The following is a 288,358-nucleotide window of genomic DNA, read 5'->3' as shown; positions in this document are numbered from 1 at the left end:
CTCTTCCATCGTCGGTCCGGAAGTTTGTTCATCTCACACTGAATTTTCTTCTGAATGCGTCGGGCTTCCCTCAAGTCATAAATGGACTTAGTACGCCTATATCGTCTCTCGGCCCGCCGGCGGATCGCACGAAGCTTCTCCAGTTCTTGGTCGAAATCTGTGCGTCTTGTCGATGGTGTATAGTGTATACGCCCGCGTAGAAGCCTGAAGCGTTTGTATGATAATGTCTTCAAGGGCCTCGGGATGTTCATGTCGGCACTTGTCCTCGATCGAAAGTCGGTACGTTTGCCAGTCAGTCTGTCTTGACAGCATAGGCGAAATAGAACTGTCAAAGCCTCTGCCATTAATGTAGGTAGGCATATGGTCGCTGCCATGAGTTTCAATGTCTGTGAACCATTGAACTTTAGAATGTAAACTATGAGACACTGATGTCAAGTCCAAACAGCTACTGTAAGTCGCTCCTCGGAGATAAGTCGGGCTGCCATCGTTCAAAACTCTCAGTCCGTGCTCGGCAGCGAGATCAACTAGAATTGTGCCTCGTTGACTAGTCCTGACGCTTCCCCAAAGAGGATGATGGGCGTTAAAGTCACCCATGATTATCCAAGGATCTGGAGTTTTCGTGAGTATGTCATTTAGTCTCCGTCGATCAAATCGACGTGATGGTGATAGGTAGGCGCCTATTAGTGTGAATGAAACCTTCTTCTTCTTGACACGGAGACATAAGTAATGATTGTCGTCGTGAGGCTACACTTTTTGCTGAACATATGTGAGCTCCTTGCGAATATGCACAACAACTTGACTTCGTTCAACGCATGATGAAGAAATAAATGACTCGTAACCCGACAGTCGAATTGTTCTTGAAAAATGAGGTTCACAAATGATGATAATCGGGAACTTGTTCTCAAAAACATAGTGCCGAAATTCTGACATCCGTGACTGCAGACCTCTGGCATTCCATTGAAGTATGGAAGCGCACTTGACTTGTTCCCGGAAAGGTCGCAGTGGTTGTGGATGGCAAGCCATCTTGTTGCTGTAGACCCGTAAGTACTGGTTCAAGGGAGTCCAGGACTTGCAGTGCGCATTTAGCTCTGAATGGAGCGGTGACACTCACCAGGGACCTCAGAACAGCAACGACTTGGACATCTTGGGCAGCTTGATTATCTGCTGCCGAATTAGAGCTCGGCGGTAGTCGATGCTGTCGATCCTCTGAGAAGTGTGCCTGGGGTAGCGCAGGCCAAGCAGCTTCAGATTTTTGCTGAGCTTCGGTATTCGTCTGACCATGTTGGTGTAGGGTGCTTGGCGGTGGCGGCGGTGGCGGCGGTGGCGGCGGTGGCGGCGGTGGCGGTGGCGTGAAGGAGCGCTCTGGGCGCAAAGCAGTACTTTTTTCTTTCTGGGAAGTGCGCCGTCGACGGGAACGTCGTCTTTTAACAGTCGTTATCGCTTCCTTTCGTGACGAGCCGTCCTTCACCATTTACCTCAAGATTCTCTTCTCCTTCTTGATTAGTGGACAGTCGTTTGATGAGGCATCATGATCTCCATTGCAGTTTCTGCATTTCAGGGTAGTCGCTTTGCAAGACTCTGCTGTGTGTGGTTCGGCGCAACGCGGGCAAGTTGGCTTGTTGTTACATATCCCACTCACGTGGCCCATTCTCAAGCACTTGTGGCATTGAAGAGGTCTCGAACAACATGGCGAAAATAACCAACCTTCACATGTGAAGGAAGGCAGTCGCCTTTGAAGATCACCTTGACGCAACGGGAGTTGCCTATTCGGCTAACTTGCAGTATGTCCGTAGTGTCAGCAGCTGGCTTGACTAGGACAGGAAGGTCAGTATTCGGTATAGAGATGTCGATATAATATATGGCGCCCGTTGTCATGCCTCTGTCCTGCGGGATGTAAGCACGGACTCTGATGTCGCCAAGCTCCGTGACAGTTTGCAAGGTATGCAAAGCGGCCGGTTGCTCGAAGTCTATGGCCAGGACATTCTTACGGGGATTAACTCGAATGCCGATTATCTGATTCGGCACGAGAGCTTCAAGACGTATCGAGATGACTTGCCTATTCATGCTCCTCAGGTTGGCCGAATGATCAACGGGAACAAACAAGATAGTGTGGCGCGGCTCACCACAGGAGGCCTTCACGGTTGACGTACTTCCCGGCGAAGACCCACCGAGGATTCTCCTCTTCGCCTTCCGTTTCGCCATAGGGACAAAGCCGTCCTCGCTGTCATCGCTACTCGCCGTATACAGTTCAGTGCTGTCACTGGCGGTGTCATCATCTCGGCTGTTCCGCTTCCTTGAGGCCGACGTCGAAGGCAATGTCATGTCCGGACTACGTACAACGGGGTCGGGATCCATCGCCGCCCGCAGGAGAGCGATGTTCCCCGGAATACACAAAAAACCACAAAAACTCAGGAGACAGAAAGAGCAGCGTTCCACAGGAGAAACACTTCGTCGTCTTCACAAAACACCGAGAAATCCTTGAAATAATTTATCAAAACACCGAGAAATATTTGAAATAATTTTAGACGCCGATGCTGTCGTCGGGAGGACATTGCAGAAATTCAGAACAGGACTCTAGGGTAGGCTGGTATAACGGCCCGTCAAGCATGGAAGATGAACAACTCAATCTCTCAGGCTGTTGCAGCTTTTGTAGAAAAGGTGTTGGAAAAAGCAATGGAATGCATTATGGTAAATCTCACCGACTCCCGTGTTCAGGCAATGTGACACAAATAGCTCAGTGGTATAAAATTACTAATAAAGCTAACACTGAGGGTCAGCTGCCTATTACACCGCGGAGTGTGTGTGAGTGCGCGGAGTGTCGACCGCGCAACCATTGACAAACAACTATGTAGCGAAGCCAACCACTTCTGAGAAAGTTGACCACATCTGCCTCTTCGACACAGATTGGATGGAAAATCAAGATGTAAGAATGGAACCCTCATCGCTTACACGTACAAGATCACTGGTAGACAAAAAATATAACTCTCCCACCAACTCCAAGGCTAAAAAGTTAGTGAGACAAAATTCTACTGCAAACTTCTTGAAAGAGAGCGTTGTAGACGAAGTGGTCTCTGCTACTATGATTTCTTTTACCATAGGAAGTCCAACAATTATTCGCTGGAGCTGTCGTTTCGTACTTTCCGCTTCAAAATATTTATTATAAATTGCTCCTAAACATTCTCCAGATATTATTATTTTACAGGAAACTTGACTTGCAGCTGATCTGACTCTTAATCTAAAAAAATCCGGTGCTTTCAATTGGATCGCCTTTCCCGAGGCGGTGGTTTAGCTTTCTTTGGTTTAGCAAAGATCTGTCATAAAGCTACAATAGCACGTCAGATAGTGTTAACAGAATGTGAAATGATAGTATTGGGTACACCGCTTCCTGCTTGCACGCCATTTTCTATAATTAGCACGTACTTCCCCACTGGAGTGCAAGATACCCGTTATCTCGATACCACTGTTGCTTGCATTCAGAACAACGCCATACTAGTAGGTCACTTTAATTCTCACCATGTATCGTGCGGTTTCCCAACGGATATATACTTGAGGCAAACACTTGTGGGATTGGCTTTGTCAAAGAGATTCTCCTGTTTAAATATGGGAGTGCATATTTTTGTTCGGGGTCAGTCACGCTCTGCCCTAGATCTTGCGTTGGTCAGCTTGAGCATTTCTGTCATCCCCTGGAATACTATTCACTCCAGTACTAACAGTTATCATCTACCGATATTTTTTGAACTTAATAGTCCGCTAGCTTTTCTGGGTAATCTTGTGCGCACTATTGTAAATTATTAAAAAATTTAATATGCGTTGAAATCGGCTGTAAGCGCTCAGGAAGGCATGGAGAGGGATAATAACACAATGAGCCTTTGTTCAATACTAAAACAAGTATCAAAAAAGAATAAATTTTCGTACTATCTACTAAGGGTGGTTCATATTGTCCCTGGTGGAATAGTGGCTGTGAGCTAAATTTTAGACGTCAAAAGGCTGCGTGGAAACACTTTTATATAACCAATACGCTGAAACTAGACTTGCAGCTGATCTGACTCTTCTGAATCTAAAAAAAATTCTGATGTTTTCGATTGGATCGCCTTTCCCGAGGCGGTGGTTTAGCTTTCTTTGGGTTAGCAAAGATCTCTCATCAAGCTACAATAGCACGTCAGACAATGTCACCAGAATTCGAAATACTAGTATTGGGTATGGCGTAATGGCTAAACCTGCCCGTCCGTCCTTCCTTATGTCACGTAAGGCGATCGCTTTCAAGGTAGAGCCCGCAGCAGCGAGCGAATTGTCCTTCATGCTGCCTCTCGCTTCAATGCGAACTAAGCGGCGAGAACAGAGTGCACGCAAAGCTATCAGCGCTCAGCACACTTGATCCTCATCGCAAAATCGCTTTGAAGATAAGGGTCCACACGGCCGTGCCATACGCAACCGCCGCCGGAATACGCTTGGACGCGGTTGATAATGGTTTGACAAGTATGGATAAGGCGCTAAAGAGCAATAGCGGTTTATAATGATCAGAACGTCATCAGCGCACCTGGCGCCGCCACCTCCAGTAGTTTGCTTGCGTCATCATTTCACATTACGCCGCCGTCTGCAGCAGTTCGTGTCGCCGTAGGGTTGTCGTTTATAATGGTCGGATAAAGTTTCACAATGTTCATAACAACACCGGGCTGCGCGGAGGTAAGCAAGTGGCACAATTAATGCTTACACATATTTAGACAGCTCCCAGAGGAGTTTCTGAGTGATTTTTTTTACTTTTTTTGGATCTAATATAAATTAAAACCAAGAGTGCCTCAAATTGAGATAGCTTTGAGAGAGGATCGTGCCCTTGTATTTTAGATCTGATTGCTTCAGCGCTTTTTTCAATGGTCGCACACATACCAGCATCCACAAAGCTAACATGACGGCCCAAGGTCGTCGGCTAAACAAAGATTGAATGCAGGTAAAGCTCCTCCAGCCGACCTCTCTGCATTTCTCACACTAAAATGATCTGTCTCTAATGAATGAAGGGCAACCTTAATTCACCGGACCAACGCCACTGTTTACCTGAGGCGCCAAACATATTTTAATGTGACCGGAACTTCCGGCACCATTACAGACAGACAGACAGACAGACAGACAGACAGACAGACAGACAGACAGACAGACAGACAGACAGACAGACAGACAGACAGACAGACAGACAGACAGACAGACAGACGGACGGACGTACGGACGGACGGACGGACGGACGGACGGACAGACCGACCGACAGACGGACGGACGGACGGACGGACCCTCGACTACCGCATACTCAGTGTCACATACTCAGTAACCCAAGTTGGCGAGAAGTTCATTGAAGAGCGACAAATACCTAGTGCATTCATGGCACTGCTTGCTAAATCTCTGGCAAGAAATGAGTTCATGGAAGGGCACTTTTCTGCGTTGCATGGGGAAATTCATGGGCATTCTTAGAGAGGTGGTTCAATCCACGCATCCGAGGCACCTGCTGCCTCTGAGCAACAAAAACAGATCTCGAAAGCAAGGCTTCTGCGGCTGGACGGACGGACGGACGGACAGACAGAGAAACAGACAGACAGACAGACAGACAGACAGACAGACAGACAGACAGACAGACAGACAGACAGACAGACAGACAGACAGACAGACAGAGACAGACAGACAGACAGACAGACAGACAGACAGACAGACAGACATCTGTCTGTCAGCCTAAAATCTGCTTTCCAATTTCATCTCTCGGATGAGCGTCAGACATCTGGCCTTCATAGACAGGATGGCGTTTACTCGTTATAGGAATGTTTACCTCGGGGCCTCCGACACGAAAGGAGAAATGGTTTCTCTCGGCGACCACTGGACCAAATTTTATGGGGTTTGTTGCATTTAAAAATAAGAGGAAAAATCTAGTAACTGGTTGTTGCGAATGTTTGATTTAGGTCGTCAATATCTTAATAGAAATCGACAAATCCGCCAATTTTCAGACAACGAAACTAAACTCTGTTACTCAGCAATGAGAAATGATATCACAATTTGTAAATTGCACATGACAGTACATCTACAGTGGACCAAACTTATATATTGCCACACCGTGCAACAGGTGCCCCATACTAAGAAAGAGGAAGACGCGCGCTAGTCCACGCGCCATGCGCCGTCACCTGCTATGACAGGCGCCTGCGAAGAAGCAGACGAAGATACTCCGGTGCACGCGCGGGTGCTTGAGTTTTGCGTTTTGCTCACCTGGCGGTCAGAGACTCGGACTCAACGCTTCAGGTCGCCTGTTCTTCTAGAACCTGACAATATTATACATGGCTCTCCAATAGACCACTAATTTCTGAGAACTCTTGCAAAATTCCTGTAATAAGATTTGTCCACTTTGAATGTTCTAATGAATGCAATTTACAGAACTGCAATATCTGCTCAAGGCTCAGAGCTACAAATTTGTAAACCTAGCGCTATATTTTCGAGCTTACCAATATTTGAAAATGCCATTAAATACATGCAGGCCCTAAATCAAAATGTCACTAGAATTTGACTTTCTCTCTGAAATGCAACAAACTTCATTAAAATCAGCGGAGTGGTTATCTCAGAAACGCGTTTCTGCATTTTACATGTATTTGAATAAGCGGCATCAGAGTTGGGCCCGAGCTAAAGCTTCCTATTAATATTGCTCTGCACCTCGCTTTCGACCGTTGGCTCCCGCATCGCCAACGTGGCAAAGGCCAAATCAGCACTTTCTGAGATAGCTGTGACTATTGTGCTCTAAGGCCTAGCAAAGGTCTTGTAAGACAGGCAGCCCTGCTGCCGGGTTGAATGTGCGACACAAAATAGGGACGGTTGTAATTTAAACGAATTACCGAGAGTGTCACCTCAGCGATTTCCATGAACCGCGATGCCGTAACGCACCGTTAAATTTCACTAATTCAGGTAGCGTTCAATTGCGTTAAGCCAGGGTGCCCCGAGAAATCGTAGGAGACAGACAGCACGAGTTAATTGCGAGTAGTTTGTGCTTTGGTGGTTATTTATGCCATCGCAACACTTCCGTCATGCGTCGCGTTCGTAGAAGGTGTGTGTTAGGAATACGAATGGCGGAGAGGACGCGCAGGAGTACATGCCGCTTTCTCGCGGTCTCGGTGAATAGAGTCAACGAAACTAAGCGACCAGGGGCGTGAGCAGGAGGAGAGGCGGCCTTGGCTTCTGCTCCCTTGGTGCCAGCGGCGTGGGTTGGCGATGTAATTGATGCCTCGCAGGTAGCGATTCTCTCGGTTTGTAAGGAAGAAGAAGTGCCGGTCGGTCAGGCGCATCACCAGCGCTTTTACGCACGGGGCTTGTCCTGACTGCTCGCAGGGTTCTGGCTGCCGCACCGAGTTCGACCTCTCAATCTTGTCAATAAACACCTTGACATTTGGTGGAGAGTGCTGGGTACGACTCCATCAACGCTGGAACTTCGCAGCCGAACCCTTCAATCATCTCGGCCCATGCCGGACGATCCAGCCCAGTCTTCTCGAACCATGCCTGACGATCCAGCCCAAGAAGCAGCAGTCACGGCACCAACTGTCATCTGTCCTGGCGTGCAGCGTCAGCGGGATCCTGCGATTTTTGCGGGTACCGGTGATCAGGACGTCGAGGACTGGCTCGCCTCGTACGACAGAGTCAGCAGGCACAACCACTGGGACGATAGGGATAAGCTCAACAACGTAATTTTCTACTTGAGCCACGTTGCGCACTTGTGGTATCGGAACCACGAATCCGACATCTCGACATGGTCGGCGTTCAAGACCAACTTCACGGAAATCTTTGGTCGCCCTGCCGTACGTAAACTTCAGGCCGAACAACGCCTGCGCGGACGCGCCCAGCAACCAGGTGAGAATTTCACCAGCTATATCGAAGACGTCGTTAATCTGTGCAACAGAGTTGACGCAACGATGCCAGACGCCGATAAGATCCGGCATATCCTCAAGGGAATTGAGGACGACGCCTTCCAGATGTTGGTCGCCCGGAACCCGACCACAGTGTCTGTCGTCATTGCGCTGTGTCAAAGTTACGACGAACTTCGAAGGCAGCGAGTTGTCACACGACACCCGCCCTCAGAATTTGCCCCTGTCTCAGGTCTGACGCTAGGTGTTGACGAGTCGCCTCTAATGCACCAGATAAAGGAGTTCGTGCGCGAAGAAGTTGCTCGGCAGCTTTCCCTGGTGCCCTTTACGAACGCGCAACCACACTCCCCACTGACGCGGGGGTTACAGACCGTCATCAAGGAGCAAGTCGCTGAGTGCCTGCCAGCTGCTATTCCACCGCCTACAGTCGCGGCGCCCTTGACATACGCTGACGTCGCTGCAAGGCCGCCCTTCGCTCCACGTCCACCTCGCCAAGCTGTTGCGCGACCGCCCCCGATTCCCTTCTCGCCGCCTGCACCACAGCTACCACGCCAGCCAAATCCTTGGCGCACAGCCGACAACCGCCCGATTTGCTACCATTGTGGTATTCCGGGACACGTTGCCCGCTTTTGTCGACGCCTTCTGCAGCCTACTTATGATTACCGCCGACCCATGAACAGTTACGCCCCTCGACAGCTACAATCCCCTGTGCCACCAGATGAAACCCCTGTTCCCTACACTACTCGTCGTTCGCCATCCCCACGCCGCCGTTCCATCTCACCGATGAGACGCCGGCCAAGCCCTCTGCCTCAGGGAAACTAAGTGTCGCAGTTCCCGAGGCGAGAACTGCGTCCCCTTCGCTTTACCCAAGGCCTCGAAATCACCCCTGCAACGTAATTGAGGTATACGTCGACGGGATTCCAACATTCGCACTGGTCGATACGGGCGCAGCAATCTCGGTGTTAAGCGCAGGACTTTGCCGACGGATGGGAAAAGTAACGACGTCGCTTTCCGGACTGTATTTGAGTACTGCGAGCGCACAGCCTGTAGAACCTTTGGGAGCCTGCACTGCTCGTGTTGTCATCGCGGAATCTCTTCATGTCATTGAGTTCGTTGTCCTGCCGTCCTGCTCCCACGATGTCATTCTAGGCTGGGATTTCCTATCGTCTAACATTGCCATCATTGACTGCGCCCGCGCCGAGGTGGAGTTGTTCCCTTCCGCTGCAGCCATGGACCACGATCCTGTGACGCCTCCAAAAATGATTGTGGCCGAAGTTACCGATATCCCTCCTCAGTCCGCCGCCGTCGTCTCTGTGTCTTGCGTATCTGCACGTGACGCAACCGTCTTATTCACGCCATGTGACTTGTTCGCCCGTCGCCGTTCCCTTCCGCTGCCCTTTGCCGTCATCGCCATCAGTGCTGGCCGTGGTGTGATGTGTGTGTGCAATGTGTCTTTCCTGCCGGTTACTTTGCATCACGGAGAGTGCCTCGGTTATGCTGAAATTGTGGATTCTTCGATGCTCTTCGATGCTCCCGACACCGCGCATTTGACATCCCTCGCCGCGCTCGACAATGCGACTCGCCCGCCGTTGGAGTGCTTCGAACCGTCAATCTCCGGTGATTTGACAACCACACAACGCGCGCAACTTGTCAGCCTGCTACGCGAATTTGCCGCCTCCTTCGACTGCCATCAACCTTCTCTCGGCCGCACCACCACAGTGTCGCACAGCATCGACACCGGTTCGCACGCCCCACTCCGGCAGCGTCCTTACCGTGTCTCAGCTTCTGAACGCCGCGTCATCGACGAACAAGTGAGCGATATGCTTCGGCGTGGCGTGATTCAGCCGTCCCATAGCCCGTGGGCATCACCTATTGTCCTCGTAAAAAAGAAAGATGGTTCTATTCGATTCTGCGTTGATTACAGACGTCTTAACAAAATTACGCGCAAAGACGTATATCCCCTACCGCGCATAGACGATGCTCTTGACTGTTTGCAAGGTGCCGAGTTCTTTTCCTCTTTGGACTTGCGGTCTGGATATTGGCAAGTCCCCATGGCAGAGTCTGACCGCTCCAAAACCGCCTTCGTTACACCGGACGGATTATACGAATTTAATGTCATGCCATTCGGCCTATGTAATGCGCCCGCTACGTTCGAGCGTATGATGGACAGTATCTTGCGCGGTCTCAAGTGGCACACGTGTTTGTGCTACCTAGATGATGTCGTTGTCTTCTCACCTGATTTCTCGACTCACCTCCAACGACTAAGAGAGGTATTAAGCTGTCTGACTAAGGCTCGCCTGCAACTTAACATGAAAAAATGCTTCTTTGCTGCTCGTAAGCTTACCATCTTAGGCCACGTGGTATCCAAAGAAGGCGTGCTTCCGGATCCTGCAAAACTCCGTGCAGTTGCCGAGTTCCCCAAGCCCACTAATCTGAAGACACTACGCAGTTTCGTCGGCCTCTGCTCCTATTTTCGCCGCTTTGTGAAGAACTTCGCCATGATCATCGCCCCTTTGACTCAACTGCTGGCTGGAGACAACGCCCTATCCGCCTGGTCGAAAGCATGCGATGACGCGTTCACGACCCTTCGCCATCTGCTCACCTCTCCTCCTATTCTGCGGCATTTTGACCCCGATGCCCCAACTGAAGTCCATACCGATGCTAGTGGAGTCGGCCTTGGGGCGGTTCTTGCCCAACGCAAAAGTGGTCTTGTGGAATACGTCGTTGCTTATGCTAGCCGCACGCTGACAAAGTCGGAGCTAAACTACTCTGTTACAGAAAAGGAGTGTTTAGCAATACTGTGGGCCCTTACGAAATTTCGACCTTATTTATACGGCCGCCAATTTGATGTAGTAACGGACCACCATGCGCTGTGCTGGCTCTCCTCATTGAAAGACCCCTCTGGCCGCCTCGCACGCTGGGCACTCCGTTTGCAAGGGTACGACATCCGGGTTGTGTACCGCTCTGGACGCAAGCACACCGATGCCGACGCTCTCTCCCGCTCGCCTCTATCACCTGACCCTGATCCTGACCGTCTTTGCCCACTCAACTTTGTCCTCTCAGCACTTGCCATCGATGACATGCGCTCTGAGCAGAGCAAGGACCCGTGGATTTCTTCGCTTTTGGAGTTTCTATCTGATCCTACCACTGTTACGGCGTCTAGGACTCTACGGCGGCAGGCGCATCACTTTGTTATTCGCGACCAACTCCTATACCGTCGCAATTATCTCCCCGAGGGTCGGCAATGGCTCCTAGTAATACCGCGTCATCTTCGGGCTGATTTATGCGCATCGTTTCACGCTGATCCCCAATGTGCACACGGTGGCGTGTTAAAGACCTACACCCGCCTTAGGCTCCGGTATTACTGGCCTGGCATGTACAAGTTCGTTCGGAAGTACGTCCGCTGCTGCCTCGACTGCCAGCGCCGAAAGTCGGCCCCTACTTCCACGGCCGCACCCTTGCAGCCGCTTCCTTGCCCATCCCGTCCTTTTGATCGGGTCGGAATCGACCTTTACGGCCCGCTTCCTTGTACTGGTGCTGGCAACCGCTGGATTATCGTTGCAGTGGATCACCTCACACGCTATGCAGAAACCGCTCCACTTCCATCTGCAACTGCCCAAGATGTTGCATCCTTCATACTGCGGCGTTTTGTTCTTCGTCACGGAGCCCCTCGGGAACTTCTCAGTGATCGAGGCCGCGCATTTCTATCTGAAGTCGTGACGTCGCTTCTGAAGGAGTGTCACATCATCCACAGGACCACTAGCGCATACCATCCACAGACGAACGGGCTGACGGAGCGTTTCAACCGTACTCTTGGCGACATGCTCGCCATGTACGTCGCGTCCGACCATTCCAACTGGGACGCTGTGCTTCCGTTCGTCACGTTCGCCTATAATACTGCCACTCAAGCTACCACTGGTTTTTCTCCGTTTTTCTTACTGTACGGCCGTGAACCTTCCTGCACCATCGATACCATGCTCCCCTACCAGCCTGATTCATCGGAATGTGTTCCTGTGTCTCAAGCTGCGCAGCATGCTGAAGAATGCAGACAACTCGCCCGTTGTCTTACCACCGCAGATCAGACACAACAGAAGCTCCGTCGTGGTGGCTCTGTTCCACCAAGCTTCCCTTCCGATTCGTTGGTTTGGCTGTGGGTTCCACCTGTAGCTCCCGGCCTTTCTTCTAAGCTGCTCCCAAGATATCACGGACCTTACCGTGTAATTGCACAAACTTCCCCCGTGAATTATGTCGTCGAGCCTGTGTCACCGTCCTCTGATCAGCGCCGTCGCGGTCGCGAAACGGTTCACGTAGATCGGCTCAAGCCCTTCTACGATCCCTCTATGTTACCGTATGCTTAGATCGCCAGGATGGCGTCTTTTTCTCCGGGGGACAAATGTAAGGAAGAAGAAGTGCCGGTTAGTCAGGTGCATCTCCGGTGTATGAACTACGACGAAGAAGTGCCGGTCGGTCAGGCGCATCACCAGCGCTTTTACGCACGGGGCTTGTCCTGACTGCTCGCAGGGTTCTGACTGCCGCACCGAGTTCGACCTCTCAATCTTGTCAATAAACACCTTGACAGGTTAAGCGTTGATTCTTCGGGACATCGTAAACATATAAACAAGCACGTGACTACCATCCGCCTTTTAACTAGATGGGCTTGTTATGTGCGGAGAGCGATATATATATATATATATATATATATATATATATATAGCGATTCTCTCGGTTAAGCGTTGATTCTTCGGGACATCGTAAACATATAAACAAGCGCGTGACTACCATCCGCCTTTTAACTAGATGTGCTTGTTATGTGCGGAGAGAGATAATATATATATATATATATATATATATATATATATATATATATATATATATATATATATATAAACGAGAGGACAGGAAGTCTAGGGGTCCGGTTTTTTCGCAAGTGCAACCACACAAAGCGAACAGATCATGACAAGGAAAGCGTCGGAATAACAATTTATACCACGTGTTCTACGTAACTTGTGCCACAGTCTTCCAATGTACAAATGCCACATGTGAGCTTTATGACATGCGGCGAAACCAAAGTAATGCTGCTTGCTGTGGCTTTTTTATGTTTTATATTTCGCCCATTTACATGGTTCTTTCACAAGTTATTACATTCAGACCGATACAAATTCCCGATATAGCTTTCTGTTGCTGAATGCGCACTAAAAAGTTTTTTTCCAAGCCGGAAAGAAGCCGGAAACTATAGGCCTCTACTCGGCAAGCACAGGCCTGAAAGATCTCGGTCCGGCTCGACCCATTCCGACGTAGTAGCCCTTGAGCCTAAACGAAGCATCGGCGAGTTGTCGGTTATTGTGAAGATACAGCCGAATGTTCACGCAACAGGCGGATTTTACTGTTTCAGGTTTTACTGCAGTTGGAGCGGAAAAAGTAACCGACAAAAACAAAACAGCATTCTGATAGAAACGCCCGTATTGAGATTTCCAAATATTTTTAGGCTTTACATATTTTTTTAAATCGGTCGTGGCAGATAACATAATTCTAGTCCTTGAGTTAGATGATTCAAAAAGGTGGACACTACTTGCACGAGAAATAAAAATTCATGATAAACTATTGGACAATTATTTGCGAATTACCTTTTTAATTAATAAGAAGCGATAAAGGTTGATAAGGGTCAGATCTAGACTGAGAAAGTTGATAGCAACCTATAAATGTTGATAAAGATGGCCTAGCATGGCAAGAACTTTATTTTGGTCCAGAGAAACCAGGGCGCGAGGGCAACATCTGACTACGGGGTGCTTCGGACCCTTCTTTAAAGGATTTGAAAGCTTCCCTGAGCTCAGACAGTTCTTGCCTCAATTTCCGATTTTCGGATTCTAATACCAATATTCGTGGATTTGACTAAAGTTCAGGCTGAGCCCTACCGTTAGTACTCCTAGACCTTGTCCTTGTCGGTTGTCCTGGTTTCCCAGGGCCTCCATACTTGACTCGGTCGGCCCAGGTTGCTCTTGAGGTCGACTGTGATCGGGACCTTGATCATGTCCCAGGCCCTCGTGGTTGCGAGTCGACATCAGAAGATTCTCCGGAGCTGGATTGTCCTCTGGATCGAGAACGACCCCTGGAGCGGGTGCGCCCTCGTGAGCTGGAGCGCCCTCTCGTGCGAGAGCTCACGTTGGCGACAACTTCTTGCATCACCCCTTTGCGCTTGGAATCGTCGCTGTCGTCAATGTCGTCGACCACCTGTCTATAGCGCTCTTGCTGTCGTTGGCGCCTTCGACGCCTTCGTCTCACGATATAAGGCATCTGGAACCTTTTACGGCACTTTTGGTTCCCAGTTGGGTGTGCACCACCGCAAATGGCACACTTGGGATCACATTGATGATCTTCGGGAGGGGAAGTTATTCCACAACCCCTACATTTTCTAACACTTGCCGGATTGGGACACACATCAGATCTATGTCCGATTTCGCCACAGCCGTAGCACACCTCTATCTGTCGTCGGTAGAGATTACAGGGCATCAGTACGTTACCACAAATGACGTGGTTTTGCATTCTTTGTCCCTCAAAAACTACCACCACCGTTGTAGTTTGCTTGATCCGAGGTACCTCGACGAGGTCCGGATTTCGATGATTGACGAAAAGGGTTTTTAGTTCCGCGTCGCTAATGTCCAGGTCGATACCGCGAACAGCACCCTTGCATGTATCTTCTCCTGCTGCGGTGTAGGCCGCCACTTCGAAGGGTCCATCCTTCGTATGGATCTTGCGTACCTTGGCGTAAGCTCTTGCGTTTTTCTTCCCACGGAGTCGACACCACCAAAATGTTTTGACAGCCGTTCGAACAGTACGTGTCCTCCGCCGTGTCTTCCGGTGCTAAGGCTGCCGCCATGGCCAGCACTCTGGAGAGATGTACCATGCTGAACTTTTTAACGTCGAGGCCGCCGCGTGGGTGTTGAATTATTTTGACGTGATCCCTCGGTATAGAGGCGGTAGTGACGCGCTTAAGCACATTCTGCGAGGTGGCAGTGCGGCGACTACTTTTCCTGCCATGGTTGGTATCCTTTATAGCCACGGATTTTCCGCCAGTGGCTAATGCACGTCTCCTTCAGCGAGTGATTGCTGTCATCCATCCGATATCTTCTTCCGAGGTGATCTCCATGCCTTCAACAGCTAAGCTGGAGGCCATGCCTACACTCCGTCGTGCGCGTGAGGCCAAGGCCTAGAGCGCGAGTTAGGGGCTAGCACCTTTTCTACGTGGCACCCAGAAAACAGTTTGCAAAGAGCCGAAAAATGGACCCACCGGCAAAAAATGGGCATCCGCGAAATCCTTGCGATAAGATGCGTCGATCGACACCAGGTTCTCAGGGGTGGCACAAAAATTTCCGCACAGAAACATTGATCGAAGCGGGAGCCGATGTTTGCACTACCGCCACTTGATAAGGATCGGGTCGATTGCGATAAGGTTAATAACAATCTATAAGGGTCGGTCGGATCGAGTCCCAAGGCTGATAACAACCGATAACGGTTTATAAGGGTTTATAATGGTTGGATCAAGTTTGATAAGAACTTATCGACTACCTTGAAGGCCGCAGTTCGTATCCTCCACGGACATTCGCGCGTTCACTATCTGCGTCTTTCTTCCGCAGCAATGTGTTATACAAAAATAACTTCAACCCATCAGCGACTGGACATCTCCTTGTCGTTCCGTCCGCTCTGGGTTTCGATATTATGCCCGCCTGCCACGATGAGCCCTCTTCGGGCCATTTGAGATTCGCGCGTACCTTGGCCCGAATTCGCCAAGGCGAATTCGGCCACTAAGGCGTACTGGCCTAAGCTCGCCCGAGGAGTCAAGCAGTACGTGAAAACGTGCCGCGACTGCCAGCACCGACAGATTCCTCATCAGCGCCGAGCCGGTTTCTTGAAGCCCGTTACACCGCCAACACAACTATTTGAAAGATCGGCATGGACTTGATCCATGCCGATCTTGATCCGGCATGGACCGCTGGATCGTGGTTGCGACAAATTATTTGATGCGATACTATGAAGCTAGAGCCCTTCAACGAGCCACTGCCAGTGACGTCACACACTTCTTCATCCACAACATCGTCCTCCGGCATGGTGCGCCAGCAGTAGTCATAACGTATCGTGGTGCAGGTTCCACAGCACAAGGGTGCGATTTTGTAGGAATTCTGTTACTTTTGCCTATGAATTTTGACGTCATCACCCGGCTGCCATTGCTCCAAAATGACGGGGCCGTGCCCATGTTCTCTGTAAATCACGCGAAGTCGGGAACCCGCAGAAACCCTCTACGTCAAAATGACGTTGACGTACTCATTATGCGAAGAAAAAGTCACAGTTTTTTAGCACCGCCGGAGGTAGGGTCGTTTCAGAACGCTTAAAAAATGGCTGCCCCCTGCGGTGGCTCTTCGCCGTCGCCGACGTGGACACGGAGAGCCAGACTACGCGGATGACTCACCGGACGACCATTTTCGACGGCATTTTCGCCTCTCGATGGAAACGGTGTGGTTATTGCGCGAGGAACTGGCGTGGGAACCAGAAGCGGAGCGAGCGACGGGACTGTCGGTGGAGTGGAAGGTGTGCGCGCTGCGCTTCTTTGCCACCGGGAGCAAGCGTCCGTAGGGAGCGAGGAGACGATCGGGACGACACGATCGGGTGTCATAGTCGACCGGGAGTGAGTGCGTGCGACGCGTGGCCGAGGCTGTCGTAAACGCAGGGGTCCGCTACAAGTGTGACCATTTTCCGAAGACGTCCGAAGAAAAGGCAGGCGTGAAGGAGGGTTTCCCTCGGCGCTGCGCTATGCCTGGCGTGATTGGATGCACGGACGATAACCTGATTGCCATTATCGCACCCAAGGGTGAGCGCAATACTGCGTTCATGTCTCGGAAGGGCTACTACGCCGAAAACTGCTTGTTCGAAAGTATGCGTCATGTTCTTTAGTGGTGCTCATTCTTTTGACAGTTGTGTTGCACTTGTCAACGCGGACTTTATCCGTTCACATTTTCCGCAGATCTGCGACGCGGACATGGGGACCGGGGTCGCATCACGACTCATCCGTCTGGCGGACGACATGGCTGCGCCGACGGTTCCAAGTGGGGCGCATCGCTAATCCCGGTGTATACCTCACCGGTAAGACAGAGCATTTTTGTCGCAATCACGCTTCATTAGTGAATAGAACGACATCTCCGCCCCAACACAAACTTATAACTAAATAACATGCACATGAGTAAGTGCCTGCCTAAGAAGAAAAAATCAAACCAATTAGTGGTAGCACTGACAATGTTAAAAATGTTAAGTTACAAGCATGCTACCAAGTACCTGCCAGGAGCGCAAGAAAGCAACAATTATTAGCGTTACTACTGTGTCATTGGTAGCACCAGTAAGTGTTGATTTCTTCAGCTTCAGGGGGGCACCGAGTAGCACACTTGTAATTTGGTTAACAGTTTGTGTCGGGGTGGACATGCCCAATTCGTGCTCTTACTTGTGACTCACGACAGTGTAAGGTCTGCAACGTCTGAACCCTACCTTTGTTGAATGATGCTGTAACTTTCCTCAGTTGTCAACTTGCCTCTCGTCAGAGCAGTGCTCAGTGTACAATTTCCATTTTCATGCAGGTGACAGCGGCTACCCCTTCGATCCGTGGCTCCTGACCCGGGCCCGGTTCCCGGCCATCCTCCTATGCAAACAGCCGGTAGGAAGTACAACACAGCACATGCCACCTTGCGTGTCGTAGTGGAGAGGTGTATTGGGCTCTTGATGAGCCGTTTCCGCTGTCTGCAGCGGTACAGCACCCTCCTCTACGAGCCAGAACGTGCGGCCAACATTGTGGCTGCATGTGCTGTATTGCACACACAGCCTTCGGCTGTTTGAGGGCGACAAAGACGACGATGATGAAAGTGATGACGACAGCAGCACCAGCAGTAGTAGCGAGCTCGATAACAACGGCGAACCCATACCACATGATTTGCCCCGAAACAGGGGGTCTCGATTGAATAAATTATCTGAAAGGGCGGGCTGACCGAGACAGTGTAATCGGCATGTTCGACACAACCCGTGCGCAGCACATGCATTACTTGAGGAGTGTGTGGCTGCATTTGCGACGTCAAAAGCATTATGAGCATCTCTAGGTGCAGCCGCCGTGGTTGCTCAGTGGCTATGGTGTTGGACTGCTGAGCACGAGGTCGCGGGATCGAATCCCGGCCCCGGCGGCCGCATTTCTATGGGGCCAAAATGCGAAAACACCTGTGTGCTTAGATTTAGGTGAACGTTAAAGAACCCCAGGTGGTTAAAATTTCCGGAGTCCCCCACTACGGCGTGCCTCATAATCATATTGTGGTTCTGGCACGTAAAACACCATAATTTAATTTAAATCGCTAGGTGCATACACGCTGTTGTCGTGTCCGCAAGATGTCGAGGTCTAACAGATACGAAATAATTGCATTGTGCATTTAATGCTGAGAAATTGCTGACAAAACATTTTCCATACTCAGTTGTAGTTGATGTCTACGTAATGCAAAGCATTCACGATTTGTAGAGAAATGTAAAAGTTGTGTAGTCGAGGGTTATGTAGACCTTACACTTAAAATAAGTAAAACAGCCTATATAGCGGTAACATATAAGATTGAAAGCAAACTAAAATTAAATGGCTTCTAAAAGTGTATTGCTGTCGTAATGTAGTTGCCCTGTGTGCCATAGATGTAGCGTGCAGTTTTGTTTTGTAGCCTTTTTTCTTACTGGTATCCCTGACAGTTCTCCGCTCCCCTTATGCAATGAAGGACATTAGCATTCGTCTCCTCGCTTTCTACTCGGGCAGTGACGCTCACAAAAGCCAAAATACACAGTGCACATCACACCTTCCGCTCCATCGAACGTGCTGTTACACGCACACCTTCTAGGACCTGCACCGTTTTCTCTCGCAAACATTTCAGTGGTTCCTATACGGGTGCAATTACCACGGCGAGTATTCTTATATGAGAGAGGCAACTTTGACGCCATCCAGGCAGAATTAGTATCATACTTGCCAACCTTTCGGCGTCTGTCAAAGAGTAGTGATGCAGAGCATTTATGGTCCACCGTTCGGAACAAATTATTAGAACTACTAGAGGAACATGTCCCTATAAACTTCCTGCGGCAAAAGAAAAAAACATAAACCATGGTTTTATTCTGGAGTGCGTAGACTGTTAAGGAAAGCTAGAAGGGCGTACAATAAATGCTGTAATAAAAGCACTTAACTCAACCGCCGACACTTAAAGGATGCAAACCGGATGCTAAAACTAGGAATCGAGAAAGCGAAACAATGATTTTTTGCCCGATTAAACACAGACCTGAAAAAACCCTAAAGCTTTCTGGAAATATATAAAAACAAGTAGAACCAACGACATTTCAGTTCCCGCTCTAAAATCGAATGACACTGCTATAACGAAAGACGCTGAAAATGTTGGAGTGCTTAATCTTTATTTTCAATCGGGGTTTTTGGAGAGACTACCGACTGACGCGACCACATCACTTCCTCCTAACTGTACCTTTGACCATTCCATGCGTGAAATAAACATCGATATTGACACGTATACATGTTTATCTTTCACTGGTGGCCGCTTTCCACCGGCAAACAAATGTTAAACGTTATCGCTCGGCGCAGGACGCGCCTGTATCGGCAGTTTGAACGGTTGGCCGTATAAATATGGCCGGAACTTAGCTAGCGCCCAGACTGCAGCTAAGCATTCATTTTTATTGCTACAGTAGTCCATTTCCGCAGATGTTAAGGTGCGCCTAGCGTAAGCGATAGCACGTCCCGCGTCATCTTGCCACTGCATGAGGACTGCACCGAGGTCGATGTTGCTAGCATCAGTGTGCAGTTAAGTGTCGGCATCTTCATCAAAGTGGCCCGGTAAGGGTGGGGTTTGAAGGCGCCGTTGAAGCTCGGAGAAGGCGTCGCTCTGCTCCGGACACCAAGCAAACGCGATATCCCCCGTTCTTGACCGAGTCAGGGGTTCTGAGATCTTGGAAAAATTTACCACAAAGCATCTGTAGTATGAGCAGAGACCCAAGAAGCACGTCACGTTTGTTGGCTGGTGGTGGAAATGCGGCAACAGCCATACTCTTTTCGGGGTCTGGCCGAACACCTTAATTACTAACAACGTGGCCGAGGAACTTCAGTTCCTGATAACCAAAATGACATTCCTCAGGTTTTAATGATAGGCCTGCAGAGCGAATTGCAAGGAACACGGACAGAAGTCACTGCAACTGTTGCTCAAATGGCCGATAAATAACAACGACGTCCACTAAATAGACGACGTGATTCCCACTTAAGACCTGACAGCACGGTGTCCATCATCTTTTGAAAGGTCGCGGGAGCTGAGCATAATCCTGAAGGGCCGCACCATAAATTCGTCAGGAGTTACGAAGCAGTTATTTCGCGATCTCGTTCAATAACCCCTGTCTGCCAGTATCCGCTGCGTAAATCCATTGCGGAGAATTATCACGCATATCGAAGATGGTCTAGAGAGTCATCTGTGCGGGGAAGAGGGTAGACATTTTTTTTTTCGTCACCTTGTTCAGGTGGTGGTAATCCCTACCCCCCCCCCCCCCAAAAAAAAAAAAAAAAAACGAAGAGTACCATCCTTCTTCTTCACAAGTACAACGAGGGACGCTCATGGGCTGTTTGAGGGTTAAATTATGTCGTCGTCGATCATTTGCATTACATGACAACGAATCACCTCTTGCTACTTTTGTGACCCATGGTAGGCATGCTGACGCAGGGCGCGTCAGCATGCGGTGCTTCGCGATGGAGGTTTGTGTTACGTGGGTCGTGGATGCAAAACAGTCACTGAACATGCATAAAATACTTCGTACTTGATCTTTACGAGTATATGAGGTTGAGAGCTCAGGATTTACATCGACTGTACAGACAACCACGGTTTCACTCTTGACGGCAGCAGAAAGCTCAGCAAGCGTGGAACCTATTGCCTCCCCAATACTTCAATGTGAGCAATGGCCGTTCGTTTTGCAAGGTGTTGGTACTCGTCACTAAAGTTCGTGAATAAAGCTTGGTCATCCTGCGGTTCAGTTGAATAATGCCGCGGGCGACACAGACTAGTAGAGCCAAGAGTACCGACTCGCTTCCTTCAGCGATGCCGCTATTATGGTCGCAGTCACTTTCAACAGTTATGAACATGCTAGTTGGCGGAGGAAGTGGCACAGTGTCATCAACAAGACGCAGCGCTGTCCAGTGCGTGTTACTCTCTTCTAGTACCGGGGCGTAGCTGTCGGAATACCTTAAAATCAGCTCGTGCATATCGATAACAGCACCGTGCCCGCGAAGAAAATCCATCCAAAGGATGACTTTCCGCGAGCACTCGCGCAACACGATGAATGAGGCAACGTGCATTGACTGACGGATTTGGAGCCTGGCGGTGCATCTCCCAATTGGCGTAAGAAAATGACCACCTGCTGTACGGATTCTTGGTCCGTGCCATGGGGTAATGACTCTTCTCAGTTCCACAGCTAGTTCGGCACTCATAACAGAATAATCAGCGCCAGTGTCCTCGAGGGCAGTGACCGGGAAATTGCCGACCTGAATGGGGATGTCTGCGGAAACACTTTTGTAGTCGACGGCATGCGGTGGTGAAGGGGTATCGGCGGTGGTCGGCTCGCGTATCGGTGGAGGAGCATGTTTGATAGATCTGTCAACAGCGGCCCCACTGCCGGAGGTCGCTGCCCATTTTTCCCCGGCGTGGGCTTGGAGACCTAATGGATCAGCTCCCAATGCCATGAGCGAAGGGCAAGTGTTGAAAGTGTTGGAAAGGTGATGGAGAACGTCGAAGAGATGGAGAGCGGGACTCGCGTCGCGGGAGAGTTGAGGGAATGTTGAATGTTGTCTCGCTAAGTACTCGGCAATAGCTCGGGAAGGCTCACCATCACGGGGTTGACGTGCGTCCGGGCGAAACCCAGGAAGGCCCATCTGGTGGTATGTGCACTCTCGGTATAGGTGGCTTCACCACAATGGCAGCAGAGTGGCGGATTGTCGGGAGCGCGCCACACAACGAATTTCCACGCGTTTAGACTCGGGCTTGCGGGCAGCCATCTTTGATTCCTTTCGGAACGGGGCAGTCTGCGGCTATTCGAAACATTTTCAGTTTTGTTCGGCCTGTTAATGCATTTTTTTCGCGTACACGTCATATTGACGTGGTGAGTTTTCGCGGTTTTGTGACGTCGCGGGACAGACAGGCGAAGTGGGCGTAGCCAGAAAACATTGGACCAATAGCAGAGAGCTACTGGTGAAAAGACATCAAACCAGGAATGATTATTTTTCTTTTGTGGGGTTTAATCATGCATAATCAGTGTGTACACGTTATATCAGATGGGGAGCTATTGCGGTTTTCGTTACGTCGCGTGACAGACAGGCGAAGTTGGGAGCGGCCCGAAAATGTTTTGACCAATCGTGGAGGCTGATTGCAGAAATTGGAATCAAAACAGTTTGGAATCATTTTACGTTATAGCACCCCTGATCTATACCGCTCTCTTCCTGTTTCTTAGCGTTAGGACTAACGTTTTAAATGCGAAGCATTCCTTGCCGGCGGCTCTGTCCGTCCCTCCCGCGTCCAGCACCCCCACAGCGCATGCGCGTCCCTACCCCTATCTCTCCTCTCCTACGCTCCCCCCTTTCTCTCCTCTAGGAGTCCTCTACGGAGCGGCGCACGCGTGCCACACCCCCACAGCGCATGCTCGTCCCCTCCCCCTTTCTCTCCTCTCCGACGCTCCCCCTTTCTCTCTAGGAATCCGTAGCGGCGCGCACGACAGGTGGTGCAACAGCTGCATACTCCGCTGAGGGCGCCATGGTAGTTCCGCGGTATGAAAATGACGGAGCGCGCGCGCCTCATTCTCTCTCCTGTGCAGCGCCGCGATGAGCACTCGGGCCACTGCCGCGAAACCATCTCCCGCTCAAGCTGCATACTCCGCTGGGGGCGCCACGGTAGTTTCACGGTATGAAAATGACGGAGCGCGCGCGCCTCATTCTCTCTCTTGTGCAGCGCCGCGATGAGCGCTCGGGCCGCTGCCGCGAAAGAATCTCCCGCTCAAGCTAACAATCTCCCCGCTGCTTCGCATCCACACATGGTTCCCTTTAGCGGGAGAGAGAGAGAGATTCAACTTTAATGGTGCCAACAATTCATGAGAGCGGACGCAGCCTCCCTCCGCCTAGCAGACGGCCGAGATCTCCTGGGTCACAGCGGCTGCCTCGGCTAGCTGGACGGCCCAGACCTGGTCTTGCTGGTCTGAGCTGAGCAGAAGGGTCTCCCACTGCTGCCGGTTTTGAATTTTGCAGCCTTCGAAAGGAGCCGCCTTCGAGCATGCCCATAGAATATGTGGCAGATCCGCCCTACCTTTACATAATTTGCATTGATCGTTGTATTGCCCTGGATAGAATCTGCTGCAGGCCACCGGGTTTGGATACATGTTTGTTTGCAGGAGGCGCCAGGCCACCGCCTGTTTCCTGGTTAGCGCGGAATGAGCTGGTGGGTACAGGGTTCTTCCCAGCCGATAGTAATCGGTTATTTCTTTGTAGCTGACCATGCGGTCTCCTCTCGTTCCCGGCTGGGCGGGCTCACTTTCTCGGCGAGTAAGTCCTCGAGCTACGTTGTGAGCCACCTCGTTGCCGGGGAGAGAGGAGTGCGCGGGTGCCCAAATAATTTGGATCGTCCCGCGATGACGGTCGCTGTTACTATTTAGAATATTGAGCGCCTCTGGTGAGATGCGTCCTTTCGCGAAATTGTGAACTGCAATTTTTGAGTCGCTTATGATAACTTTCGCTTTTGTGGAGGCCACCGCTAATGTTATGGCGGCTTCCTCCTCAACTTCGGCGTTGTCCGTTCTCACGGTGCCGCTCGCGGAGGGTTCCCCGTCCGCGTTTACCGCTATTACGGACATCCCTTTGCGTTCTCTGTATTCCGCGGCGTCTACGTAGGCCACGCCCTCTACGCCATGGCGGGAGATGCAGTGATTTCATTCCATCACTCTTTGTGCGATCCGGAACCTAGTTCTCGAGCTTCTTTGTTAATCTCCAAGTTTCTGCCCCATATGTTAGCACCGGTAGAATGCAACGACTGTACACTCTTATTTTCAACGACAGTGGTTTGCTCCCAGTCAGCATTTGGCAATGCCTGCCGTATGCACTCCAACCCAATTTTATTCTTCTGTAAGTTTCCTTCTCATGATCAGGGTCCCCTGTGCGTAATTGGCCTAGATAAATGTACTCCTCTACAGACTCTAGAGGCTGACTGGCGATCCTGAATTCTTGTACCCTTGCCAGGCTATTGAACATTGTATTCTGCATATATATTTTCAACCCCACTCTTACATTTCGTCTGTTAAGTTCCTCAGTCATTTGTTCGTCCCCATTGTTGCTGTAGACCTTGTCCGCCGGATATACCGCTTCTAATATTGCATGGCGTGGCGCATCGCATAAGTATGGCAACACATTGGCACACACAACAAAGTGGCAGCGTGCAGCCAACCAAGTGTTCGCAAGCGGTCATAGGTAGAAAGGAGGAGGAAATATTAACGGGGGATCAAGGCCCGGGCGGGACATCTGGCTCGGCTATCAAGCTGGCGTCTGCTAAAAAGCGAGTGCAAGTAACGCTGCCGACGCTGCCCCGTTGTCTCTTTCCAGGTATTTTCGAAATCGAGGTACCCGGAGTGTGGCGCTGAACGCTTTTAGAGATAAGAGGTACAAACACATAGTTGCAAACGCTGGCAGAAGAAAATTCGAATTAACGGATAATTCGAGATATCAGAGTTGGAGTTAAGAAGGGTTTACTGTACCTTAATCTAATTGCCAAACAGAACTTTTTTTTTGCAGCGTCTCACGGGCACAGCGCTTGCACCGTGCTCTATATCAACCGAATCGTCGATAAAGACTTTGGGATGTTGTTCATACGTTCTTTCTAACTGTTCAAGCACGAAAAATATTACGGCAGAAACGCTACAGGAGTTGTCTAAGTATGCGTAAGCATTGTACCACTTGCTCATCTCCAGGCAGCCCGGTGTCATTACCAATCTTGTCAAACTTGATCCAACCATTATAAACCCTTATAAACCGTTATCGGTTGTTATCAACCTTATCGGACTCGATCCGACCCTTATGGATTGTTATTAACCTTATCGCAATCGACCCGATCCTTATCAACTTGCGGTCGTGCAAACATCGGCTCCCGCTTCGATCAATGTTTCTGTGCGGAAATTTTTGTGCCACCCCTGAGAACCTGGTGTCGATCGACGCATCTTATCGCAAGGATTACGTGGATGCCCATTTTTTGCCGGTGCGTCCATTTTTCAACTCTTTGCAAACTGTTTTCTGGGTGCCACGTAGAAAAGGTGGTTGCCCCTAACTCGCGCTGTAGGCCTTGGCCTCACGCGCACGACGGAGTGTAGGCATGGCCTCCAGCTTAGCTGTTGAAGGCATGGAGATCACCTCGCAAGAAGATATCGGATGGATGACAGCAATCACTCGCTGAAGGAGACATGCATTAGCCACTGGCGGAAAATTCGTGGCTATAAAGGATACCAACCATGGCGGGAAGGTAGTCGCCGCACGGCCACCTCGCAGAATGTGCTTAAGCGCGTCACCACCGCCTCTATACCGAGGGATCACGTCAAGATAATTGTACACCTACGCGGCGGCCTCGACGTTAAAAAGTTCAGCATGGTACATCTCTCCAGAGCGCTGGTCATGGCGGCAGCCTTAGCACCGGAAGACACGGCGGAGGACACGTATTGTCCGAACGGCTGTCAAAACATTTTGGTGGTGTCGACTCCGCGGGAAGAAAACGCAAGAGCTTACGCCAAGGTACGCAAGATTCATACGAAGGATGGACCCTTCCAAGTGGCAGCCTACACCGCAGCAGGAGAAGATACATGCAAGGGTGTTCGCGGTATCGACCTGGACATTAACGACGCGTAACTAAAAACCCTTTTCGTGAATCATCGAAATCCGGACCTCGTCGAGGTACCTCGGATCAAGCAAACTACAACGATGGTGGTACTTTTTGAGGGACAAAGAATGCCAAACCACGTCATTTGTGGTAACGTACTGATACCCTGTAATCTCTACCGGCGACAGATAGATGTGTGCTACAGCTGTGGCAAAATCGGACATAGATCTGACGTTTGTCCCAATCCGGCAAGTGTAAGAAAATGTAGGGGTTGTGGAATAACTTCCCCTCCCGAAGATCATCAATGTGATCCCAAGTGTGCCATTTGCGGTGGTGCACACCCAACTGAGGACCGAAAGTGCAGTCAAAGGTTCCAGATGCCTTATATCGTGAGACGAAGGCTTCGAAGGCGCCAACGACAGCAAGAGCGCTATAGACAGGTGGTCGACAACATTGACGACAGCGACGATTCCAAGCGCAAAGGGGTGATGCAAGAAATTGTCGCCAACTTGCGCTCTCGCACGAGAGGGCGCTCCAGCTCACGAGGACGCACCCGCTCCAGGGGGCGTTCTCGATCTAGAGGACAACCCAGCTCCGGAGAATCTTCTGATATCGACTCGCAACCACGAGGGCCTGGGACAAGATCAAGGTCCCGATCACAGTCGACCTCAAGAGCAGCCTGGGCCGACCGAGTCAAGTATAGAGGCCCTGGGAAACCAGGACAACCGACAAAGACAACGTCTAGGAGTACTAACGGTAGGGCACAGCGGGAACGGGAGCCAAATCCACGAAGATTGGCATTAGAATCCGAAAATCGGACATTGAGGCAAGAACTGTCTGAGCTCAGGGAAGCTTTCAAATCCATTAAAGAAGGGTCCAAAACACCCCGTAGGCAGATGTAGACAACGGCTCCAAAACCCCGGGCCGGCAAACCCAAACGTAAAGCCCCCCACCCTGATCCCATTAGTGAAACGGAGGAGGAAGATTTAGAAACCGCTGAGGCAGAGGAGATGGAAGAGGGTGAGGCACCCTCAAACCCAAAAAAGTCAGAATAGAGGCAAGGTTAGGAACAATAGACAAGACTCTGGCGAAAATCATGGAGCTCATCACTAATCTAGATGCTAGAGTGGGTCAACTAGAAAGGCCCATAGTTAAGGCTAAGGCAAACGCAGCGGCTGCATCGGCAGTCCACGGAGGCACAAACGGTAGCCCGAGCGCAGACTCTAGGAGTTCGGGTAGTGAACCAATGGTATCCTAATGGCTACAAACGACAGCAATAACATTAAAATCTGGCAGTGGAATTGTGCGAGTTTCCGAAGAAGGCGCGATCCTCAACAGTGAGGAGGACTGGAGTCGACGCATATCCAAGCGAAGTCCTCCATGATCAACACCTGGCCGTCCGGAGAGCTCACGACATCGGGAAAGCCTTTGGCCTACCGGTGCCTACGTGGGCGGAGCCACCGACTTAGCCTGGGGGCTTTTGCCCTCGTGCCCCAGTTTATCTGGACCAAAATAAAGTTCTTGCCATGCCATGCCATCCTTATCAACATTTATGGGTTGCTATCAACCTTTTCGGTCTAGATCTGACCCTTGTCAACCTTTATCGCTTCTTATTAATTAAAAAGGTAATTCGCAAATAATTGTCAAACAGTTTATCATGAATTTTTATGTCTCGTGGAAGTAGTGTCCACCTTTTTGAATCATCTAACTCAAGGACTAGAATTATGTTATCTGCCACGACCGATTTAAAAAAAATATGTAAAGCCTAAAAATATTTGGAAATCTCAATACGGGCGTTTCTATCAGAATGCTGTTTTGTTTTTGTCTGTTACTTTTTCCACTCCAACTGCAGTAAAACCTGAAACAGTAAATTCCGCCTGTTGCGTGAACATTCGGCTGTATCTTCACAATAACCGACAACTCGCCGATGCTTCGTTTAGGCTCAAGGGCTACTACGTCGGAATGGGTCGAGCCGGACCGAGATCTTTCGGGCCCGTGCTTGCCGGGTAGAGGCCTATTGTTTGAAATGACCGGGCCGAGCTCGGGCGGACCTGCGCATTAAGCCTTCCGGCTCTGGCCTTGCCCTGGCCGGAAAGAGCGGCCCGTGCAGTCCTATATTGGCCACCAGTGGCGGTATCGAAGGTCGCGCAATAAAAAAAAAAGTATTAGTGAATGTAAATTTGTAAACGTAACCAGTGTAACTAGGCATCGAATAAAATGTTAGTTCAAAGCACTCGACATGCTAATACATTATTTTAATTAGTGGCGTACATCTTCTGGCATGACTTCGAGAAAAGGAACGAAATTATTTTCAGACTATAATTTCGCTTTTCCCGCGAAGTCACCGTGGGCTTGATAATTTGAGATATTAAACATTCTTAGTGGCGCGGAAACTCGTTTAGATATCCAGGTAGCTTTACTTCTCCAGGTACTTTTGATTATTCTGAGGCGAGAAAGTGTGTTCTTGTGGCATAGCACTTGCTGAACTTCACCTGAAATGTAGTTCTTACACTGTTCGCTTAACAACGCGAAAAAATGCCCGGCGTCTAGTTGCGCGTTACACCTCACGGGCTTCTTTCCGGCTTGGAAAAAAAGCTTTATTAGGACGTATTCAGCAACAGAAAGCTATATCGGGAACTTGTCTCGGTATGAATATCTTGTGAAAGAACCATGTAAGTGGGCGAAATATAAAACATAAAAAAGCCACAGCAAGCAGAATTACTTTGGTTTTGCCGCATGTCCTAAAGCGCACACGTTGCATTTGTACATTGGAAAACTGTGGCACAAGTTACGCAGGACACGTGGTATATGTTGCTATTCCGATGCTTTCCTTGTCAATATTTGTTCGCTTTGTGTGGTTGCACTTGCGAACAAACCGGACCACTCGACTGCCTGTCCTCTCGTTTATATATATATATATATATATATATATATATATATATATATATATATATCGCTCTCCGCACATAACAAGCCCATCTAGTTAAAAGGCGGATGGTAGTCACGCGCTTGTTTATATGTTTACGATGTCCCGAAGAATCAACGCTTAACCGAGAGAATCGCTATCTGCGAGGCATCAATTACATCGCCAACCCACACCGCTGGCGCCAAGGGAGCAGAAGCCAAGGCCGCCTCTCCTCCTGCTCACGCCCCTGGTCCCTTAGTTTCGTTGACTCTATTCACCGAGACCGCGAGAAAGGGGCATGCACTCGTGCGCGTCCTCTCCGCAATTCGTATTCCTAACACACACCTTCTACGAACGCAACGCATGACGTAAGTGTTGCGATGGCTTAAATAGCAGCCAAAGCACAAACCACCAGCAATGAACTCGTGGTGTCTATCTCCGACGGTTTCTCGGCGCACCCTGGCTTAACGCGATTGAGCGCTACATGAATTAGTGTAATTTAACGGTGCGTTACGGCATCGCTCTTCGTGGAAATTGCTGAGGTGACACTCTCGGTAATGCGTTTAAATTACAACCGTCCCTATTTTGTGTCGCACATTCAACCCGGCAGCAGTGCTGCCTGTCTTACAAGACCTTTGCTAGGCCTTAGAGCACAATAGTCACAGCTACCTCAGAAAATGCTGATTTGGCCTTTGCCACGTTGGCGATGCGGGAGCCAACAGTCGAACTCGAGGTACAGTGCAATATTAAGAGGAAGCTTTAGCTCGGGCCCAACTCTGATGCCGCTCATTCAAATACGTGTAAAATGGAGAAACGCGTTTCTGAGATAACCAGTGCGCTCATTTTAATGATGTTTGTTGCATTTCAGACAGAAAGTCCAATTCTAGTGACATTTTGATTTAGGGCCTGTATTTATTTAATGGCATTTTCAAATATTGGTAAGCTTGAAAATATAGCACTAGGTTTACGAATTTGTAGCTCTGCGCCTAGAGCAGATATTGCAGTTCTGTAAATTGCATTCATTAGAACATCCAAAGTGGACAAATTTTATTGCAAGAGTTTTGCAAGAGTTCTCACAAATTAATGGTCTATTTTGGAGCCATGTATAACATTGTCAGGTTCTAGAACAACAGGCGACCTGAAGCGTTCAGTCTGAGTCTTTGACCGCCAGCTGATCAAAACGCAAAACTCAAGCACCCGCGCCTGCATCGAAGGATCTCAGTTTCCTTCTTCGCTGGCGCCTGTCATGGCAGGTGACGGCGCATGGCGCATGGACTAGCACGCGTCTTCCTCTTTCTTATTATGGGGCACCTGTTGCACGACGTGGCAATATATAAATTGGTCCACTGTAGATGTGCTGTCATGTGCAATTTACAGAATTGTGATATTATATCTCATTGCTGAGTAACAGAGTTTAGTTTCGTTGTCTGAAAATTAGCGAATTTGTCGATTTCTATTAAGATATTGACAAAATATATTAATTGTGCCACTTGCTTACCTCCGCGCAGCCCGGTGTTGTTATGAACGTTCTGAAACTTTATCCGACCAGTATAAACGACAACCCTACGGCGACACGAACTGCTGGCCACGGCGGCCGCATTTCGATGGGGGCGAAATGCGAAAACACCCGTGTACTTAGATTTAGGTGCACGTTAAAGATCCTCAGGTGGTCCAAATTTCCGCAGTCCCCCACTACGGCGTGCCTCATAATCAGAACTGGTTTTGGCACGTAAAACCCCATAATTTATTTTTTTAGACACGAACTGCTGTGGGCGGCGGCGTAATGTGAAATGATGACTCAAGCAAGCTACTGGAGGTGGCGGCGCCAGGTGCGCTTATGACGTTCTGATCATTATAAACCGCTATTGCTCTTTAGCGCCTTAACCATACGTGTCAAACCATTATCAGCCGCGTCCAAGCGTATTCCGGCATCGGTTGCGTATGGCACGGCCGTGTGGACCCTTATCTTCAAAGCAATTTTGCGATTAGGATCAAGTGTGCTGAGCGCTGATAGCTTTGCGTGCACTCTGTTCTCGCCGCTTAGTTGGCATTGAAGAGAGAGGCAGCACAAAGGTCAATTCCCTCGCTGCTGCGGGCTCTACCTTGAAAGCGATCGCCTTACGTGACATAAGGAAGGACGGACGGGCGGGTTTGCCCATTACACCATACCCAAAATTAGCATTTCACATTCTGGTGACATTATCTGACGTAACAGATATTTGCTAACCCAAAGAAAGCTAAACCACCTCCTCGGGAAAGGCGATCCAATCGAAAACACCGGATTTTTTTTTCGATTAAGAGTCAGATCAGCTGCAAGTCAAGTTTCCTGTAAAATAATAATATCTGGAGAATGTTTAGGAGCAATTTATAATAAACATTTTGAAGGGGAAAGTACGAAACGACAGCTCCACCGAATAATTGTTGGACTTCCTATGGTAAAAGAAATCATAGCAGCAGAGACCACTTCGTCTACAACGCTCTCTTTCAAGAAGTTCGTAGTAGAACCTCCCACACCCCGCAGGGGCGTCTGCGTGAGCAGGCGTTTGGTGAGTTGCGACACCACGTACCCGAGCACATGGGGGTTGGACCCTCCCGCGTGTAGCCGTGCGCGGCTTAGCCGTGTCTGGGGAAAAGGGGATCCTGGGGGTTGAGCCGATGCCGGGTGTTCGGACCTTTAAGGCCCCCCGGCTGAGGCAACACACCTCTTTGGCCTCTGCTTCACATAGACGGCACCCCCGGACTGACCCACCCGGGGGAAATCGGTGGTCGCCTTTTCCTGTCCCCCTCTCCGATCTTTTTCTTCTCTATTTTTCTGTCCTCCCTGTCCTGTCACCTCTTCTCTTCTGTTACTTCCACATTTTTCATAGGCGGCTTGGGTTAACCTTGTGTAGGTGCCCTCTCTTGGGTTTTTATATAAGGTTATAGCAGCAATGTACGGCTGGCGCCTGCAGCCTTACACGTGAAGTGCTGTAGCGTCCCCTTGTTGGACTCCGTGGTGGGTGGCTGCCATTGCTGCCGAACAACACAAAATTGTTATGGGAACGCCCGCTTTTCCTCGACTTCTTGATCGTCTCCCTCAGAAGAGGGGACGCACCGATGAGTTTCTCAATTTGTTCACCCGGCCTAAAGACATCTTCCCCCGATATCAAGTAGTACATAGTGAGAGAACGGAAAGACTAGCAAGAACCATATCCCCATTTGTAGTTGCGAAAACCTTGACGAACACGCTAGGCCCTGGCTATAAAGTCACCAAAATGCCAAGTGGGGACCTTCTGCTTGAGCTACGTGATAAGGAACAACACAACAGACTCGGCAAGCTTGTGACTTTTGGTGATGTCCCAGTTACTGTTTCACCGCATCGCTCCATGAACACAGTACGCGGGGTACTATCCGAAGCAGACCTCATCGACCTATCTGAAACCGAGTTGTTGGAAGGTTGGAAGAAGCAACACGTCATAAATGTGCAGCGCATCGTTATGAGACGGGACAACAAAGAAATTCCCACGAAACACCTGATACTTACCTTTGAATTAAGCGTCTTGCCAGAAAGCATCGAAACAGGCTACACAAAAATAGCAGTAAGACCATATATCCCAAATCCTAGACGATGCTACCAATGCCAAAGATTCGGCCATGGCTCGCAGAGCTGCCGTGGTCGACTCACCTGTGCCAAATGTGGAGTACAAGGCCATGCCTCAGACAATTGCGAGGCTACACCTCACTGCGTAAATTGCGATGGTGACCATCCAGCGTACTCCCGGTCTTGCCCAAGCTGGAAAAAAGAGAAAGAAATTCTAACACTGAAAGTCCGTGAAAACATATCGTTCAGGGAAGCACGCAAAAGGTGCTCACCATTCCACACGACCACTTACGCTGATGCGGCGCGTCAAGGGGCAGCGTCGCAGCGGCTACTGCCACCAGCCCAGCCCGCGCGCAGCGAGCTGTCGCTTGTGGCTCCTGCCCCCAGGGTGGAAGTAGCTAAGTCTACTCCACCTAACCAGCAAACAGGCCCGGTTACCCTAGGGTTGCCGGCACCACAACAGCCCTCGGTGGCAGCCTGCGCTACGCGAAGCGAACCCGCAGGGCCACCAGCAGCTCCCACGGTGGGTGCAGTCAAGGCTGCCTCACCCTCTCCGGCCATTGCTGGCTGTGGTAACACCCGGCGCAGCTCAGGCCCAAAGGCAGCCCCATCGACCTCCGGGCTGGTGGGCACAAATGTCTCGTCCTTCGCGGCGAGACTCTCTCGCGAAACTTCTCGCTCGCAAGAGCGCGTGTCCGGCGCCTCTCAAGAGGCAATGGACACTACACCCATCCCGACGGCGCACCAAGCGCCTAAGGAGCGGCGAGGCTCCCTCGACCGCTTCAGAAAGGACAAATCCCGCGTTACAGGGCCTGGAAAGGGCTCTGTAATCTAAGGCAATACTTCCGTTTTTAGTACACACAGCACCAATTTAATTTCATTATGGATACACAAATTATACAATGGAACGTCAGAGGCCTTCTTAGGAACCTCGATGATATCCAAGAACTTCTTTACCAACACAATCCAAAAGTGCTGTGTGTACAGGAAACGCACTTAAAATCAACACATACAAACTTTCTCCGACACTATGTTACGTTTCGTAAAGACCGTGACGATGCTATCGCATCATCAGGCGGTGTTGCCATTATAATTCACAAAAGCATAGCATGTCAACATTTGCAGCTACAAACGCCCCTCGAAGCAGTGGCAGTTCGACTTGTTCTTCTGAACAAACTCATCACCATTTGCTCGCTTTACATTCCCCCACATTACCACTTACACAAACATGAATTTCAGTCCTTTATAGACGAATTGCCAGAACCTTATCTTGTTCTTGGCGATTTCAATGCACACAGCAGTCTGTGGGGCGACTCTCGTATCGATGCGCGAGGCCGTCTTGTTGAACAATTTCTTTTTTCCTCTGGTGCGTGTCTCCTGAATAAGAAGAAACCTACATTTTACTGTATCGCAAATAGAACCTTTTCTTCTATTGATCTTAGCATAGCTTCCCCGTCTCTATTTTCAGAACTTGAATGGGAAGTTATAAAAAACCCTTACGGGAGCGACCATTTAGCAACAAGACAATATGAGTCACCACCACATGCCCCCCGGTGGAAGGTTGATGCAGCGGTCTGGGATAAATTCCAAACTCTTACCAGTAAACTCTCGTGGGCTGACATTTCATCGCTCGGAATTGATGGTGCCGTCGAGTATTTTACTAAATTCATAATTGATGCAGCCTCTAAGTGTATTCCCCAAACAAGTGGACTTTCTAGCAAACGTCGTGTTCCGTGGTGGAATGAACAATGCCGGAATGCACGTAGGCAGCAGAACAAAGCATGGAGGCAGCTTCGCGATTATCCTACTGCTGAAAACCTTGTAAATTTCAAGAAAATCAAGTCCCAAGGTAGGAGAACACGCAGACAAGCCAGGAGAGTCAGCTGGAAAACATTTTATCAAGTATCAACTCGTACACGGATGAGGCCAAGGTTTGGAGCAGGGTCAATAGAGTAAGAGGACGACAAACACATCCACCTCCCCTGGTACACACGCAGGGAGACAGCCTTGAGGACCAAGCGAACCATCTGGGTGCACATTTTCAACATGTGTCCAGTTCCTCACACTATTCACCAGCATTCATAAGATATAAAACAGCTATAGAAAAACAAAAAATAGACCGAAAGAGCACTGGGAACGAGCCATATAACCTACCTTTCTCCCTAGCAGAGCTGCATGCATCACTCACCTGTTGCAACCAATCTGCCCCAGGCCCTGACCGCATATTATATGACATGTTGAAAAACCTACCCTCTGAAACGAAGAAAACCCTTCTCTGTCTCTATAATTCTATATGGATTTCCGGCGAGATCCCCTCTGCCTGGAAAGAGGCCATAGTGATCCCTATCCTGAAGCAGGGGAAGGATCCATCGTCTGTATCGAGTTATCGGCCGATAGCGCTATCAAGCTGTCTCTGCAAAGTCTTCGAAAAAATGATAAACCGTCGCCTATTACATTTCCTCGAATCAAACAAGCTCCTTGACCCATACCAGTGCGGTTTTCGCGAAGGTCGATCCACCACTGACCATCTGATACGTATTGAGGCACAGATACGCGAAGCTTTTGTTCACAAACAATTCTTTTTATCTGTGTTCCTAGACATGGAAAAGGCCTATGACACCACATGGCGGTTTGGAATACTGAGAGACCTCTCCCACTTTGGTATACGTGGTAATATGTTAAATATGATTGAAAGTTATCTGCTGAATCGCACATTCCGTGTTCGAGTTGGCAATGCATTATCACGGCCTTTCGTGCAGGAAACCGGAGTACCACAGGGTGGGGTGCTCAGTTGCACTCTCTTCATTATAAAAATGAATTCCTTGCGTCTATGCATCCCACGCAACATGTTTTATTCAACGTACGTCGATGATATACAGATTGGATTTAAATCGTGCAACCTTGCAATCTGTGAGCGGCAGGTTCAACTTGGTCTGAACAAGGTGGCTAAATGGGCAGACGAGAATGGGTTCTGCCTAAATCCACAAAAGAGCGCCTGCGTCCTTTTTTCTAGAAAGAGAGGACTGTACCCCGACCCCGACATTGACCTGCAAGGACAGCGTCTACCTGTAAAAACGGAACATAAATTCTTAGGCATAATTCTTGACACTAAGCTAACATTCATACCACACTTAAAACATCTAAAAAACAAGTGCATGAAAACAATGAATATTTTAAAAGTGTTGTCACGCACTACATGGGGTAGTGACAGAAAGTGTCTGTTAAATTTGTATAAAAGCCTCATACGAACACGCCTAGACTACGGGGCCATAATTTACCAGTCAGCCACCCCAACCGCGTTGAAGATGCTGGACCCCATCCACCACCATCTAGGTATTCGCTTGTCTACAGGTGCCTTTAGGACAAGCCCTGTAGAAAGCCTTTACGTGGAATCCAATGAGTGGTCCCTCCACTTCCAGAGGACCTACACAGCTTTCATGTATTCTCTTAGAGTGAATGCAAACAGTGAACATCCCTCATATTCCACCGTAAATGATTTGTCCAGCTCCCACCTCTTTCATAACCGACCTGCAGTAAGAGAGCCCTTCTCGTTGCGTGTGAGAAGTCTGGCTGAGGAAATGGATGTCCCACTCTTTGAACATCGTCTAATGACACCCACTATACAGGTCTCACCGTGGCAGTGGCAGATTGTCGACTGTGATTTGTCCTTTTTACATGTTTCGAAGCACGCCCCAGTTGCACACATTAGAATGCATTTCCTCGAACTGCAGCATAAATACTCCTGTCCGGAATTTTACACCGATGCATCAAAGTCTCATGCTGGCGTCTCTTATGCAGCGGTTGGCCCATCATTTTCAGATGCCGACGCCCTGCACCCCCTAACGAGCATTTTCACAGCAGAGGCTTATGCAATACTGTCGGCTCTTAAATACATCAAAGAATCGAAAATACCAAAAGCAATCATCTACACAGACTCACTGAGCGTAGTAAAAGCCTTAAAATCTCTTAAGAGGCACAAAAATGCTGTAATAGTATCGCTTTATTCATTCATATGTAGTATTTATGCGTCTGGCCAGCATGTTGTGGTGTGCTGGGTGCCAGGACACCGAGACATCGAGGGAAATGTACTGGCAGACCAGCTTGCCACATCCATCAAGGCAAAAGCTGGCAACACATCTATGCTCGTCCCTGTTCTCGATATGAAGCCATATCTACGCAAGAGACTTCGAGTCCACTGGCAACGTTTGTGGGACGGCCAGACTCATAACAAGCTTCATTTAATTAAGCCTCGTTTAGGGAACTGGCCATCCACCACGAAATCTAGAAGAAATGATGTCCTATTCTGTAGGCTCAGAATAGGACACACTTACGGCACGCACAATTACTTGTTGTCTGGAGGCGAACCCCCGACCTGTACTAGATGTGGGGAGGTACTTACTGTACTTCACATCCTAGTGCAGTGTCCTCTAATAGAACCTGAAAGAAAGAAACACTTTGTTCAAGCCTATAGAGAGAACATACCCCTTCACCCAGCGATGTTTTTAGCTAATGACCCGGTATTTCAGCACGACTCAGTTTTAGCCTTTTTAAACGACATCGACATTTTGCAAGTTCTTCGCCCGAGAGATTCGTAGCAGGGTCCTCTTTCAGAGGACGCTGCTGCGACAGCATTTTGAAATGCACTCTCCTCCAGGCTCTTGCTTCTAAGGGTCTCTGTGAGGCAGTAGTGCCTTGTATCGCTCACAGCTTTTTTTATACCATATTCATTGCGCCCTATCACATCATTGTCATGATCTTATTAATTTTGTATTTTACGCACCTTTAGTGCGCAGAATTTTAGGCCCCTTTACAGCCACCCTACACCTACCCACTGTCATTGATCATACCATTGCTCACTCAGTACACCACGTCTTGGCGCTCTTTGGCCATAGCTGGCCCTTGCGCCAGAAAACAACATATATCATCATTAGAACCTCCCACTAACTTTTTAGCCTTGGAGTTGGTGGGAAAGTTAGATTTTTTTGTCTACCGGTGACCTTGTGCGTTTAAGCGATCAGGGGTCCATTCTTACATCTTGATTTTCCATTCCATCTGTGTCGGAGAGGCAGATGTGGTCAACTTTCTCAGAAGTGGTTGGCTTCGCTACATCGTTGTTAGTCAATGGTTGCGCGGTCGACACTTCACTAGGTTGACTCCACGGTGTAATAGGCAGCAGACCCTCAGTGTTGGCTTTATTAGTAATTTTATACCACTGAGCTATTTGTGTCACATTGCCTGAACAAGGGAGTCGATGAGATTTACCATAATGCGCTCCGTTGCTTTTTCCAACACCTTTTCTACAAAAGCTGCAACAGCCTGAGAGATTGAGTTTTTCATGCTCCATGCTTGACGGGCCGTTATACCAGCCTACCCTTGAGTCCTGTTCTGAATTTCTGGAATGTCCTTCCGACGACAGCATCGGCGTCTATGACCTTGCAGAGCAGTTAGGCTCATTTGCAGGATTAGTACCGCTGCAAAGGCAACAGGACTCATTACAGGAACAGTCACTTGAACTATGACCTTCTCCACGAACGCGGCACCATGTGTTTGATCTGAAATCTTTTGAGTCCAAACCACCAGCGTTTTAGACACTGAAGGACACGGGGTGATAGAGATTCAACTTGGTTTATCAGTGGCCATGCCTTGAAATCTGATGCACGACTCATACCAGCAAACGTAGCAGTGACGCTTTCTGTGTGCATGCGCTTATTATCAACGACACGGCTGCAAGGATACACAGAAATCACGCCTGCTGATGAAAACATTTCCAAAATTTCTGCGGGACATAGACTTATCTCGGCAGCACGAACTAGGCAAATGGTACATGCAAGGTGACGAGGAACGAAACTGCTCACCTGATGTGTCGCAAAAACATTGCACTTCAGTAAATCTTGTACACAAGCCTGGTCTGTCAAAAAGCAAAGACTTCCCCCTCGGCTGAATTGTCGAACCTTGGTGATATATTGAAAATTGGCCGAGGCCATCCGGAGTTCCGTTTGAATGGCCTTGGAATTCTTCATGCGAATCACTCCGACATCACTCGGGACTAAAGCCACAGGTACTGGTCCCACTGCGTAAGGAAAGCTCCACCGGCAAATCAAGGCGAGGAATAGAAGCTGACCAGGAGTATGCCTCCTGGCCTGGCGATGATCGAGGCATTGCAGATAAGTACGAAATTACTATAACAGGTTAACAGGTATTGAAACAAAAGGTGACAATCAATTAGGTAAGTAAACATAAATTGCCGTCCAGCGGGCGGCATGAAGCTGCGTAGCTCGGCCGCTTTTAGGCTGGAGTGGCTACTCTTGTAATCGTATGTTACTCTATTGTACAACTGCTGATAACATCGCTATAGCGATGTCGACGTCACATGAAACCGAGGCACAGACATTGGTGGGCACACAATGCCGTTTTATTCGGTCGTACACTCCGAAACCACGGAGCACCGTAGCTTGCAGCCGGCTACTGTGGATTCAATTTTGTCGACGCAACTTTTTCCTACACAACCTGTCGACCGATGAACCTTTGGTCAGAACCTAGCCATACACAGTTTCATTGCAAAGTGTGCCGCCACGGTCGGTGAGAAACTAGTGCCGGGCCCCATGATGTGAAATAACGTTATGAAGGAGAAAGTCGGCTGGTGGGGAGCGCTCGAGTGATCACGTACCTGGTCGCATAATCAGTGGCCACTGTGACCTACATCTTGGCGGACGCTGCTTCAGGAAAAGGCGCGAGAAGGTCCAAGCCAACACAAAAAAATGGTTTGGTTTGTATGGCGGTCATCTGAAAGGGGTCCAGCAGCTTCTGGCGTTGGCATTTCTTGGAAGCGGCGACGTAACGTCTCACGGAATCGGCGCGACCGCGCCAAAAGAAGCTGCGCCGAATACGGTCGTACGTGCGGGATATGCCGAGGTGCTCATCAGTTTATTCGCCATAAATCTGATGCATAATGGACCAACGCAGATCTTTGGGTACGACGAGAAGCAAATAAGGGCCGTTGGGCTGGACATAACGGCGGCATTATGGGTCATCCAAAAGGACGACCATGCATAGTGACGCGTCGTTAGGCGCAACTTCATGGCGTTCGATCAGCTGTCGGAAGGAAGCATCCGGGCGTTGCTCGTCTATAATCTAGAAGAACTGAGACATGGAGAGGGTGCAGGGGCCAGGATCGATATCAGAGGCGTCAGGTTGGTCGACAGGGTAAGCGAAACAAGCAGTCGGCGTCTTGGCGCAGACGGCCAGGCTTGTGCGCGACTAAGTAAAAGTACTCCTGGAGGTGCAACGCCCAACGACCAAGCCGACCCGTGGGATCTTTCAGTGAAGAAAGACAACAGAGGGCGTGGTGATCAGTTAGGACACAGAAAGAACAGCCATACCAGAAAGGACAGAAGTTTGCGACCGCCCAGACGAGAGTAAGGTACTCGCGCTGTGCAGACGATAGCGTAGGCAACGCGGTCAACGTCTAGTTGTTGGGTCAACAGTCGTCCTTACACACTTCTGTAGAAGCAGCGGGGTGAAAATGTACGACGATTGGTGGAGTAGATAGGACGGCGATTAGCTGAGAAAATGAGGAGCGAAATAAAACGAAACGTGCTTGAGCAGACCAGTAAGAGGGCGTGCGAGGGCCGTAAAGCCTTGCACGAAACTTGGGAAATAGGGGTATAGTACCACAAAAATTAGGGCATCATGGGCAAAGTGGGGAACGGAGAAATGGTGTGAATTGAACGAATTTTCTTGCGGTCTAGTCGGAAACCCCAAGCGTCAAGCTCTGTAACTTGTCCAAGAACGAAACGGCACATCGAGAAACTTCAGTGAAGTCCAGCTCGCCAGAAAATAGCCAGAATGGTCGATTGACGCTCAAGGTGAGTCGCGAAAATGGTGCAGAACACTATCCCACCGTCCAGGTAACATAAGCAATTGGACGGTTTGAATCCTTGAAGCAGTGTGCATCATCTTTTCAAAGGTTACTGGCGCATTGCACAGGCCGAAACGCATGAGCTTGAATTGGTGATGGCCTACAGGGGTGACGAATCCGGTCTTTTTATTATCAATATTGTGTACAGTGATTTGCCAGTAGCAAGATCGAGCGTCTAGAGACAAAAAAAGCACCAGCTCTACCACTGTCGGGAAAATGGGGGGAAGCAAAGCTTGTCAGGTGTGTATCTGACCTTCGTCAGGGTAACGTAAAGTTCACGACATGTCGCGGTAATAAAACTTACACTTTTCTTAAATGTATGCATCGAGGTAAGGAAAAGTACAACGCAACGGAAGGAAAAGTTGCACGAAAGGGAAAAAAAAAGTTGTAGGAAACGGTCTTATGAACTGGATTTTCAAAACTGGATGATGGTATATCTTATGAAAAAGCGTAAGGCGACACGCATTGCGGCGTGAAACAAGTGACTGCAAAAGAAAGGGTGCGTTTAATCGACGCGATACTGGTAGTGCGATTGCAGTTGGATAATATAAAACGTGCTGCGTTATTCTGCATCTTTTCAAAATAAGATGTTAAGTGGGATTGAAAGTGATCCCACGAAACTATATTTTCTCCTTTGTGCAAGGAAAGTAGGTATTTTCATTGCGAGAACAATTAAATATGGGGGTTTTACGTGCCAAATCTACGATCTGATTATGAGGCACGCCGTAGTGGGGGACTCCGGAAATTTGGATCACCTGGGGTTCTTTAGCGTGCACCTAAATATAAGTACACGGGGGTTTTCGCACCCATCGAAACGCGCCACCGTGGCCGGGATTCAATCCCGCGACCTCGTGCTCAGCAGCCCAACACCATAGCCACTGAGCAACCGCGGCGGGTTATTTTCACGGCAGTTTTCTACGAAAGGAATAAGAGCACTTGGCTCGCAGAATGCGCTGATCGCTCGAAAATGAAGATCTTTGAAGGATCATGATTGAGGCCAAGCAAAAAAGGCACCGCAAAGGACCGGCTAGCGCGCTCGCTGTAAAACGAATCATAGAGGCACCGGGTCGTTCCACGCGAGTTTGGTCAAGTAGCTGGCGGTTTTTGTATTCGTCTTTGTTTCCTTACCTAATTGATTGTGACCTTTGTTTCAATACCTGTTAACCTGTTATATTAATTCCATATTCATCTGAAATGTCTCTCTCATCGCCAGGCCAGGAGGCATACTACTGGTCGGCTTCTATTCCTCCCCCTGATTTGCCGGTGGAGCTTTCCTTACGCAGTGGGACCAGTACCCGTGGCTTTAGTCCCGACTGATGGCGGAGTGATCCTCATGAAGAATCGCAAGGCCATTCAAACGGAACTCCGGATGGCCTCGGCCAATTTTCAATATATTTCTGCATCCCAAGAGCTGCATGGCCTAGTTTTCCGTCCGGCGGTTTGGCGAGGAAAAGCGGCGAGGTTGGGGTGACGGGGAGCGACGGCGTTGAGGCGACGGCGTTCGCCCCGCACAACCGAACACCCTATGCACTACAGCGTTTGTTCGGTTACCTCCAAAAGCCCTAACCTTCGTCGAATTGGCCTCAACGGCAACCGTGCCTGATGGCGACTATGTCGTCGCCCCTATTCGTGATGTCCTCCTGACGCGCGACATCTCTGCACCACACTCCATCGTTACCCTTGCCGCTAATCGGATGTGTCTCCCCGTTGTCAATTTTGGCTTGACGAAGCAAGTGTTACCTGAAGGCATAGCGGTGGCCACGCTCCAGTCAGTGACAGACGACCACGTCACTGCTTTTGCAGCCGACGTGTCTCCAGATCCTCCTGATTACCCGCAGGATACCTTGAACCTCGACGGCCCATTACGTCCCATGGTCGTCTCCGGACCCTCGCCCCTGGCCAAGCAGCCGCCCTATATCGCCTTTTGCTTTCTTACCACGACATATTTGACACTGACAATCGCCCACTTGGTCAGACGTCCCTTGTTAAGCATCGGATAAACACTGGTGATGCTGTTCCCATTCATCGCCGACCGTATCGCGTGTCCACGGCAGAGCGGCAAGTTATTCAGCAGGAAGTCAACAAGATGCTCGCCAAAGGCATTGTTGAGCCCTCGTCGAGCCCTTGGGCGTCGCCGGTCGTGCTCGTCCAAAAGAAAGATGGCACGTGGCGTTTCTCTGCGTTGATTACCGCCACCTAAACCGAATCACTAAAAAGGACGTTTACCCCGTTACCACGAATTGACGACGCTCTTGATTGTCTTCACGGTGCCAAATACTTTTCGTCCATTGACCTTCGTTCTGGTTATTGGCATATTTCCGTCGATGAGCGAGACCAAGAAAAGACCGCTTTCGTCACTCCAGATGGCTTCTACCAATTTAAGGTTATGCCGTTTGGTTTATGCAATGCCCCAGCCACGTTCGAAACGGATGATGACTCTCTGCTTCAAGGTTTCAAATGGTAAACTTGTCTTTGTTACCTCGACGACGACCTTGTGTTTTCTCCTACGCTTGAGACGCACCTTGAGCGCGTCGCAGCTATCCTTGACGTATTCCGCAAGTCTGGGCTCTAATTAAACTAATCGAAGTGCCACTTCAGGCTCCGACTGATTACAGTGCTCGGCCATCTTGTCGATGCTTCCGAGTACAACCCTACCCGGAGAAGGTTCGAGCAGTAACAGCTTTTCCTGTACCTCAGTCTGTCAAAGACGTCCGGAGGTTTGTGGGGCTCTGCTCTTATTTCAGACGGTTGTGAAGGATTTCGCAGCAATCGCTCGACCACTCACTGAACTTCTGAAGAAAGACGTGCCTTTTACGCAGGGTTCCCCTCAGGCTGCCGCATTTTCACGCCTTATCACGATTCTGACCAATCCACCGATCTTGGCCCACTTTGACCCGTCCGCACCTACAGAGGTCCGAACCGATGCCAGTGGTTGTGGGATCGGCGCAGTCTTAGCGCAACGGCAACACGGACACGACCGCGTTATAGCCTACGCTAGCCGGCTCCTGACAACTGCAGAGCGCAACTATTCGATTACCGAGCGCGAATGTCTTGCTCTCGTCTGGGCTGTTTCAAAGTTCCGCCCATATTTATGTGGCAAGCCCTTCTCAGTAATCACAGACCATCATGCGTTGTGTTGGCTTTTGTCGCTCAAGGATACTACTGGCAGGCTCGGTCGTTGGGCTCTCCGACTACAAGAATATCCCCACACAGTGACGTACAAGTCGGGACGCCAACACACGGGACGCAGATTGTCTCTCTCGCTACCCAGTCCAAGACCTGATCTCTACGTCTGAACCTGACAGCGACGCCTGCGTTCTCTCTGTTTTTCCACTGGTCCATGTCGCCGACGAGCAGAGCCGTGACCCGTCCTTGCGTATCATCATTGACCGCCTGGAACCGTCACTTGCCGACCGCTCCCTTCGCTTATTCACACTTCTAGATGGCGTACTCTACCGCCACAACGTTCTCCCCAACGGCACAGCATTACTACTCCTTGTGATCCCTAACACACCTTCGCTCGGCTGTTCTCCACGAACTTCACGACCTCCCCACTGCCGGTCACCTTAGTGTGTCACGTACCTACGACCGGCTCCGCCGACGCTTCTTTTGGCCAGGGCTTGCTCGCTCCGTTCGAAGGTACGTAGCTGCGTGTGAGAAATGCCAGCGACGCAAGACACTGTCGACGCTCCCTGCTGGGTACCTTCAACTAATTGACATTCCCGCGGAACCACTCTTTCGGTTGGTATAGATTTACTTGGTCCTTTACCTCTTTCTACCTCTGGGAGCAGGTGGGTCGCTGTGGTCACAGATTACGCCACGCGCTACGCCATCACCCGAGCGCTCCCTACAAGCTGCGCCACAGATGTTGCCGATTTTCTTCTACGCGACGTGATTTGATTACATGGAGCTCCGCGACAACTTCTCACAGACCACGGCCGGACATTCCTGTCAAAAGTTATCGCGGACATCCTGCAGTCCTGTGCCACGAGGCACAAGCTATCCACGTCATACCATCCGCAAACAATGGCCTCACGGAGCGTCTTAATCACAACTCTCACAGACATGCTCGCGAAGTATGTCTCTTCCGACCACACTGACTGGGACCTCGCTTTACCGTTTGTCACCTTTGCGCATAATACCTCGCGCCACGACACAGCCGGTTATTCCGCCATTTTTCCTTCTGGTTCGGCCGAGAACAAGCACTGCCCCTCGACACAACCCTCCCTGTCCACGCAGCGCCCACCAGTGAATACGCACTTGATGCCGTCGCCCGCGCTGCCCCGCGCAAGGGAAATTGTCCGTGACCGCCTTCTGAGCTCCCAAGAGAGTCAAAGGCGTTGTACGACCAGCGACACCGAGACGTGCACTTCCCGCCTGGTTCTTTGGTGCTTCTAGGGCCTGCGTCGCGTCAGGTCGGCCTGTCGGAAAAACTGCTGTCTCGTTACACGGGCCCCTACCGAGTGCTTAGTGCCGTGACTCGCGTCACCTACGAGATCGCCCCTGACGCCCCAACTGCTTCCCAGTCCAGTGATAACGTGCACGTTACACGCTGAAGCAGTATCACCCTCTCAGTGATGACATTTAGACGCTCGGGACGTCGCTTCTGCCGCCGGGGGATTATGCTACACAGCGTGTGGTATTTGGTTGTTTGAACGATGCGCGTGGGCGCCATCACTCGAGAAAAGAAAAGGAAGAAGGAGCTGGGCCCGCGCTGTGAGTCGAACCGGTCAGCGCTGCAACCGCTGTTAAATACAACCTGTAAATAGTTGGTTGTCTTACTGACTGGTCCTTTGCGTAACAATATCACCAAGGTTCGACAATTTAGCCGAGGGGGAAGTCTGCTTTTTGACAGACCAGGCCTGTGTACAAGATTTACTGAAGTGAAATGTTTTTGCGACACATCAGGTGGGCAGTTTCGTTACTCATCACCTTACATGTACCAAAGGCCTAGTCCGTGGTGCCGACATAAGTCTATGTCCCGCAGAAATTTTGGAATCCTTGCAGCCATGTCGTTGATAATACGCGCATGCCCACAGAAGCCGTCACTGCTACGTTTGCTGGCATGAATCGTCCATCAGATTTCAAGACATGGCCACTGATAAACCGAGTTGAACCTCTATCACACCCCGTGTCCTTCAGTGTCTAAAAACGCTGGCTGTTTGGACACTGGCATAAACACACGGTACCGTATTTTCGGAGAAGGTCATAGTGCGAGTGACTGTTCTTCCCGTAATGAGTCCTGCTGCCTTTGCAGCGGTACTCACCCTACAAAACAGCCTAATTGCTCTGCAAGGTAAAAACACCTACAAATCTTTGAAATAATTGACAGACGCCGACGCTCTCGTCGCGAGGACATAGCAGAAGTCAGAACAGGAACTCAAGGGTATGCTGGTATAACGGCCCGTCAAACATGGAGCATGCAAAACTGATCTCTCAGGCTGTTGCAGCTTTTGTACAAAAGGCGTAGGAAAAAGCACTGGAACGCACTATGGTGAATCTCACCGACTCCTTTGTTCAGGCGAGGTGACAGAAATAGCCCAGTGGTTTAAAATTACTAATAAAGCTCCCACTAAGGGTCAGCTGCCTATTACAACCGCGGGGTCAACCTACTGAAGTGTCGACTGTGCAACAATTGACTACAACAATGTAGCAAAGCCCAACAACTTCTGAGAAATTGACCAGATTATCCTCTCCGACACAGATGGGAGGGAAAACCAAGATGTAGAAATAGACCCGTGATCGCTTAAACGCACAAGATCACCGGTAGACAAATAGTCTAGCTCTCCCACCAACTTCAAGGCTAAAAGTTAGTGAGATAGGCTTCGGCTACGAAGTTCTTGAAAGAGGGCGTTGTAGACGAAGTGGGTCTCTGCTGCTATAATTTCTTTTACCATTGGAACTTCTAACAGTTATTCGGTGGAACTGTCGTTTCGTACTTTCCGCTCTAACAGATTTACTATATTGCTCTAAACATTGTCCAGATTTTTACGTATTTTACAGAAAACTTGGCTTGCAGCTGATCTAACTTTATATCTAAAAAGTTCCGATGTTCTCAATTGTATCGCCTGTAGTTTTCTTTGGGTTAGCAAATATCTGCCATAAAGCTACAATAGCACATCAGATAATGTCACCAGAATATGGAATGCTAGTATTGGGTTACCGCTTCCTGCTTGCACGCCATTTTCTGTAATTTGCACGTGCTTCCCCTCTGGAGTGCAAGATCCCGTTATCTCGATACCACTTTTTATTGGAGTCAGAAGAACGCCATACTAGTAGGTGACTTTAATTCTCACCATATATCGTGCGGTTTCCCAACGGATATATACTTGTGGCAAACACTTGTGTGAGTGGGTTTTATGAAGTGTTTTTTTTGTTTAAATTTGGGACTACTTCTTTTCGTTCGGAGTCAGTCACGCTCTGCCCTCGATCTTGCGTATGTCAGCTAGAACGTTTCTGTCACCCCCCGGAACACTTTTGACTCCGGTACTAAGAGTGATCACGTACCGACAATTTTTGAACAGATTACTCCGTTAACTTGTTTGGATAATCATGTGCGCACTTTTGTAAATTATTTTTAAATTATTAAAAACTAAAATGTGCGTTAAAATCGGCTTTAAGCGCTCAGGAAGACATGGAGAGGCATATTAAGGCAATGAGTCTTTGTTCAATCCTAAACCAAATATCAAAAGTGTAATTTTTGTGCTATCTACAAGGGTGGTTCATATTGTCCCTGGTGGAATTGCGACTGCGAGCTAACATTTAAGCATCGAAAGGCTGCATGGAAACACTTTATATAACCAATACCGTGTTACTTGGCCTGAATGTGCTTATGTAGCTGCTACATTTAAGCAGAAAGTTTCGAAAGCTAAGGACGATTATGATTCAAAACATCTTTCGAAGTCTGTTAATAAAAAGCTCTGCTTAAATTTCTTCGATTCCTTAAAGTTATACCGACGCCAGTAAATATCAACTCTGTCGTTATATCAACAAACGAGTTATCAGAGTCACTGGAGGAAATTGGTAAAGGTCTAGCACAAGGTTGCATGTATAAATTGCTCACAGGACTATCAAAACTTCCCTCGGGAGACGACTTTCTGGAAGACACATTGACAGAGGTTGAGGAAATTATTAGTTTATTACCGGCGTCAGCCGCAGGTCCAGATGGAATTGCAACAGGAATGGTAAAAGGTTTGTTTGAAAATGCGCCTCAGAACCTACTAAATATAGTAAATTTTCTCTAAAAAATTACTGGGTTCCAAAAAGTGGAGGGTGGCTAAAATCATTTCACTGTTGAAGAAAAAAGCAGCTGGACTTAACTTAGACAAGACACGGCCAATTTCCCTTACTTTCAATATCGTAAAATGAATTGAAAGAGTTGTCCATGGACGCAAAACAAATGTTATGTGGGACGATACACTTCTCAGTCCTTGTTAGATAAGATTTCGTCCCGGGCACTCCATTTGGTACACCCATGTAGATCGAGACAGCCGCCTTAAAGGGCCCTTAAACCACCCAGAGGTCGAAATTTAGTTGGGGTGTCGCAGTTGTGCACGACTCTACAACGAACACGTAGCCGCGAGAATTTTTCGAAATGGTGCCGTAATAGCGGAGTTACACGCATTTGATGATCGAAAAACGGCCCTCGCTCGTTTCGCTCTTTCCTTCGCTACGGCTGGTCTCTCCTCCTCGCCGATTGCTGCTCCAAATGTCACGTGACATACGTCATCGCCAACGCGCTTCTCAAAACACTGCCTACTTCCGGTTAAGGCACGTCCACGCTAGCCATGCTAACGGCACATATGCGGACGGCGATACAGCCTCCAGTCTGCCGCGCGAGAGGTGTTTAAAGTAGACGACAGTTCGGCCGGCGCCCCGCCCGCTGCACGATCAACGGGCCAATCGACGACCGCGAAGCTGCGCGCCTCTTCCACCGGCAACGAAAACATCGGCTGCAGCTGAGTGCACGGCTACCGACGGGAGACGACCGGCTCGGCTGTGCTCGCATCGTAGCCGACGGCGCCGCTAATATCGGCGTATTTTTCTTCTTTGTGTACAAGTATTGCGAAGAGCGATAACAACGATAAGAAAATATTGCGGCTTGTGAGCGTCGGTACTTCATTTCGAAGCGCCGTCCGCTTTAAGCTTTGAAGGGAACCGAAAAAGGGATAGCGACGATATCGGCGCCGTCGAGCGATCAGCGGCGGTGAGGCTGCCGCACAAATGAGTCCCGGTCTCATCTCTCTACGTACGGCAAGGAAATCTCGTCGCTCGCGAGCAAAACCGCTGTCGAATGGCGGCCCGCGAATGGCAAACGGCGTGCGGCGAGTTTGCCGGTAACGTGGACGTGAACTCGGCGCTTCTCGACTACCCGCTGTTGCTGCGGTGCCGGCGCGTCTTACACGAAGCGTGTTGCGCGCACGTCTGGAACGGCCAACACTGTCGCACTCTGTTCGCGCAGCAAATGAGACCGCTAAGCATGACTGCAGGGGCGTAGCCAGGGGGGGGGGGGGGGTTGGGGGGGTTCAAATCCCCCCGAATTTTTTTCCGCAACCCCCCCCCCCCCCACTTACCCACCCTTTGTTCTCGTCGCTTCGCGCTGATATAATTCATGAAACTGGTGCTACTATCACAATTCATTACTGGGCGCTTCCGTTTAGGTTGGTAATTTACAGCGAATCATGTCTGCATATATGGAAAAAACTGTCACGGTGTTTGTCAGGCATTTGACACTCTGTGAAGTTTTGGGCGAGAATGTGGCGGCCGCATTCTGAAGCAACAAATGCACAACAAATGAAGCAATAAATGCGGCAGCCGCATTTTAGATGATTGGCGAAAACGCTCGAGGCTCGTTTACTTAGATTTAGGTGCACGTTGAAGACCCCAGGTGGTCGAAATCTCCGGTATACATTTCCGCCGCTTCCCTTCAGATGCCGGTTAGGCCGCCCTCGCGCAGGCTACGTTCACACTTGGTCTCGAAGCTGTCGGAAGCGGCAAAAATCTTGCAAAAAATCCGCCCGCCTAGGCGTCAAAACCTATGGTGTTGGGCTGCTGAGCACGAGGTCGCGGGATCGAATCCCGGCCACGGCGGCCGCATTTCGGAGGGGGCGAAATGCGAAAACACCCGTGTACTTAGATTTAGGCGCGCGTTAAAGAACCCCAGGTGGTCCAAATTCCGGAGTCCCCCACTACGGGCGTGCCTCATAATCATATCGTGGTTTTGGCACGTAAAGCCCCATAATTTAAGTTTAAATAATTTTAGGCGTCAAAACAGGCAGGAAAACAGGCTGCGAGCCAAATCGGTCTCGGGCCGATTTTTTCGCCATGGCGAAGCGGAAACGCGGCGGAAAGTCGTTCTGCTTCACTGGAAGCTACACTAGCAATGTAAACAACCGGTCGTAAAATTGAACATGGCACCAAAAGTGTAGGCTGTAATGCTGATTGACGCGATCAGGAACCAGCCCTTGCACTACGACAAGAGTGGTACTAAAACGTACTGTCAGCAATACTCGCGATAGTATTCAACGTCGCGCGACCGGAGGTGCGGCAACGAAGCCTTGGCGTGACTCAACTTCTCGCGCTTTTGCAAAGCCAGGCGAACCCACCACCGCCGTTTCCGAGGTGTCCGCGTCTTCCGTTTATATTCATGTCCATTTCTAGAAAACAAGTAGGTAGAAGTATAAAAGCCATTTCTTCTTCCACTTCCACGGCCGACAATAGTTAGGCAGATTCCTCGTTGGCGCTCCATAATTCTCCTCGCACGTGTACGGTGTGTTGCAAAAGTCGCGGGGGTGCTTTTCTCGTCGCGACGATAGATTGGGAGCGTAGGTCTCACGTAGGACGCGCAGGCTTGGCGAGCCCCAACACAAGGGCCAGCCCGGGTTTAGCTGTGGTGTTCCCGTTGCCCCTTTGGTGTCCTGGAGGCGCCGACAATACGAAATGATGAAATGTTATTACAACTTGTAAATAAAAGCTATTAAAGAAATATTGTCCCGCCTAGGCACCAATCTGTGAGTCAGCTACAGCGCCCGTGTGAGGAGAATTACGGAACACCAACAAGGAATTTACCGAAGGTCGCAGATGACACGCGAAGTTGCGTAAAATTATCACTTTTGATGACGGTACGCGGGTAAAAGAATGAACATACCGCTCGAAATAATGCGATAATGAGCGCCACCACGCCGACAAACGTACGCAGACGAGATGGATCTGGACGAAAACGGCAGCGGCTGGCCGCGGCGGTAGCAAAACAAATGTGAACAACTTGGACAGGCGTGGGAAAAATTTTCCTGCCGCTTTGGCCTTTCTGCCCGCTCGCCGCTTCCCAAGTGTGAACGTAGGCTTAGTCTGCGCGAGAAACGTCTCTGGTTTGCGAGTGCGCCCCTACGGAAGGCTGGTAATTACTGTTGTGTTGTTGAATCCCAAACCAGCAATTACGGAAGGCTGGTAGTTGCTGTTTTGTTGTGGAATCCCAAACCAGCAATGTACACACGAAGGGGTTGATGACAGCAGTGAAATTCCACCGACTCGCAACAGAATGCACGAAACAGACAGCCGACAAGCATGAATTACTACTGTGCGCAGTACAGCGTAAGTAAACTCTTGTTGCAGGCGCTGACAGTTCTCGTCGGAGTTCGTGCGTCCTGAGAAATTATTATGTGCACTATGCACTGAACAAGACCGGAGTTCATTCCTGCATCACTAGTACACCAATCAGTCGAGATTCTGTGAGATACGAGGCCGCTTCCTGTTTGCACCAGCGTAAGTGAAGCAGAAATGAGTTGCACGTACGCACTACTTAAAATGCGTACACATGCCATAACTATGCTGTGCGGTGAAATATTCTGTACAATTATAAATCTGTTGACGTAAAGGCAAATGACGGCTGCATGCTCGCACACAGTGGAAGACACAGCGGCCCATGCACTTGCCGCAGGAAGTGCAACACTCTCGTATGAGGGAGCAGGGCGACGAAAGCTTCGAAAAAAAAAGCCTTACGCGTTTTTGCGCGTATTTAAGTTTTCTAGCGCAAAGACGCACCGAACAAGCTATTGCTATGAGAGTAGTTATAGCCTGGTCATGTGCATTTTCACGCGTATAGCCGTCCTTCACTTGTGAACGCACTTCGCCCCGACGAGGACGACGCCATCTACGCTTAACGGAAATTAACAATTAATGATGTCTTCTCCGATCGCACGGGTCGTCTCAAAGATGCGTTTTCGAAGACTGGTCCATTCAGTGGCGCGATGAGAGATCGTTGCTCCAAACGCCCACTGTACCTGTCGTACTTACTGCATTTACTGAGCTTAGTTTACTTTTTACTTAATTTTTTCACAAGCGCACGCACAGGCGTGGGGGGTGGGGGCGGTCCCATGTCTGTGATATACATGTAGAGAGTCTGCTTAAACTACCGATATTTATTATCGATCACGTGACGTAGAGGAACGCAGAAGCTTGCCCTCCCCCCCCCCCCCCCCCCGAAAAAATTTCTGGCTACGCCCCTGCATGACTGTGTTGGAACACGAGCGAGTTGGCACTTGCGTCGCGGGCTGTAATTACCTATGCGCAAGCGCGCACAAGTGAGCAACACGGCGAGGACGAGCAGGGAGCGCGCGTACCTAAAGTCCCTATATCAGAAAACTACCGCCATCCTTTGACAAACACCGCTTCTCTCTCTCTCCTCTATCTCCGATTGGACGATGATAGCGCGCGCTTTTCACGTCTTTATGTTTTCTTTTTTTCCGCCTCAGAGCCATATTGAAAGTCCTCTGCGCAGCCGCAGTCGCCGGCGGCGGTGGCGGCGCGCGCCCGGCCTGAAAGCTTCAACGTGGACTTTCTAGGTGCACCACCGTCGATTTGGCTTTCGCAAGCATAAGTAAAGAAAAAAGCAAGCGCTTTAGGAGAGGAGGCGGCGAAGGGAAGAGTAGAATGGCGGTACTTTTCTTATATAGGGACTTTACGCGTACCTGCTAGCAGATAAACCGGAAGTCGTAGGTGCTTGTTCGACCAATGGACGTCGTTTCCGCCGTTGACATCACCAGATTCCCCTGCTGACATCATGACGACCGCTGGGGTTATCGGAAAGGCGAGGGAGTAGGATGGCATTGTTTTTTTTTTTTTTTTTTTTTTTTTTTTTTTTTTTTTTTATGGCGCGCCCGCGGCGCGTAGCGCTGCAGCGTTTGGCATCGTTGATCGTGACGGCATTCTGAGCTCGATCCGCCTGTTTACCTTGCAATGTTCAAAAATATCTGAGGTGGTTTAGGGGCCCTTTAAACTCTCTTGCCGCAAACGAGAGTATGCAGCTTTGGTGACGCTAGATATAGCAAAAGCACAAGACACTGTAGAATATCTTAATCTATTCAATAACCTTCAGTCTACAAATTTACCGAAATGGTGCCGTTCTTTCTCTCATCTTATTTAACATTTTGCTAAGTAATTATTTTGTCTAGAATAGTATACGTATATTCTTATGCGGACGATATCACATTTTTTTACACCCGCGACTCGTATGCACTCACTACACCAATTGTTGCAGAATTACCTAGGAAGGCTTGAGACATGTCGTTGAATGTTGATAAAGTGCTGTACAAGTTATTCCGTTAACAGCACAAGTGCATATATCCCTCCAATGTCACCAGGAAATAATTACTCAAGTTGACTCGATCAAATACCTTGGTGTTATATACGATGGCGAACTCGCCTGGCGTACTCACATTGAACATATTACAACAAAGGCAGAACGTGCCGTAGTTCTGCTCCAATGGCTCAGACACCGTCGTTGTGGACTACGGAGGGATACTTTACTAATAATGTACAGGGTGTCCCAGCTATCACGCAGCACGACTTAAAAAAAGAGGAACGGTGTTACGTGAAGCAAACCCAGTGCGTATTGTTTCCAGTACAGTGGAGTAGCCGCCACTATCTTTTTCGCTACTGAGATTTAATAAATAATTGTAAATAATTATCTAACTCGAGAAGTACTGTCCTAATTATCAAAGTGTCCATGAGAAAGTTGTAGTGCAACATGAAAAACTCCCGATACAGCTTTTTGTTGCTCAATACGTGCTACATAGCAGTGTTTTTCCGAGCATGAAAGAAGCCCGCGAATACACGCAAAGTGCCTCGAGTGGCCAGTCGTGCGGCAATTCTGCGTGTATTCGCGGGCTTGTTTCAGACTCGGAAAAACAAATTTTTGTAGCACGTATTTAGCAACAGAAAGCTGTATCGGGAGTTTTTCATGTTGGACTACAACTTTATCATTGACACTTTGATAATTAGGACAGTACTTCTTGGGTTAGATAATTAATTACAATAAGTAATTGAATCTCAGTAACGAAAAAATTACTGGCGGCTACTCCACCGTACTGGAAACAATACGTACTAGGTTGGCTTCCCGTAACGCCGTTACTCTTTTTTAAAATCGTGCTGCGTGATAGCTGGGACACTCTGTATACAATGTACGTTCGGCCCATAATAGAAGTCAGTTGGGTATAATTTTGTGGTGGTCCCGCCTATAATATTAAACCTATCATACTTTTAGAAAGAAAAACTCTACGATTATGCCTTAGGGTACTTAGATTCGTTGCCAACAGTGTGTTATATCGGGAAGCTCATATAACCACCCTAGATTTTAGATTGCACATGTTTACGGTTCAGGCTTTTTTAAAAATCTACGAGTTTTCAAGGAGACGTACACAATACGCATTTGTTACTGAACCGCCTGAGTTTCTTGACGTATCATGGCTGCGATTACGCAGTCCTCAGATAATATTTGTGCACGCACAGTTACTACAATTGAATGTGTCTATACGTCAAGTTTGCCATTCGAATGATGTCTTAACAGACCTCAAAATTTAATACGAGGACATATTTCCAAATTATGCTAAAATATTGCCTAGCAGAAATTTACTTAATATCTTACAAGTCCACCTAAGCCAGCTGTCTACTGACAACATAATAGCTATTGACGCTTGTCTATGCAATGTGCAGGCAGGAGTGGGGATCTTCGCTGAATGCCATCAATGTTCTTACTCTCTTCACCTTCTTGACTTCACACCCATATTTCATGCATAACTATTCCCAGATACCTAAGACTCCCCAAAACGAGACATTAGCTGTTATTGTGACGGACTCGCTGTCTGTATGCACAGCACTTACAGCCTCTTCAAATTCAAAAATTGTGCGAACATTTTCTTAAGTGGTTGCTTCGTACTTACGGCAAGTACACTTGGGGCGCTATAACGTAAAATGATTCCAAACTGTTTGATTCAAATTTCTCCAGTCAGCCTCCACGATTGGTCAAAACATTTTCGGGCCACTCTCAACTTCGCCTGTCTGTCACGAGACGTCACGAAACCGCGATAGCTCCCCATCTGATATAACGTGTACACACTGATTATACATGATGAAACCACACAAAAGAAAAATAATCGTTCCTGATTCGACGACTTTTCATTATTAGCCCTCTGCTATTGGTCCAATGTTTCTTGCTACGCCAACTTCGCCTGTCTGTCACGCGCCCTCACAACACCGCGAAAACTCACCACGTCAAAGTGACGTGTACGCAAAAAAAATGCATTAATATGCCGAACAAAACTGAAAATTTTTCTGAATTGCCACAGACTGCCCCGTTCCGAAAGGAATAGAGGATGGCTGCCCGCCGATCACTCAGGCCCTCGCTACTCGCAACTGCCGGTGAGCATGTATTTATTTACGCATGATAAGCCTTTTTGCGTGGCAGTAAAACGTTATCCAGCCCTTTTGGCATGCATACGACATCGCTCGGCCAACTCTTCCTTGCTGAGGATCCGTTTTAGCGGCATTCTTATCCTTCCGTTTCACGACGCCGCGATTTTCGACCAGCCACTGCAAGCTAAGTAAGGCGAAGCGGACCAATCGGAGAAGCCGGCACCACCCTCTTCATGCGGTTATCTATTTTCACTGTGCTGGCTCGGCCCCATCGAAGCCCTCTCCAGTAGAGCGTGCTCCTCGCCTCTTGTCAGCCAATTAGATAAGAAAAACCACTGAGGGTAGACAATTTTTTTTTTTTGAAAGTGAATAACGGTGACCTCCTATAAACGAGGAGAGTGTTTGATTGGGTTGTTCAGTCAACGCTGCGGGTCACCGCCGGATGCTTGGGTCGGTGGTTACGTAAATTTGACGTGAGGAGTTTGGAATCAAAACAGTTTGGAATCATTTACGTTATAGTGCCCTTGCTTTCGGTACCGGGACATCGTGGTTTGCATTGAACGAATGGCTGATTCACTCGCACGAGCATCCCTTAATGGCCATGTCATATCTGTTTTATCGACATTAGCTTATGTAACCGCGGCTAGAGACAGAAATTTCTCTATGTCGCAAATTCGACAAAATTTATTTGAACGTCGTCTTGTAACAGCCACCATCTCTGTTACCCGTGGGATAATAATTGGTGTCCTTCAAGACAACTGAAAGTTTCCTTTACAAAAGTGAGATGCCGTATATCGCCTCTAAATTTTTACTTACACATGTCATGGTCTCGCTGTGTCCCCTTTATGTTCTTCTTGCAATGCACCTGAATCCAATCAGTATTTCTTCTCTCGTGCCGCCGATTTTTAAGAAAAAGAAAACTCTTAGAAATTCAATTTCGAAAACTTGGGCTATCACTAATCTCGCCACCCATTCTTTCTTTTGGGGCGACTTCACGGCGATCCAACCACAGCGATGCTTCCCTTGCAGGTCACAATTTCATCAGAGACACAAAAAATACCTTGCTAAATTTATAGAATTATGAATTATTCGTATTATTTCACTTCTTTATATAGAAATTATTGTATCTGAGAATTTTAAACATAATTTATCTTTTATTTCTGCTACGCAAGCTTAGTTTTTGTTTTAATTCTAATAACCATAGCTGAAACCGCCTGCTTCTTGGCCAATCTCCCGTAGTGGGTATGAGGCAATCTTTGGGCGGCGAGATGACACGAGACGAGGCAACGCGGGGAGAAGAAGAAGACGCGCCAGAAGTCATAACGTTAGAATAGGCTCCGCGAATTTGTTTTGGTTTTATAAGACCAGAAGTACACGTGTAACTCCCTTTCGCTGGGCTGGCGGTCGACATGGAGGACAAAGTAGCCGATCGCAGCAAAGCATTCACCGATAATTCCGATGCAGCTTCAACGAACGAAACTCAGTTTGGGACGTCGCGGCTGCGTACCAAGTCTTCGAGAAAGAAACGCCGTCGGCGCTCCCTGATGTACGCTGCGTCCAAGAAGTTGCCGCCCCGTCTTCCCCCTCCACCGACGCCCGAGGTGCCAACGTCCGCACCTGTTGCCACCGAGCCTTGCGCGCGCACCGACGAGACCGGCGCTGCAACCAGAGAGAATCCAACGCATGTACAATGTAAGTGCCACTGAATACTTTCGCAAAAAACAAAAACAAAACGTACGTTCTCAAGCAGCATAATGGATAGTTTCCATCTGGCTGCTTGGTCGTCAAGCAGGCGGGCCACCAGCCGTACACGCATAAACCACTCTACACGTTCAAATCACTTTACACTGTGGTTATGTCGCGATGCCGTTTTCACTGAGTACGTGGAGATGTGTTTCCCGCTTCCTGCTCCAGCGGCGGCCGCCATGCCGATGTGAGCGTACTGGTAAAATGATCAAATACGTGTTCCTTGAAGGACGCCAGGCCATTTAACAGGTGATAAATTAACCGGGACCGGTATTATAGTGAATTGCACAAGAAATGGTACGTCTGAACACGATTGCACAAACTACAGGAAGAATCACGGCATTCCCGAAATCTGTTTGTCAGAGCTGCTTCCTAAACATGTTGAATAAATAGATACGCGAGAACAATGCTATGTCCCTATCGCGAATTTTACGACAGTGGCTATCGTGAACTTTAGAGGTAGGCGAAGAGATGCGAGGAACACGCCTTTGCAAATCGCGCTCAGGTTACACGAAATGAAACAAAGTGAAGGCAGCAATAGCTTGTCATGTTTCTAAACCAAATAACTATACTCGTTCCGACATTCCCTTTGCAAGAGTGAAAATAAATTAGTTCTATAGTTGAAATACATGGATGATGAACTGGGGAGCTTCCCGCCCTTTAAGGTGAATCGATTAGTTCCAGCGCTTTGTTATCAAAACATGACGCATAAAAGCTCCTATTCACATCCTCCTTAGTGTGTGCGGCCAAAACACAGACAGCCGGTTTGGCCCGCATGCAGAACAGTCTGCATGCAAAACAATCGCACAGTTCTGTCGGCCGCGCGCCCTTGTGTTGTTGTTGACATATGTGTTTTCTATGCAGACAATTTACGCTCTGTCCTGTTTCCGCGCTACCAATTCGCGAATTTAAAGGGACACCAAAAAGAAACCGGAAGTTGAGCTTTAATGGTAAATTATCCTTTCACAATCACAGTCATACCATTCTTACGGCGAACAGATGTTTAATAAGCGAGAAAATAGCGAAAAACTGAAGGATAGGTGCTGACGCCCCTTGGAATTTCCCACACTACAGGTTAATGACGTCGGAGATCACAAACGCAGGCCGGTCGCGATTGGTCGAGAGCGATTTATCGCTGTTAATAAAACGCAAAATGAAATACACCTTAAACGTACATGAACAGCATTTGCCAACTTTTTAAACCGTTTCAAGCGAGGAAGTACAAGTTAAGCGCAAAGTAAATAAATATAAAATGGAATGGCGCTGTATCCGGTCGTGACAGTTTCGTAGTTTCGTTTTTGCTCAACGCATCATCGTGCTAGCATGTTCCCCTCTACAGTGTATGGTTGCGTGTTGCGTGGCTCGAAAAACGTTGACTTCACGGGAAACAGTCAGAAAATGCCTCCTGTGTGTAGTGTTGAGGGCTGTATCAACGGCGCATGGCGCTTGCTCAGGGGCAGCGGCAGTGTTGACCCGATTGTGTCCTTTCATGTGGTGCCGCGCGATGAGCACCGGGTCCCCGGCGTTCGCAATGGCTTAGTGCTCTGCCGGTGATAAAACGGCAAAAGATCCAGAGAAACCAATGGTGTGATCTCTTCATTTCTCGCCCTCGGATTATGTATATAATCCTGCCCTCAGAAAGCATCATTGCGTGCCCCAGAGGCCAGTCCTTTGTCGAGCAGCTGTTCCCTTAATGCGGCCTTCATCAAACCCCCTACGTGTGCCCCTGCAGCAGCAAACTGACGGCTCGGTGAGTGCTGAATGTCATTAAATAAAGCCACGAAAACTTCGGCGTCGGCTGCGCATGGCGCGGGTGAGCGTGGCCGCGCGTGCCCTATCTTCTAAGCAATATGCCATGAGGAGTACAGAATCTAGTTGTGGCGAGGGCTTGTAGCTTCGTCTGTCTGTCTGTCTGAAAAACCTTATTGAATGTACACGGAGGAAGCTTGAGGTGGCCCGGAGGGAGCCACCTCTCACACTCACTAGGTGCGCTCCTCATTACAGGAGCCCATTGGCGGCCGCCGCGGCTTGTGCTCGGTCGACTGCAGGGCCTTCTGACTCGCTAGGTCGGAGCAGCCGAGCAGGGCTGCCTCCCAGTTCTCCCGGGTGGGGTTTGGTTTTGGGGTGAGGTTCGGGGTTGATTGGCATGCCCACACCACGTGAAAGATGTCCGAAGACTTCTCCGCACAGTGCGGGCATTTTCCTGTACAGGAAGGATCAAAGTGCTTTAAAACTGCCGGGCACAGCAGTGTTTTGGTGTAAAGGCGGAGGAGTGTATGTTCCTCTACCTTTGTAAGGCCCTTACAGGGCTTAGGATAAATTGCGTGGCCGAATTGGTATAGTTGAGTAATTTTTCGAAAACTTAGGGCCGGATTGGGTTCGGGATCCATTTCGGAAGGGTCTGAAGGCGGTGCCCGGAGAGTGAGTGCGCGGGCAGCGGCGTCTGCCGTTTCGTTGCCTTCGAGGCACATATGAGCAGGAGCCCATACGATCGTTCGAGATTCGGGGGCCCCGAGGTAGTCACTGTTTTGATGGATGCGAGACGCAATGAGAGGAATGTACCCCTGTTCAATATTTCTACAGGCCCCTCTCGAGTCAGTAATGATGACGCGCGAGTCCTGGTCTGCAGCAGCTAGCGCGATGTCGACTTCCTCCACATGTGTTATGTCTTGAGCTCTGAATGTTAGGCCATTCACCGCGACGTTTTCATGGACAACTGCGGCCGTGTACCACCCCCCATGGTGAGGACCGGAGGCGTCCATGTAGAAGATTTTGTGTTTGTTCCCATAGTAGCGGGCCAGTGCCTCCGCCCGCGCAAGGCGCCTGCCACTGTGGTCGTCTCGTGTCATGTTGGCCGGAAGAGGCCACACGTGCAGGGCGTATCTCCAGACTTCGGGGATGCGTACGCGCTCTTCCGTCAGTGTTGGGTGCTGGATGTGTAGTCGGGCTAATAGGTGGCGTCCCGACGGCGTCTTTGAAAGTCTTGTATATTGATTGGTCAAGTGTGCCTCCCGGAGCTCCGCGAAAGTGTTTACCATCCCCAGGCCCATGAGGCGGTGGTTGGACGTGGTAATCGGGAGATCAAGGGCACGCTTGTACATTTTCCTGAGAATCACCTCGAGGGCGTTCTCGTCATACTTGCGCAGGTGGAGGTAAGGAGTCGAGTAGAGGACTCGACTGGTGACGAATGCATGCGCCAGCCGCAAGGCGTCTTTGCACCGTAACCCCCCGCGTTTGTTGGAAACCCGGCGGACGATCCGGCCCACCTGGTCCCCCACCTTACGCAATTTGGCTGTTGTTGTATCAACTCGTCTGTGTTTGTGGATAAAGAGACCGGGCACTCAAATCTCATCTTGTTCGGGTATCGGGCCGCTGGCCAGGAATAGCTCCATTTTGTTGGTGCACTTAGGCGACGGGCGAATATGCACAAGTTCGGATTTGAATGGGGAGCGCTGAAGGCTGCAGCGGTGGGCGTAGGCGTCCACGATCTCCGCCGCTTGCTGCAGGTTGGCATCAATGTCTCCAACCGATCCGTGTTTGGCCCAGATGGTTATGTCGTCGGCGTACAGCGCGTCCTGGACGCCTTCGACCTTCGCCAGCTGATCCGGAAGCTTCATCATGGCCAGATTGAAGAGTAACGGCGAGAGGACCACGCCCTGTGGGGTACCTCTCGTTCCCAGTTGATAGGGGCCATGTTCTTCGTCTTGTATTCCGATGAAAGATTGTCGATCCAAGAGAAATTGCTTGACATACTGGAATGTGTTATGTCCACAGTTGGTCTCGGAGAGATGTTGCAGGATGATTTCGTGTGTGATATTTTCGAAAGCCCCCTTCAAGTCTAGGGCGAGTATTGCCTTATCGTTGAGGGGGTATTCGACAGGGTTGAGAATTTCTTGGTCGAGTTGACACAGAACATCCTGCGCGGACCGGTGCGGGCGGAAACCAAACATGGTGTCTGCGAATGCATTTTGGGTTTCCAGAAACCCAGACAGCCTGTCCCGTGCAATGGTCTCCATCAGCTTTCCCGCACAAGACGTGAGGGAGATGGGGCGGAGGTTGTCTGTGTTTATGGCTTTGCCGGCATTTGGAATGAAAGTGACCAGAGCGTTCTTCGATTCGATTGGGAGGGGTGCCTCACCAAGCCAGATCGAGTTGATGAAAGCGAGGAGGGTATCGTAGGTGGGGTCGGGAAGATTGGCAAGCAGTTTCACGGTTATCTTGTCCCGTCCCGGTGCCGTTCCTCGTTTCATTTTAGCTAGGGCCGCCTTCAGGTAACGCAGCTGGATCGAACGGCTGATCCAGCTCCGCGTTCTCTGAACCTGCATACGAGTACGCGGGCCCTCGGGGGTCCTGTTGAGTGCAAAGGTACTGGTCGCGTAGTTTGTACGCTAATTTTGAGGTATCTCCATCGAAGCTATGAATAGCCCGTTGGAGATGTTTTTGTGTCTCGGCGCGTGTTTGAGTCGGGTCAAATCGCGGAAAAGGCGCCACGTGCTCCGGCTAGACATCTGTCTGGCCGCCGTGTTACAGCGGTCCACCCAGTTCGAGTCATCGAGCTGGGCCGCGTACTCTGCCTCTCGCTGGGTGAGCTCGGCAATGCGAATGTTGAGCTTTCGATTACGTTTTTGGCGGCGCCATCTGCGGACGAGGCTGTGCCGCGCCTCCCAGAGGTGCGGAAGGTGGTTGTCTACCTCCGGCGTTGCCTCCGAGAGTTGAATTTGGGTTTCCGTCGAACGGAGGTGTGTAACCAATTCTTGTGCCCACGCGTGGAATCCTTGCTCGCGGATAGATGCCGAATTGATGTATCTTTGCCGGAACTTATTCCAGTCGGGTGAGCCCAGCTTGTGCGTGTGGTCTTGCCAATGGTTTAGTCATTACGGTGGTAGTGATGAGGCAGTGGTCACTCCAGAGGGTTTCCTTGGTGTTGGCCCATTCTGCGTATCTAATGTTTTTGGTAAAGGTAAGATCCGGACACGTATCCCGGGTCACGGAGTTACCCACCTGCGTTGGAAATGCAGGGTCGGTGTGGAGAGTCAGGCCCAGCGTGGATGCAAGTTCCGCTAGCTTGCGTCCACGCTCCTCCTCACGCACGTACCCCCAGAGAGCACTGTGGGCGTTGAAATCGCCCGCAATCATCAGGTGGTCCCTGCCCGCAGCCTTTAGAGTTGGCTAGAGAGCGCTGCGAACGTTACATTTTCGAGTATGGGGGAACAGTATATGTTCAGTATGTGGAGTGGTGCATCGTGTTTCTTGAGCGGCAGAAGTGTCACCATCACATACGAATATTCAGTTTCAAGTTCCAAGTCGACTAGATTAGCTGTATAATTTTTATGCACACAGACGCAGGAAGAGGGGTCCTGCTGGAAGGTGATGCAGCTTGTAAGGGTGGCGCCGCTCCCTGGCTCCTGGAGGGCAACCACCGCCGGAAGCGAGTCGAACGTTGAAAGGAAAAGGCGGAGATTCGCCCGCTTCGCGCGGGACCGGAAGTCCCTACAGTTCCAATGGACAATCTTCGTGAGCGCTGTGTTCTTGCCGCTTAGGTCGCGTTGAAGCGAGAGGCAGCAAGAATTTCAATTCGCTCGCTGCTGCTGCTGGCGCTCTTCCTCACGCCAGCGTTTTGCAGCGAGTATCCGCGGTCATGAAGTCAGATGTGTTTGTTTGCCAGTGCGCACGTCACACCATGCTTGTTAGTTTAGCTAGTAAGTGAATGTTTACGAGTTTATACGGCCGGTAGCAGTACTATCTCACTTCGTATAGCTGTCTAATCATTTGCTATCGCGATCGATGATTCGCCTTTGGGGCGAAACTGCGAATTTTTGTAACCTGGTTTACTTTGAACGACTTCAAACCCGTCAATTCACAATATCAGCCTCCATGCACAACTTGTCCAGCGATTTCAAACAATTTCTGCAGAAATAGCACTTGCGTTATTGAGCAGATCTTTTGCATAGCCTTAACGAACTATGTCGTCCAACGGAAGACGTTGCTATGTGAGATGCGGCCTTCTCCAGCATTGCTGATAAGCGGACAATATTTCTTTACTAATCGGTTTTCTTCGAGTAGTTGTAATTATGTGCTCCAGCTGTTTCGATTAAAGGTGATTTAGTCGATCATTGGTAATCAGACGTCTGACAGTCGTTATATGTAGCGCAAATGATGTCACCTATTCATGCAAGCAATCTAACTAGTGGAGGGAAATTTCTCTCCATGCGACTGGCACGCTTTAAATCTTGGGCTGCCGTGTGTTTCGCAGTGGAAGCCAGCGGGCCACCCGTTGTTTTCACCGATCCATTGTCTGCACCACACGCGTCACTGTCGGAGAGTACAACCTTGATTGTTGAAGGGGACCGTGGCCGATCGGGGAGCAAGATGGTGGGCTTTATGCCAAGGGCCACTCTCAGCTTAGTGCAGCCGCCACAAGCCGCCGGTGGTTGCGCGATCGGCGATCTTTCTTCACCTCACGGGCTCCCGGGTTCATACACCGACTCACCAAAAGAGGTATGGAGTACACTTTGTGGAGACGCTGTTGTTGAGACTAGGAAGTTTCGAAAACGTTAGCGTAAACAAGGGATACGTAATTGAGAGCGGTGCGAACACGGACATCTAAGCGCGAACTGAACACTTTTGTCAAGAGCCGAATTCCGACGTGATCAGGAAATTGTAGGTGGTGTTGCAGGTGATAAGGATCATCCGTGAGCAAATTTAGAGGCAATGGGGTGAATCAGGTGTGTGGTGGGAAATTGTGTCACTGTAGGCAATTGCTTGCTCGGGCTTATGTGACGTTTGTATAAAAGTACCGGGTAAGAACTTGTGGATGTGTCGTATTTAATTTTTTAAGGACCCTGGAAATAGCTTCAATAGCTCGCTGCCGAAATTTGAAAGGTAAAGTGTTGAAGTGAGACACAAAAGGCAACGTAAGTGTTTTTATGAGTTATGCTACGACTATTCACACGACACCAATAACACTTGACGTAAAATAATTATTCAGTACACCAAAGAGAACATTTGTATTTGCACAGTGGATGCTTAGGTAAATGTGCACGGAAGGATCATGGAGCACTCAGACTAGTGCCAATATATCGCCAGTGTTGCGCAGGCCCCAAAAGTGCCCATAAATGTTGGCAAAGTTTGTAATATTTGGTATAAGAAAACGTGTAGACGTTTGATTATGAAATTGTCACATGAAAACTTACTCATGCATGCTGCTGACCTTCCAGGCATGCAAGAACTTTTTTTTGCCGTTACAAAAGGTAAACGTTCACAGCGCTTATTGCTATGGCAAGCGCGTGTAAGGTTACCTCCGCCCCAGTAGAAGGGGACACTCACTTTACCAGGCGGTGCCGGCGGCATAGGCATTCCTGCGCAGTTTAGGCACTCTTAGGCGTCTCGCCGCAGTAACCGTAACGTTGTTAAACAGGGACCCGAAGCGTGCTATGCTTACACCAGCAATTGCATTGCACTGCAAGCGTAGAGCTTAAGTCGTGCTTACATCTTGCCCGGGACTGAAATTTTAAGTTGGAGCAAGAAATTTAAGTGTCGACAGCGTGCTAACGAGCGCGATTAGCGCATAGACGTGGAACGATATAAACACAAAATATACGAGCACAAGAACAACGCGAGTTGCGATTTTACAACGCAGGCGCACCTGACAGGACACCTGACACGCGCTTTTGTAAGTTGGTTGATGATAGCTGTGACAGGTTATCTCAATTACGCAAAGAGCTACCGAATTGCCTGTCTAAATGCTTTTTTTGTCCCCTCCACTCAGCACTTGATGAGCGATATGGCCACGGGATGCCCGTTGGGGATGTCTGCTGGCACGGAATCTACTGCCCTACGTACCCGCAGGATGACCGTAAGATGTGAGTGAAATTAATTTTCTCACAACACTGCATGAGAATTGACACAGCGCCGACACATGCCCACAAGTTTTCGGAATGGGAAAACTAGTAGACATTTTAAATATTGTGCCGCTTGAGAAACGCAACCAGCAGCAAATATTTACATTGTGCGAATAGTGTAAACGCCACATGGGACACCTCTTACCTGTAGAAGGCATAGTACTATGTGACCAATGCGCCATCTTCCACCAAAAACTGCATGACAAGCATTGTGCCCCGCGCTGCGTTGCGCAGCGCTGATGCTTTAATGTGTACACGATGGCAAATAAGTTCTGTAGAATCCGAGAAAGTGGAGGAACAGTGATTAAAAGGGAAATTGTGATCCATCCGAATTTAGCCCGAATCTACAAAAGAAACCCATGCGCATTTCTCAGAAAAAGAACTTTGCAGCTGAGGAAAAATTGGTCCTGGACAAGCACGAATTTTTCCACAACTGCGAAGTTTTCTAAAAAAAATCTGTATGGGTTTTATTGGTGACTTCGTGCTACAATCGAGTGGCCGATAATTTTCTCTTTTAATGTGTCCACTGTAGGTAGGGAGTTATTACAGTGTGGTGCCGCAGTGGTAATCTTTATTGCCTTAAACGCATATTTCAATCACGCAGTACTCACAGCGCTCTTCCCCATCATGGCCGACAAAACAAGAAAAAAAAAACATTCCGAAAAATGCAAACGTTTGTGTCTCGTTCTTACGTCGTATTTCTTCCGCTAAGCGTCAAACAAATATGCGAGCGCACTGCAACATTTAATAAATGAAAACCCAGTGGCACAAAGCTTACCAACGGAAGCAAGGAAATGTTCTTGAATTTATAACGCACATCTCGTAGTATAACTAGGGTTGAGCGTTTTCGTGTCCATGTTCCAAGGATTTGGCGTATTTTGTACGTTTTTATTGCCATATAAAAATTTTGTTTTGTTGTAAATACAATGTTGTAGGTGTGTTTTTGCCGACCCTTTTCGGTAGATACATTTTTGCATCAAGCTTGACGTTTCTTTAAACTTTCCTGACACTGAAAAAAATAACAACGGTACATACTGCCATTCAACGCACTATCCGGGACCCATAAGAGGAAAAAGTTTTTAAAAATCGCTGTACCACACTCATATGCGGGAAACGGTTATGAGGGACGATGTTTTTGATGTTTACTAAAATGTCTTCAGCTCACTTCTCCTTCCTAACTTCTCACTATGTATGCTCAGGTTCCATTTTGTGGACTGTGCTTCATGCAGCACGCTCTGCTGCTTTTGATGTCGATGCCTTCAATCCTCGTTTGCATACTTGTTTATTAATTTCATCTCGTTGTGCTTGTTTATTCGGGCGTCTACCCAGTTGCAGACACCCACTCTGAGGGAGTGGCAAAAATGTTTACGCACGCAGCCACGCATGTCATTACGCAGTGCCGCAAGTTGTCTATAATCGATAAGAAAGACAGCAGAAGCCAGCGGCAGCCAGCCGCTGCAAAGTGGGAGGAAGAGGAAAAGGAAGCGTTGCCTTAAAATCTTTTTGAGAAGCAGAAGCGCACTATCAACAAAACAGCGCCATATGGTGGCACGACAATTCAGGAACTATTAACAAGCTTGTTTTAATTAATACTATTACAATGGGTCTACTAGTAACATTATGCGAATAGAGAGATCCTATACTAATCATATTTTCAAAATATGGTTGATCCCTCTTTCAAAGAAATCGGTAGAACACGAAAGTGAAACGTGTCTTCACAGAAGCTGTTGCATGTTTATTGTACGTGAAGAATTAAGTTGCAAGTAGCCATCAGCGGCACCCTGCCACTGCACAGTAATTCTCGAGAGCTGCCACCCAAGCGAAAATTGTCGAACGACTCGCGACCTGGAAAAATCCCTCGGAGACACTGCGTTGCATGCGTCAGAGCTCTACGCAAAGCCGCCATAAGCCACAGGCGTTCTCAAACCGTACGAGCGAAACCGAACGGGTTCTTAGTAAACGACGCTTCCTGAACTCGTGGTTCGCTGCAGTGAAAGTCGCACGATTTTCGGGTGTCGGCAACCGTGTTGCAGGTTTGCTTGGCGCGCGGCGTCGTGTTACCGAGCGGCGTCCTGTTGCCGAGTCGCTTCGTCGAAGGTGCGAACATTTGGTCCGGCTCCGCAGTGTCTTCGGCAGCCAGTTCAGTTGCGACGCGCTCACCTTCAGGAATGCGGATGGCAGAGTTCGCAACGTGCGCCGCCAACGCGCGAAGCCGTTGTGCTTCACGCTGGCGTGTATCTCGCCGGAGCAAAGCGAGATTCGCCCGTCCGCGCCGTTTCCCTCCTGCGCCGCTCAGTGCAGCTGTTTGTTAGTTGGCGCCATCGCAAGCGAAGCAATATGCGGCGTGTAAGCACTGCTGAAGCATGCTGAAGCTGCACTCCGTAGGCGACGAGGCGTCACAGGATAATCCGAAGCGACAGACAAACTATGTGCGGACACTGCGTCGTCACCTCAGCACCTCAGCAGAGGGACTACACCGCTTACACCAGGCTACACCGCGTTGGAGCCTACGCCCCTCCGTTGCGCTGATACTACTGGGGCGCTATAACGTAAAGTGCCCCTGTAGGAGGTCGCCTTTGTTCGCTTTCAAAACCAATAACATTGTCTACATTTAGTGGTTTTTCTTATCTAATTGACTCACAAGAGGCGAGGAGCACGCTTTAGTGGAGAGGGTTTCGATGCGGCCGAGCCAGCGCAGTGAAAATAGATAACCGCATGAAGACGGTGGTGCCGGCTTCTCGGATTCGTCCGCTTCGCCTTACTTAGCATGCGGTGGCTGGTTGAAAATCGCGGCGGCGTGCAACGGAAGGATAAGAATGCCGCTAAAACGGATCCTCAGCAAGTAAGCGTTGGCAGAGCGATCTCCTATGCATGCCGAAATGGCTGGATAACGTTTTACTGCCACGCAAGAAGGTTTATCATGTGCAAATAAATATATGCTCACTGGCAGGTGCGAATAGCGAGGACCTGAGCGATCGGCGGGCAGCCATCTATTATTCCTTTCAGAACGGCGCAGTCTGTGGCTATTTAGAAAATTTTTCAGTTTTGTTCGGCATATTAATGCATTTTTTTTCGCGTACACGTCACTTTGACGTGATGAGTTTTCGCGGTTTTGTGAGGTCGCGTGACAGACAGGCGAAGTGGGCTTAGCCAGAAAACATTGCACCTATAGCAGAGGGCTAATGGTGAAAAGGCGTCGAATCAGGAATGATTATTTTCATTTTGTGCGGTTTAATCTTGCATATTCAGTGTGTACACGTTACATCAGATAGGGAGATATCGCGGTTTTCGTGACGTCGTGTGACAAACAGGCGAAGTTGGGAGTGGGCCGAAAATGTTTTGACCAATCGTGGAGACTGATTGCAGAAATTAGAATAAAAACAGTTTGGAATCATTTTACGTTATAGTGCCCCAGAAGTTCTGTCCGCTCTCGTTGGTGTCATGATGCAGTATTTGGCTTCACCGCCCCTGGATGGCGGCACCATCCCTGTCAAAAAAGCATATTTTACGGGTACAAACTGATTACTGAAAGGCCGAGCTCAGGTCTTCGAACACATGTCGGCGCATTTCATAGGTCCAAATCAATCTGTGGGAAGCTGAAGTGATAATGCAGAATAAAGGCTATTCATGACCTTAGATGAAAAAAAAAACAGGCAAGTTTGCACTCGGTCGTGCAAAGCTAAGGCACAGCGAAACTGTCGATCCTCAAGTCTTAGTGGCGGCTACTGCTAGATATTAGCTTGGTTGCTGCTAGGTCTTGGTTGCTGCTGGGTTCTAACTTGGTTACTGCTAGTTTCTGTAACTTGGTTGCTGCTAGGTTTGTAAGTAGGTTTTGCTTAGCCTAGTATTTTGCTATCACTTTGCATTACTGGACATGAGGATCGACAGTTTCTCTGTGCCTAAGCTTAGCACGACCGAGTGCAAACTTGCCCGTTTTATTGCGATAGCAATTACATGGACACTTCAAGCGGATTTCTGCCGTCAGCGTCGCCATCGTCGTCGCCGCCGTTAGGTTCCGTATAAAGTCCAAGGGCGATAAAATCGTCGCCGCGCGCCGTATGTGCGAGTGAAAGCGCGCGGGGGACGCGCACTTTCACGGAGAGGAAACGCACGGCAAAGAGCAACGCGACTTCCTGAGGCCGTGGGGGTATAGGAGGGAGGGAGGGGGGCGACGCTGTGCTGCGGCACCAAATGCGTATTTGTCAACCGGGCTCAAGGGGAACTGGCGACGCATTCTCCCACGAGAAAGGAGGAAAGCGGCAAGCCAGCGCGGGAAAAGGGGAGGGGGGCGTCGACTTTTACTCTAACTGCGTACTTTGCGCCGATGCGGGCTGCCGCGCGCACCGTATCTTGAAAGCGATCTCCAGACGGCTTACCTTTGTATGCGCTGCACTTTCGCCGTTCAGTTTCCGTTGAAGCGATATACCGCACGTACATTCGCTCGCTGCGGCGGCCGCGCTTGTTCACCCCAGAGTTTTGACGGTGGTTGTCATGGAGTGTGATCTATTCATGTTTGCTTGTGCACGCTGACACCACGTTTGTTAATTCAGTTAGTAAGCGAATGTGGGCAAGTTTCATCATCAGCCTATATTTTATGTCCACTGCAGGACGAAGGCCTCTCCCTGCGATCTCCAATTACCCCTGTCTTGCGCTAGCGTATTCCAACTTGCGCCTGCAAATTTCCTAACTTCATCACCCCATCTGATTTTCTGCCAACTTCGACTGCGCTTCCCTTCTCTTGGTATCCATTCTGTAACCATAATGATTCACTGGTTATCCATCCTATGCATTACATGGCCTGCTCAGCTCCATTTCTTCCGCTTAATGTCAACTAGAATATCGGCTATCCCCATTTGTTCTCTGATACACACCGCTCTATTCCTCTCTCTTAACGTTAGTCCTAAGATTTTTCGTTCCATCGCTCCTTGTGCGGTTCTTAACTTGGTCTCAAGCTTCCTTGTTAACCTCCAAGTTTCTGCCCCATATGTTAGCACCGCTAGAATGCAATGATTGTACACTTTTCTTTTCAACGACAGTGATAAGCTCCCAGTCAGGATTTGGCAATGCCTGCCGTATGCACTCCAACCCAATTTTATTCTTCTGTCAAATTCTTTCTCATGATCAAGGTTCCATGTGAGTAATTGAGCTAGATAAACGTACTCCTTTACAGGCTCTAGAGGCTGACTGGCGATCCTGAATTCTTGTTCCCTTGCCAGGCTATTGAACATATTTTTTGTCTTCTGCATGTTCAACCCAATTCTTACACTTTCTCGATTAAGGTCCTCAATCATTTGCTGTAATTCGTCTCCATTATTCCTGAATAGGACAATGTCATCTGCAAACTGAAGGTTGCTGAGGTATTCGCCGTTGATCCTCACTCCTAAGCCTACCCAGTCTAAGAGCTTGAATACTTCTTCTAAGCATGCAGTGAATAGCATTGGAGAGATTGTGTCTCCTTGCCTGACCCCTTTCTTGATAGGTAACTTTCTACTTTTCTTGTGGAGAACCAAGGTAGCTGTGGAATCCTTGTAGATATTTGCTAAGATATTCACGTATGCCTTCTGTACTCCTTGATTACGCAATGCCTCTATGACTGACGGTATCTCTACTGAGTCAAATGCCTTTTCATGATCTATGAAAGCCATATAGAGAGGTTGATTGTACTCCGCAGATAACTCGATTACCTGATTGATGACATGGATATGATCCATTGTAGAATATCCTTTCCTGAAGCCAGCCTGTTCTCTTGGTTGGCTGAAGTCAAGTGTTGCCCTGATTCTATTGGAAATTATCTTGGTGAATACTTTATACAATACTGAAAGCAAGCTAATGGGCCTATAATTCTTCAATTCTTTAACGTCTCCCTTTTTGTGGATAAGTATAATGCTTGCGTACTTCCAGCTCTCTGGTACACTTGAAGTTCTGAGGCATTGCATATGAAGGGCTACAAGCTTTTCAAGCATACCTCTTCCATCTTTGATTAAATCTACTGTTATTCCCTCTTCTCCAGGAGCTTTTCCCCTGGTCATGTCTTTCAAGGCCCTTCTAACTTCATCGCTAATTATAGAAGGAGCCTCTGTATCCGGTTCATCACTATTTCGAATGAAATAGCTTGGCTGTTTGGGGCACTGTACAGGTCAGTACAGAATTCTTCCGCTGCTTTTACTGTGTCATCGAAATTGCTGATGATATTACCATGCTTATCTTTCAGTGCATACATCTTGCCTTGTCCTAAGACAAGCTTTCGTTTTACTGATTTAATGCTGCGTCGATATTTTACGGCTTCCTCAATCTTTCCCACGTTATAATTTCGAATATCCCTTACTTTCTTCTTGTTGATCAGTTTTGGCAGTTCAGCGAATTCTATCTGATCTCTTCAGTTGGACACTTTCATGTTTTGTCGTTTCTTTATCAGGTCCTTTGTTTCTTGGGAGAGCTTACCTATTGGTTGCCTTGGTGCCCTACCTGCCACATCGATTGCTGCTTCTGAGATCAACCTAGTTACGGTTTCACTCATTACCTCTATGTTGTGTTTATCTTCCTTTTCTAAAGCTACATATTTGTTTGCAAGCACCAGCGTGAATTGGTCTGCTTTTACCCTTACTGCCTCTTGGTTGGATTGTCTCCTCTTGACTGATTTCACTCTTTCTCTCTTCAAATTGAGATAAATCCTAGACCTCACTAACCTATCGTCACTGCACTTTATACCTTACCGAACACTTGTACATCCTGCACTATGCTTGGATCGGCAGAGAGTGTGAAATCAATTTCATTCCTTGTTTCTCGATTAGGGCTTTTCCAGGTCCACTTATTGTTGCTGCGCTTCCTGAAAAAGGTACTTATTATTCGGAGTCTATTCCTTTCCGCGAATTCTACTAACATCTCTCCTCCTTCATTCCTAGAATCGATGCCATAGTTGCCAATTGCTTGCTCACCAACCGTCTTTTCCCCCACTTTTGCATTGAAGTCGCCCATGACTACAGTATACTGAGTTTGCGCCTTTCTCATTGTGAATTGAACATCTTTATAGAACTGTTCTATTTCTTCATCATCGTGACTAGAGGTTGGTGCGTAGGCTTGTACTACCTTCATTTTGTACCTCCTATTCAGCTATATTACGACGACTGCTACCCTCTCTATAATGCTGTAGAATTCATCAATGTTGCCTGCTATATGTTGTTATGGACTAGAAATCCTACCCCGGATTCTCTCTTATCTGGAAGACCTCTGTAGCAGAGGACGTGGCCGTTAGTCAGCTCTGTGTGCACGAGTTCTTCTAACCTCACTAAGGCCAATAATATCCCAGGCAATGCCTGATAATTCTTCAAATAGTCCCGCTAAGCTAGCCTCACTCGAGAGGGTGCGCGTGTTGAACGTTGCCAGGTTAAGTTTCCATTGGCGGCCTTTCCGCACCCAGAGATTCTTAGCACCTTCTGCCGCGTAGCAGGTCTGACCACCGCCTTGGTCAGGCGCTCCGCAGCCGCTGGGGACCGAGGTCCACGAGTTAAATGTGTTCAAGTTTATGCAGCCGATAAAACTACTATCCCTACTCCGTATTGCTCTCTACTAATTTGCTATCGCAATTGATGCTTCGCCTTTCGGGCGAAACTGCGACATTTTTTTAACTTAACTACGCATCTAGGGAAGGTATTCTCGAACGATCATTTTCGGAGGTACCTTCCCTTTCGCGACATTTTGTGTGACTAGCCCTGGACGTGTCGGCGCCTACGAGCGACAGCGTTCCTGGCATGCCACAAACGCAGGCAGGCTAACCAAGGTTGGCACAGTGCCAAGAACGCTGCTGCTTGCGACGCCGAAGGCATTGGAGGCTAGCCGCTCGATATCTAGCGAAAGTTGACACTAGGCGCAGCCCCTTTTATGGCAAACTCCGAGACCAAGCGCGTGCACACTGGGCCTTTACGTCAGTTATGACGTAGATGGTTGCTAGGCGACAGGTATGAGCTATTTTCGGTAGCTTCGGCGTGGCGGGAAAAGGTTTACCAGCTGCTGTGGTAGCTCGGTGCGGCGGCTGCGCGAGTGTTCACGTCGGTAGCCGTGGCTTGGCGGCGGCTGCTGCGTTGCTATTGCTTCGGCGCATGCGCGGCTAACCGAGGATGGGCCATTTGGTGCGCAGCTGTGGCTTGGTGGTTGCTAGGCAACGGTGCGGAGTTTTCTGCGGACTTCGGACGTTTGTCCTCCAGCTTTAACAGATTCGCTGTTTTAAAAGAAAGGTAACAAAGGCTTTAATTTCTTGTTTTGCATTTGAATAAAAAGAGTTGTAATTCTTCGTGTTTCTACAAAAGCAAACTTTTTCATCGCGAAAAAAAAATATACTTAACGTGGTGTGATACGGTCTGGCTGTTACAGGTGTTGCGATTTCATTGTTTCATTGCTCTTGATAATAATATTTTATAGTACTAACCTTGCTAGACTTGGGACTCTTGGTGTTCCAATAGAACCGGTAATACTGCGCGTGCGTGTCTATAAGGGTAACGTTGTGCGTTCTAATTTTATAGCAATTGCATCATTTGACCCTTTTTATTGCGATAGCAATTATATGGACACTCAAAAGCAGATTTCTGCCGTCGGCGTCGCCGTCGCCGTCGCCGTGAGGTTCCGTATGACGTCATTTGGAGATGAAATCGTCGCCGCGCGCCGAACGCTGTATGTGCGAGTGAAAGGGCGCGAGGGGCGCGTCTTTCACGGGGAGTGAACGCGCGGCGGAGAACAAACGCGCGTTCTGCGCCGTGCTCGCTTAAAGGGCTGCAGAAGTAGGCGTCTCTTTTCTCCTTTACAATCACCATATATGTAGAGCTAACGCGCCTTCTTCAGACGCGCGAGAGGCCGTGGGGGAGGGGGAGAGAAGGGAGGCGACGTTTAGCTGCGGCACCAAGTGCCTATTTATATCAGAGGCTCCAGCAACAGTCACCAACGCCGCACGCATTTTGAGCTAACGCGGGCAAAACGCCGATGGCGTCGACAACAGTTCTGCGTGTTGTTGCTACCAAAGCCGCTCACCTTACTTCGTATGACATTGCTGTGTTGCTATCGCATTCATTGCTTCGCCCTTAGGGCGAAACTGTGACATTTTTTTATTTATTACTCACACTGCCGATCACTTTATGGTCACTGCAGTACACTTAGATGGCTTCCACCTACACCGCATTCACAATGTTCTTCGTAGGCCTAAAATTATTCATCAAAAACTCTTCCGCGTGGGCTCGCGAGGGTTTATGTAGCAGCGCATTTCCCATCCTCATAATTTTCATGCCCACGTCAGAATATGCGCGTTTTAGCCAAAACCTACTTCTGCGTTAGTGTAATTTTTTGAGCTCTTCTTGCGGTAAGAACTATTTAGAACAGCCATTCTGTCGCGATAGCAATTAGGACACGCGTTCAGGCCGCCGCCGTTGTGATGTCAACGTAGCCATGAGCATGCGCGGTGGGCGCGTTAAGATTCAGAAGGGGTATGTAGATACGTCGTGTGTCTTGCTGCAAAAACGCAGAAGCGAAAACTAACGCTAAGTCACCATCAGCCAGCGTATGAGACCGGGCTAGCTGGTGTTTAATGTTTTTCGCGTTTTGCAACAACGTGGATCGCCCTCACGTTCCAACAATCGGCCCTGCGGAAACCAAGGCAGTGTTCTAGCTTCCACTGCCACCATGGCCGTGGTGCATACACTGGTCTTAGCGGCAAGGACCGTAAATGGTAAACTAAATCTAGCACGGACAAACGCTGACAGTTGTCTAAGTTTTCCCTCGCTCTCATCTCGTGTGCGCACAGGGGCTTTTTCTACAGCGCAGCTATATCTGCCTCGGTGAAACGTGCGTCCGTGCTGAGGAGTGGTGCCCGCAGGAAGCAGTGCGCATGCGCGAGAAAGAAAATACGAGTTGGAGAGGAGCTTGTAGCAACAGGAGAGGGAATGTCTGGGTCTTGCACGTCGAAGTACCACTTGTTGGTGACGTACATGCACCCTCGCAGCATCGGCGTCGAGTGCACACGCGCCAAGTGTGACGGAGCAACGCGAAATGGCACGTCTGGCTCTTTCGTAGCGTGGGTGTGACCAGTGTGTGACTTAGCGCAGACTGCGGGGAGTGCGCACGCGCTAAGTGTGAGGGAGCATGGGGTGAGGGAACGCCTGGTGCGCAGCCAATTGCGCGCTAGGCGTTGTAGCTCACGTGCAGATGTGAGCAAAAGTATGCGGACCACAGGCTCTCCGAAAAAACTGAATTTCTTCGTAATTAACAAGCATAAACTTGAATTGACGAGTGCACTGGAAATTTCGCAATGCCAAGTTTGGACTGCAATCCTCAATTTCAAGTTGCGTTCAAAGGCAGAGCAAAAAATTGGCTGTAGTTTAGCTCTGGTTCAACCTAGTCGAGTAGCGATAGCTACAGACACCCCGCAGCGCTTAGGCTTCCCTTGTAGTTAGACATGTTGGTATTAAACTTAGTGGTTTTCCACTAGACTAAGAAAGGAGAGACGTGGTCAACCAACGGGTAAATCCAACGGCAGGAGCGGTGGCCCGGCGGCGACCGCGACGAGCCAAGTCGCCGGAGAATCGAGGCCCGTGGTGTGACATTACACAGAGGGCGCAGCGAGAGCCCAACGGCTAAAACCCCTTAAAGGGCCCCTAAACAACCTCAGATGTTTTTTGAACATTTTAAGTAAACACGCGCACCGAGTTCAGAATGCCGTCACGATCAACGATGCCAAACGCTGGAGCGCTACGCGCCGCAGGCGCGCCACAAAAAAAAAAAAAAAAAAAAAAAAAAAAAAAAAAAAGAAAAAAAATGCCGTCCTCCTCTTCTGGCCTTACCGGTATCCCCAAAGGTCGTCGCGATGTCAGCAGGGTTAAAGCCCCTTGATCTTGAAAGTAGCGACACTCTCCTCCGCGCGCGCGTTTTCCTCCTCAATTCTCCTCGCCCGCCGGCTGCGCGCGCTGCGCACGGCACGCTATTGCGCCTGGGCTCCCGCGGACGGGCCGCAGAATTCGATGGAGGCGCATTATTTCGGGCCAGTTGCGTGCCCCAGTGGCGTAGAATATTTTGAAAAATGGTGATAACAGCATGGAGAATGCTGAAGGCAACATTTATGATGAGGCTGGTTTCATCTTAAAGCCGTATGAATGACACACACTGATGTAAAAGGAGCTTTGAGGCGAGTTCTATACTCCAGTTATTTTTTTATGCCACATGATACGCGGCTTTGTGCATCTGATCTAGTATTGCTTGTGGCAAATCGCTCTGTGTTTGGCAGTTTTTTCTTGCATGTGCGCGCATGTGCACCGCAGGTATTATATCCAGCTTGCCTTCTTATAATGAATTACTGGCGAGTGCATCGTCGATCCATGTGTTTGTCTCAATGTCAAAGTAGCTCTTGCGCTGTGGTTTCTGCATTGAATGGGACGGTTGCGCAATTTCTGTGCGATGAAGCGATGCCGGCAACCACTCATCGCTCACAATAACAGTAGCTCAGGAAAGGTATTTACAGATTATTCTTTAGGCGTCGGTGTCAATGAAGCTTAAAAAATACTCGGTATACCTATGGGAAAAGGCATTCTATATTTTTAGCAAAATAAACGCCTCTGGATAAGGTATTTTGATAGTTCACACTGACATACCGTTAAAATATGTAGTAGGATAGCTAAAATTGTGATTTTGATTAGCGGGGGGCCCTATTGCCGACGCATTGTATATAGATTGCGGGCAAGCATGCGGTGGTGACAGGATCTGCATAAAATATCATAGTTTCGTTGGCTGTGTCATTAAGCCACCGAGATAATTATTGCTGAAATTATTAGAGGCGGGACAAGGAGCAAGCAGCAGCAATCACTTACTACTGTCAGTTCGAGATTCATGCCGCTGTTGAGGGGGCTTCCTGTGCTTCACGACAGGTCGGTGGGTGAAAATTGTTGGAACTGCGTCAGGCTTTAGCTTTTTTTTCCAAGTTCTTGTAATATGCGTGGCTCAAATTGGTCTTTAGTGCAATGTAGCTAGAACATTTATCGAAGAGTTAATCACTCAGGCAGGGTGAATAAAACGCCCTTTATACAAGTACAAGTGCCTAATACACTGCAGTGGTAACCATCATTGCCTACACAATATTTCCTGCATTGCTACATCGTAACCATAATCATTATTTATTGCTTAACTTCATAGTCAAAGCGCATTGATACAATGACATCGGCTCGAGTTACATGGATGGAAAAGGTTTACCCACAGAACAAAAGCGAATAAAGGTGATTTAACGCATTCACTATTAAAGCGAAAATTCGCGGCCCCCGCCTAGAAGTCGATATCAACAGCAAGGGTGCGCGATCATGTGAACACCTCCTGCACATTGCCTGTATGCGTGAGACAACCACATAATAATCGTCACCCACTCACGCATGCATGGCAGCCCAGTTCAAAGCAAATTCAAGAACTGAAAAAGATCACCAGGTGTCCTTAGCTATCGCCTAAAAGACTCGAATGCGAGTTTTGTACAATCTATTGTAATTCACCTCAATCCACACTAATCCACCTTCACGCACCTTATTCGACCTTAACCCACTCTAACCTTCCTTAATACACCTTGATAGAACTTCATCCACCTCAATGCACCCTAATCGTCCTTAATCCACATTATTCAACCTTAAACCACCCTAATCCTCCTTAATACACTTTAATCGACCTTAGTCCAGCTTAATCTTCCTTCATGCACGTTAATCGACGTTAATCCACCCTAATCTTCCTTATTATATTTTGATCCACCCTAAACCACCCTAATCCAGCTTAATCGTTCTTAATCGACCCTATCCCTCCTTATTTAACCTTAATCAACTTTAAACACCTTAATACAATCGTTAATCAGTCAGGAATTTACTTTGCTAATCATTAATAATTTATTATACACGGCTGGACATGATTTGACTCGCTTCTGGCCTTCATTAGGTCACGTTACTTTCTGTACCTCAAATGCTCACCTTGAAACATATCCAACTAAGGGTCTCGCCTTAAAAGGTGGACTAGCTGGCGCTCATCACCTGCAATACCACAGGTATACTTGCCACTATTTTTTGGGGGCCCTGCATTGATTGTATTTGTGGCTGACACACACATCCAAGTAAGCTGTAAATAGCTCCTCTACAAGCTGCTATTTCGATTTTCAGTAAAACAGGCAACGGATCCTAACAATCACGAAAAGTGCGATCGAGAGGCTGTATCGTCGGGTATATCTGTTCAGTGGAAAACAGAATCTATAGTGCTCCATTTCCGATTGAATAAGAGTTGACGACGTGCGAGGTGATGTAGTCCCAGCAGAATATTCAGCATTCTGAGGAGAAGCCCATTTTTATGCAACGTATAAATTGCCGCAGCAAAAACGCGAATGAGCAGGCCGGAAGAATTGAAAAACTGCAGCGTTAGGGGTTGCTTTGATACGAGCAATAAGAAAGGCGCCTTACCTCGCAAACAACACTGTTCCTTGTCGGGACAAAGTTCTTCCGGCCAATGTTGTGCAGCCACTGCTTGTTGCGCTTTCCTTGCGGTATCGTAAAAACTGCATAGCCATCATCACGCATCTTGCTGCAGTTATATGCGCAGCAGCACGGCATAGCGCCAGCAGACAGTGCTCGAAACAGCGTGCAATGTTAGCGCGCGACGTTCTCTATACGCCGAGCCAGCCGAGCTGAGGCGCAAAATGGCGCGAATGAAAAAGCAAAACACAAGCAAAACGCAAGCTCCGCTCGTTTCCAAGCACGACGGCAGGGAGACCAATCACCGTGCCGGAAAACGCGCCCAAGGCCGTCTGTCGCGGAGGGGACTCGCAAGGGGCGAGGAGGAGGCGAGGAGAGGCGAGGAGGTCGCGCGCCAGCGGCAAAGTACAAAGAGTGGCGGTACTTTCCTACATCAAGGGACTTTAAGCAGGGTGAATCTGGTGATGTGAGTGACGATGACGATGCCCATTTATCGAACAAGAACCTACGATTTCGGTTTGTCTGCTATAGCAGGTACGCGCGTTCCCTGCTTTTCCTCGTCGATTTGCTCGCTTGGGCTTCCTTGCGAGTCGGTAATTACAGCCCGAAACGCAAGTGCGAAACGGTTCGGGTTCCAACACAGTCGTTCTTAGCGGTCTGATTAGCTGCGCGAACAGAGTGCGACAGTGTTGGCCTTTCCAGACGTGCGCGCAAGACAGGCTTCGCAAACACGGGCCGGCACCGCAGCAACAGCGGGTAGTCGAGAATCGTTGAGTTCAGGTCCACGTTACCAGCACGGTAACTCGCCGCACGCCGTTTTCCATTCGCGGGCCGCCATTCGACAGCGGTTCTTGCTCTCAAACGGCGAGCTTTCCTTGCCGTACGTAGAGAGGATGAGACCGCGGGTCTCATTTGCGCCCCAGCCTCACCGCCGCCGATCGCTCGACGGCGCCGATATCGTCGCTAAGCCTTTTCCGGTTCCCTTCAAAGCTAAAGCGGACGGCGCTTCGAAATGAATTACCAAGGCTCACAAGCTTCAATATTTTGTTATCGTTGTCATTGCTCTTCGCAATAATTGTACACAAAAAGAAAAAAAAAAATCACAGCATATCCACGGGGTGAATGATGATGAGTGGGCGAAGCTCCGGAGGGAATCATCGGATCTCCTGCTTAAGGGGACGCTAGCACAAACGCGTTAGAAACGTGCAGTACTCGCTAGTAAGGGGGAGCGGCCACAGCGTCTTACGCAGCCATTTACACATGCCGGAACGTGCACCGCGTTTGCCGACGCCATCACATGACTGCTGAGAGAGTATACCCCCCGTATTCATAAACGCTCCTCGACTTGAACTTGACTTGCCACCGCTTTGGGCAGCGCGTTCGAAACGCGTTGAAGGTAAGGTGGAGAGGCCACAGCGTCTTACACCAGCTTCTTACACGGGCCGTAACGCGCTAGCACAAACGCGCTAGAAACGCGGCCTTTCGTTAATGTTGGGTATTTATTGCCATCGTGGTGCGTTTGTCCATGTCCGCTTCGTGGCGTAGTGGGCTAACGCCGCGCGCTCGGAAGCGAGGGGTCCCTGGTTCGATTCCGCGCTACGGACACAACTTCGGAATTTTTTTCTCATTTTTCTCAGACTGGTTACACACTACTACTACTACTACGACGGGGACGGAACGGGTGCCGCTATGAGGAGCTTCGCCCCTAAAATACGATGATGTTAGCGGCGCCGTCGGCTGCGATGCGAGCACAGCCGAGCCGGTCGTCTCCCGTGGGTAGCCGTGCAGTCGATGTTTTCGTTGCAATGGCGGAGGCGCGCAGCTTCGCGCTCGTCGATTGGCCCGTTGATCGTGCAGCGGGCGGGGCGCCAGCCGAACTGACGTCTACTTTGGACACCTCTGGCGCGGTAGACGTTCTACGGCACTGGAGGCTGGTTTGCCGTCGGTATAGGTGCCGCTCGCATGGACGTGCCTTAACCGGAAGTAGGCAGTGTTTTGAGAAGCGTTTTGGCGATGACGTATGTCACGTGACATTTCGAAAAGCACTCGGCGAGGAGGGGAGACCAGCCGAAGAGGAGAGTAGCGAAGGAAAGAGCGAACGAGCGAGGGCCGTCTTTCGATCATCAAACGCGTGTTAACTCCGCTATTACGGCACCATTTCGAAAAATTCTCGCGGCTACGTGTTTGTTGTAGACCCGTGCACAACTGCAACACCACAATTAAATATCGACCTCTGGGTGGTTTAGGGGCCCTTTAATATAGAAAGTAGCGACACTCTCCTCCACTCCCGAGTTTTACTCCTCGATATCCTCTCCCAGCCGGCTGCGCGCTCTCTGCAAGGCACGCTAAGAAGGTCGCCGTGTGGGCTACGGACCTATGCGTTGGCTGGCGCCCGCGAGCGCGCCTAGGTGGTCGTTTTTTTTTACGTTCTAGTATTAAACAAAAACGCGAGAAAGTTGTGGGACATGATTGACCCTACCGTGAGCTCCCATAATCTCGTTTGCGCAATAAAATCGTTAAGTACGAATGCTTGCGCCATGAACAATAACTGAGTGATATTGTGACGGAAGCGAGATGGAGGCCAAGGGTGTATTTACAAAATATATACAGAGGAGGCTAGGGCAAGGGACGTCCGATCCGGGCCAAGAGCTAGAGTCTTCATCGTCGTCTTTGTCGCGCTGCCAAGCATCGCGTTGATCCATGTATGGATTGCTCCGTAACAATATTGTTACGCGCTATGCCGAGCATAGAAGAATGCGCCAGAAAGACGGTGAAAACGACGATCGGGGGCAGCGCTCGTGTTGTTGTTCTGCCACCTTGCCTGCAGCCGTCTCTCTCTGTATACATCTTGTAAATATAATTTTTCCTATCCCTTTTTGCTACTCTCATCCCCGTGGCATATTGGTGGAGGTGCGGGGTACCCACACGGTACAACGGAGCTCTGCAGCGGCCGACGCTTGGCTTTATCCACGATGGCGGAAGAGGTGTCTGCGCCCACCGAGGCAGCTGCAACGACAACGGTCGTCCTGGCTCAGCTAAAAGACCCAGGCACATTCTGCGGGACTGACAGCGTCGACATCGATGACTGGCTACCCCTGTACGAGCGTGCAAGTAAGAATAATCACTGGGATGAGACGATCATGTTGGCAAACATATTATTTTACCTCAAAGGAACCGCGAAAGTGTGGTTTCAGAATAATGCAGACGAAATTGGGAGCTGGGATGCATGCAAGGAAAAGATGCGTTCCCTGTTCGGCAAGATCGCAGGTAGAAAGGCAGCAGCAAAGAAGGAGCTGGCATCTCGTGCACAGACAGCGACAGAGTCATACCTGACTTATATACAGGACGTGCTTGCCCTTTGCCGCAAAGCCGACGATGGCATGACGGAGTCTGAGAAAGTGGGCCACGTGTTAAAGGGCATAGCAGATAATGCCTTCAACCTGCTAATCTGCAAAGACTGCGGCACCATTGATGCTATCATCCAAGAGTGCAAGCGCTTTGAGGCCGCCAAAAGTCGACGCATTGCCCATAATTTCGCTCGACTTCCGAACACGGCAGCAACGTGGTCCTGCGAAGGTGTACCTGAGCCGTCGGCGCCGCTTATCATGGAACACGTGAAGAATATCATCCGACGTGAACTTGACGCTACATCTCCTGCTTCTACGTGCGGCCGTACATGTGACCATAGCTCCCAGATAGTGCCACTAGTCCAAGCTATCGTTCATCAAGAGCTCTCCAATGCTGGCCTGGACTCTGCGTGCGCCGCAGCTGCTTCCCAGCCGATCGACCGCCGTCCTTCACTTTCGCACGCCCAAGGTCAAAAGCCGCCATTCCGTACTCGCAACCCAGCCGAGTGGAGGACTGCTGATGACCGTCCCATTTGCTTTAACTGCCGTCGTATTGGACACGTGGCCCGCCATTGTAACAGCCGGTGGTATTGGTATCAGGCTCCCTATGGAAACAACCGTCGCCCCGACATGGATCATGGCTGATTTCATCCCTACCACGAGCATCCCCAAACCACCACTGAAGACGCTCCCTCCATGCCGTATCGTCGTTCCCCATCCCCACGTGGTCACCAGTCCCATTCGCCGTTGTCGCGTCGCCAATCATCTCGCTCGCCCCAATTCCTCCGCCCTACGTCGCCGATTTAACGACTCCCGCGGGAAAACTGCAGCTCCCAGAGGTGATGCTGCATCGACGACGCGCCTGCCAAATCCTCTGACCACACCACAGACCAGACGGAACCTGATAGACGCTAAACTGGATGACGCGTATGTTGTCGCCCTAGTGGACACTGGGGCTCAGATATTGGTGATGAATTCGGGGCTTCGTCGCCGCCTTAAGAAGGTCCTACACCACCCACAGTACCGCTCATTCTTGTCGCCGATGGCGGAACGTTTCCCGTGCTAAGGATGTGCTCCGCGCGAATAAGTGTTGCTGACCGATCCACAAGCGTACTACTTGCCGTGCTCGAGAAATGCTCCCATGACCTCATTCTCCGTATGGATTTTCTATCTGCCCATTCTGCCCTTATTGACTGTGGAAACGGCTTGCTTCAGCTAGACCTACTGTGCTACCACGACGCTCCTACTACACGCCAAACGCGCTTGTGCTCAGTGGATTATGTTCGTCTACCTCCTCAAGCTGTTATTTATGTGAACTTGCGGTCTTGTTCGCCCATTCCCGATGGCGATTACATCTTGACCCCGATCGTAGACGTCTTATACGCCAAAAATATCGCTCTTCGTCATACCCTTATTAGAGTTACGGATAATCACACGTCTCTACCCATATTGAACTTTAGCTGGTGCACGCCACTCATCCCAGGCGGCATGACTCTAGGCCACATTGCTTCTATTGATGAGTGTGGCGTTTCTGCATTCGTCACCGACGCTTCTTTATCCTCTGCTCCTTCCTCTTACTCGCACAATCTCGTCGACCGTGATATTGACAAGATGATTGCGTCTGACCTCCCTGCACAGACAGCCGATATGCGGCGCATATTGATGTCCTACCACGACATCTTTGGCTTCAATGACCGTCCTTTGGGACAGACATCTGCGGTCACTCATAAGATTAATACTGGGGACGCCAGCCCAATCATACGACGTCCTTATCACGTGTCCCACGCCGAGCGAGAAGTGATACAGCGTGAAGTCGACAAGATGCTCACCAAGGCCGTCATTGAACCTTCATTCAGTCCATGGGCATCACCGGTCTGTCCTAGTTCAGAAGAAAGATGGCAGCTGGCGCTTCTGTGTCGACTACCGCCACTTAAACAAGGTAACGCGCAAGGACGTCTACCCTTTGCCGCGGATCGATGACGCTCTCGACTGTCTACACGGCTCTGCCCACGTTTCTTCTATCGACCTGAGGTCAGGCTACTGGCAGATCTCCGTCGATGATCAAGACCGTGAAAAGACCGCATTTGTTACGCCCGATGGACCTTACCAGTTTAAGGTCGCCCTTTGGACTGTGTAATGCCCCAGCCACATTTGAAAGGATGATGGACTCCCTCCTCCGTGGATACAAATGGTCAACTTGTCTCTGTTACCTTGACGATGTCATCGTGTTCTCACCGGCATTTGACAGTCACCTTAGCCGATTGTCGGCAGTTCTTGCAGTTTTCAGGCGAGCAGGGCTTCAGCTCAACTCTGCCAAATGCCGTTTTGGCCGCCGCGAAATCTCTGTGCTTGGCCACCTTGTGAATGCTGAAGGCGTGCAACCTGACCCAGAAAAAATTCGTGTTGTCAAAGACTTCCCTATGCCACGTTTCACTAAAGGCGTACGGAGCTTTGTCGGCTTGTGCTCCTATTTTCGAGGTTTTGTCAAGAACTTCGCCAATGTTGCCCGTCCACTCACGCAACTCTTGAAGAAGGAAACGTCATTTTCTTGGGGTTCTGAACAGGCCACTGCGTTTCACACGCTCACGACGTTACTTCGTCACCACCCATCTTGGCCCATTTTGACCCGTCAGTCCGGACTGAACTTCACACCGACGCCAGTGGACATGGCATCGGCGCTGTTCTTGCCCAGCAGCAACAAGGACGCGACCGCGTTATCGCCTATCCCAGTCGCCTTCTTTCCTCTTCAGAGTGCAAATTTTTGACCACTGAGCGCGAGTGCCTGGCACTAGTTTGGGCTGTCAGAAAGTTTCGAATATACTTGTTTGGCCACACCTTTTCGGTCATCACAGACCACTATGCGCTTTGCTGATTGTCTTCCCTCAAAGATCCTACCAGATGACTTGGTCGCTGGGCACTGAAACAGCAAGAATACAGCTTTGACGTCACTTACAAGTCTGGCAGACTGCACCAGGATGCGGACTGCCTATCCCGTCATCCAGTGGACCCTCCCGACTTGTCAGCGCACGATTCGGACACCTGTGTTTTCGCGATATCCGATTTATCCGACATACGCAGCGAACAGATCAGCGATGCCAATTTGCGGTCAATTATCCGCCGTCTACGCTCTCATGACTGTGCCCCGTCCCTACAATTATTCGTGCTTCGTGACGGTATCTTATACAGACGCAACACCAGCCCCGATGGCCCAGAGCTTCTACTGGTTGTTCCCGAAACACTCCGTTCCACTGTCCTCGAACAGCTTCATGATGCCCCAACCGTTGGACATCTCGGAGCAACTCGCACGTACGATCGCGTTCGGCGTCGGTTCTTCTTGCCAGGCCTCCACTGCTCTGTGCGCCAATACGTTGCGTCTTGCGAGTCTTGCCAGCGCCACAAGCATCCATACTTGTCGCCAGCCGGTCCTCTTCAGCCCATCGACATTCCCAGTGTCCCGTTCTACCGCGTCGGCCTTGATCTCATCGGGCCATTCCCAACATCTCTGACTGGGAACAAGTGGATTGCCGTCGCTACGGACTACGCGACACGATACGCTATCACACGGGCACTACCGACAAGCTGTGCCACTGACGTTGCGGAATTCCTACTTTACGACGTCATTCTTCACCACGGCGCTCCTCGACAAGCTGCTGACTGACCGTGGTCGCTCCTTTCTGTCCAAAGTCGTCGACAACATTCTTCGTTCGTGTTCCATCCGTCACAAGCTAACCACTGCCTACCATCCGCAAACCAATGGGCTTACCGAGCGCCTCAACCGCACGCTGACCACAATGCTCTCCATGTACGTTTCCTCAGACCATCGTGATTGGGACAGCACCTTGCCTTATGTGACATTTGCCCACAACTCGTCACGCTATGACACCGCTGGCTTTCCCCCCTTTTATCTCTTGTTAGGCCGCCATCCCACATTGCCCTTTGAGACTCTTTTACCATCACCTGTGCACCCTGTTACCGACTACGCCCGCGATGCAACTTCTCGGGCTGCAACGGCTCGCCAGATTGCAAGGGATCGTCTTTATGCCTCCTAGCTGTCCCTGAAGGCCCGCTACGATAGCCATCACAGAGTCGTTAATTATACTGCGGGCTCTGTGGTCCTCCTCTGGACGCCTTGCCGCCATGTTGGCTTGTCGTCAAAGCTTCTTTCCCGATACTCCGGACCTTACAAGGTCCTACGTCAGATCACTGACGTCACGCACGAGATCACCCCATTGGACAGTGGATCATCTGCCGCGTCCGCCACTGATATCGGGCACGTCTCCCGCCTTAAGCCTTATGTTGCTGGACACGTTCCTACGGCTCCTTAAGCGCCGAGACGGCGCCCTCGACGGCGGGGGTTCTATGTTACGCGCTATGCCGAGCATAGATGATTCTTCTATGCCGAGCATAGAAGAATGCGCCAGAAAGACGGTGAAGACGACGATCGGGGGCAGTGCTCGTGTTGTTGTTCTGCCGTCTTGCCTGCAGCCGTCTCTATCTGTATATATCTTGTAAATATAGTTTTTCTTATCCCTTTTTGCTACTCTCATCCCCGTGGCAATATTATAGCCCACATAGGCTTTGGAATTTTAATACCGGTCGTATTAATAGCGCACAGGTTTGATGGTAGAATATTTACATTGTATCTTTGTACATTCCTCAATATATTTCAGCCCACTGACGTTGTCCTACATGCATATTTTATCCAGTGCATGATTTTCGCACAAATTCTGTTTATGAAGCTGCTCCCGAGTGGTTTTAGAGGCACGATAATTTCTTGGTGCCTCGGAATGATTTGCTTGTTGAATAAAAAAACACAGCTGTTTAAAACACAATACCATTTTTTTCATGATCTCGAGGGAGAGAAAATTTTACCTATTATTTGGAGAAGTGGCCTGGCCAAGAGGTTTAACTTGAAATATCTGGATGATTACTCGCGCCAACGGATAATTAGATTAAGTTATGGAAATATTACGTTCTCTGGATAAAGTATCTAGGCTAGTCCCTCGATGGCACTTTAGGAGGCCTTCATATACCCGTGTCGAAACAATATTTAGCGCTGTAAAGCCTTGCCATAAAAAACGTAATAATTTTGTGATTGACAGTTGGTAAGAAATAATGCGTACTATTTTCTAAATATCCGAGGTCGTGAACCTGGAAATATTTTTCGAAATATATCTCTGTGTATATATATATCTTAGATCACCTGTGAAGGAAACCAGCAGTCGGCGAAACCAAGGCAAGCATACGGGAGTGTTTCTACCTTTTTTATGTTGTGGTGTTAAATTCTTCGAAATTGATTGTGTAATCATTTATGAAAGAAATAATTGATTAGGAGGTTCGATCACGGTCCACGTGACACCTGCAGTAATACGGGACGTACTACGTCCGCCATTATGGATGAGGGTGGCGCTCGTCAACACTCTCGAGATTAGCTTACACTAGACATAAATACCCAGAAAAGGTGAAGATTGGACAGCCGTCGCCGTAGCTCAGTTGGTAGTGCACTGGACGCGAAATTCGGAGTTCGTGGGTCGGATCCCACCGGCGGCGCATGGTTGTTTTTTCTTCTACTTTCTAATGATTTATTTCTTTCATGAATGATTAGACAATCAATTTTGAAGTATTTAACATCACTACTGAGTAAAAATAGAAACACTCCCCTATGCTTGCCTTGCTTTCACCGACGGACTGTTTCCTTCATGTGTACGTCATAATGAGAGCCTGAAATCCCTCCCCCTCTTTGCAGATCACCTGTAGCGAGTCAAGGCTCGCGTGAAAAGGCATTTCTCTGGCTCCATCCTCACATGACGCTAGATATCATAAGAGCGCTAGCGTTTTGGTAGCGCTAGCTTGGCTCGCAACAGAGGGAGGCGGCCTGTTAATGGCGCCGACGAAAAATGAAAACACAAGCAAAGCGTCATTCGGCTCGCGTAACCCGGGCAACGGCCCGGGGGGCCAATCATCGCTCAGAAAAGCGCCGGGTCGAGAGGCGGGAGAATAGGTCGTGCGTGGGTTTTCGGCGCGGCGGCAGAGCTCTAAGAATGTCGGTACTTTCAAATTATCAAGGGACTTTACCAACGGCATGCAGGAGCGGTGGCCGCGCCGCGACCGCGACGAGCCGAGTTGCTCCCAGTGCGGCCACGGCTCAAAGTGCGGTGATGGCGAAGAGGCGAAAACCTGGCGTATTGTACCTATCGCTACAAAATTTGTTTTATCGCCCAACTCTTGGTCCGTTCGCGGCGCCGAAGAACGGCGCCGCGAACAGTGCCGGGAGTCCGCCCGCCACCGCCGTGCCGCCAATGTCAAACCTGTCGGTGTCTTCATTGCTCTGCATAAAAGGGCGATAAAGTGACACATAATTGCGTACCAGAGTTCAGAAACGCTGTAATATACCCGCGTGATAAACCTGAAGATAAACCCCCGTGGCCGCCCCTTTTCAGCTTCGTTGTTGAACCATCTTCACATAGTGTAAGGACCGCAACATTTTTGTCAATAAAATTCATTCTCACTCTCTTGCACCAACAAGGTGTGACGCCGGTAACGCCGTCGCCAAAGATCCTCATCATGCCAGCCTTGTGACAACGCCTTGTATTTGCCAACCCGTTGTTCCTCTCACGTAGCAGCAGCAGTTGTCTCCCGTACTGCATCGCGCTACGTTGCGTACAAAGCCGCGCACAGAGCGCGAGCGCAACGCTGAACCTTGTTAATTACGGCCAATGATTCGCTTTTGGGTGAAACTGCCACTTTTTAAATGGAAGTCTGCAGCAAAACCCGGTATTCAGTGTCCAGTGCCATGTCGGATTGTGGGCCCAGTGTCGCGCGCATGATTCTGTGGAGCTGTCAAAGCGCGGAATGCTGGGAGGCGCTGGGTGCGGGGCACTGGTGTGAAATGCAGATCTAGAGCAAAAAAATGCGCGGTGCCTGGATACCGTATATGTTTTTTTTTAGATACAGGAAGCCACAGAAAGCGCTTTATTGCAGTAAAAAACAAAAGCAATAAAGTAAAAAAAAAAACATACCACCACTAGGATTCGGTCGTCCGACTTACCGACCTACAGATCGCAAGCCCAGTACCTTCCCACTATGCCAAGCCGGTACGTAGTTATCCACGAATAAGTGGCCATTATCAACACGCAGATGTAGTTTGTTTCGCTCAGACATGTCTCGCACAGACTTGGTAGATGCGCTATCGCCGCGCAACTAAAACTCACGCCTCTATCACAAAGCAAAAGTTGTCCGTATTCAAGGTATGTATGCCTGGAAGTGCTGCAACACTGATTTGCTGTTGCGATTGGTACTTTAACTTCGAAAAAAAAAAGTCCTAAATGAACCGCGGACCCGGGACGCTGTACGGGCTGTTATTTTGACCGCCGTTTCTTGTTCTTCGCGCAAGGGAAATACAAGATTTCCTTAGTTCACAGTGCGTTTCAATCGACACGTCTATGTAGTCATATATCTCCGTCAGAGGAGCGTCGGTTAGTGCGACTGGCATCCTTCGGCGACAACACATGTGAGCATGTTTGAAACGTGTTACATCGGCGCTCATCGCTTGTTGTGCTGACACTGTAGACACGAAAAAATTGTCTGTTTAAAAACACCGATGGGAAAGCTGAAATATAGAGTGATTTATCCTCGTTAGACTTGTTGATTCCTGAGCCAAGACGGCCGATAGAGTGCAGACGCACTCTACGGCTACAGTAGGCCTAACCTTCGGTGGAAGCCAACGATCTCGGCGCGGGTACCTTGCGAATGCTAAAATGTTTGTATTTGAGCCTCATAGTCTCTTAAGCATTATATTTTAGTGCACTAGGGAAAAGTGGAAGCGCACGAATCGCCTCAGCTTTGTTATCGGTGCGATAATATCAATCAGCGGCAGGCTTCCTGGGGTCCGTTCGAACGCGTCTGAACGGCTGCTGGGTTTCGTGTCGACTGCAGAACACTGCGGCAACACGCAGTCATCTATTGCGTACAAACTACTAGAAAACGAGGAGTTACCTGCCGTTTGGGTAATTTTGTTCAAGAATATAGCTATCTGCACAGTAAAACGGCAAATGCACAAAACGAAAGTGATCTTCGGTGTCGCACATTATTAGGCAGCTCACTCACCTTTATTCCAAGCGGCGACACGAAACAGACATTTATGACCTCCAAATATAGCGTTATCTATAGGATAGCAGTCTAGTATCTCCCGATACAATTGTATCAAGCATTTAATAGTCATCTGCGCCGATACTCCTTGGGTGCTGGAAACCAAGCGGCACAAGCGCAACCAGCGCAGTTTCCAGTATACGAGCCAGTGAACTCCAGCGACAACCAGCGCGTGTACCACGCGCAGCAGTGCGCCCCAGCAGTGAAACCAGCGTCTCGTCCAGTGTGACCAGCGTGTGTATCCAGTGTGTCCAGCGATCTCACCGGAGTCCCAGTGACTCACAGCAAGCGCCAGCGCCCCCAGTGCGATCCAGTGTCAAAACACGCGCTGGTTTCAGACTGGAAGGCGCTGGAAGAAGCTGGTATTCGCAGTAGGGAAGCTTTCTTGGCCTCTTCTCCCCACTTTCCGGGCGCTGCTGCTGCTGTTATGGTCTTGCTCGCCACGCGCTGCTCGGTTTGTTGCAACAGCCCCAGATGGAGTTCGTTTCCATGCATTATGGCCGGCGACGCCGCGGCAGCGTTTCACAGTTTGTGCGTATGGCACGTGATGTGCTTGCTTTCCTATGCCACAGAAAATACAGGTGCTGGGCTGGGATATTGTAAACATTTTATAATCGTCCATAGCCTGAAGAGAGCGCTTGCAGCTGGCATCTCAACAGCATGCTGGCCACGTATACAGAAGGAGCACGTAAACACGCGCCAGCAAAATGGCTCCAAAGCGTGCACCCAGCGTCGATGACACCCAGGCCCGAAAGAAGCGTCGCGCGGAACAGGAGCGTCTCCGTTACTCAGCGAGACGTGGGGCACACTTCGAGTGTATGCTGGCTCGAAGACGTGAGGCAAGGCAAAGACGCGTGGTGGCCATGAAAGACGACGAGTGTCGGGAACAACACTACCAGAATGAACAAGCTGAAGAATAATTATGGTCATTCAAAGCAAACAGCATACAAAGCTTCGCTTACATCGATTCTCACCGTGCGTGGGATGCGCATATTGTTCAGCTACATTGGCCGTATTCTCGCCGTTTCGCAGTGGTCGGTGGCCGCACCGAGAGCTGAGCCGTTGCCTAGCAACCGCCGCAGCTGGCAGCGCCGCGCCATCTGGCATGACGTGAGAGGAGGAGCCGGCGAAACCGCGAGCTGAGCCGTTGCCTAGCAACCGCCGGCGTTGCATCGTATTGACCCTTTTCGCGAAGCAGTTTGTTTTAGAGAAACGAGATGACGCTTACGGCGGCGCGCCAAACCTCTCCTCAGCGACCGCGCACGAATACGAAACCATTACCGCTTCTACCTTGCTTATGTGCAATGAGCTGTCGGAAATGCGACTCAGTTTTCGCTAACGCACTGTGCTCCATTCACTCTGGTTTGAATTCTGTGGATTGAAGACGTATGCAGTAGTTGGCTGCAAAAATAGCGACTGGCATATTAAGGAATGTAATGAGTATGTGGGGCCAAGTTTGCGGACCGCTGCTGCAATTGTCCGTACGTGTTTCCGGCACTTCGAGATGTACGGCTCTACTCGAGGATACATAAATTCGCTCATCCGCCTGCGTTGTAGTGCTAACCTTCAAAGAAAGGGCTTCAGCCCCGGTACGTCGGCAAGAGTGAGTAATGCTCTTTAAACAATGATAACGGGAGTAGCGCCGCCTCCTGTCATAGTAGCACTGGTGCACAGTATTTACGCACATCTACCCCAACCAGCACGGAAACTTACATCCACTCTTTCGCCAACGTGTCAAGAATAAGTCAATGGGCGCACACTTGGATATATGCGCACTATATACGCACAATAGGTGACGGTACTACATCGATAGTGCATGAATGGTCGAAGCTGAATGTTTCTTGACGGTCCACAAGAGTAAGCCAGTTACTCGCGATAATACGCATCTGCTACAAGGTATTGCATGTGCAGACCAGCTACGTTTCAAGCCTTGTGCGCAGCAAGAACAAATTTATCGGAACTGAGCACACCCGCGAGCGATTAGGCAAAAAATAAGCAGATAGTGGCCGCACCGAGGAACTTCACTGTATCCGAAACTGACAAGCCGCTGCTTCAAAATATTTGCCAAATGAAGTACAAGGAGCAAAGCACACTAATCCTGATTCTATTCATGAGCGGTACGTTTGGATAGATTGAAATACATATTTAGCCCCGCTTTTAGAACAAGCACAATATACGCTGCTTGCGCCGTTTGAGCATAGGTTAATCAGCTTCAAAAGCGCTTTTGCATGTCCTCTGAAGCTGTGATTAAAGCTTCGTGTCGTTCACCCAGTCACCGTTTACGATATCTCCCAAAACAGATGTTTTCTAAGCCGCGCCGGCGTCACACACTTCCCTTGTAAACAAGGAGGCAACGGAGGCAGTTGAGGCAAGCAATGGGCGCGTCACCACGTGATAAAACATGGCAGCGCCCATGGGATCGCCGCGAAAAGGGTCAGTAGAAGGGGCGGCTCGGTGGGATTCGTCGGCAGATATGAAAAGTGAGTAGGAGAGACTGAAAAAAGCCAGCCTTCGTCGTCGGAACGAATCCAAGAGGAGGCAGCGAGCCGAGGAGACGGAGGAAGAAAGAGCCGCACACCTCGAGAAGCGTCGTAAGTACTAAGCGGCCAGGCGAGTGCATTCACATGAGGATGGTTCGTCGTCTAGTTCGGCATCTCGTGGCAGGGCCGCGGATCAACCACTTAATGAAACCAGGAGGAGGCAACGTGCTGCAGGAACGACGAAGAACGGGCTCGGCGTATCGAAGTGAAGGAGTGAAGGCTCGCCCTGTGACGGACCATGCGACTGGGCTCGCTGAAAGTTAACTGCGACGCGCATGTTCCAGACAGACTTTACAGACAATCCGTTTGGATTTTCGTGTGACGTTCGCGAAAGGCATTGGAGGGCGGCATAACCGTAGCTCTCGCTACGCACACCCAGGAATAACTGAGTTCAGCCACATCCAATTTTTTATACAAGCGTGTATAATCCTTGCTGTGTACAACATATGGTACCCAAGTATTTCTACACAAAGTGTCTTGGATAATATAAAACTAACTCAGCCTTTCCTTCCGTCGGCCTCCTGTTGTTTACGGTTCACGTGCGCTGTCTGAAAAAGCTTTCTCGCAACGTTTTATGGTCACTGTAATTTCGTTTTAATGTATTTGGATACACTACCTAAGCAGCATTTATGAGGCATCTACACTGAGCTTCTCCAGCCTGCTCGGTCCGGTCCCGTTCATACATTCGCTGACCCGGCCCGGGCCCGTTCATACAGTCGCTGGCCCGCTCCGGGCCTGGTCATACAGGCACTGAACCGGCTCAGGCCTAGGCTTTGAGCCACTGGTCCCAGCTGGGTGCAGGCCAAGAAATTGAGCCCATGCAGTTCTTAGTTCTGTTGTGCAAGAGCTCGTTCATGCGTGCACGCAGTAAGGAAAGATAGGACATATATAAAGAAACATATCGCACTTAGGAATCTAGGCTACCTGGGCGCACTCTCTCTGGGTTGTTGGGATCTCTAGCGCTATCCCACCACGAAGTGATCACGCGCCGGGGAATGTCTTCGCGACATGCAGCCCTCCTTCAGAGCTACTTTGAGGTTGCCCAAGCTTTGCGTGCAGGGTGAGAAAAGTTGGAATGCGATTCAACCTCCAGTTGAAGTCGATGAAAGACAGCCTTCTTGAGCACGTTAGGGGTGAGATAGGGGTGGGGCCACTGCACACCGCAGTTTATCGTGTCACTGCTCGCGCTAACGATTCCTCGAGATCGGCCCACATTTTGACGTATGACGTTTTATTTATTTTAAATAACTCGCGGGATTCAGCTTGTCAAAACTACGATCCGATTATGAGCCAATTGGAGAAAAAAAAATTTAAAGAATGCCGAGGGTGAGCCGACCCAAAAGCAGAAAAGAAATTCGGCCAGATCCTGTCACAAGGTGGAAGCTAGGTGTCTGCCATGGCATGGCATGTCGCGTCTCAGCTGTTTATTTGAAACACACACGTAGTTCAGACATACATACATAGAGTAAGAAAGGGGAAAAAGAAGTATAGAACTGGATAGAGAAAGGAATGACATAGATCGAACAGCAAGGGAAAGAAAAAAGAAAGAAAGAAAAAGGAAAGAATAAGGAAAGAACAGAAAAGAAAAGAAAGAAAGAAAAAAAAATTAGAGCAAACATCAGCAGCAATGGTCCAGATAGCACAGTTGGCGTGCATGAAGAAGACGTCCAGGAGGCATCAGCAGTACCGCCAGTCCGGGCCCGTGACACCGAGCAGGACCCAATGACACCAATGACGGACGGCCTGGAAGGCTAGTTCAGGGATGACTTTTAGGCTCAAAGAAGGAGTCATGAACAGAAAAAAGGTGAGAGAGAGTGATGATGATGATGGTATGGACCAGACATTCCGTCCCAATTGTCCCCGGAGGCAAGCTCCACCTTTGTTGGCATAACCAAGGACAGCAGGAAACGAAAGCTGAAAGTGAGTAAAAAAAAAAGAAAGAAAAAAGGGGGCACGCGCTTGAACAGGGTGAAATTACGCAGTTGCCGGGAATGTGAATGAGGCTATGAGGTGGTACAATTGAATGAGTAGTGCTCTCTTCCGCCTATTAGTGAGCAATGCATTATAATGATTAATTGTTATTCTCGTTTGAGAGTTGTCCTTTAACAGGCGGGCGAGATGATGGGTAAGAGGACATTCATTAAAAAAGTGTTGCACGTCGGTGCATGGCAACCCACACGCACAATTGCTATGAGGGGAGAGGTTGAAGCGGAAATAGTAAAAAGGCATCCTGCCATGTGCGGTAATGAAGTGTGCCAGTGGTTTCGGAGGTGGGAAAAAGGCCGGTATATTGTTTATGTTGGGAATCCACCGAAAAAGTTCCGTGTCCGTGTTGTCACGCGTCCACGCCACGTTCCACTGCGCGTAGGAGGAAGTGCGCATTTGAGATTTGATGGTGGTCGGAGAGGCGAGGACGAACCGGGACAGACCCTGCGAAGCGGCAGAATTCGCAAAGAGGTCGGCCAATTCGTTTCCTTCAACTCCACAATGCGCGGGGACGTGAAAGAGAGCGACGGGACGGAGCGCACCAATTGATAACAGGTGTTGTTTGATGTGAAAGACATGCGGATTAGTGGTAGTGAGAGATGATAAGGCGGTCAACAGCGATAAACAGTCAGAGTATATATGAACCGGAGTATGGTTTGACAGAGAGCGGATGTATGCGAGAGCTTCCAGAAGTGCAATCGTTTCCGTTAAATAAGAACTTGTGGCGCCAATGATTTTGTATCTGCCAATTTTGGTAAGCCGGCCGTGAGCGTTAAGAAGGAGAAAAGCCGAACCAGAGGAACGTGGCGTGAACGATCCATCCGTGTAAAGATGGTAGACAGGGAGGGATGTGACATTGGGCACCTCATCAATGTGGAGGCGACGAAAAAGGAAGCGGTGTTTCCGGCTGAGGTGGATGTCCCAGGGATTAAGAGGGAATTGGATTTCCTGCGGGTAGTAGGTGGTAGGGCCATAGGAGGTAATGGCTTTGAGTGTAAAGAGTGAGAATTGAGCATTTAAACGAGCTAATTCTATAGGAAGTGGTAAAGTATGTGCCAGGACCTGTAGGGATGACGTTCTAGTTGTGCGGAATGCGCCGGTGAGTGTTAATAGCAGGGTGCACTGAATAGATAGAAGTTTTGTCTTAAACTGTGAAGTAGGAAATGGCGGCCACCAAATGGGGGATGCATATGTAAGAGACGGAAGCAGAACCTGATTATAGAGAAGGCGGTGAGCAGATGGCGACATCGAGTAGTGCATGCGGAGAAAGAGGAGGAGACGGGAGGAAAGAAGATCTGATTTATTGCGAAGATAGTTCAAATGATCATTGAAAGTGAGGTGCGTGTCGAAAACCACTCCGAGAATTTTTATGGAAGTCCGAGACTTCAGTGGTTGTCCGTTCACGCGAACAATGGGTTGGCGGATGCGACCAAATGAAGATGAATGACTATGTGAGAAGTAGAGGAAGTGAGACTTCTCGGCACTGATGACCACTTTGGCGCGGTGCGCCCACGCGGAGATCAGTCCGAGCGCGATGGAAGATTTCGCCTCCAACTCTAAGCGGTTGGGTGCCGAAACCACCACAACCGTGTCATCAGCATATGCCTGTGCAAATACGTCAGCCGGGAAGGGGAGGTCTAATAAGCCATAAATAATGATATTCCACAACAGTGGACTTATGGGTGACCCCTGGGGGCTGCCCAATGTTGGAGCGGCGGACACTTCACCTGCGCATGAACGGAAGATCACTCTACGGTCTGTAAGGAAGGATTTGAGCAGGTGATAGAGATTAGCCGGGCAGTTATGGGACCGCAAGAAGTGTAACACCGCAGGGTGCCAGACGCTGTCAAAGGCGCCCCTGAAGTCGAGAGCAATCAAAAGGGCGTGCAGTTTTTTAGCTTTGAAGTCCGCTAGGGTGCTCCTAAGGTGGTACAAGGCGATGGGCGCACTCTTCCCATGCGTAAAGCCAAATTGATTTTTGTGAAGAAGGTTGGGGGAGTGGAGGAAAAAATATAGGCGAGAATTGATTAACCGTTCCAAAATTTTACCAAAAAGCGAATTTATAACGATAGGTCGGTAGGAGGAGGGAGAGTCAGGAGGGCGGTTGGGTTTCGCGATGAAAATAATTCGACCTTTACGCCAATAGGAGGGGAAATGGGATAACTGGAAACACTGGTTGAAGAGATAGAGAAAAAAGGACGGGTGATAGCGAAAGAGTGTTTTGAGCATGGGAAGAGTGAGCGCATCAAGACCAGGTGCGGCGTTTAAATTCCCTAAGTGCAGCGCATGTTCAACCTCACCAATCGTGAAAGGAAGGTCCCGAAATGGTGTCGAATAAGGCGTATTTACCAAACTGCGCACGCGATCATGATGGGCGTCGTCCGTCGAGGTAGAGTCAGCAGAAATTTGTGCAGAAAGCAATAAACGGGCGGAGTCCAGTACACTGGACGTATACTGTCCATTGGGTAAGGGGAGTGAGGGAAGCTGACTGTTGTTAGGAGTTTTGCCGAAAGAGATACGAAAGGGGAGGCCGAATAGGTTACGTTTAGAAAGTTCAAAACAGAGAGATTTCGAAGCAGATGTCTTGGCCCGATCAATGTTCATTTTGTAGTTGCCATGAGCGGCATAGTAACTGTCTTTAAATGTTTGTCGGAGTGAAGGGTCTGAGGTTCGCTGATAGCGCCGGCGGAGGGCACGGACACGCTTGCGTTCGACAGTGAGCTCTGGGGTCCACCACGAATTAGCCGACTGTTGGCGCGGTCGTACCCAACGAGAATGCGCACGACAGAGGCGGTCGAAGATGGCGTAAAACTTGGCCAAAACCAAGTCGACCGCCTCTGGCGACCGCAAAGTCGCTCCCTGCACCATGTTAAACCAGGGCAAATTGACGAGAGTTTGTAGGAGCGCCGAAGTACCTGACTTGGTCAAACGTTTAGTTTTAGGTTTGAGTTGGCCGAAGAAGGAAAATAGAATGAATTTGTGGTCGGAGAGTGTTTCAACGTCCGCCACCGCCCAGCTATAGCCGCAAGAGGCCAGAGGTACGGAAGCGAACGAAACATCTATCCAGCTTTCCGCGAGGTGAGACTGAAAGGTGGGTGGCGAGCGGGGGTCATTTAAAACGATGAGATTGTTTGCCGCAGTGAATTGCACGAGCTGCGCGCCTCGGGTATCGCCATCCGCAGGACCCCAGACGTGGTGTTTTGCGTTAAAGTCACCTGCCATAATAACAAAAGGCATGGTGATCCTGGACAGGTGGAGTTGCAGCTCGTCGAATAGCGGTTCGAGAGGTTCGTGCGGAGGGGCATAAACAGCAACCACCGTAAACGAAACTGAAGGGGCGGCACAGGTGACGACAACATACAGGGAGTGAGCGTGAACTAAAAACACGTCGTAGGTATTTTTGGTTGCCAACAGAGCCAGGCGGGGATTAACCGGAGAAGCGTACGTAATATGCGTATGAGGCAGGTGGGGGAGGGAGTTACCGCGTGTAAAAGGTTCGGAAATAATGATGAAATCAATTTGATGTTGTGTAATAAAATCTGACAGAAGCAGGGTGGGTTGTCTGGAATGAGCTAGGTTCACCTGTAGAAATTTAATAGGGGTGTTGGTAGCCATAGTTGTTATCCGAGAACCTGAACGTGCTAGCAAACCCGAGGCGCCACAAGCATGCGCTCCCACCAAAATAAGCGACACCCATTGGTAACCCCCGGCTACGGAAGTACTCGGCGGCCAAGAAAAAAAGGAAAGGGTGCCGAAAGACATGATTACATAGAGTGCGGTGTTGTGGCAGGAAATGGAGTGCATGAGAGAAAAAAGGGGAAGAGAGCACAAGAGTATTGAAATGCCCCGAGGAGAGGGTAACTGGGCAGGATTGAAAGAATAAATGCAAAAAAAAAGAAAAAGGAGAAGGGAAAATAAAGGAAAAAGATGATGTAAGGAAGAAGGAAGAGAAGAGAATGACAGATGAAAATAAAAGGAGACATATAAGGGCGGAGAAGGCCAGGGGGGCACGCGCGCCCGCCGGAGAGGGAAAGGGGCCGCGCAGCTGCCAGCAAACGTTGCCGAAAGACAAAGGGGCCAAAACAGATCGACCGGGCAGATCCAAAAGCCACCCGTTAACACGACTGTCGAAGGCAGCTGCGCGACCCCCCAGGTACCAAGACAGGGTATATGAGTCGCATCAGCCATAGTTGGTGCGCAAGCGCATCCGCGCAACACGCTCCTGTAAAATGGGACACCGCGCGTCTCCCAACGGATGCAACGCCCGCCGGCACTCCGCACAAGACACCGCCGCATCTCCCACCCGAACGGAGCACTCCTCCGCTAGGTGTGCGCCGGCACATTTTGTACAGCGTGCCTTTGAGGGGTCCATTCTGTGTGGGCACCCACGCTTCGAGTGCCCATAAGTGGCGCAGTACGTGCATGACGGGATGTGAACATCCTCGCGCACCGCAACAGAGGTCCAGCCGATCAATAACCTGCCGCACGCCATAAGCGAGCGGAAAGCGGCCGCGTCCACTTCAAGGACGTGAGTGTAGCTGCCGGATCTTTCCCGAAAAGAGACCCGCACTTTACACGTGTCAGGGCTAAGTTGGAGGGACGGGTTCCGTGCGTTGATCGCGGCAATCAGGCCATGAGCACCAATATCAGGATCAACCCCTGATAGCCTGACATGGGGGTGCCTTTTTTCGGCTACCTTAATTGATAAAGTGGTGCAGGTGACAGAATTCCGCTCTATCGCGCTCTTGAGGCGGTCGAAAAACTCTTTCTCATTTGAGAAGACCGTCAAGCCGAAACGAGTGTGGCGCGGACGAATGTCCCCGATGCCCTCGGCAACTAAGTCGATGTTTTGCTTAAGCAGTGCCGCGACGTCTCGCGCGGGCGCGGCGGACGGAGCAATAGGCGTCAGAAACATAATGAAATCATGGTCTCGCCTGGGAGCAAAGTCTTGAGGAGTCGGAACAGCCAAGTCCGGGATCGTGTGAGGGACGTCTCCAGGAGCCGCAGGTGGTGGCGGCGGGAGCGTCGATGGCGGCGGCATATGCATGCCAAGACGAGCAGCAGCCGCGTACGTCCTAATGGGGCAGGCAGTTTGTGCAGCGGGCGGCAAAGCGCCACTGGCCGGGCGCCTCTCCAGTCGGAGTTGGTCACGCAACTCATCGACGCGTCCTGACTGGTGCGCGGCAATCGCACGCACGTCGGAACACTCCTGCACAATCTCTGAGAGCCAGGAAATAATCTGGGACCGCTGGCTATTAGGTATTTTACTGTTAGGATGAAAAAGCAGGTCCATTATTTGTTGCTGCTTCTCAGCAATACGACGCATAGCGGCAGTAATTACCTGATCCGAACCCGGCTGAACAGTGGACACAGAAGTGGCGCAAATCGAAGGCGGGGGGCTGTGGACCGTGTCAGCAGGCGGTAAAGTGACTGTAGTGGGTACCTCCCCGCCGGCGGACCCTGCTCCCCCCCCCCCCGGCAGCTCCGCACCACGAAGAATCGCGTCCCCGTCCGCAGAAAATACAGAATCGCTCGAACCGTCCGAGCGCGGCGACATAACACCATCGGGAGGGTCGCGCCCGGAGGGCAGGGCGTCCTGCTCGTCCCGCGTCTCAGACATGGCTGCGCACACAGGCAGCGGCCATGTCTAACAGCAGGATGCCGGCCGACGGCAGGCTATGGCGAAAAAATCGGCGAAAAATCGCCAGAAAAACCCCAATTTCGCGTCGAATCAAGCCCGGGCACGTTAAAAAACAACCCCGATAAGAAATTCCGAGGGCCGAATGGGAAAAACCTCACCTTTTAAGAGAAAAATCAGGAGCCGATGCAGCCGCCGGTCCGAACCACAGCACGAGCGCTCGTGCTGTGATCAGGTTCTGCTTCCGTCTCTTACATATGCATCCCCCGTTTGGTGGCCGCCATTTCCTACTTCACAGTTCAAGACAAAACTTCTATCTATTCAGCGCACCCTGCTATTAACACTCACCGGCGCATTCCGCACAACTAGAACGTCATCACTACAGGTCCTGGCAAATACTTTACCACTTCCTACAGAATTGGCTCGTTTAAATGCTCAATTCTCACTCTTTACACTCAAAGCCATTACCTCCTATGGCCCTACCACCTACTACCCGCAGCAAATCCAATTCCCTCTTAATCCTTGGGACATTCACCCCAGCCGGAAACACCGCTTCCTTTTTCGTGGCCTCCACATTGATGAGGTGCCCACTGTCACATCCCTCCCTGTCTACCATCTTTACACGGATGGATCGTTCACGCCACGTTCCTCTGGTTCGGCTTTTCTCCTTCTTAACGCTCACGGCCGGCTTACCAAAATTGGCAGATACAAAATCATTGGCGCCACTAGTTCTTATTTAACGGAAACGATTGCACTTCTGGAAGCTCTCGCATACATCCGCTCTCTGTCAAACAATACTCCGGTTCATATATACTCTGACTGTTTATCGCTATTGACCGCCTTATCATCTCTCACTACCACTAATCCGCATGTCTTTCACATCAAACAACACCTGTTATCCATTGGTGCGCTCCGTCCCGTCGCTCTCTTTCACGTCCCCGCGCATTGTGGAGTTGAAAGAAACGAATTGGCCGACCTCTTTGCGAATTCTGCCGCTTCGCGGGGTCTGTCCCGGTTCGTCCTCGCCTCTCCGACCGCCATCAAATCTCAAATGCGCACTTCCTCCTACGCGCAGTGGAACGTGGCGTGGACGCGTGACAACACGGACACGGAACTTTTTCGGTGGATTCCCAACATAAACAATATACCGGCCTTTTTCCCACCTCCAAAACCACTGGCACACTTCATTACCGCACATGGCAGGATGCCTTTTTACTATTTCCGCTTCAACCTCTCCCCTCATAGCAATTGTGCGTGTGGGTTGCCATGCACCGACGTGCAACACTTTTTTAATGAATGTCCTCTTACCCATCATCTCGCCCGCCTATTAAAGGACAACTCTCAAACGAGAATAACAACTAATCATTATAATGCTTTGCTCATTAATAGGCGGAAGAGAGCACTACTCATTCAATTGTACCACCTCGTAGCCTCATTCACATTCCCGGCAACTGCGTAATTTCACCATGTTCACGCGCGTGCCCCCCCCCCCCCCTTTTTTTTTTCTTTCCTTTTTTACTCACTTTCAGCTTTCGTTTCCTGCTGTCCTTGGTTATGCCAACAAAGGTGGAGCTTGCCTCCGGGGACAGTTGGGACGGAATGTCTGGTCCATACCATCATCATCATCACTCTCTCTCACCTTTTTTCTGTTCATGACTCCTTCTTTGAGCCTAAAAGTCATCCCTGAACTAGCCTTCCAGGCCGTCCGTCATTGGTGTCACTGGGTCCTGCTCGATGTCACGGGCCCGGACTGGCGGTACTGCTGATGCCTCCTGGACGCCTTCTTCATGCACGCCAACTGTGCTATCTGGACCATTCCTGCTGGTGTCTGCTCTAATTTTTTTCTTTCTTTTCTTTCCTTCTTCTTTCCTTTTTCTTTCTTTCTTTTTTCATTTCCTTGCTGTTCGATCTATGTCATTCCTTTCTCTATCCAAATCTATACTTCTTTTTCCCCTTTTCTTACTCTATGTCTGTATGTCTGAACTACGTGTGTGTTTCAAATAAACAGCTGAGACGCGACATGCCATGCCATGGCAGACACCTAGCTTCCACCTTGTGACAGGATCTGGCCGAATTTCTTTTCTGCTTTTGGGTCGGCTCAACCTCGGCATTTTTTAAATTTTTTTTCCAATTGGCTTTTCCTTAAATTACTTTTTGGGTTCTACCCTTATTCATTTTTCTTTGATTGGTTTAAGCCTGCGATACGTTTGTGGTGCGGGCTACCCTCATTTTCATTTAGGTTGTTTTCACTCTTCCGAGGGACCCAAAAACAAGCCGTGATGGGAGAAAAGCGTGCGTGGCATAATGGTGACAATAATCTGTGCTACAATGTTACAGTATTCTGTGATAGAGGTCCTGTGATCGAACCCGGTCATTGGCCAATATTATGTATTAAATGCGAAGCATTTCTTGGCAAACATTTGCCACTTTGACATTATCTATCTAGCCGCCTACGTCTTGGTGCTCTTATGATCGTATCCTTAACTCGGTAGATACGAAAATTGGCATAGCCTAACAACAGTGTATGACGAACAATAATAATAGATCATTACATGAATGCCATGATATGTGTGTCATGTAGGTTATAAAACAGCCGCCTAAAATGACAATGACCCAGCGAAAAAAACCTTAACACTCAAAAACTACTCAAATGAGTCCTGACGTAGGTATAAAGTGAAGGAAACACTAAAGGATGATACTAGAAATCATAGTCATGAGCATGGCTCAACAAAAATGACAGTGACTCTGCGAAAAAAAGATTAACACTCAAAATGCACTCAAATGGGTTCTGACGTGGGTACTAAGTGAAGGAAACAGTATGATGCTAGAAGTCAGTCATGAGCATGACTCAGCAAAAATGACAATCACTCAGCGAAAAAAAGATTAACACTCAAACACCACTCAAATGGGTTCTTACGTGGGTACAAAGTGAAGGAAACACTAAAGGATGACGGTAGAAATCATAGTCATGACCATGACTCAGCATAAATGACAATGGCTCAGTGAAAAAAAGACTAACGTTCAAAAGCCACTGAAATGGGTTCTTGCATGGTTAAACAGTGACGGAAACACTAAAGCATGGTGGTAGAAGTCATAGTCGTGTCCATGAGTGAGCAGAAATGACAATGACTCAGAGAAAAATATTAACGCTCAAAAACCACTGAAATGGGTTCGTATGTGGTAGCTACTAAGTGAAGGAAAAGGGTAATGGTCAATGGTTGAAGTCATAGTCATGAGCATGGCTAAGGCTTTCGCCTTAAGGTCTCCTAGGCATTGCTAAAGGGACTCCTGAGGACTCATGACGTGAATGTCATGACATGCGTGTCATGTACGTCACGAAAAAGCCGCCTACGTCTTGGTGCTGTCATGGTCGTTTTGTTAACTTGGTAGGCTCCCCGCACACTGCTTCGCATAACATCGATTCCCACAGGGCGTGGGATCTGCCGGCTTTTTGACTTATGTTTTTACTTATTTACCAAATCACAATTTCGCCATAAGGGCGAAACAATGAATGCGAAAGCAACATATTAGAATATCACACGAAGTGAGGCTTGTGGCTTTAGTGGTAGTATGAATTGCAGTAAACATACGCTGGGCGTGACGTGCGTAGCCACACATGGGCAGAACTAGCTCGGTGATCGCTAGGAGCGCCGGGTAGAACTACACTGTCTTGTCGGCGCTATCGCCTTCCGTTGGCCTCGCGTTCCTGTACTGCGGCATGCTAACGGCGGGCACGATTTGCATCCGCTTCGCGTTCTTGAACTGTAGGTTTTTTTCGGCGTCGCCGCTTCGGCTCAGCCTTAAGCTCGGCACAAGCAGCAGCACGTTGTCTCTTCGTCTGGACCACGGTGTGGCCTTGTCGCGTAAGCAAGCCCTCCTAGCTTCAGTGCAACTACCGTTTCAATCGCGGCCACAGCGGCCGCTTTTCGATGCGGGCGAAATGCAGAAAACATCCGCGTACTCAGATTTAGGTGCACGTTAAAGAACCGCAGATGGTCAGAATTACTCGGGAGTCTCGCACTACGGCGTGCTTCATAATCAGATGGTGGTTTTGCACGTAAAGCCCCATAATTGTTTTTAATCACCGTTTCGCAGGAGCTCCTTGACTAGCGTTCTTACAATTATCACGTGGGGGCATGTATGCGCGGTGTGAGGGACGTGGCTGCGGAAACGCGGCACCGACACGTACTAGCATGGCAACTACGTATGGGAAAACGATGGCACAAGCTGCCAGGGTCTGCATACCTGTGTTAGAATTCGTTCTAGCCAGCATAGCTGTCTCACCTGAGGTTTAGAGAACAGCTGCTTCTGCGCATCAGTCTGTGCGAATGAAACACGAGTACGCTTGGACATATTTCGTCACCTGGCGTTGAAATTCCGACGAAAAGGAAAGCGTACAGCTAATGTGAGTAATGTTATGCAGAAAACGTATTAAAACTATGGAAATCAGTATTTTTCGCTATAGTTAAGTACAACGGCGAAAGATCGCATGGAGTGTTCATATAGTTGATATTACAATAAAACGCGCCATGCACCTCAGCGCGGGCTTGCACGCGGGAAATCCTTAAGAGGGCCCTGGACCACTTTCTATGCAAGTCGACATATACATTTGCAGTTAAAATAGACTATTTCAGAAATACCTTCCTGCAAAAAGTACTTCAATGCGTTCAGCAGAATCGTAGTTAATGGCAATCAAATGTCGCCTATAAGATCACCTTCACGGCGCTCCTGCTCCTTCTAAAGTACCTTGCACTGCGAAGGCTACGGCGGGGCAGGGCGTGACCACAACCACGCCACAACGCTCCGCCTACTGAATATCACCATGGCGCGCAGTTCAAATTTGGTTTGTGATGTTCACTGTTGTGAGGTCACTATTTCCGATTCTGTGACCGACGACGCGCCAAACCCGTTGTCCTCAGCGAGCACCAAGCGCGCTCATCGAACGGATTGCTCGCGGCACTCCACGACGGCCGTGGTATCTACGCTACTTATCAGATCGCAGCTATATGCTACTAACTGAAGTTCGTATGCGTAGCGTTTGCTTTGAGCACGACAGGGCTGGAGTGTGTGCTCGTATGCTCCTTTCTGGTCGTGCTACGTGGTGTGGACAGGCTTTGTTCTGCACTAGCTTGACTGACGGATAGATAGTAGTCATATCCAAACTTTGCATTTTGAAGCATTCTCAATAGCTCAATACGAATCGAAGTCTGCCAAGCTGTCTAGCCAGGAGTGGTCAGGAGAGAGCGCCCGCTGAACACAGGTCTGACCTTAAGTTTTGTCTAGTTGAGTGGTCAAATCTAATTATAAATAGCGAGACACAACGGTTATGACGCTCAGAAGCAGTCTGGCCAAAGTTTAATTCCTACACGGGCGGCCGCCTCCGAGCGTGATTTGACGATAGTCGGCTTCTTCCGGAAGCACGTAATTCTTAAATGAAAGCGGAAAAAACGATAACGTGTGCCGGGAGACACAGTACCTTTTCGTCCACTTTCATTTTTTTCTTTATTATTTTCTACATTTCAATTTCAACCACATCTAATTCCCCCGATGCTTTCCTTAGCATTATTAGCTGTTGGCCTTATATGGTCATTATATATATATATATATATATATATATATATATATATATATATATATATATATTTAATTATAAGAAGCCAACAAATAGTGACACCAAGGACAACATCAGGGAAATGACTTGTACTTTTTAATTAGAATTCCTCTAATAAGAAATAAATCTTGTTGCTTTGCTGCGTGCGCCTGTACTTCGTTTAATTTGTTAAACACCGGATTCACAGAAAGAAAAAAAATATGGGGTTTTACGTGCTAAAACCACGATCTGATTATGAGGCACGCCGTAGTGGGCGACTCCGGAAATTTGGACCACCTGGGGTTCTTTAACGTGAACCTAAATCTAAGTACACAGGTGTTTTCGCATTTCGCTCCCATCGAAGATTCACAGAAAGACTTCCTGCACACACACACACACACACACACACACACACACACACACACACACACACACACACACACACACACACACACACACACACACACACACACACACACACACACACACACACACACACACACATATATATATATATATATATATATATATATGCAGGAAGCCTTCGCATCCAGGTGTTTCATAAATTCAACGAAGTACAGGCGCACGTAGAAAAGCAACAACATTTAATTCTTTCGACGTTTCGGCCGGAGTCCGACCTTCATGAAGAGTGGGACTGCAAGCATTCAGAGCTAAATTTATAAGTTTTCTGTGCAAGAATGACGTAAAAGAAACAGAAAGCGTAGGTAGGATATGACTACCAGCGCGCATACATTCAGTGGCGTCATGAATACAATACGCGTACGTTCAGCTGAGTGTAGAAGGGAGGGGCGTGGCAAGTATAAGACGGAAAGACGCAGCCAGTAGAATGTAGTGGCACGGCCGCTGGATAAAAAAAAAGCTGTTTTTATCCAGCGGCCGTGGTAGTGGATAGGGGTGACATGTTAGCATAGAGCATGCGATGGGCCACAGCTGCCAGAAGAGAATTTCTCTTATTCATTCTTTGAACTTACTGCAACATTTGTGATATATATTAGGAGCTTCAAGGCGACCAGTGGTCCCGGGAGCACATATTGGGCCAATTTTATAAGCTACACTATCTCCGCGATCCGCCCACGATAAGAGCCTAGCAACATAACCGATAAGGAAAAGTGTTAGTAACTCGCTAAGAAACAGTGCCTTTAATAAGCAACAAAGGTGGATCGCAGTGATTACACGAGAACGATTAGACATTTCACGTGCTCGCTTTTGTTTTCGCAGTTGGCACCACGACGGTTCGGGAGATTTCGCTGGCTACGATGTCCCTACTGGAGCGCCACGCGCCCGCGATCCGCTGGATTGCGTTGATATTCCTGGTGCTCGTCTTGCTGACGACCGGCGTTGCGGTCTTCATGAGCCGCATTATCCTGAAGCGACCGCGCTTGGGCGGCTGTACGGCACCTGCTTGCAACCGCGCGATAAAAGACCTAGAGGATATGCTCGACGATGCGGTAGACCCTTGCCAGGACCTCTTCAACCACGTCTGTGGCAAGTGGCGGAAGACGGTCGGTGAGGGACTCGATTTTTTCGACTACGCCGCTCGACTCACGTTGTATCGCGTTAAGTCCGGACTGCTCTACGCAACCGTGCCAGATGCGGTCGTGTCGCATGATCTGAAGCCTGTGGCCCAGTTTTTGAAGCTGTGCTGGCGTTACCTCAACAACGCCCTGCCTGGTGGAGGCAGGCAGGCACTGGACTTTTCGGAGATACGCGAGTACGCGGACATTGGTGAAGTTTCCAACTTCTCGAATTTCGTCGAGCACCTAGTCCACCTTTCCCTCGCACGGGGCATGGTCACAGTAATCGGCATGAAGCTTGTGCGGTCGGCGAATGGCGCCAATCAGTTACACGTTTTTCCCGGTCAGAGCATAGCACAAAAGATGGATGAACCAGCGCTTACAGATGAGATTTTAGAATACATCACAGGCCTGGTTGCGCGATCCAACTTTTCGAGACCTTTAGACGCGAGCTCCATCTTCGCTCAAGAACGCCGTATGCAGAAATTCTTGTCATCACCGATTAGGAAACGAAGCTACAAGCTGGTCGTGTTGGGATCCCTGAGCAACAACTTTAGTACAGATCGCTGGATCTCGACTCTGAATTCCATTCTGCCAGAAGACGACAAGGTGTGGAGCCTCTCTACAATCAAGGTGCATGGTCTCAACACCATCAGAAAAATCGTGGGGTTCTTTCAAGGGCGCGTAGACTATGGCGCCGCGTACATATACGTTCAGATACTCATTGAGGCTTTCCGCTTCGACTTCATCAGAGGGTCGGCACAGCGTAGAAATAGGAGCGTGAAGAGCTGTCTGAAGGCAACGCTGGACGTGATGACGCAGGCACCTTACGTCATAGGAACTGAAGTTCTCGGCTGGCCCAGTGACCGGGAAGGCGACGTCTCGCTCAACATCCTCAGTGACGTCGTCGCCGCTGCAACGTCAGAAGAAAACACCGTCTGGATGAATGACAACAACAGGCGCCGTGTAAGTGCGTTCTTAGAGAGCGCGCTCATTTACGCTCAGGCGGATTCGTTCACTGACGGCATATCAATGTCTGTGGAACAGCTGAACGCCTCCATAGGAACGGTCGGCTTTCCTGCCATCTACATGCGCATGATATCTAACAGGCGCGGCGCTCTTCTCCGCACACCCTTGCACGAGACGGACGACATCTACGCTTCACACTTTATGGATAGCCGCGTGTTTTACGACACCGACACCAACATCATTTTTGTTCCCGCGGCTTTGAAGGGCGAACCAATCGTGTATTCCGCCGAGGTTCCTGTCGAGTACTCCATCGCAATAATAGGAACGCTGCTCGCCAGGGAGCTCATACGCGCTGTGTTTCCAGGCGGCGAAGTGAGCAGGGGCGAGTGGACCAGTGTCGAAATGAAACGTGTTCGATTTTACCAGGATTGTTTGGGTGCACTAGCGCGCGCTGTGTTCAACGTGTCCCTGGAAGAGATGGACGGAAACGGTTCCGACATTGTACAGTGGGTGTTCGCGGCCCACTTGGCGCACGGTGCTTTGCGAACTGCGCTTCGAAAGTTTGAACGAGTACCGAACGGGAACGAGTACTGGGCGCAGGCGCAGCGCGTATTCTTTCGCCGCTTTTGCCTGATGTCTTGCGCAGCTAAAGAGGAGAGACATTTACAGGCGGCCCGCATCCGTTGCATTTTGCCATTGATCAACATCGCTGACTTTGCGAATGTTTTTAGCTGTCCTATTAATTCACCATCACGCGTGTTCGGGTTATGTGAATTTTAGTGACTGAGCGTATAAAAGCCGCAGTTACCCTTGTTTTCCTTGTTTTGACGCCTACTTAACGATATGGTAGCCTGAAGTTATACTAGAAATGTAAATTATTGGTACATTCTTTTTTTACTTGCGAGCAAATTGTGATTGCTCAGTTTGAACGCGTCAAGAAATTTACCCACGTCTCTACAAGTTGATGCACCGCTATGAAAACTGTTACTCGAAGGGTGGCTTATTGAAATGAAGTTCGCTTTGATTGTTTAGGCCTCCTCGTATATGAAGTTGATTCCTGATCACAATGTTGGGAGTAGAGCTTCGACGATCCATGTGCTTTGAAGTTTGTGTCATGCATTTATTTTAAAATATTTACAACTACCTCTTATAGGTATATGTTTAATGTGTCACTGTTAGCCGTACGATTTGTTTAATGTTGTATAAACGTTATATAAACCACGACATCCACTATGGTAGGGCTTAAGCATCAAATAATGTCACGTCGCTTTTTTTACGCTGGCCTCTAAACGCTTGAACTGATTCACTGAGCGCTAAGTGTTCACATTCCTTTCGCTGCCGAGTGTGTTGCTCATGCAGCTGCCTTGAGTTATGCGCCTACACAGTTGATAAAGGAGGACAACACAGAGCCCGTGTAAGTTGTAACAATGGTTGGTGCACTTCGGTCTTTATTTTCGTTCCAGTTGAGTGCTAGCGTGGTAGCATGTTGCGCCTTCTCTCTCTTCCCAGGTTATTAAAGCGAAGCTTTCCCTGCTGTTTGGATGTACCTATTTAACAGCTATCGACTGCGCACGCGCACGTTGACGTCGACACACCGCTCTCCCACAAAGAACAAAGAAACAAACTTTATTCACACATCACATAATGTTTAGGAGTGCGGACAACAAGACTTCAACAGGCTTGACTGGGTCCGTGCCCCCTGCAAGATGTCACACAGCGAGAAAAAGCGGAAACTCACTAAGTGGGTTACAGATTCGCAGTACGTATGTATGAACAATAAAAGTAGAAAATATTGATTATTGTCTAGCACAAGTAAGACAACCATAATGAAATTTGTAAGCAATGAGAAATATCAGGTTGCACAGAATACATATAAAGAATAAGAGTAAGCTTACTAATGAAGTTCGAAAACAAGAGTTAGCTAAAGATGTAGGATATACATAAATATGCGTAAAAGGGAACGCAAAAAAGAGAGTGACTTATCCAGATTCAATATTGCGTGTATCGTAACAGATTACAGACACTTATGAGAATCACAAGTATTTTATGCGCGGAATTCTGAACGATATTTCAGAGATATCACTGTTATCTCTCCACACTTCATTCAGTAAAGATGGTAAGTGAAATGTTGACAATGTAAACTCATGAAAACTGTGCCCGATGGTATACAGGGTGATGTAAGTTGACAGTTTTTTTTAATTAGGCGTTGAGACGTACGTGAAAACCACCTCTACTATATGGCTAGGAGGACACAAAGTGAGATGACAATTATAGCTGTTAGCAGTGCAATTTCCAAAATATAATAATTGACTTTTGACTGCTTGCAGTAAGCAGGCATGTTTGTATTGAAAAGTTAGGGCCAGTCGTGTTTCTATAGAGTCGCACTTGACCGAATTATTTTAGCGTATCCGTGCTTTGAGATACCGAACTGCGAAGTTTAATTGTCATTCGCATGATTACGCACACAAGACCGGGACGACCGGCGCAAAGCTCCTGCGTTATTTCATGCGCCTTTCGCATACGGCGTTTCGTCTGACGACGGGGAGGAAGCAAAGGCAAAAGTGAAAACTGCCGGCTGACGCAATCTCAAAGCGCAGAAGTCGGAACCGCAATCAAAAACACGGAACCGCGCCGCCTGTAACGATTGGTAGCTTTTGATATACCGAGACTAAGATAAGGGAGGAGCTTTGCGCCGGTCATCACAGTCTTGCATGCGTAATCATGCGAACAGCAATTATTTCGCAGTTCAATAACTCTGTAGAAACACGACTGCCTCCAACTTTTCAATACAAACGTCCCTGCTTACTGCAGCCAGTCAAAAGTTAATTATTCAGTATCTGTTAATTGCACTGCTAACAGCGATAATTGTAATATCACTATGTGTCGCCCTCGCCACATTACCCTACTGTAGACGTGGTCTTCAAATATGTCTCAGCGCCTAATTTAAAAAAAAAACGGTCAACAACTTTGATCACCCTCTATTAGCACGATAGCCTGATGCTCTGATCGTTAGGTGATGGTCGCATGGCTTAAAATGCGGAATAAAACGCCCTTAGCATTTTCGGGTATCGTTACGTCTTGTGTACACAGTGAAACCAACATATAATGGGTTTGTACTAGAAGCGAGGCTAGAAGAGCCTTCTAATACGTGCAAACGTTCCGCTTCTGAATTTAATCACGATCACTGTTGTTGCTCTGCGTTCTTTAATTGCCTATCACTTTGAAGCAGCCGCTTGTCGTGTTTCTGACTGAGTAACGCCCGTCGGTGTGGCCACTATGTGACTGTTTATTTCCTGCCTCATCGCTCACGGGTGTGGTCAGGTGCAGTATATTTGTTCTTGGTGGACGCAAGGCTTGGAACGTATAAGTTCTGTACTTTCCGATAGCTTGCAGCAAAGATGTATTATCGCTAGTTACCCGCCGTGGTTTCTCAGTGGCTATGGTGTTGGGCTGCTGAGCACGAGGTCGCGGGATCGATTCCCGGCCCCGGCGGCCGCATTTTGATGGGGGCGAATTGCGAAAACACTCGTGTAGTTAGATTTAGGCGCACGTTAAAGAACGGACATTTGGACCCAGGTGGTCCAAATGTCCGGAGTCCCCCACTACGGCGTGCCTCATAATCAGATCATGGTTTTGGCACGTAAAACCCCATATTTTTTGTATTATCGCTAGTCAATCGCGTACTCATTGGATCCTCACGAAATGTTCAGCTTCGAACAGTCGAGTGCTGTCGATGTAGTCCGTCACCCATGCTTCAGCGCAATGATTGAAGAGTGCGACCATTCACTTATGGCGCATTCGATTGGGCGAACAGGAGCACCCCAAAGCGTCCCCAAAATACTCTCGTAAGAGCAGCTTCGTACCAATGGGCGAACAGGAGCAGGAGTGTTGCGATCCGATGGCAGTAGAGGAGCACTTTGGTGACGCCGAGAGCAGTGAAGAGCAATTTATACTGCTCCGGCGCACATAGCGGAGTGCGAAGGAAATCACGTGGCGCATACGCGTGATATCCTTTTATTTTCGTTGTGTTTCGGTCGTTTTTGTTAAGTGTGTGGGAGCAATCGCGGCTGTGAAGCGAAGTTCACGTCATAATCACCTCGGGAAGGTAAATAATCTCGTCACGTGCGACACCTTCGCTTTGGCACATGCTCTAGGAGCGCATAAAACGCGTCAATGGACAAATCAAGCAGTCCCACTCTCGCTACGCTACTGGTCTGTTCCTCCCTGCCCTTTGCCTCCGCTCCTTTTCTGTCAACGGAATGCACCATTATTTTTTATACGTGCAAGATAGAGTGAGCATACGTACGAGTGTGAGTTGGTCTGAATGTTTGTAGATAATGTGCGACAAAATCACAATGCCATAGAGCAACGGTATTTATTTTGTCTATGTGTAAAGAATGGTACTCACTCTTGCCGGTGCTCTGGAGTTGAAGTCCTTTCTTTGGAGGAAAGCGATACAACGATCGCACATGAGTGAATTTGCTAGCCTACACATGAGAAGGGGGGGGGGGGGGGTCGGGGAGTGAAAGAAAGACAGAGAGAAGGCACGACTCTCCTGCAGCTGATTGCTGCAGCTAACTACTGCACACGCCTTCCCTCTACCGTTCAACATTTTGCAGCATGAAGGACCACCCAGTTGCATTTCCGGCAGCTGATCGCACAGCAGCAGGGCAGTGCTAATGATCTTGAATTCGCTTGAGGCAACGTGCAGGGCCCTGCCGAAAGAGCCACCTCTTTTCTCTAGAGCAATCTGCTCCGCGAAAATAGTCCACACAGTTTGTATGCCGCGTTTGTATTGTTGTACATGTGCCACGTTTCAAAGACCGAGAGTTGGTATGGTCCTCTTTTGCAGTATCTTTACGCATGCGAACTCGAGAGCTTGCGCTAAATCTGTGTCTGGTAGTCACATATATAAAATGACATTTCGCTACGTGAATGCTGGTTGTATGATGCCCTCTAACAAGACTTGCCGTTGCTGCGCGTCTTCTGGTTACAGAACCGGCGCTGCCATGCGGTAAGGCTAAATGAATAAATATAACTAGGGGAAGTTTTCTGTCATTCATGTACGCGAGCACGCACGTAGAAATAAATGCGCAGTACAGGCTCCCATGTAAAACTCCTGATAGTGAATTGTCATAAGCAAGTATTAACAATGAGTTCAAGAAGCAAATTTATGAAAGAACGAAGCATTTTCTGTCATTGCCATTCTACAGAGAAGTGGCAAAATATCTACTCTGATGGCAGAATCGCTTTCTTCATTCAAAAGTACCCTAAACCATGACAAAATCGTAGCGAGGACATCCTTGATATTCATCGTTTTGAAAGTACCACCAACGCAGGCTCTGGGACCATTCCCCAAGGGAAGAAAAGAGGCAGGCTTGATGGGCGTTTTGATCTCCGAGTTTAACTTGACGCGGAAATATTAAAATTTTGTCGAAAAATAACCGTGAATTTTATTTCTAAATAATAAGCAACCAGTTACCAGAGACGTTGAACATACCGCAACTATAGACCATCGGAAGAGCTCTCTCCGCTTGCGGGCCTCTTAGAGCCTTCACAGGGGTGTCACCATGCCCTCAAAAGTAGCAGCGCTAATTGCGGCTGGAAGCTTCTCAAAATAAACAAGGCTGTGGATTTGGCACACCCCTTGCCTTTAATCAAGCATTTAACCTTCATGCCAGCTATCATATGCATGCCGCATCATGGACAACACCTGCACTACCAATGCGTAATTAAACCTTTGGTGCCATCACGCGATTTGAGGTGCCGCTGTCTCGAAACTGTCCATGTGAGCCGGCTTAACGCTAAGCCATTAGTGGTCAGTATGGCTCAGCTTCTCTGTGGGGATTTCAGTGGTGAAAACGATTCGCTTCGACTGTCACTAGCCGCTAACTCAAGCCCCTGTTTAACCGCAACTGCCTGCATTTTGTTGATCTGTCGAGTTGGCTTAAATGAATAGCCTTACAATCCGTACATGTTTAGAGATGATTACCGTATGTACAAAAAATCGCTTAGATCTTGCGCGCAAATAGTCGCACCCTCATTCCCCACGATTCATTGAACATTCGTAATTATAAGAGGTTTATTGGCGGTGTCCTTCGAGGACGCTACGAGTTCAAGGGATGGCGAGGCAACATGGGGCACTGTCTCGAAAGGCACAAGCGACCAGCACCGCGAGCGTTGGTGATGCTACTGGATGGAGGCGCGTCTTCTTCTTCACAATCGCACCCGCAAAAAAAGCCATCTTGGCAACCTATGAGGTTGGAGGCAGAGGGTCATGGTAGGCCTTGAGACGTACCACGTGGGCCAGGTCACGTCCACGCCAGCGCATGTCTTAAGATGGAGAAAGTGGCTCGATGAAAAAATTCACCGGGAATGTTCGCTCCAAGATGCGGAAAGGCCCTTCGTACTTTGGGAGGAGTTTCGAAGAAAGCCGGCTACTTTGGGAAGGAACAGCCAGCCATAAAAGAGAACCTGGGGCATACGTGGGATTTATAAGTGAGTCGGCGGGGCCTTCCTTTTGACGCTGTTGTTCTTGTTATGTAAAGGTGCGCGCGAGCTGGCGGCACTCTTCGGCTTGTCGGGAAGCTTCGTGCACAGGTGGGTACTCGAAAGTGTAAGGACGGTATGAAAGGAGAGTATCGATGTTATGCAAAGGCTCCCGTCCATACCGGAGGAAATAAGGTGAAAATCCCATAGTGGCTTATGAACCCGTTACCATGATCAGATGCCACGTACATCGCGAGCATATCACCGAGAGTGCGGTTAAACCGTTCATTCAGCCAGTTAGTCTGCGGATGGTATGCCGTGCTCGTTCGATGAATAATGCAGCATTCCGAAAGCAGAGCTTCGACGATTTCGGAGAGAAAGGCGCGACCTGTATCACTTAGGAGTTCTCGAGGTGCGCCACGCCGAAGGATTAGGCGATGTAGGACGAAAGAGGCTACATCCCGCGCTCTAGCTTTTGGTAAAGCAGCAGTTTCGGCGTAGCAGTTTCGGTAAAGGTAAAGCAGCAGTTTCGGTCCACAGGAAATATGATCCAGCGACTACCATGCGGTTTTATTGGAAGCGGGCCGTAGAGGTCAATGCCGACGTGATCGAAGGATTTTGCAGGGCACTGAAGCGGCTGCAAAACGCCAGACGCGCGTAAAGGTGGTAATTTGCAACGGTGACAGTCAGGGCAGCGCTGAAAGAACTTTCGTACAAAAGTGTACATTCCGCGCAAGTAGTAGCGATAGCGGATACGTTCGTATGTCTTAAATACTCCGGCGTGGCCACATTGCAGATCGTCGTGAAAGGAGTCACATATTTGTGAACTTATGCTGTAGGGAATGAGAACTACGACCTTCGAGAACGTAGTTGCGTTGGTGGAAAAGCCGATCACTAATGGCGAAATGAACAGCTTAGCGTCGGATGGATCGAGATACATGGATGGTCGATGACCCAGAACGATAGGCGAAAAGAGAAGCTATCTACGGGTCACGGCGTTGTTCGGTGCCAATTGAGTCAAGCTCAAGAGATATGAATTGTGTCCAAGTGGTTCCGCCGGAAATATGAGCACAGGCGCAGGTTAGTAGGCTTCGGGAACTCGGCGATTGCACCAAGTTTCGCAGGGTCCGGTAGAAGGCCGTGCCTGGACACGGTATGGCCTAAGATGGTCAGCTACCGCGGTGCCAAGCGGCACTTTTTGAGGTTGAGTTGCAGGCCAGCGTATGTTAGACACGTCAAAACATATGTAAGGTGAAGTAGGTGGGTCGGAAAATCAGGATATAAAACCATGACATGGTCGAGGTAACATACACATAGACCACTTGAGGCCACGCAGCGTATTGTCCATGAGTCGTTCAAACGTGGCAGGCACGTTGCAAAGTCCAAAGGACATCACGTTGGATTCGTATAGTCCGTCAGGTGTAATAAATGCAGTTGTCTGGCGATCGGCTTCAGCCACTGGAACCTGCCATTAGCCAGAACGCAAGTCTAGGTACGAAAATAATTCCGCTACTTAAAAAACAAGGAGCTGGCTACAATCTTGACAATATTCGGCCTATTTCTCTTACGTCAAATATGGTAAAACTTATTGAAAGAGTTCTATATGATCGCATGATGGATCATATATCTAAAAATTCGTTACTGAGCCCAAGTCAAATAGGTTTCCGACATGGTCTCTCCATTGGGTGTGCGCATGTAGACTTGGAAAGCCGTATTCAGCTTGCTCGGAATAGAAAAGAATTGAGTGCTTTAGTGACTCTTGACGTGGCGAAAGCTTATGACAGTGTCGAGTACCCACTACTACTGGACAGATTAGTCCTACAATTTTCCGAAATATATAACGACATGGATTTTTGCATTTCTAAGAAACAGAAAATTTTATTATTTTCAAAACGGATTTTCTTCAACAAAGTTCGATCAGACAAGAGGGGTGCCCCAGGGGGCTGTTCTGTCTCCTGTACTATTTAACCTTTTGATGAGTTCAATTCCACTGTGTCGGGAAGTTCATCTTTATGTCTATGCGACGACATCGCATTTTTTTGCGACACCAAGAGACATAAATTCCCTCTACATGTCCTTGCAAACGTACCTATGTATTCTAGAGAAGTGGCTTCACACCCTTCACCTGTCACTAAACGTAAGCAAAAGTGAAGTCCTTGTCTTTCCGCTTTCCGGACCGATACATTTATCATTAGTATTATTGCGATAGCAATTATATGGACACTCAAAAGCAGATTTCTGCCGTCGGCGTCGCCGTCGCCGTGAGGTTCCGTATGACGTCATTTGGAGAAGAAATCGTCGCCGCGCGCCGAACGCTGTATGTGCGAGTGAAAGGGCGCGAGGGGCGCGTCTTTCACGGGGAGTGAACGCACGGCGAACAAACGCGCGTTCTGCGCCGTGCTCGCTTTAAGGACGCGTTCACATTGAGACATTCGGCGGCTGGAGCGGCGCGGAACCCAGTTCGGCGGCGGCGAGATCCGCCGGAATAGCCCGTTCCGCGCCGATCGCTCCTGGACCGATTTTTGCGGCAGCTGCCGCCGGATTCCCTCACCGCGGGCCAATCGGAGCGCGAGTCAGAAATTCGAAAGATGGCGGCCAAGTCCGACGCGCTCGCCATGTCGCAGTCTTCAAGGCTCGTCGCGACATCGGAAATGCCCATCGAATAGGTGCGTAACCACCCCATCGTTTTCGACAAGCACCACGTGAAGCAGAACGTGACCTGACAAAGTGGCGTGACCCAGCTTCTCGCGGTCTTGCAGGACGAACCCCCCGCCACCGCTGGCGTCGTTGCTTTGGTGAATGCTTCTACGCGTCGTGCATCGCCAGCAAGGTGTACGCCAGCAGGCTTAGCATCATCGTCGTTGCAAGGAGTGGTGAAGAGCCGCAAAATAAAAACATGCCAACTCGACACGAGAGGAGATAAGTGCGTAGTTTCGATAGGGTGTATAGAAAGGCGGAGTGGGTCCAGCGAACGCCTTGGCAAGCGCCCATAGGCTGAGGCGAGCTCACGGGCTGAGTAGCTGTCGTCTGCTCGACGCACCGTCTTTGTTGCGTCGTTCGCTTCGTTCCTGTCACGCTTTCTCCATTTCGTTGACTACATTTTCTTGACAAAATTACTGTTTGCATCACCGAGTATGAAAACTAGATGCAGCAGAGTGAAACGACTGTCAAAGCTCCATGCTGCTGCGGGGTAGGGTCTGCGACGCCACAAGGCGTCTGGCCGACGTTCTGGCGGCGCCAAGCAGTATGAACGACGCGAATTTCGGCGGCAGGAGAAATCCGTTCGCTGTAGACGCCGAATTCCCCAGTGTGAACCTGCCCTAAGGGCTGCAGAAGTAGGCGTCTCTGTTCTCCTTCACAATCACCATGTATGTAGAGCAAACGCGCCTTCTTCCGACGAGCGAGAGGCCGTGGGGGAGGGGGAGAGAAGGGAGGCGACGTTCAGCTGCGGCACGCAGTGCCTATTTATATCAGAGGCTCCGGCAACAGTCACCAACGCCGCACGCATTTTGAGCGAACGCGGGCAAAACTCCGATGGTGTCGACAACAGTTCTGCGTGTTGCCGATGCTGCTGCATGTCCAAGTTTATACAGCTGATAAAGCTAATATCATTACTCCGTATAGCTCTCTACAAGTTCGCTATCGCAATTGACGCTTCGCCTTTCAGGTGAAACTGCGACAACTTTATGATCAGAGAACCATCGCACAGGTAGAGTCGCTTAAGTACCTGGGCATAGCATATGATGAAAAACTTAACTGGCTTTCTCACATAGAAAATATTGCAACGAAAGGGACCCGAGCTGTAGGTTTATTGCGCAGAATAAGTAACCGGCGTTCTGGTATGCGAAGTGACACATTAATTATGATTTACCGTATGTATGTACGACCGATTCTAGAATTTGGCTGTGTTTTGTTTTCCGGAAGTGCAAAATATAAAACAAGACCAGTTCTTCTTTTAGAAAGAGAAGCTCTTCGATTATGTTTAGGTCTGCCTAAATTCGTTGCTAATGACGTGTTATACCAGGAAGCACGATTACCTTCTCTTCACAAGAGATTCCGCATGCTTACGGTTCAAACCTACTTAAGGACTTATGAATATCCTCTTAGACGTACAGAATATATATTTATTTGTGAACCAAATTTATTTTTTGATAACACGTGGCCCCGGTTACATACCCCGCAGGTTGTATTTGTGCAGGCACAATTAGCTCCTTTAAATGTTCGCATTAGGGAAATCATTCCGTTTGATAGGTCACATTGTCCCTTAAAATAGAATTTGCGGACATTTTCCCCAATAACGCAAAACTACTGCCACCAACATATTTGAATGCCCTTTTGCAAGACTATTTGGACCATTTCCCAATAAATGTAATAGCGACTGATGCTTCCTCGTGTGAAGAGAAGGTAGGCGTGGGAATTTACTCACCATCCCTCGATTGGTCTTTTTCACTTCGCCTGCCAGATTACACATCAGTTTTTCAGGCCGAACTTCTGGCAATAGTTCTTGCATTGCGAAAGTTACCGCTAAATGTCACAAAAGTTGTTATCGTGACAGATTCCCTTTCTGTATGCAGCGCGCTTAACGCGTCTACAAATTCAACAGCATTGAACACGTTTTACACATTAACTCCACCCCACTTAAGGTTAGTTCATTTTGTATGGGTACCAGGCCACCGAGACATCCAACTTAATGAAAAAAATTCACAGTATATCCACGGGGTGAATGATGATGAGTGGGCGAAGCTCCGGAGGGAATCATCGGATCTCCCGCTTAAGGGGACGCTAGCACAAACGCGTTAGAAACGTGCAGTACTCTCTAGTAAGGGGGAGCGGCCACAGCGTCTTACGCAGCCATTTACACATGCCGGAACGTGCACCGCATTTGCCGACGCCATCACATGACTGCCGAGAGAGTATACCCCCCGTATTCATAAACGCTCCTCGACTTGAACTTGACTTGCCACCACTTTGGGCAGCGCATTCGAAACGCGTTGAAGGTAAGGTGGAGAGGCCACAGCGTCTTACACCAGCTTCTTACACGGGATGTAACGCGCTAGCACAAACGCGTTAGAAACGCGCTAGAAACGCGGCCTTTCGTTAATGTTGGATATTTATAGCCATCGTGGTGCGTTTGTCCATGTCCGCTTCGTGGCGTAGTGGGCTAACGCCGCGCGCTCGGAAGCGAGGGGTCCCTGGTTCGATTCCGCGCTACGGACACAACTTCGGAATTTTTTTCTAATTTTTCTCAGACTGGTTACACACTACTACTACCACTACGACGGGGACGGAACGGGTTCCGCTATAAGGAGCTTCGCCCCTAATAGCTGATTCTTTAGCACGAGCTTCTTTAAAAGGTCCAGCAATATCTGTGCTGCCGGCAACTGCGCATATCACTGCAGCCAGATATAGACAGTTTTCTTTGAGCGAAGACAAGAAAAGCCTCGCGTTAGCAAATTCTACAGATTTTATAAATCTAAATTATTCTTGGAACCGACAGTGTTGTCCTAACCGGTGTCCACTAACGCAAAAGTAGATACAGTCGACAGCTATTGCGACCATGTTAGCTAGAGAGGGGCGAGGACTTGGGAGGGAGAAGATGGCGCAGTTTTTGCCTCTTAGTTTGTGGCGCTTAGTTTTCTTGGTCAGAGGGTGCGAGTCGGCGACGCATTGGAAAGTGCGATCGTCATCGGGGCGATAGTGAGCGGCGCGACGGAAATTCAGGGAGGTCAGCACGAACAAACCGCTGGGAGGTACCTGGGGCTGATTGGCACATGGGCTGACTGCCATACTGGAACGGCCGGGCAGCTTCGCTGGAAGTTTGAAGGCGGCGGCGGCAATAGCGTGCGACGTGTCCCTTTTCCGTCACGAGGCAGTGTCACGAGCGCTTGTGACACTGCTCGCTGGCCGCTTCGCTCCATCCCGATATCGCAAAAAGGTCAGGTTTGTGCCTTTTCCGCCGGCGTCTCTTGGTCGGCAGGCCTCCTTGAACGTCTCAGGATCCCGGCCGTGCCAGTATTTTGCGCGGGGAGCCTGTAATTTTGCTTCAGGTCGGTGTTTGGCGGCTGACCTTCGATCGGCTGCCTCGCTGATGGGTGGTACCCACTAGCGGGTCATTGCTGATGCTCAGCCTCCTGCTGTTCTGCCGGCGCCCGAAGGCGTTCCCCCTTCGCCGGGGGCTTCGCCGCGCTCGGATGACTCCGTCTTCTCTTCCGATGGAGACCGGGTGTTGGGAGCTTTCGACTTGGACTCCCATGGCGCGGGGCCGCCTGCTGCCTCCGCTGATCGAGTCGAGGGATCGGGCGGTGCCGATGTGCCTTCCTCCACGCGGGGCCGAGTTGACGCCGCGTTGACGGCATCGTTTAACTGCGCTGTCGATCTGCAGAAGCACATAAGCGACATTCTCTTCGATTCCAACTGCAAGGTGGCCAAAAATCACCGGTCTAAAATTCTGGGCCATCTGAGACAGCTGCTCCAGGTCATTACCAGGAATTTGTCACATCGCCGAACAGCGCGGCCGCCTCTAAAAACATACGCGTTTTCTATGGGAGAGCGTCGTTTTTCCCAAATAGCTAATCATAGAAGCCATCTTTCAAAATATTGCCTTGGAAATAAGCTCTAGGCGCTTAGCCCGACATCTCATGCAAGCGGTACAATTACATACGGCAGAAAACCCGTTCCAAATTGCGGGCGAAATTTGAAGTATGGGAGTCTATGGAAAATGCCAAATTTTGGAGGCTTTTTTGGCCAGTAAAAAGCAATTTTCTATGAACCTACTGCATCGATTGACGTATTCCCGGGGACTTATCAACTTCAATGACTCAGCTTTCAGATAGTTCCAGCAGCAGCTTTTGAAATGGCAAAGAAGTCGTTCCAAAATTGCAGTTTTCATAACAAGGTCGCAGAATTTATTGTGGTACATATATAAACCTAATTTTTGCCTGCAGCAACACGTCCAAGCGATAGCCGAGCGTTCTGAGCGACCGTAGATCAAGATCACTGATACCACGATCGTGAGTTCGACGGCAGCTGCGCCCCGCTTTTTTTATCACTTTGTCGGTGCTTAGTTTGGCGGTCTTCCGCCAGATGGCATATTCCGAAATGCAGGTCATTTAGTTAAGGTTCTTGTTTCGTTTCTTTCTACTGTACCAACGTCTGCCTAAAAATAGCTGGCTGGTTTCGTGAGCATGCGAACGTGCTTCCAAACTTCTCTTTCACTTTTGGTGTAATGTATTTTAGACAGTGAACGCAGATAATGTGTTTTGAATGTTCATTTCTTTCTTAATGCGAATATTTATGAAGACATTACTAAGAAATATTTTGGCGGTGTATAGCCTTCGGTGTAGGCATTGTGATGGTATAGCGGACTTAGTCCACATTGTTTCGACCTGTCCTAGCTTTGTGGAGCCAGATAGATGTAGGAAATCCTGGGAGTCCTTGCTACTCAACGAAGAAAATGCTCAACGACTAGTCATCGGTCTCTCCCTGACCGCCGCCGCGTCCCAAGGGATCCCGGCCGACGGTTATGGTGAATGAGTGTGGGTTAGGCTGAACTCTCTACCCCGTCATTTATTTCACGGGTGCAAATAAAGTCACATCTCTCTCTCTCTGCCTCTTCAGCTATGTCATGGGAAAAGCGTGTTTGTGTGACTCTTGTGCAGCTTGAAACGTACCACAAAAATAAATACTGTCCAGTGTGTGCAATTAAAAGACAGAGAAGTAGAAAATTGGCTGCAGCCAAACACGTAGTATTCTTACAAGGCTATTTGTAGCTTTGAAGCTATTTGAATTAGTATATTTGCATTATATCACAGCAGGAGTTTTGCGTACCTGATCTTCGGTGCAAATGAAGGCTGTCCGAATTATTGCATTAGCTTGTTTGCTTTGTAAAAACCGGTATCTCGAAACATAAACATTCTATCCTCAATATGCAGCGCACGTGTCTTATCATTTGAACCATTTCCATATACCTTCACGAGATTCCAGAAATACTAAAGGTTTTCAAGTGCTCTTACCACGACGCACGCAGAGGAGTATTGTAAAGTATGCGAAAAGACACCGGGACGTGTTAACTTTATCTGTCGCGTAAAAGTACAGAACGATTCCAATCACCGACCACACCCTTTTTGAGTTATGCCCACAAAGTTGTGCAAGAAGACATTGTTTTCGGCTACAATCACCAAAGTTGCTATAGCATTCTGCTATTCTGTTCTTGACTAACTCTATTGCTGAATCAGGTCGCAGCACCATGATATAATTACTGGTGCAATTCTTCAGTAATTCAGTGAGAATATTCTCCTTCTTCTTCTTCTTTCTGGGTTTTTTGTGTCAAAACCAGTTGCGACTATGAGGCACGCCGTAGTGGAAGGCTCTGGAATAATTTTGACCACCTGGGGTTCTTTAAGGTGCACTACAACGCAAGCACACGGGCGTTTTTTGCTTTTCGCCTCCATCGAAATGTGGCCGCCGCGGCCGGGATTCGATCCCGCGATCTCGTACTGAGTAGCGCAACAAGAAGAGAACATTCTCCGACCCTAAATTTAACGTGTTTGAACAATTAAACAAACACGAGAAAGGACCGTGAGGGTTTGCAGAAATGTTTCCTTATTAGAATCGTTTATGACCCATACCGGTACGGTGGTTTTGTCATTGATAAATGGTGCCAGCGTCCACTGAAACCATTTATCAATTTGTCTACTGCTTGTAAATGAAATAAAGTGTTGTTCCTTATGCGTGAGTAGCACAATGGCAGCTAACCCTTTCTTATGGTCCTACTAAGCCACACCTTCCCTTTTCTGCCATGGTGCCACAGGACATGTCAATTTCACCTTTCAATTACCTAGAAAGCATACGGACGTACACAAGACGAACAGGCGAAGTTGTGTAGTAGTCCTGAGATTTGAGTAAAATTTCATAGGCAACGTTATTATCCTTTATTTTTTACATATGTATTACACCTCACTGGTGATAATAATGACGTTCTACACAATATTTCAGTTCTTATACTTACTACATCATGTCTGAGATGGCTGTCCTGAAAATTAACTAGGTGTAAGCACTGCATGATATTGGCTGGAAGGCCATTTATTAAAAATAATAGTCTGCAGAATAAAGAAAATATAGGTGTTCAATGGCACAGTCGCCGTCAAAAGTTTACGCGGCCGAGGTTGTGCGAATAACTTCATTTTCAACGTAGCTACGCCCGCAGCCAGTGCAAAACATTTGCTTACTCTAGACCAGTAGACGCTGTAAATTTGAATACCACGATGTATGCCTAAGGCGTAGAAATATAAATTTGTTTTCAGCTTCCGACGTCCGGAAGCTTGGCGAGGCTGCTTTTTAGATTATGCGTGATGACAAGCGCCGAACTCTTGACGACGGAATATTGGAGCGTAGAATTGTAGCACTTGTGCAAGGACAGGCGACTTCACGACGCTAACCTAGCGATAAAAGCTCAGCATGCTTTTTGTTTATTAACACTGATGATAAATGCATAATCATAGTAAAAGAATGTTACTGTCCGATTCTGGACAGACTCGAGTGTAATGCATACTTTCTATATCACTGAAGGTTCCATACTAATTTCATACTGCGCATTCTTATTCGAATTTTGGCCTTTCGTACGCCTATCGAGTCTCTAGCAATGATAACAGGTAGGCAATTGCTTCTTGGGATGTAGCCGAGGCCATGGTTAGATGAGATTACTAATTCGGTATATGTGAGTAGGCTGACTGGGATTATTACATGAAGTATGCCATGAAGTACGTTAAGTCACGGTGGAAAGTACAAAGGCCTTTATTGTATATATATTAAGGTCATCAGGGAGTGTCTCTGCTAAAAAGTTATAAGTTTAATAATATCAGGACTGATTAGCCTTTTGTTAAGCTGTTGGGGAATATACCGTGTACGAAGTTCTATTGTGGTTTAAATTGCAGTGTTATCGGCGCTTCCAAAAGAAAGTGACTGTACAAGTCCATCATTCTCGGGCATTCATTTCACCTAGGTACCATCGCCTGACTCATGCCCTTTACATTTTTAAGTCTTCCCCTATGACGTAAGTTTCGTTGCGGAACAAAAATGAATACCCTTTCTAAGGAATGAACCATCACAGCTTCCCGACAAAGCCCGGTACGTTGCCATTTGTGATAACGGTAAGAGCGACAGCCCGTCGTTAAAAATGGCTTCTCACTCCCCGGTTTTTATTTTTTTCTCAAGCATGCGACTAACCCGTAGAACTGTAATCCCGACCTTGGCATCATGCCAAGGTCGGGATGCTCCGGACGAGCGCGATCTTTCGGTATATCTCTGGCGCTTGGCATCGAAAGGCCTAAACCTTATCAGCAAAAGGCTTTCACGGTCACTACGATATAGCTGCACGGAAAGCGCGGACAATCAGTCCACTTTCAGCACACGCGCTCTGAACCACGACACATATTTGTGAGAAAGGGGCTCCTATATTACCCATAGCAAGAAATAATCCCCAAATTACACCTCATTATCCCGATGTGTTTATGAGCCGCACTCTGCTGCCTGTATTCCGTATTATGACAAAAATATAGTTTCTGCACTGTCAGTAGCCATAACGTAAAACAGGAAATTGAAGTCATCACATTAACTATCATATTGTTACGCCGTGTCACTGCCAGTGAAAAGTGAGGGAAGCGAGGGAGGATAAAGAAGACGACGACGTATTATTATGGGTACCAGGACACTGCGGATTACATTTAAATGAAATGGCCGATTCATTAGCGAGAGCATCCCTGAATGGACCGATACTATCGGTCCTTCCAGTGGTGGCACAAATAACAGCGACCAGATATCGGAAATATGCAATTCGTAGAGATATCATGGAAACAATAACATCATGGACTGAATTTCAGCACCTAAAATTTCCGTGGAAAATTCATTGGTGTTCATCAAGACAATCGGAAGTCATCCTTACAAAATTACGTTGCCGTGTCCCACCATTAAATTTATATTTACACAGGGCTGGTCTGGCGATATCGCCGCTGTGCCAATTCTGCCTAGAAATAGAAACCGTAGAACACTATTTTTTGATCTGTCGTCAGTATAAATTACAAAGAAAAAGACTTCTTGAAATACCGCTTGCTAAATTAGGGTTAAATTTAACATCAGAATCAGTACTCACTTTCGGTGCCTCGGTATTGGGCTTTAGCCACAGAGACGTATTTGAAGCCGTTTGTGGTTTCATTCAATCAACAAAACGAATAAAATTTTAAATTCCCACTTTTACAATTCTCTGAGAGATATTTCAGTTTTAATTTATGGCATTAGTACTATAAATTATGCAGTTCAGAAAAATTAATCTGTCTGTGGTTCTGATTACTAAAATGCACATTAACTGTAGTTTCAGAATGCATATCTAAAAGTTCAGATGCTCAATTCTTGGCCAATCCCCCGAAGTGGGTACGAGCCATGTGCTGAGGACATCATCATCATCATCATCATTACTACGATTGACTCCAGCCAGCAACAACAACTCCAGCCAGCATAGCCCAAGGAGCTACATCTTTGTGCCTCAATTATTAAACGCTTCCTTAACCCTCTCCCTAGGCCGTAACAGATTGGTGGACGGTGCTGGGTAATACGAACTAGAGCACTGCACGGGCCGATTTTTGCGGCCCGGGCCCGGCCCGGGCCCGTTTTTACATTGGGCGGCCCGCCCGAGCCCGATCAAAACATTTATGGCGAGACCCGGGCCCGGCCCGGGCCCGGAAATAATCTACGTTACCCGCCCGGCCCGGCCCGCCACCCCTTTACCTTAAGCCCGAGCCCGGCCCGAGCCCGACTCGAACCCGGCCCGAACCCGGCCCGAGACCAAAAAATACATGTTTTTCAGAGTTTAGCAGCCCGAGAATAACTCGCAGAAAGCCCGAGCCCGGCCCGGGCCCGCGTCAAAAAACCCGAGCCCGGCCCGGGCCCGGGTCAAAAAGCACACGCCGTGCCCGAGCCCGGCCCGAGCCCGTAAAAAAACTCCTTTACCCGGCCCGGCCCGGGCTTTCGGGTAAGCCCGAGCCCGTGCAGTGCTCTAATACGAACCCAACGACGGAAGCTCTACTCCCTGGTCTTCGCCGCAGCCGCCGCCTTGCCGGACTTCCGCCTTCGCTGATCGAGATGATGTCCCAACTCCAGACCTCTGATGCATCGGGGGCAACTCCTATGGCTCCTACGGGTCCCTGGCCATACTACCGAGTGCCGCCAAACTTTGGCGGGACCTCAGGGGAGGACGTTGACGAGTGGCTAAAGAACAATAAGCGGGTGAGCAGAAGCAACGGCTGGGACTCGGCAGCGCAGCTTAGCCATGTTGTATTTTCACTGACAAACACTGCTCTCATGTGGTATGAAAACCACGAGGACATGTTCACCACTTGGGATCGTTTTGTTGAAGTACAGAAGTGCTTCGGCTATTCTAACGCGAAGAAGAAGCGAGCGGAGCAGACATTGGCTCAGAGGGTACACCTTCCAGGGGAAACATGTACCACATATATCGAAGAAATTTTGAAGCTGTGCAAGATAGTGAATCCTAGGATGACTGAAGAGGACAAGGTTGGACACGTTCTGAAGGGGATAACCGAAGACGTGTATAATTTCTTGATTGGCAAAGAAAACCTGAACTCCGTGTCTGACGTGATGCAGCACTGTCGCACATTTGAAACGCTGAAGATGCGACGGATAGCTCCGAAATTTGGCCGTCTGTCAAACGTGCCAACAGTGGCTAGTGTCGACTCTATGTCGCCTAATGACCTCTCGTCGACAATACGCCAGATTGTACGGGAAGAATTGCTTCGATGTCAGCAAGTCTCTCATTGCCCCAGCGCCTTTCAGGACGGCTATGCAAGAGAGACCGCACGCGCGCGAACGCCAGCCGCTCCGGTCCCATGGCAGCCATCAGTTAATGTAGCAGACGTCGATGAATGCCAAGGTACACGGCGGTCACTTGAGTACTCCGATCGCACACCCTCCAATTACGAACGGCGTTTTCGCTCACCTCGTTTCACTCAACGAACGTCGGCTGGCTACCGTCCCCATGAAGAGCGATACTGCTACCCAATGCCTTCTGACAGGAGTGGTCACTCCGAGCTGCCACGGGTGTCTCGACCTCCGCCGGTGTGTTACAGCTGCGGCGTCCCGGGTCACATCTCGCGATATTGCAACAACCCCCCAACATACCAGCGAGAACGCTTGCTCATGTCTCCCCAGCCTTTCGACCGCCCGTTCTCTACGCCACGGCCATCACGCGCGCCCACCAGTTTACGCTACCCCTCACCGGCTTCTGATCGAACCTAAACGCCGCCACCAGCTCCACGTGCTCGACGATCCCCATCGCCTCGGCGACGCACGCAGTCACCGCCGCCGGAAAACTAGTCGGCGCGGCCAATGGGGGTGAGGCCGCAAGATACCAGACACTTTCGACAGATATATACACAGTCATGCTCACGACTATAATTTCTACCATCGTCCTTTCGTGTTCCCTTCACTTAGTGCCCACGTCCGAACCCATTCCAGTGGATTTTGAGTGTTAATATTTTTTCGCAGAGTCATTGTCATTTTTGCTTAGTCATGCTAATGACTATTACTTCTACCAGCATCCTGTACTGTTTCCTTCACTTAGTACCCACGTCTGAACCAATTGGGTGGTTTTTGAGTGCTAAACGTTTTCGCTGGGTCATTGTCATGACCTTCATGACATATCATTTATGTTCGTCATGTACCCTTGTCATACTATGTCAATTTTGGTACATACCAAGTTTACGAAACGACCATGAGAGCACAAACTCGAGGGCGGCTAGATAGATAGATAGATAGATAGATAGATAGATAGATACGGTCAAAGTAGCAAATCTTCGCCAAGAAATGCTTAGCATTTAAAAGAGGAAGCAGCAGCTGCCAATCCTCTAGTGTGGGTACGAGCCAGTATGAGGCCATCATCGTTATCAGCAGCATCACCGCGTTCCAGCGCATTGCCACGCGAACGTGCTCGAACGCGAGGGGCTCAAGAAGGCAACGAGCTAGAGTCACGCTCCCACGCGCAGTCGTTCGGACGGCGCACCCAGAGGCCAGCGGAGGGAACGTGGCTGCGCCGAGTCAGCCGTGGCAGGCCTCGACTATCTTCCCACAGGGCAGCGTCAACCGTGCGGTGGTGGCTTCCGTGGTTCAACGGTGGAAAGCTGCGCCATGACAACGCCGGGACATGGCTCAAGGCGGGCCCGTTCCTGCACTGCTGCCGGCTGTCTCGCGGTTCCAGGCCGGGCAGGTCCGGCAGCACTCGTCTGCGACTGGAAGAGGCGCTGGTTCATCGGAGTTGCACCGGTGACAGGTACAGTGAGTCATAATTTATGTATGAAGAAAGGGATATGTACAGTCAACTATATACCGTTAGACATGTGGCATATGCTGGACGTTTGGCACGTGATGAAAACTGAAGACGACGAAGAGGAGAGAACGCGTGAGAAAAAGGCTCGCTAGCGCCATCTTTGAGCAGTCGGTTCAATAAACCGCTACCGGCGGACGCGCAGTCGCTTCGTTCCTTACATTTATGGTGCCGTGAAACCCGGGAGACGACTGGCGTCCTGCACCGACGATGGATCGACTGCGACGCAGCAGAGGCGTACTTCGAGCCGCTACTACAAGGCTCATCTCGTCCGCTACCGAAGCGCTACAAGCCGAGCATCCTTCGCCATCCGACCTGCAAGTTATTCTGGATGACCTGCAGGACAAGGACTCGGCACTAGCAGCGCTCAACGAGATGATTGCCGACCTCATGGACGATGGTGACGAGTATGAGGCGGAAGCCACCGTCGCTCTGGAGTACCACGACAAGATCCGCAACACCATGAGCCGGGTCCGCTTCATTCTGAATTCTGCTGCAAGAGCCGGAGACAGCGCCACACAGAGCGTTCTGAGCGACACCGCCACCCAAGGCGTCTCCACTCAAGCAAGTTCCCGAGCACCGTTACACCGAGTTGCCCTACCGAAACTACAGGTACCCGTTTTCTCCGGTGAACTTCGCGAGTGGCAGGGCTTCTGGGAACATTTCGAGGCCACGATCCATAACAACCGCGAGCTGTCCGACATCGAGAAATTTTCGTACTTAAGATCATACTTAACCGGAACAGCGAAGCGTGCAATCGAAGGTGTGCGTCTGGCGGAAGCGAACTACGCTGTAGCAGTGAAATTGCTCCAAGAGAGGTTCGGCCGTCATACCGCCCTCGTTGACGACCACATCGACTGTTTACTTGCCATTGCGCCCATTGATCGCTCTTCTCAAGTATCGCAGCTGCGGGAACTCTACGAAGAGGTGCACTTTCGTACAAGCTGCCTCGACAGCCTCGGCGTTCCAGCGTCAGAATACGCGGTCATCCTTCATCGCGTTCTTATGCGATCGCTTCCCGAAGATATCGCTATTCTCTACCGTCAACGCATGAAGGAGACTGAGCCCGATGACGGGGCTACTCCGAGGTCGCGGCAAGAGGAGGTGAGAAAGGTCATGAAGTTCCTGCAGGTGCAAGTCGAGAGCAGAGAAGAGAGCCACGCCTCCCGTTCAAGGTGCCTACCGAAAACTACCTCCGCGGGACAAGGGCGGTGCCGACCTTGTCTACCACCGCCGGTACCGTCAGCATTAGCCTTGGCCGCAGGATCAGCATCGAACGAGCATCCCTGCTGTGTACTGTGTGATGACCGTGACCACACCATAAAGGACTGCCACGCCACTTTGTCAGCCCACGAGATCAGACGCCGGCTTGCTGGAAAGAACTGTTGTTTTAAATGTGGCAGAGAGGGCCATGTAGCACGAATGTGCCGCAACGCCGCGTGGATCAAGTGCAAGTTATGCTCGAAACGTCACCTTTCCGTACTTTGCGCCATATGGAACCAAGATCGCAACTACCCGTCTCCGGAGAGCAGGGATCCACTTGTCCACCATGATCCAACGAAAAGTGTCAAGCCGCCAGTGACAAGTGCTCCAGCTAGTAGTGATATGTCTGCACCTGTCTTGATGCAAACGGCCACAGTTTGGGCGTCCGGAAAACACAATTCCGTGTTAGTTCGACTACTGCTTGACACCGGCAGCCAGAGAACCTTTATTCGACGCGACCTGTCCAAAAGGCTCGACCTGCCTTCCCTCGGGACAGAAGACCTCTCTCTCTGGACGTTTGGCACTTCTAAGTGTTCCCGCCCTTACAGCTGTCGAAGTGTCAAGCTCGAACTTCATAGTCGGTTCGACTCACGTAGCGTCACCGTAGATGCGTTGGAGGTACCGGAAGTCTGCACCGTGAAGACTCCAGCCATCGGACCAGATCTCCTCGCACAGTTGCGTGAACGCAAGATGTTTGTCGCAGATGATAATCGACTGGGCGATCGGCCGATACCGACAATCAGTGTCCTTATAGGATCAGATTGCTATTGGCGCATAGTGACCGGAAGAATAGAACGTCTACGCAGCGATCTATGCGCGGTTGAGACGGTCTTCGGTTGGCTAGTGCAAGGCGTCTACCCAGTAAGGCCCGCCAATGCCTTGCCTAATTGGAACTGCAGCGCATCTGCCCTATTCCTTGCGTGTGAGCGGAATGGGCAAGCCGAACCTGACATTGCTGACCCGACGGAGATGTGGCGACTCGATGCAATAGGGATAACCGACCCTCAGGATACCGCTGGAGTTTGTGACCAAACGGCAATGACTCAGTTCACACAGTACGTGCACAAGGAAGCTGGACGTTACGTGGTTCCTCTGATGATAAGGCACCAGGGAAGACTGACTAGCACCAATCGAAGTGTCGCCGAAAACCGGCTCAGACGCCAGCTTCAGCGCTTCGACGGACAACAGGAGCTACTCCAGGAGTATGACCGCACCATCAGTGAGTACTTCAAAGAAGGTCACGCCGAACGTGTCGACACCTCTCGAGAACCCGAAGCGACGGTTTACTACCTTCCGCACCATGCAGTCATCCGTCGGGAAGCTATCACTACGAAGATACGCGTAGTGTTTGACGCCTCTTCCCATGAACGGGGCGAGTCATCGCTCAACGATATCTTGGACAAAGGGGTGAAACTTGGTGCCGAGCTCTTGCAACTGCTTGTACAGTTCAGGATGAACCCAATTATCCTGACAGCGGACATCCGGAAGGCTTTCCTTCAAATTTCAATCCGACCTGAAGACCGCGACGCTCTCCGCTTTCTATGGGTTGACCGACTGCCCGGCGACGAGGGGAAAATACCTTCCATCGTCGAATGGCGAATGACTCGTGTGCCCTTCGGAGCGTCGTCTAGCCCTTTCCTTCTATCTGCTACTTTGCAGCATCACTTCGAAATGTGGAAAAGGGCTCAGCCAATAATAGCTACACGCCTAAAGACATCATTCTACGTGGACGACCTCGTCATAGGAGCTTCCACTGAAGAAGAGGCCCTCGAAATCTACCGTGCTGCATTAGCCATCTTAGCAGATGCAAGTATGGAGTTGAGAAAGTGGTGCTCCAACTCCAGCGTTCTTTGCCATCAATTCCTGAAGGACAACACTTCTCTCGACACCATTGGAGAAGCCAAAGCAACAACAAAGCTGCTTGGCTTAGTATGGGACCGCGAAGCTGACGATATCGTGCTTACCACCAAAGCCGTTTCCGAGTATGTCGCTGCGCACTCAGCCACGAAACGCACCATTCTGCAGTCATTCGCAAGAATCTATGATCCTTTAGGTCTTATGGCTCCGTTCATCATTCGAGCGAAATTATTGTTCCAGCAGCTGTGGCGTAGGAACTCACCGTGGGATGAGCCATTACCGGAAGACGTCGAGAAACAGTGGGAAGGCTGGACATCCGAACTACCAACGCTCTCCTCGCTGCGAATTCCACGCTGCGTCATCTGTCACAATCCGCGACAGATTTCACCGTTTGAACTTCACCTGTTCTGCGATGCAAGCCCACTGGCATACGGCGTAGCCGTCTACATGCGCTACGAGATCAGAGGAGGAACAGTTAAGGTTCAGCTGCTCATGAGCAAGTGCAGGGTCGCACCGCTGAAGACTACCTCGCTGCCACGCCTAGAGCTGCTTGCGTGCCTGTTGGCTGCCAGGCTTTGGAACTACCTCCGAGGAATTCCAGAGACATCCAGCTGTCAGGGCGTGTTTTGGAGCGACTCATCGATAGCCCTACACTGGATTGCTGCTGACGCGAGACGTTGGGAGACTTTCGTGAGAAACCGTGTTCTCGAAATCCAACGCTTGACTTCGGGGTATTCTTGGAGGCACTGTGCAGGCACCGACAACCCAGCAGATTTGCTCACGCGTGGAGTAGCAGCCCAGTTATTGACGCGCAAGTTTTGCTGGTGGACCGGTCCTACGTGGTTGTCACAGCCCCATTTGCAATGGCCTGCGAATATTTGTTCTGCTCCTTCACCGGAGGCCCTTTCTAGCGAGACCAGTGAAGAGATATCCGCTTGCCCCACCGCAGTAGTGGTACTCTCGTCGCCCCCACACGAGCCATTGCTTGAGGTTGCAAGCTTTGGACGCCTCTCCCGATTACTGCGAGTAACGGCTTGGATCATGCGGTTTCGTCGGAACGCTTCGCAGAACATGCCATCTTGTACCGGACCACTTACGGCGTCAGAGTTGCACCAGGCGGAGATGTATTGGTTGAGGCATGTCCAACACTCCGCATTCGCAATCGAAGTCAAGGCCTTGGAGGAAGAACAACGAGTTCCCAACACCTCCAGTGTGCTGACGCTACAGCCGTTTCTCGACCGTGACAGACTACTTCGTGTAGGAGGCCGACTGCAGCAGCTTAACGACCGAGAGGAATTGAAGCATCCGATCTTGCTTCCTTCAGATCACCGGTTCACCGACCTCTTGGTTGATGCAACACACGTAAGGCTCCTACATGGAGGAGTTCAGCTCACCCTCCTGGACCTTCGGGAACGCTTTTGGGTCCTCAAGGGGCGTCGCACAGTGAAGCGCGTTCTGAAAGCGTGCTTAGCATGCCGCCGACGGCGCCTACTTCCCGAAGCTGCCCCTGTAGCACCCTTGCCAAGGGAAAGAATTAGTGAAGCAACACCGTTTGAAGTGGTGGGAATTGACTTCTGCGGGCCACTCTATTGTCGTGCTGAATTACCATCCACTGTAAAAGTGTACATCGTTGTTTTTTCTTGTGCTGTGACGAGGGCAGTACACCTGGAGCTCACCACAGATATGACAGCGCAAGCATTTTTGCTAGCCTTCAGACGCTTTGCAGCACGACGTGGAATTCCTGCTATCGTGCACTCTGACAACGCGAAAACATTCCGCTGCAGCGCCAAGCATTTGTGCTCCCCTGTCAAAGACAACGTTCAAGACTATGCCAGCTCTCACCGAATCCAATGGCGCTTTATTGCTGAATGTGCGCCGTGGTGGGGAGGCTTCTGGGAGCGTGTAATCCGCACAATTAAGGATGCACTGAAGCGTTGCCTGGGACGGAGCAGCTTGAGCTACAACGAGCTACTCACCGTGCTTGCTGAAGTTGAGGCGGCAGTTAACTGCCGTCCGCTCACCTACTTGGAGGATGACGTCACATCCGCAGAAGTTTTGACGCCCTCACACTTCTTAGTCGGCAAGCGTCTCGTCACTTTGCCAACAGAACAAGAAAACCCCGCTCTTATTGCTGACGCGCCTGACCTTCGACGACGAGCTCGGCATCGGGAACAGCTGCTTCGCAGGCTTTGGAAGCAGTGGAAGAAGGAATACCTTCTTTTCCTGCGCTCTGCTCACCACAGCAAGCCTGTGCCGTCATCGAACTTAAAGCCCGACGATCTTGTCGTCGTCGAGGACATAAACACTCCGCCTATGGCATGGAAGATGGGCCGCGTCGTTAAGGCGTTTCAAGGAAGAGACGGTATTGCGCGGTCCTTCCTGATACTACTATCGAACGGCCAGCAAGTGCGACGTCCCATACAGCGGCTTTACCTCCTGGAGGCGCACACGTGCAGCGCGGCCGCGGGAGTGTGATGAAAACTGAAGACGACGAAGAGGAGAGAACGCGTGAGAAAAAGGCTCGCTAGCGCCATCTTTGAGCAGTCGGTTCAATAAACCGCTACCGGCGGACGCGCAGTCGCTTCGTTCCTTACAGCACGTCAGCTCTTCGGAAGGCCGCAGTGTAGAGGACGATTGAAACAAGGGGAAAAAATGCAATCTACCCAAATTGCAGCACCAAAAAATAAAGCAAGCCATCACGGGTTTCTCGGGAATGTTTACAGTTGAAGAAAATTTATTGGTGGTCCTAATTTGCTTTTTATGAATAAATCTTCCTGCCCAGACAATTAGATAATAAACAGACCATATTTCCGAACTGTGGCAGAGCTCGCTTACATGGCTTCACTGTCTTCAATGTATCATTTGTCAATTTGGCATACATCTATGAAGCAATATTTGTTGTCACGTCGTGTTTTACTATCTCAACCTTGAATGTCACCTACAAGTTTGGGTGGCTCTGGTGGAAAAGAGCGACATGCAGCGCTTTTTATACCACGAATAGCTTTAGTTTCCCACGGCATGAATTTGGAATACTGCAGTTGGAACGTGTCTGTTGAACGTATTGCAAAGCGATTTATTCACGTGTAAACGTCAAGGAATGCGAGAAACGTCAGGCGAACGTCAAGAAGCGGCGAGGCGACCAGCAGCCAAAATCCGGGCAAGCGCAAGCTCGGGGCGCGTGGTTAGCACTGACACTGTGGCTTGCTTGCTGACTGCTTCGTCGTCGTCTTGTCTTCTTCATTACATTGGCCCCCGGGAAGTAGCGTAGCCATCCTGGCGACTTAAGGCGTTGTCAGTATAGAGGGGTCATAATAGGGCTTGAGGCGACTCACGTGAACGATTTCTCGACCACGACGACGTAAGTCTTGAGACGGTGTCAAAGGCTCAACGTCATAATTGACTGGAGATGTCCGAGCGCGGATGCGGTAGGGCCCATGATAGCGGGCCAATAATTTAGACGAAAGGCCATTAGGGTCATGAGGGCTTGGCGGGCGATCGTGCGCTGCCTACGCAACTCGTCAAAGCTTTGACACAAGGAGACGAGTGCCGCGACTGTGGTGGGATTTCTCGCGAGCAGCATCTGAAAAGCGTCATCCTCGATGCCCTTCAGGATGTGCTTGATTTTCTCGCCCTCTGTCATGGTAGGGTTGACGCGGTTGCAGAGATTCAGCACATCCTCGATGTAGCCCGTGTAATTCTCCCCTGGATGTTGCGCACGTTCACGCAAGCGCTGCTCTGCGCGAAGCTTGCGGGCCGTAGGCCGACCAAAGACGTCCGAAATGGAAGTCTTAAAAACGGACCAAGTGGGTATGTCGGTTTCGTGGTTGCGATACCACAGTTGCGCGATGTCCGCGAGATAAAACATGACGTGACTCAACTTCGATGAATCGTCCCATTTGTTATTGGCGCTGACCCGTTCGTATGTCGACAACCAGTCTTCAACATCGGAGTCACCTGAGCCGTTGAAGATGGGAGGATCCCGCTCACGGTACACGGCGCTGCAGGTGGCAGGCGCTGCCGAAGGGTCAGTCTGTGTCGAGGTGTCGTTGACCATCATGGGTGCAGGAACCGAAGGGAGCGTCCGGGAGCGGAGTTCCAGGTTGGTGCGGGGGACCCACGCAGCCTCCACCAAATGCAAAGCGATTTATTCACGTGTAAACGTCAAGGAATGCGAGAAACGTCAGGCGAACGTCAAGAAGCGGCGAGGCGACCAGCAGCCAAAATCCGGGCAAGCGCAAGCTCGGGGCGCGTGGTTAGCACTGACACTGTGGCTTGCTTGCTGACTGCTTCGTCGTCGTCTTGTCTTCTTCATTACAGTATCAATAAAAATAGGTATAGCTAGTTTTTGGCAATTATCTTGGGAGCTGATTTGACTGCTCAGTCATCTAACGTCTGTCAATCTGAAGGAAGAAAGCGTGAAGAAAGCACACCCCCATTAGGTACTCCTAAAAAATATGCCTATTCCACGCAATCTAGAATCGGCGTAATTTTCAGCCAGCAGAGCGAACAAAATGGCGCATTACGACGAGAGACGCGTTGCAAATTTCATTGACGAAGGCGTCCTTCAGCCACCATGCAGAGCAAAGCAAGTGGAAGATTTAATCACCATTAAAATGGTGTTAAACCGCAGCCCACCGGCGTGCTCGATCTAGTAGCAACTTGCCACAGTGCTGCAGTAAGATGAGGGACGCCCCCCAAATTTCGGAGATGAATGCGTCCCGCAAATTCTGTATATATCGCGCACTAGAAAATGGGCGCGCTGACCCCTTAGGGTTGAGGCTGTGCGACGCACCTAACGCGCCAAGCGTCTCAAAGCGCTAGCTTGCATGAGGGAAATTAGTAGTATTGTTTATTCCACCTTCTTATGCTTGCGTCCGTGGTACAATGTATAGAGCATGGGGATTTTATGCTCTGGCACAGTTACCCGTTGTTTACGGAAGCATGGCGTTATGACGTTAGTGTGAACGTGCGCAGTTGATAGTAGTCCGACTGCTTCCACAGTGAAGACAGGTTCAGAAAGCTTTACTTTAAAATCTGTTTCCGCTAACAACGTTATCAGGTATACTCGCGCGTCATGAGGGCGCCAGCTTGGATACCCATGGCAAGCATAGGGCACGATGCGATCACGTAGTGGAATTGAACATTTATTACGGTCAGTTTCGAAACAAAGAAAGCATGTTTCGTTACTTAATCCAACAGCCAACTTCTCAGTTTCAGCAGAAAAAGAAATGTCTTCGCAGTTTAGCGTGCTCAAGGGGCCCTTACGCAGGATAGTCAAAGGAAAGCACAGAAAGTTTTAGCTGAGCGTTGCTCATGGCACCGCTCCCATTTCACGCAGAGAGGTGGCGGCTGAATTGATTTAGCTTACTTAGGTGCATCTACCGTAGACGCCAGCGACGCACTGAGAGTTGATGATATATATATATATATATATATATATATATATATTGTTACAAGCGTGAAAGTGTTGTGTTATTTGGGTATGTGCCAGAAGCTGTAGTGGGACGCAGATACGAGGTGTGGAACAAAAGGACGTATTTGCCAAGGGACCACGGAACCTAGGCTGGCGCTCAAGACCGTCGGTTACGTCGTGTCCCAATAAACCCTCTCTTAACAGAATAACCCGTAACAAAGTGGTGGAGGTGCTGGGTACACGACGTCGACGTACTAGGGAGTCCCAAGCGCTTGAACTTCGCCGGAGCCGCCACCTTGCCGGTCTCTCGCCGACAACAGTCATCATGCCACAGCACGGAGGACCAGACCCAGCGCCAGTTGCAACCGCGCAAGAGTCAACGGCAGCTGCACCCGCACAACATTACATGGAGCCACGCTCGTTCGCGGGAAGAGCGGGAGAAGACGTGGACGAGTGGCTTACGCACTATAATCGGGTGAGCTGATATAACAACTGGAACTCGGTCACCAAGCTTGACAACGTCGTCCTATTTATGAGAGAAACCGCACTGATGTGGTTCGAGAATCACGAAGAGTCCTTAACAACATGGGAACGGTTTGTTGAGGAAATAGGAAAATGTTTTGGCGACTCTGATGCAAAAAAGAAACGTGCGGAGCGAACGCTTGCCCAAAGAGCTCAAAGTCAGGGAGAGACATGCACTACTTATATAGAAGAGGTGCTCAAGCTGTGCAAGATTGTAAACCCGGGATGTCTGAAGAAGACCGAGTCGGACATCTTTTGAAAGGTATCGCGGAAGACGTCTACAATTTCCTGATATGTAGAGAAGACCTCACCTCCGTCTCAGATGTCTTGCGTCACTGCCGCACGTTTGAGACGTTTAGGACCCGTTGTATCGCACCCAAATTTGGACGACTGGCAAACGTGACCACTGTCGCCAGCGTCGATACGAGCCCGTCCACCGACCTTGCCTCTACTATCCGGGAAATAGTACGCGAAGAACTGTGGCGACACAATGAATTAATGTACAACACAGTTCAACCGCCGGCGACGCACCCAGTATCACACTCAGCGCCCGCAGCACCATGCGCTACTTTTTCACCGTCTGTGTGTGTCAAGGACGTCGACGTGGCTGGAACTACGTGGGCACATCCGGAGACGTCTCCGTCCGAACAGCGATATGGGCAACGCTTTCAACCCAACCGTGGTGCACAGTGGTGTACGGCTCCTGTTCAGCGTACAGACATCATGCACCCAGTTCGACGACCTCTGCCTGCTGAGCGCTTTGAGCGACATTTCGTCGATCGCCCTCCTCCCTTGTGCTACAACTGTGGTGTCGAGGGCCACATTGCCAGGTACTGTAACGTGGCCCCACCACGCCGCCAGCCGCCGAGGTACGACCGATCAACAATACCTGGCCAGCAACGCGTTGGCCGTGCGTACACCTATCCAAGCCGTATGTCTAACGAGACCCCGGGAACACTGCGAAACCGTTCCCCTGCCTCCGATCGGAGCTTGACACCACCGCCTGCTCCTCGCGTACACCGGTCACCGTCTCCCCGGCGCCGCTACCCGTCACCTTCGCCGGAAAACTAGTCAGCGCGGCCGTTGGAGGTGAGGCCGCTGGACAGTCCTCGATTTTGACAGAAATACCTCCACCACTCTGTTACGGGTTATTCTGTTAAGAGAGGGTTTATTGGGACACGACGTAACCGACGGTCTTGAGCGCCAGCCTAGGTTCCGTGGTCCCTTGGCAAAAACGTCCTTTTCTTACACACCTCGTATCTGCGTCCCACTACAGCTTATGGCACATACCCAAATTACACAACACTTTATTTGGGTATTTGGGTTATTTGGGTATGTGCCATAAGCTGTAGTGGGACGCAGATACGAGGTGTGGAAGAAAAGGACGTTTTTGCCAAGGAACCACGGAACCTAGGCTGGCGCTCAAGACCGTCGGTTACGTCGTGTCCCAATAAACCCTCTCTTAACAGAATAACCCGTAACAATATATATATATATATATATATATATATATATTGACACGTACACATGTTTATCTTTCACCGGTAGCCGCTTTCAACATTGGCTGACAAATGTTAAACGTTATCGCTCGGCGCAGATCGCGCCTGCATCGGAAGCTTCCCGAACGTTATCGATGCTTCTGTCCGTCGTTTGTGGTCACCGACGCTCATGTAATCTGATTGTATGAGCGACGCGAATTGTCTAGAACTTTCTGGAAGACACGCGGGCCCCAGGGATTAATCTGGAACCTTCGATGACTCAGGTATAAAAGCCGACGCGTTTCGCCGCTGATCAGATTTTCGACGATCGCCGACTGTGTTCGCCGTTATCGTTGTGCTTTGAGTGTACCTTGCTTTTGTGGGCACAGGTTCGCCCAATAAACAACCAGTTTGGTTGTACACAGTTTTACGACTGTTTTCTTCAGCGTCACTACTACGTGACATCTGGTGGAGGTGCTTTTGTGTCCATGCAGCGGACACCCCCGCAAAGCCGCGACCCAAGCCCGAAACCGGAGGACGAGACCAACATCGCCAAGGACCAGCGAGCTAGCCGTAGGCAGCAAGGTCTTTTGCCAGAATACGGACTTCTTCCCGAGAAGACCACAGCGATCAAGGCCAAGTCAACGACCTCAATGGCAGCCCCAGCGTCCCCCATCCTGCTGCAGCAACCTCGGGAGCCACCGACCTTCCGTGGATCATCAGCTGAAGACCCTGAAACATGGCTGGAGACGTACGAGAGGACCGCGACATTCAACAAATGGAGCGACGATGACAAGCTGCGCCATGTCTATTTTTCGTTGGATGACGCTGCTCGGACATGGTTTGAGAACAGGGAGACCACCCTGGTGACTTGGGACCTATTTCGCGAGAACTTCGTGAGGACCTTCACGAGTGTCGTACGAAAAGAAAGGGCTGAAGTTCTCCTGGAAACCAGAGTTCAATTGCCGAACGAGAGCATCGCGATCTTCACGGAGGAGATGACTCGCCTCTTCCGCCACGCCGACCCCGACATGTCTGAAGAAAAGAAAGTTAGGTTCTTGATGCGGGGCGTCAAAGAGCATCTATTCACTGGATTGATGCGCAACCCGCCCAAGACTGTGGCAGAATTTGTTTCGGAGGCGACAACCATCGAGAAGACGCTTGAAATGCGAGCCAGACAATACAACCGCCGTGCGCTGACAAACTACGCCGAAGCTCAAGCTCTAGGCGCCGACGACCTGCACGAGACGATCAGAGCTGTTGTACGGGAAGAACTACAGAAATTATTCCCAAGGTCGCAGCCTCAGGTGACTTCAATCGCCGACATAGTTAAAGAAGAGGTTCAGCGATCTCTGGAAGTGCCAGAAGCTCCGGCATCGCCTCAACTACAGCCGCAAGCGATGACCTACGCCGCCGTCGCCCGTCGTCACGGCCCCCCTCCGCGCTCGCGCCAGGGCCCCGTAACGCCGCAGTTCCGTCGTCCACCGCCGCCGCCGCCAGCACGCCCGCCCGTCGCCCAGCGCAGCTACCAGCGGAAGACGGACATTTGGCGCGCCCCCGACCACCGCCCGCTCTGCTATCACTGCGGGGAAGTCGGCCATGTCTACCGCCGATGTCCATACCGCGAGATGGGCCTACGAGGGTTCGCCGTCAACGCGCCACGTCCACAGCTTGGCGAGCGACCACGCGACATCGCTGACTACCTCGCCGGAGCCCAGTTCCAACCACGACGACCCTCACGCTCGCCGTCACCAGGACGTTACCTGTCGCCGCAGCGCCGACCATACACTGGCCCAGCACGGGGCCGGTCCGTGAGCCCCTATCCGGGAAACTAAAGGCAGCAACCGATGGAGGTGCGGTTGCTGTACGACGCAATACCGAAGATCCTCCGCCGCCACCGACGACGACAACTCACGCATCATCACAACGAGGTACCAGCACACCGCCTAGCAAGAGCCTTGACGACAACACTTCGCCGCCGAAAGAAGACCTACCGACGCGACGTAGCAGCAGCCAAGCAAGCCGACGTAGCCGTGATCCGACGCCACGACTTAACCGCAACGCCAGACGACGGTCTACCGACTTAGACGTGGTAATCGATGGTCATAGCGTCACCGCTCTCGTCGACACTGGAGCTGACTATTCCGTCTTATGATTTTCGTCAGTGCCGAAGTGCCTGCAGATATGGAGGGCGTCATCGAGGGCGATCATCACTTACTGCTGTACCGTGAAATTTGCGTCGCTAGAGGCATAGCTGAGCTACGTGCAGGGAAAGCAACGGTGATGCTCACGAACTTCAGCCCCGAATACAAGCACATTAACAAAGGCACCACGGTTGCCTACATCGACGAAATAGTACAAGCCAGCAGTGCTTTCGCCTTCACAGATTCCAGTGCACCCGCAACGACGACTATAATACCTGAAGCAACTTTCAACGTTAATCAGAACCTTCCCAGGCATAAGAAAGAACAACTAAAAGCTCTGCTCCTGCAATACAAGGATTGCTTCTCGTCGTCGTCAAAAGTTCGACAAACCCCTGTCGCCAAGCACCGAATCATAACCGACGAAAATGTCCGCCCACTGCGTCAGAGCCCGTACCGAGTTTCGGCACGCGAACGCGAGGCCATAAGGCAACAAGTCGACGAAATGCTACGCGACGACATCATCCAGCCGTCCAAGAGTCCGTGGGCGTCCCCTGTGGTGTTAGTGAAGAAGAAGGATGGAACCCTACGTTTCTGCGTCGATTATCGTCGCCTCAACAAGGTCACGAAGAAGGACGTATACCCCCTTCCACGGATTGACGACGCCTTGGATCGACTATACAACGCAAAGTATTTTTCGTCGATGGACCTCAAAACCGGCTACTGGCAAATCGAAGTCGACGAGAGGGACCGGGAGAAGACGGCCTTTGTAACACCAGACGGACTGTTCGAGTTCAAGGTCATGCCGTTTGGTCTTTGCTCGGCACCTGCGACTTTCCAACGCGTCATGGATACAGTACTGGCAGGCTTGAAGTGGCAGACTTGCCTCGTCTATTTGGACGACGTCGTTGTGTTTGCCTCAAGCTTCGAAGAACACCTGCGGCGCCTTGAAACAGTTCTTCAAGCAATCAAAACCTCCGGACTCACGTTAAAGCCAGAAAAGTGCCGCTTCGCATATGAGGAGCTCTTGTTTTTGGGCCACGTCATCAACAAGTCTGGAGTGCGCCCCGACCCTCAGAAAACTGCGGCCATCTCCAACTTTCCTCTGCCCGCTGACAAGAAGGCAGTGCGTAGATTTCTGGGACTGTGCGCCTATTACAGGCGCTTCGTCAAGGATTTTTCACGGATCGCCGAGCCACTGACGTACCTCACGAAGGCCGACGTCGAGTTCAAGTGGGAGATGCCGCAAATCGAAGCATTTGAAGAACTGAAGCGACGCCTACAATCGCCGCCCATCCTTGCGCATTTCGACGAAAATGCCGATACCGAAGTCCACACCGACGCAAGCGGCGTAGGACTCGGCGCCGTGCTTGTGAAGAGGACTGATGGACTAGAAAGGGTTGTAAGTTACGCTAGCCGGTCGCTATCGAAGGCGGAAGCAAATTATTCCACAACAGAAAAGGAGTGCCTCGCCATCATCTGGGCTACATCAAAGTTTCGCCCCTACCTCTATGGCAGGCCCTTTAAAGTTGTGAGCGACCACCACGCCTTGTGTTGGCTAGCTAACTTGAAGGATCCTTCAGGTCGCCTCGCACGATGGAGTCTGAGACTTCAAGAATTCGACATCACCGTCGTTTACAAGTCCGGGCGAAAGCACTCTGACGCCGACTGCTTGTCTCGCGCCCCCGTCGAACCGCCGCCACAGGATGACCAGGATGACGACACTTTCTTGGGACCCATCAGTGCCGACGAATTCGCCGAACAACAGCGAGCCGACCCGGAACTAAGGAACCTTGTAGATTACCTGGAAGGCAAGACCGTCACTGTGCCGAAGGTGTTCAGGCGAGGATTGGCGTCGTTTTTCTTGCAAAACGACATTCTCCTAAAGAAGAACTTCTCGCCTCTCCGAGCCAACTACCTCCTCGTGGTACCCTCAGCATTGCGTCCAGAGGTTCTGCAAGCTCTCCATGACGACCCAACGGCTGGGCACCTCGGTTTTTCCCGCACGCTCGCAAGGATACAAGAAAAATACTACTGGCCTCGCCTCTCTGCCGACGTCGCCCATTACGTAAGGACATGCCGAGACTGTCAGCGACGCAAAACACCGCCGACAAGGCCAGCCGGACTTCTACAGCCGATCGAGCCACCTCGCCGACCGTTCCAGCAGATTGGGATGGACTTACTGGGGCCTTTTCCGACGTCGACGTCCGGGAATAAATGGATCGTCGTAGCTACGGACTACCTCACCCGCTACGCCAAAACAAAAGCCTTGCCCAAAGGCAGTGCTGCCGAGGTAGCTCGATTCTTCGTTGAGAACATCCTCCTGCGTCACGGTGCCCCAGAAGTCCTCATCACCGACAGAGGTACTGCCTTTACGGCAGAACTAACTCAAGCCATCCTGCGATACAGCCACACAAGCCATCGCCGGACCACCGCCTACCACCCGCAGACGAATGGCCTCACCGAGCGCCTAAATAAGACCATCGCCGACATGCTGGCAATGTACGTCGACGTCGAACACAAGACGTGGGATGTCATCCTTCCGTACGTGACCTTCGCATACAACACGGCCGTGCAAGAAACGACGCACATGGCGCCGTTCAACCTGGTCTACGGAAGGAACCCGGCAACGACGCTTGACGCCATGCTACCGGACGTCACCGACGAAGAAAATCTCGACGTTGCCACCTATTTGCAGCGTGCCGAAGAAGGTCGACAGCTCGCCCGCCTGCGCATCAAGAACCAGCAGAGGACCGACAGCCGACACTACAACCTTCGACGACGCTACGTCGAGTACCAGCCCGGTGACCGTGTTTGGGTCTGGACTCCGATACGCCGACGAGGACTTAGCGAGAAGCTGTTACGTCGCTATTTCGGACCATATAAGATCACCCGACGTATTGGCGCACTGGACTATGAGGTCGTGCCAGACGGCATTTCGCAATCACAGCGGCGCCGGGCACGACCTGAAGTCATCCACGTGGTGCGTCTTAAGCCTTTCTACGCCCGCTGACAAACTTAGGTACTTTGTTACTTTGTTATTGTTTTTTTTGTTATTTTGTTTATTACGCATGGTTTTGCTTTCGCTTTCGTGTTTGTTTGTAGCATCGGGACGATGCTTTTTTAAGGGGAGGGTATTGACACGTACACATGTTTATCTTTCACCGGTAGCCGCTTTCAACATTGGCTGACAAATGTTAAACGTTATCGCTCGGCGCAGATCGCGCCTGCATCGGAAGCTTCCCGAACGTTATCGATGCTTCTGTCCGTCGTCTGTGGTCACCGACGCTCATGTAATCTGATTGTATGAGCGACGCGAATTGTCTAGAACTTTCTGGAAGACACGCGGGCCCCAGGGATTAATCTGGAACCTTCGATGACTCAGGTATAAAAGCCGACGCGTTTCGCCGCTGATCAGATTTTCGACGATCGCCGACTGTGTTCGCCGTTATCGTTGTGCTTTGAGTGTACCTTGCTTTTGTGGGCACAGGTTCGCCCAATAAACAACCAGTTTCGTTGTACACAGTTTTACGACTGTTTTCTTCAGCGTCACTACTACGTGACAATATAGTAGTAAATGACGCTTACTTCGGGAATCTTTGAGGGAGCACGGCGCAGCGTCGTCAAAGCAGAGGGAGTGGGAAGTGAAAGGGGATAGTGGAAGAGGTGTACTAGACACCACTATGTGCAAAAGTGTACAGGTGACGGTCCTGAGCAAATGGGCCAGATTTGTATCGGGTGCAAAAACGGCGATCGCAATTGCATCTAAAAACTCCAGCAGGCTTTGCAGGCTGTGAGCTGGGGACGTATTCTGCGACGATCGCTTCGGCGATACTATTCGCGTGACGTAGTACTCAACCAGGCAATCAACTAATTCGATTTTCCACAACCATCCACTCAGCGCGCACCTGAATGCGATACTACAGCCGAGGCGACACTATCGCCGAAAGTGATCGTCGCAGAACGCGTCCCTTGCAGACGCACTGGGAAAAGCAGGTCAGTCTCTGTGGTTGTTGAAAGTCCTTGGCGTCTACGTAGTGGTGACTAAGGAGCGTTCTTGCGCCAGCGTTGTGCAGGCACATAGGTGATGCTCCAGAGTCTCGTGGTCCTCGCATCTCATGCAGGCAGGCGACGTGGCGCAGCCCTTGGCTTGCATCGGGGCAGCTGTCCAGCCAATCCGTAGGCGCTGGAGCGTGGAACGGTTTCTCCATGAGGGCCCGTTCTATGGGAGCGGTGTGGGAGCATTCCACTAGCCACTCTGGATTCCGCGTGTGTAGAGGTGAGCAGGCAACGTAGTCCATGTGTCGTGTAGTCCGAGGGTGCTGTTGCTCTCGCAACTGAAATTTTGTCATGGTTAGCAGCTTTGGCGAAGGTGCCTCCTCCTCGTTGCCGGCTATCCCGACGTTATAGCTTTCAATTGGCAGTGAACCGGCAAGCAAACCAACGAGATGCACCCTCACGCTCCGATAAATGAGCTTTGTAATAGAACATGGGCAGAGTTCTACCGCGGAGCCTGGTTGTACGTTGTCCTGCCGTTCTGAGCATTGTGGGAAAGTGCATTAGCCTTCCCGGTAACGTTCCCGCTGAGCGGTTGTGTGCAAATTGTTAGGATGCATGCAGTCTGAGCGAAGTGGACCACTTCAGGTAAAACAAAAATTAAAGCCTGCTTAAACTGCCTATTGTCAGGTCAGTACACGGTGGACATATCATCAGTTAGCTAGCGGCAATGCCCTGTTAATGTACCTTCAGCTCCCTACAATAGATGACCATATATAATAATAATAATAATAATAATAATAATAATAATAATAATAATAATAATAATAATAATAATAAGACACCTAGATCATGTTTTACTAGCTCTTTCCTCTCATAACGAAAATACATTTTGTTTGACATTCACCATCTGCAGCGTGAGCGAAACTAAACATAAACATCAAAGATAAAAAAAGAAAAATCGCAGTGCAATAAGAAATGACAGCATTCCAGTAGTTAATCTTGCTGTTGCGTATGCAGTTTGAGAGGACACAGATTAAAATACACAAAGCAGTAAAAACAATTAAACATATATCAAAGCCATCCGTAATGGAAACGGCAATACAGGTAGAATAAGTATGGAGAAATATAGTAAGAACAAGAAACAATGAAAACAGTGGTTTGAGGATTTTAAGTAATAATCAGAGTTGAAACATCCTATCTTTTGTGGTCATTTGAACCGGGTTTAGGTTATTACGGAGGCATAAATTTAATAGTTTATTTAAAGTACGCTTTATCAATTGTTCACTATATGTTCTGGAAGGTTATATGTGCCACGTCTCAGAGTTTCTTGCTGTGTGTATGGTTTCATTTTTACGGAGAAGTACTGTTTGTTTAAGATACAAATTTTTTTCTTCCATTCGATATTGCGAAATAAGGCGGTAGGTGTAAATGTAAAATACCTGTATGCTGAAGGGTGGTCCTATGCCTCATTGTATAGATTTCGTAACATTTTTTCTGAAGTTTATAAAGTTTCTTTAAATGATGTATTCCCCCAGATTAAGTGACGGTAACTTATATGCGGATAAGGGATTGGCAACAGTATAGTGACATGATCAGCTTTTTCCCGAACAAATGACTAGACTTTCCGATCACGATAGATTTATTGCAAGTGTGTTGCATAAATGTTTACCTAGTTCTTCATTATGAAGGTGTGTCATACTTTATTCAATCAATGCACTGACACCATGCGCCGCATTGTGTGAAACATACTATGACTGAATATTGCTGGAAAGTTTCGGCTAGAATGCAACAACACAGCCGGGCAGTCCTTTCTCTGCAGCCGCAACTGACCAATGGGGAAGGGCAAAACAAAAATGTAGCAGGTGTTGTCGTCCATGTAGAGTTTTCTACTGAAATTTTTAGGCAGACATCTGGCACTACTATCCATCAGTTACCATGAGAACGATGGGTGTAGTACATAGATTTATAAAAAAGAGGATTGTTGTCTCGAATTTTTTGTGGGACTATTTATTAGGCTTTCTTTATAATTCACTAACCATACGTTTTCTGAATGAACGAAACCAACAACCACATGTGCAGATGCAAGATCAGCGTAAGCAGTGCGATTTTCTGCATTTTAAACGCAATATTTTCTTCAAAACAATAAATTTTACGAATTAACAAAGTCGTTTGAAGCAATAACGAAGTTCCGGCAAGTCTGCGTGCTGTCGTTGTTACCATGCTGGCTAGTCGACCTCACTTTCAGCGGCCTTAGTCACTAGCGCCAGATTTAGTTCAATTTGTGCAGAAAGCTCTATCCTACCTCCGCACCGGCAGCGGCTCTTATTAACAACAGCATCAAAACATACATACTAGCGGTCTTTCCTTGAGATTGGCGCCTGCCCGCTGTCGCAATACAGACAAAGAAGCTCTCCAAGGAAGTGCTACTTCAAATAATCGCCTTACTTCATCCAAGACACAATTCCTCACCCTCACCTCAAGACGTGCCCACACCCTCACCCTCGCACTTAGACTTACCGACAACATTCCTCGCCTCACTCGCGGCTCTCTCTGTCAAAGTGAGACTGAGGACTCCCCCGTGAAGGCGCGCACTCATGCGGATGCTCATGTCTGCTTGCAACTGTGTGGTTCCAAATTTTCCAAGCCCACGTCTGACCGACAGATTATGAATGACACATCTGAGTCTGAATAAAACTGACGAACTGCTTTTATATTGTTTTCTCTGTATGATGCCCACGGCAACCCATCCATATTAAACGAATTACCGAGAGCTCGTAAAACACTTCACACACTTCTTACGCACTTACTGCGTTATTCATGAGAAACATTGATGATGCATTTATCTGTGGGAAATTCACACCACTCCTTGTGGAGATTTTGTTAAAAATGACCTTTGACATGGTCTCTGGACTTGACGGGGCGATGACGTCCCTTCTTTGGTTTTGGCTGTGCCATAACCAAAGAAGATTTACACTTCATTTACGAAATCACTCAGATCAATGAGTATTGGTGCTGTTTTGTCCCCTTTCAGTAGTCAGCAGTGCTTGCTGAAAGAACGGTAATGCACAACTAGCTTGGAAAAGCACCACCCTTTACATGGAACGTACTGCATGCTACGAAGAGCTAGTGTCTTTCTGACGTTGTTTAAGTAATTGTGCGCGATTGTTTTGAAATACCACTGCCTGTGTAGCAAAATAGTCCTAGGAGGATGCACGACACTTACTTTGTTTCGCAGTTCGCGATTACCTCGACACTGGAGCAGGGAAACACATCACCCCTGGGATCAACGGCGGGACACGCGGAGACGTCCTCTGCCTGGAGGAGCTGACTCTGCCACTGTCCGCCGGTCATGCTGGTGCAAGCACCGAATGTCGGCTCTGCCCGGGATCACCGCCCAGAGAAGCCACTCAGCCTGGCCAAGGTCCAAGGATGAGGCCAGCCGGTCGACCGCCACGAAAGCCACAGCGCAGATCGCGCAGGCTTAAGTGGCTACGGGACTCGTGGAGGCGCCTGACGGCGAATTAGGGAGTTACCACCAAGAGGGGCCGCCAGCGGCGGATAATTAACGCGGCTTCGGCGCATGAACATCTTGGCTACGCCACGCCGAGTTCTCCACCATCCACCAGGAGTGTCCCCGGCACGCTGTCACCAGTGCCCGCCGCGTCGCGATCTCGCGTGTCTACAACGACGAACTGTTGGCCGCGGTTCTTGCTCCCGTTGCCGTTGTGGCAGCATAATTATGCGTAATTATGCGTGATTTTTGCGTTTCTTTTCTATAGCGACTATGTCTCGCGCCTGTTTCTGATTTTAGTGGATTCACGCGTACGTATTCATTTATTCCGCTATATTTTTATCGATTTATGCGGTATTTTCGTTATTATTTACGGTTTATATTTCTGCGTTATGGTTTCATTAATTAGAAAGAGTTCCGGAAGGCTTGCCTGAGAGTTCCGGAAGGCTTGCCTATGAGTTCCGTGGAGTGTCCGAAAAAAAATTTTTTTCATCTAGCGACCTTCCAAACAACCATCAACAAAAGCCAGACGTATCAAAACAACTTCGCTTTAAATTTATCACATTCAAGCGTGCACCGCAGCCAATTTGTGCGAGGCTATTGCGTTGCTTGCTCCCCCTTGCGACGATATTTCGCGTCTACTTTAAGTTGTAGGGTAATTGCCTGTCTATATTTCGTCCTCTATATATTGCCCGATGGAAGCGGTAATGTTATGGTTATATTTATTAATTTAATATCCGCTTTACAATAGTTTTCGAAGAGTTCTGGAAGGTTTGCTTGCTGGGGTCAACTTTTGTTTTCAGTTAGCTACCTTCCCAACAAATATCACCACAAGCCTTGGCGTATATTTATTGTATGCCTGTGAAACGCACCGACCTTGTCTCTGTTCAATTCGTGCCGATCTTCGAGAACCGAACATTTGTGACGATATTGTGGAGAACTGTGGCGGTTCTTTGTGAAAGTGTTTTTGTCCAAACAAGAACTCTGTTCACACCTCATTTTACGGCCGGTAAAAAAAACTGTGCGAGTTGAAAGTGCGAAAAGTTCTTGCATTAGGGGCGAGGTCATCGAGAAACAATGCTCCAGTGGTTTGCTTTATCATCCTTACATTTTCATATGGAAGCAGATACAGCCACCCTGTTGTAGGATGTCAAACTGGAAATAAAAGTGCACAATTCAACAGTACGGGCTGGAAATTTTCGAAAATAGGCTTTAGCGAATGCGTTAAATAAATGTCAAACTAGAGAATGCAATGAGTTTGGATGTCTTTATCCTATGCAACAGGAGATATCTTCTCAATATTTGCTTATGCAGCGCAGGTCGCGTCTACTTTAAATTGTAGGGTAATTGCCTGTCTATATTTCGTCCTCTATATATTGCTCTATCATGGGCATGAGCTAAAGCTGTGCTTAGTCAGCACAGCTTTAGCTCACGAAAACTGTTAGCAAGCAAACCTCGATGCAGCGATGCGAAAAAGGATGAAGACCATATGTGGTGCCTGTTTAGGGCGGAATATTAAACACGCCCCCACCTCTTCCCCCACCATAGTTGGTAGGAGCCGTATGCTCGATAGTAAACAAAAAGAAAGTTAATGTGAGATGCATTCTCAAGGAAGTAAATAACCCCTTCAGACACAGTGTGCACATTTGTGGACTTGACTTATTTTTGTCATTTCTGTACAGTTGTGGTGGAGAATACACTACAAAAATTAAGCTTAGGGTAAATTGAAGGTTCTCCTTACCTGATGTACCTTCATTTTACTTCTGAGGGAAATATATCTCTACCGAAGATCCCTTCGCAGAAGGCAGTAAAGTGTTTTACAAGTGTGACGCGAGACGTTACTGGTAGCAATTGCGAAAGAATTTTCTTTATTTCTACTAATGCTTCCAACCAATAGTTAACTTGTAAATTCGCGCTAGTGATTCAATTCTTTTTATGAACAAAGGTATCATTACTGAGTTCTGCCGCCTTGACTTGCTCCTATAATGGAGTCTGCCCAGCACCCTGGCATAAATTTATGCAAATTGCCCAATTCGTGACTGAAGGGGAAGAAACACACAGATGTACTGTCAACTGTACCGTTAGACTTGTAGCGTATGCTGCACATCTGGCACTTCAGCTCTGCGTAAGGCAGCCAGGTTGAGGTCGATTCATGCAAGGAAATATACAGGGTGTCCCAGCTATCACGCGGTACGATTTTTTAAAAAAAGGAACGGCGTTACGCGAAGCAAACCTAGTGCGTATTGTTTTCAGTACAGTGGAGTGGAGTAGCCGCCACTAATTTTTTTTCGTTCCTGTGATTTAATTAGCAATTGTAAATAATTATCTAACTCGAGAAGTACTGTCCTAATTATCAAAGTGTCAATGAGAAAATCGTAAAGCAACATGAAAAACTCCCGATATAGCTTTCTGTTGCTCAATACGTGCTACATAAATGTGTTTTTCCGAGTGTGAAAGGTGCCCGCGAATACACTGAGAATTGCCGCGCGAGTGCTCGCTCGAGGCACTTTAGATGTATTTGCGTGCTTCTCTTACGAAACCTTTGGTTTGCTTGGTTTGTTCTCATTCGCGCTTGTTTCGACTGTCATGGCACGGCCGCTGGATGAAAAAAAAAAGGTCCAGCCTGTCGCTTGCATCGAAAACGGCGGGCTGCGCCGTGGCGCCACCAGTCAAGGACCGTTGTCTGGTAACGGCGTTGGAAAAGCGTCAGGAACGCCGTCGCCCGTGGAAGCCGACGCGCCCTAACCCTCGCAGGTAGCGCCGTTCGGACCAGCCAAGCGGCCTCGAATACAACTATGGCTGTAACATTCACTCTCATTGCAGGCCACCTGACGCTGCATGCCTTGCCGTTTTTAGGGGCGAAGCACCTTAGGGCCGAGCCTTGTCCCCCCCTCGTCGTCCGTAGCTCTGTCACGGCCGTTGGATAAAAAAAAAGGATCGCCATATCCACGAAGTGAATGACGATGAGTGGGCGAAGCTCCGGTGGTAATCTGGTAAACCGTGAATCCTCCGTAGATTTTGCCCACACGTTCATCATACAAAGATGCGACACAGAAACATGGGGGTGTGGTGTGATTATATATACAGTATATACACAATGTTTTGCTATTTACATATTGATGCAGCATATAGACAATGTTTCATTATTTACACATGGGGTAGATGATGATATTGTTCAAGAGCTCTACGGACCCCAAGGAGGGGGTTCCCCTGATTCTGTGTTAGTCATATTGTCACGACCTCGCAGGAGACGTGGAAGCAGGCGTACAGCACGTATACAAGTACTTTATATGAGCAGCAAAACGCAACGTCGTTGTCGTCTCTGTTTTTCTACCCGCGCGCTACTTCAGCGTCGTTTCCATGGCCGGGCACATACCCGCGGCGACGATATAGCATGTGGCATTTGCCCCTCCTTTGAAAGAAGCATCGTCCCGATGCGCCAAGCGCCCAAGAAAGTGCAGTGACGGTGCAAAAGTGAGGTCATGATGCAAAATATGGCTTCATACGAAGCACGTGCACAACCTCGGGCAGATGCTGCCGGCGTTTGGAGCAGGAAGGACTGTCGGGCACAACTTCATAATTCACGTCACTGATGCGGCGTAGAACTGTGTACGGCCCGAAGTATCTTCGCAGGAGCTTCTCAGATAGCCCCCGCCGACGAATAGGAGTCCAAACCCACACCTGGTCGCCGACGTTGTACGTGACGGGTCTGTGTCGAAGATTGTAGTGTCTGGCATCGTAGTTCTGTTGCGCTTGGATGCGCAAGCGTGCAAGCTGCCTTGCTTCCTCGGCGCGTTGCGTAAACTCCTCGGCACCAGTCTCGTGATCACCACACTCGTGTGGCAGCATCGCGTCCAACAGTGTTGTTACTTCCCGGCCATAGACGAGGCTGAAAGGTGTCACGCGTGTTGTCTCCTGGCGAGCCGTGTTGTACGCAAATGTAACGTATGGTAAAATCTCGTCCCAGTTCTTGTGGTCGACGTCGATGTACATACTCATCATGTCTGCCAGAGTCTTATTCAAACGTTCTGTCAGCCCATTGGTTTGGGGGTGATAAGCGGTTGTCTTGCGGTGAGTTGTACCACTTAATCGCAACACGGTATCCAGAAGCGCGGCCGTGAAAGCAGAACCTCTGTCGGTAATGACCACTGCGGGAGCGCCATGCCTTAGGACGACGGCTTCGATGAAAAATCGTGCTGCTTCGGCTGCTGTTCCCCGCTGGAGAGCACCTGTTTCGGCGTATCGGGTAAGATAATCAGTGACGACGATTATCCATCTATTGCCGGCAGAAGACACTGGAAATGGACCTAAAAGGTCCATGCCAACTTGTGCGAACGGCACTTGTGGTATCTGAACAGAATGCAGCAGTCCAGCAGGCTTGACGGGTGGGGTTTTGCGGCGCTGGCAATCCACGCATGTCTGGACATAACGTTTCACGACCGGCGCAAGTCTTGGCCAGTAATACTTTAGCCTAATTCTGGATAATGTGCGGGAGTAGCCCAAGTGACCAGCGGTCGGCTCGTTGTGACAGGCGTGTAGGACTTCGTTCCGTAGAGATGCGGGAACGACAAGTAGGTAGCTGCTGCCACTGGGTGAAAAGTTCTTTTTGTAGAGAACGTCGTGACGCAAGCAAAATGAAGGCAGCGCTCTGGCGAATAACCTCGGCACGCAGCTTGTTTTTCCCTCTAAGTAATCAATAAGAGGAACCAGTTCTGCGTCCTCGCGTTGCAGGCGTGACACGGCGACAGCGTCTACCATGCCTAGAAAAGCCGCGTCGTCATCGTCGTGCAATGCAGTCTCAACAGGCGACCGAGACAGGCAGTCGGCGTCGGCGTGCCGCTTCCCCGATTTGTAGACAACAGTGAAGTCGAACTCCTGGAGCCGAAGGCTCCATCGTGCTAGCCGACCAGCTGGATCTTTTAAATTAGTCAGCCAGCAAAGTGCATGGTGATCACTGACGACGGTGAAACAGCGACCGTATAGATATGGGCGAAATTTGAGGATGGCCCAGACTACCGCGAGGCACTCTTTTTCTGTAGTGGAGTAGTTAGTCTCCGTTCTGGATAGGGTCCTGCTGGCGTACGCAAGCACTCTCTCGGTGCCGTCCTGCAGCTGAAGAAGCACTGCGCCAAGGCCGACATTGCTAGCATCGGTATGAAGAATCGTCGGGGCGTCTTCGTCAAAGTGTGCGAGCACAGGAGGCGTCTGCAGCCGCTGCCGTAGCTCGTCAAATGCCCGTTGCTGCTCTTCGCCCCACACGAAGGGGACATCTTCGCGGGTGAGATGTGTTAATGGACACGCGATGCGCGAAAAGTCCGCAATAAACCGTCGGTAGTAGGCGCAAAGGCCCAGAAAACGTCGCACGGCCTTTTTATCAGATGGCGTCGGGAAATTAGCGACGGCAGCGATTTTATCAGGGTCAGGTCGAACACCTTCATGACTAACCACGTGACCGAGGAATTGAAGTTCCTCAAAACCAAAATGGCACTTTTCCGGTTTCAAAGTTAGGCCTGCTGAGCGTATTGCCTCAAAGACCGTCTTCAGTCTCCGTAAGTGTTCGTCGAACGTGGCGGAGAAAACAATCACGTCGTCGAGGTACACTAGGCAGGTTTGCCATTTGAGGCCTGAGAGTACCGTGTCCATGAGTCGTTGAAACGTTGCTGGCGCAGAACACAAACCGAAGGGAAGCACCTGAAATTCATAAAGTCCATCGGGTGTCACAAAAGCGGTCTTTTCATGGTCTCTCTCATCAACTTCGATTTGCCAGTAGCCACTTTTCAAGTCCATCGACGAAAAGTAACGTGCATTTCGTAGCCGGTCCAGTGAATCATCGATACGCGGTAGCGGATAAACGTCTTTCTTTGTGATCTGGTTGAGTTTTCGATAGTCGACGCAGAAGCGCAGACTACCGTCCTTCTTTTTCACCAACACGACAGGCGATGCCCACGGACTCTTAGATGGCCGAATAACTCCGTCCTCAAGCATCGTCTTCACTTGTTTTTGGATTGCCTCCCGCTCTTTTGGTGCTACACGATAAGGATTCTGCCGGATGGGTCTTGCGTCGTCTTCGGTGATAATACGGTGCTTGGTGAGCGGCGTCTGGCTAACTCTTGACGTTGATGCGAAGCAGCTTTTGAACTCATTGATGAGCTCAAGAAGGCTGGTGCGTTCGATGGGCGATAAAGTTCGACTGACATCAACCACAGGTGCAGGCATAGGCGCGGTGGACGCCGCGTGCTGCACTGAGAGGCAGTCTTGTATTGGGGCAATTTCGTCGAAGTAAGCAACAGCAGTGCCTTTAACAATCTGTCGACGTTCCCTGCTAAAATTCGTCAGCAGGAGTTCAGCATGTCCGTCGAGTACATTAATGACGGCCCTGGCGACGGAAACGCCCTAACTCAGTACTAGTGCGTTGATGTGTTCAGCGACGCCAGGCCCGGTGTGCAAGTTATCGCAGATGACAGGCACGAGGGAACAACTTCGCGGCGGAAGCGTGACGTCGTCGTCGGCGATACGTAAACGCGGTCGCTGGTCATCCGCGGGGTCGACGTCTTCGGAGCTCGTAGCAAATGTCACCATGCGGTCGCGGACATTAATAACTGCACCGTACTCCCTCAAGAAATCCATTCCCAAAATAAGTTCTTTACAGCACTCAAAGAGAATGACGAGGGTGGCAACGAAGGCTGAACCGGCGATTATGATTCTGGCTGTGCATTTTCCAATCGGCGTCATCAACTGGCCCCCGGCAGTTCTGATGTTGGGCCCGGTCCACGGCGTCTTCACTTTTCTTAGTCTGTCGGCTAGCTTTAGACTCATTATCGAAAAATGCGAACCAGTGTCAACGAGAGCAGCCACTTGGTGCCCGTCAATGCTAACGACAAGATCGGCGCTGACGGCGTCTGTTACATGTGGTGTGGTTGGAATCGTCGGAGTCGTAGAGTCGTCGATCGTCGGTGATGGGGGTTCTTGGGAAGCTGGACGGTTTGCAACCTCACCCCCGGAGGTCGCTGCCTCTAGTTTCCCCGGCGCGGGCTAGGAGACCTGCCCCTAGAGGCGTCAGGAAAATCGCGACGGGTTGGTTGGGTGTAACGAGCCGGTGATGGGGAACGCGATCGAGGCGTCGTTGAACCTTCCGGTCGAAAGTTGGAAGGATTGTCGTCGCAAGTACGTTGAGCGTCAAACCGAGGGTAACTATAGTTGGTGGGAAATCTGGGAAACCCAGCTGCACGGTAGTGGCAAGCTCGATAAACATGTCCTGCTTCACCGCAATGAAAGCATAGCGGCCGGCGGTCAGCGGTGCGCCACAAATCGGTTTTTCGTAGCGGATAGCCGGCAGGGAATTCTCCGTAAGACCGCGGCGCAGCGATCGGCTGTCGGCGATACGGCATTGCTGGCGGCGGCTGTGACTGTCGAAGATAGGGCGTCGGGGATGGCGGCGGTGGCTGCGTCGGAGTGGTCGACGGTGTCAGCAGCATCGAAGTGGCGGGAGGTGGACGACAAAGAGCTTCCGCGTATGTGCATCGTCGCGGCGCCGCTTGCCAGTCGGGCGAAGAAAAGGCCTGTCGAACTTCCTCCCGGACGACATCAGCGACAGAAGCCACCGCTGGTGCCATGGGAGCAATTCCGAGCTGCCGGATCTCCTCTCGCACAATCTCTCGGATAACTTCACGCAGAGATGTGCCGCCGCTCTCAGGTAGCAGTGAAGCATTTGTTGGCGAGCTCGCGCGATCGTATTGGCGGTACCGCTGTTGTAGAGCCCGTTCGATAGCGGTAGCCTCCTTGGTAAATTCGGCCACTGTCGTCGGTGGATTCCTCACGAGTCCGGCAAACAGCTGCTCCTTCACTCCCCGCAAGAGATAGCGCAACTTCTTTTCTTCGGCCATCTCAGGATCTGCTCTGTGGAAAAGGCGGGCCATATCTTCTGCAAACATGGCAACGCTCTCATTTGGCTTCTGAACACGAGATTCGAGAAGGCGCTGCGCATTGTCTTTTCTGTCGCTGCTAGTGAATGTGTCTAGCAGCTGGGTGCGGAAGGCATCCCATGTGGTCAGGCTCCTCTCCCGGTTCACAAACCATGTCCGCGCACTGTCTCGAAGAGCAAAATAGACATAAGACAGCTTTTGCCGGGAGCTCCATTCATTATGACTGGCGACACGCTCGAACTGGTCCAGCCAATCTTGGACATCTTCAATGGCGTCACCATGGAAACTTTCTGGGACCATAGGATGCTGTAGCGTCACCTGCGATGGAGTTGCAGTGGCCATGGCGGTAGTACTTAGACGCGGTCCGGCAGGATCCTGCAAGGGGTTGAACTCGGGCGTCAGGCCTAGCAGGCGGCGGCTGTACCGGTGAACCGGAGTTTCGACGAGCGAAGGCGATTCCGCGTTCGATGGATGGCTCCGCGAAGGGGTGCTAAGCATGAGGCAATTCTACCCAGCACCTCCACCAGTGTCAATATATGACGTTAATCTCAGGATAAAGTTTCCCTTTGAGTATAATGGCATTGTGGTCCGTAAAGTACAAAGCCAAGGGATCGTGAATTGGATGTAGTCTAATGTTCGAGAAGGCGATGTCTATACAAGTTCCCCTGATGGTGGTGGGACGTTTGTATTCGTATGAAATGCACCAGAGATCGTAGCGGGACATCATGTGTTGGACTAGCGAAAGAGAAAGAGGAAGGACTAGCGAACGGCGAAAGAGAAAGGAAGCGCGCCAAGCGCACCGCCGCGCCATCTAGTGGGCGCCATTCAAATCAAACGAGAGCACAGCTGCACCTCTAGCGGGAGCGGCGAGTACTAGCGTGGCTACAACGGCGCGACGGGGGACAAGTCTCGCCCCTAAGGAGCTTCGCCCCTTAAAAGGTCGTGGCTCTGGTTTGCATGGAGTCCGCTAGGGGCGCTACGGTTGTTCCCGACGCGCGCTCTGTTTCTCTTTTCAACCATGGATGATAACGGTCGCTTCTGATAACGGTGCGCCCGCTATGGATGAAAAGGCGAGAGTGGCGGCTCAACTACAAGCGGAGTCGGGGGCTCGCAGCTGCCCGGGATTTCGAAGAGGCGCTCGCCCGCTTGCGCCCTGCAGCAGACGGCCGCCTGCCTCCTGGACGAGACCCTCGGAGACCACCTCCTGGTGTACGTCGACGGTTCGGTGGTACCGGACACCGGCTCTGCCACGGCGGCCTGCACGGCACCAGCCCTGCAGAAGAGCAGGCAGTGTCGACTGCCCAGACACGCCAGCTCGACTGCAGCGGAGGTGGCAGGCCTCCACCTGGCCGTCGACCTACTCTCCGAGGAGCTTCCTGGGGTACCAGCGGCCATCCTCTGCGACTCCAAGGCAGCCCTCCTCGGCCTGCAGAGGCCAGAAAGCGCCAGCCTTGGAGTCGCACTGCTGTCTACCCGGCTGACAGCGCTGCAGGACGCAGGCCACCCGGTGTCCCTGCACTGGATCCCCGCCCACGTAGGGATCCCGGGCAACGAGGCAGCCGACACCCTGGCGAAGGACGCCCACCACACCACTGTGCCCCTCAGTCGGGCCGTGACGGAGGGCGACTTCACTGAACTGAGGCTGCGGCGACACCTGGCGACCCACCACCCAGACAAACGGGTGGCACTGGGATGCCCCCCACGACCACTCCCCCAGCGAGGCCTGGCTCGCAGGGAGACCTCGCTCCTTCTCCGGCTCCGCATCGGCTGCAGCTGGACGGCAGCACGCAGCTACCGACTGGGACGAGCGACGTCCCCGGCCTGCAGCTCCTGCGGGGAGCCGGAGACGATCGAACATCTCCTGCTGGCCTGCCCGGCGTACCTCCAGCAGCGGGGCCCACTCCTGCAGGAGTTCCGCCGCCTGGGCCTCCCCTCTGGCAAGGAGGAAGATCTCCTCTTCCCCGGCCGACACCACCTTTCTGCACTTCGAGGCGTCGTGGAGTTCCTTGAGTCGTCAGGGCTCTCCGCACGCCTCTAAGGACATTTCTACAAGCGGGAAGGCCTCACGGCCTCCCACCCCACCCCGGGCCTGACCGGCCTGGCACAACACCCCTGCAGACTCTGCAGCACACCAAGGCCTTCCATCTCGGCCTGATACGTGCCGCCTATGCCTGCCGGTTTTGCTTCGCCCAGCCATGGCGACTCCACTCTATCCCTTCTTTCGCTCCCACTTACCCCTCCCCGTTGGCGCTGAGCCGTGCTCCCTCAAGGGCTGCAGAAGATAGCGCCAACCTTTCCCTTTCCCTCAAGAACCACTTATCATCATCGGGGGCTCGCAAAGCTGCTGCAGCACGGCGACGCAGACAACAAGCGGATCCGGACCTGAGGGCTCGCAAGCTGCAGCAGCACGGCAACGCCGGCAAGCGGACCCGGAGCTGAGGGATCGCGCAGCTCGCGCTTGAACCGAGAATCGGGGCCACCAACCCCAGGTAGAGAACGCTTCGGGCGTTTTGCCGCCGCTTCCCGTGTTTTCGCCGCCTCTGGGTCCGCCTGCCGGCGTCGCCGTGCCGTTGCACTGATCGCAAGGCAATTTACGGGGGGGGGGGGGGATTCACGGTTACCCGAATGATCCCCCGCTGCTTCGCCTACTCATCCTCATTCACTTCGTGGGTCATCATCATCAGCCTATATTTTATGTCCACTGCAGGACGAAGGCCGCACCCTGCGATCTCCAATTACCCCTGTCTTGCGCTAGCGTCTTCCATATTGCGCCTGCAACTTGCGCAACTTCGTGGATATGCGGTGCTTTTTTTAAGAGCGAAGCTGTTCTTAGTCGACCCTTTACCGTCTGTCCGGCGTCACGAAGGGCACGTCACCAGGAGAGGATGAGAGCCGCCAGGAAGAGGCAGGTCACGTGACCAGCAGAGGAGGAGAGGCGTGCTGGGGGAGGAGGCGACCAATGGGAGGGCGCGCGATGGGGGTAGGAGGCGGCCAGTGAGAAGCCGCGCTGGGGGCGAGGAGCAGAGGTGATACGAGAAGGTGTTTCTGTCCGACGCGCCCTTTCGGATAACCCACAACGCGTAAAGCTGCTGCGGACGCCGTCCGCGTTTCCCGCGTTCGCGCCGAACGCGCGCGGTGTACGTGACTGAAGTCGATGCCTCTGGCGCCCGCTCGGCAGGTTTCGACCAGAGAACTGGACACTCGTCGATTACCGTCGGAATCGCTGTCTCTTCTCGCCTCGCAACGTTTCAATATAACTTCCTGTTGGACATCTGTGTTTACGACGCTGCACGCGCAATTGAGAGATGATCCGAAAAAGAGGAAGCAGCAGCTGGCATTCCCCCAGTTTGGGTACGAGCCATAGTGTAAAGCCATCATCATCAGCAGCATCTCCGCGTTCGCGTTGCCACGTGGACGTCCTCCAACGCGAGTGACTGGATAAGGCCTCGAGTTAGAACCACGCGTCCACGCGCAGTCGTTAGGACGGCGCTTTCACGTTTTGGACGGCGCACCTAGAGGAGAGTGGAGGCAACGTGGCTGTGCAGAGGCAGCTGTGGCAGGCCTAGACCATCTACCCAGCGGGCAGCCTCAATGGTGCCGTCCCGCTTCCGTGGTTCACGGTGGCCAGCTGCACCAGGGCAATGCCGGGACATGGCTCTAGGCCGGCCCGTTCCTGCACTACTGCCGACTGTCTCGCGGTTTCTCCCTATGCCAGGCAGGGCAGGTCCTGCAGCACTCCTCTGCGACTGGAACAGACTCTTCTACATCGGAGTTGCATCGGTGACAGGTAAATCGAGTTAAATTTATTTATGAAGAGTGTGAGTTATACTGTCAACTATATACCGTTCGACATGTGGCAGATGCTGCACGTCTGACCGAGCAGGTCTGCGGAAGGCGGCAAGTTAGAGCACGATTGATGCCAAGGAAAAATGTAATCCACCCAATTATAGCACCAAAAACGAAGGAAGGCCTTACACGAAAAAGAAAATTAAGAAAATTTATTGGTTTTCTTAATTTGTTTTAATTGTGATAGCAATTACACGGCCGCTGGATAAAAAGAAAAAAAAGGTGCGGCCCGTTGCGTGGCACGAAAACGGCGTCTCGGGCCTAGTTCTCCTCGCGCCCGCTCTGGCGCCACTGCTCTGGTGCAGCCGTTCACGGAGAAGCCTTTCCACAGCCGTGTTTATACGCGCGACAGCGACTCTAATAAGGCCGTAAATAACGCGTTTTATAGTTGCACATTACAGGTTGAATATTAAAGTCCTTATTAGAAGCGCCGATTACCCCACATATGTGAAAAGTCTGCCCTAGGAGTGCCAATATTTTGTATAGTGGGCCTCAATGCTCTCCATGAAGGCTGCCTGCTCGACTCAGATGAAATGAAAAAAAGTGCTCTATTACGAATAATCGGGAGTGCATTTACGTGTTTCTTCAAGACGACTTCAAAACGACGGATCGCGTTTATTCACAAGATGATGAATGCGAAGGTATCGCTCCGCGAAAGCAGTCCACGGCGCCGCACCCGATCCAGCCCAGCTTCGTTCTTTTCTTCATCTGAACACCGCCCGCACGTTTCAATATTCTCTCTGTGCTGGTAGTGGCACGGCCACTATGTAGGTAGGCAGTCGGAAGAATCTTCAGCGCGTTTTTATAGGGGCAAGACTGCGGGTCGCTCCCATGTTATGACGGGAAGGCCAAGCCTCACCGCCGCATCGTGGGCCTTCTGGACAGCCCGGAGTTGATCAATCCATTCGTGGCTCTTTTCACGTAAAAAAACGGTGCGGCCTACTGCGTGACGTCGCCGACAGCTGGCGAGCGCGTCTCGGCTTAATTGACAGTTGCGGCCGCTGTTTTTCTGGGCTCGAAAAAAAAAGGTTACTGAGCTGCGCGTTTTATTATTTTTTTTTTATGTACGGCGGATAACCGGGAAACACAGTCGGGACCGCAGTCGGAAGCGCAAGCCCAATCTTGTGTTCTTTTTATAGTCATTCTAAGTAAAATGTAATGAACACACCAGTGACCTGTCGCTTGGCTCTCATTTGCTTCCTTTTCCTGACGGCCCTTGGCGAGAGATATTCTTCAGCCATGCTTCCTGACGCTGTAGATCGCGGGGGAATTCGTGATACTTCACAGTAGCGTCTCTTCTCGCGTTCGAGTTGTTCGAGTTGCACAGCGACACACAACAGCTTCGCGGCATCACACCGCTAGAAAAAACCGTCTGCCACGCAGGTGCACACCAGAGAACCGTGCTCAAGCACAAGAAACATGAGGCAAGCTGCTCACACACATGATCACACAAAAAAGCACACGAGAATGTGCACAAAAAGCACATCAACACGCATAAATCCTGAGGCAATCACATTGTAGCACGAACCAGCATCTGCCTTGCGTACCATAGTAGTGGCGCCCTCACCAAAAATAGCGGCCGCAACTGTCAACTTAGCCGAGACGCGCTCGCCCATTGACGGCGACGCGACGCAGCCGGCCGCACTTTTTAGGGGCGAAGCTCCTTATGGCGGCACCCGTTCCGTCCCCGTCGTAGTAGTAGTATTAGTGTGTAACCAGTCTGAGAAAAATGAGAAAAAAATTCCGAAGTTGTGTCCGTAGCGCGGAATCGAACCAGGGACCCCTCGCTTCCGAGCGCGCGGCGTTAGCCCACTACGCCACGAAGCGGACATGGACGAACGCACCACGATGGCTATAAATACCCAGCATTAACGAAAGGCCGCGTTTCTAGCGCGTTTCTAACGCGTTTGTGCTAGCGCGTTACGGGCCGTGTAAGAAACTGGTGTAAGACGCTGTGGCCTCTCCACCTTACCTTCAACGCGTTTCGAACGCGCTGCCCAAAGCGGTGGCAAGTCAAGTTCAAGTCGAGGAGCGTTTATGAATACGGGGGGTATACTCTCTCAGCAGTCATGTGATGGCGTCGGCAAACGCGGTGCACGTTCCAGCATGTGTAAATGGCTGCGTAAGACGCTGTGGCCGCTCCCCCTTACTAGAGAGTACTGCACGTTTCTAACGCGTTTGTGCTAGCGTCCCCTTAAGCGGGAGATCCGATGATTCCCTCCGGAGCTTCGCCCACTCATCATCATTCACCTCGTGGATCTGCTGTCATTTTTTTTTATCCAGCAGCCGTGACAATTATATGGACACTCAAAGCGAATTTCTGCCGTCTCCGTCTCCGTGAGGTTCCGTATGACGTGAAACGGTGATTAAATCATCGCTGTATGTGCGAGTGGAAACGCACGTGGGACGTGCGCTTTCATGGGGAGCGAATGAACGGCGGAGAGCAAATGGGCGTTCTGCGCCGTGCTCCCTGAAGGGCTGCAGAATTAAGCCTCTCTTTGCTCCTTTACAATCACCATATATAGAGTGCAAACGCGACTTCTTCCGTCGCGCAAAAGGCCGTGGGGGGAGGGGAGGGAGGGAGGGGAGGCGGCGTTTAGCTGCGGCACCAAATGCGTATGTATATAAAAAGTTGTCGCAGTTTCACCTGAAAGGCGAAGCATCAATTGCGATAGCAAATTTGAAGAGAGCTATACGGAGTAATGATAGCAGCTTTATCAGCTGTATAAACTTGGACATGCAGCTGCACCGGCAACACGCAGAACTGTTGTCGACGCCATCGGCGTTTTGCCCGCGTTCGCTCAAAATGCGTGCGGCGTTGGTGACTGTTGCCGGAGCCTCTCATATAAATAGGTACTTGGTGGCGCAGCTAAACGTCGCCTCCCTTCCCTCCCCCTCCCCCCACGTCCTTTCGCGCGTCGGAAGAAGGCACGTTTGCTCTACATATATGGTGATTGTAGAGGAGGAAAGAGACGCCTACTTCTGCAGCCCTTAAGGGAGCACAGCGCAGAACGCGCGTTTGTTCTCTGCCGTGCGTTCACTCCCCGTGAAAGCGCGCGTCCCTCGCGCTCTTTCACTCGCACATACAGCGTTCGGCGCGCGCTGAGCCGTGCTCCCTCAAGGGCTGCAGAAGATAGCGCCAACCTTTCCCTTTCCCTCAAGAACCACTTATCATCATCATCATCATCGGCGACGATTTCATCTCCATTGACGTCATGCGGAACCTCACGGCGACGGCGACGCCGACGGCAGAAATCTGCTTTTGAGTGTCCATATAATTGCTATCGCAATAAAACGTTGCGAGGCGAGAAGGTGCTGAAAACTTCCGACGCTGCTCTATGAGTGTCCCGTTCTGATGTCGTCGAAAACCTCCGAGCCGGCCCCAGAGGCCCTGGCAACAGTCACCAACGCCGCGCGCGTTCGGAGGGAACGCGAGCAAAACGCCGACGGCGTAGACAACAGTTCTGCGCGTTTCTGGTGCTGCTGCATGTTCATGTTTATACAGCTGATAAAAGTACTATCCTTACTGCGTATAGCTTACTACTAATTTGCTATCGCAATTGATGCTTTGCCTTTCGGGTGAAACTGCGACATTATCTTTATGAATGAATCTTCCTCCCTCTTGAGCCGTTATGAGTTGTAAAATAGACTATTAGTTATTAATCGCACCAGACGTGTACTTCGGTAAGGTGGCAGAGCTCGCTTGTACGGCTTCATTGTCTTTGATGTATCATTTCTCATTTTGGCGCATATCTTTCAAGGAATATTTTTGTCACGTCGTGTTTTACCATCTCAACCTTGAATGTCAGGTATAAGTTTGGGTGGTTCAGGTGGTAAAGAGCAACAAGCAGCTCTTTTTAAACGGCTTGAATAGCTTTGGTTTTCCGTGGCGCGATTCTGTAATACTGCAGCTGCAACGTGGCTGTTAAAACGTGTAAAACGTGTAGCTTTTGGTAATAAGCTTACTAGCTGACATTACACCTCAGCCATCTAACGTCGGTGACTCTGAAGGAAGAAAGCGTGAAGAAACCACATTCCCATTAGGTACACTTAAAAATATGCATTTCCCATGTAATCTGGAATCAGTGAAAATTTCAGCCAGCAAAGCGAGCGAAATGTCGGATTCCGAGAGAGACGCGCTGCAAGTTTCATTGACCAACGCGTCGTCCTTCAGTCCCCACTGTGGACCTTGCCGAGCAAGTGGAAGATTTATTCAGCATTAAAACGGTGTTGAATCGCAGCATTCGATGTTCTTTATCCTGTAGCAACGTGCCACAATGCCACAGTACGATGAGGGTCGGGCAGCGATTTCGGTGATGAATGCCTCCCGTTGCTTTTTTTTTCGCTAGAACTCACGTGCGCTCCCCTATACTCGACGCGCCAAGCGTCTCATGGTGCTCTAGCTTGCATGATGGAAATTCGTAGGATTTCTTATTGCGCCTTTTATTGCGATACCAATTATATGGACACTCCAAGCGGATTTCTGCCGTCAGCGTCGCCATCGCCGTGAGGTTCCGTATAATGTTCAACAGTGATAAAATCGTCGGCGTGCGCCGTATGCTGTATGTGCGAGTGAAAGCGCGCGAGGGACGCGCGGTTTCACGGGGAGCGAACGCACCGCGGATGGATGGATGGATGGAGAAAACTTTATTTCGTCAAAAAGCATGTGCGGACGATTCCGTGTTAGATGGCCATCAACCCATGGTTGACGGCGACCTGGGTGGCCCACTCCACGACGCTGGTCTGTACGACCGGGTCTGAGCTGGCCAACACGGCCTCCCACTGCTCGAGAGAAGGATCAGGCATAATATCCACCGGTGGCGACAATATGCTACATTCCCATATGATGTGGTCATAGGTTGCCAGTTCCTGGCACCATCTGCATTCCGGCTTAATCTCCTCCGGGTATATTTTGCTCAACACGTATGGATTGGGAAAAGACCTAGTCTGCAACCTTCTCCATATGCATTCCTGCGCCTTAGTCATCTTCTTGTCTGGGGGTGGGTAAATCCTCCGCTCCAGCTTATAGTGGTTTGTAATGTCGTGAAAGGACACCAGCCCATCTCTCGTGGACCTCCCTGGAACGACCAGCCCACCTGCTCGGCTGACGAAACCTCGAGCATTTATGTGAGCCGCCTCGTTCCCAGGATTCCCAGAGTGTGCTGGCACCCAGACAATTTCCACCTCCCTAGTCTCTCGTCTCGTGGCCCTATTCAGCAATTGTGCCGCCGTGACAGATATTCTGCCCCTTGCCAAATTTCGGATGGCTGTTTTTGAATCGCTGAGAATCAGGTCAGATTCAGTATTAGCTATAGCTAGCGCTATTGCCGCGCACCGCGGAGAGTAAACGCGACTTCTTCCTTCGCGCGAAAGGCCGTGGGGGGACGGGAGGGAGGGGAGGCGATGTTTAGCTGCGGCACTAAATGCGTATTTATATAAAAACGTTGTGAGGCGAGAAGGTGGTAAAGACTTACGAAGCTGATCGACGAGTGTCCCATTCTCGTCTCCATGTCTGTAAGAAATGAGTGAAACTAAATTTTGGATGGACAGATGACAATGGGCAACGAATAATTGGCGCCTGAAAGGATTACACCTAGTAGCTCCCCAGCACAGATTACCTGGCTAAGAAGAACGTACTTCACAGGACGACGCAGAAGCTTTGTTCACTAAAAGAACGGCGTGAAACACCAAACTCAAGTGCGGTTCAATAATTTTATTGCGATAGCAATTATATGGACACTCAAAAGCAGATTTCTGCCGTCGGCGTCGCCGTCGCCGTGAGGTTCCGTATGACGTCAATGGAGATGAAATCGTCGCCGCGCGCCGAACGCTGTATGTGCGAGTGAAAGGGCGCGAGGGATGCGCGCTTTCACGAGGAGTGAACGCACGGCGGAGAACAAACGCGCGTTCTGCTCTGTGCTCCCTTAAAGGCTGCAGAAGTAGGCGTCTCTTTCCTCCTCTACAATCACCATATATGTAGAGCAAACGTGCCTTCTTCCGACGCACGAAAGGCCCTGGGGGGAGGGGGAGGGAAGGGAGGCGACGTTTAGCTGCGGCACCAAGTACCTATTTATATCAGAGGCTCCGGCAACAGTCACCAACGCCGCACGCATTTTGAGCGAACGCGGGCAAAACGCCGACAGCGTCGACAACAGTTCTGCGTGTTGCCGGTGCTGCTGCATGTCCAAGTTTATACAGCTGATAAAGCTGCTATCATTACTCCGTATAGCTCTCTTCAAGTTTGCTATCGCAATTGATGCTTCACCTTTCAGGTGAAACTGCGGCAACTTTTTTTTTGCAGTCGTCTTATTTAATCATGCGTGAGATTACCGTCGTTCAGACCAGTAGCGCACCCAGTATCTGTAGAACGCTTCAGTTTATGCTATGCAGTATCAGACAATGCAGAGCTCTAAGTTAGCTTGGGAGATCCACTTTTTCCTTAATTCGTTAACAACATGAATGTGGCAAAATTTTTACATTGACCGTATGAAGCCAGCAGTCTGTATGTGTTAGCATTAAAATCCGCCATGGTTGCTCAGTGGTTATGGTGTTGGGCCGCTGAGCACACGAGGTCGCGGGATCGAATCCCTGCCACGGCGGCCGCATTTTGGTCGGTTGAAATGCAGAAAACACCCGTGTACTTAGATTTAGGTGCACTTAAAGAACCCCAGGTAGTCCAAATTATTCCGGAGTCCTCCTCTACGGCGTGCCTCATAATGAGATGGTGGTTTGGGCACGTAAAAGTTCATAAAAAAAACGTTAGCATCATGGCCGTCGAGGGCATTTTGTAGCTGTTTAAAATGCGTATCAGGATTCCTGGGTACTGACCATTATGTGATGTCATCAGCAAAGATGAAAATTCATAGTTCGTATGGTTTTCCATTCTCCCAGCCATAAAAATAAAAGCAATACTGAACAGCTAGGGCGCAAGAACACTGCTTGCGGACTCGAATGGCGTGACGTAAAATAGTTAGTTAAAATAGCGCTAAGTTAGTGTACCGTTTTAGTTGCCTGAATTTTTAGGCCAGTGGGCAATTGCTCGGTAAATACCCTAGAAATCATGTTCTCTACAAAGGTATCGTGGCATTTGAGTCCTGAGGCCACCGCTACCGCTTGTTAGACGTGTATTTGTTTCATTCCCTTGTCTTACTTTGTTTTATTTAACTCTCTAAATTTTACAGTTAAAATATAAATATAGAAGACGCTTGTTTAGGCTCTCTTTTGTTGCGTTCTTCTTCACACAATACGAAACAAACTGCGTTGAAAGTGTTGCCCATTCAAACGAATAAGTACAGCGTTGCGCATAACCATGTTTCCAGTATGGTATGCATTATGGCGTTATTGTACATGATTGTAATTGCTTCTTGCGCAGCATATATACTAGATTATTCATTAGGTCATTCATACATCACAATATAAAAGAAAATTTAGAGATAATTTGAGGTCTCATCTCGAGACTTTCGCAAAGCCATTCTGCGTTTGGTGTTTTCGCATTCTCATTGCGATAATTTAGGTAGATATTGCTTTAATATGATGAAAATAATCCTAGACAATCACACCTATACTCAACCGTGGATTAGCGAAAAAGCGGGTCGTACAACGATCACAAAAAAATAGGTCTAAATGTATCAAACACCTGAGCTATTTGTACTCGCAATATATACTATCACGTTGTTGAAGAAGGAGATGGTAGCACAACTGGCGAGTCACGAAACTAACCCTTCATTGGATGAACTTGTGCCCACAAAATGAATAACTCAAGCTCAGCGATAGTGGCGACACGGGTGGATTGTGTAAATATGATCTGCGGATCAGGCGCGTCGGATGCTCGATTAAGTTCCTATTCGCGTCACGCGCGATATCTCATTCTGTAATGTCTCATCACACAATGTTCAGAAACAACATAGGAAACTAACAGAACCAGCGGTAACAGAGAAACTTCCGTTACAGAAAGGCGCTTCTTGTACCAAGCGCCAACGTTTACCATTTGTTAACCGGTGAAAAGTGGTCACCGCACAACGATAAACAATCACACGTGTCACTGTCCAATGGACAGTGAGATCATTCCTCAAAAATAAAATCTTACAGAATTACTGAACATGTCATCTGCCACGTTTCTACCTTTCTCTTTGCCGAAACGCTAGTCCTCTAGCACCATTTTCAGAGAATAGTATAGTGTACCGCACAGAAACTTTCACTTTCGGACGGCTGTTCATTGCTATGATTTCATAAGTATGCATCTTTAGTCAAAAACGCTTCACGCGCAATTGAAACTTGAACAAAAAAAAAAGGGGAAAGCAGCCGCTAGCCGCGTTCGAGCGCGTCGCCACGTGAACGGGCTCAAACGCGAGGGGCCCGAGAAGGCCACGAACTAAAATCACGCTTCCACGCGCAGTCGTTCGGAAGGTGCTTTCTCGTTCTGGACGGCGCGCCTAGAGACAGCGGAGGCAACATGGCTGCCCCACGGCAGCGGCGGCAGGCCTCGACTATCTTCCAAGCAGGTCGCATCAAGGGTGCGGCGCTGGCTTCCGTGGTTCTGGGTGGCCAGATACTGCAGGGTGGCGCCGGGACTTGGCTTGTCAAGGTGGTCCCGTTGCAGATCTGCTGCCGGCTGTTTCGCGGTCTCTCCCCGTACCAGGCGGGGCAGGTCCTGCAGCCATTTATCGTCGACCACAAGCTGCTCTGGTTCATCAGACTTACATCGCTGACAGGAGCTGTGAGTCAAATTTGATATCAAGAGAAACAGAGATATACTGTAAGCTATACCGGTCTGTTTGTTCTACAGGCTGGACACCTGGCCAATCAGTTTTGTGGAAGCCCACAATGTAGATGACGCTTCATGCAGTGGAAGATTGTAAACCATCCAATTTACAACACGAAAATACAAAGCAAGCCCTTGCGCGTCGATCCGAAAACTTGAAGTTGAAAATTTCCTCCTCTTCCGGGGTTTCCTGCACCAAATTTCTGTTCTTCGAATCTTCCTCCACCTTGAGCCGTTATGGGTAGTTAAACAGACTATCAGCCGTTAAACACACCATACTTCCTAATGGTGTTAGAGCTCGCTTAGACGGCTTCTCTGTGCTTTATGTATCATTTGTTATATTGGCACCAATGTATGAAGGATAATTTGTTGTCACGTGTTGTCTTCCCATCTCAAGCTTGAAGGTCAGCTACGAGTTTGGGCGGTTCTGTTGGTAAAGAGCAACCAGTAGCGCTTTTTAAACTTCTTGAATAACTTTCGTTTCCCGCGGCACGATGCTGTAATGCTGCAGTTGCAACATGGCTGTTAAAACGACTAAATAAAAAGATAATTTGCAAATTTTTTAATTAGCTAACGAGCTTAAATTACTGAATTATCTAACGTCTCTCATTATGAAGAAAGAAAGGGCGAAGAAAGCACATTCACATTGGGTAATCTTAAATGTATGCATATCCTATGCAATCTGGAATCGGTGAAAGTTTCGGCCAGCAAGGCGAAATGCCGCATTACAATGGGAGACGCGTCGCAGATTTCATTGACGAGCACAGCCGCCATAATGAACCTTGAAGAGCAAGTGGAAAATTTATTCGGCATTAAAGCGGCCTTGAATCTCAGCACGTGACGTTGTCTATCTTGTAGCAACTTGCCACAATGGCACAGTGCGATAGGGACGCGCAACGAATTTCGGTGATGAATGCGTCCCATAACTTGTATTTATCGTCCGCTAGAACTTGCGCGAGTTCACCTTTTATAGTTGAGGCTATGCGACTCTCCTAACGCTCCAAGCATCTCAGAGCGCTTGCTTGCATGATGGAAATTCGTAGGATTGTTTAGTCCGCCATTTTATGCTTTTGTCCGTGGCCTAATGGATAGTAGTAGTAGAAACTTCATATTACTTTGAGGTAGTAGGGTAAGGATCGGTGGGTCCCCTAGTCCTGGGCGCCACTGGCCTGCGCGGCTTGGTCGAGCACAACAACTTGGCTCTGGCGATCCTTGCCCGCAAGCCAGACCTCCCACTGCCTTTCAAGTAGATTTGTCCGTAATAAGCGTGGGGTTATTTCGGGTGGCATGAGTCTGCACGTCCACGTTATGTAGGCGAGAGGTGGCCGTACGGACATGTGTCCGGGTGTTATGTTGCGTCGCTTTTATTGAGGATTAATAGATTCGGGTGCTGGCGCCAATCCCTAGCCTGCCGTAGTTCGAGTTGGGAGTGTGGCAAGCTGAATTTCTGCCTTTTTTTTTGAGCTTCAAGGATGTCTCGAGGGGTGATCGGAAGTTCTTCGAGAGTCTCTATCGGGGCTCGGGTACTAATTCCACGAGCTATGCCGTCTGCTCTCTCGTTACCTTCTACCCCGCGTGCGCTGGACGTAAGGTAATCGCGTGATATTGTTGCACGTGTGCTCCTAGTATCTTCGCAGTGATTTTGGGCACAGCTCCCGTCATGTACCGACGGCATGCTGACTGTGAGTCCGAGATGACTAGGGCGCCCTGGGTTTTGTATTCAGCATCACGGATAGCCAAGGCTATGACTGCAGATTCTGCCGTGCTAACCGTGTCTGTTTTTGCGGTTGCTGTAATCGTGGTGTTCTGATTTGTAGCTACCATAGTGTATTTGTTTTATTTCGATAGCAATTATATGGACACTTCAACCGGATTTCTGCCGTCGGCGTCGCCGTCGCCGTCGCCGTGAGGTTCCGTATAGATAAAATCTTCGCCGCGCGCCGTATGCCCCAGCGGAAGCGTACGGGGACGCGCGCTATCACGGAGAGCGAACGCACTCAATCTCCCACGCGCAAGCAAGGAAGCGGAAAGCCAGCGCCGGAGGGAGCAGGGGGGGGGGGGGGGGCACTTCTCTGCTAACAACCGCGCTCGGCGCTCGTCCGCACAGTCTCTTATCTCTCCCACGCGCAAGCAAGGAAGCGGTAAGCCAGCGCCGGAGGGAGCGGGGGGGGGGGGGGGGGGCGCACTTCTACGCTGCCAACAACCGCGATCGTCGCTCGCTCGCACCGTCTCTTATCTCCACACGGCTCTGACCTTTATGCGCTCCGTTTCCGTTGAAGCGATAGACCGCACGTACGTTCGCCGCTGCGGCGTATCCGCTTGCTGCCAGAGTTTTGACGGTCGTTGTCTGCAGTCATTCAGTGTGAGCTATTCATGTTTGTTTGTGCGCGCTCACACCACGCTTGTTCATTCAGTTAGTAATAGTCGGGCCACATTTTCCAACGCACGCTACACATGCAATGCTGCCCGGATCGGCAGTGCAGCGCTACAGATGTGTCCCTTCGCACGCGCTGCCCACGGGAAGCGCTTCTCATCAACACCACCGTTTCACACGCGCCTTCTCGTGGTCATCGAGTCTCTCGTCATGTCGGTCTACTTACGCCGCAGCACACCTCCTTACTTAATCAGCTCATGTTTACTACAATTCATATTGCTACCAAAGCCGCTCACCTTACTTCGTATGACATTGCTGTGTTGCTATCGCATTCATTGCTTCGCCCTTAGGGCGAAACTGTGACATTTTTTGGCTGTTCTACACGCGCCTGTCTAGTATGTATCCCGGTTGCGTCTGAACTTTGTAAAAGCTCTGGCCCTGGCCTCACGTCTGTCCATATGACATTTTGAACTCATGTTTTGGGAATGGAAGATGCTGTGATTTGTTCTCTGACCTCCTAATGCATAGGACATCTGGCTTTTATGCTGTGGCACACTTTAGAGGAGTTTGCTTAAGCATGGCGTTATGACGGTAATGTTTACCTGAGCTGTTGCTAGCAGTCAGATTTATGAACACAGTGCCGAGAGGTGGAGAAAGCTACACTTTAAATTGTATTTCCGCTAAGAAGATCACGTATATTCGCGCGTCATATGTGCGTCAACTCGGATACCCATGGCAAGCATAGTGCGCGATTTGACTACGTAGTGCATATGAACATTGATTGCGGTCAGTTTTGAAAAAGAAAAAAAAAACATTTTTCTTTACTTGTTGCAACAGCTAACTCGTCAGTTACAGCAGCAACAGAAATGTCTTCGCAGTTTAGGGTGCTCAAGGGGCCCGAACGCAGGAGGGTGAAATAAATAAAGCCCGGTACTATACTCGCGGACAACTTTCTGTAGCAGTGAAGGGAAAGGTACAGGCGCGTGGATGCTGCACATGTGTTACCGCGCCAAGTAGTCCGTCAGCGTTTGACAGTGCTATTGGTTGCTTGGAACAGACGCTGAATCGACGCAGCTTGCACGTGCGACGGTTTAGCGTTTGCACAGACGCGGAAGGGAAAAGCCGCCAAATGAGCAAACTTTTACTTTCACTGGTGTGTTCTGTCTTATTTAACTGTTGCTAATAAACTACTTATGTTTCTCTTGCCCAGCCTAAACCAACGTGGATTAAAACGCGGAACTCTTTTCAAAAGCGCTCTCATTTGTGCCCCCTTTGCCTCCGTAGCTTCCCCTTCATTGCCACAGAAAGTTGTCCGCGAGTATAGGAGCGTTTTAGCAGAGCGTTGCTCACAGCACCACTTCCATTTCACGCATAGAGGTGGCTACATGAATTGAATTTGCTTACATAAGTGCGTCTACCAGAGACGTCAGCGACGCGCTGGGAATCGATATATTGATCTACAGTAGTAAATGACGCTTAATGCTGCAACAATTCAGGGAGCACGGCGCAACGTCGTGATGGTAGATGGAGTGGAAATTGAAAGAATAATAGAGGAAGAGTATGAGGGGTAGTAGACACCACTATGTGCAAAAGTGGACAGGTGGTAGTCCTCGGCAAAGGGACCAGATTTGTACCGGGTGCGCAAAAGGTCGCGATCACAATTGCACCTACAAACTCCAGCAGGCTTCGCAGCGCAGGGAGCTGGGGACGTATTCTGCGACGATCACTTCGGCGATACTACTTCGCTTGGCGTAGTGCCCAACCAACCAATGAACTCATCCGATTTTGCCCCACCAAGCAATCACCGCGCACCTGAAGGCGGTACTATCGCCGAGGCGACACTACCGCCGAAAGTTATCGTCACAGAATACATCCCCTGGAGACGCAGGTCAGTCTCGGTGCTCGTTGGAAGGCCCTGGCGTCTGTGGGTGGTGGTGGCTATGGAGCGTTCTTGCGCCAGCGATGTGCAGGCCGAGAGGAGAGGTTCCAGTGTCTCGTGTTCCCCGCACCTCATGCAGGTATGCAGGTAGTTGACGGGGCGCAGCCCTTGGCGTGCATCTGGGCAGCCGTCCAGCCAATCCGTAGGCGCTGGAGCGTGCAATGGTCTCCCCATGAGAGGCCGTTCTATTGGATGCGGTATGGGAGCCTTCCACTAGCCACTCTGGATTCTGCGCGTATAGAGGTGAGCACGCAACGTAGTCGATGTGTCGTGTAATCTGTGGCTGCTACCGGCTCTCGTAACTTGAATTTTGTCATGGTTAGCAGCTTTGGCAAGGTGCTCGATACACTTCAACGGCCATCCCGACGTGCTAGCTTTCAAGTAGCTGGGAACCGGCAAACAAACTAACGAGACGCACCACCACGCACCGGTAAATCGGCTATTCAAATACACGCAAACGCAGAAATGCGTTTCTGAAATAATTACTGTGCCGGTTTTTATTAAATGCCCTGCATTTGAGAGAGAAGGATAAACTGTAGTGCCTGTTGGAAGCGTAATATGGATTTAGTGCCTGAATTTCTACAAATTAATTGTCAAAAATTGGTAACTTTGTAGTATAAAGAGAAGCAGGAAGCACCACGAACAGATATCAGAGTTCGGTAAAGTGCATCCGTTGGAAGATCCAACGCGGACAAATTTGATATATCAATTTATATCTTAACGTGAATTTGTTAGATTCATAAAGTGCTTTTGTAAAAGTCCTACTCACATATCAGTGGTCTCTTTGCGAGAGATATACAGGGTGTTCATCTTTGCGGAATATTTAGAAATCGCCTGTGGCAGGTAGCATAATTCTTATCATTGAGCTGGGTTATTTGATGAGGCGGAGATTAGTAGCACGAAAAATCGAAATACATATTCTACTAATAAACACAAATTCACTAATTAACTTCTTAGTCATTACTTTACGACACATATTGCAATTTACGCATTGTAGCCGGTGAGCTTGACGGGCGTATCCACTTGGAATGAATTTCTAGAATGACACCAGTTTGGAGATATGCGCCATCAAACTCGCCGTAAAATGCGCTAGTGTTCAACTTGCTTCCTTTACCGAAATGCTGTTCTAAACATTGAAGCAGAAAAGTAACTGGAACGCCCCTGTATTTCCTCCCACACATTGGGAACTAATATCTCGAAACTGGTGTCATCCTGGAAATATATTTCAAGTCTATGCGTCTTTCAAACTCACCGGCTACAATTTGTAAATTGCAATATGTGTCGTAAAGTAACTAATGAGCTCATTAGTGAATTTTTGTTTTCTAGTTTAATATGTGTTTCGATTTCTCCTGCTACTAATGTCCACCTCTTCGAGTAACCGAACTCAACGATAACAATTAAGGTGCCTGCCACCAGGCGATCTTAAAAAATTCGATAATACTTAAAAATGAGCACTCTGTATAATACATCAGTCTTGTCCGCTATGGATGCACTGTTGGATGTATATTACAGAATTTTGATATCGTCTTTCATTGCTGTGTTAGAGTTGTAAGCTGGATAGTTTCGCTTTCTGAAAATTTGTCCTTTTCAACAATTCTTGTAAAAACACGGACTGACGGCCTAAAACAAAAATTCGCTATACCAACAGTAACTAGATTTTAACTTTTTCCTTTATACAGAAAAAAAAACATAATCAAATGTAGTGCAGTGGATGCCGAGAAACATGATTTCTTCTTTCCTGTGTATTTAGACAGAAGCCCTCGAGCTAAAGCTCTCTCTCAAGAACTTGTCCAATGTTATTTCATAAGCTATGCTATCACTATTCCTTGCACGACGAACCTACATATCCACCACTGCATATATCGCGCCGCATTTATTCACCTTTGTAAAGTAGATATCGAATCTTGTGACACCATAACTTTCTGACTCACAATTCCCTTGAATTGAACCCATTTCCGTGGTGCAAATAGTTCTATTAGTCGCCACATTAATTTTTCTTTATGAAATAATAGTTAATTCTGTACGACTAGAAAGCTGCTGGTCTGTTATGCACTGCTATTAGCAATGTTTGCTATTTTCTACCAGCTAAAGTATCATTAAAAAGTTTCTTCTTGCTCATTGTATTTTGTCTGTTCATCCTGCTCACCCCACTCCTGTGCAATACCTTCGGACAATTAGGGGAATAATATGTAAAAACATATAACTAAACTGTTTAAGACATTTTTTTTAATTTTTCGGGCATTGTCATTATAGTCTCCCATTGTTCCCAATGACATTTTGTAGACCGACAAATTTGTCCGAGAAATTTTTTTGTGCTAGAACCGCTGCCGAGGCATACATCCTCTAATGTGGTGCACAATGATTCAATGGATGTGCATCTCAGCCGTTATTACCGGTAAACATTTTAGATCGTTTCCTGCCCTCAATGGGCGGCTGGCGGTACTGAAAGGCGTGGGTTCTGATTTTTCGCAAATTGCCAGAAACGGTTAACATTTACGACTTGTCTAGAAGCCATATTGCAGCTCAACTGAACAATCACACAATTTTCCGATGCACGCTTTCATTGGCTTACTTCTCCGTGTTGTACACCTGAAACTGATAAACGTGCATGTACATCAATACTTGGGTGCGCCAGCCGGGTGTCCTAATTTTGCGCAGTGAATAAAAGAAAAAATATATAACGCCTGGTATGCCAAAGTACTGCTGCAAATGCATGTTAAGCTGTTTCTTCTGGTGATCCAGAACCCAGAAACAAGGCAATAAAACTATGAGTCAGATTGTTCAGCTGCGCTGCAATATGGATTCTAGAAAAGTCGTAAACGTTAACTTTTGTATGTAGCACGTAGCGCTGTTTGTCTTTTCAGGTGGATTACCAAAAAGGTGCACATTACCTATGCCACAAATTGCAATGATGGCGTAACTAACTACACTCATCAATATCGTTTCATAATGATTCATCTGAGGACACATGTTTCAATTGCCAATTCAAGGCAATTTTTAATAGGCACATCGGCTTAGCAGAAATACTGAAAAATGCGCCTATTTCCAAGGTCAAGTTTAGATGCACAGTAAAGAGTAAAGATTTATGAGTTTATGGCGCAAAGAAATATTTTTTCTTCGTAGCCTTGGCATGCTGCATGCAATGAAAATGTACAGCTAGGCTAGGGGCGCGTGTTCAACCAATGCGATGCATTGAATGGATTCCACGTTGCGGAGCTATGGCAATTTGTCCGCGTAACTGCATTTAGAACCTTATAGGTGGGCAAATTCTCTCATGTTTTCCTGCCACACCGTCCACCTTGCCCTCATCCTCAATGTACAACCTGCCTCCCATCATCACCTACCTTCACCTAGCAGGAACCTTTCGTCTACCATCAAGCTCAATTTGTCGCTTTTTAATATTTTACTTGTTCTGCGAGTCAAACCTGACTATATAATTCTACACTGCTAAGACGTAACTATTTTTAATAGGAGCTAACTACGAACTATCCCCGTTCATTACTCATCCGGGTCTGCTTAAGAGCTAGTACAGTTGTTTAGCAAGTTGGCAGCGTTGCCGTGGTAATTCGAGTTGCTTATTTTTTTTAATTCTTGTGATAAATCTCTGCTACATTTTGCCATTATTTGTATTACGAACAACAAACGTGTGCACTATAGCCAGATATGCAAGCTATGCAGGTATAGCGTATAAAGAGATATACAACACAAATATGAATTTTTGTATTCGGTTTAAACATGAAAATAAGGGTGTAAATTATAGGTAGAGTAGCTTGTAGACAGTATGGTGCATAATAGACATCTAGAATACTAAACGAACCACGATTATTGCTCACTCGCACATACAAAATGAGACCTGTGCTCGCTACGGACCGCTCTCGATGTCAACTTAAGAGCCATGGTGGCAAACGCGTACTCAACGTGAACATTTGCTCTGAGGGAGATACATCAAAAGTCACGCACAAAGTTGATAGCTTTTCATTCACGAGATAGTATTAAGAACACATAGGCACACCTTATATGATTTCTACTTTTTAATCAACTTATTGAAGTGAAACAAACAAAAGAAGCATCTGACTTATTACGGCCAGCGCATAGCTGGAGAAAACACAACAAAAAAAAATACGAGGACGGGTGCTTGTCACTGTGTTCTTTTACTGTGTGTGGCGTTTCGTTACCTGCTGGTTGTAATAGGGCAGAGCCACACCTTACCCCAGAGCCATACGCAGAGCCACAACTTACCATATTTGAAGTTCTGCAGCGAGCAACATTATGTAGGTTTTCATCATTCTCTTTCAACTGTGCGTTTTAGAGGCCACTGTTGTGGGAAGGAAAACATAACGGTAACACTAAGCGGGCTGAATGGACACTTCCTCATTTACAATATTTTCGTCCAAGGTGACCTTCCTCGCCGTCACCTCGTAACGGTCGCACTCCCTCACCGTCGTACCTAAATGCTTACCGACTGCAACCGTCACCTCACTTTCACTTCACTCTGTGAAAGTGAAGGTGAGAAGGCCCTGTCGAAGGCACGCCCTTATGAGGGCGCCCCTGTCTTCCTAGGACTGTCTGGTTGCAATTTCTCCGAGCATATGTCTCATCGATAGGTTATTCAATACGTACTGGCGGGCAAGTTGGAGATCTGTGATCTTGACGATGCGGCGCACTAGGCAAATGACCTTCACACGAACATGAAAGATGAGGATACGCACAGTCCGCATGTTTCATGTTTGTGTGAACGTCTTTTTTTCTAGTGCGGGGCTTCACCAAAACACCATAAGTTATGATCGCCACATCTTATACACCACTCCTACAGAGTTTGAATAAAACTGGCAAGGGGTTCGCCTTCTATTTCTTTCCCACCGTATGCCACCGGGAACCCACGGGTCATAAACAAATTAACGAGAGCTCGAAATACACTTGACACTTTGTTCTTACGCAGTTACCGCGTTATTCATGGGAACCATTGATGAAGTATTTATCTGCGGGGGCTGCGTGCCACTATCCCTGTTCTGATTTTGGTAAAATGACATTTGACATTGTCTTTGGTGACGTCCCTTCGTGTTTTTCTTCTGCACTGGATAATTACTTTCCAATCATTCAGAAAATGACTCCAATTGGTCACTCTCTACCTCCCTCTTTTTTTCAATACAGATTTTGGATTATGTTTGTCTTGGTCTTTTCTTAGTCCTCAGCTGCTGGTGCATGCTTAAAGAACATGGATTCACAACTAGCTTTGAAAAGCGCAACCCTTTACAGGGAACGCACTGCATACTGCGAAATGCTCGGGTCTTTCTGACGTTGTTTAAGTCATTCTACGCGAATGCATAGAAATGCCATTGTCTGTGTAGCAAAATAGTCCTAGGGGGCTGAACGGCGCTGCCTTTGTTTCGCAGTTCACGATAACCACGAGACTGGCGCCTGGCTATACATCACCCCAGGGCTCACAGGGCGAGACGTGGGGAGGTGTCCTCTGCCTGGAGGAGCTGACTCGGCCACCGGATTTTCCGTCGCCGTGTTCGCGCATGCTCCGAATGTCGCATCGGCCCCGGATGGCCGCGCAGAGAAGCCAACGAATCCACCCAAGGTTCAAGGACGAGGCCCGCCGCTCGACGGTCACGATAGCCACAGTGGAGAGCGCCCAGACTTAAGTGGCTACGGGGCTCGCGGAGGCGAGTGAGGGCGAAGCAGGGCGTTACCGCGAAGAAGACCCACCAGCGACGGCTAATCCACGCTGCTTCAGCACATCAACGTCTTGGATGCGGCACGCCTAGAATTCTATCATACATCAGGCCTGTCTCCAGGATGCTGTCATACGTCTCCACCACGCCGCGATCTTGCAGTGACGATAGCGAGGACGCGTCGGGCTCGGTTCTTGCGCTCCTTGCTGTGCTGGCAGCATATTTTATGCACGATTTTTGCGTTTATCTCCAGTGGCGACTATCGTATGCGCCAATTCGGAAATGTAGTTTATTTAAGCGTACATATTTATTTTGTCCGCCATATGTTGATTGATTTATGCGCTATTTCCGTCTATATTTACCGTTTGAATTTCTGCGTCATAATTTATTCATTTGAAAGAGTTCCGGTAGGTTTGCCAAAGAGCTCCGGAAGTGTTGCCTTGAAGTTTCGGAAGATTTAACAACATTTTATTTCGGCTAGTGACCTTCCAAACAGCCATGAACAAAAGTAAGCCGATGCCTCAAAACTCCACTGGTGTGCAGTTGTATTCAAGCGTGCGCATAATGAAACGCAGCAAATTCATGCGAGGATGTTGCGTTGCTTGTTGCCTCTTTCGAAGATTGTTCGCGTCGACATTAAATTGTAGTGTAATTGCCCATCTATACTTATTTAGTCTTATCTATATTCAATTTCAGCTTTTGTATTATCGCTATGTCTTATTATCTTAACATCAATTTTATACTACGCAGAGTTCTGGAAGGTTTGATTGCTGGAAAAAACTTTTGTATTTAGTTAGGAGCCCTCCAAGCAAACATCAATGAATGCCAGATGTCGTTATAGGCTACACCATTGTTTGATATTGTCTTTGTAGCTTAAGCGGACACCATTGAAACGCTCCAACCCCGTACTTGTTGAATTTGAGCGCACTTTTTGCGAACGTAACTTTTGCAACGTTTTTATGCACAAGAAGCTGAGGGTTTTATGTGAAGGTGTCTTGGCGCCTTCAAGAACTCCGAATGCACTTGAGCGCACCTAATTTTGCAGTCGGTACAAAACATTGCGTAGTGGCGAAGTGTGGACATTTTTGGTTGCAATAAGGGTGAAGCTACTGGGAAATAAGGCTACAGTGCATTGCTGTATTATACCGATAATCTGATATCGAAGAAAACAGCGCCATTTTGGACTGGGGTAACAACCTGTAAGAAAGTGCACGATTCAATGGCACGTACGTGTTGGAAATTTTTGAGCATAAGCTTTAGTGGATCTGTTAAATAAATGCTATACCAGAGAATACAATGCGTTCGGTAGTCCCTGCTTTCGCCCTTTTTTAACGTGAGATATCGTGGTAGTGTTTGCTGAAGAATGGCAGGTAAGAGCTTTGTACTCGTACGAGCTTTGATTCGGCACTCCATCGCCCGCAATCTGTGCCGAAAAAAGAACGGTAAATCGGCGGATTTAAACAAACATCAACGCAGCGATGTCCCAAGGACTTAGTGCTGTGTAATGCTTGTTAGGAGAACAATGACAATGTTTTTGTAGGAGCCACATGCTTGATACGAAAGAACAATGGTAGTGTGAGGTGTACGAGGGTAACTCGATACGTTTTCGGCTTGACATTTAAAACTGACAGTGATTTCAAAATGACCGCTTCAGACACACAGCACCACCTCTTCGGAGGCCAGCATACGAGTTTCAACTCGGTGCGCGTGTTCGTCAGTAGCTCGCACTCGCCTGAAAAACACGAGGCACGCTAAGCGGCGATAATGCGAAAAATTGCGTATCGAGTCCTGATTAAGTTCTTCACCAAATAAGGGGTGTCTCCAAGTGTTATCAACCAATGTTTGTATGGTGTGTACGCAGAAGCTTTCCCTTCGTATTCCACCGTGAAGGCGTGGGCAAAACAGTTTGGCCTGGAAAATGAGAGCATTGAGGAGGAGCACCGCTTTGGTCGGCCCGTGGAGGTGACCACCGAAAGAATTGTCTCTCTCGTGAGGAGAACGTGCTCAATGAGGGGAGGCTGAAGGTGAAAGAAATCGCGGCATGGGTGGAACTCACTGTAACGACCATGTTCCGCATAATTCATGAGAAGTTTCACATGACAAAAGTCGGCGCAAGATGGGTGCCCCGAATCTTTTCTTCTCCATGTTTCTCTCCTCGCATGTTTTTAAAGCTTTGCCGTGGGAATGAGAGAAAAGTGCTGGAGTCGATTTTCACCGGGGATAAAACCATGGTCCTTTACTATGATCCCCTTTCCAAAAGAGAATCAATAGAATGGCGCAAACCAGAAGTGCCACTGATAAGAGTCAAGGTGACTCAGTTGACCAAGAAGATCATGGCAACAATTTTTTGGGATTCCAGCTGGATTCTCTTGATCTACTTTAAGGAAAGAAATGCCACCATGAGTGCACAGTATTATACATCAATTATACACAAACTGCATGATGCAATAAACGAGAAGAGGCGAGAGGTTTTTCATCATGGCGTCCACCGGCTTCACGACAATGTCCACACGGCAATCGTTGCAAAGGCTGCAGCGAAAGACTGTAGCTTCAAGGAAACCGACCACTCACCCTGTGGCCCAGACCTGGCGACCAGTGACAACTAGCTCTTCTCAAAGCTGAAGGAATCTTCCTTCAGCTTTGAGCTTCGAGGCAAAAAATTTGCTGCTGATAGTGAAGGAAGAGTGCCGTCTGCGCACATTTTTACGACAAAAATCCAGACTATTTTTTAAGGGCATAGAAATGTTAGTGCAGAGGTGTGAAACATGCGTTGAAGCGAAGGCAAAATATATTGAAATGTGACACAGTTGCTTGATTTCTATCCCCATTAAAAGTTGTTCAGGCCAAAAGATATGGAATTATCCTCATATGCACAGGTACGACAATTACAACTGATGCTTCCATGTGCGTTGAGTAACGAGTGTGCATATCTCCGCATCTTGCCTGCCATTTTTCTCCGATTTACTGATTTCATGCTTATTTTTCAGGCCGAATCATTGGCCATCTTTCTAGCCCTGCGCAACTTGCCAGAAAATGTGTCGACATCCATTACTTTAAGATTCGCTATAGTTGTCCTCAACGCTTACTCTAAAAACAGACTCGATAATAACGCGGTCGTTTTATTTAATCCACCGGCATTTGCACGTAGCTTAGGTACCGCGTCACTGTGGATTATATTTCAATGAAATGGCAGACTCTTGCCAAAGCTCCCCTGGATGGCCTGGTAGTTTGCCTCGTTGGCTACGGAGCACGTTGCTTTATCGAGATACAGGAAATTCTGCCTTAATCAAATGTCTACAAAAAAGCAATCTAATCGAATTCGCACGTTTTGCACCTGCAGTTTACCTTGAATTCTCAATGGTGTCCGTCATCTAAGTATGGTGTTACACTTACGAGATTGCGATGCTGCATTCCACAGATAGCCCCTGCACCCTCAAACCGTTAAGCAGTAGCGATGAGCTGTGGAAGAGTGCCCTGCGAAGCTCCGATCCCACACTACTGGTCCGAGTCCTAAGGTGGGCGGAGGAGGTAGCGGAGGCCGACCACGACTGGTAGACGTACGTCTAGCCACGCCGAGTGGAGCACATAGTCATCCCTCTCTCTCTCTCCCATGCCATTTCTTAAAAAGTAAAATAAAGTTTATTCATTCATTCATTCATTCATTCATTCATTCACTTGCACAAGGCTGGTTCTGAGCAGTCTCATTCTACCACTTCAGGAATGATCCGGAGACAAGGCCTAATTTCTTGTTCTGTCGTTCATTCCCGCTTGAAAAAATTACTTCTCGATGCTTGGTTTCACCAACTCCGACTACTAACTTCCCAACTTACCTTCTAGCACGACCTCGGCTCTGCCATATGCAATTCATTGGCAACACGAAATCATTGGTGCGATAATTTATTCGTACCTTGCTCCGGAATTTTTTCAAATTGATCATGCGAAATTCCGTGTTTTATTTCATCCAGCTTTAACAAACCCTGAACTATTCCTCTTCTATTTCTCTTCATCACGCTTATAAAGCCTCATTAATCCCTTGTTGTCGATATGTGACGTTAAGAAAATATTCATCATCCTCAGATGCTGAGTGTGCGTTGGCCTCTCATGGCAGCATCTGGCGCGATCCCGCTCTGCAGAATGATCATTCCCCACTGCTGCACCTTTCGCCGAGCGGCTGAGAAGTAAAATTTCAGCGCATAGCCACGCGCACCGGCTCGAGCACGGGGAGCTCGAGAATGGCGCGAGCTGGGGCCACGCTCCCATGCGCAATCGTTCGAGCGCTTCGTTTTCGCTCTGGTCGGTGCACCCAGAGGACGGCCGAGATAGCGTGGCTGCTCCGAGGCACCCAAGGAAGCCCCCGACTACTTTCGCAGCGTGCATCATCAACGGTGCAGCTCTGTTTTCCTTGGTTCTCGGTCGCAAGCTGCGCCAGGCCGACGCCGAGACGTGGCTGCCAATGTTGCCATCTAGACTACATAACTAAAACTATACTATTTGTGCTTTTCTACGGGCGCGCAACTGACGTCTCTGACGTGCACTGACGCATTATCAGCACGCAAACGTGCATAGACGTTATTTGCAGTTCTGCACACATGGGCGTAACTAGGTTTTCTCGCTTTTTATAGCGACGGTACCCTGCGAAGGACAAGGCTTCGTTAGGCCTTGTCGACCGCCTGCCTGACGTAGCGGAGGATTTCCTGCAGCACTTTGTCAAGAAGGCTCTCGTTCTTCGGAGCTGCATGTATGACAGGTACTGTGAGTCATATATCAGAAAGTAGTCTTACTGCCAATCATACCGTTAAACTTTAACCACTTGCTGAACATTTGGAAGAATCGTTCAAGCGTAAATCAGCAAATTTAGGATGATTCATGGATAAAATTTTTTCCACCAGACTGGTAGCAGGAAGCTGCAGAGGAAGACCATAAGGACTTCTCAGAAACCTTCACATTCGAAAAAAAAAATCTTCGTTTGGGATTCCCGTTCCGATATCCTTGTTTATGAACCACCCCCCACCGCGAGGGCTACGGCATAACCAATCGGACTTGTTGAGTGTCCCCGCGCTACGAGTTGTCGAAGAGCGCCTCACTCTCCGTTCTGTTAGCATAGTGTACAGAAGGTGCGGTAGAGTGACCACGCAGAAGTGGCGTCGGCCCCCGGTACGATCGCAGTCAGTTGCTGAATTAAAATTTTGATTTACGCATTTAGCACTGCTCGCCGTTTAAAATGGCTAGCTCATCAGTCACAGCATAAAAATCATATGCAGACCTCATGCACTCGGTAAATCGGAGTACGCGAAGTACGCGATTGAGATTTTACCGAAAAACTCATCCCTTAAACAGTATAGTCTACCTTGCGGAGCAAGTGCAACTTTTATTCAGCATTAAAACACGCTGATTTACAGCCCACTACGTGCTCGACTTTGTAGAAAGTCGCCTCAGCGCCACAATACGATGCGAGACTCAAAACGAATTTCTGCGACAAACGAGTCCCGTAACTTCTATCTTCATCGTCACCTAGAAGATGCTTGCGCTCACTTTTTATGAGTAAATTATTGCGACGAAAATATATGACGCGGCTAACAGGCCAAGCATCGCAAATGGCTGGGCTGCACGAAGGAAATACGTAAACTTGTTTTTCTTGTCAGTTTAGGCATGATGCCAGAAGTTAAATCCTTACAACATCATGTTTCTGTGCTGAGGACACTGGGTTCGAATTTAAATACCGAAAATGCAATATGTGTGAGTGTGCACGTGTGTATGTATGTAAATACTCGTACCTGCATACGTATGCAGGCAAGTGTCAAGGTCGCAAAAAAGGCCAGACACAAAGGGAAGGACCGCAGTGTAGAGACAAAGGAAACTATCGTTCTAAAAGTATAATCTGCACAATTTATTGTGCTCTGAAGCTCCTTAGGCAGGGAGGGAAGGGTCAAAGCAATATAGACGGCAACAAGATAGTCGTAGGACCATGTCCTTACCTTTGTTCCGCTATTTTTCTTGGACAAGTATGCAACCAACTCAAACCGAACATTTAGTTTTTCACTATGCACATTTCTCTTTATTTGTCGTTTCCCCTCTGTGACCCCTGAAATTGCTTAGACTTGCGCATGCCAACATAAGTACAACGTTGACGCTTGCAGCGGAAGGCTAGTCTATGGTGCTACGTCACTTCAGGTCACGCGTGTGGGAACTTTTTTTGAGGCTGAGTTGGGGTGATGTCCGGTGGGTAACCGCGGATGACGTCACCGGAGTCCTTGTACGACTACCGGCAGCGCCGAGGTCAAGCAAGATCATGCTTTATCTGGAACCAGACTCCCACGCTTGCGTTAACCCGAATGCTTCATGTGCACGGCCGGCAACCTTTGCACGCTGCAGAGCAGAAATGAATTTACGGAGACAGTCTATGGGGCTACGTATATTTCAGAAATCAGATTCCATCATGTTGCCGAAATTGCACTCTTGCCATTCTTGATTGGCCCAGATGGCTGCTATGGCTGCTCTGATTAGCTTAAAATACCGCCATTGCAGACTTTAAAAAATGTTTCGGTGTAGCACTAGTCGGAATGTTCAACAGGGCCACTATTATAGTCGGAGTGTTAAACAGGGTCACTACTGTAGCTATGCCAAACAAGGCAGAGACAAAAAGCGAAAGTGAGCGTGGAACGATTTCTTAACAGAACTTCTCAACGTTACTCAGGCGGACGTTCAGTGCCACCACATCTTTCTTTCTGCGTTCTCAGCCACTATCTATTTGTGGCTCCAACAGCGGGATTTCACATTAACCACATAACACCCAGACGCCAACGTGCGCATATACCTGCGCCCCGATGCGAAAGAGGTCGCACACCTTCGGTCTAGTCATAGCTGCGTTATTGGCATCGGTCGTGGTCGGGCGACTGTCTTATCAGTGCGAAGTCTGCGGAAAACTTCGCAGGGTACCGTCGCTATAAAAAGCGAGAAAACCTAGTTACGCCCATGTGTGCAGAACTGCAAATAACGTCTATGCACGTTTGCGTGCTGATAATGCGTCAGTGCACGTCAGAGACGTCAGTTGCGCGCCCGTAGAAAAGCACAAATAGTATAGTTTTAGTTATGTAGTCTAGATGGCAACATTGGCAGATTCATCATGACCGGATTGTGTTCCCTAATGCACCACGAACGTTATAACTGAGTAAATTTATTGCACATGTTTTACGAAACGCCTTGAATAAACTTGTTCTTTAACATCTTCAGTCAATGCGTGGGCGCCTGCCACTAGGTAGCTGCGTGCGAAACGACACCGGCTGCAGATTGACCACATCTCCCGGCGTCTATGCCCCACCTTAACCGGGTAGTACTTGCGTTGCTCAGTGGCCATAGGAATGATGGGTAGTACAATGATTTGTATAATCTTAGTGCTTGCGGCTTCAGGAGTTCTTGTGGATGTAAGGATTACGCTATCGCTTTAACTCGCTAATTCATAAAACATGGCGACTGTCAGGTGCATTCGGCTGTTGTTCTCGCTTCTAACTCTCGGAGGGCACAAAAGCATTGCCTTCCAGATCAGTTTGTTGTTCGGAGGGAACCGTGGCAAGGGAACGTACTTTTACACTGTCTATATCCAAGAAAACATTTTTACAGCGAAGGTGTATACCTCTACCAGGCAAGGAAATTTTATTATCATTGGCGTACGCAATAAACGTGCTTCCAGCTGGCTGCGTTGTCGTTCATCATTCCAGCGTAGAATTTCTCTTCTCTTCTATCGTCGTAATGGGGAGGCCGCGTTTACGGGTTATGAGTCATTGCTTAAGGCAGTACTAGCTCATTAGTGGTGCATCACTGCATGCTTCGCACCTCCCCAAGTTTCACGTTAGTGGAGCTGCATTTCGCTCAATGGGTCATCTGACACTGACGCATACAATTTTAATTCACCGCTCAAACCGAGCTTACGACTTAACTCGTGCTAACTACAATAACTAATAAACCCTAAAACAGTATGAAAGGCGTCCATAATGGGCAAATTGCTGAGGGAGTTAAAGAAAGAAATGAGGGTTTCACGCCATGCAGCTCAGCACGCGTTTTCAAAAGAAAAAAACTAAAAAACAAGCATCAAAACCACATGATGGATGATAAGGCGCGTGTGAACAATGAGAACACCCTCCGACGACTCATTCCGGTAAAGATAAGGTTTGCAGCTGCTTCGAAAGGGGATGACGCCATTCAAAACCGTCGTGTGAAGTGCAAACCGTGTAATGTTTGCTAATGACGTCTGCGAATAGTGCGAAACAGGTTCCTTCTCCTGCGTGTGTTTCCCGGTAAAGATTACGGTTGCGTAAGCTACTCCGAGTGGGAAAGTACCCAACAGCATTGAAATCATGCAGTGACGTCACCAAGGTCTAGCGACTCATTCAGTTCATTCCATGCTACCATGGGTAGATCACGGAAAGTAAAGACGCCAAAACAACAGCGTGTATATAACGTCGTGGTGAAGTAATATAGGGTGTTTAAGTACATTTCACTTGTCTCTGGTTTCACTCTTTGTAGAGCCACGTGTGTTAATACAAGTGACGTCACAATGGGTATTCGTTGTGGGTGTCGTTTACAGCTTCGCTGTCCAACCACCTCCACAGCGTGGATTGAAGCCATAGTTTTATTTATGATGGCGTGAATGCAATAAATATCTGCTCACATGCGCAATCAGCGTAACCATTGCGAATGGCTAAATGCATACCATACTGTTTTGTTCAAAATGACAGCCCTAATTGTTTTGAAGTCAATAGGACGAACTTTGTGCAAATCTATGTACTACTGATCATTCTCATGCTGACTACACAGCCATACTGGCAGCTCCAGCGCACACCAACACCAGATATCGCTCTAGTAATTTTGTAGTAAAGACTACGGTCTTGGGATGAAGAAGAGCGCACGGACAAAGCCAGCCAAATCATCGATTCGATGCCTGTAGTGCCAGCCCGATCACCAGGGCTTGGGGCAAATGTGCGCCATTCGGACTTTCAGCTGTTCAAGCTCTGCGTCGCTTGATTGCTCGCGTACGCTGGCCACTACCTGCTGAACCGTTGAATGCAGTGTGTACATAGCACCGCATGAGCCCCACATCCTCCTCCTTTGCGTGGCAGAGAGCGGTGGTCCTAGGCCTGTGCACTGCCAATCACTCTCTGCTTGGTTTTGATAAGCCTGGCTTTATGCATTACATTTACTACGCTAGTTAACATGGTGAACTCGGAACCAGTAAGGTATCACAGCATGCATTTTGCTAAGATTATCCGTATTATCTCGAACACACGTCAAGTCTGCCTAGCCATTTTCAACTGGATATATAGCCTAACACCCTGACCCCTGAAACAAATATGAAATGGTACATAAGGATGACGAGCCATAAATGGGCCTGCTATATCTTTTGGAAAGTTGTAGTTAGTAATGCGTGCTCTGAATGAAGAGATGCTACGTGCTGACGTTTGAAGCTTCACTTGCTCAATTACCCAGGCAAGCAAGCTTTTTCTTCGCTGAAAACATGATAGCATATTGGTCGGTAACATCAATGCTGGCAGGTACTGAGGTCATTTGACAAATTATTATGGTATTCCATCCGAAATTAAATGTAACTTCATGGCCGCAAATCGAATTCAAATGTGGAAGTGGCTGAGGTTCTACTGGCAGGCAATCCTGCTACCATTTCAACGAATGCGATATTTTCTTTGTTTTATTATTTATTTACTTATTTATTTAGTTCCCGTCGCTTTGGGACCATGGATGGGTGTTTAGTTACCTTCGTAAAAAAATTAAGATATTTCACCATGAGCCGCTCTCTCCGTTCTCTGCTGATAATTTTTGTCGGTGCACTGGTAAATGTTGCTAAAGTCATTGACACTCAGTTTAAAATATGTTTACCGACATATCGAAAAGCTCTTCAGCAGCGCTTGTCACATTGAACGTAATGTCACTGACCACGATGAATGTATGAATTACTCGTCGTTCATGCACCGGTGACATTGTCCGAGCCACCAATCAGACCATTTCAGTCTGGTTGACCTTGCCTCGATGCGTTGTAAAAGCAGAGTACAAAGATGACAGTAAATAAAGGGTACAGCACCGACAGAAAAAGATACCGATATTTCATAGATGTACAGTCGCGAGCAAAAGTTTATCAGCAAAAAATTTAAATATATTCAAGCATAGGTCAGCGGCCTAGAATTGGCTTAATACGTTGTATTGGTCAAACACGTGCACGTAGGCGTGCGCTCTTGATTTAAGCCGGAATGTCAAGGCTGCTAACAAAAAAATAAATAAAAACGTTGCACCTTTGATCCACATACTTTTGCTCGCGACTGTACGTCTGCTCTCTGGGGAACGAACCATCACCGTGTCATTCATGCTTCGCCATGTCTCAACGGGAATTCTTGTGCGCGGTGGTGGCACGCGATCATAGCATATAATTATTGTGCTGAAAGCTGTGCCAAAAAGCAATCGAGCTACCACTGACAACCGCACTAAACACCTTACAGCAACATTGGCTGGAGGCGGCCACCTGAAGGGCTTACCGAGGTCCTGAAGAAGGCAGGCTTTTTGCACCATCGGCTGGCTGGTGGCTGCGCTGTCAGCCTGATTGTCGGTAAGTTAAGCATCTCTTTCCCTCCTTCTGAAATCTACATAATAGTCCCAGTGACAAACAGGTTTCCTTGAAATATATAAACATTTGCTGTTAACTTAACTGGGCTATTTCAGCACCCAAGCCTTTGGATGCAATCCTTGCATGCATCGAAACATTAATGACGAGCAGTGTGCTTGAGGCGTGATGGCACATGTAATTCACATCACGGGTACTGGAAGTGGTGTTCCGGCACTATCACACACAGACACAGAGCGTGTTGAGCACTCGAGATATAAGAGGTGACAGAATGTGAGTTGGGCCCAATCGAGATAGTATAGGTAGTAGATTGCGATGCTCGCGTGTTCCAGCTAACATTAGACAATCTCTTTAAACATTTGGGTGCGCTTTAGGACTAGGCGAATTAAAGCCATGCTGATTGCAAGACGTTCTGTTAAGCAGTTCAGTGTAGGAAATGGCTCATTTCGCATTGTTGAACGCACACATACACAAGAACAGAACAATGAAATACGAAAAACACATCGCAACAGCAGTGTCCTCAATTGGGCCCTGTATGAACGAACGCAGCCTTTGTATGCTTGTACTACGCGGCCACTAAATGACTGGCGCCCGACCAGCTTTCGAAACCTACCTATATATTGTGACGTCACAGTAAGGTCGGACCTTTATTGAACCCGAGAGACGACACGGCGAAGAAGGGCGGCGTCCACAACCAGCCTGAACAGCCTTCGACAGTCCACACTGATGATGATGCGCCCGCACGCGCGATGAAGATGAGGGTCACACGCATGATGATGATAATGTACAGATGATGAATAAGTGCACAATAAATGCCCACACTAATTTCCCTCGCGCGAAAGCGGCCATCCTGACCGCTGCCTAAAGGTACGGGGAACGCCGCGTGAAGGGCTTCATACGAGAAACGTGGACCACTTCGGTAGAGCGGCAACGGCGGTCAGTTGAGGAAACAACAGGGTCTACGCGATAATTAACTGGAGAAGTCATTTCCAGGACCGTGTAGGGGCCAATAAACTGACACTGAAACTTCTCGCACAACCCAGGAGTGCGAACTGGTGTCCAGAGCAGCACTTCATCGCCAGGCTGGTAGAATACTACGCGATGATATGCGTCATAGTGATCCTTGCGGTCCCGCTGCCTGGCTGCGGTGTTGACGCGGGCATGCTGGCGACAATGGACGAGGCGGGAAACATATTCTTCGCAGGAAGGTCGAGATGGACTGACAGGGGCAGAGAAGAAAGCAACATCGAGAAAGGAACTGGGTGAACGGCCATAAACAAGGTAGAATGGCGAGTAACCGGTTGTGCGTTGAACGGCGGTGTTATACGCGAAGGTGACGAATGGCAAAATTGTGTCCCAGTTTCTGTGATCGGGTTGAATATAGGCGGCTATCATGTCAGAGAGCGTACGATGAAACCGCTCAGTCAGGCCGTTGGTCTGAGGATGATAACTTGATGTAGTCTTGTGAGTGGTGCCAGAGGCTTTGAGCACTTCGCCTACTAGTTTGGAAAGGAATGTCTTTCCGCGGTCGCTCAGAAGGACACGAGGGGCGCCATGGCGCAGGATGATGGATTGAAGAATGAAGGCAACGACTTCGGAAGCCGATGTTGAACTTACACAGGCTGTTTCGGCATAGCGCGTCAGGTGGTCGACGGCGGTCACTATCCATCGACTACCGGCGGGAGTCATGGGAAGTGGCCCATATAGATCGATGCCAACAACCTCAAATGGTTCCGCAGGACATGAGACTAGTAGTAGTTGTCCGACAGGAGCTGATGTTGGACGTTTGCGACGCTGACAAATGGCGCAGGAAGTGACGTATCTCGCCACACTGGTAGACAGGCCAGGCCAGTAGAAGCGACTTCTTATGCGGTCGTAAGTTTTCTGGATGCCAAGCTGGCCAGCAGTCAAATCGTCATGAAAGGCCTGAAGGACACGCTCACGAAGGCAACGAGGTAGCACGGGCAACCAGCGTCGTCCATCAGGATGGTGGATACGGCGGTACAGCACGGAGTTTTCAAGCTTAAATTGTGTCAGCTGTCGACGAAGCCGGGCGTTAGGCGGGCGCGAAGCTCCACGAAGGTGGTCTATAATACGGCGACAGTACGAGTCAGCGAGTTGTTGAGACGAAAATGATGCATGGTCGTGCGAAGTAAGATGATCAAGAGTGGCGAAGGACAAAACCGCCGTAGAAGAGACGTCAGTGAGTGCGTCCCTGGAGGCGGTGGCGGAACCATTGACGAGTGCGGCTGGAGGAAGCGGGCAGCGAGAAAGAGCGTCTGCGTCTTGGTGCTTCTTACCAGACTTGTAGATGCTTTCAAAGTCATATTCTTGGAGACGAAGAATCCAGCGGCCAAGACGCCCTGACAAGTTCTTGAGTGTGGAAAGCCAGCATAAGGCGTGGTGATCCGTCACGATGGTAAAATGGCGACCGTGGAGATAAGGGCGAAATTTCTGGACGGACCAAACGACAGCGAGGCACTCCTGCTCGGTGATGGTATAGTTCTTCTCGGCAGGTGTGAGCACGCGGCTGGCATACGCAACGACTCTCTCACGCGAAGAGTTGTCTCGCTGGAGGAGCACAGCACCGATGCCATGGCCGCTAGCATCCGTGTGCAAGAGTGTGGGAGCAGTCTCATCAAAATGACACAGGACAGGTTCAGATGTGAGGGCGCCCTTTAGCTGGTCAAAGGCAGATTCACATTCAGGTGACCACACGAAGGGAGCACCAGATTGAAGTAAGTGGTGTAAAGGTGCAGCTATAGAGGCGAAATCGCGAATAAATCGGCGAAGATAGGAAGCGATGCCGAGGAAACTGCGTAGGTCCTTGGTCTTTTCTGGACGAGGAAAGTGAAGCACCGCCGAAATCTTGTCAGGATCAGGTCGAATACCATCTTTTGCTTACAATATGACCTAAGACCTTGATCATCTTGCTTGCAAAATGACACTTTTTGGTGTTGAGCTGAAGACCAGCACTGGCTATGCACGTGAGAACCTCGTCGAGACGTTGCAGGTGCTGTGCAAATGTCGATGAGAAAATAACGATATCATCCAGATAGCACAAGCAGGTCTTCCACTTCAGGCCACGCAGAACGGTGTCGATCATGCGCTCAAAAGTTGCGGGAGCATTGCAGAGGCCGAAGGGCATGACGTTGAACTCGTAAAGACCATCTGGCGTTGCAAACGCTGTTTTTTCTTTGTCGGCTTCGTGCATCGGTATTTGCCAGTAACCTGAACGCAGATCAAGACTGGAGAAGTACTCGGCACCTTGCAGGGAATCGAGGGCATCGTCAATGCGAGGCATGGGGTACACATCCTTGCGCGTGATCTTGTTGAGCGCTCGATAATCTACACAGAAACGCACGGAGCCATCTTTTTTTCGGACCAAAACAATGGGAGACGACCAAGGGCTAGCAGAGGGGCGAATTATCTCACGTTGCAGCATGTCGGCGACGTTTTGCTCAATAATTTTGCGCTCAGCTAGAGACACGCGATACGGCCGGCGACGCACGATGGATCTGCCGTCTGTCTGAATCCGATGCGCTGTGACGGTCGTCTGTCCCAATGTCGAAGAATGGGCGTCAAATGAACCTTCATGCTTCTTCAACAAGGCAAGGAGCTGTTGCGTCTGCGAAGGGGTCAAGTCCGAGCTGATTACAGCCGCAAGAGCGGAGGTATAGGCAGAACGTCCAGCTAGAGGGATTTCAGAGGGAGCAGCCTTGAGGGTAACGACAGAGAGAGGCTCGGAATCAGCAACGCAAGCCAAAGTGGTGCCTTTAGGAAGTAGAATTTTCTCAGGTGTTGTGTTCCTTGCTTCGAGAAGCGCAGAACCATTATCGAACCTAACTAGGCCTGAAACAATGGCTATCCCTTTTGTGAGCCAACGCGCACAAGGTAACATTAACACATCGCCATGGTCGATGCCGTCGGACGTGATGGTCAGAATTTGCTGACAGCCTGGAGGTAGCTCGGTATCTTTTGCAGCGAGTAGACGAAGTGGCTGGTGCGGTTCATCTCCGAGCGAATAGTCGGTGTCGGTCATATGTACGACACCTGGCCCACAACATATAGCAGCAGAAGCAGAGGCAAGGAAATCCCATCCTAGAATGAGCTGGTGGGAGCAGGGCGACAGCACAGCAAATTGTATGTAGCGGACGATGCCATCGATGGATACACGCACTGTACAAAACGCGGAAGGGCGGATTGTTTTCCCTTGAGCTGCAACAAGCGCGGGTCCATCATAAGGCGTCGTAACTTTCCTGAGACGCCTACACAAATCGGAATGCATAACAAGAACAACAAACAACATAACAAGTCGCACCGGTGTCCACCAAAGCTTCAACGTGCACACCTTCAACAAGCACGGACATCATATTACATGGGCGCGCTGGAGGAATTGTAGTCCTGTCGGTGAATGCAGTTTTTCCTCCGAAAACTGCATTACTTAGTTTTCCGGGCGGCGGTCAGAGGTGAAAGAGGCAGGCCGAAGCGGTGACGAGGAGCGGCGGAAGGGCGATGGTGATCGGCGTCTGGTGGTACGGTAACCATTCGGCGTCTCGGTCGTTGCGAGCGGAGATGGGGAACGGCGCGGAGGGGAAGCGTAACGGCGGCTTTGGTAAGAGGCCCCACCAGAATACGCATCGCGTCCACACAGGTCGTACCCGCGACGCTCATCTTGTTGGCGCTTGCGGCAAAAACGTGATATATGGCCGCGATAACCACAGTAATAACAGGTAGGACGAGATGGTCGCCAAGGCGGGTAGTAAGGGGCACTCGGTGCGCTGTGAGATAGTGCGGTCAGATGGGGCGATGACGGCTCAATTGGTATTGAGGGGACATTGGCCGGAGGAGCGACACCAACCTGCGTGTATGTGGGTAGAGGCAACGTTGGACGTACACTAGTCGGAGGCGCGGCAGCAACCTGCGCGTATGTTGGTACGGTGCGAGGGGCCGGAGGGTCCACACTCGCAGAGCAAGTCATTGACGCAAGTTCCTCTCTGATGACGTCGCGCAATGCTGCACCAGAAGGCTGAGCAGGAATCATCAACGAAGATGACAAGCCAAGTGATTGAAGTTCTTCGCGTAAGATCGCCCGGATCATCAAGCGCAAGTCGGGGTCTGCCGCAGAACGGTGTTCGCTGAAGTCCGGCTGCAAGCGTACGGACTCGAGCTCGTCGAGGCGCTGGCACGTCAAGACGATGTCAGCGACGGTAGCCGGGTTCTTGACGGCGAGCGCGTTGAAGGCCACAGTCCCAATACCTTTAAGAACGTGGCGTATCCTGTCTGACTCAGCCATGGCAACATTGACACGGCGACAGAGTGCAAGCACATCCTCGATGTACGATGTGTAGGACTCGCCGGAGTGTTGTTTGCGAACATCCAGAGTTTTCTTCGCAAGGGCGGAGCGAACCGCCGGCGTGCCGAAAACTTGCCGTAGTTGCTGCTTGAAGTTCGTCCAATCGGTGAAATCAACCTCATGGTTGAAAAACCAGGTCTTCGCCACACCGGTCAGGTAGAACGAGACATGGCGGAGCTTGTGGGGATCATCCCACCGATTAGCAGAGCTTACGCGCTCGTAATCGTCCAGCCAGTCCTCAGCATCTTCACCACGAAGACCAGCGAACAGATGGGGATCACGCTGGTGGCCGCTGATGATCACAGAAGGTGCGGCTTGTGGAGGCGGGATGGTTAGGGTAGAAGCGCCAGGCTGCTCGTCCTGCGACATGCTGATGGACAGTGGGCACAAGCGGCGACCCGAACGAAGCTCCAGGGAGTAGGCCAGGGGCGTAGAGGACGGGGAACCAAGAAGCACCTCCACCAATTGTGACGTCACAGTAAGGTCGGACCTTTATTGAGCCCGAGGGACGACACGGCGAAGAATGGCGGCGTCCACAACCAGCCTGAACAGCCTTCGACAGTCCACACTGATGATGATGCGCCCGCACGCGCGATGAAGATGAGGGGCACACGCATGATGATGATAATGTACAGATGATGAATAAGTGCACAATAAATGCCCACACTATATATATACACCCTCTGCGAACGATTTTCTATGTCTCGCTTTATGGCGAATGCAATTATATCGATACTTCAGGCAAATTGTCGCGGTTATCGTCGCCCTGATGTTACGCATTAAATACAAAAGCATGAGCGACCCATACCCTCTGGGTGCGGGAAAAAGCACGCAACAGTGAGCCGAAAAGGATGGCGGCTTGATGGGCATTATTTCCCACGCGCTCAATATTCGGGTTACCTGTACGTCACGTAATCAAACGCGAATGGGAAGGAGAGCACGCGTTTTCTCCTCTACTCCTGCCGTAGCTTGGAATGACTGTGCGCGGCTGACGCTTATGGGGCCCGCGTGCCATATCTAATTGTTGGTAATCATCAGTGGGTGCAATGATAAAGGGCAACCAGGGATGGCTGCTAACTTCATGCGCGCTGTCTTCCTTGCCGGGCTGTCTTTCTGCGCGCCTAGCCTTGCAGAGTTAAAAGACAGAGGTCATCGCAGATCACTGACAGAGGCCGTCAGTAGTGTACATAAAAATAGGCAGCTAATGATGATGAATCTATTTTTCAGAGTTGCGGTGAATCGCGCGGCTGTACGAACCGTTCGCCTCCGCTGTCGGCGCTCTTCACAATTCTTGAATGATCGCAATTCCGTAGGTGGTGAAGAGAGAAACCATGCACCGCCGGGAGTTCTGTACAGTTGTGTTGCGTGGCAGAAAGCGCTACGCTGTAGAAGGTCTAGCGGTCACGTACCCGTGACTGCCAAGGAGGCCACGCTCTGCCACGCACGCGGTAGTCCAAGGACCTTCTGGCACTCCAGCTCGAAGCCTTTCTGCTGTGGTGCATAGAGAGTCGTCGTAACCGTAGTGAGTTGTACAAGCGCGGCGTCGTGTGTTGCGGGTGCCGTTGTGCAAATGCGTTGAGCTTGTGGATGACGACAGCGGTCCGCACCGAGGTTTCTCGTGTCCCGTGTCGCAGAAAATCCGGTGTGGGCGGAGTTGGCCGTGAGCTAACATTTCCGTATTTATGAAGGTTGGTGGCGCCTTGCTATATTTGCCACGCCTTGCTATATGACATGCGGCATACGCGGGTTATATTGCCACACCATTCCTTTACTCGGGTTGCTCATCCCTTTTCTTACATTCTTCACAAGGTTATTCTTCCTAATTTTCAGAATGACGGCCCACAAACAAATGTGGTGGAACGAAACACCCACAGCGCCATGCCTTTTATGTCAAATCTTTTCAGCCTTAAATATAAAAGTGCGAAACAATAACAGAAACCTTAAAATTAGGTAATTCTTGTGAGGCGGCTGTGTACTACCTCCGGGATCGACCCATGCAAGAGGCCTTGTTTTTAATAGAGCGTCCTCCGCAATCGTTACACAGGAAACATTATGGTTACATAAGCTAAAGAAGCAGTCAGGGATCTTTGAATGGTATGGCGTTGCGCTCTTATGCGCGAAGTTTAGGCGTCCTCCAAGTTTTTTCCCCTGTATTTCGAATATTATTCATGGGTGCGACGTGAGTATTGTCGCTGCCGTCATTGTGACTCCATGGGAGGTCTGGAAGAGCCAGTTTTATGGTGGGGTCGGTGACGCACTTCCGAGGGTCGCAGGCCACGACGATGGACTCTGCGGCGGACAGGATAATAAATCTTAGCATGCGATACCCTAAGTCGACAGTCGATAGCCACCTGGGGGTAGCCACTTTCGCGCGCTGCCTTGCCCAAAGTCCTGAGACCCGATAGGGCAATGTCGTCTACGTAAATTAAGAAGTACAGTTGGAAGCACGAGTATGAAAAGCAATGGTGCATCTAACAATTATTATTTCTTCGCAGCTTGGGCATGGCGGGTGCAATATAGAGTAAGCCTTTGTACGCGTGTTCTACTAATGCTATGTTCGTTCTAGCACAGTTCGTTCCCGAGCTAAGCTAGAAGACATTTTTTCACCCAAGGTGCCAAAACGTTTGATCGCGAGTGTACACCTGATAGTGTGCGTTCGAGGAGAGTGGTTGGCTTTGGGGTGTGGCGTGGCTCGGGTCCACGTTCCCTAGGCGTTGACACTTCCTGAACACCATTGGGTGCCAGGTTGGGGCACGCCTGTATTCATTCTTGTTGGTGTCCGGTGGCAGCTTTTGAACCAGCACTTCCGGTAACCGTGGCGGACGGCCTATCCAATGCACCACGGCAGAGGTGTGTGACTGAGGAGCATTTATGGCTGCGCTGCCTTCTCAATGTTCAAACCAGGATAGCACAGGACTCTCAGATACACCGGAGTCCATGGAGCGCTACACGGGTGAAGTTGAAGACAGTTGCGCAGTCTATTACTATGCGCCGCCGAGGCCCGAACCACCAAAATAATTAACACACGAATGCTTGCTGCCTCGAAGAACCTACTCCCACTGAAACGTGTCACTCTTATATATCAGCCATGACATTTTCCGATAGCTTTTACCAATAAATGAATACTCCCTAAAAACGTGAATCCGTCGCAGACCTTTTAGTCGTAGCTGGTGTCAGCATACACACTACCAGCGAGGAAGATAGTGTCATGCCGCAACTGCCTGTTGTTTATTATATTTTTGTTTGAATTCCTTGATGAACCAGCTAAATATCCATTTTAAAGGAATTTTCGCATTATTCGGGCAATATAGTTTGGCTCATTTTGTGCCCAAAAATGCTTAGCAGACCAAATCAGTTTGACCAAGCACTTCTTCTGGGCTTCATTAAACCACTGTTGATGCATCGCCGCTCTAATGTAGTTGACGATAACGCAACAGATCTGCCTATCAACATCTATTTGCCGCCGACCCTCTTCAAGCGACTTCAGTAGAGAATAAAGGGCTATCAATAAGTGAAACCGTGGTTTAATTTAGCAAATTTTAGTCGAAGTCATACTACAACGTCACTGAACCAGCGCGCACTGCCAGATCGCACGCTCCCATTGGCTGACTTTTCAGCTTTGTACCATCAGAAAGTGCTATACAAGCACGTTGAGTAGTATTTTACAATAAGAAACATTAAAATTTGGCATGGAGCATATAGTTCAATTTGGTGTTTTCAGGTGGTTTGCCAGTACAGACGGATAATATATGCACGAAAAATCACAATGCCCATGTGTCTACCAAGATAATTGACTTTTCATTTATTCATTTCTTAGAGACATCTTCTAATTATGAAATTTAGGTCACAGAGCTGCGAAGTCAGGACCGCTTCCCAAAAGTACTAATACTTCCACCACATTCCGATATCCGTCCGAAATACCTGCTATGTGCATTCTTTTTTCAATTAAGATTGTCTAGAACGAATGTACTGACGCTATTGAAATTGCTTACGTGCAATGAAGTCGTACTTTGCAGCGCACTTTTGGGTCGGATAACTCGAAAGTGGTGCTATAGTCCTGCCACTTCCGTTAAGTGAACATGTCTTCAATATTACTCGGTTTCATTTTATTGCGATAGCAGTTATATGGACACTCGAGGCGCATTTCTGCCGTCGCCGTGAGGTTCCGTATAAAGTCCAAAGGCGTTAAAATCGTCGCCGCGCGCCCAATGCTGTGTTTGTGAATGAAAGCTTGCGAGGGTGAGCCGGCGATCACCGCTCAATCTCGCGCACGCAAAGAGCCGGAGTGCCTAAGAGCTTAGTGCTATCCTTTTTGAACATCGCGAAGGCCGCGGAGCCGGAAATGCTCCTCGATCACACACCGCTGCTCTGGTACATTGGATAGGCCGTCCGTCACGGCTACCGGAGGAGCCTGGTTCAAAAGCTACCACCGGACACCAACCAGTAAAAGAATGCATACAGGCGTGGCCCGAACTGGCACCCAGTAGTGTTCTGGCAGCGTCAACGCCTAGGGAACGTTGACCCGAGCCTCGCCACACCCCACAAGCACCCACTCTTGAGAGGAAGGCAGCAGGAAAGAAACGCGCAGTCATAGGTCACGCGCAACGCTCTGGGGGGAAGGTAGGGAGGGGGGGGGCGCACTCCACTCCAGGCTGCCCCGAAAACAGCGCGCGGCAAACTGCCTCCCCGACGCAGATCCCCTATGGTGTCCCCAGAGTGTCTCCGCAGACTGTCCCCGACGCAGCGGCCCGGGCGGCCCTGGTTGCCGTGCGCGCCCGCCCGGGCCGCTGTAGCTTGAAAGCCATCTGCTCCGTGGACACAGTCCTACGTGCGCTGTTTTCGCGGCTTAGTTCGCGCTTAGGTGAGCCGCGGCGTTTCGACAGCAAGTTTCCGCGGACGTCGAGTGAGATGTGTTCGTGTTTGCTTGTGCGAGCGTGGCACCATGTTTGTTCATTGAGTTAGTGTGCCTATTTTTACATGTTTAAACGGCCGATAAAACTACTATCCGTATTTCGTATAGTTGTTCACTAATTTGCTGTCGCAATTGATGCTTCCCCTTTCTGGCGAAATTGTCACTTTTTTGCACTTTCACCAAATCCTCGTATGTCAAGAAATCGTAGTTAATAAGGTGTAGTGGGGAAGAGGGTCACAAAATATTGAGGGAGGACGACGACGTCCGGCAGCCCGGAGAGCGTTAGACAGCAACCGACGCTCTTGGGCCAAGGCTGTTATGTAGCCCCTGCTTGTAAATAAACCCCCTTACAGTTTGGTGGAAAGGTGCTGGGTAGTCTCCTAGTCTCACAACCTGGAACTACGAAGCCGTACCCTGCCTCCAGCGCCAGCGATGGCGGAAGAAACCACCACCCAAGGACCCTCTCAGACTCGACCCACCGTCTGTCCCAGCATGCTGCCTCAGCGTCATCCATTGATGTTCAGCGGAACTGACGACCAAGACGTCGAGGACTGGTTGGCAACTTACCAGAGGGTGGGCGCAGTCAAAAATGGGACGATGCGACTAGGCTGACCAATGTCATATTTTACTTGACCATTGTCGCCAGTCTCTGGTTCCGCAATCACGAAGCAGAGATTCATAACTGAGCCTCGGTCAAGACTACTTTTTTCAGAAATATTCGGCCTGCCCTGTGGTACGCAAGCTCCGCGCAGAACAGCGACTTTGTGAACGCGCTCAACAACCCGGTGAGAACTTCATCAGTTATATTGAAGACGTCGTTGACTTGTGTAAGCGTATCAACCCGTCGTATCAGCGAGTCGAATAAGATGAAGCAAATCCTGAAAGGAATAGCCGATGACGCATTTCAAATGTTGTTGGCCAAAGACCCACAAACTGTCGCAGATGTTGTCAGCTTGTGCCAGAGTTTCGACGAATTGCGCAAGCAACGCGCCCAAACTCGACGCCCTCTGGAAAAGAATGACTCGAGGCGGCCTTGACTCTGGGCGACCAGAATGCACTGTTCATTCAGATGAAGCAGTTCGTGCGTGAGGAGGTCGTCAGACAACTCTATTTTATCGAGCACGCCCGAGCCGGCACAGGCAGAACATCTGGCCCCAGTCATACGCCAAGTTATCCAGGAAGAGGTCACTGACACTTTGCCTTTTGCTCGTCCGCCACCTCCGGAGTCTGCGCCCTTGACGTACGCGCAAGTCGTCGCTGCCGGGTCGCATCGTCAGCCAACCTATTCTTCCGCGCCGGCAGCCGTTCGCCCACCACCTGTTCCGTTCAGCCGACCAGTCCCCACGTTTTCAAATCCATGGCTCACTGCGGACAATCGCCCTATAACGCTATGCTTACGGTCATGCATGACATGTGGCACGCTTCTGTAGCCGTCGCCCTTCTGCTCAAATAGACGCCATGCGACCGTCTGCGTATGATCCTAGACGCTTTCATGGCACCGCGCGGCTACAACACTCTTCTTCGCCCGACCGCCTGCCCGAGCGCCTGCCCGAGTGCCGGCTGTCCACTACTCCCCGAGCGCCACCCCTCCCCCCCCCCCCCCCCCGACGTCGCTCTCTGTCACCTATGCGCCGTCGGTCCTGCCCTTCTGCCGCGGAAAACTAGATGCCGCAGTTCCCGAGGCACGAACTGCGTCGTCGTCGAACAATTCAAGTCCTCGGCATTTCTCCAGCCAACCTCATCGACGTTTTTCTTGATGGCTTTCATTATACCCTTGCGCTTGTGGACACTGGTGCTGCAGTTTCACTGATTGATATGAAACTTTGCCGCTTGCTTAGAAAGCTTACCACGACATCAAAGGGATTGTCCCTCCGTACCGCCAGCGCAGACAATATTCAGTCATCAGCCGCCTGCAGAGCCCGCGTCGTCATTCAAGATGTTGTTTATCCCATTGAGTTTCTTGTGTTACCGGCCTGTTCGCACGATGTCATCTTCGGTTGGGATTTTCTCTCTCGCCATCATGCCGTTATTGACTGTGCTCGTGCCGAGGTGGCGTTCTCTGCGTTGTGTTCCGCGTCGTCTGGCCCTACGTTGGAGAAGTTGTTTGTCGCCGATGATACGAACATCCGACCCAGTAGTGCAGCCGTTCTACCCGTGTCCTGTGCCGCCGTTGGTTAATACACAGTTCTATTTACCCCCTCCGAGACCGTTGAACGCTGCAGGAATCTCACATTGCCATTTGCCGTTCTCGACATGCCCAACGGCGCTACATGGTTGTTTGTTATGAATTCGTTGCCAGTTCCCTCAACATTACTCCGTGGAGAGTGTGTAGGCACAATTCACATTCGACGCATCCTCGATCTTCTGCCTTGACGACGCGGACAACTTTCAACTTAGTGCCCTGACAGCTTCTGCTGGTACGCCTGATCGCCTACCTTTAAGCATGCTTGGCTGCGCCATAGACGACGAACGAGAATGTTCTTGCACTTACTTCTACACCAGTTTCGTGGCTCGTTTGATTGCCAGCAGAAGTCAGTAGGCCGCACGCACACTGTTCTCCATCCGATTTACACCGGCTCACATGCGCCTCTCCGACAGCGCCCTTGCCGCGTATCCCCTGCTGAGCGTCGTGTGATCTCCGAACAAGTCGACGACATGCTTCAGCGCGGCATCATTCAACCGCCCTGCCATCCCTGGTCGTCGCCTGTTGTTCTGGTCAAGAAAAAGGACGGCTCGATACGCTTCTGCGTCGATTACCGCCGATTAAACAAAGTTGCGCGCAAAGATGTGTATCCTCTGCCACGAATCGATGATGCCCTGGACTGCTTGCAAGGAGCCGAATTTTTTTCATCACTAGACTTAAGATCCGGCTAGTGGCAGGTCCCTATGGCGCCATCCCATGGCCCGAAAACTGCCTTCGTAACTCCTGATGGGCTTTAAAAATTCAGTGTCATGCCCTTCGGTCTATTTAATGCCAAGCCATATTCGAAAGGATGATGGACAGTTTTTGCGTGGGTTAATGTTGAAGACATGTCTGTGCTACCTGGATGACGTCGTTTTCTACCCTGATTTCGATACCCACCTCCATCGTCTTTGCGAATTATTGAGCTGTTTGACGTGAGCAAGACTTCAGCTTAAAACATCAAGAAGTGCCGATTTGCAACTTGCAAACTCACCATCCTGGGCCACGTAGTCTCGAAGGACGGCGTCCTTCCCCATCCACGGAAACTTTGTGCTGTGGCTGAATTCCCGAAGCCTACCACCTGGAAAGCGCTTCGCAGCTTCTTTGGCCTGTGTTCACACTTTCGCTGCTTTGTGAAGAACTTCGCTTCTATAATAGCACCACTGACGAAGTTGCTCACCGGCGATAGCTGTCTGTCTGGTTGGTCGACGGCGTGTGACGAGGCTTTAGCAACATTACATCATCTCTTGACTTCACCGCCCATTTTACGTCACTTCGACCCTACCACTACAACCGAGGTACACACGGATGCTAGTGGTATCGGACTTGGCGCTGTACTTTCCCAACGAAAGCCGGGCTTCTCTGAGTACGTAGTTGCATTTGCTAGTCGTGCCCTCACGAAGGCAGAGTGCAAGTACTCGGTTACCGAAAAGGAATGTTTGGTCATTGTTTGGGCGTTGCAGAAATTTTGCCCTTACTTGTACGGCCATTAATTTGATGTAGTCACCGATCACCATTCGCTCTGCTGGTTGGCTTCATTGAAGGATCCGTCGGGTCGACTTAGACGCTGGGCACTACATTTACAAGAATTCGATATTTGCGTCATTTACCGCTCAGGACGCAAGCACGCCGACGCCGACACACTTTCCCGCTCACCCGTGCCTTCTGACGTCGCGCCTGTTTTCCTTTCCGCAACTTCCTTCGCTAACATCAATATCATTGACATGCCTTCCGAACAGCGCAAGGATCTCTGGATCGCCTCGCTGATCGACGTTCTATCTGCGCCTTTGATGACACCTGCCCCGCGGCTCTCTCGTGCCCTTCGTCGCCAGGTCGCTCATTATAAGCGCTCCGGGATGCAATGTTGTACCGCCGCAACTATTAGCCAGATGGTCGAAAATGGCTTTTTGTTATACCTCGCTATGTACGCTCCGATCTATGCAAGCACTTGCACGCAGGCCCACAAAACGCGCACGCTGACGTTTTGAAAACCTATGATAGACTTCTCCAGCGATTCTACTGGTGGGGAATGTACACATACATCCGCAAGCACATTCGCTCCTGCATTGAGTGTCAACGCCGGAAGACAACTTGTCACACGCCTGGGCGATTACAACCTTTGCCGTGTCCAGCTGACCCGTTTGATAGACTCGGCATAGACCTGTACGGGCCCTTTCCTTCCACCCCTGCCGGCAATCGGTAGATTGTTGTGGCCGTCGACCATCTCACTCGTTATGCCGAAACCGCTGCTCTTCGAACATCTTCAGCTCGTGATGTTGCCTTGTTCATCTTGCGCAGCTTCGTTCTTCGCCACGGCGCGCCACGCGAGCTCCTCAGCGACTGAGGGCGTGTGTTTGTTTCGCAAGTCGTCTAAGAGCTTCTCAGTGCGTGCAATACTATTCATCGCACCACTACCAGCTATCATCCACAGACTAATGGCTTGACGGAGCGCTTTAACCGAACACTTGGCGATATGCTCTCCATGTACATAGCCTCCGACCATTCTAATTGGGACTTGGCGCTTCCTTTTGTGACATACGCCTACAACACAGCCACACAAGCCACCACTGGATTTTCCCCTTTCTTTCTCCTATACGGACGTGAGCCCTCTTCCGCACTGCATACCATACTTCTGGACCGCCCGGATGCGTCCGGATACCGCCCAGCCTCAGAACTCGCTCAATGTGCCGAAGAGTTCCGCCAACTAGCACGCTCATTTACATCCGTGACACAAGGTCTCCAGAAAGAATGCTGTGACCCGGCTAAACCTGCACCTACCTTCCCTGTTGGCTCGTTCGTGTGGCTTTCTATTCCATGCCAGAGCCCTGGTGTCTCCCGTAAGTTTGCAGCGAAATATCATGGCCCCTACCCGATCGTACAATGTCAGTCGCCGGTGAACTACGTCGTCGAGCCTGTGACACCTCCCACCGACAGACGCTGCCGCGGTCGTGAAACAGTCCACGTGAGCCGCTTAAAGCCCTACTACGACCCTCTTGTGCTTACAGCACCTTGGGTCGCCAGGATGGCTCCTTTTCGCCTCACGGGCTAATGTAGTGGGGAAGAGTGTCACGAACTATTGAGAGAGGACGACGACGTCCGGCAACCCGGAGAGCGCGAGACAGCGAACGGCGCTCTTGGGCCAAGGCTGTTACGTAGCCCTTACACAGGGTGTTCTTTTTTTTTAGCTGGCTCCCTCGATAGTGCGCTTTGTCATGCGGGAAATTGACGTCTCTTCTAGAAATGTTCTTGGAAATGCACAAGAGCACTGTCTATCAGAAGCGTCTTTTAAGTACTCCGTCCTTAGCAAAAAAAAAAGAAAAAAAAAGAAATGTAAACAGGTGATAACACTAAAGTTATACTGGGGGATATTTATTAGTAAAAGATTGGTTTAAAAATTCTCTTTGCCATACAGAGCAAATTTAGTCGTTGAACTGCATTTCTTGAAGAGGAGGACTTACATTCTAAATCATTATGGATAATGGCAATTTAGCAAAACTGTATTAATAAACTTTGTGACTAAATAATTTATCGCAAATATTCCAATACACCAATGGAAGCCGCAGATTTCTGAGGGAACGAATCGTGACACTAGCACCAGTTCTGAGATAAGCGCTGTCGAGCTTGCGGTAAAAATGTCGCGTTGTTCCACTTAGTCGTGTTGCCAGGTCCGATGACGCGGTGTAGCCAAAAGCTAGAGAAGTTGTAGCCCAAATGTAGCCAAACACAAAAAATTACAAAAAAGTGCAAAAGAATACGTAGCCAAATATAGCCATTTTTATTTTCAGTTTTATTTGTGTATATACATTTTCACATTCGACTACGGCAATCCTTTTTTGCACAACCCGTCGTAACAAAATGTCCGTGCCGCCGTGACGGTCGGCCCTCGACATCAACAACAGCGACATTATGCTTGCACAGAACACTTTTTGGTTGGCCCCGGAAGCTCTTAAGTTCCAGCGAATCGCTGCAGAGGGCGAAATCAGTGCTTTTATTTTATGACAGATAGTACTACGTTATTATTTTTAGTTTTTAACAGTAATAACTACGAACTCTGCCTTTCAGCTGTCGTAAATGCAAAATAATGTTTAGCATCACCAATCTCTCACGTAATCTCTGCCTACGGCGTAGAAGTACAGCTGTCCAGCGATCTGCGACCGCGACGTGCTCACGGCTTCTTTTTTTATAAGCTAAAACAATTCTTTCGAACTATGATATCTCGTGTTGTTTGTCTCTTCGTCCCATCTTGTTTTCTCGTTTTTTTTTAATTAGCTTGGCCCGGGTTAGCTGGTACAGGCTCTATATACTGTCCATTTACATCAACCTGTCCGCCATGTTAGGTCTCTAGCAGGCCAAGAACTTGCGTTAAAATAAAGTGACATGCAACAGATGCCACTCACGGTCTGAATAGGTGTAAGCGAAGCTTTAAAAGATTACTGCGCAAAACAGAACACCAGTGTAAGAAGCGCGCAGTTCCGAACGTAACTCGCTCAAAATGGTAAAAGCCACGACGGCGCACAAAGAGCAAAGGTAAACAACGAATTGATAAAAGTGGTTATGTTGTTAAAACCGGTTACTGTCAAAAAGCAAACCATGTTGATGTGATAATAAAGTTTTAGAATAGGGACCCGCAAAGTTTGGGGCCCCAAAGAGTTTTGCGCGTATTAGCGTTCGGGCATGCAGGAGTGAAGAGTTTTAGAACAGGCGCTTTGCGTTTGCGGATAGCGTGCTGTGCTTGCAGCGTCACTACGGCGTCAAAGAAAAGCTGTCATAAATATTAAAATGAAATATACCATTTTATGACAACAATGGTAATTTAGATTTCCATGTTTCGCGTTTAATTACAATTTAGAACTTTATTCTATTAGCAGCAAGCACCTTGTTGAGCTTAGTTTTGAGTAACCGACTTCACGTACCTTCACCCAGCCAAGTCAATACGTGTTATGCCTACGAGCCATGAAATCAACAATTGAATTCTGAATCAGCGGCATCTAATGAATCAATCTTCATTACACATGTTAGTTCAGAGAAAGCGATAACCGCAATCACTTATCCTAGCTTACGAACTTGACGCGTACGAATCGAACCCAGTTTGGTGCTGTAGGTTAGAGCCGTCGCTTCGATGGGCGCCGTCATGTTTGTTGACGTAAAGCATTTGGTGCAGCTTTTGGGGCTCCCGCTAAATCAAGGAAATAGCGTGCTCGACGCAAAACCCAAACACAGCTTGCGTCTTGCGCATGCGCAGTGGCTTCGACGCTATTTCTTTGGGCCCCAAAACGTTTGAGGCCCCTATTCTAAAACTCTAATATTTGCTGGGGGTTTACGGGCCAAAAATACGATATTATTGGGAGGCATGACGCCGTGGGGGACTCTGGATTAATTTTGGCGATCTCGGGTTCTTTAACGTGCATCTAAGTACACGGGTGTTCGTGCATTTCGCCTTTATCGAAATGTGGCCGCCGTGGCCGGGAATCAAACCCGCGTCCTCGAGCCAGCAGCGCGACACCTCACAAGCTAAGCTAACACGGTGGGTGAAGTTCATGTGACGTGGTGCACTGATGTCATCGTGGCAAACATGTTTCGACATTAGCAGAATGAGTATCTGCATCCGTGACATTACGGGCAAACCACCCAGAAGTAAAAGCACCAGAACCCACCTTTGGCTCTAGGTTTTTCTCCCATTCTTTTTTATACGTTCTCGCATACTTGGTCCACTTCCCCTTGTTTGGATTCTCCTCTCTGAGAAGGATCCGATCTTACGTCCAACCTATCGAAATGAATCTCGAATGTAAGCACGAACAAAAATTCATCTAGTAGGAGAAGGACAATGGTAGTAAAGCTTCGCGCGAGAAACGTGGAGTAGGTCGAAAGCTGTGCCCGACACGATAGTTCACCCAGAAGACATGGTCATCACACTGGAGCGTGTCATCCACCCGTGCTTCCCTTCTTTCATGTCGGCGCCATGATCGCCCGACAGCCCCGACTCTATGTTAGGGCTCTCCCTTCCTGAGCATAGCCATGTTAGTACAATGTACTGTGAAAACCCACTACTACCAGGTTCATCCCCATGCCCGGGGATCGGGTGCATAACGGTCAAGCGGGGTGTAATTAAGTTTAAGTGCATCAAATATCAAAGCCACCGGCTCAGACAACGGCGCAAACAGGGAAGGGAAGGGGAGGGGGGGGGGGGGGTCATTTCGCGCACGCACACACGCACAGCCACGCGGCCGGCTCAGCCAGCTAAAACATAGCCTTCGAGATTTGCTTTTACCCGATCAGAGTCACCTCTGGAGCGTACTGGAGCGTGGATTAGGGCGCCACTTATAGCCCAAAGAAAGCCACGTCGCAGATTTTCAATAGCCCAAACATAGCCACATAGCGAACTTGTCCAAGTCGACGCCAAAATTTTTTTCCTGTAGCCCAATTTGGCTATATATAGCCAAACCTGGCAACATTGCCACTTAGTCGTGCAACAAAACGTCGTTTTACACATTAAAGCTGTAGAATTACTGAATCAGCAATGCATTTCGTCGTAAATTTGGGAACGCACATCTCGGAACTGGTGTCCTCACAATAATTCATTCCGAGCAAATATATATATATCGCATTTTCGCGCGTATAACCCACCCTTGCACATAACCCGCACCCCTAACTTTGAACTCCACGAAAAAGAAAAAAATAACCTCGCGTATAACCCGCACGCTTATCCGACAAAATGAGGGCCAGGAATTTAAACTACGCGCAGTAATCATTTCTTTTTCAAAACAAATTTATTTCAAAACGATTGCCGCAACGTTGTCAGTGCTGTTGTCCAATTCACTGCTGCCATCCGAGGCTTCATCGCCGCTCTCAAAGACGTAATCGTCTTCGGAACCATCTCGCTTTCAATTTCTTCAGCAGCGGCTTCGATCATCCGTTTCTCTTTCACTGTGAAAGACTGCCGCCGAGACACACTCGTGATGCCTAAACAAGGCTGGCCAACTGTGCAAACTTGGCTTACAAGAAACGGCACCTGACTCACGAGAAAAGCGTGCGAAAAGCATCTAACCAGACTATGGATGTGGATCTGGCTATGTGTTGGCCTCTTATTGGCTTAACACACGTCGATGTCGATAGGCATGTGGACAACGTGGACTCTGCACGGCCGACCTCCACCCCTTCCCTTCGCGAATCTTCGCAGATAACCCGCACCCCCACTTTTTAATCAATTTTTTTTTCAATTTTTGATGCGGGGCATATTCGAGAAAATACGGTATCCCCTCGAAATATATATATCAAAACTGGTGTCATCACAAGAATTCAATCCGAGAGGATATAAATATATATATATATCCGTTAGGAATGAATTGTTATGATGATACCAGTTTCGAGTTATGCGTACCCAAACAATGTTTTGCTGCTTAACTTTTAAACCAGTTACGTTCCGGCAGGCACACACACACACACACACAAACATACACACACACACACACACACACACACACACACACACACACACACACACACACATATATATATATATATATATATATATATATATATATATATATATATAAAGTTACATGTGGGTGTGCGTGCATGCCTGCCGGAACGTTACTGGTTTCAAAGTTAAGTAGCAAAACTTGGTTCACCGTCGAAGTACTCGAAATAGTCACTTTATGCTGTGTCATGGGTGATTAAAAAAAACTGTGAAGGCACAAAAAAAAGCATCTCGTATCGCATACCGATAGGTCAGCGGACCGTCACATGAAACAAGTATTGTGCATGTTATCGTTCTTAAAATTCTAAACAAAGTTGTTCTGCACCTGTAACGGATACGCATTTTCTGCTGTGGCCGTGCTCTGTGACGACGCCTCTCCGTGAAAAAGCACTAAGGTCTGAGTGGATGCAAATCATCCAGGCCCAGATCTGTGAACTGTCTTGAAATACATTTTATAAGTGACCTTCTGGCGTCTAGATGAAATGGACAGTCATATGTTTATTTCATTTCCTGAATATGCAGCGGCAACCCATGCAAGACAAAAAATAAGCATTGATAAAAGCTCGAAAGAAATGGTTTTCGCTGTTTCTTCGTTGGCAGTTATCACGTACTTCTTGAAAAACATAGCCGAAATAATCGGTAGGCCACTCAGACTGCCTCAATGCAGCTTTTTAATGTGAATTCATTATACGTCCGATTACACGAAAAACCGTCGCCGTCGGCGTGACCGAACGATAGTACCAAAAATGGCGGATGGCGCAGAGTAAAAACACGTCAAGAAACGCTTGGATTGACGTCACATTTTTTTAGGGGGGGGGGAGGGTTAGAGCACTGCACGGGCCGATTTTTTCAGCCCGGGCCCGGGCCGGGCCCGATTTTACGTCAGGCTACCCGCCCGAAACCGCCCGAAAGTTTTATGGCGAGACTCGGGCCCGGCCCGGGCCAGGAAATAATTTACGTTACCCGCCCGGCCCGGCCCGCAAGCCCTTTACCTTAGGCCCGAGCCCGGCCCGAGCCCGGCTCGAAACCGGTCCGAACCCGGCCCGAGACCGAAAAAGACCTCCGAGTGGCATTAAAAAAATTAAATAAATAATAGAATGAAAGGAATTTGTTCTTAAGGCATAAATACATGTCATCTGCAATTATGAACACTATTTGAGCGACCTGAACGCAAATACCAGTGCGCGAAGTACACTGTCCATGTTAGTACGAATGACCTTGCCGAGCAGTATCGCCAGCACTTTCCAACGGCGCGACTTTGATGCAGCCCAATCCACTTCTTTCGCCACGCCGCCACAGTATCTTTCCACGTCGGGCGCCTCATTACAAAGCATGCGCCGCCCCAGCCGCTCGTCCCACTCAACCATATTCTAGTACACTCTAGCCCAAAAACAGCCACGACCACTGATCTCCACACCACGCCAGGTCCTGAGCGCAGCGCATGGATGGAGTAAATGGAGAAAGAAAGCTTCTCACTCCTCCATGGTGCAGCGTAATGCGCTGCTGCTAGGCGGCCAGTTGAGAACATGCGTGCAATCATAGATGTCCGCAGTGCCATATTTCAGCCGCGTGACGAATTATCTTATCTTACCAGTAATCGTTATACCAATTCGCCTTTTAAGAATCAGCAAGTCGCGAACGCGCTTACACCGTGCTGAACGCAATAATTATATTGATTTAAGTAAGGAATACAATGGCATCCTTTGGTTTGAGGCAACTTCGGTCTTTCATGACTTTTACATTCTGTTCAAACAGTGCAAAATACGACGGAAGAAGAAAAGGGAAGTACATAGGAGTATCACTGCTAGCTTCCAGCTGTGCCGGAGCAACAGGTTTTCTGAGTCGAGGCGCGCGAGTATAACTCGTTGCACGTTACATGCACACCATCAGAAAGTCCGAGCCCGGCCCGGACCCGCGTCAGAATACCCGAGCCCGGCCCGGGCCCGGGTCAAAAAGCCCATGCCGTGGCCGAGCTCGTGAAAAAACTGCCCTACCCGACCCGGCCCACGGGCCGGGTTCGGGCTTTCGGGTAAGCCCGAGCTCGTGCAGTGTTCTAGGGGGGGAGGGTTACTGTAAACAAAGTAAATGTAACTTTAGAAAAAAAATGGGGTACATGTCGGTCTGGGTGGTAATCGAACCTGAGGTGCGAGACGAGCGCGCTTTGCCGACGCCACGGCGGCTCCACGGTTCTGGCTGACTAAAGGTGTGGCCTAGTGCGTGCGTCACTGCACACGTCACGCCGCAGCTATCTGGCTGACTAAAGGTGTGGCCTTGTGCGTGCGTCACTGCATACGTCACGTCGCAGCCATCCGGCTGACAAAAAGTGTGGCCTAGTGCGGGCGTCACTGCACATGTCACGTCGCAGCCATCCGGCTGACTAAAGGTGTGGCCTAGTGCGTGCGTCATTGCACACGTCACGTCGCAGCCATCTGGCTGGCTAAAGGTGTGGCCTAGTGCGTGCGTCATTGCACACGTCACGTCGCAGCCATCTGGCTGACTAAAGGTGTGGCCTAGTGCGTGCGTCATTGCACACGTCACGTCGCAGCCATCTGGCTGACTAAAGGTGTGGCCTAGTGCGGGCGTCACTGCACACGGCACGACGCAGCCATCCGGCTGATTAAAGGTGTGGCCTAGTGCGGGCGTCACTGCACACGTCACGTCGCAGCCGTCTGGCTGACTAAAGGTGTGGCCTAGTGCGTGCGTCACTGCACACGTCACGCCGCAGCTATCTGGCTGACTAAAGGTGTGGCCTTGTGCGTGCGTCACTGCACACGTCACGTCGCAGCCATCTGGCTGACTAAAGGTGTGGCCTAGTGCGTGCGTCACTGCACACGTCACGACGCAGCCATCCGGCTGACTAAAGGTGTGGCCTAGTGCGTGCGTCACTGCACACGTCACGTCGCAGCCATCCGGCTGACTAAAGGTGTGGGCTAGTGCGTGCGTCATGCACACGTCACGTCGCAGCCATCTGGCTGACTAAAGGTGTGCCTAGTTGCGTGCGTCATTGCACACGTCACGTCGCAGCCATCCGGCTGACTAAAGGTGTGGCCTAGTGCGTGCGTCATTGCACACGTCACGTCGCAGCCATCCGGCTGACTAAAGGTGTGGCCTAGTGCGTGCGTCATTGCACACGTCACGTCGCAGCCATCCGGCTGACTAAAGGTGTGCCTAGTGCGTGCGTCACTGCACACGTCACGTCGCAGCCATCCGGCTGACTAAAGGTGTGGCCTAGTGCGTGCGTCACTGCACACGTCACGTCGCAGCCATCCGGCTGACTAAAGGTGTGGCCTAGTGCGTGCGTCACTGCACACGTCACGTCGCAGCCATCGGCTGACTAAAGGTGTGGCCTAGTGCGTGCGTCACTTGCACACGTCACGTCGCAGCCATCCGGCTGACTAAAGTGTGGCCTAGTGCGTGCGTCACTGCACACGTCACGTCGCAGCCATCCGGGCTGGACTAAAGTGTGCCTAGTGCGTGCGTCACTGCACACGTCACGTCGCAGCCATCCTGGCTGGACTAAAGGTGTGGCCTAGTGCGTGCGTCATTGCACATGTCACGTCGCAGCCATCCGGCTGACTAAAGGTGTGGCCTAGTGCGTGCGTCATTGCACACGTCACGTCGCAGCCATCCGGCTGACTAAGGTGTGGCCTAGTGCGTGCGTCACTGCACACGTCACGTCGCAGCCATCCGGCTGTCTAAAGGTGTGGCCTAGTGCGTGCGTCACTGCACACGTCACGTCGCAGCCATCCGGCTGACTAAAGGTGTGGCCTAGTGCGTGCGTCATTGCACACGTCACGTCGCAGCCATCTGGCTGGCTAAAGGTGTGGCCTAGTGCGTGCGTCATTGCACACGTCACGTCGCAGCCATCTGGCTGACTGTAGGTGTGGCCTAGTGCGTGCGTCATTGCACACGTCACGTCGCAGCCATCTGACTGACTAAAGGTGTGGCCTAGTGCGTGCGTCACTGCACACGTCACGTCGCAGCCATCCGGCTGACTAAAGGTGTGGCCTAGTGCGTGCGTCATTGCACACGTCACGTCGCAGCCATCTGGCTGACTAAAGGTGTGGCCTAGTGCGTGCGTCACTGCACACGTCACGTCGCAGCCATCTGGCTGACTAAAGGTGTGGCCTAGTGCGTGCGTCATTGCACACGTCACGTCGCAGCCATCCGGCTGACTAAAGGTGTGGCCTAGTGCGTGCCTCATTGCACACGTCACGTCGCAGCCATCCGGCTGACTAAAGGTGTGGCCTAGTGCGTGCGTCACTGCACATGTCACGTCGCAGCCATCCGGCTGACTAAAAGTGTGGCCTTGTGCGTGCGTCACTGCACACGTCACGTCGCAGCCATCTGGCTGACTAAAGGTGTGCCTAGTGCGTGCGTCACTGCACACGTCACGTCGCAGCCATCCGGCTGACTAAAAGTGTGGCCTTGTGCGTGCGTCACTGCACACGTCACGTCGCAGCCATCCGGCTGACTAAAAGTGTGGCCTAGTGCGTGCGTCATTGCACACGTCACGTCGCAGCCATCTGGCTGACTAAAGGTGTGGCCTAGTGCGTGCGTCATTGCACACGTCACGTCGCAGCCATCTGGCTGACTAAAGGTGTGGCCTAGTGCGTGCGTCAGTGGGCATGTGACGGCGCAGCCATTGGGGAGGAGGTGGCGCCAAGTCATGAGTTTATAAAATGAGCGCGTTCATGACCTTCCGAGGTCTACAGACTCTATAACCCTTTCGCATTCTCACACGTAAGCAGTCTTAAGTGTGTCTGCCAATTTCATTTCCACCCCATCATTACGCATGTACTTCAATCATCTGATAAAAGCTTGAACTTGGAATACGCCACACTACCTCTTAATAATTAGGTAGAAACTTTCCTACCAATATTAGCTACGTAGGAGCAAAACAATTGGACTCTTGACGCTGTTGGAAACATTCTTTACTTTTTTAACCACTAAATAATTAAGCAACATTTCTGGAAAGACTCAACTAAATAAATTAAATTTTTGTTTTCTTACTCAGATCAAAATATTTTATATTGCTGACTTCCGTCCTCAGCAGGGCTGATATTATGGGAATGCACAACATTAAAGAAAGCCATATTGGGATAGGTCGGCGTCGTTGCCTTATTTTCTGTAGTCGGCGCTGCCAGATGTTTTAAAAGTCGTTTAAATGATCCTTGTGACTGGTTCGGAACGCCATCGCAGTTGTGCGAAGCAGTCTTTAAGGAATGTGGGACAGTGATTCTGTTTTACAATGCGTCACCACAATTTTAACAAATGCCTGGTAATACGTCGGCCCAGGGCTCACCGGCAAGGCCTGGGGAAATGTCCAGCCTGGAGGAGCTGACTCAGCCACGGGCCGCCGGAATTTCCACGGCCGTGTTCGCACGTGCACCGATTGTGACCCCTGCCCCGGATGGCCGCGCAGAGAAGCCACTGCGTGTGCCCAAAGGCCAAGGACGAGGCGAGCTAGTCCACGGCCACAAAAGCCACAGTCACGAGTGCACAGGACGAGTAAGAGTGAAGCAGGGGGATGGCCATCAAGAGGTGCCTTCCGCGCTCATTCTTCAACGCTCCTTCGGCGTCAGAGCTCCATGGCTACGGCCCGCCGGCAAATGCATCGTGTCTCGGCCTGTCGCCTGGATGCTGTCGTCGTCGCCGAAACGCGGCGATGTCACGTGTCAAGAGCGACGCGAACTGCCGGGCGTGGTCTTGCCTTACATGCGGTGGCTCCTTGATATTTGTGCGCGATGTTCCTCGTCTAGCGAATATTGTTCGCTCCGATTTTGAATTGTTGCGTAATTAAGCGTAGATATTTATTTCATACGCTTTATAGATTAATAATTGTTGCGGTAATATTGTCGTTATTTTTATCGTTTTAACTTCCATTTTAGAATTTATTCGTTTCAGAGATCTGGAAGGCTTGCTTGCTGAGGACACCTTTTATTTCAGCTAGTCACCTTCCAAACAACCATCAACGAAAGCCTTACGTAGGCTTAAACACGATATATCGTAGATTGATTGTATTGACACGCGTTCGTGCGCACTTAAAGTGTGTGCGAACGCGAGTGCACTGGACATTTTGTCCTGTATACATGCGCATCGTTCGATTTCAGCCTTAATGTTGTGACTAATATGGATAGTTAATTTTAGCGTTAAAAGTTATTTTGAAGAGTTCTGCTAGGCTTGGCTGCTGGGGACAACTTTTGTGTTTAGTTAGCGATCTGCCAAACAAACATCGACAAAAGCCAGACATTGTATTACAAAGAGCGTTTGTGCGGATGTATTGTATGCCAATGAAGCGCACCAACCTCATCTGTGTTGAATTGGTACGCATTAATTGTTTACGTGCCGAACATCCGGAGCGTTTTTTGTGCACAAGAACTATGACGGCATTTTGTTGTTATTAAACGTTACCACCCCCATGAAGTGGATCCATTAGGGCGGGGGAAGGGATAAAGAGGAGGTCAGCTGAAATATTATTCATCATTTTTGACCTGTAGAAATTGAAGTAACGACCGTAATATGAGGCGCCGTCTCTCGGGGGGACCAGTGGGAAGGCGCCAGGCGTCCAAATCCTGAGGCCTCTGAGTAGAGGGAGGGTGGCTATCGCTCTTCTCTTTCCGAGCAGCCCGTAATGTGGGAAAGTGTTTTGGCGCATACCAGACCCTTAACTTGGGCGCACCTAATTTTACATGCGGTACACGTCATGATGAAATCTGAACTTTTTTGCTTGCAGTAAGGGAGAGTCCATCGTGAAACAAAGCTGCGATGGTTTGTTGTGTCATCCTGGCATTTTCACATGAACGAATAAGAAAATTTATTGCAGGGTATCGTACAGGAAGAAATGCAGAGTCAACGAACAGGTTTCGATTTGTGGTAAATGAAGCTTTAGTGAAGCCGGTAAATAAACGCTGTACAAGTGCAATGGCAATCTTTATTTACGGTTCAACGTGATTTCTCGGGGCGATGTTTGCTTATTTACGGTAGGTCAGTGATTCATTGTCGGGCATTCTTTGTTTATTCCCTCCAACGTCCATAAGGTACGTCGCAATATAAGTGCTGAATAGGTGGGTGCACACTTGAAGACGTCAAAGCAGGAATGTCGCAAAGACGAAGACGATGTATGATGCTTGTGGAGACAAGAATGATGTCAGGTTTATGTAAAGTTCTGCACGAATCTAGCTATATTGAGATATTTCACACCTCTTTTGTCCCTAGGCGCATACAGGCCTATTCGAGGCATTAGCCAATAATGGGAACTTAGCCAGTGGCCTAAGAACAGAGTGGCCGAAAAATAAGAACTTTACCAAATTGAACGTAGTCATCGAATAGCGCGCGCTATGTCAGTGTGCTTTATAAATACATGTGAGCCAGTGAGTGAGTAAGTGAGTGAAATGACTTAATATTAGAGGTCCAGCGAGGACGCGAACTCGTCGCGCACCCGGCTAATCCCACGTCGGGACCAGCAGGTCTAGCCCACGGCCTGGTCGCGGGCACGACGGACAGCCATGATTTGCTTGTCTAGAGCGGGGCTACGCAGAAGCGAGTCCCACTCATGCTTGCTGAACATAGGGTATCTCGCCCCGCACTCCCAGAGCATGTGTGCTAGAGTGGAGGTCTGCCCGCAGGACGGGCAGGCGTCGTCGCGATATACGTCAGGGTAAACTTCGTGCAGAACGGCCAGACATGGATATGTGCCGGTCTTTAAAAGTCTAAGCGAAACAGCTTGTGCCCTATTCAATTTGGGATGAAGGGGTGAAAAGACTCTTCTGGACACGTAGAACAATTTTGTTACCTCATTGTAAGTAGCGGGAGCATCCCTGTGGCCGTAGGCGGGAGGTGTGTCGGGGCTCTCCTTACAGAAGAAGCGCGGTCGGATGAGGTCGCGCGCAGCCTCGTGAGCAGACTCGTTGAGGTGCGGGGGAGCACCCTCGACCGACCCTACGTGAGCGGGAAACTATTGAATCGAATGATGCGTGAGAGCATCCGGATTGGAGACGCCGAAGCAGTACAGAAATGCTCTCACTGGCACTACTGTGCTCGCCAAAATTTGCTGTTATATATATATATATATATATATATATATATATATATATATATATTGTAAGGAAGAATACGAACGCCATAGCGGGTCACGCTCTCCAGCCATTTCTAGTGCGTCGATCCCTCCTGCGCTTTCCTCGAGAAACGACGCTCGTGCTTAGAGCTCGGACCTTCACACAACGGACAGCCCAAAAGGCTGGTGTCTCATAAACGCCTTTACAAGTAGTGGAGAGTTCTTCTGCCTGCAGCGTAAATCCTGGAGCTTCGATCCCGTACCCTACGCTCTACCATGCCCAAAGACGCATCCCAGCAAGTTCCACCTACCCCATCCCAGCAAGCGCCTTCTCAATCTGTCATGTGCCCCGGTGTACCTCGCCACAGGGACCCTGCAATCTTCAGCGGCGCGGACGAAACCGATGTGGAGGACTGGCTGACAACGTATGAGAGAGTATGCGCTCACAACAAATGGGACGAGCCCGATAAGCTCAGCAATGTGATCTTTTATCTCGCGGGTGTAGACAGTCTCTGGTACAGCAACCATGAGACCGATTTTCCGACGTGGTCCTTGTTCAAGACTTCTTTGGTAGCGGTGTTTGGTCGCCCTGCGGTGCGCAAGCTGCGAGCAGAATCGCGTTTGCGCGAACGTGCACAGCAGCCGGGTGAATCCTTTACCAGCTACATTGAAGATGTTCTGGACTTGTGCAAAAGAGTCAACGCGACAATGTCGGAATCCGACAAAATAAGAAATGTTATGAAAGGAATCGAAGACGATGCGTCCCACATGCTACTTGGGGAAAATCCTCAGTCCGTGTCAGAAATCGTTACTCTCTGCCAAAGCTACCAGGAGCTACGAAGGCGCTCGTTGACACGTCTCCCTTCATCGCGTGACGAACACATTGCTGGTTTGACCACCATCTCCGACCAGTCCGCACTGCTTACAGAAATGAAAGCTTTCGTTCGGGAGGAAGTTGCACGCCAGCTCTCCTTGCTAACCTTCACTCAGCCACCCCATGTGCAACAGCCCGCAACGAATGTTATGCCCTCGCTCCGTCACGTGATCGAGCAGGAAATCGCCGAGGTCTTGCCAGACCAGCATCAACATCTTCCTGCGGCCGCTCCACTAAGCTACGCTGATGTCGTCACGACGCCCCAACAGGTCCCGACGGCTGCAGCACTCAGCTACGCTGAAGTTGTCGCGAGGACTCAACCACTCTCTCCGCGTGTGCCTCTCGGTTATGCCAACGTCACGGCTAGGCCCCGACCGCAGCCCGCCATGCCGTCATACCAGCAGCCGCCCTGTACTACGCGACCTCTTACCTGGATGGGACCTACCCCAGCGAACCGGTGGCGTACTTCCGACAACCGGCCGATAAGCTTTGCGTGCAGCCATGCCGGTCACATCGCTCGTTATTGTAATCGCGTTCCGCCGCCTAGCGACGCATCAGCCGTGGCAAGCCAGTTCAACCGTCCATTTTCCGACCCCCATTCGGCTATGTCACCGACTCTGTGCCCGACGCCAACTACCCGCCGTTCACCGTCTCAACGCCGTCGCTCACTGTCGCCGGGACGAGGAAAACTAATCGTTTTAGCTTTCCTCGGGACGAGGAAAACTAATCGTCGCAGTCCAAGAGGCAAGGGCTGCGGCGCCGTCGAAACGTGAAAGTCCTCAACGCAGTCCTTCAAATGTGATGGAAGTGTTTATTGATGGTGTTCGCGCATCTGCACTCGTGGACACTGGAGCCGCCGTATGTGTTATGGACGCTAAGCTTTGCCGCCGACTTAGGAAAGTCACGACGCCCCTTTCTGGACTGTCCCTGCGCACAGCCAGTGCTCAGCATATCCACCCCTTAGCGGCTTGCACTACTCGTGTTGTTATATACGACCTTCTGTACGCCGTAGAATTCATCATCCTCACCTCGTGTTCTCATGACATTATCCTGGGCTGGGATTTCCTCTCGCGCCACAATGCCGTTATCCATCGCGCACGGGCCGAAATGGAACTGTCGCCGCTGTTAGATTTGCCGCTCACCGACAATACTTCGCTGTTGAGGAAGCTACTTATTCAAGACGACACTCATGTTCCTCTCAACACGTCAACGGTCGTGCCCATGTACTGCAGCGGCCTCTCCGACGCTGTTGCGCTGCTGTCTCCATCTGACCGCTTTCTCACCCGGACAGGCCTGCTGCTACCTTTTGCGACAGTGGCCATCAAACAGGGCTACAGCACCATTTTCGTTTGCAACCCGTTTCCATACTCTGTGATGCTGCTCCGAGGGCAATGTCTCGGCCATGTACAAGCGATAGAAGACGTGCAAGTTATAGACCTCTCCGATGACAATTGCTGTGCTAGTTCCAGTGCGCTCACTGCTCTTTCTACATGTGAGGGACCATCCAGTGATGTGTTCGGTTCTTCTATCGCCGATGACCTTACGCCGGTATAGCGATGTCAACTTTTGTGCCTCTTAGAAGAATTTCATTCTTCTTTCGATGTCGGGCAACCTTCCCTAGGCCGGACATCCACTGTTACGCAACGCATCGACACTGGCTCGCAACCGCCATTGCGGCAACGACCGTATCGTGTATCTCCTGCAGAGCGTCGTGTAATCAATGAACCAGTCGACGACATGCTTCGCCGCGAGGTGATACGACCTTCCAACAGTCCATGGGCATCCCCTGTCGTCCTCGTTACGAAGAAAGACGGTTCTGTGCGGTTCTGTGTCGACTACCGGCGCCTCAACAAGATCACACACAAGGACGTGTACCCTCTCCCTCGCATAGATGACGCCATTGACAGTCTACAGGGCGCAGAATTATTTTCGTCTTTGGATATGCGCTCAGGGTACTGGCATGTACCCATGGCAGACGCCGATCGGCCAAAGACAGCTTTTGTAACACCCGACGGCTTATACGAATTTAACGTAAGGCCTTTTGGACTTTGTAATGCGCCCGCAACTTTTGAGCGCATGATGGACGCAGTTCTGGACGGCTTGAAGTGGCACACATGCTTGTGCTATCTTGACGTTGTTTTTGTGCCGGACTTCACAACACACCTTCCACGCCTACGGTGTGTTTTGACGTGCTTAACAAACGCTGGCCTACAACTAAACCTAAAGAAGTTCCGATTTGCTGCTCGGCAGCTGACAATCCTCGGTTACGTCGTATCCAAGGATGGGATACTCCCAGATCCAGCCACACTTCGGGCCATCGCCGAATTCCCTAAGCCAACGTCTGTCAAAGAATTGCGCAGTTTCATTGGTCTGTGTTCGTACTTCAGACGCTTTATTCGGAATTTCGCCGCCATCATCTCACCCCTGACGAAAGTTCTTCCACGCAACGGGCCCCTCACTTCGTGGACATCCCAGTGCGATGAAGCTTTCAGAAAGCTCCGGCATCTACTTACGTCTCCGCCAGTTTTGCGCCACTTCGACCCGAAAGCTCCTACTGAGGTGCACACAGATGCCAGCGGCGTCGGCCTCGGTGCTGTTCTTGCCCAACGCAAACAAGGGTTTCCTGAATATGTCGTCGCTTATGCAAGTCGTACGCTTACGAAAGCTGAGACAAATTACACTGTGACGGAAAAAGAATGCTTGGCCATCATCTGGGCTCTAAGTTCCGGCCTTATTAAAGACGATAGTCTTTCTTGGGGAACTTAAACGCTGAAAATTTGGTCTGTCTGTCTGTCTGTCTTTCTGTTTGTCTGTCTGTCAACCGATTCAGCCACCCGGCCAAAGTTGGAACCACTTGCTTACCGCCCACACTACTTAAACTGGTACGGCTGTTCATACTTGTGAACGTTATCGATCAAAAAGTAAATATTACGCATATCTGAGGCGCAACATCACTAGGTTAGTATTAGCAGGTGTGTTCCTTTAATAGAAAATACATAGATACGTAACTCTAAAGACCCTAGTTTCTTAAGCTGCGCTGAAAATGCCATGCTATGCACGCCGACGAACGAGGTTCCCCGACTGCGCGCCCACGAGCGCCCTCTGCCATGGAGGAAGGAAACACTCTGCACAAGCTCATGTTTCCCGATGTATTGCCAGATGGCGTCCATGTCTCACGCAGCGCCTCCTCAATTTTATCAATGCCAGCCAGATGCGGCCGATTCCGCCTCCTCAATTTTATGAATGCCAGCCAGATGCGGCCGATTCAACATAAAGGAAGCGCTGTCTGAGGCAGGGCAAAACATAAATGGCCGCTTGATGAAATACAACCCACTCTACAAGACATGCCCAGACAACGCAGGGAAAACACCGACGACCAAATTGCAGCGGAGAAGCGCCGGCGTGCCGACGCTCGTCGTCTCAAGCGTGCCCAGGAAACGTCCGAGCAACGAGCCGAGCGGCTAGCGCAAGATCGCGAGTCGAGGCGCACCCGGAGGCAACAGGTCAGACCAGGATCAGACCAGCACTCATGTAGTACGGCCGGCAGAAGACTATCGTCTTTCGACGACATTTGCAGCGAAGCACGCAGATACGCGGCCATTTTTTTATATGGTCGTCCATTTGACGTAATCACGGACCACCATGCACTATGTTGGCTGTCGTCCTTGAAGGACCCCTCGGGCCGTCTTGCTCGATGGGCACTTCGCCTGCAGGACTACGATGTCCGGGTGCTGTACCGCAACGGACGCCAGCATTCTGACGCCGACGCCCTCTCGCGCTCTCCCTTGCCTGACAATGCCTGCTCCTCACTATCTGAGATTATTGTTTCTTCGCTCGACCTTAACACCATCGCTTCTGAGCAACGCAAGGACCATTGGATTGCCTCCCTTATAGACATGCTTTCTAATTCGTCGGCACAACCAAGCACTCGCACGTTGCGTCGCCAAGCACGTCATTTTACCATTCACGACAACCTGCTGCACCGACGCAATTATAACCCCAATGGGCGCCAGTGGTTGTTAGTGGTACCCCGCAGTCTGCGTTCCGAAGTATGCACAGCTTTCCATGCTGATCCACAGTGTGCACACTCCGGAGTTTTCAGGACTTACCAGCGCCTTCAACAGCGGTATTACTGGCGCGGGATGTACAGCTACGTTCACAAGTTTGTTCGCTCTTGTCCCAATTGCCAGCGCCGGAAATCTTCACCCAGCCTTTCGCCAGCCGGTCTGCAACCTTTACCTTGCCCTACCCGGCCGTTTGGACGCGTTGGCATAGATTTGTATGGGCCCCTTCCCTTGACGTCGGCTGGAAATCCCTGGGCCATTGCGGCCGTCGACCACCTGACGCGCTACGCCGAAACAGCCGCCCTACCGGCAGCTACAGCGCGCGATGTTGCCTCCTTCCTGCTTCGACGATTCATCCTGCGACATGGGTCACCTCAGGAACTACTCAGTGATGGTGGGCGTATCTTCCTGTCTGAAGTAGTTGAAGCCATTCTCAAGGAGTGCCACGTTGTTCATCGCACAACTGCGGCGTACCACCCCCAATCCAATGGCCTTACAGAACGCTTCAACCGTACACTCGGGGACATGCTTGCTATGTACGTCGCCTCCGACCACACTAATTGGGACGTCACTCTGCCATTTGTAACTACGCGTATAACACTGCCACTCAGAGCACAACTGGCTTTTCACCTTTTTTCTTACTCTATGGTCGACAACCGTCGCACACCATCGACACAATTCTACCGTACCGGCCGGATGCATCTGAATGTGCGCCCATTTCTGACACGGTAAGACATGCTGAAGAGTGCCGCGATCTCGCACTGGTCTTTACATCCAATGACCAAAAGCGGCCGAAGAGCACACGCGGTGACACCACTTCTCACTTCTGCACCCAACTTCCTTCCTGGAGCGCTTGTGTGGCTCTCGATTCCTTCCGCTACGCCTGGTCTTTCATCCAAACTAGTGCCCAAGTATGAGGGCCCCTACCGTATTGTCGAACGCACATCTCCCGTCAACTACGTGATCGAACCACTTGAACCTTCTGCGGACATGCGCCGTCGTGGACGCGACACTGTCAACGTCGAGCGCCTCAAGCCCTACTATGACCCTGTCATAGTGACCAGCTGTTAGGTCGCCCGACGGCTCCCTCTTCGCTCCCGGGGGTCATTGTAAGGAAGAATACGAACGCCATAGCGGGTCACGCTCTCCAGCCATTTCTAGTGGGTCGGTCCCTCCTGCGCTTTCCTCGAGAATTGCCGCTCGTGCTTAGAGCTCGGACCTTCAAACAACGGACAGTCCAAACGGCTGGTGTCTAATAAACGCCTTTACAATATATATATATATATATATATATATATATATATATATATATATACCTCAAAGGTAAGTGTCCACGATGCACGCAATCCTTTTCTGTATTCACCCAAAAGCGATTACATATCTATCCCGACTATGAACTCCGATGCCTGTGAAACGACGTGGGAATGGTTTCGTCATGTTCCTGCCGTCTGCGTACGTCAAAATTGACACAAACCTGATATAACAAAGGGTGTTGCCACAGACAATGAAATGAACTTTTGACACGCATTTCTAATACAGCAAGATGACATTAAAGTTTAGAACGCTGCATCAACATATCAGTACATCTGTTCAATTGCATCTTCATCTCCACATGTAGAAAAAAGAACGATATTTTTCATATCACGAAAAGACGGTAATTTTAATGCGATTAGCGTTCTTGGGATGTTTGATGCACCTTACGGAATCTCTGTCCGTGCAATTTTCTAATCGTTTTGTCCGACCTCTTGAATAAAACTTATCTGGTGCTGGGCGGAATCAAACGCGACTCACACGGGTTCCTCAAGAGCAGCATTTGAACGCTTCAGCTAACTGCTCCACGAATCCACTGGGTATGCGCCCATTTTAAGTGCACCTCTCTGGCTCCAACTTGGGTAACTGGTACGTTAAAGAACCCCAGGTGGTCAAAATTAATCCGGAGCCCTCCACTACGGCATGCCTCCTAATCAGAACTGGTTTTCGCACGTAAAACTCCAGAAAGAAGAAGAAGGGTATGTGCCATTGGGTATGTGGCGCTATATATTCGATTATCAATTAAATAATCTAAAGTTTATCCCGAGCTGGGTGGAATCGCGCCCACGTCATATATATTCTAACACGCGCGCCGTTCTGCACGAAGTTTACCCTGACGTATATCGCGACGACGCCTGCCCATCCTGTGGGCAGACCTCCACTCTAGCACACATGCTCTGGGAGTGCGGGTCGAGATACCCCAAGTTCAGCAAGGATGAGTGGGACTCGCTTCTGCGTAGCCCCGCTCTAGACAAGCAAATCCTGGCTGTCCGGTGTGCCCGCGACCGGGCTGGTGGGCTAGACCTGCCGGTCCCGACGTGGGACTAGCCGGGTGCGCGATGAGTTCGCGTCCTCGCCGGACCTGTAATAAAAGTTATTTCACTCACTCACTCACGCGCGCGTGACCTACGAACTTGAGGGAGCCGCCAACAGATGGCGCAGCGTCCCTACGACTGGACAGTGGACAGTCATGGTGGAGTTTTTTTGTGCATGCTTTGAGATTGCTTCTGTTGTTAGACTTGCTGGTTTTTTTTTTTCGCCTTTCGATAGGTTGAAGCGGCAGGGCTATCAGATATTGTTTTTTTTCCTTCTTCGTATTTGTATCGGGTGTATCGGACAGTGAGAACGTCGTTCCCTGACACGTGATTCAACAAGTGCGACTGCGTGGTACGTTAAGTCCTTTAGTCTCGAAATAGTAGGTTGGAAGTGTCAGGGATATTAGCCATTAGTGTTTTTAGCGTGTGTGTACTTGTATCGAGAATATTGCTTTTGTAGGACAATCAGAGTGTCGCCACATTTCCGAACACGTGCGCACGCGTCATGAATTAAGTTTGCTCGACATTTTGTGCTGATACTTTGTGATAAATTGCGGATAAATAAATTCTGGCATTTTAAGGTTTTAGGTTCTGTCCGTATCGGCCTTTTGTAGGTACGTACTTTGGAAGGTTCGGTGATAGCATTTGAGAACGCCAAGTGCATAATATGGTGGCGAAAAGGGCGGGAAGGTGAGCAGGGTGCGGGGGGTCTCTCAAGGTAGACGAGGGGACTGATGAGAATAGCGTGGAAACTGAGCCAATCAACACACCCTGTGATGTCGATGCTAGGCTAAAGAAAATGGAGGATTTCCCGATTGAGCTTGTGAATCGGATCGCAGAGCTGCAAAATGAACTCAATATGGAACTTGATGCAGGGAAGGCAGTGGAAGAAAGACTCCAAGCAGCTGAGGAAAAAATGAACATTGCAGCCATTACGAACGAAAATGGTAATGACGATGAAATACCGACTCCCAGCGAGACAGGACCGGAAGTGCCCACAAAGCACATAGAATGCGTGGAACATGCTCGAAGAAGGGTCACCGACAGTGACGCTGCAGCGAAGGGAGAGCAGAAACGCAGAGGTCAATGCCCTGTGTCAAATCCGAATCACGCGGACAAGGAGGACAAATGAAAGCAGGTTGAGATACCGCGTCAGGAGAGGAGAGTGAAAAGGTCACAATCACCGGTGACTCAAATCTGTCGAGGTGCTCAGCGGCAATTGTGGAGCGGGTGAAAGGCGACAAAAGAGTGGCGGTAGGGACGTTTCCAGGGAGGACATGAGCACATGTCATGGAGCGATCTAAAAAAAAAAGCTCATGAAGAATGCGCAGGCACGCAACCTTGTCATAGTAGCGGGCGGCCTAAATGACGTGCTGAGCAGGAAAGAGGCGGGCATTGCCCAGCGTTTGGCAAAGTGTGTAGACGACTTACGCCAGGTGTCTCCTCGGGTGCAGATTCTGGTATGCACTGTGCCGGAGGTACCTACCTGTACGTGACATTAACGTACAACGAGCAGCTGCGGCCACTAATCAGGCGATTTGGCAAATGAGCCGAGAGAAAGGTTTCGAGGTCGGGGAAGACAACAGGGAAGTGAGCAGGTATGGTGGCTTTCAAAGAGACGGAATCCACTTCGATCACAGGCTTGGACGTGAAGTGGGCTGGCGACTCGCTGGTGGTGCAATTGCTTTATTGGGGGGCCCACGGGTGCTAAGGAGGCCAGGGTAAGCAGTAATGAAGAAGGTGTCTTAGGGGAACCTCTGACAAACAGCACCGGTAGCAACAGAAAAACGAGAAAGAGCTCGCTGTGCAATAGGTTATGTAAACATGCAGGACGGTAGAAGAAAATAAAAGTGGTTAGAGATTGAGGAGCAGTAAAATAGAGAACAAATAGGTGTTTACGCGTTTACGGAAGTGCTCCTTAGAGACTTAGAAGAGCCACCAATGATTGAGAATTACGTTTGGGAAGGGTGCAACCGCACCAAATTGGAAAGAAAGGGAGGGAGAGTTGGAATGCTCATACATCAAGGGGCCAAGTGGGAAAGAGTAAATTCAAAGTGTCAAGAGCACCTTTGGCTATCAGGCACAGTCAGTGGAAAGGAAACTTGGCTGGGAGTGACGTATTTATGGACAGCGAAAAATTGCAAACAAAAGAATGAAGAATTAGTGAAATGCCTAAGTGCGCATATTAAGAGTTTCGGAATGGAGGGCGAAATTATCCTGCTGGCTGACATGAATGCCCACATACAGGGTCTAGATGGTTATACCGACAACAAAGGGAGGTTAATGCTAGATCTCTGTGAGCAACATGCCCTCGTTATCGTGAACACGGGGCCAAAATGTGATGGCCAGATCACATGGGATGGCGGAAATAGACAATCGGTCATCGATTACTGTCTGATGACAAAAGGAATGTATGATAAGTTGAAAGAAATGGTCGTTGACGAGGAAGGGGATAGCAGCATATGGAGTGACCATTAACGCATCATTTTGAAAATGGGATATGTAGTTGGGAAAGAGAGCAAGGTACGAAGAATGACCAGTCCAAATTTGAACAATGAACAAATAGCAAATATAACCACAAGAGTCGCGAAAGAACTTGACAAATGGCCAAGCAAGGAGTGGGATTAGGGTGAGCTCGTAATTGTTATTATTATTTAATTTGTAAACATATACACAGGAAAGAGAAAGCGAGAAGCAAGGCTGGTAACTGCCACCAGAAGGGGCACTACGCCTGCCTACTCTTCGGAAAGGACGAGCGAAACATAGAAAGAAAGATAGGAAGGAGGGGAAGAAAGGAGGAAAGGAAGAGCGAGATGACAAATCTCAAAGAATAAAGTACAACATACAGTAGGGCCCGTCCCTGCAGGTCAAGCTACTAAAGAATGTAAAATAAAAGAAATAGTTACTGGGTTACAAACGTGCCCCTAAGTTCGTTGCTTGTAGAAAAGTAAGGAGATCACGATCAGCTTGATCACGTCGAGACGCACAACCACTGGGGTATAAACATTCACCTAGAGTCGTACTCCGCAAGCCAAGGAGATGATAGTCCCTCACCAGCGATATGCGTTGCGCACTGAAAGCGGGACATTCCAATATCAGGTGCTGAAGTGTCTCGCAGCCACCGCAAGACGTGCACGATGGACTAGTCACAGGTCTTTGTCTGTGTAAACGTTCGTGCACATTAACACAGCCAACCCTTAGCTTGAGTAGTTGCGATCTAGCGCGACGAGGCAAGCCTCGACCGCGGACACGCGGCGGGAACGTTCCATTTGCGACGCGCTTGGCTGGATGCTGCTTGAGTAGGTGGCGACAAATCAGCAGATGAGCGTCATCAAGCTTGCACAAAATTTCAAGGGCAAGCACAGTCGTTATGAGTGCAAGTTGAAGCCAGCCGATCAGCCTCTTTATTTCCGGCGATCCCTACGTGCTAAGGTATTCATTGAGCAATGAGAGATACCCCACGTGATAAAATTTTGTTGGCAGAGTCATTAATGCTGCGCACAATTGGGCAATCAACCTGAATGCGTTGTAATCTGCTAAGGGCAGCGCGGGAGTCCGTAAGTATGACAATCTTCGGTGTGGTTAACTCCTCTTGCACGTATTTCAGTGCAACATTAATTGCTGCTAGCTCCGCAGTTGTTGACGAGGCTGGATGGGGTATGTAAAATATACGTCGTACTTGAGTTGAAGGGCAAAAAAAAAAAAGCTGCAGAGGCGCCTTGACCGTCGCTGTGTACAGATGCATCTGTAAATACTTGACGGTAATCTGGAAATTTTTCGAACATATGCGACTGAGCCAATTGGAATATGGCCGAAACAGGCATATCAGACTTTTTGTGTATGTCAGGGATTGTAAGGTAAATGGGCAGCACTTGTTTAGTGATATCTTGCGGCGGCGAAGGCGTAACTGAAGCATCATGTTCAGAAATGTCAGTAATGTTCATAAATAATGCCGCCATTTTCCCAATGCGAGAAAACAGGTGGTGAATCAGACGATCAAGGAGCATTTCACCATTCGATGCGCGGTGCGGACGCTCAATATGAAATAGAGCTCTCTGGAGCTTGTAAGTGTAATGAGGAAAGAGAAGCAACATGCTTGTTGGAAAGGAAAAAGGAAGCCGAAAAGCTGGTGGAACAGGGAGATACGGGAAGCGATCGACGAACGAAAGAAAGCATCACGAGAACACAGACAGGCAAAAAATCCACAGTTGCCGCAGGATGAAATAGACAGAAAATGGGAAATATACCGCTGGAAGAAAACCATGGTTCAAATATTAGTTCAAGCAAAGATTAAAGGTGAAAGTGAACGTTGGTTGTCAGAAATACGTGAGAAAATAGAAGGCCGCACCTAGATTATTTTGTAACCACGTTAACGTATTAGGCAGGAAGTTGGGAACAGTACAGCAACTTATCCTTGACGAAGATGGAAATAAACTGCAAGGGGACGCGGCATTAAAGTACATTCTAAAAATAACAGCCGAATCATTTCAGGGCAATGGCTAGGTGGTTTCTGAGGAAAAAGAGAGAATGAACGAAACCAGACGGACAAGGAGTTGGTGCTGAGTAATTTCAACTGGAAGAAAGGTGAAGAGAAAATTCCTAAACGCACAGCCACGGGTTCAGACGAGGTTCCCGTTAGACTGATGAATGAGCTAGGACCAAAAAGTAAGGAAGCTCTGTTGAAAGCAGTAGCAAAATGCTTACAACATAGGTGAATACCAGACAGTTGGAGACAAAGTAGGATGAAATTAATTTATAAAGGTAAGGGAGAAAAAGATAAAATTCACTCTTATCGACCGCTGACCATTACATTGGTAATATACAGGTTAGCAACGCAGGTGATTAAATTGAAGCTGCAAGCATGGGCCGAGAATAATGGCATATTGGGAGAACCTCAGAATGGTTTCAGAATCGGTAGGCGGCTGGATGATAACTTAATTATCCTTACTCAGTGTATTGAAATATCCAGAAAAGAAAGGAGACCACAATATGTGACTTTTCTAGACATTACCGGAGCGTATGACAATGCAGATCGCAGCATCTTGTGGAATATTCTAGAAGGGGAAGGTATAGGCAGCGACTGTATACAGCTATTGAGGGAAATTTACCGAGAAAATACTGTTTGCGTTGAATGGGAAGGGATGACCAGCGAGGATAAAGTTGATATCAACAAGGGACTGAGACATGGGACTGCATCCCCTGAGACAAGACAAGGGACTTAATCCCCGCTGCTGTTTATGATGTACGTGGTAAGGATGGAAAGGGTGCTAGAAGGAATAAATATCGGGTTTAACCTCTTATACAAACTAGCGGGCACAACAGTTGAACAGCAGCTTCCAGGTTTATTTTATGCGGACAACATTGTGTTGCTTCCTAACAAGCAAAGTGATATGCAACGTCTGGCTGATATCTGTGGAGATGAATGTGAGAAGTTAGGATTAAAATTTAGCGCTAAAAATCAGGTTTTATGTTATTCAATGAAAACAGTGAACAGACAGTGTTGATTCAGGGCCAGCAAATACGTCGGGTAAAAGCATACAAATACCTTGGTATATGGATAAACGAAGGCGATCGATATCTGGAGACGCAGGAGAAAACAACAACAGCAAAAGGGAAGAGAAATGTGGCCATAATGAAACACAGGGCGCTATGGGGATACAATAGGTACGAGGTGCTCCGGGGTATGTGGAAAGCTGTAATGGTTCCAGGGCTTACATTTGGAAATGCGGTTGTTTGCTTGAAGTCAGGAGTACAATCAGGACTCTATGGCAACCAAAGGTCACTGGGATGCCTCGCGTTGGGCGCCCACGAAGCTGTGCAGGGTGACATGGGCTGGACAAATTTTGAAGCAAGGGAGGCTCAGAGTAAAATTGATTTTGAAAAACGACTGAGGACAATGGAAACAAGTAGATGGGGTGCAAGAGTATTCAGGTATTTGTACAGGCAAAACATTGACTCACAGTCGAGGAAAAGAACTAGGAAGCTTAACAGCAAAAATGCGACCGGTATGGCCAGCAACATGGCAACAAAGAACGTCAAACGCAAAGCGAGAGGCTGAGACAAGTTTATGGGTGGCGGCAATGGAAAAGAAACGTGCTATGACTAACTACCTCAAAGGAAAAAAGGAAATCAGGAAAGAAACAATTTATGATAACTCAAAGGGAAGCTCCTTACTTTTCGAAGCAAGATCAGGATGCCTTAGAACGCGCGGTTATAAAGCAATGTACACCAAGGACGGCGCCGCATGTGCTTGCTGTGGTAAAGATAAAGAAACGGTGGAACATGTTTTATAGGAATGTGAAGAAATCTACCCAGCCGCAAGTCTAGGCTCCTCTGACCTCCTTGAAGTCCTTGGGTTCAGGGATAGCGCGGGCAAAGTAAACATGTCAGCTGTAGAGATTAGTAAGAGGCGGTTGGAGGTTTGGTGGCAGAAAAGTAGGCAGACCACAAACAACGGAGACGTACAGAAACAGAGTTCCCAGTAATGGATCAAAAAGGTTGATGCCTGGAATTCTTTGTGTGTTTCTCAAAAATAAAGGTAGGGCATTAGGCAAAATAATAACAAGAGCTTGGTGGCGCAACCCACCACTCCGTTTCAAAGGGGACGCTCATAGCATCCATCCATCCATCCATCCATGAAGCCGACGGGAGCGGACGTGTCGAGTTGAGGTGCCGTGTCAGCGCAGCAGGAGCAGCATGCCAAAGAGATAAGTTTTCTTATTTTATATGTCGCTCTTGTTTTTTAGGAGTGTTAGCTTAGCCAAGCAATCTTTATAAATTATTTTCATGCTTTTCAGTTTCTTGTTTTTTTTCGCTCAGTTAACATATGTCAGGCACATAGGAGTGGCTGACCTCACACGACGCAGCACATCTGGCGTTGCTTCGCGTGCGCGGTTAACTCATGAAAGACCGGTACGTAGGATTGAGACATCCGCGGTTCGGTTGATCTGGGAGCGGGTAACATAATTCAGTATCCCTGCACCGGCATGCTCGACTCCGGACTCTGACAAAGATGTGAATGGTTTTTCGTGTTTCTTGGACACTTATTTTGTGCCATCATGATTACCGCGCACAGTACTGCAGTTTTTTATTAGAACTTTGGGTTGTGTTAGAACTTTCCATTTCTTTTGTGAGAACTTTGGCTTGTGTTCCGTAGTCTCAACGTGTTTTGTGATCACTGTGCTCGTAAATTGTCTGTGGACCACGAACTTTCCTTGAACTATTGCACGTGCCTGCACTCATGCACCCCTCCTCCTGTGTTTAGAATAGTTGCGGGCAACTATTTTAAGTGGGGGGGCACTTGTGATGATGTGGATAGTGGCGTGTGGCGGTGCCAAAACAACGTGCGTGACAAGCCAGCTTGAAGTGATGGTGATTGTATGGCAGCACCAAGAAGAGGATTGGTGATGATGATAGTGGAAGAAGACCACCGCGTTCCATGAACAAGAAGTGAGACACGAGAGCACGCAGAGCGTGAGAGCGAGCGGCAGCCTCGAACGCAAGCTCGCAAAACGGCGGCTCCAGGCTCGGGTACCGGCGACCGGGTGTCCAGCTACCGTGCGGACCTGGTCGGAGATCCAGCTCGTGGCTGGGCTTTCCTGCGCGCCAGCGGCCTGCTGTGATAGCGGCCTGGTGCAGTGCTTCCTGCTTGGACCGGGACGCCTGAGCTACCAGCCTGCTGAGCGAGCCCGAGGACTGGCGACCGGGCGTCCTGCTACCGTGCAGACCTGGTCATGGATCCCGCTCGTGGCTCTGCTCTCCTGTGTACCAGCGGCCTGCTGTGATAGCGGCCTGGTGCAGTGCTTCCTGCTGGCCACCGGGGCGCCTGAGCAGTAAAGTAGGTAACGAATAATTGTTTTTTTGTTGTTGTTGTTTTTGTCACATATACGCCTTGTTAGTACAAGATGATGGTTGGTATACTAGGGGGAACCCACGCGTGCGTTGTTCGGAGTGTGAGCGTTCTTACGCGTTGGAAGAAACGCGGTTTAAGTCAGCACGCGAAGCGAACGGTGCAGATTTTATCTGTAGGATGTGTGTACTAGGGTCGCGGCTAGACCGTCTAGAGCAGGAGAAGGATAAGCTAGCTAAGCGGGTTGGAAAGCTAGAAAAGGAACTTAAAAGCGAGCAGAAGCAGAGGAAGGAGGTAGAAGAAAAGCTAGCTAACGCAGAAATGCAGCTGAGGGCCACCATTGTGAAAAGTAATGGTGAATGCATCGAGGCGAGCACCGCGAACGCAGCTGGCTCCGATGCGAGTGCAGCTAAGACAGCCGAACACGCCACGCCAGGAAGCAGTGGCGGAAACGTCAGTGATGGTCACGAAGGGGATACCACTGACGCGACCGAAGGAGCAAAGCCAAGGGCAAGGATAAGAAAGGAAGGGAGGGCATTGTGACCTCGGGGCCAGATTTCAGCGGTGACGGGAAGAAAAACGTCTAGTTGTCTATGTTGGGGATTCCAACATGTGTAAAGTATAAGCGGCGATAACAGAGAGGGTAGGTTCAGGCGAAGGCCAAGGAACGCATGTGGGACACAATGGAGGAGGGACACCTAGTGCTGATAATGGGCGGAGTGATTGACGTGCTGCACGGACGAGGGGCAACGATCACAAAGCATAGCCAAAGGGGTGACCGACCTGCGGAATGTTTCAAAGGAAGTACAAATCGCGGTGTGCACGGTGCCAGAGGTCGAAAGAAAGGGATATGAAATTGAAAGGGCAGTTCTTGCACTAAACAGGGAAATTTGGACTCTAGCTAAAGCACTGAATTTCACGGTCATCGACATCAACCGAGAAGGGCACCGAGCAGGCCGCGAAGGCGCTTTTGTGCCTGCCGGGATACATTTTAGTGAAATTGTAGCAACACCGGTCGGACGGGGATGCGCGGCGCGAGCTGTAGCTTTTTTAGGCGGGCCGCAGGCAATCAGGAACCAGGTTTAAGTATTGAACGTAGCGAAACACCAGTAAAGGGCAGAATTAGACGACCAGGAGTCCGAAAAAGACACAGAAAGGATAAAAATAGAGAAGGTAAAATTTGCTACATTAACATGCAGGGTAGTCGCAAGCAGGAAACATGGCTGCAAATTCAAACGCAGCTGAATGATGAAGCGATTTGCGTGTAGGCCTTGACCGAAACGCATCTGCCAGATTTGGAGCAGCCGCCTCTTATTGACAATTTTGTATGGGAAGGGTGCAACAGAATGACTGGGTCAAGGAAAGGCGGAAACGTAGGCGTACTAATTAGGCGAGTTCTGCAGTGGCGAAGGGTAAAAGAAACATTGTTGCGGCTCGAGGTGGCGTTTGGGCCAAGAATCCACCAAGCACATCTATGAATACATCCAGTAGTAATAAATAGGAAACTGATTTGATTTACATTATGTACACTGTCCCCTGGCACGGAAGCCCACTCCATCAGGAGCATATTCAGCATCTCAGTTCGTATCAGGTCCTGTCAGCACCACGCACTGCACCACCGGTCTCCGCTTATAATCCCTTCGTCTCCCCTAAGAGACTCGACTGGGGAATCTGCTGACCTTGGGGCGGCCAATCAGAGGGGTTGTATTGTTCACCGAACTCCGCCTCTACTGTTGCATCCTCTCCCTCTCATTTGCTGCCACTGCGTGGTCATCTAGGAAACCGAGATCGTTGTCGTTCCTACGGTAGTAATTCCTGGAAGTTGGCCTCTCGCCTTAATCCGGTCAACTCGTCATGGTTGGTGTCGAGCACTGTCGCCGTCTAGGCGACGCTGATGAAACGGGCTGCCTTGTGGCAAACGTCCAAGTTATACGCTGGCGCAGGTTGAGACCTAACAACATGTAAAGAGATCATTTGTGGATTAGCGGCACATGGCAAAGTAAAAAGACGTGGCTGGGAGTAACTTACCTATGGACAGGTAGTCATAGCAGAGAAAAAAATAAGGAATTGGTTGATTGCGTTGGAAGCGATATAAATGAGTTCAGTAAATCGGGACAGGTGATATTAGTGGGACATAGGAACGCACACATGGACGATTTAGACGGATATGCTGATTACAACGGCTCTCTAGTGCTGGATCTGTGTGGTGAACAGAACCTTATTGTAGTTAACAGGGAGAATAAGTGTCATGGACAGATAACGTGGCAATGCGGAAACAGCCAGTCATGTATCGACTACGTCTTAGTCTCAGAAATGGTCTACGAACAACTAGACGAAATGATAATAGACAAAAATGGAAAAAATATCCTGGGAAGCGATCATAGACGTTTAGCATTAAAGTTTGGGTGAGATACCAACGCAGAACATGAACCAGTAGCCTCAGAGTTTTTAAATATGAATGACGAGGAAATAACAGAGATCGCAAACAACATAGAGAAGAAAATTGAGGCTTTTCCTGCAGCTGTCTGGGAATATAAGGACCTGGTGGACGTTGGCGACGAGTGGCAGCGTGAAATAAGGCAGACACGGCAAAACAATTGTTGGATTGGGAAGAAGAAACCACATAAGTGGTGGAACAAGGAAATAAAACAAGCCATAGAAGAGCGTAAAGAGGCATCCAGGGCTCATCGAGAAGCCAAAAAGTTGGGATTACAAGAAGAGGTGCTCCTTAGATGGAATACATACCGAGAAAAGAAAAGGGTGCCGAGTGAGCTCGTGCAAGAGAAAATTAAATGTGCAAGTAAACGTTGGGTGCATAACATTCACAAAAGAGACAAAGGTGCCCCAAAAAGATTCTGGAAGCATTTAAAAGCACTCGCAGCTCCAACTAAAAACTCGCAAACGCCTACAAGGGATGAAGACGGTAACATCTACGAAGGAGACGATTCGCGGAGGTACATCACAGGCGTTATTAGGGATAACTTCGGCATGAGAAAAAGCGTAGTTCAGACAACAGATCCAGCAACAGCAGAGAGGTCTGAGAGATCAAAAAGTAGCATAGAAAGCTTTTATTGGTAAAAGGCAGCAGAAGATGTCCCTAACAACACACCAGCAGGACCCGATTAAATCCCAATACAGCTGATGGAAAACCTCGGTCGAAAAAGCCAGGCACTGCTGACTAATGGCATAGAGCAAGTGATTAGAACAAAGAAAATTCCCGTTGGATGGCGTGAAAGCAAGATTAATCTCATCTACAAAGGCAAGGGAGTTAAGGATAAGACGAGCTCGTACAGGCCAGTTACAGTAACGTCGGTGATATATAGAATGGAAATGGAAGCCATAAAATTAAAACTGTCGAAGTGGGTGGATAAAAACGATGTATTGGGGAAACTACAGAATGTGTTCAGGTCAGGCAGGCGCTTAGAGGATAATATGTGTGTACTAACTCAGTGAATAGAGATATCAGTAGCTCAGAAAAGACCTTTGTCGATAGCATTTCTAGATAATAAAGGAGCTTATGACAACGTAGACAGGGAATTGTTATGGGATATTCTTAAACACGAAGGCATAGATTACGATTTCGTTGAGCTGCTGAGGGAGATATATAGAGACAACCAAGTACAAGTGGTATGGGAAGGTCGAAAAGGTAATGAAATGGAGGGAATTAACCAAGGATTGAAGCAAGGATGCTCTCTGTCACCATTGTTGTTCACGCTTTACGTTGAGGGTATAGAAAGACTACTGGAAAACAGCTGATTAGGTTTTGATTTGTCCTACATGCGTAATGGACAAATGGTGCAACAGAAGGTCCCTGGACTTATGTACGCAGACGACATTGTGCTACTAGCGGACAACAAAGAAGATTGACAGATACTTGCGAATATCTGTGGGAATGCAGCGACAAATCTAGGCCTCAATTTTAACACAGAGAAATCAGGAATTATGATCTTTAATGAGGAGACGAGTAACTAACTTCGTGGTGTCAATTCAACCGCAAGTAATACCTATAGTGGGGCAATATAAGTACCTCGGCGTACACATAAACTAAATAAAGAATTACTCAAGCAACCACCAAGATAATCTGAAAATAAAGGGGAAGCAGAATGCAGCAATAATTAAACACACAGCACTCACGGTGTGCTGACATGCGGGCTGTGGCGGCGAAGCAGTGTGGTGGTGGTGTTGGTGGTAAACATTTATTAAGGTGTCATTTACATAGAGGTTGTTCGGGAAAACCAGCCCTTAGTGGGCCAGCTCCCTACAATACTAGGTGGAGTCCCTATTCAGGGACCCCATTGGTCGTGGCCGCTGTCGTGACACGCTGGACCATGGCCTGTTGAGCCGGAAGGTCCAGGCAGCCGAGCAGGGCCGCCTCCCAGTCCTCTCGGGTTGGGTTGGGGTTGGGGGTTTGAGAAGGATTGAGTTGGCATGCCCATACCATGTGGTAAGTGTCAGCCACCTCCCCACAGTACTGGCAGCAGCCGGAAAAGGAAGAGTCAAAGTGTTTGAGCACTGCCGGGCCCAGTAGCGTATTCGTGAATAGGCGAAGAAGAATTCTCTCGTCCGCCTTCTTGAGCCCTTTGCAGAGCGCAGGAAAGCGGCGGTGAGAGTCCCGATAATGGGTACTTATGTCTTTAAAAGTGAGAAGAGGAGGATTATATTCTGGATCAGAGTGGTCATCGGTGGAGGAGGCAGTTGCCCGGGGAATGAGTGCGCGGGCGGCAGCGTGGGCTGCCTCATTGCCTGTGAGTTCCTGATGGCCGGGGGTCAAGACTAGTGAGTGGGGAGAGGGGTCACCTACCCGCGGGCAAGGTCGAAGAATTTGAGCAGCTAGGGATGAGATCCATCCCAGCTGGAAATTTCTACAGGCTCCTCTGGAGTCAGATATGATGGTTTTGGAAGTGTCATGTGAGATAGCTAGGGCTATCGCCACCTCTTCAGCATGGGTAGCATTGGTTGCACGGAAGGAGAGACCATCCACCTGCCTGTCTTGGTGGACTACGGCGGCCGTATACCAACCCCCATGGTAAGGGCCGGCGATGTCCGTGTAAAATATGCTTTGTCTGGAGCCGTAGTGGCGTCGGAGGGCAAGAGCCCGCGCCTCCCGACGACCAGTGTGTGACTCCTGGGACATATTGGTGGGGTGGGGTCGAACATGGATCGCGTATTTCCAGTGTTCGGGCACTCGTACCCGCTCCTGTGTGTGGAAGTCATGCCTGATGTGTAGGCGATCTAGGAGTCGTCTGCCTGACGGGGTCTGCGCCAAGCGGGTGTATTGATTTGTCAAGTGAGCCTCCCGAAGCTCCCGGTAGGTGTTGACCACCCCCAAGGCAAGAAGTCTCGCATTGGAGGTGGAGATGGGGAGATCTATGGCTTGCTTGATGATTTTGCGGAGGGTGACCTCCAAAAAATCTTCATCGTGTTTCCGTAAGTGCAGGTACGGAGTCGCATACAAGATGCGACTCGTGACAAAAGCTTGTGCGAGACGAAGCGCATCCTTGCTTTTAAGACCCCCCCCCCCCCCCGCTTGTTGGAAACCCGGCGGACCATGCGGCCCACCTGTTCTCCAACCTTACGGAGTTTGTGAAGTGTTGTCTCTACTCGGCGGTGTTTGTGTATGTGGAGTCCAAGGACACGGATCTCCTGTGCCTGGTTAATGGGTCCGCTATGTAGGGAAAGGTTAATGGACGAAGTGCACTTCGGTGTGGGCCGAATGTGCACGAATTCTGACTTCTGTGGGGAACATTGGAGGCCGCAGTATGCCGCATATTCGTCCACTATATGCGCTGCGGCTTGCAGGCTGTCCTCCATGTTGCCCAGGTTGCCGTCTGTGGCCCACAGGGTGATGTCGTCGGCATAAAGCGCATGCTTTACCCCGTCGACAGCATCCAGCCGGGCCGGGAGCTGTACCATAGCTAAGTTGAAAAGGAGAGGCGACAACACAGCGCCCTGTGGTGTGCCTCGCGTGCCCAGTGGGTAAGGGCCGTATTCCTGATCTTGGATGCGAATGTACGCAGCTCTGTCAGTGAGAAAATTTCGGATATAGTTGAAAGTGCGATCGCCACAGTTAGTGGCACTGAGGTGAGCTAGGATGACTTCGTGCTTAACGTTATCGAAGGCTCCCTTAAGGTCAAGCGCTAGAATGATCTTGTCATTGTGGAGGTGTTCTATGGGAGTGAGGACTTCGTGGTGTAGTTGTAGGAGTATGTCCTGCGCAGATTTGTTGGGTCTGAAGCCGTAATGGAGTCAGCGAAAGTGTTACGCTCTTCCAAGTAGGAGGAGAGACGATCCCTGACCATAGTTTCTATTAGCTTCCCCGCACAGGAAGTAAGAGAAATGGGTCTAAGGTTATCAGTGTTGATGGGTTTTCCTGCCTTTGGTATGCAGGGTACTAGAGATGTTTTCCAATCTAGGGGGAGGGGTGTTTCTCCGGACCAGATAACATTGATGTATTCGAGAAGCGACTGGTGTGCAGTATCGGGTAGGTTTGCTAGGACTTTGACGGTGAGTTTGTCTCGCCCGGAAGCCGTGCCCCTCCTCATTTTGGTAAGAGCCGCACGGAGGTCGTGTAACTGGAAAGGAGCGTCCAGTTCCGAGTTCTCCCTGCCTGCGTAGTGATACTCGGGGCCCCGCGGGTCCTGCTCAGTGCAGAGATAGCGGTCCCGGAGCGAGAGAGCTAGCTGTGTTGTGGAGCCCTGAAAATTGTGAAAGGCTCGATGTAGATGTCTTTATGTCTCGCCTCGCGTTTGCGCGGGGTCGATGAGACTACGGAAGAGTCTCCATGTATTGCGGCCAGACATTTGCCTGGCGGCAGTATTACATCGGCCTACCCAATTTGAATCGGCGAGCTGGGCAGCGTACTCGGCCGCCTTCTGGGTGAGATCCAGTATCCGCATGCGGAGTTTGCGGTTGTGTTTTTGTCGGTGCCATTTCTTTGTGAGGCTGCGACGGGCCTCCCAAAGATGGAGGAGGTGGTTATCCACGTCCGGATGGCTGTCCGTGAGTTGTATTGCGGTCTCGTGTTGTCTTAGTGTTTGGAGTATGGATTGGGCCCACTCGGAATAACCATTGTGAAGGATGGGAGAGGCAGGTACGGACTGTCGGAAGGCGTCCCATTTGGGTAGGTGAGCCTGTGTGAAGGGGCGTTGTAGGGGTCGTGTTGAGAGTGTGGTGTTGAGAATGCAGTGGTCGCTGCCGAGGGTTTCCTCGGTATTGACCCAGTCTGCGTGTTTGATGTTTTTCGTGAAGGTAAGGTCGGGCAGGTGTCCCGGGTCACAGAGTTACCTAGACGAGTTGGTTGCGCAAGGTCGGTGTGAAGAGTGATGCCTAGCGTGGAAGTTAGCTCCGCGGGTTTCCTTCCACGCATCTCTTCCTTGCGATAGCCCCAAAGCCTGCTAGGGGCGTTAAAGTCACCCACTATTAGGAGGGGATCGCGCCCTGCGATCTTCAGCGCCCTGGTGAAGGTGTCAGCGAAAGTGATCTTTTGAGTTTAGGTCGGCAGTAAATGTAAAGGATGTGCACCGGGGGGTCGGCTCTGCGCAGGGGAAGGATTGTGACCATGGTGTACGAGTAGGGTATTGAGAGGTCGAGGTCGACTTCTTGTGCAGTTAAGGTTTTATGTACAAGAAGGCAGGTGAATGGGTCCCACTGAAAAGTGTTATAGCCTGTGAGGCGCACGGCGTTGCCGGGCTCTTGAAGGGCAACGACCGCGCACAGGTGTTCGAAGGTTTCGAGATAGAGGCTGAAATTGGCCCGTTTGGCCCTATCCTTGAAGCCTCTACAGTTCCACTGAATTAGAGAAAGTAGTTGAGGTTTTCGGGTTCGCGATGGGGGTAAGCGTTTAGGTGCTACCGCCATACTGAGAATTTGGGGTGGCTGGGATGGACTCGGCCCCTACATTGGTGCCTTGTGCAAGAAGGGATTCGGAGTCCTCAGAGAGTTCGGCGAGGTCGTTGGTATAAGAAAATTTAGTGGGGCGGTTAACGTCCTTGAGGGGACTTGCCCTGCGGCTGCGAGGGTTGGTGTCCTGGAGCCAAGTCTTAATGTTACTCGTCACCTGATGGGTGACGGTATTGGAGAGATTTTCGATGCTTTTGCTCATGGTGGTGAGTTGTGTCACCAGAGCAGTCATAGCGCTTTAAATAGCCTGAAAATGCTGTTCAGTGTTAGATGGCTCCGAGACGGACGGAGCGACGCACATGGGCTTAGGTTCCGGAACGGCGACGGTAATTTTGGGGAGGGGAGGGGGCGGTGACGCGGGGGTGGAGGGCGTACTACCTGTCTCCAAAGTGGCAATTTTGACTAGAAGCTGCGCGTTCTGTGCCCGGAGCGCAGCGAGCTCTTGTTTGAGCACGAGGAATTCGAGGGAGGAGGTGGGGGAGGGAGAGCGAGAGGAGGAGGCGGCCCCCGCCCAGCTGCCTACCTGAGAGGATGTCTTCTTTGCTGGCTGCCTGGGGGCAGCGCCAGAGGTCAGGGGTGGAAATTCCCCGGCTTGGAACACGGGGGCGCCCTGGTCGGCGGTCTTGGATGACGTCTTCTGTGACGCCTGTGATGTCTTGGGTGGATGTGGCACTTGCTGATTGGTCTTGGGGGTTTGGTTGGTTGCTCCCGGCTGACGGCCTTCCGGCGTGACGTCAGATGTTTTGGGCTTTGGCCGCTGCTGCGGGGAGACGCGGCCACCATGTTGGCCGCCCGTCTGCTGCAGGCGGCGAAATTTTGCCTTGCAGGCCGGGGATCCGGTGAGGTGTTCCTCGCCGCACACCAGGCACGATGGCTTTCATTTATGTGGGGTCATCCCCTCCTCAGAGGCACCCACAACTTGACCACAATAGTCGCAGCGTTGATCGTTGGGGTTGGGGCACAGCTCCGGGCGGTGGCCCACCGTCCCGCAGCAGTAGCATGCTGGTATGGTGCGCTTGTATTCGCGTACCGGGGTCACGACACTGTTGTAGTGCACGAACCGTGGCACGTGGTGGCCTTCCAAAGTGAGGAGGGCCACGGAAGTCTTGCCCAGCTTCCTGATGAAAGCGATGTTTCCACTCCGCCAGTGGATCTTGGCTTTCAGGGAGGCGGAGGTCTCCTGTTCGTGCACCGTAATGACGCCACGGCACACTTCCCCGCTGATCTTCGCGTGGCCTATCATCGGCAGGGGACCCTGGGATGTCTTGAGCGAGAATTCTCGCGAGAGAAGGTTGGCAGTGTTGATGTCGTTGGTTGAGACAACGATGATATTTTGCGCCCAAATGGGCCACACACTGATACAATCACTGTTGGTAGCGTTCGAATATGAGGCGAGCTTGGCTCCTAGCTCACCTGGCTGGAAGGCAGCTTTGAGATCCACCGTGACTCGAGGCTTGAGCACGACGGTGAAGTCTTCCGCAGCAGTGCGGGGCATAGAGGCGGGCCGCCACGATACACGGGATGTCTTCTTCTTGGGTGGGGTCTTCGCTGACTTGGCCTTATCGGTATCCGAGGCCTTAGCAGTGTTAGATTGCTGGCGGCGCTTACGAAGCGTCATCACTGTAAATAGTCCCTCGTCCACGATATCCGTGGGTGGAACGGAGTCTTCGGGCGTTGAGGCAGGAACGTTTTTCCACGCCAAGGTAGTGGGATCATATCCACGGAGAGCGGTGACCTGCATATAAGGCGGCGTCCGCGGGAGAGTCCCGGCGCAGACGGCGTTGGGCCTAACTCGTTAGGGCAAGCGTAGCTCCCCAAGGTGAGGTCAAGAAGTGGACATAAAATGTCCAAATATCGGCCTACCTGGATAAGAGTGGTGTCTTCTGGTGCAGAACGATGTGAGGAAGCTGATAGGGTCAATTTTCGTGGGATACCGTGCAGGGTTCCGCAGGTCCTGACGAAAATCACAGGAGCAGACGTGAGACGCGTCCGCTCTCGACCGCGTCCGTGGTGGCGTCCCAAGCAGTGTGGCCGTGCCGATGAGCTGTGCGACCAGCTCGAGCGGACGCGGGCGACTGGCGCCGTGGTTCACCATGGCGTTGCTCCGACGACTACGCATCCTGCCGCGTATGCTGCGGTGGTCCGTGGAGGTGTGCCGGTGCGTCCATACACTAATTCCTGCTGTGGCCACTGGCACCACAGGAGCTCTGTGGTAATGTATGCCCAACGCCTCCTATAAAGTCTTTATAGGAGGTGTTGGTATGCCTTTGGCCGGTGCGGGGGCCTCGGCCCCGGAGCTGTGGTGCCTACCGGTGGGGCTGCCGACTCTCTCATCAGGCGAAACCATGCCCACATTATGTTTAATTGCGATAGAAATTATATGGACACTGAAAAAGGATTTCTGCCGTCGGCGTCGTCATCGCCGTGAGGTTCCGTATGACGTCAACGGCGATGAAATCGTCGCCGCGCGCCGGACGCTGTATGTGCGAGTGAAAAGGCGCGAGGGACGCGCGCTTTCACGGGGAGCGAACGCACGGGGGAGAACAAACGCGCGTTCTGCGCCGTGCTCCCTGAAGGGCTGGAGAATTAAACGTCTCTTTCCTCCTTAACAATCACCATATATATATATATATATATATATATATATATAGAGAGAGAGAGAGAGAGAGAGAGAACAAATGCGACTTCTTCCGTCGCGCTAAAGGCCGTGGGCGGACGGGAGGGAGGGAAGGGAGGCAACGTTTAGCTGCGGCACCAAATGCGTATTTAAATAAAAAAGTTGTCGCAGTTTCACCTGAAAGGCCAAGCATCACTTGCGATAGCAAATTAGTAGAGAGCTATACGGAGTAAGGATAGTAGTTTTATCAACTGTATAAACTTGGACATGCAACAGCACCGGCAACACGCAGAACTGTTGTCGACGCCGTCGGCGTTTTGCCCGCGTTCGCTCAAAATGCGTGCGCGGTTGGTGACTGTTGCCGGAGCCTCTGATATAAATAGGCACTTGGTGCCGCAGCTAAACGTCGCCTCCCTTCCCTCCCCCTCCCCCACGGCCTCTCGCGCATCGGAAGAAGGCGCGTTTGCTCTACATATATGGTGATTGTAAAGGAGGAAAGAGACGCCTACTGCTGCAGCCCTTAAGGAAGCTCGGCGCAGAACGCGCGTTTGTTCTCCGCCGTAAGTTCACTCCCCGTGAAAGCGCGCGCCCCTCGCGCCCTTTCACTCGCACATACAGCGTTCGGCGCGCGGCGACGATTTAATCTCCATTGACGTCATACGCAATCTCACGGCGACGGCGACGGCAGAAATCTGCTTTTGAGTGTCCATATAATTGCTATCGCAATAAAACGTTGCGATGCGAGAATGTGGTAAAGACTGCCGACGCTGCTCGACGAGTTTCCCGTTCTGATATCGTCGAAAACCTCCGAGCCGCCACCAGAGGACCTGGCAACAGTCACGAACGCCGCGTGCTTTCGGTGCGAACGCGGCCAAAACGGCGGCGGCGTCCACAACAGTTCTGCGCGTTGCTCGTGCTGCTGCATGTCCAACTTTATACAGCTGATAAAACTACTATCCTTACTCCGTACAGCTCTCTGCTAAGTTGCTATCGCAATTGCTATCGCAATTGATGCTTCGCCTTTCGGGTGAAACGACGACATTTTTTGACACCTCTTGTACCCACTGCCACTGCATCTGACGATTTATCGGCTTTAATGAAAACCAACATAGATCTATCAAAAGAACGTATTGGCGACATTAGTGTACGCAAAACTCCGCACGCCCTGACACTTCTTTCGGACGACAAAGGTTCTATGGACAGGCTTAAGACCGCAATTGAAACCAATGTGGTCACAAATCCCACTATGTCGTTAAGTTTGAGCAAAAACGGAAGCCGCATGCCAAGCTAACTGGAGTAGATCCCGACGTCCCCGCGGTCAGTCTCATTGCCCAGCTAAACGCGAGGAGCCCCAACTTAACCCTAGACCCTTCCACGTGTTCGTTACGCACAACGTTTAAAGAAAGGACCGGCGACTTCAAACATGTTCTCGAGGTTGAACCGGCCACGTTCCGATCACTCGTTGCCCGCGGCCGCGTCGCGGTGGGATGGACGTCCGCTGCCTTGGTGGAGGATATTCACGTGCCTACGTGCACCTTCTGTGCGACGTACGGCCATCCACGCCGCGCTTGCCCTGTGCGGCTGCAGGCGGACTGGGCCGTGTGCACGCGTTGTGCGGGCGATCACCTAGCTGCTCAATGTACGGTCCGCATGGGTGACGCGGCTGTGTGTTGGAATGAATGCCGCAAGGCGGGCCACCATGGCTCGCACCCCACTGGTGATAAAACATGCCCTATGCTGGTCGGCAGAGTTGCTCGCTTGCGAGCACGGACCGATTATGGATACCACTGCCTACATTAGAACGGGGGTGACGCGCGGCGGTCTCGGTGCGTTTGGAGCAAAGGGGCGTGGTTGGCGCTCGCGCGGGCCGGTGCGCTCTTTCGCTGGGGTCTAGCGCGCACTCGGCATCGCCGCGCATGTTCCCTAACTTTCGAGAGCAACTTGTACCTGTTCGATTATTCACTCTCTTACTGCTTCACACGATTTGGTAACGTCTGGGTATTTTCTTTTTGGTGCCCCCTCCACCTCTGGGTGTGAACATATGCTGTAGTGATAGCGCACAGTCACGAGGGTGGGTCCCTTTTCCAAGCGTTCTTTTTTGGCCTCGACGAGTAGCATTCAGCCATGGCTAGTGCTACAGGGCTGAAATTCTTAAAGGCCAACATGGACCATACTTGTGATGCGACAAAGCTGCTTGTGGAATAACATGACATGCGGGGGCTTTGCCTTCGCAATTGTGTCAGACCCATACATGAGCGCTGACAAGATCCCGAACGTGCCTCACTTGATTACTATCTTTCATGCATCCGTGGGCCCGCGTGTGATGTTACTGGCTCGCGTTCCTGGCTTTGATCTTTTCCCATTGTACCTTTCGCAGCTGGTGGTAGCCGTCAGTTGCGAGGGTGCAGGACCGTCCTTTCTAATTGTAGCGACGTATGCACCGCCTCATAGATCACTGGATCTATGATGAGCTGGCCCAATGTTTCTCGCGTTTACCGTCGCGCGACTTGATTCTTGCCGGCGAGCTTAACGCGAAGCACCCGCTTTGGTCCGCGCAAAACAAGGTTAAAATTAGCTCTCAAAACGCAACAGAAGCTGCGCCGGCCATGTTGTTGGAGAAGGAGCCGTCCGTATAGATATGATGTGCACGCGCGCCAGCAAGCTGTGCCGCCTGAAGAGGATTTAACCTCATGAATGGAATGCTGTACTTCTCGCGCGGGTGCTCGGTCTATTGATCACAGGGATATTCGACCTGGTCCGGACAGATGGTTGTGGGGCCGTAACGGGTCACTTTACGCAGAGTGAAAACGGAAAATTCCGCAGCGAGACAGTCCAACTCCACCGTAAGTGGGGGACAATTCGCTAAGATGTTAAGTGCCGATGTGCGAGTAGTATGATAGGCACCAGTAAGCGCGATCAGTATCGATCGTTGTACGGAATGTACCCGAGCAACGAAGTGAACTGACGGAAAAGGGGGCCACCAAGCGGGCGGCGCATATGAAAGTGCTGGAAACAGAACCTGTCTGTACAAGCGCCGAATAGTAGCGGGAGGGAGGGAGTAATGTAAACGGAAGAAATTTAGCAATCGGAATACCAATAGCTCGGCTTTCATTTTAATGTAATCAACATGGGCGAAGAAGTTAAGCAGATCGTCAAAGACCACGCCGAGCAGTTTAATGTGATCTTTAATGTGATCTTGGTGCAGACGAATAGACGGACGTCGTTTTTATGTTCCAATATGCCCATTATTGAAAAAAAAAACAATGCCAGGGTATTGTTCGGAAGTTTTGCTTGTTGAACGCCTCTAGTGCGTATACCGCTGAGGTGTGTGCCATGTCGCAAGCGCTCGCGTACGCGGCATCTGTGCGTGGCACGGCTCCAGTATACTTGTATACTGACTGCCTGTCACTCCTAACCTCACCCTCAAGTCTCTGTACACAGAGACCAACGCATGCGTCAGATAAAGCGCACATTGCGTGCCTTGCGCGCCGGCGGTCGCCGTATGTTTCTGCAGCACGTCCCGGTGCACCGGGGAGTGGCGGGTAACGAGGGTGCGGACGCGGCTGTATCGTCTGCGCATTCGACCGGAATAATTCGGCCCTGTGCCGCTTCCTTCCATATGATTCGCGGCCGCTTTTATGCCATCGCGAAGAACCAATGGCATTCTTACTGGTCCCGGGAGTGGGTCGGCACGTCCCTCCATCGCTGGGTGCGTAGTGTGCGCGCCATCCCTTGTCGGTTCCCCCCGAACCGCCATCTTGCACGGCTCATTACTGAACACGCGCATTATACTTACTACTGGTACCAATTTAATCTCAGTTCATCGAGTCTGTGTGCGTGTGGGTGGAGTTTGACGGCGTGCTTCACTACTTTACTGAGTGCCCGCGCACCACGGACACTGCCGCTCAGTTACAGGCGGAGTGTCACATTCGTGACACCATCACGCCTACCACTTTCCCGAGGTTGCTTGACAGTAAGCGGTCACGGGCTTTACTTCTGCAGCTGGCTCACACCATCACATCACTCGTGCCTGTTATTCCTAGTCTTTCTTCTCTCCCTGATGTACATTAACATTTCCTCCTCTTTTACCTGGCCTTTTTGTTTCCTCCCCTATTATCAGCACTCCTGCCACTTGCACTGTTTACGCCAACCAAGGTTGGGTACGCCCCGTGTCATCTGGCATTAACTGCACGCACCATCCTCATTTCGCTTGCCTCTTACAACTCTTTCTTCACTATGACTGATCACTTCCATTACTAAACAGTTTTTTTTTTCGTAGCATTCGGCCATGCGCAGGAACAGGTTGGGCCCGGTCTTCCATCGTTCGAGTGGAGAACTTGTTCCTGATTCCACGAGCCGGCCCTCCCACCCAGACCAGCCAGCTGCTCAAGATTCTACTTTTGGACTTTACTTTTATTTAATCTTATAAAATAAATAGGCTGATCGCTGCGGGTCACTGCCGAGAGCTGCCACATAATTTCCTTAACCTTCCTTCCGGAGCTTATTACCAGGTTTCTTTATTGTTACACTAGCACTACCTGAATTATTTATTTTCGTTGATCACGCTTCAGGTCGCTGAATTGGCCTCCGAAACTCTTTTTTTTTCGCTGTGATTGGTTTTTTCTCGGAATTTCTTTTTTGGGTTTTCAACCCTGATGACCCATTTAACTAAATTTTATGATTGGTTTTAATGCCCGTTCTACCTTCCCGTGGTGCGGGCTCCCCCCCCCCCCCCCCCCCCCACACACACACACATTTCTTCTTGGTTTCCTTTTTGCCCTGAGGGCAAAATTAAGCAATGGAGTGCAGCAAGCGCGCGTAAAAATCGGACGATTGTCAGGCGTCCGCCAGAGATTGCTGACTCTCGGCCCGCCCCAAGATGCAGTAGGAGCGGCAGGTGGAGCAGGCTGTTGCAGAATCAAGAAAGGCGGGTGGGGAGCCCTAATCATTACCTGCGCATACGTAAGAGGCGTGGCTACAGGCTGCACTGCCTGCGCATAGGTAAGAGGCGCGGCCACAGGTGGCGGATGGTGAGCGGCGGGAACAGCTTGAGCGACCTATTCGGCAATGAGAGTGCGGAGCATTGGCGGCAGACGACAGGGCGGCTCCTGGGTGAAGGGGACCAAGGAAAGTTGACGGGAAACTTCCTCGCACACGATATCTTTAATCGGCTTAAGCATTAGTGCATTCGGAAACGGCAACGAGACTCGATCGCGGGTCAGTGGTCGACTGGTGCTGCCAAGTGAGGGTGCGTTGCTTCTTTAACTTATCGTAACATTTACATAAGGTGAAGACACCAGAAACGGTGCGCGGTTTCCTGGCTAGGAGCATATGGAATGCGCCGTCATCGATGTCTTTTAGAATGTGCTGAATTTTATCAGCTTTGAGCGTGGCGGCATTGACACGTTTACAAAGGTCGACCACTGCTTCAATGTAGCTCGTAAAAGATTCGCCAGTCTGCTGTGTACGGGCTCGCAAGCGCTGTTGAGCGCGTAGTTTTCGGATAGCAGGTCGGCCGAACAGTTGAGTGAATGACGCTTTGAAAGTGGACCATGTCACCATGTCGCTTTCGCGGTTATGGTACCACAGTTGGGCAACGCCAGTAAGATAAAATATGATCTTAGACAACTTCGCGGCGTCGTCCCTCTTGTTATGTGCGCTCAACCGTTCGCACGACGTAAACTAGTCCTCCACGTCGGCATCATCTGCACCACTGAAGACCTTCTGGTCACGTTGCCGAGGAACCCCGGTGCAGATGACGGAATGGGGCGAAGGTGCCGCCGGGTCTGTGGTGTTGGTCATGATGGGGGGAAGCGTTCGACGTCGACGCTGCAGGGTGCAAGTGACGGGGGAATTCCAGCAACCTCCACCAAATAATAAGAGGTTTAATGGCGGTGTCCTTCAAGTTCAAGGAACGGCGAGGCAGCGTGCATGGGCACCGTCTCGAAAGACACCAGCGACCAGAAGAAGCGCGAGCAGAGCGAGCCGAGCGTTGATGGTGCTGCTGGACGGAGGCGCGTCTTCTTCTTCACAGTAAGTCCTTATTGTACCTTATGTCTACCTGTTCGACAATGACGGCAGTAGTTCATGCTCCTTTAACAGAAGACAATTACCCTATTCCTTGTTTTCATTTCTCTCTCGATCTCTCTTTATAGGTTAAACCCACACTCATATAGTGTTTTGTTTCAATGGCCACATAGGAGCTAACGTGAATATTCTACAGTGGCATGAAGGAGTTGCTTTCACAGAGACATACCAGGACGGAAATATGGTGCTGTTTTCAATGTGGGCGCCTGTAGTGGCGGCGTCGCCGACATGGCAATATTCACCGACTTTCTTCCTAGTTTACTTATGTTAACTGTAGCCCTACATCGTGTTTCTTTGTGCTTTAGAGCCATCATAGGGGAGAGAAAACGTATTTACAGAGATAAGTCCCGAAAAAAAAACACATAATTATGACGTTGTCCAATTATTGCATTGTGATTATTATGCAATACTTCTACTGACCTAAGACAAGCCTGCGCGGAAATAAATCGTGTACACAAAAAGACGCCTGCAACAAAGTAACATATTGCTGCGCCCCTATCTGTATCGAGCCATGCACGATGGTGGCGAAAAAAACGATCTGAGAGTGTGCGCAGGCTCAGTAGAAGGAGACTACGTTCCCTATTCCCGGGTGTGCTTTGTTGGGTCTCACACGTGCTCTTGAAGCAAATGAACGACAACACAGTAGTGCTAATGATCAAAAGGGCATTTATTGCTCCTTTCATGTACTACTACACGCAAGACGCCTAGCATACAAGCGAATATGTTCGCCCGCATGCTAGACACCAACGCCTAGTCGTTCACGTGTGCGGTCACACGAACGGCGGCGCGTTCGAACGATCCGTGTTGGTCTATTGCGATGCCGTGGCCCTAAGCCTTCTCGGGACGGTTCCGCGAAGCGGGTCGGCACATGCGCGAAGCTTCCGCGCTGCTCGCCGACCCCACCATAGAATAAAGAACCAACTTTAGAGAAGGGAAACTCTACATTCCACAGTGTTACGAAAATAAGAAGCGGCAGCCCATGGAACTGACTGGGGGACACGGCAGCTGGCGTTCCTCAAACAGCAAGTGGAAATGCAATTTGTTTTGTGCAAAATTAAACATGGCCACTTTTTACCGGTAGCGTACGCTGGTACCCGCCGCTCTCGCCCTGCTGACTTTGTCGCTTGCTCCAGGGCCTTGGCTGCCGCTTAGCTGGTGCGTTCTAATTGCCAGGAGACCAAATAGCCTATGCTGACGCCCATACAAACAAGCCACACGTGAGGGAACAGGGCGTACGTCTTTATTAGCAGAAGGCAAGCGGTGCACCTTCTCGTACAAGAGCAGCCATAAAATTTGCATGTCGACATATGCTGAAACCATAAACGCGAGCTCATAAAGTTCTCAGTTTCGTCGTCGCACATGGCGGTCTGACAACGAGCGACAACCAGCAGCGCAAGCAGATTGGACAGTGTCCTAGCTGCTTGCACCGACAGTAACCGTTGAAGATCAGCAACTTTCATTGCGATGCATTTGGGTGACGCAGGCACCTGCTGCCGCAGCCAACACCCGGCATTTTATCGTTACATCCTTTCCAACGTGCACGTTTCTTGTCTTTCGGGGGCCGCTAATATGTGGCCCACACTTGGTGCCCCACTTTGTCTCAATATGGACATGTTGGTTTCTTGGGCATCACTTTTGGCAGCCACTTTTGTGGGCATTTCCACCCAAGTGGCTATCAACTTCATACGCTTCGGACCATGTAAGCATGTATGCTGGTGTCTGTTCACGCCAAATCGCGGCCAACGAAGGCCACAAGCAAAATTTGGACACGGCTGCAGCAGGAAAAGACGGAATGGGGGCCACAATCGCGGTGCGTGTAAATTGGAAGTCTCTCGCTGTGCGGACTGCAGGAGCAGATGCTTACCTCGAGGGAATGTTGCTAAATGCAATTCACCAGGCCCCCAAATCGGACAAACGTAACAGGGCAACCACGACCAAATGGTACAGCAGCGAAACCAGATTTTTCAATCAATCACTGCAGTGTAGCTTGCGCAATAACCCAGGCTATCAAGCAAGAAGGGCAATCCTGAACGAGACTAGGAATTAAACATGCATGGGAATGAGAAATTTTGCATTCAAGAAAGAAGCCACTCTGCTCTGCAAGCATAAGAATGTGAAAAATATTAAGAAAAGTAAAATGCTACATAGCACACGGTGCCAAGGTTAATGCAACACACATGCCGATGCCGCATCCGCTATTTCAGGAGACGAATAGAACATGGTAACGTACAGTAGAAAATACTACTACAGATATGTTATGCTACTAGACAATGACGGGTAATAAGTATGAGCAAAGAATCAGTTGACCTTTATGTTTGGGTAAGGAAGAAGAATTATCTCTAACAATAATGGGGAATGTAAAAGCTTGCATTCATAGAAAAAAATTATACTTGGCAGAAATGGAATTTGACAAGGCCAGGAAAATGGTTAATGAAGGGCAAACTGACGGAACTCTTTAGCCCAGCGTCGTCCATTCTTGTTCAGAAGTTGCAGGCGCATCTGAGCACGAGGAATTTAGTTTTTTGCGGTACCTGGATCCGGTATCCGTGCTGGTGCAATGAAGGCTGAGGCTCTTGTCAGTCTTGACACAGTCATCCGTAGACTTCATATCTTACCCAAATACTTCTGGATCGGTTTCTTTGTTCGTGGTGTAAAAGCTTCGTGAATTCGTCTCACCCAATCCTGATTTTGCAGATGGGGGTTCCTGTGATGAGTACTACAATGCGTCTCAACAGCTTAAGTATTATTACGATCATAAATGAAAACATTTTTGCGCTCATTTATATACTAGAAGGGATCACACTGCTGGACCCACAAGCAAATGCTTGAAAAACATGAAGCTATTAGAACTGATGTATTCTTTTTCTGCATGAAAGTGATCCAATGCTTCACTACTGCAAAAATAAATGCCATAAGGTAAAGTAAACTGAACAGCAAGAACATTTGGAACCAACAAGTACGAAATATGGGTGAATTATCATGCGTGCAACTATTTAATATATTCAATTCAGTACTTTCACTATAAATTACCAAATGGTTATTCGGTTTTGTGCACGAAAGTCGTTTTTGGTCCGCCAAAAAAAAAGAATGTTATATTGATAAGGCTATGCAGTCGCCTATGGCCATGGCCACAACAGGATGAAAAATGTGATGCACGTTCCGATATCGCTCTCTCTTTCAATATCGTGCGTATAACGACAGCCTCGCAACTAAAGGTTTATTTCAGAAACGGCAGCGGAGGGTCCTCACTACCCATATGTAATGCAGAATCCAGTTCGTTAGCTTGTTTCCGCCTGTGAATTACCGGAACGAATATTACATAACGATTCGAGCAGCAATGTTAAACAACTCACCGGTATTGCCGTCCTCAGTTGCAGCAGAATCCGGCTCCCGTTTGATGCAGACGTGGTCGGCATGGCTCACGACCGAAACCTTACATCTTACACCGAAACCTCACACACCGACCCAGCTTACATCTCCGCTTGCAAACACGTCACTTCACCCCAAGTTAGATAACGCGAGGTATCGAAGCGCAATAAACTGTTTTTAGCCTAAAATAAGCAACCAGCTTAAGTGTACGAACCAATGAATTCGTGCCTGTCGTGCACGTGAATATACCGGTAGAAATTTAAATCCAGGCCAGAGGTCACGTGGGTGATCGTCGATGCTGAACGTTATTTTATGTTCATAATGACAAAAAGAAAAGCAGAGTGAGTACTCAAGAGTGCAGTGTATACTTAGGAATAATAATTTTGTACTCTTTATCATGTAATAAAAAGGCTTCAATTAGTGTGGGAGAAAGTTTGTAGGTTGAAATTGCGCTTGCTACGGCGCCTTAGCGGGATATAATGTGCTCACGTAGGCAACTTTTTGACGACGTACAATGCTTGTTTTATTAGCAGTGCCGCCAAGTCGATTTTCCCGCCCTCTGTGGCCATTTGTTGAACTTGAGAGGTTGCGGGGCCTCATCCCATGCCAAAGAGCTGCAGCCTTCTCCCTTTTGCGCCCAATTAACCCCGCCGTTAGGGGGCGTTAGCAGCGCTACACCCGCGCCATCTCTCGCAATACGCCGTCGCCACACCAACCGCCGCCGTAAAACCACGCGGCGAATACGGATTACAGGAGACGGGAGCCATGCAGAGAAAACAGCATCAGTGGGCGCGGCGAGTGGCGCATCCCTACAGCCGATAGAGTGCGACAGGACGACCTTTTGCAATTAAAGCTCGTGTTCTCAGTGAACCCGACAATATTTACGACACTGCCAGAATATTGCAATGTGATTATTACTAAATACTTAGGCATGCCATGATGCGCATGTGTGCAAATCGTATCTGCAGTAGAAGCTGCCCTTTTGTAGAGGCGGTTAACCCACGCGTTGTCTCGGTGGATATACGGCACTGCGCTGCTGAAGAAGGAGTCGCCGATGTCTTACGCGGCCGCGGTGCTGCATTCAAAAAAATATTTTGTGCAGAACAATAGCTGCACGATAACGAGCGCCAGGTGGTAAAGCTCTTTCCTGCTGTGGCGTCATTAATAGAAATTCTGTGGACTTTGGACGTAAGCCTTCCTAATTTATTTTATTTTTGTCAGACTCATTCAAGCAGTCTCGGAACCGTAAAGCGGTCAATACATTATTGCGATAGCAATTATATGGACACTCCAGGCACATTTTCTCCATCGTCGCTGGGTCGCGTCGCTGTGATGTTCCGTATAAAGTCCAAGTGGGATAACATCGCGGCTGCGCGCTGTGAGTACGAGTTAAAGCGTGCAAAAGTGAGCCGAGGGGGGCTCGATCTCGCGCACGCAAGGGAGGAAGGTGGGAAGGAAGTTCCAATGCGCTGGAGCAAGAAAGCAGGTTTCCTTTTGTAGTAACAAGGAGTATGCGCGATAGAAGAAGGCGAGCTTCCTTCCAACCTTCCTCCCTGGCGTGCGTGAGATCGAGCCCCTCCACCCCCCCCCCCCCTTTCATTCGGCTCACCTTTGCACGCTATAACTCGCCTTCACACACTCACAGGATGACTTGCTAGCCTGAATAGGGCAATGTAATTGCAATTTTTTTTACTGTGCTTCCAATTCAGCTAGCAGCTTCGAGTGGATGACCGACTAAAGAGCGTGCCCGGAATCTGGCAGTGTCATGTCCCACGTAACTGGCATGTCATTATCTACTAAATCCCTGCCTCTAAGTCTTCCGTAAAAGCAGTGCATTGTTAGTTACCCAAGTATTGAAAACGACAGCTGGCAGAGTGAACGATGGAGTGTGCGCTGAAGGCCAAACAATACCGCAACTTGCTAACGTTTCTAGTCTAGTTTAGAGAATAAAAATGTTAATGAATGTAGGAGGAGAATGTCCTTGATCACACTCCTAAAATAGTATTGTGGTAAGCCCATCACGCGATAAAGGACTTGCTTTGTCGACCAATGTAGGCCTCATCATGTGTTTCCCTAAATTCTATGTGAATGCTCCTCAGCATGAGCCAAACATTTTCCAGTTTCCTTCCCCTTTTCTGCTGCGGCGACTTTCGCGCTCTACAACGCCTGTATTTCAGTGAGCCTAAAGTTCACCTCTGGCAGAGAGCAGATGATGCACTTCCTAGGCGAGATGGGTCTCCCGTGGCCCCATGCTTCCAGCGGCTGACACGGGCACCTTAGGGACGTCATCCTGGACCTGAGCATCAAGTGGAGCATTCAGCTGAGGTTTGAGCTGAGCCTCCGATAACTACCCGAAGAGTTTAGGTATGCTACAGATCCTTCTGAGCCACAGAAAACAATACCTGACAACGCGACATCAAAGCCACAGGTCAACACGACGCAGTCGGGATCTGACGCCCAGACCTAACTGCAACGCAAGACAAAGAACCACCGACCTCGACGTGCTTCTCAATGGCCACGCAGTCATCGCTTTAGTGGACGCGGGAGTTTAGTACTCCGACAATAGTGGACCCATCGCCGCGCAGTTGAAGAAAGTGAAGACTGCATAGGAAGGCACTCAAATTTGGACCGCTGGAAGATACCTAATAATGCCGACTGGAATCTGCACGGCAAGAATTACTGTTCATGACCAGACCTACCCTGCCACCTTCGTTATCATCCAACAGTGTTCACGAGACGTCATTCTCGGCGTGGACTTCCTGAACCAACACGGCACAATCATCGACCTGAAGTCGAAGTCCATAACGCTGTCCGAAGGTCGAGCGATACAGCCGAAGAGCTCTCGTAGTCACCATGCCTTGAGTGTGCTCGAAGATCAAGTTAGCATCCTGCATCGCTCCAGCATTGTCGTTTCCGTCGGCACCGCAACACCCGTGGTCATAGAAGGTGTCATCGAGGGTGACCAAAGTCTACTGCTCGACCGTGAAATATGTGTCGTAAGAGCGATCGCAAGGCTGCACGGAGGAAAAGCGAAAGTGATGTTGACAAAATTCATCCAGAAGTTCAAAAACATCAACAAGAGCACGACGATCCCATACATCGAAGAAATAGTGGAAACCAGCAATAAGTTTGTTCTCTTGGATTCCGCCGCATGTGCTTCGACGACCATAGCTCCTGAACCAGACTTCGACACAAATACAAGTCTTCCCATGAGTAAGCAGCAACAGCTCAAAATCTTCTCCGAGGATACAAAGACTGTTTTTCGACGTGATCGAGGATTCGACAAACAATAATTGCAAAACATCGCATAATAACCGAAGAGTTTGGACGAGTTTGGACGCAAGAACACGAAGCTATAAGGCAAGAAATCGATTAAATTCGGCGGGACGACACCATCGAGCCGTCGATAAGCCCGTGGACACCTCCTGTAGTAGTGGTGAAGAAAAAGGACAGAACCTCACGTTTCTGCGTCGATTATGGTCGACTCCCACAGATAGAGAACGCATTGGATCGGCTCTACAACGCTAAATATTTCTCGTCGATGGATCGCAAACTGGCCACTGGCAAATAGAGGTCGACGAGAGGGATCGCGAAAAGACCGACATCATCACGCCGGACGGCCGCTATGAGTTCAAGCTCATGCCATTAGGACTATGCTCGGCGCCTGCAATGTTACAGCGCGTGATGGACACGGTGTTAGCAGGGTTGAAGTGGCCGACCTGTCTCGTCTACATAGATGATGTCGTCGTCTTCGCCGGGAATTTTGACGATCACCCTTGGCGGATGGGAACAGTACTAGAGGTCATCAAGTCATCAGAGCTCACTCTGAAACCGGAGTAGTTCCACTCGGCTTACGATGAGCTTCTGTTCGTAGGCCACGTCATCAGCAAATCTGGAGTCCGCCCTGAGGCGCAGAAGAGATTTGCCATCGCTAACGTCCCATAACCCACCGACAAGAAGGTAGTGAGCAGATTCCTTGGCTTGTATGCTTATTACAGGCGCTTCGTCAAGAACGTTTCGTGCATCGCCGAGCCATTAATCTTTCGCACGAAACCATGCGTCGATTTTAAGTGGCAAGCGCCGCAAGTCGAAGTCTTCCAAGCGCTTAAATGGTGCCCGCAGTCACCACCAGTGCTCACCCACTTCGACTAAGACGCCTACGCCGAAATCCACACAGACGCAAGTAGCCTAGCCCTCGGTGCCGTCCTAGTCCAAAGGAAAGACGGATTTGAAAGGGTGATTGCTTACGCTAGCCGGTCGCTTTCGAAAGCGGAAGCCAATTATTGTACGACGTAAAAAGAATGCCTTGCCATCATTTGGGCTACCACGAAATTCTACCCTTACCCATAAGGCAGGTCCTTCAAAGTCGCAAGCGACCACTATGCTTTGTGTTGGCTGGTAAACTTAAAGTACCCTCAGGACGCCTCGCACGTGGAGTCTCCAGGAATTTAACATCACCGTCGTCTACAAGTCGGGACGAGAGCACTCTGATGCCGACTGCATGCTCTGATGACGCCCCCCTTGACCCGCCCCCGCAAGACGACGAGGATGACGACGCCTTCCTATGAGCAATAAGCGTAGAACACTTCGCTGAACAGCAACGAGCAGACCCGGAGCTAAATGTCCTCGTGGAGTATTTGGATGGCAACACCGACGTTGTCCCTAGGGCATTTAGGCCAGTATTTTCTTTGTTTTTGCTGCTAAAGAACCAACTCGTAAAGAGAAACGTCTCACCAGTCCGCGCCAACTACCTTCTTGTTGTTCCCTCAGCACTGCGTCCAGAGGTACTGCACGCCCTACATGTCGATCCGACTGCTGGGCACCTCGGATTCTCCCGGATGCTATCCAGGATACAGGAGAAATATTAGTGGCCGCGTCTCACCGCCGACATCGCCCACTACGTCAAGACATGCCGAGACTGTCAGCGACGCAATGCACCACCGACAAGTCCAGTGAGACTACTGCAGCCGATCAAGCCACTTCGCGGCCCATTTCAACAGAGCGGGATATAGTTGTTGGGACCCTTTCCGACGTCAACACCTGAAAATAAGTGGATCATCGTGGCTAACGATTACCTTACCCGCTACGCCGAAAGAGAAAGATCTGCCTAAAGGTAGTGCAGCCCTCCTCATCACCGACATAGGAACGGTCTTTACATAAGAGCTAACCCAAGCCATTCTGCAATACAGCCAGACAAGCCACAGAAGGAAAACTGCCTACTACCCTCAAATGAATGCTCTTATGGAGCGGCAGAGCAAGACCCTCACCGGCATGTTAGCGATGTACGTCGACGTCGAGCACAATACAAGACGGGTAACCGTGCTTCCGTACGTAACATTCACGTACAACACGGCAGTGGAAGAAACAACGCAGATCACGCCGTTCAAACTGGTTTACGGAAGGAACCCGACGACGACTCTCGACGCCATGCTGGCGCACCTCACCGACGAAGAGAATCTCGACGTCGCCTCCTATCTCAAGCGCGCCGAAGAAGCCCAACAGATCGCCCACCTGCGCGTCAAGAACCAGCAGAGGACCTACAGCCGACACTAGAAACTTCGACGGCGCTACGTGGAATAACAGCCCGGAGACCGTTTATGGGCCTGGACTCCGATACGCCAACGAGGACTTAGTGAGAAACGCCAATTCGGACACAAAAGATCACCCGACGTGTCGGCGCACTGGACTATGAGGTAGTGCCAGACGGCATTTCGCAATCACAGCGGCGCCTCGCACGACCTGAAGTCGTCCATGTCGTGCTATTTAAGCCTGTCTATGCCTGCTGACGAACTTCGGGACTTAGTTTCTTTGTTTCTTTGGTGTTTTTCTTTACTACGGGTACTTTTCTTTTGGCGCTCTTCTGTTTGTTTGACATCGGGACTAGCTTGAGAGGGGCGCATAAACACGCATACTTTATCATTTTCTCGGGTGCTGCAGGTCAACCGCTAACAACCTAATGCTATCGCTCAGGGCATGACGCGCCTGCATGATTTAGAACTTAAGTGAATGTTATGGTTGATTCTATCTCTTATGTATGTCCTCGCTGAACTTTGTATAGCCATACTGCATGCGCGACATCAATTGTGTAGTAGTTTCTGAAAACCACGCGGCCTCCAGCGATAACACTGGGACCTTCGGCGAATGATGTATAAAGTCCGACGCGCTTGACACGCTGATAAGATTTTCGACCATAGCCTAACGGGCTCGCCGCTATCGTTGTGCTTTGAGTGTAGCCTGTTTTTTTGGGGCACAGGTTCGCCCAATAAAAACTTAGTTTCCTCATTCATAGTTTTACTACTGTGTTGTTGACAATATATTCGATGCCCGTAACTCCCAATGCTAGTGATGTACGGCGGTGATACTAACATTTTTTTTCAGCACATTCACATACAAAATGCGATAAATGACTACCTAATTAATCTCGAAGGCTGCATTTATATGAAGAAGTTGGCGCTGAATATGAACAAAACTAAACATATTGCGACGCAGCAGTTAACACGAGGTTGAATACGCCCGAAGACGCGGCGGACCGATCACGCCCAAGGCGCAGATAAATCTCAAGACGAGTCCCCACAAGCGATCAAGACGAAAAAGATGATGTGATGATGATCATGTGCAGCCGATGAAGAAGTGACTAAGTAGAGCCCACACTAATTTCCCCCGCGTGCGAGCGGCAGCCTGGCCGCAACTTAAAGGGACGGAGAACGCCTTGTGAAAAGCTTCATGCGGGAGACGTGGACAATCTCTCGGCAGCGCGACAGCGGCGGTCAGTTGGAACCACAATAGGTGGTGGTGGTAAAAAGCATTTATTGAGTGTAAAGAGAGGTGTGGGCCCCCCTGTGGGGCCCTGCATACTGGAAACCACAATAGGTCGTACGTGATAATTAATGGGAGAAGCATGCTCCAACACTGTTTATGGGCCTATGAACCGAAGCTGAAACTTGTCGCACAATATCTTCTTCAAGCCCACTAACAAACCATCCAACATTGAACTTCCGTTGACGTTTCAAGAGACCCTTTCAGAACGCGTAATATCTCAAACATGTTTTGTGTGATTTGAAGAGAGTATGTCATAGAATACACATGTAAACAAAGTCACGTCAGTACTAACAAAAACAATCGTATTATGATTCCAATTGTTGCATCTAATTCCTGTGCAGTTAAAGAAGGCGTTATATTACGCCCACTTTTACTCCCGTTTATACCATTGCGCACTAGTCTGGAGCGCTACGAATACAACTATAACAAAGTGGAAATGATGCAAAAGAAAGCGCTGAACATTGTCGAGAATTATTGTGGTGAACCTAAAGACTTGCCACCTAATCCTGTGATTATCAAACACAAATTACTCAAAGGGCGCGAATTAAGTCGGTATAAACGCCTGCTTTACAAACTTAACGCGTAACACACCGCTCATGGAGCCTGGGGCGCTATACCCTAAAATGATTCCAAACTGTTTTGATTCCAAACTCCTGACGTCAAATTTACGTAACCACTGACGCAAGCAACGGGCGGTGACCCGCATCGTTGTCTGAAAAACCCAATCACTCTCCTCGTTTATAGGAGGTCACCTTTGTTCCCTTTCAAAACTAATAGCATTGTCCACACTCATCGGTTTTTCTTATCTAATTGGCAGACAAGAGGCGAGGAGCAGGCTCTAGTGGAGAGGGTTTCGATGGGGCCGAGCCAGCACAGTGAAAATAGATAACCGCATGAAGAGGGTGGTGGCGGCTTCTCCGATTGGTCCGCTTCGCCTTACTTAGCTTGCGGTGGCTGGTCGAAAATCGCGGCGGCGTGCAACGGAAGGATAAGAGTGCCGCTAAGACGGATCCTCAGCAAGGAAGAGTTGGCAGAGTGATCTCCTATGCATGTCGAAATGGCTCGATAACGTTTTACTGCCACGCAAAAAGGTTTATCATGCGCAAATAAATACATGCTCATCGGTAGGTGCGAGTATAGCAAGGGCTTGAGCGATCGGCGGGCAGCCATCTTCTATTCCTTTCGGAACGGGGCAGTCTGTGGCTATTCAGAAAATTTTTCACTTTTGTTCGGCATATTACTGCATTTTTTTGCTTACACGTCACTTTGACGTGGTGAGTTTTCGCGGTTTTGTGAGGTCGCGTGACAGACAGGCGAAGTGGCCGTAGCCAGAAAACATTGGACCAATAGCAGAGGGATAATGGTGAGAAGGCATCGAAACAGGAATGATTATTTTTATTTTGTGCGGTTTAATCATGCATGATCAGTGTGTACACGTTATATCAGATGGGGAGCTATCGCGGTTTTCGTGACGTCGCGTGACAGCCAGGCGCAGTTGGGAGTGGCCCGAAAATGTTTTGACCAATCGTGGAGGCTGATTGCAGAAATTGGAATCAAAACAGTTTGGAATAATTTTACGTGGTCACGTTACAACCCTGCCTACCAAGCGGATACTGGCACCACGAACACGCACAATTAATGGAAAGACCGTTCTTGTATCTTTTTTCTCTTTTTTATGCGAAAGCATGAAATGACCCACTTAGCCAAAAAGCCGGTGCTTGTAGCAGCGAAACGGCCCCTAAATTCCAATTGGCTGCGACGCCACGTCACGAGCTAGCCTCGATGGAGCAGATACGGCGATGCGATGCCGCGGGGCGAGACGGATTGTCGTTGGCGAGGCATGCGCGCGACGCGCGCATGCGGGTGCCGCCGTCTCGCTCTCGGACTGCTTAGTGGTTCGGTAGTAAGTGGTTCGGACTATTAAAAGATTCGTTAGCTGCTACGTGCGCCTGCCGGCGTTGGTGGCCACTGCTGTCTCCTCGGTCTCTGGTCGCGCAGCGCGTCAGTGGCATGCGGCGCGGTTGATGTCTCAGCAATATTGCTCAAATAATTCCGTTCTACTGCCAGCATGCTAAGTTAGAAATTGTACAATGAAATGCATTACCCGCACGAATTTAATCGCAAAACTCGGAAACATACCCCGCACCAAAACTCGAAAACATTTCTCGCAGGGCAAAACACGAACGACCACTCAGCGATGTTCAATCGGACATTAATGTTTGCGCATTAACAACTCATAAAAAGTGCTTAGGTGTCCTCGGACGTTTTTTATTAGACGGTATTTACTAAAGTAACATGTACAAATAGCAGCACCTGATTACCAAACTATTAAAGTTTTAACGGACACTGTAAAACATTCACTAAATGTGCCTACGTCAGAATGGCGGGCACAATGACAGTCACACTCACACAAGACGCATGATAAAATCCACTGTTCACAATTCTAGTGGAACGCATTTGACTAAAATACACATTTCACTTTAGGCCCTTTAGAAGGGTGGTAAGGATAAGCACCTCGTCAAAATTGGTGCCACTCCGGTCACCGTGTACCTGAAGCCTCTGATACTGCGCGAAATGAACCGCGCAAAACCGTGGATGCTGTAGCTGAAGGCGTCGCGACACGCGATTTCTAAAAACATAGTGCTCTTCCTTTTGCCAGTATAGAGCCTTTTGATGACATTACCGTGGACACCGCCATGTTTGGTCACGTGGTGTCGCGCCCATTGCATGCCCATGTTTAGAATGGATGCGCAAGACGCCACCGCGGCTCAGCAGGCCTCGGTTTCGGCAGATATAGCAGACCGTGACTGGGTGGACGACACAAAGCTTTGACCACAGCTTGAGAGGACATGTAAGCGCTTTTGGAGCTCATTACGCCTTGTATAAACGGTGCGAACGGCGTACACGTTGGTTGTACAAGAAAGGGCCTAGAAATATTTTTCAAGCTGCCGAAATTTTCCGATTCCATTAAATCAGGAGATGTGCCTTTTCTCTTCCTCCTTTAATCGGCAAACATTTTGAGGCACCGACTTGTCAGGTTTCGGACTCCCTAAGGTTCCGATGAGGCCAATATCTCTTTTTTTTTCTGCCTTAGCGCAAGTGGTTATGCTCAGTTGCAATATACTTGGTATAGCTGCGCGCAAGACTTGAAACGTATATGTTCTGTGTTTTGTAATAGCGCGTAGCAAAGGCTCACAATCGCTATTCACTCGCTTGCTCTGTGCACCCTCTCGAAATGTTCAGCTTCGAACATTTGTGTGTTATCGGTAAAGTCCGTCACCCATTTTTCGGCGCATTGATTCAAGAGTGCGCCCGTTCACATATTGCTGATGCGTCGGCAATGAGTGAGTGTAAGTTTGAGTGTGAGTTTGGGTGGTTGTCAGTAGATAACGTGTGAGAAATCTACTATGCCAAGAAGCGGTGCTACTCCCTTTGTAAATGTGTAACGAGCGGTACTCACTCTTTCCGACCTCTCGGAATTGAAGTCCTTTCTTGGGAGGTTAGCGATATAACGCTGGCGGAGAAGTGAATTTCTTTTATCCTCGAGGAAAGTCGTACATCGCAAAGGGCTGGAAACACGAGTCGTCCGTATGTAGCAGCGATACGTGGACTTTGTCACACATATTCATTCCCTTCATATGCCAGTCACTATTTTTGAAGCCATTTACAGCGCACGTCTTCCCTCTACCGTTCCACATATGGCAGCATGAATGGAGCACAGTGCGTTAGCAAACACTCAGTTACATTTCCGATAGCTGACTGCACAGCAGCCGTCAACGCGGTAATGGTTTCGCATTCGTGCTTTCGCCAGAGGCAACGCGTGGCGCGGCGCCGAAAGCACCACCTTGTTGCCCTAGGGCAAGCTACTCCCCGAGAAAGGTCTATAACTGCAGCTTCGCTAGCAAGTGTCGATGTAGTCGTACTATGCTTTGTCGGGGAACAATTTTTGTACTTCGCATACTAAACAGTCGTTTCTTCTCTATAATCACCGTTCCGGCGTACGAAGTCACAAATTCATGGTAGGGCGACAGCGTGTAATGGTTTAATTTTCGCTGCGTATGAAAAGGAGAAATAAAGAAACTGATCAGTTGATTTGAGAGTGCTTTCTCCGCTTACAAGTTGATAAACTCACGCATAAAAGCTAGCTCGCTAGTTTTGGTGCCGGCTCAAGCTAGCGTGGATAATTTACATCTTAACGAGGGAATCATTGCTGCTGCGTCGTATAAGGAACACAAATATAGACATCAAATGAGTTGGCCTTCAGGCAGACATCGCATATATATATATTCCATTGAGAGGAATCCTAATTATACGAAGTCTTTCGAAAACAAAAAAAATTTTCGTTAAACACGTAAACAAGCGATTTCGTGATGCCAGCTTGAACTGTCTCTAACGCGAAATGAATACATTGAGAAGCGTTCAGCTGCGCAACAAACAGCTTTTTGCGACACCTGCAGGGCGGACGCTGGTATTTCGCGAGCACCCATGATTGCGACAATTATTTTTCTCCGCAAGCTCTACAGCGGTGCGCTCTAGGCAGCAGCCCCGGTACGTGCCGAGATAACCAAATTCGTGGGGCACTCTTGCGTCCGCTGGTCTTGTGGGCCTCGTGCTAAACGTGTGCTGCAGAACAGCGATAGGGTTGCGACCACCAGCGCGGGATGGGAGAGGCGAGCGTGGACGGCAAACATCGTAAAGCAGTAGTCCCTTCGCGGCGGCGATTGTAATGCGCCGGCCACAGTGAACGGGCGCCTATCCCGTTCTTTCCATAAGATTTCTTAAGCCGGATACTCCTACAATTTTAGAGACAGCGGTGCCTCTACGTTTCCTTTTCCTAGACACACGCGCATAACGTGCTGCGGCCATAAAAGCACGCGGCCAACTTGCTGACCTGCGGTTGCGATCCAGCGAGCGACAACCGCCTTTAAGATTCGCGGTGACCGAGTTCTTCCCAGTCCTGTGGATCAACGTAAGTGTACAGTACGCTAAATGTGATGATGCTGTCGCGCTATTTTTGTGGCAACGTGCTCTGACCGCGTTGCTCATAGAGACGTGCGTATATTACTCGACGGAAAGCGCCGCTAATGAACATTTTGTTAGAAATAACGTGCATCGTTATTCACGCAAGCATAGTTGCAGTTTTGTTTGTGGGGTGTCAGCATTGTGCGACTCCAATTTTGTTAAAAGCTGAGCGCTCGCTCTCTGAAACGTACTCATGAATGTCATTCTCATGTATGACATTCACTGATTATTCCCTGAATTCTTTTAGTTCAGCCATTGAGCTTTTGAAAATGCTAGTGCATTGGTTAATTCCTACCAAATAGTTGCCACACATGTACTGTGCACAGCTGCGATTTATAAATTAGATAGCAAAAGGCGCTCTCATCCATCATCCAAAAGCCATTGTCTCATCCTTATACCAAGTTATCTTGGCGTAGCTGCGAAAAAATAGAGTTCTTAAGATAAGGACGACTCAAACTTTAGGTGAGTATGACTTGGGATAAGGTAAGCCCAAGTTACTGGGATACCACAGAAATTCCCCTATGTAATATAATCAATACCTACATCGTAATTGGTGTTTCGGCATAAATAATGTGTCCAACTTGATGAACCATGATATGCAAGTGCGAAAGCGTACGTGCTACGGATATTGACGCCTGTGAATACAGTGTTTGAGGTCTTTTAGTAAGCCCATGCGGTCCGTGGAAACCACTGAGAAACGAGAAAGCAGAATTTTTTTATACATGTGCATTGACTGGCCCCGAACAATGCCTAGATTTATTTTGGTTTTCATACTGACCTTCCTTATTCGCTGACGCATGCGCAGGTAGTTTTGAATACGGACAACACTAGTGCTTCAATATCACAATAACGACTTCATGAAGCAGGACTTTTCGGAATAAGAAATTACGTATTACATAACTGAGGTTTACTACGGTATCAGTAGTATTGCAAACGACGAAATAAAATATGTATATTTTTTTTCTCTCCATGAGTACGTGTCCGTATATTCAACAGTGCAGACAGTGAGAGAATTGGTACTAGACATGTTAACACGCACGGGTGCGTGGGCGCGGCCATAGATTTATCATGACATTGCCTTGCTCATGGTTGAATATCTCTAAAAAAATTGAGCAAAAGGCGAAGTAACGTTAATGATCCAAAAGACGTTAAGTAGGACACTGGGTATAATATTCTTTATAGCATTTCATCTGTTTCAACGCCTGCGTGTAACTACGTGTTTGCACATAGAATTCAAGTACTATAAGTAGAGCCGTCCATCAAGAAGGTTTCGAATTCGCATCCATATATAGGAACTCACCATTTTGTACTGTTCAGCAATTTTAGAATAATGCACTTCAGCATAACTAGCTAATATTAATGCGCATTGCTGGTAAACTAAACAACGCAGTGCCATTCCACTCTGAGAAGGTAGATGACCAGCGAAGATGTGTATGGTGTGACTGACCGTTGCTCCTGTGAAACGTTCCAAGTTTGCAGGATCAGGGCCACATGGACGGTTCCCATTTCTTTTCGCCTCGCGGTCCTGGCGGGCAGCATGCTTACGGACGGCGTCCAAGGCCCGCTCATGGTCGATGGTTTCCTTTGGCCGCCACCGCGTCCATTCCCTTTTCTGTTCACGCAGTCGTTCTTTGTAGGCACGATGTTTTTCTTCGGAGCCTACAACGCGCGGCCTACCCATCTCACAGTGAGAGATAAACTGAAGAAACGAGTCTACGTAGAGCATGACGTCAGGAGACAGAACACACTCAGATTGGTAGGCACTAGTTTGAATACGCGGGATGGCGTACACACGCATGGTGCGAACGTAGACATGGTCGATGCCGGTCAAAGTGTAGTATCTGTTCTTATCAGCCTAATATCTGATGCGGGTTGCGTTTGGACCCAAGATATTAAACTTACTTTGCAAGTTAGCGGAATGCTTTAAGCCTGCTTCACCTCCGCCGCGCGTTGGCCCGGTATAGGACTATCTTCGGGATTCTTGGTCTACGGAGATCGATCCGCTGGAAACTAGCCATTTTAAAGGTGGCCCTACCACATGGCTCCCCATCGAGAACTCGGCGGTCGCTCTCCAGACCTCCTGGGCAAAGACTACCAAAAAATCCGTTGCCGAAGGACGCCTTCGAGGATCCGTCCAAGCATGGCATCGATTCCAAGAGAACGCATATACCATATGGCCCACTTGGAGCACGCGCCTGACGGCCGCGTTTGCACCTCTTCCGAGCGCTTATGACGTGCATTTCTTGATGATGTGATCACGCCGCCAAGGCTCAACCGAAGACATTGCCCCGACATTTACTACAAGCTGTTCTCCTTACAAGCTTGCGACATACCCTGGTCCTCTCCGGAAGCTAGGCAGTACATCATCGACGGATCCACGACTCGACGTACGCGGCTGTCTTGTCCCTGCACACACCAGGCCGAGATCTCCACTTTCGTACGCCACGCGGTGGAGTTGCAGGACACTTCTAGTCGCCACTCGTCGGCTGCAGGGTGCCCACAGAAGCCGACTACACCGAGACGCGGCTGCTTTGCGTGTGGGCGCTTCGGCCATGCATATGACCTGGAATAGCCATCTTTCACTTGTATGCAATAAGCTCCGTGGTACGTCATGCGTTTCATGCAACTTGCGTTCTTTAATCCCACACCCTGTCCGTAAACTTATTGTGCATGCGCTCGCTTAAAGCACGCTCAGTTATGGCATCACTCGATTTTAAAGTTGTTCTCTATCTTGGCGCAATAAAATTAACTGCCTCTTGAACATTATACTTAGAAGTGTCGGGTACAATGTTTACCTTTCCCAGAGCTCGAACCTGTTTTCTAGCACACACACCTGCCGTCGTTTGATGCTCTTTTTTTACGTACCGTTGTAAGTAATCATTACTGGGATGGAGGAGGAATAAACATTTATTGCGGAACCAGCACTTTAAGATGGCCGGGCCTAAGCCTCCCATGAGCGTACGTCGACGGCTTGCCTCGCCGCCACCTCACGGGCGTGCTGGGTCGCCCAGGTTTGGTCGTCGAGGGCGGAGCTCCGCAGAGCCTCACGCAACCTCGACGAGAGGGTCGTGGTGTTAATGTGTGTGTACTGTGCTGGGCCCTCCCTCAGCATATGCGGAAGCGTAGCCGGGTGAGTGCCACAGAACCGGCAGTTGGGGGTATTGTAAACTTCAGGGAATATAAGGTGGAGGCGGGCGGGGGAACAGTACGTGTTTGTTTGTAGCAGACGCAGGGTGGTAGCCTGCGCCCGGCTGAACTTGGGGTGAGGTGGGGGGAAGGTTCGGCGACTAAGGTAAAATGCCTTAACGAGATCGTTATAAGTAGTCAGATTGTCCCTGGTGTCCAAGTCGTCTCTAGTGTCTCCGGCGCGGTTGACTAGTCCTCGTGCAATGGTGTGGGTGACCTCGTTGAGGTTGGGGAGGTGTGGCTGGACAGTGCCCGCGTGGGCCGCGATCCATGTCAGGGAGATCATGCATTCTTTAGAGTGTGGTGCCTGGCGGAGGATACCAAGAGCTTGGGGAGAAATACGGCCTTTGCTGAAGATAGTGCCTTTTTAATTTAGCATGTGCCTGTTAGACTGTTTCGGTCAACTACCCGCTTTTCTGTTCCGAGATGCTATACGAGGCATGGCCATTTTACAGGGAGTTATTGCATACCAAGGAAGTTTAACTTGCTACCGGATTCCCTATTTTCTGTCTTAAAAGTGTGAATTGGTTCAATACCTTCGTGTAAACTTTTACAAAGTGCCCATACAACACGTTTAAAGGAACACTAAAGAGAAATCGGAAGTGGAGCTTAAATGGTAGATTATCCTTTCACGATCACAGCCATACCATTCTTACTGCAAACAGATGTTTAATAAGCGAGAAAATAGCGAAAAACTGAAGGATAGGTGCTGACGCCCCTTCGAAATTCCCGCACTACACGTTCGTGACGTCGGAGATTACAAATGCAGGCCGGTCGCGATTGGTCGAGAGCGATTTATCGCTGTTAATAAAGCGCAAAATGAAATACACCTTAAACGTACATAAACAGCATTTGCCAACTTTTTAAACCGTTTCAAGCGAGGAAATAAAAGTTTAGCACAAAATTGAATAAATAAGAAAAAATGGCATGGAGATACATGCGGCCGTGATAGCTTCGTAGTTTCGTTTTTGGTCAATGCATCGTTGCGCACGCCTTGTTCCGCTCTACGGTGTTTGGTTGCGTGTTGCGTGGCTCGAAAAACGTTGACTTCGCGGGAAACAGCCAGAAAATGCCTCGTGCGTAGTGTTGAGGGCTGTATAAATGGCCCAAGGCGCTTGCTCAGGGGCAGCGGCAGTGTTGACTCGATTGTGTCCTTTCATCATGCAGTGTTGCCAGGTCCGACGAGGCGGCGTAGCCAAAAGCTAGAGAAGTTGTAGCCCAAATGTAGCCAAACAGAAAAAAAGTGAAAAATATTTCGTAGCCAAATATAGCCATTTTTATTTGCAGTTTTAATTGTGTATACATTTTCACATTCGACTACGCCAATCCTTTGTTGCACAACCCGTTGTACAACCGGCCACAACCTTTTTTCCACAACCCGTTTTTGGCACAACCCGTTGTCCGTGTCGCCGTGACGGTCGGCCGTTTACATCAACAGCGACATCATGCTAGCACAGAACACTTTTTGGTTGGCCCCGGAAGCTCTTAAGTTCAAGCGAATCGCTGCAGAGAGCGAATCGGTGCTTTTATTTTATGACAGATAGTACTAAGTTATTATTTTTAGTTATTTACAGTAATATTAACTACGAACTCTGCTTTTTAGCTGTCGTGAACACAAAATAATGTTCAGCGTCATCGATCTCTCACGTTATCTCTGCCTACGACGTAGAAGTTCAGCTGTCCAGCGATCTGCGACGGCGACGTGTTCACTGCTTCTTTTTTGATGAGCTAAAACAAGTCTTTCGAGCTGTGATATCTCGCGTTATTTGTCTCATCGTCCTATGTTGTTTTCTGCTTTTTGTTTTTGGTTTTCCAATTAGCTTGGCCCGGATTAGCGTGGACACACACTACCTATATAGTGTCAATTTACATCAACCTCGCCTGCCATCTTAGGTCTCTAGCACGCCAAGAACATGCGTTAAGAAAAGGGGCAGGCAACAGATGCCACTCACTGTCTGAATCAGTGTAAGCGGAGCTTTAAAAGATCACTGCGCAGACCGGCACACTACCGGCGCGCAGTCGTATTCGGCGACGAGCACGTACCGAACTAACTCGCTCGAAATGGTAAAAGCCGCGACGGCTTTTAATTGATAACAGTGGTAATGCTGTGAAAACCGGTTACTGTCAAAAAGCAAACCATGTTGATGGCTAATAATTTTATGAATAAAGGTCCTTAAAGTTTGGGGCCCCAAAGAGCTTTGCAGGAGTTGGCGTTGGAGCATGCAGGAATGAAGAGTTTTGGAATAGGTGTTTTGCGTTTGCGGATAGCTTGTTGCGTTTACACCGTCCCTACGGCATCAAAGGAAAGCTGTTATAAATATTAAAATAAAATATGCCATTTTATGATAAGAAAAGTAATTTATACTTTCCTGTTGTCGCCTTTAATTACAATTTAGAACTTATTCTATTAGCAGCATGCAACTTATCGCGCTTAGTTTTGAGTAACTAACTTTATCCACCTTCACCCAGCTAAGTCAATCCGTGATAGGCCTACGAGCCATGAAATCGACAATTGAATTTGGAAGCACCGACGTTTAATGCATCAATCTTCATTACACATGTTAGCTGAGAGAAAGCGATAACCGCAATCACTTCTTCTAGCTTACGAACTTCACGCGTTACCACGAATCGAGCACATTTTTGTGCTAGATTGGAGCCGTCGCATCGAAGGGCGCCGCCATGTTTGTTGATGAAAGCTATTGGGGTAGCTTTTGGGGCACCCGCTAAATCGATGAAATAGCATGCCCGACGCAAAACACAGTTTCCGTAGTGCGCATGCGCAGTGGCTTCGACGCTATTTCTTTGGGGCTCCAATACGTTTGAGGCCCCTATTCTAAAACTAATAATTTCTGCAGTTTTACGTGCCAAAACCACGATATGATTGGGAGGCGCGCATGACACTGTGGGGGACTCCGGATTAATTTTGGCCCCCTCGGGTTCTTTAACGTACACCTAAATCTAAGTACACCGGTGTTCCTGCATTTCGCCTTGATCGGAATGCGGCCGCCGTGGCCGGGAATCAAACCCGCGTCTTCGAGCCTGCAGCACGACACCTCACAAGCTAAGCTAACTCGGTGGGTGAAGTTCATGTGACGTGGCGCACTGATGTCATCGTGGCAAACATGTTACGATATTGGCAGAATCAGTATCTGCATCCATGACGTTACGGGCAAACCATCTAGAAGTAAAAGCACCAGAACCCACCTTTGGCTCAGGCTCTTGCTCCCATTCTTTTTTATACGTTCTCGACTTCTCGCATACTTGGCCCACTTCCCCATGTTTCGATTCTCCTCTCTGAAGAGGATCCAATCTTACGTCCAACCTATAGAATCTCGAATCTAAGCACGAAGAAAAATTAATCTAGCAGGAAACGGAAAATGGCAGTAAGGCTTCGCGCCTGAAACGTGGAGTAGGTCGAAAGCTGTGCATGACACACACTGGAGCGTGTCATGCACCCGTGCTTCCCTTCTTTCATGTCGGCGCCACGATCGCCCGACGGCCCCGACCCTATGTTATTGCTCTCCTTTCCTGGGCATAGTCATGTTAGTGTAGTGTACTGTGAAAAACTCACTACTCCCAGGTTCATCCCGATGTCCGGGGATCAGGTGCCTAAAGGTCAAGCAGGGTGTAAGTGTAAGTGCATCAAACATCCAAGCCACCGGCTCAGACACAGCCTTTGAGATTTGCTTCTACCCAATCATAGCCACCTCTGGAGCGTGGATTAGGGCGCCACTTATAGCCCAAACACAGCCAAGTCGCAGATTTTCAGTAGCCCAAATATAGCCACATAGCTAACTCGTCCAAGTCGATGCCAAAAAAAAATTTCCCGTAGCCCAATTTGGCTATATATAGCCAAACCTGGCAACATTGCTTTCATGTAGTGTCGCGCGGAGAGCCCCGGCTCCCCGGCGTTCGCAATGGCTCAGTGCTCTGCCGATGATAAAACGGCAAAACAGCCAGAGAAATCAATGGTGTGCTCTCTGCATTTCTCGCCCTCGGATTATGTGTATAATCCTGCCCTCGGAAAGTATCTTGGCGTGCCCCAGAGGCCAGTCCTTTCTCGAGCTGCTGTTCCCTCAATGCGGCCTTCATCAAACCCCCTACCGGTGCCCCTGCAGCAGCGAACTGGCGGCTCGGTGAGTGCTGAATGTCATTAAATAAAGCCACGAAATAACCATACCGAGTATGTGCGCAACTTTCTACGCTTGTTCTGTCGGGAACATCGTCGCCTGGCGGACCGGACGCTTCGCCTTCCGTCGACGAAAACGAAGCTCTGCTTTCGCTGGCGCGGCCGGCGGCTCACCGCCATCGCACGCGGAAACACCTACCGCTCGAGCACGGAGGATCATTTCGCGCTCCGTTTCACTGATTATCGCTGAAATGCAGTCCTGCTTCCCTGGCGAGCTCCTCGTTGCAAGGTTCAGCGGCAGAAACGGCAAGGTCGATCCACATAGGTCGCGAAGCTTCGGGCGAAAAGCGGTTCAGAACCGATTGTCACCGACATCAGCAAGGGTGGTTATGGGAGCAACGATTGAAGCGCGACTATGTTTGGGGGGAATAAACACTGGGAAATAAAATCGTTTTTAAATTAAAGCGAGACGCAGTTAGATTCATTCAACGAAAATAAAATTCCTAATACATTTTATATATGCATGGCGAGAAAAGATACAACTGTGTTTTACTAGATCATTATCAATATATACCTTTTTTCAGGGCCCACCGTGAGAGCTCCCATCGATAGTGGTGGGCGTTCACGCCGCTATAACTTGCAATGCCATGCAACTCTTGGAGTGCGTGGAAAGGCGCGCTCGTAAAGTTCACCTGTTACAATACGCCCCCCTCACATGTGTTGTGTTGCATGTCGACGTTTGTCTGAATTAGGTGACGTGGGTAGTTTTATTGTTTCTTAACCTTTGCAGTCAAAAGTAATAGTAGCGACCGTCAGATACTTGTTTATTTTAGTTGTTTTCGCGCAACAGCGCTGGCCGACGGGCTTGGCGTCCGACGAAAGGACGAGCACTCAACGCAATCTAAGCCCAAAGTGTTCGTCGGCCTCCTAAAAAAGTATGTTCTGTGCAGCGATGCGATTTCGACACCCGTACGGCTGATCTTTTCCGGCATCGCTTTTCGCGCTGAAAACTCGGAACGCCCATGAAGTCGAATGGCGGGGCATTTGAATATACAGCTCTAATGGCAGGCCTCCAAAAACAAATTTCGCGCCTATGAAAACAAAATGACGTCACTTCTGTTTTTGACGGATATGACGTCAAATTATGTTTTCTTCCGCCGGAACTGTTCCCTCCTCACATAGATGGCGCTAAGCCTCATGAACCGCCGGTAAGCAACCATGTTTTGAACGTATGGGCTTCTATGGAAGCTTCGCTACCAGGTATATCTACCTTGGAAACGGTATCTATCGCGGCGAACGCAAACGCAGCGACCATGCATGCAGCCATGATGCATCCAGCGCCTCGGCCGTTTACGCAAGGGGTGACGTATCATGGTGCATTCTGATTCGCTCAGAGCAATGAAATCTGCGACGACACTGCTTCAGCGCCAAATCTGGGATGAGGGAAATTGAGGAAGAGGTATTTGGGTCTTTGTTTACGAATTTCTCCGCTAATAACTCATATTTTTGCGCCCAACAAAAACTGCATGCATTCCTGAAGGTCCCTCTTTTATTCCAGCTGAACTTCCTGTTTCTCTTTAGTGTCCCTTTAACGTTTACCTATGTAGTACACCATCTCATGTAATCACTTTTTTTTCTCGTTGCTTACAGTTTTTGTTTTAGAAACTGCACTTGAGCCTTTTTACCGCGGGCTGCCGCGTACGGCCCGACAAGTCTCCCCCTGACTTGGGTCGACCCGCCAAAATGACCTCTACATCTTAAGACGAAATAAACGGTACTATTATTATTATTATTACTATTATTATTATTATTATTATTATTATTATTATTATTATCATTATATAATACCTACCCTTATGCCCAACATAAATCCATGCAATATCAAACACGCCCGCTTCCAACACTCTTGGTCCACGTCGACGGCATCAAAGAACTTACGGCGCTTGTCGATACGGGAGCACAGCGTACGGCGTTGCTTCTACGCCACGCACCAGAAACTGTCCAGCCTTTGACTGGGTCACCGCTCCGGGGCCTCGGTGGTAACGTACTGCCAGTCCGTGCGCTGAACCTCCAGCTCCAAACCTCGGATGTCTTGAACTTAGTGCCCGTCTTCGAAGACCTGCCTGCAGAAATGATTTTAGGGGCCGACTGCCTTCTGTCAGGAGAAGTGCAGCTCGCTGTGGAAAGAAGTAGCGTCAGCCTCTGTTCCGTGGCTCCGAGTACGCCTCGAGCTCAAGCTTCACAGGGTGAGCTGACAACGCTACTTACACTGTTCGCTATACTCGAAAGGCACGAGTCGCTCTTCGTTGATACTACTCCTCAGCTACCCGGAGGTAGCGTGCTACAGCACCATAATCCAACCGACAATCATCCGCGAGCGTCCATACCGCTGCGATGATATGCCGAACGAGAGAGGACTGTAATTCACCAACAGGTACAAGACATGCTAGCCGCTGACGTCATCACGCCGTCTTCTAGGCCGTGGACTGCACCGGTCGTCCTAGTCCATGAAAAAGACGGGAATATCTGATTCTGCGTCGACTACCGAGAGTTGCACAAACACACTACACCAGACTCGTACCCACCGCCACGCATTAACGATGCCATTGACGCCGTACGGAATTCCAGGTTCTTTTCGTCTCTAAATATGAAAGCGGGGTATTGGCAGATCAACGTGGCTGAAGAGGATAAGTTTAAAACAGCCTTCCGGACACCATCTGACTTGTACGAATTAAACCGGATGCCTTTCGGACTGCGAACAGCCCATGTGCTTTCGAGCGCTCCATGAACACCGTTCATGGCGCACTGATAGACCACGCCTGCTTTGTGTACCTCGACGGCATTCTAGTTATCGGGGAAACCAAAAAACAACATCGGCACAACCTCGAAAAAATACTGCAGCCGTTGCATAACGTCGGGTTTCGACTTAACCGTGAGAAATGTTAGTTCGGATTGACTACAATATTGTATCTTGGCTATAAAATATCTCGTAACTGCGTATAAACCCTACCTGAACGCATAGACGCCATTATCTTGCACCAACCTGTATTGAACATCTCCAAGTAAACCTCGGAATGGCGTCGTAATTGCGCAAATTTGTTCCGAAGTTTACGTCAACTGCGACTGCACTCAAGGACTTTCTAATGAAAGAAGCTCAATTTCAATGAGGACCTTCGCAGGACAATACCTTCAGAATCCTCAAACACCAGCTGACACATAGTCCGGTGCTGTGTCACTTTAATGAAGATTGGGAGACAGAAGTACTGTACATACCGATGCGAGTCATATTTGCATAGGAGCATTTTTGCTTCAGCGTGGCACAAGTTGGCGTGCACACGTTGTCGCCTACACCAGTCGCAAACTCTCAGACGCGAAGCTTCATCCCAACGAACTTCAATGTTTGGCTGTAGTTCGGAGCGTGGATGAGAAGTTCCGTCATATGAATAAATTGATTTTTCAACATTGCCTTTTCAAAGCATAAAGATTGCCCTGATTCCACTTTCTACATCATTTCCTATATGGTATAACTATTCCTAGTTAATGTTACTAACCGTGTCCATCAATCTACAAAATCGCATATCCTGGTGGCCCACATTTCCACAGAGGTATCTAGCGGAATTTTGAGCTGAATTAAAGCATGAACACTGTCCCCATAGAAAAGCCAAAACTTGCCAACTTAGGTTGTTCGCACGTTTATTGTACGGCCGCAATGTTTTGGTGCTTTCTGAATCAGCGGGGAACCTCCACTTCCTGTCTGAGATTTTTTAAAGTGACTAATTGAACAGTTTTTCTATATACTATCAAGAATATTGAGCAGATGCAGTTCGCAGAAAGAACGTCTCCCAGGTTGTGCGCCTGTCACTGAACATATGTGACACCACAGTGCACTTATTGCTAGCGAATATACTCTAAATTCAGCGCTAGCAGACCCTGAGAACAATAAATATAAATTTGGAGCCATATCTAAAGTATCTTCTAAGGATGTTTTGTTCAAACCCTATAAATTTCTCATCACACACCATGTAGCCGTTTCTGGTCCACAGCTGTGTCGTGCGAGGCTATGAATAAGGACCACAAGACCAGCAGATGAAAACAGTCATTGCATACATGGAACATGTGAACGCCAACTGGTATCTTTGCGCCGTAGTGCGGGCGTGAGTCTTCAGTAACCACATAGGTGATGATGTTGTCAACACGGGAGGGCCCCCACTCATTACGTGATGGGTGGACACTGTGAAAGAGTTTCGCCATCTTGCGCGTACTACTACATTGTCTCCCTCAAGTACTCTACAGAAACCTCCACAGTGAAGCGACAAAGATAAGTCTACATCTGACATTACGATTGCATTTAGCGTCAAACGCATCACGATGGGACGCAACACTGCTCGGCTGTTAGTCGTAGTAGCATTCATAAATTCGTACTGATGCTGCACTAGCGTGGCTGACTTTCCTATGTGAGCTCGCTGCACATGTGAGGAGACAATAGAGCTCTTAATTTGCCACTGTTCCCGCCTAAAGAACAGTGCCAGACTCGCCAGTGCACTAGACGGGGCGATCTACCTATTGCCGAATGTCACATCCCCTGATCCTGGCCTTAAGCCTCATTGGTCAAAATAGCACATGAATGCATCAGCAGTGCACAAACGCGACGAACATCGGTGCCAGAAAATCGATGCGCTACATCACACGTTGTGCTGGTGATCATTCCACATTCGAGTGCATCGCTTTCCCTCCTTCATCCTCCCACGTTCAATGTAGCAAACGGTGTAATCCAAGTTCGCTGGTCTTTACTTCTATCTGTGCCTCCATCAGGAGTCAGTCTATAGATGGCATTCAACTTGTGAAGGACAGTTCGGTGACTTTTGGCTTATTCACGAAATGATGGCCGAGTTGCGCGATCTCAGGAGCATTGTTCATTTGAATCTGACTGTATAGAATAACAATAAATAATAATTTCACGATTCACAACATAAGCAGCAGTAGACGCGTCTGCCAAAGCCACAGACAGGAATGAACAGGCCCAGCTCGGTAACTAGCTTTTATTGCGATAACGATAACGCATTAAAATGTCGACTTATCACCTATTTTTCAGCATTGTACTTTTACAAAAACTGCATTCGTCACGAAGCATATTATGTTAAAAAGCTTTTACAAGACACGTGTCCACCCCTGTTTTCAGGATCCCAAGATGCGATCCTGTTTCCAGTACTCATCTGCACTGCTCATCACACTGCTCGCCGGCTTTGCCTTAGCCCAACGTAAGTGTTCGTTATCCACGTTAGTCACTTGAATTCTTCTTGAGGCAGCGTCTACAGCTGATTCTGTTGCGACATAGATCTGAAGTGACGAACATAGTATATATAGTTGCTTTTCACTTCGAGGCTGCAGCGATAAAGGCCACTTTATAGGCCGACTTTTAATCTAATTATAGTATTTGAGAAGTTGAATAATTAATTAAGACTAATTATGTAATGTAAAAGATAATATGAACGTAAAAGATAAAAAAAGAAAATCAGAGTATTTCCAAGGGACGGCAACAGCATTACTATGGTTCTGTTCAGCTACGTGACATTTGCATATCTTTAAATCTTTGTGCACCCTCTATAATACTGCTGTTTTCTGTGCAGATGTGTGCCTTATTTTCAAATTTGTTCCATCCTGGCTACTGAATTTTTTTACAATGCGCGTGCTATGTCTATTACACGATTGCATGTTTTTATTCATCATTTTTTTCATTGTGGCAGTGTATGAAAGCGTAAGCTTCTGGGATCGTTATGCCCAATAAAAATTGTCGAGCTGCTTCATGCACAATTTTTTTTTCGTATTGTGTTTTTGCAAAAAATAAAAGGTCTATGGGATTATTGTGTGGTAGGTGTAAGTGTATTTGTGGACAGGCTGTAGCATGCATTGTCAAACACGCTTACATTGGCACACACTCATATGCAATTTAAGAAAAAAGAAAGTCACCTCTTTTTTTTAGATCTTGCGGGAACCACTCAGTCCTTAATGAATGAAAGCCAAATGGATAATATGCACGGTATAAGACGCCTGCCTTCGTCCCGCCGAATAAATTCCCATTTGAAAGAGTTGTTACATAGCTGGACGTACATTCTCATCATAAGTTCTAGCCATCAACAGTCACTTTGCTATAGTTCGTTGCATATCGCAAGCTTGCTCCGTTTCATTTCTTAATTTATATCACGGCCACACTGAATTCGTGCAACGATGCTTGAACGGTTTTCTGAGTGTGAATGGAAGCAGCGATAACCACGAAATACAACATTTTCCGGTGCACTAGTCACTATTTTCTTCTGATCGAGGGGTAGCACGTGGGCTAACGCTTCTATTTTTTATGCTTGGATGAACCGCTAGACCGGACGAACAAATTGTGCGCGCGAGCGTAACTTGAGTCGGCTTTGAGTGCTGCCCGGTCGATCCGTGTTCAGGTCATTCACGCCCTGCAAAATGAACCTTCATGTTAACCAAGCATTAAGCCTGGTGTACTTGTCCTTTATTCTGAAATAACGAATTTCCTTCGCGATTTGAGTTTTACTCACTCCACTATGAACAAAAATTTAGGGGAGGCAGAGCAATGTCAAGCCGCCGGCGCCGCTAAGCTAGGGACCGCAGCGCCATCTATTGGCTCGCAGCAGAGCTACTCGGTGGGCCCGCGCGCTTCTGAACATATTTTTGACGCTCGCGCGCGCGCAGTGTCAACACCTAAACGTTCTTACACCGTGGTCTTCGACCAATGCCTCGCACCAGCTGTACGAGGCGTTGCTGGGAAACGCACGGTGACGTCATCGCCAGGCGCAGTTTTTTTGTTCGTACTGCGCGGCCAGACCAAGAGCGTAAACAGCTCTGCTGTTAAAATTAGTCAAGCGGGCAGATTTAAATAACAGATTCTCCCAAAAATTTCTCCACTCGTCGAGAGCTGTACACTTTTGCGTACCCAAATTAACTTTTTTGCGTGAGAAGCAGTTCATAAAGAAAGACATAGAAGTGCCGTGATGCTCTGCGTATGGGGACACCAACGTTAAAAGAAATTATTAGTTCATTATCATTGCAATAATTAAATTGGTGTTCTTGCAAAGCAGGTGACCAGCCAATAAAGAATCTTCGTGCAACTTTGTTGAATGTTTTTCACGCAATATCAAATTACAGCGCAAAGCAAACGTATATTTTCGATAAATTGAATTGTTAAAATCTAACTTTGCTCATCACAGCTCGAGCGGGACAGTATTTGCAGGAGAATGAGCAATTGAAATCCGCTCGGTAGGCAGGTACTAAACAGCGAGAACGGGACAGTCAATCTCTAATAAATGGAATCACTCCGTTAGTCAGCTCTATGTGATAGTTTATTCTTCTGTCTATATGGATTTTAGAACATGTATCATTTATCCTTTGTCGTCCGCTTCTGTATTCATTGTGCAAGTGCCTCAACTGTCTCTTACTTTTGTGACATATGCTTGGGCTAGGTCATCGTGTTTAACGCGACAGCGTTAAGGGCCCCGTGTCGCAGAAAATACGGTGTCGGGGACGGCGGCGTTGTCCGTATCAGAAAAATCATCCCAAACCACGCATCCCCCTTCCTGGTCCTCGCGTGGCGCAAATGCGTTGCTGATCTAATTGAATTTCGCGAAGTAAAATGCGTCAGAAAATTAGTAAAGTACGACTTACACACAACCTACAGGCGTGATAACGTCAGATTGTTTTTGAATATACGAGAAATCATATATTTGCTACTCAGCAAATCAAACAGCAACCCCTTTCCCGCTGCCGATTGAGGTCTGTGTTAGTCTTTTTGGCCCGACAGTGCACTACCTCCGCGATCAGCCCGCGCAAGAGGCTCGTTTCTGAAAAGCACAGAGGGGCGCGCCGCTCGGTTCATTGCAACACCATCCAAAGGGCGCTCGCCTCCATGGCAAAGAAATAAAAAAGAACCAGAAAGCTCGCCTTCGTGCATAGCGCTCGCCGCTAGCGCCAGCGTTTGCCGGTAAACATTACGTTACATAAGCTGCAGTTGCCTGGAAGCGTGACAAGCAGTCAGGGATCTTTGAATGCTCTCGCGTTCCACTCTTAAAGGCAATGCTTGAGCTTCCTCGAAGTTTTTATTCCATTGGTTTAATGAATTCAATATACGGAATAATGCGTCCATTGCATTTGTAATAGACTCAAGGATGCTAACTCTGAATGCTATCATTATCTGGATTATTTTCTAAGGTTATATCGGTCTCCTTGACAAACAAATATAGTTAAAATACTTGCGCCGGAAGCTCCTTACATTTGCAATCTCATTAAATAGATAACTCAATGGAACCACTCTGCTTGTAAAATGCCGTACTTTTCAAATAGGAGACCATCGCCAAGACACTATTCTTCCAGCGCACCTTTACTTTTATTCGAAGTATAACCGTACATAAACGTTCCGTATATACTCCAATATTTCTCATATAGACTCCGTAAGAATAAGGCGCAAATCATGGGGAAAATACATCAAATAATTGAAAATGCGTACGGAGCGTTTCTGGGCTGCGGCACTTTAAAAGAGTGTAAGTAATGCTGTTTACGGGCAACTCGGTCACTGGATACTTGATTCATGTTAGCAGCGCAAGATTAAACAGCGCGCAAGGAGATGATGTAGTGCCTGTGCCTGTTCTTCGTGTCCCGTTTTATGTTGCAATACTGACATCAACTGAGAATGAGGAGGATTCAGTTTTTATTTCATTGCCACAAGAGAAATTTTAGCCCGATTCTCTAGCGAGAACTGAATGACGGCAAGGACGTTTGAATATTATGTTCCTGGATACTGCTTGTCCCATTTCATTCAGATTGCCCTTCTCTCTATGGAGAAAGGTGCTTGGAGCTTCCGCTTATCTGCGGATATGTCACCATGAACAACGACAATGCATGAAGACATTTCATTGGACTCTTGCAACAAGATCATGCTGCGGAAAATATCGCCTTGCAGCACTTGGTTTGCTGTTCAGTTACACCTGCGGCGATGAACGTTATCGACTGTTTGCTGGCTACCTTTCATTATTCTAGGCCGCTGTCTGGCAACATGAGCACGTCGTGAAGCGTGCATGCACGCATGCGATGCACAGAAGTACGATTACACAGATCGTGACGTCATGCCTGACTTAGTTCGACCTCTTCAGGTATCTGCCTTTGAAATTACCCTGTCTCAGGTTCTCGCTCGGTATATTTCTGTCCGCTCACACATTTCCCCCCAGCTGTGCAACGTCCAATAACTTTCGGATGCTCAGTGGCTTTTTTTCAAGGACCCGAAAGACATTTCTTGCGCACCTGATGTACCATTGACGGGAAATTTAGCACCTTTTGCGCACAAAGACAAATGGCGGTGACCTGCAGCCAAAAATGACGAAAAAATACATGAGGGGGCTGGTAACTGCCATTTTACTACAGTGAAACGTTTTGACGAAGTTCGAAACCTGCGACAGATGATTTGAAACCGCGACAGAAGCAAAGTCAACAATAAGATACTACAGGGTGAAGAAAAAAGCAGCAGAACCCATCTTCCGATGAATGCCGCAGGTAAAGCGATTAGCAATGAAGCGATGTAGCGAAACCCCCTATTGCCACTGCGGAAGCGCGTCATGTGTGGAGCATGCATGCAGCCGAGCTCCTCTCTGGTGCTTCCGTCTGCACACGCTGCGTCATTCAGCGGCCCCTTCCCTGAGTCTGCGCTTGGCGCTTGTCAGTATGTAACATTCAAGCAAGTTTGCCTGATTATATAAAAGTGATTTCGATACCGCGCAACACCGAATAAAGTTTTAACGTTTTTTTTTTGCCACTGAAGAATCCTAGATATTAAGTGGCACATAGTTACTCTTGTTGGCGTCAAAGAGGTTCATTGAAGAACAGCGCATACCCAGGGGCGCCTACCAGTAACCAAGGTTGGCATCAAAGAGTGTCATTGAACCGCGGCGCATAGACCGGGACATCTACCCGGTGACGCAAGTTGACGTCACGGAGGTACATACCCAGTGTCTTATACATGGCGACCCAAGTTGACCTCAGAAAGGTTTCACTGAAGCACGCCGCATGCCTAGTCGCCAAATTTGGCGTCAGGGCCATTCAAGAGTGGCGCAGACGAAGTGGCAAATACCCAGTGCTCCAAGTTGCATTAAAAGATTTTTATTGAACAGCGGCACCTAGCCAATGCCAGATACCCAGACAAGTTGTCCCACGGTTAGCTTCGAACCCTGTTCCATCGGCACAGTAGCCACCATTCACTGAGATTGAAATATATTTAAATAAACCAAACAGCCCGGATTTAAATCAGCCATCGAATGGGGTGGATGTTTTATTAGTCACACTGACACGAAGAAAACAAGCAATGAAGCCAGAGAGAGCACAGAGGAAATTAATCGTTATGTTTAATGGAAACGTTGTAGTAACATTTACCTTTGTTCTGTATTACAAGGAAACATAATTATCTTACTTTAACATTTCAATCAAACATAATTCTTCGCGCCTGTGCCATCTTTATGTATCTTGTACGCTCTTTTGGAATCTTTTTCTTCGCACGGTGGTAACCAATCAAAAGATGTTACGGGGAGAATATATATACAATGAATATATTTACAAGGTAAGGCGCACAACGCTACAACAATCGTTCAGGAGAGCGCGTGCACACCAGAAAGCCACGCCGCCGTCGTCGTCATCGTCCAAGCACCGACCACAGGATCGCCGCTCGTTACATTACCTGCCTGCGGCAGAAGCACCGTCCCGGTGCAATTAGGGCCCCAGCCGAGTGTGGTGCGGTTTAAGGCGCGAGACATGGACTATGTCACTCGCGATTGTTGCCGAAGCCGACTTAGGATATAGGGGAGCGATTTCATAGGTCACATTAGTGACTGCGTACGACGCGGTAAGGGCCAGTATAACGGGAGAGGATTTTTTCGCATACGCCAACGCGACGTGACGGCAACCGGAGGGAAGTTCCTGGAGCGATCCTGGAGGGAAGTTCACCTCCCGGTGTCGGCGGTCATAGAGACATTTTTGATTGACCTGTGAAGCCGACAAGCCATCGCGGGCAACCTGACGGGCGATGTCAGCACGGGCAAGAGCATCACGTGCATAGGCAGAGGATGTGTCTGCGTGAGGATGAAGTATGGTGTCCATAGGCAATGGTGGGTCGTAGCCAAACAGTAGATAAAAAGGTGAGTAGCCAGCTGTGTCGTGACGAGAAGAGTTGTAGGGGAAGGTCACAAAAGGCAAGTTAATGTCCCAGTCTTGGCGGTCCTCACACACGTACATAGCGAGCATATCTGTGAGAGTACGGTGGAGGCATTCAGTAAGGCCGTTTGTCTGTGGATGGTACGCAGTGGTGAACTTGTGATTGGTCGAGTAAGAACGAAGAATGTCGTCGACAACTTTAGACAGGAAGCAGCGGCCGCGGTCCGCGATTAACTGACGGGGAGGACCGTGGCGCAGGATGACGTCGTGAAGAAGGAAATCGGCTACATCAGTAGCACAGCTGGTGGGAAGTGCTCGTGTAACAGCGTACCGCGTTGCGTAGTCAGTAGCGACTGCAACCCATCTATTGCCAGTCGTTGACATGGGAAAAGGCCCTAGAAGATCGAGTCCCACCCGGAAAAATAGTTCATCAGGGATATCGAGGTTCTGAAGGCTGCCAGCAGGCAGTAGGGCAGGAGTCTTGCGGTGCTGGCAGAGGTCACAAGGCGCAATGTACTGTCGCACAGAACGGTAGAGACCAGGCCAAAAGAAGCGCCTACGGATGCGATCATACGTGCGTGACACACCTAGGTTGGCGCAAAACGTGCGTGGCACGCCGTGAAGCTGGCGCAAAACAGTAGAGTGAAGATGCGCGGGAACAACAAGCAAGAGCTCAGCGCCGTCAGGCCGGGCGTTGTAGCGGTGTAAGGTGTCGTTGTGGAGCACAAAAATCCGTAGGGAAGGCTCAGGGTGTGGTGAGTTGAGACCGTCTACAATAGGCCGCAAAGATGAGTCGCGGCGCTGTTCGTCAGCTATGTGGACGAAGTCTGTAATGGCCAGAAAAAAGGTGTCAGGTTCATCTTCCAGTGTATCAGGGGGATCTACCGGGTATCGTGACAAGCAGTCAGCGTCTTGGTGAAGCCGTCCAGATTTGTAGAAAACAGAAAATGAGCACTCTTGCAAGCGGAGTGCCAAACGGCCAAGGCGACTAGTGGGGTCTTTGAGCGAGGAAAGCCAGCAAAGCGCATGGTGGTCGGTAATAACTGAAAAGTGCCTGCCAAACAGGTACGGGTGGAATTTTGTGATGGCCCAGACGAGAGCTAAGCAATCGCGTTCTGTGATCGAGTAACTTTGCTCCGACGGCGACAGAAGGCGGCTTGCATAGGCCACCACGCGGTGGAGGGCGTGCTGCTGTTGTGCAAGGACGGCGCCTATACCGTGGCCATTGGCATCGGTACGAACGTCCGTGCTGGCTGACGTATCGAAATGTGCTAGAACAGGTGGGTTCGTTGGGATGGCAACGAGCGATGAAAAGGCGTCCGCTTGGTCACGACCCCAAGTGAAAACGACGTCCTTCTTGAGTAGGCCAGTTAGAAGGCGGGCCACTTCCGCGAAGTTCTGGACAAAGCGACGGAAGTACGAGCATAGGCCAAGAAAACTGCGGACGTCCTTGGCCGACCGTGGAGTAGGGAACTGACTAACCGCGCGGACATTGTCGGAGTCTGGCTGCACGCCTGCAGCGTCAACAAGGCGGCCGAGTACGCAGATTTGACGGTGCCCAAAGCGACATTTCGACGAGTTAAGCTGAATACGAGCGCGGCGAAAAACATCAAGGACGGTGGACAGGCGAGTGAGATGGTTTTCAAACCTAGTCGAAACAACGATAACATCGTCCAGGTAGCAAAGGCATATGGACCACTTGATGCCTCGAAGAAGAGAGTCCATCATGCGCTCGAAAGTATCAGGGGCGTTACATAGGCTAAAAGGCATCACTTTAAATTGATAGAGGCCATCAGCATTCACGAAGGCGGTCTTCTCGCGGGCTTGGTCGTCCACAACGATTTGCCAGTATCCTGAGCGCAGGTGAATGGAAGAGAAATATCTGGCGCCGTGCAAGCAGTCCAGTGCGTCATCAATAGCACCGACCACAGGATCGCCACTCGTGACAATATTGTAGAAATCCTGAGCATTAAAATTTTAACTAAAACCTGGTTTAGGTGTTGTATGGAGCAAGCGCCGAGGGTGTCGTTCATATGGAGGCTAATTCTTTTTGATCTGGTATCTAGAAGACAGCAAGGCTCAAGAATGTGAGCGAATTTCATTCCTACCTCGGCCTTGTCACGTACTACACTAAGTGCTTCCTAACACGGTCAGTTTGCTGTCCCCACTCTACAACCTGCTAACGAAGGACCGCCGTTGCAAATGGGGATTTGCAGAACAAGATTTCTTTCAGTCGTCAAACAACCCCTTGTGCGAAGCGAGAATGTTTATACACTTCGATCCCTCACTGCCGTTGCACCTCAAGCGCGATGCATCGCCAAACTGGTATCGGCACAGTCTTTTCCCACCGAGCGGGGAATGTGGACATGCCTATTGGAGCCTGTTCTTGGACACTATCTAAAGCATAAATGAGCTATTCTCAACTGAAGCGTGAAGTACTGGCACTAGGCGTCGGAGTATCAATGTTTCATGATTGTCTACTTCGAATAACTTCTGCGGTGTCACTGCCCACAAGTCGTTGGTTGGTCTGTCTACTACAGCTAAAATATAGCCTTGGTCATTGTTGCTGGGAGCATACCAGTACAAACTAGAGAAAAGACCGGCTTGGACATTATGACTGCCTTGGACATTTCGACAGCCGACGACGCATTCGAAGAGCTACCAGAGTCTGTGCACTCGCTACAGCAGCTCGATGACACTCCCCTTTCGTCACAAGTAATTCGCGAGTTGGCCGACAAGAATACGGTACTCAGAACCGGTAAGACGTACGGTCTTCACGGATGACCAAAGACCAAGGACAACTACCTAGTCACCGATGTTGGGGGAAGAATGGCCGGAGACATGGAAAGTGCGTGAAATACCTTAATAATGCTATATTATCAACAACGTTTTGATAACAGCTATAAAAAGCGAACTTGTGGAATAAACGAATGCAGTGTTCTGGTTCCACCTTGACCGTTCTTATGGCGCCAGCCGCGCGGCCACCCACCGTTGGTAGTCTAGTTTGGCAACAGTTACAGAAGCAACATTTACTTTTGCTGTGGATTCCAATTAACCATAATTAGCCTCTTTGAACACTTTCAACCAAAGATAACAGTGCGTTCTCCCTGTTGCATTTTCTCGTAATTGTTGTGTTCTCTTTTTCGGTCTTTTTCGATCTTCGTATGGTTGCAACTAAACAAATTATTACATCAGTTTCCAGCATTAAAGTTGTAACTAAAACCTCGTTAGCTCAATTAAAATTGTAACTCAAACCATATTTAAGGGTTGCATGGGGAAAGGGGCACGACTAGCTGCGTACATATGGTGGCAACTTTTTTCAGTGACAAAATCTGGGGATACCCCCAACACCACAAACTCCTCATGCTCGCGGAAATATTGTCGCTGAGCAAGTCTTCCCATGTAATCACTCTAACTTGCGCACAACAGGTGGTTATCGTGGTCGACGTTGCGGGCCCGGTGAGCAGTTCTCCCAGTGCAGCACCGCCTGCCCCGCAGTGTGTGGCCAGCCTCCGCCGGAGGCCTGCCCTTACAAGTGCGTCATCGGGTGCGTCTGCCGACGTGGATTGATTCGCGCATTCAATGGATGGTGTGTGCCCGAGCCCCTGTGCGTCCGAAGAGGATAAAGGCCTGTTAAAAAGATAACGTCGTAGCCTCGTACCGCACTGCGCGGTATTCCTCATGAAAAGGGACGCCTACAAGCCTACCAGGTTCAAGCCAAGAGCTAGAATCGTCCAGCACTGTGTCTAATGAAGTAAAGACAAGTAAACTGGGTTCAACCTGGTGTTCTCCTTGAGTGAATAAAGCAATTGGAACTGGTACTTGAAGTTAGCATCAAACTTGTATGGAAACGCATATTTTGTTCCTGAAAAACATAGCATCACAGTTGACGACTGGCACTTCCTAGTCCGGGCAAACGGCTGGACGCCGCTGCCTATATAATATAGTCGCTCTGCGAAATAAGCTGACCAGAATCTTAGTAGTTTGAAGAGCGAGAGCTGATTAGCCGACAACTTGAAGGATAAGAACATTGACACAAATAACTAAGCTGGGCGGAAACCGGCGATACACTAAAAGTGGGTGCCGACCTCACATGCCATTTCCTGTGACTACGCATTGTGTTCATGAACTTTTTTTCCCACATTGCACATTTAGGCTCTGATAACTGCCGACATACACCCGAACTTAGTTGTGCTTCTTGCGAGGGGTCGCATGAATGAAACCTCGATAATATACAACACCTGTGTTCTCGCCGCCCCAGCCGGAAAGATGTGCATGTAATTTGTACTGCTTTTTATCGCACCGATGAAAGACAAGCATTATAAGCAACGCTGCTCACTCATTCCCGTCAAAGCTCGATTCTATGGTGTATTTTGGCCCTGTTGTATGATCTCGACGTTCTAAGGGCATTTAACATCAAGCTTTGGTATTTGCATTTCTTGCCAAGCTGTAATTAGGACTATTCATAAATGTTTTCGTCAGTATACGAGGAGCTTATAATTATGCATATTTTTTGTAATCTCGACCATTATCGTGAATATTCCACACTGTTATTTCCGAAACAATTTACCACATTGCCTATGTAACCACTTGTAAGGACGACGCACCGGTAGAAGACGCAAACCCGTTTATTGCGCGGAAGCGTTCTCTGAGCCATACCGTGCACGCGTCTGCCGCGGACCCAGCACTCTTGTTAATTCGAAATAATTATATGTCCCATGAAGCGGAGTATCCGGCGTTCCGCATTCTCATCTGATGGTACCAAAACCCACATGGCCAAGTGATGACGTCACGTTCCCGGCGCTGGACCTGCGGTGGCTCGCACTGCTAAATACCACGGTGAACAGCCATGGCGTTGGACGGTTGCCGTGGCGCACCCTAAAAATTGGATTCATGTGTATTAAAGTGGATTATGGTGGAATGAGCTGCGTTAAGGTCAACTGAAGTAAATT

General features: G+C 49.5%; 1 protein-coding gene and 2 pseudogenes across 2 annotated transcripts; 2 read left to right on the top strand and 1 right to left on the bottom strand.

Moving 5' to 3' along the window:
• Positions 1-56,140: 56,140 nt before the first annotated feature.
• On the top strand, positions 56,141-287,227 carry LOC125943045 (chymotrypsin-elastase inhibitor ixodidin-like). 2 transcript variants are annotated; one of them, XM_049661377.1, is made up of 3 exons: positions 56,141-56,587; positions 277,381-277,459; positions 286,836-287,227. In XM_049661377.1, exons 1-3 carry the CDS (start codon positions 56,579-56,581, stop codon positions 287,030-287,032), a joined length of 285 nt encoding a protein of 94 aa, XP_049517334.1. In that variant the 5' UTR covers positions 56,141-56,578; the 3' UTR covers positions 287,033-287,227. The 2 variants fall into 2 exon arrangements, with proteins under 2 accessions (XP_049517334.1, XP_049517333.1); XM_049661376.1 differs by lacking the exon at positions 56,141-56,587 and adding an exon at positions 62,978-63,139.
• Positions 58,640-59,704, bottom strand: LOC125943044 (uncharacterized; annotated as a pseudogene).
• On the top strand, positions 266,703-266,878 carry LOC119443220 (U2 spliceosomal RNA; annotated as a pseudogene).
• Positions 287,228-288,358: the final 1,131 nt, after the last annotated feature.

The sequence above is a fragment of the Dermacentor silvarum genome, chromosome 2, assembly GCF_013339745.2.
Source record: "Dermacentor silvarum isolate Dsil-2018 chromosome 2, BIME_Dsil_1.4, whole genome shotgun sequence".
Taxonomy (NCBI): domain Eukaryota; kingdom Metazoa; phylum Arthropoda; class Arachnida; order Ixodida; family Ixodidae; genus Dermacentor; species Dermacentor silvarum.
Note: the sequence above shows the minus strand (reverse complement) of the source record. Positions and strands in the feature narration are given on the sequence as shown.

Bases quoted from the DNA above. Each gene is read 5' to 3' on its own strand.
- LOC125943045 (XM_049661376.1), top strand. From the start codon at position 63,011: ATGGTGGGCTTTATGCCAAGGGCCACTCTCAGCTTAGTGCAGCCGCCA. The intron at 63,140-277,380 runs GTATGGAGTACA...CCCTGTTTTCAG, and splicing joins ACACCGACTCACCAAAAGAG to GATCCCAAGATGCGATCCTG. The intron at 277,460-286,835 runs GTAAGTGTTCGT...TGCGCACAACAG, and splicing joins CGGCTTTGCCTTAGCCCAAC to GTGGTTATCGTGGTCGACGT.